Here is a 230401-nt window from a genome sequence, read left to right as displayed (position 1 = left end):
ATCAATAATCACCAGAATCTTTAAGAAAGTTTTTTATCTGCCTCTGACTTGCACCTGGGGTGTCCGTATGTTATATATAGCGATCATATATACACGTATTGTGGCTTGTCATGCCCGTTACAGTCCTGCATACATAACATACGAGCATATAGCCATGTTGCGCGCATGAAATTACCTCTCCCAAACCTCTCCCACTAACTGACAAGCCAAACTGCTAAATGCCTAAACAAACCGCTACGTGACACTCATGCATGTGTCTATACATGATGTACTGTTTGCATTGTCGCTTGTAATACGTACGTCTGCACTAGTAATTTAAACCGGCTTAGGCCTGTATGAAATGAGGATTAATATCGATGTACGTCAACCTGCTCAGCTTGGCACACGCCGCGGGAGTTAGGGCGGTACCAGTGGATTCGTGGGAAGGGTGTACACAACTAAATGCATCTTAATTCGAATACTTATTATGTAATGTGGTGTGGGGCCCATACATGTGTTTGTGAGAGAGAGTGGTGTGAGCATATGGTAAGAGCCAGTTGATTGCCCTCAGGACTCACATCTGCTGGAATATGTCATGCAGACACTCTGGACAGGTGTTCTTTCTGGGCTGTCCATTAGGCCAGTGTACGGCCTGTTCGCTACATGCCGGCTGCGCTAAAGCTTCATGTCTTTACACTATTGCGTGTATACACGAATATACACCTTTAGCTAAACGGAATACACTTTACATAATATGTGAAATATTCTTGAGTACGGCGAAAACCTCCAATCAAATAAACACGTAAATACCATACACATAATATTAACCTAACTCCATCTGCATACCCGCCATCTACATAACAGGCGATATACAAATGTATATGTGATTTTATTTCACATGGTCCATATGTAATATAATACATAATAAATAAAAGTGCAAGAAAGAAAATAAATAAAGAAATTTGGAGGAGCATAACCAAATATTGACAATCCTATGAAAATCTCGGTTGAAAACTGGTGGTGTGTACATTGTAAGGGGTTTATAAACGTTGGTGGTGTGTACAAAATAAGGGGTTTCATAAGCTGTGGTGGTGTGTACATTGTAAGGGGTTTATAAACGTTGGTGGTGTGTACAAAATAAGGGGTTTCATAAGCTTTGGTGGTGTGTACATAGTAAGGGGTTTCATAAGCTGTGGTTGTGTGTACATAGTAAGGGGGTTTCATAAGCTGTGGTGGTGTGTACATAGTAAGCGGGTTTCATAAGCTGTGGTGGTGTGTACATAGTAAGCGGGTTTCATAAGCTGTGGTGGTGTGTACATAGTAAGGGGCTTTCTTAAACTTGAGTGGTCGATGGATGTTTAGCAAAACCATGTGACGGTAGGCCTTTAAATAAATCCGCGGCGATAGAAGTTGTTCTAAATTTAGAACTTTATTAGGCACAATGCAGGCTGTATATGGCCCGATAATCAGTGCTAGACGTGTCATGTTTAGTCTAAATGATTTTGATACTGATGTATCCACTACAAGTCTCCACTACAACAATACAATCTATTTTTTATACGGCCACACATTTGCCAGAGCCTAAACTGTAGTTTACTACAAAAAAAAAAAAAAATTGCACAGCCATGTTCCTTAACTACACGTGTACAATCTATATTACAAAATATATTTTGAGGTGTACAAACGTGTAGGTCTACATATCTGCAGCACTTGTATGGATTATGATGTCCTCAATATAGGGTCTAAACATACATTTCTGTCTGAAATCAATACTGATCATCGCTATTAATTATGTAAATGTCAGTATATATGTATGTATATACATGTGCATAACAAAGTCGATTATAAAATCTTATATAAGCCCACTGACGATAAGGCATGGAATATGATATCAGTCTCTATTCATTTATACATTGAATTGTTAACAATTTTGAATCGAGGGTACGAACAATATTATAGGCCTTCATGTATCCATTAATTATTTTTTACAGTAATGTAGCACACTATTGTATAGTAAAGGTTTTTTTTTTTTCTTACATGTTTACCAAATGCTGATATAACATTCATGGGCTGCACATATACATGTTGTACCTTATTCCTAGTGACGACATATTCCAAAATAGAAACACAGCCCAGGTTCATGGATTTCCGGTTGACTTCCAACCGGTTTGAACAGGTTTGAGCTAGATACGTCAGCATTGTGATGTCAGTGCCTAACTACACAGAAATTCATTCGCGTCTGGAATTTTCCTCTTGTTTACGATTTCTAACTTTTGTACTTCATGTGACATGGTACTCAATAAATGCTTGTTTATTATGAAATATAAACGATTATTAATATAAACTACATAAACTTTATACGCTAAAAAATAATATTTTTTCATATTAAAGGTGAATTCTTGAGGGACTATATGTGAAAGTCCGGCGCGTCGTGATACTGTGCTTCGGTTTTCGCATATCGTATATAAGCCGAGCTTCCATTTTACGACGCAGGACAGGCGTTGATTTTGGGTATTAGGTATGGGTATTGCTGTCCCGTAGGACATCAATGCGTAATTATGGTTGAATTTATTTATATTTACGTGCTCTTATGATTACGGCATGTGTATGTGTTAGGCCGGTGTATTCCTGATCGACCGTTATTCGTAGATAGCCAGGTACGCCTGGTTTTGTTTTTCTGTGAAGGATATATTCAAGATGGCGCCTCACGAGAAGGTTACAGGTAGGCCTACCAAACAGAATGTAAAGGTAATCCGTGGAAATAGTATCAAGTTGATCTTAAAGCTTATTGACCAAGCTAACAGGAAGAAGGAGTTGTTGACTTTAGGAAGTTGTGCTCAGTATCGTATTCAGGCGTTGATGGAATCTACCGCTAGGCGACTAGCATTGGACTTGGAAAAAATTCGCAATGTTGAAGTTTCGAGATGTCTGGATGAAAACGAGCTAAGACGATCCTGTACTAACCAACATGTTAAATTTGTTGCTGACCAGATACAAAGCCAAATTACAGTTGGCCCCAGTAGTCCATCAGAACTTGACGATCCATGTATTGTAGACCTTGATAACTTTTTTAGCAGATTGAAATCAAAAGGATGATCAGCTTATTGGGATCGACTATGCTTTGAATTCCTTGCTTGGAATTTATCTAGGGACTGGACCTGCCTCCATATGATGTGGTTGCTCATCCCTTCCACAGAGATTCCAGATCCTTCTGTTCTCAGGTATATGAATAATTTATGTAAATGTCATTGAAAAAGGAAAGATTACTGTTTTACCTGCGTTGAATTAAATTTGTTGTGGTTTATAAACTTTACAATCAATTTTAAAAGTGTGCTTTTAGTGTTTGTCTTTTTTGCCGAGTTGGCTATATTGGCGTTGCTTATGTACATACTGTACATGTGTTATGCTGGGTGGGGTTTGTTTATATTTGCCAGGATTTCCCATTGCTGAACTCGTATCCCCTGCCTGTTCATGGCCGCTTCTCGATTTAGTTGTGTGAGGAGTTGGAGTTCTTACCTTGCATTCATGAGTATTCACGAAAATAGCACTTGTTTCTTAAACTCAAGTATTTTCGTGTTGACTTGACTAACCCTTTCACATTTTGTTCAAACGTGTGTTATGGTGTATTTATTCGTGTTTACCCATTGAATATAGATGTCACAACGGCTTACCCAGTGGAATACAGTAATTCACAAGGCTGTGTATGGTCAATTTACAAGGTTGTATTATCTTTCTAATTCAGACTAAGATTTACATTAGGAGATAGTCATAATAGATTTGTACCTATCTATGGGTAGGGCAGGGTGGAAACACTTTCTTACTCAGTTGTAGCTTTTCAAGGGTGTTCTTAAAACGTGACGAGACTCTGCAACTTGTGCTGGAAAAGAAGAGCCAGCGACTGGATAGGAGAATGAAGTGTCGCTAAAGGCAAGGTCTATTCATTATAATTTTCCTTATAGTGTATATGGTTCTCAGTGATTTCATTTGTTAACGGCATGATATTGATTTGTGGCCTAACACAAATTAATCCACCATACTAATTAATCCTTTGTTATACTCCAGCATTAGGTAATTTTCGTTCACTTTTTTTTTTTTTTTTTTTTTTTTTCCCTCCATGTTTGGGTGGGTGGGATAGCTAACTTTGCAAGATAAATTTATTTCATCCAGATGTGTATATTTTAGATTTGTGTTAGAAAATCTGTATGTTTACAGTATAAAGGAAAATCTGATGTGACCTGTTTAAATGCACAGCGTGAATTGGTGGCAATTTGGCCAACTGACGGGCACTGCAGACGAGAAGTTTTTATTAAGGGTTGCAATAGAAAAAAATATTAGTTGTACCAATACATTGTCTATCAATGTACTAAATATGCGCTTATTTCGTGTCTGCAGTGCCCATTCAATGGTAACTCGCTTAATGCACAAGCCTATGACAAAGCGATCGGCAATTGGTTCATAAGACTATTTTAACTTTTAGCTGCATATACGTGTGACCAAGAACATTTTGTATTAGATAATGCCGGACCTACAATCATGGTTTCTGTTATGCAAAACTGGGCGACTTGAGGAGTTGGACACATACTTTCCACTGGTGTTTGCTATCGGGTTTGAGCAATAGAAGATACGCCAAGTCAAGAGATAGAAGACTATTGTAAGTTAACATACTTTTATAATCCTGATATGCGTGCTAAGATTATTTCACTATTACACCACAAACAAGATCTTTTTCTGCAGTATAGATTTATTTACCACATCTAGCTAATTATACAATGACCTTAATTCGTTGATGTCTGTCTTAAATGACCTAGACTAGGTTGCAATGGTGTTGCACGCCTACTGCAGTGGTTGGCAGGTAAACCCATATATGCGGAAAAGCACATTCTATTTCTTCAACAGGAACAAACTTCTGACTGAAGTGTTAAATTGCTTTGAACTAGTGAACCCAGGAATCGGTTTAAAAGAACTTGCGATACTTGTTGGAATAAGCCAGAGGACACAAGACGCATACATGTACATGTGAGTACTTCATGGTCTCCAAAAGAGGAGTCTGTAGTGCTAGTGCAATTATTTGCTATCAGAGGCAAATATTGGGCTCGTTAAATGTTGGCAAAAATAATAAATTTACCAGTGTTGTGCACTGCAAATTAAAGCAAGAGTTTCCCCCTGAAAATGCATGCAACATGTCTGGTTAATTGTGTTGCTTGGCTAAGAACTAGCAGAGGAGTTCAGACCATGCACTTAAATGCTGCAATCCAGGTCATTCACGAGTTAAAAGAATGTCATTTGCTGCTGGACAAAAATTGAAATTTTCACCATTTTACACCGCTTGACTTCAATAAACGTTCGATAGACTAGTGTGCTACTCGTTGGCACTGTATGGCATAATGTGTAATGAGATTAATCGAACAGAATGCCAGGTGTACTGTTACCGTGGGCTGATGGTTCTGTCTATTGTGTCGTCCATGATATCTTTGCTGAAGCAGCTGACTGTGTGGGTGTGAACACCAGGCCATGCTGAAATATCAAGAGATAGAAGATTACCGTAAGTTTCAAAACACTCCTTTACTTTTATACAACATCGCATTGATGAGAGGGGCTTTTTATTCTATTAATCTTTCACTTCTGTGAAGAGATAACGGAGGGAAGAGAATGAGCCGTGGTGTAAAAGTGGTACTCGAAATAAATGCGTTAGAAAGATGGAAACAAAAGCATTTCCAAGTTGCTTTCATCTCCTAATCTCATCCCCTCATTGTGGAGCTGAGGTATGGTTCAGAAACTAGCGTTACATGTACATAAATTAACAGTGGTCACTGGTGTGTCTGTCCTGACAACGTGCATAAAATCAACAGGCCCGGGAATGCGAGCATAAAGCTTCTCCAAATATCAGCAATGTCTCCAATACCAGAGATGGTGGTCCTGCAGTGCCAAGTTCGGAACAGCTAAAGTCCAAAGTCAAGAGATAGAAGATTTTCGTAAGTGGAGAAATAAAATGTGTAATGTGTAACATTGCAACTATCTTGTGCTTATTAAACCAAATAAAACTAGAAGGGGCATTTGAACTCGCATTTAAAAGTTGGCCCTGAATATGGTGATAACAAATGTCTTTACACTTGGCTAATCTTGTCTTGGGCTTGAGGGAATATGAACAGTTGTGGAAAGCTTCTTGAATGTCTAGCACCACAATACATGTGTATGCGATAACGTGTATTAAGATTAGCAGACACTGGAATGCAAGCATACGGCATCGGATCTCGACTAGTGGCGTTTACTGCTGTTCTTCCTGGATAGCCGTCCTGCACTGCAAGGTGTGCTACATGAAGTCCAGGTTTCCAGTCAAGAGATAGAAGATTGTCGTAAGTTGTCGTGACCAAAGTTCACATGGCATAGAAAAATTAATGTCTGTTAGGTGCTTTATGATTCGATGGTTTATGCGAGCTAAAGGTTTTATTCTGAAGAAAATCTTGCTAAATCTATATGCAATAAGTAATGTGAATATGTGCTATCAGTGGTATTGACAATTTTCACTAAGCCAGTGTTCATAGTGTGAACTACTAGTCGTGTGTTCAATCATGTGTGTAATCATGTCTGGACTTTCGATTTCGACTTCAATTTGATCCCGGCATCTTTTGTTCAGGAAATTTGTTCTTATGTACTATGTGATTAAGTAAATTGGTGAGTTGTAGGCAAGTTTTCTGATTTAGGACATGAGATGCAAATTTAGGACATGAGATCAGATGCAGAACAAGCTGAAAGAAGCAAGTAGTTAATTTGTCAGTTACAGGTTGTGATTTAGTAAGTTTTCCCAATGTGCATCTTGCCATTGTGTAAATGGGTAAGGTGTTGCGTACGGTTTCCGATGAAATGTAGAAACCTGAATGACAGAATCGGACCTGCGGAACAAGAGCTGGAAGAGAAAGTGAGTAGTATGTCGGTTATAGGTAGCTTTCATGAAAGATGGAATGCAGAATTGAGCATGACTTGCAAAGCTAGCTAGGACTAAAAAATACTGCCTCGTATCCGATTTATTATTGGGATGCTAGATTCAGGGTTCACGTTCCCAGCCTTGCACGTCTGTTTTTACGTTTTTGAAATTTTGCTCTGCACTCTGCATAACCTATATTGTTACAGGTGTTATCCTTAATGTGAAACACTTCGTTATATTATTTTTCTGTGATTTACATATTCGCTTTTTAGTGTTTACATGGTTGTATGTCTATGCAATGTACAATAGCATATAACGGCAATTATGCCAGTGAAAAGAACATAATTAAATTTAGGGTACTGCCAGAATTTTGTCGTTTGTTGAGGTTATTTGCCAAACAGTTCAATGTATGTTGACTGCAGTGGTGCCTAGTTGCTTTTTAGACCACACAAGTGTACGATATCCTAAAACTAGTTGGGACCTAAGTTTAAAAAAAGAAATGCACAACTTAAATTATCCACCAGACCTTAGGGAGTTTTTTGTCTTGCAGCCATATAACTTGTTGGTCTTCTGTGTTTGTGGAAAACCAAGTGTCTTATTGTCACTTTTGTTTTGTTTTTTTATTTCTCCCCTCCATAACTGACAGTATTCATGTATTACATCGTCCATGGCAGTATGATCATTTGGTAGGAGTACCAGGTTTCCAGTGTAACATGGTATGGCATGTTTATATACCTTGTACAACAATTTTTTTTTTTTCTTTTGCTGTTTGTTGGCTTTTTATAAAGGGCTTGAATGTATGTCGGCCTGGGGAGTAATATATATGTACTTGCATATATTAAAGCATGTCCTTCACACCTCTGTATACATACATACATGTACTTCCATAACCATTAATTGTACAACGCTTGTGGTGGAAAATTTAATGTGACCAGTGATGGGTAGGGATTTGTTTCAGTTCTAAAGGGTAAGCACATGTCATGACCAACAGATACGGTCTGCAACTGGTTAACTGTGCATCGGGAATTACTGCTTGATTAAAAATTGTCCACTGTTTATTGTGTGTGTATTACATGTGAAAGTATATTTTTGTTATATATTCATGTTATAATATCGTGGATGGGAGAAGAATGGTTCCTTTCCTTTTTTTTTCTTTTTTTTTCATTATAAAATCTTATGAGGGCCCGCACAATAGCAAAGCAAAGCCTACAATTTGTTTTTGTGGGCTGGGTGGGGATTTAACTTCGTTTTCTTATCCCAGTTCATAGTTGGTTTTTGATATGGCCCTTAAATCCCGCAGTAAGTGGAATTGAGGTTCCAAGAAGCGACATGTTCTGGATCAGATATTGCAGCTTTACACAGATACAAGGTATGATTTGTATGGTTACTATACGCATATTTGTCAAATCCAGACGGATTTTACCTTTTATATTGAAGCTCCCTGCTTGTAAAGTTTGATGCCAAGGCCTAGGTTTCACTCAGTTAAATTGAATACTATTTACTTTATAATTCTAGCACCTGATGTATTGTGTAAGCACAAGTGCTAATTATAGTTAGAGAAAAGAATGTGCTGTAAAGGGATGAAAGGGTGGGGATGATATAAATTTCAGTCTTTCCTAGTGCTATGATGCGGATCTTGAAACGTACATTGTTGACTGGACTACTTACTGGACTGTCAAGAATGACCCCTGCCAGTCCTAAACAGGATGTGTATGGACAGGTCCCCCTTTTAGACATGTAGTGATGTCCTTGTGTATGTGTGGAGCCGCCCGATGCCAAGAGATAGAAGACATTTTTTTCTTTTCACACCTCTTTTCAGGTTAGATGGTATAGTAAAGGCATCTGGTTACCAGCTTACTGTGCTTGGATGGATGCTCGGCATCGAGTTGGTTCCGTAGATGATTGTTTTAGGATATTTATTGATGGTAAAAAATTTTTCCTTTTTTGATTGTATGCCATAAATTAATTACGAAGAAACTCTAAATTATATATTGTCCTTTGTTTTCCACTTAATGGCTAATGAAGTCATAGCTACAATTTTTGATTTTATTGTAAAGGGTTGGGTGGGGATTTAACTTGGTTTTCTTATCCCAGTTTATAGTTGACGTTTGATATGGCCCTTAAATCCCGCAATAAGTGGAATTGAGGTTCCAAGAAGCGACATGTTCTGGATCCGATATTGCACCTTCACACAGATGCAAGGTATGAGTTGTAGGTTACTACTGATTTTTACCCTCTTAATGGAGCTCCCTTCATGTGAAGTGTTTTGGTAGTTTTGTTTGATGCGAAAGCCTAGGTTACTGTGTTTCAGACACATGCCTGTAGTTCATTTGTTTTCATTTAGTTGAATTTAATGCTATTTACTTTATATTTCTAGCACCTGGTGTATTGTTTAAGTACAAATACTAAGAATGGTCTGTGATTTTGAGGGATGAAAGGGTGGGGATGATGTAAATTTGACTTTCTCCTAGTGCAGTGATGCAGATCTTGATATGTACATTTGAGATGATGCTTGCTGGACATGCTATGTGTGGATGTATGGACAAGCCCCCTTAAGGCCATATAGTGATGTCTGTATGTATGTGTATCCCTATCTGGAGCCAGACTTCTTGGTACACTGCTGCTCAAACCATCCATGATTCAGTTGAACAACTGCCCGATACCAAGAGATAAGACCTTTTTCTTTTGTCTGGTTTCACAGCTCTTGCAGGCCAATGTAGATCTGGCATTTGCTTCCCAGCTTACAGTACTTTGATGGGTGCTCGGCATTGAGTCAGTTTCATAGCTGACATCATTTATTGCGTGGGAAAAGTTTTCCTCATTTGAATGTATTCTATTAATTTAATTTAAGAAAATGTCATTGTTTTCCACTTAACAGCTAATGATGTAATAGCTGAAATTTTTGATTTATTGACATGGGCTGGGTGGGGATGTAACTTGGTTTTCTTATCCCAGTTTATAGTTGACTTTTGATATGGCCCTTAAATCCCGCAGTAAGTGGAATTGAGGTTCTAAGAGGCGACTCATGATCTGGATTAGATATTGCATCTTCACACAGATACAAGGTAGGAGTTGAATGGTTACTGTACAGATGTTTAAGCCAGGTACATATTTCACCTTCATATTGGACCACCTGCTTGTGTGGAGATTTTTTTTTTTTTTAGTTTTCATATACATTAATGGAACCATATGCTTCTCTAATGCTACAGTGGTTTTGTATTTTGGTGAATTGAGTGAAGTTAAAGCTGTGAGCTACAGGATTGACATGCGACAAAATTAGTGCGATATTTTTATAAAATTTATACGTATATTTGACTGTAACCTTAGGCTGAAAACTGAAAGCTTTATGGAATAAAGGGTGGGGATAATATGAATTTTAAGTCTCTCGTAGTGAGGTCTGGATCACCAAATGTGGATACTGGTAGGGTCTGCTTTTGACTCTCTCGGTCCCTCCTGATGGCTTTGTGGTAGTGACACTGACCAATTCCAGACAGGATGTACTCATAAAGCCATGCGGCGATGTCTTTGTGTATGTGATCCTGCGCAGAGCTAGTGCTACCCGAACCATTCATGAAACAGCTGTGCAACCACCGGATGCCAAGAGATAGAAGAGCTTTCCTTTTGTCTTTTCACAGCTCTTTTTCAGGTTATTTCAGTTGGTGTAACATGGGTGTCTGGGACCAAATGTCTCGCTGGCTGATTTAGTATTTGGTTATTTGGACTTTCTTGCCAGGAAGCTTTTACTATATCCACCTAATTGTATTACTGGCTTGTATCACTAACTTCCCTTTTAATTTTACTGTGATCTATCAGTAATGTTGTACATGTGTGCCCAAAAAGTTTGTTCTGTTAAATTCGGTTCATGTGGATTTATGGAATTCATTATCTGCTTTATCCCAGGCCATATTTCTGACAGTAGATAAAGCTGGTTGTCCATTTTATGGGTAGTAATGCCGGTTACAAGCTGATTACCACAACCTCAACTTCCATGAAATTTTGGATAATTCAGTCCAGTGTTACTATGACTGCTGCACACATTAAATCTATTCAACATCTTGATCTAACTTTGCCATTTGTATTTGCAATTTGGTGGGTAAGGTGGGGATTTGACTACTTTTACTTGCTAGCATACATGGATTGATGCTTGATGAATCCTGCACTAAGTGGATTTGAGGTTGCCTAGGCTCAGCATTTTGCTCTGGGATTGGCATTGCGTCTTTGCAAATACAAGGTATGACCTTCGATCTTCACAAAATGGAAGATGTTACCAAACATTTTCTGTAAAAGCTACTCAGTAATACCAGGTGATAACAATTTTAATGTGTCTGCTGATAGTTTTATTTTCACCATATTGCAATTTAAAGTTGAGGTGGATGTTTAAAATAAGTTTAAAGCTTTGAGATTAATGTTAAATTTATAAGTGATTTAATAACATTTTTCCTGCTAACCAGCTTCAATTTTCTATGCATTTATCTGGGAATGGGTGGGGCTAACTACAGTATTTGTTTGATCTCGGTATTTGCCACATTGGAGACTGTGCATGGTGTTTGTGACTTTATGACCATTGTGATGTGGGTAATCTGAAGGTCGGTCATGTAGTGAGAGAATAGTTTGTTTAAATCTTTGTGCTGTCATAAATATATTTTTGAGAATGAAATCTACATTGACTAGTGTATCCAGCTATGGGAGAGGAATAATGATCTGCTCGCTTCGCTACGTTTGGTGTGCTAAGACGGGAACTTGTATTATACTATTTTTGCGCACGTAAGTCTGGACAATACACTGCATTACAAAAAGTATTATTTGGTGCTTTTTTTAGGCTTGTTACCTTGCTTAAATACTGGTTTTCTTACTCTTACACTTCATACAATTACTGACATACCTTTGAAGAATTTATGCGCAACAACTTTATGAAGGGGACCGCAGGGTGGGGTTGATAATTATATTTTAAGTCTGTCCTAGTGATGTGGATCATGCTATACATTCCTGAGCTCAGTCTGGACTGGGGGAATGACCTGACCAATTCTAGACAGGATGTATTTGTATGGACAAGTCCCCCTTAAAGCCATGTAGTGATTCCTGTGCGTGACCATGTGTGGAGTTGGCCTCTTGGTACAGTACTGCCCAGACCGTCCATAATACAGTTGAGCAACCCCCCTGATGTCAAGAGACAGAAGAGCTTTTCTTTTATTTCCACATCTCTTTTTCAGGTTACTTTTGATCTCTGCTGATTTTCGGACATAGTTCATTTGTGGGGACAGCTCTTCCCTCGCCCTTGTGTCGTACCTCTTAAGCATGAAGTGTTTTCTTAATTCAAGAAGTCATGTGGTATAGCTAACTAGTATCTTCTCCATAAGTATGTCTGAAACAATGGGTTATTAAAATAAATATCTGCTTAATCTCAAGATTTGAACAAAGTGAGGACAATGTGGGCTTATTTAATTGTGATTAGTAAAGCTTGTGGAAGCTTGTCTTCCATGCAATGGAAATAAAATCTCGTTATATTTTTACTTAGTATGCACATACAATTTTTAGTATGGGTAGGGTGGGGATTTCATGGTACCATTTCTTTCTCCGCTTATAGCTTGGGTTTGATATAGCTGTCCTTGAATCCTGCACTAAAGTGGAATTGCAGTTACAAAAGGCTAAGAATTCTTGTGGATTGGATAAGGTATTAACATCAAAGTATGCAAGATATTGCCATTGGTTTTATGAACAAGTTCTGTACCATGAAAATGATATGGCAGTACTTTAATTAGTACTTCTAATGAGTAAACTGGAATGATTAATTTAAATAATATTGCTTGTTGTCCATATGTCTTCCAAATGTATTAATAGTTGCCATCACTTTTCCCCCTTTGTTGAATCTAGTTTTACATATCGTACTACATGTATGGGTGAATGCTTCATTGGAAGTAATTACCATTTTCATGGTTTTATATTGCTATATTTATACAGCTAAATATTGGTTTCTGTACATGTATCTTCTGTAAAGTTTAAATGTCTTGTGATTTGAATAGTAGTTTTGAAACTGATTGGTTGACCAATACTTACATCACATTCTGCCCTGTCATGAATTACACATTTTAACTGATAGTCCAGGGATAAAAGGGTGGGGATAATATAAATTTCAAGTCTCTCGTAGTCTGGACTTCGGCTTTGGTTTCTGGAGATGACTTCGCGTATGTGCGAGCCCGTGTGGAGTTAGTCCTACCCAAGCTACTCTTGCTACAGCGGGAAACCCCTGATGCCAACAGATGGATCTTTTATCTTCAGGCTGCTTTTAGATGGTGTAGTAAAGGCATCTGGTTACCAGCTAACAGTACTTTGATGGATGCTCAGCAATGAGTTTGTTCCGTAGATGATTGTAGGACATTGTTTATTGGTATGAAAATCAATTCCCCATTTGAGTGTATACCATATCTTAAGAAAATGTGAAGATAAACATTAAACTATCCTGTGCATTCAGTAAATGACTAAAGAAGAAATGGGTACATTTTTTGTTTTTTTATAATGGGCTGGGTGGGGATTTAACGCCTGGTTTATAATTGACTTTTGCTATAGCCCTTGAATCCCGCAGTAAGTGGAATTGAGGCGACGCACGATCTGGATCAGATATTGCATCTTCACACAGATACAAGGTATGATTGTATGGGTTACTATGCGGATATGGCCGGAGGCAGCTTTTTCCTTTATATTAGACCCACCTGCATGCGAGGTATGGATGCTCAAGGTTGGAAGCACATACATTAATTGAAACTTCAATGGTTTTGTATTTCGATTCGTAATTCACCCAAGAAGTAAACCTAATTTCATTATTTAGAAGTCTTGCTAAACTTCTGTTCCAGTTGGGGGTTGGTGGGATTTTTCTTTTTACAATAGGTACAGAGGAACTTGGAACTGTAAGCTACATTACAGGATTGACAACTGATGGGATATATTTCACAGGCCAGTCAAATTGATTCTGATGAGTGTACTTATAATATATGGCTAACTCTATATACATAGTTGTGCATTTAATTTGCATATTTATCAAATTTAAGAATATATTTAACCTTAAGCTTTGGTCGAAAATTTTAGTTGCAACTAAAAGCTTTGGGGAACAAAGGGTGGGGTTAATGGTATAAATTATTCTCTCGTAGTGTTGAGGGCTGGATCTCCTAATATGGATATTAGTGGTGACTGTTTTGCTACTACCCCTGTCTCCAGGCCGCCGTGTGGGAATGACCCTGACTAATTCCAGACAGGATGGATTTGGGTATGGACAGGTCCCCCAAAAGCCATAGTGATGTCTTGTGTATAATCCTGCTGGAGCAAGTGCTGCCCAAACCTTTGGAAACAGTTGAGCAACCGATGTCGAGGGATAGAAGAGCTTCTATTTCGTCTGTTTTCACAGCTTTTTTCAGGCTACCTTATCTGATGTATTGAATGATCATGGCCGCATCGGCAATATTCCAGCCATACCGTGGCAATGGAGTGAGGGCATCTTGCAGCACCTTTTTTGTGATGGCTTTCAAGACTATTCTACTTAGGTATTAACCTGAACGCTTTTTTTTTTGGATCTCGACCAGGAGTACTATTGTTTGCATTAGAAATCTTTTAATGAGTTTGTAATTCTACATGCCTCTTTTGTGCTTAACATTTACTTGTAAGTAAGGCATTTGTGTAATATTCATTTACAGTTCACTCAATTTAACGGTTCCAGCATCTGCACAAGTTCTAATTAGAATAAAATGTGTTCTGGGTAAAAAGGTGGATGATCACTAAATTTGAATCCCTAGCACTACGAAGCAGATCTTGAGAAGTACATTGTTGACCGGACTACTGGACTGTCAAGCCTTCTAAGAATGACACATGCTAGTCCTGAACTGTGTGTGGTGTGCGTGTTAAAGCCATGTAATGTTTTTGTGTATGTGTGACCCTGTGTGGAATTTGCTTCTTGGTACAGTGCTGCCTAAATCCTATACCTGAGCAACCACCTGATGCCAAGAGATCGAAGACCTTTTTTCTGTTTTCGCAGCTCTGTTCAGGCTACTTTTAGATCTGGTTACCAGCTTACAGTACATTGATGGATGCTTAGGATGGAGTATGTTTCCTCATTGATTTTATCCCATATCTTGTTTATGAAGAAAATGTCAAGATAAACTATACCTTGTGCATTGTTTTCCAAATAATGATTTAAGCAATGCGTACATTTTTTTTTGATTACCAGTACTTTAAATGGGCTGGGTGGGGATATAACTGTTTTCTTATCACAGTTTTATAGTTGGCTTCTCCCCCCAGTCGTAAATCAAGCACTGAAATTGGTTCCAAGATGGATACATAATCTGAATAAAATTGTCGTACATACAGAAGGTAGGATTTGTATGATCACTTATACAGCTGGAGACCACCTGCATGCGAGGCATTAATTTAACCATATGCACTTGTAATGCTAAAATGGTTTTGTATTTTGACCAGCAATTTATGATTTTGTCGTCTTGCTAAGCTTCTTTCCACTTCATTTTGTTCCATGGGATGAGCAGGGGTTGGTGTTCTCTCATAATAGGTATAGAGTTACAGTAAAGAATTGAGAAATATTTCACAGGCCAGTTAAGTTGATTGTAATGTGTTTTGCGTTTTGATAAATCACTGGCTTCATGTACATAGTTGATACAGCATGTGCATTCATTTTACTAATTTGTCAAATGAAACGACCTGTAGTTAACTTTTCCAGCTTGTAACTAGAAAAAATTTTGAAAATTTGCTTTGTAACTAAATACTTTAGGGAACAAAGGGAGGGGGATAATAGTTTAAGAAAAGTTTCTTGCAGTGCTGAGGTCTGGTCCTCCAAATATGGATACTGGTGGGGGCTGTTGCTGTTACTTCTCGTCTGCCTTGTGGGAAGAACCCTGACCAATTTGACAGGATGTATGTATATGGACAAGTCCCGTGTAAAGCTATCTAGTTGTATCCCTGTGGAGCTATAGTGCTGCCTATACCTTTCTTGACAGAGCTGAGCAACCCACCTGAAGCCAAGAGATAGAAGACTTCTTTTTGTCTTTTCACAGCTCTGTTTTTTTTCAGGCTACTGTAGATGTGGTAAAGGCATCTGGTTACCAGCTTACAGTACTTAAATGGGCGCTTAGCAGAGTCCTTCATGGTAGTCCTTCATGTTTTGTGTGTGGAGTAATGCTCCCAAGAATACTTTTCGTGCCAGCTTACAGGTTTTGTTGATCCATTTAATACTTCACATATCCAAGTAGTTAACCTTTCTTCAGATGTCTTGACCATGTGTACTGTTCATTGCATCATACACCTTAAGTGTGGAACATTTAATTGTAAGTGTGGCATTTGCTCAACATTCATTTATTGTTAATTTGCCTAGTTTTCTAGGTCCCATTATATGTATGTGTTGTATGCCTGCAAATGGGTGCACATTATTTGTCTGCTTATGTAGGGAGATTATTCTATTTGTGACGGGACCAGTTAGATTTCGTGATACCTCTCAGCCATACATTAAACAGTTAATGAATTTTCGTTGATTTTTATATTCGGGTAATTGTTAGATAATGTTACCCAGTTACTGGGAGGGTAGTGAAGTTGCAATTTAAGATTGGGTTATTATCTTGTTCAATATGGTGTGCTGGGGTTTGTTTACATCCTGTTTTCCATGGAGGTTAGCTTCTACTAGATGGAACCCAAAGAGGTTGACATTAGCAGATCAACATGCAGTCTCACAAGCCAATTCAATTATACAAGTTCAACTTAATACTAGAATCTGATCTATTGCGTAACCAAGAATTCTAATTATAGTTTGTCTAATAATGGAATGTGTTCAGGGGTAAAAGGGTGGGGATGATTGTGATTGAAATTCTCTTCTAGTTCTCTCTTGATATGTACACTGTTGACCACTTACTACTTACTGGACTGTAGAGTGACCCCTGCCAGTCCTGAACAGGATGTGTATGGACAGGTCCCCTTTAAAGCCAGGTAGTGATGTCCTTGCGTACATGTGTGGAGCCCCTGGTTGCCAGGTCATTATTTGTTGTCTTTTTCAAACCTCTTTACAGGTTACTTTTAGATGGTATAGTGAAGGCATCTTTTTACCAGCTTACAGTACTTAGATGGATTCTCAACATTGATTCCGTAGATGATTGTTTTAGGATATTTATTGATGGGAAAGATTGTATCCCATAGACTAATCAGAAGATAAACTCCAGATTATATTGTGTTCTTTGTTTTCCACTTAATGGCTAAAGAAGTAATAGCTACAATGTTTGATTTTATTGTAAATGGTTGGGTGGGGATTTAACTTGGTTTTCTTATCCCAGTTTATAGTTGACGTTTGATGTGGCCCTTAAATCCCGCAATAAGTGGAATTGAGGTTCCAAGAGGCGACTCGTGATCTGGATTAGATATTGCATCTTCATACAGATAAAAAGTATGACTTGCAAGGCTACTATGTTAAAGCCAGACTGACCCCCATATTGGAGCTCCCCTGCATGTAAAGTGTTCGTTGGATGCCAAGATCTGATCTACATGGTTTGGCTTCAAGGAACAGGCCAGTTACATTACTTCTTTTTTTTTTTTTTTTCTTCTTGCTTTCTTTTTTTTAGTTGGTCATCAGTAACTAATTGTTTATCCATTTCAAAATTTTCATTTGATTTTACTTTAGGGTCAAAAGGGTGGGGATAATCCTGATATAAGTCTCGTCGTGCAGAGCTCTTGATCTGCAAATGTGAATACTGGTGGTGACTGCTTTTGCTGCTCCTCCCCGACTGTGCCTTGTGGCCAGATGCCAAGATACAGACTTTTTTTTTTTTTTTTCATTTTCACAGCTTTGGGTTTTCACACAGCTCACGGCTTACTTTGTTACGGCCCTTTTTGAAATTTGCTGAAAGTGGATTTGACTTGACCAAGAGAACCTGAACTGTTTTGATCTGGATAGAAGTGCAATTGACCTCGTCCCTCTGAGCAGATCTTCGAAAAAGTTTGAGAAGGACTTGGACCGTTTTTGTGCCTTCATTAGGTTATGAGGTATATGATGAAATACCATCCAGTGTTGTAATATTTCTTTGTTTCTCGCCATATTTCACCAAATTTATGTAATTTCAATATGAATTTAATGCACATTTAGTTATAGTTTGTCTGGTTAGCTTTATCTTGACAATTGTGAACATAGTGGAAGAATAACACTAGAATAGTATTGTGATGTCCTAACGGCCATAGATTATACAGGATCCAATGAGACGCCAGCTCCTTATCTAGCCATGGAAGTAGAGGTTATAACAAGTGATGGCCAATCAAGGAGTGAGGGCCAACTGGCTGTGTTCTGCAGACGAGTCTCCCACTGGTAGCTTGGCCCATTCTTCCCATGTCCACAACATGATCACCATCTCGCCTGCTTCAACGGGGCCTGGTAGGGAGTCATTGATGCATTTGGATCTGCAGGCACCTTCGTTTATGTGGATGCTCAGTGAGGAATTGTAGTGGTATAGTAAACATTTTTATACCCAAGATGTTGTGTGCCACATTTAAGTTGGGGTTCAACTGTTCTGGCCTCCTTGGAACCGACATCTAAAAATCTGGTATCCTTGCCTACTTCTAGCATTTATATCTAAGCCGCACTAAGATAAAGCAGTATCTTGTAGATATTGAACCAGAAAAGATAGTTCATAGTGTAAATCGTCTTCATATGACTGAAAAATTGTTGAGTACGACGTTAAACCCCAAGCATTCACTCACTCATAGTGTAATTGTACTTGAGCAAACTATTGCAGATGCCTAACCCAATACTTCTTACAGGGGTCAGCATATGATTGCAAATATTTAATGGCCTGCCATCCGTGTAATGTGCCTTGAATATGTGAACTGCAGTGATCCTTCAGCTTATGTCCTGGTGGTGATCCAGCTTGTCTGGATGCGAAATGGCTCTTAAGAGATGAAAAGTTCCTGTGTTCATGGTCATGTTTTAAGGTATATCTGTTGTGGTGATTATCAGTGTTGACACACCCACTCTTTGGCATCAGAACTCCTGTTGCTCTGTCCATAGTGAGAACCATGGTAATTTCTCCTAATATACTTGTTTTTGTGGTGTGAAATGTCCATAAATAATAGCGGTCTAAAAACTAGCAGAAATGCAAATTGTTCATAAGTACTAGAGATAGCAAATGTTTAACCCATAAGATTTATCCAAAGCCGTTGTGCAAGGGTCAACTCACAGGTTGAAGGTTACCAGATGCCTCCCCTTCCAGTTATGTTTTGATCAAGTCTCTAAGAAGCTTGCCGTTCACATACCCCACCACCCCGACCAACTGACAGATGTCGCCCTGGATGGTATTCCTTTTGGGTTGCTCTTGACAGTTACCAGGTTTTCATAGATGTTCTATTGGGATATCCTACATGGCCTACTGAATGTTCATAGACGTCCACCAAGCTGACAGGCTACATGTAAGGCCTCTCTTTGATGCCCTTAAAGGTGGCCTTGGATGGGCTGAAGGATGGTCCAGGCTTGATGTCTTCCCCATTGTCAATCGTCTTGACTCTCCCTTGACTGATGGTTGCAAGATGTCTTTCTTTGGCTTGCCATCTGTTGTCCGACCACATTTCCCTAGATGTTCTTAGTGTCACCAGCCACCATGTGTTGCCAGTCTTGATAATCCACGACTGACTTCAGGAGATTTCCTCCTCAGGGTTGCTGTCAAGCCACTCCATTTCCCTGAAGTTGTCAAGCTTGTTCTCCCAGATGTCCATCAGGTTGATGGCCTTGCCTGTCCCCCTTCTGGATGTTGCTCCCTCTCCAGTTGATGTTGACAAGCCACTACATCCATCCTATTGGTTGCCATTTTTATTTGCAAGCACATTTTGCAGGTATTATGTATCCTAACATTACTATTTGGCCATTCTGTCACATGTGTACCATTCAATTAGTCAGCTGTCATGATTAATATTAAAGTTATTGGTAATCTACTACCTACCCTAGCTATATAAATAGTTAAAAACATCATATTCAAATTTGTTAAATGGTCTGAACATTTGAAATGAACAAAATGTGTCTAACGTAATCTTAAAGCTTTATTTCCTTCCTGTATCATATGCATAACTACTAGAATTTCTCCTAGCTCGAGTGCCATTACCTACTTGACCAGTAGCATCATCCAGTTTCCGGTAGTGGCCATGGATATGTGATCTTACTCTGATGTTCTGTTGCTGCCTCGGTTGACAAGGTCACCAGACGTTTTTTGGAATTAAAACGGGTTTTTGTGCCGTCGGCAAAGTTAATAACCACGAACCAACATCTATAAAGAAATCCCATGTGTAATTGTTGAAAAGTTGCTTATGAATCAGTGTTGCAATTTCTGTACCAAATGTCTATAATAAGCATGTAAACCTGCTATGTCTGTCTAGCATATGTGTAACCCCCCACACTTTTACAGGCCTTCCTGTTCCTGAAATGAGGTGGAAGTTAAGCTTTTGTCAGTTTTCCACCCGTCAGACATGAGTGTTGGGTCACTTGCTATGCCCAGCTTGCCTTCAGAAAGGATATTGTGGCTTCCCTCTGCAGTAGTCTTGTTACCTTTGGTTCTATTTTCAACTGACCACCGTTTTGCTGTTCTGCATTTTCTTGTCGGGATCTTCCATGACCTTCTGGAGTTGTGGATTCCTCAGCAGATGTGGGGGAAATTCACTACCACTGGGCCTATTGGTATTTCCTTCAATTTCATTCGTCTTTGTTGGTTAAAACTAATTGTAAAACAATTTGCACAACAAGCATAATGTAAATGATATATGTAGGTGTTTGCCATAAAGTGTTGGATGTAAATAGTGGTCGTGGCTTACCGGTAATCCTCAAATTGCTTGTAGATATCCATGTTTAATCCCGTCATTTCTTGTAACTGAATACAATATCAATGAATGATGTATTTTGAAAGCTTCGGACATACAATGCCTTGCCAGCTTGCTGCTTAGATAAGTTCATTCTGTGTATGGACAGTGCGATCCTGCAACATGGGTGTTCGAATGATTTTATCGTTTTGTGGAGAACCAGGTAATGTGGCCTCTTCATGCAATACTGCAGTTTTATCAACAGTGAAGCAATAACTTTTAAGTTAGCTTGTTGAAAACCTGTCCCTACAAGTCTGTTCTAGTTCAAAGAGGAAATGTGCATTCCTGTATTCCAGTAGTATTTTGTCCTGTAGATTGTTTAAATTCAATATGGAATTTGACCAGCATTCTGTGAGCTTTACAAAATGCCTAATACACTAGATTTCCACAGCGATGTTTTGAAATGCCATTAATTAGAACAGTTCCTGTGGATGCCTTGGAGATCTCTGGATACTTGGCCATCAGTTGCAGCCGTGAGCCTAATCCTGGGTGTGGTAGATGGCTCTTCCCTTTCCATGCGTTCTACACTTGACAAATCCAATGTGAAGGATATAGCGCCACCTTTTCCTAGAATGCTACTGGTTGTCTAGTGATGTTGGAGTGCCGTAACGGTCCTGTAATTGTGCTGTAGAGAGCATGATCTTTCATGTAACCACACATGTAAGTTTATCTGTATTCAAAACTAAAAATATTTAAAAAGAACATTTAAATTACTTATTGAAACAGGTAACCAGTCTTCATGTCCATGTGTTGTACGTGTATAGATATTTAAACTAATAAAAGTCTTGTGTGTACTAGAAGTAATCTATTAAGTTACTGCCATGAAATGCTCAACTAACCTACATTCCTGCAGAGTCCGTACCTGTGGCTTGTACAGAACCGTATCAACAGATATCCAATTGGTTGTGGTCATTTCCTCGCGAGGCGGCCCTCATAGTAAAGACCAATTAGTTAAATTATATTGGACTGGTTTGTCTTTTTACCATAGCTAAAGAGTTAACAGCTTTTGTGTAGTAGACTGCTACTTGCAGTAAATTGAACAAAGTTTGTAAAGTGTGAACTTTCTATATTGCGTGTAGGAATTCTGAAATTTCTCTTTGCATATTATAATGCTCAGATTTTATTAAATTAAAGTTGGCCTTGGGTAATTGTGACCATTCCATGCTTTGCACATGCATAACCACTTAAGTTTCTACAGGTTTGTGACAAATGTTGGCAATAAGCAGATCATTAGGTTGGACCATGGCTGGTGTTAAGGAGTGTCTGATGCTCATACCCGTCCCGTACCAGTACAGACAAGTGTCACCTGATCGGACTCTTTCCACACAATTATCGTTTAATAACCTGTACACATCAAATAAGTTTTTGTAGATAAAGTAAGAATATGTATTTTATGTGCATGAAGCACATTTTAGGTAACTTCTCTTTACAAAAGTACCCTGTTTACAATCGTATTTTGTGCAAAAAAAAAAGCCCTGTGTAGAAGTAAAACTCAAAATTATGAGTGAGTAAACACTCTTCGCTGGTCAGAGCACTGGGAAATCCTACCTCCCCCTTCAGTTTAGGACAGTTGGAGTGGGGTTGGGTAGCCGGCTCGCAGCATTTGGCCTAAGCTAAAACCGGCTTAAAATTCTGAAATAAAATTCTTAAACTTACTCATCTGTCTTGGTCTTATTTGCTGTTGTCACTGTTTTCTGGATTGTTGTGTGGGTATGTGAAACAAATTCGATACGTTTTTACGCTTGGTGTCTTGCGTTGAGATTACAAAGTAATCCAGAAATCGAATACACCTGCAGGCTTGGTGTGCATTGGAATATACAGCATAAAGCAGTTACTTTCTCACCCACTTCATCTTTTGCAAATAAAATAATGGTATTGTTTAAATAGATCTAGTCGACCAAGGTGTTAAACCTTGTGCAATGGTCCTTATTTTTTTTTTTTTTTTTTTCTTTTTCTTCCTGGTGTTGCCTGATGCACTGATTCTACTGTTCAGATTTTGGTGGTTACTGAGTTTCCTCCGGTGTAGCATGATTAAGTCTAGAAGCTCTCCTAACGTGACCATCTCTGATGGATTATCAAGGTAGGTTTCTCAGCAGCTACAGTTCAGAACAATGCAGTCACTAAACATATGTACCTTTTTTTGCCTGTACGTGTATCTAGGGAGAACGTCAAAATCGGACATTGGTACTGTGCATAGGCGTACAGTTTACCCGATACTGTACATGGACGTGGGGTATCACTAAACAGCTGACGATGGAAAAGAAGTATTTTTCCAAGAATAATGTGAAATTTTTGATCAAAATAGCACCTGAACTTGACCATGAATACATCTGCAAATTGCCGCCCGCGATTTTTATCAGAAAGAAAATGAATTTTAGCTTGACCCTTCCCAAGGTCTAAAACAAGCTGAGTAGTGTTCGAAGTCTGGTTGGCTGTGGTTTCAACTTGAGCTTTTCATCCTGAAGTTCTGTTTTTAAAGCAGATTGGTCGGGCTTGTTTTACTGGTCATTAAACGTCGTGATGAAACCACGATTATGTCGTTAATGATTGGGATGGCAAAGCCTACATTGTTAGACCATACACAACCAACTCCCTAAACCATATATATATAGTTAAGTACCAAGTATGGAAACGAAACCATGAAGAATGCAGTGATCTAGCGATGTGTCGGTGTATTATGTGTAGCTAACTAAAGCTGGTAAAAGGCTCACACAATCCATCTGGCAGTGCAACGAGCTTTTCGCTGTATGCAGTGTACACAAGCTGTCGGAGCATACCAGATCTATACTCTTAGGCTTTAGCATAACTCTGTTCCAGCCTTTTTTCCTTCCTAGCAACCACGTGAATTGATGAATGCCTCTGATGCAAGGTGCACTCTTGCATCAAATCCGTAGGGCGTAAAATGTTCTTTCAGAAGCCTATTGTAGCCGAAAGCCAGCAAGCTATCAATATTGGCATCCATAATGGCTAAAAGGGGCCTCCGTGGATCAGTCGGTTAAAGCGCTAGCGCAGGGTAATGACCCAATAGTCTCTCACCAATGCGGTCGCTGTAAGTTCAAGTCCAGCTCATGCTGGCTTCCTCTCCGGCCGTATGTGAGAAGGTCTGCAGCAACCTGCGGATGGTCGTGGGTTTCCACCCACCATAATGCTGGCTGCCGTCGTATAAGTGGAATATTGAGTACGGCGTAAAACACCAATCAAAAAAAAAAAAACGTAACGACTAAAAACGATTCACTATTCCCTTGGGCTTGCATGATTGCTGTTGAACTCCTTACTGAAGAATTTTTTGCTTTCACAATTGCAACCAAATTCACTTTTACATGAAACATGAGTGCCCGGAGTAAACCACGGATATTTGGGACATTACAGGTGAACTGGAGCATGGCATTAAGTAACAGTCGAATACGGAACTCCAACATTTATACATAGTAGCACTTTTAATATACGCATGATCGTCCAAATCTTCAGCTAAATGCAAATGTTTCCACACATTCAAAATCTGACATTGTCTTGGATCTAATGCCCAGCTACAGCGTGAACTGATTGCAACTGAACTGAAGTTCATTACAAGTCCAGATTTATCCAGACTGTGGTGAGCACCCCAGAGGACTAAGTTACGCACATAAAGCACACACGGCCAGGAAAATCTGCTGGGACTTCATCAAACAAGGAATGGGTACATCATCCCATATATCCTGCAACTGGAAGAGTGGATATGATGCAATGTCGTTTCAGGGCTGTCGTCCTCAGTGAATACTTCACCAGAAACATCAGCACAATTTACAGGAAGGGCATGATGTACCAGCTCTTTCAGGGTCAGCCAGAGCACTGAAGTCCTCTGACCACTGCAAGATGGTCATACAGCAGCCTGCTGGATGATTTTGTTCTGCAAAACAAGGAGAAAAATAAACAGTTACCCCATACCTGATGCTGTGAGCCTAAGGAAGGGTATATAAACTTGATAACTGCTGTCATCATCTTCCATTTTACTTGGACATGTTTATTTCACAGAAATAGCGTAGCAGAAATTAAAACTACAGGACATTATTCATTAACTGAAAAAAAAAAAAGCCCCAAAATTTTTTGGACATGTGGACTAAAGGTCTCATCAGAATTGAAATTTTGCTAAGGGGTAAGATACAATCACAATCTACCTCTGGGCAACAGAGAATTTCCCTTCAGTGTAATGGATTGAAAATCTAGGGATTACTGGTTCCAACCCTGGATGAGCTAACCCCTTCAAACCCGTATTATCACCAAAGCCTCTAGAACAGTGATGGCCCGGGAATCTACAGAAATCAGTCGAGAACCAGGAGTGATTAATCTAAATCTATCAATTTGACTGCGGTGTGAAAAAGTCTTGATTACAGCTTTAAATACAAATCAAATAAAATAGTACTCTAGAAGTATGACAAACTCAGCAGAGCAACACAGGCATTGTACCAACCTTTACAAAATCCAAGGCATTGGTTGCTTGTAATCCTAGACTACGTGCTATCACAAATGGAGAGAACTTAGTACCGTACAACCTCTGCAGGCCATCAATCGTAAGAAGGACTGGCAAGTTGTGCCGCTGTCGCTGTGTCTCGTACTGCAGCAAGTGACTTAAGCCACCTGCAACAGCAAGTGAATACATTGTCAGACCAAACATGCATATGCTTCAGTCATCAGGCCCTTCAACCTTATTTCTGCAGATTTTATCATAACAGATCAGCTTAGCTCCTATGTAACAGTATGATGTAATAATAATAACAATAATACCTTATTTTCTCAATTAGTCGCAAAACCATCCTCCCTACATACACACAATCCCACACACATTCACACATACACGCATTACCACATACACACGTTCCCACATACACACATTCACCCACACATGCGTTCTCACATACAGACATTCCAACATTCACACATATGCACACACACACACGCACATTCAAAACAGACAGTTATTTACATGTACATACAGCATATATAAAATACAGATGAACCTGATATGATAATAAAGTGATTAAATTGACTATATACAATGTAGTGCAAATGTTTCTGTGTTCATGTCATATGACAGCTTTTGTCAAGTTCATTATATGAATTTTCAGCTTATATAAATGATAATGAGTTAATGATGTATAATCAAACAACACTGCCTTGTTGAACCCCACCCATATGCATATACCCACATCACGGTCCTGTTGAACCCCACCCATACAGACTTACCCACATCACTGCCCTTTTGAACCCCACCCATATGCACATACCCACATCAGTGCCCTGTTGAACCCCACTATACAGACTTACCCACATCACTGCCCCGTTGAACTGCATCTACCAGAACCTGTGTCAAGCACACCACATCTCCAAAGCCCAGGTTTACACCCTGGCCAGCCAGTGGATGAAGCCGATGCGCAGCATCTCTTTGAAAAGATAAACAAAAGCATGCAGATGTGTGATACTGTTGTCACACAGATCTTTCCACACTACAGTCTTATAAACATCTAAAAATTCTGTTTTCAGACCTAATGTTTATTATTTTATTACACAGAATTTGCCATTCAAAAATTTCGAGGGTTATCGGTAACTGATTTGTCAGGTTAACGTCATTTGTCCAGTTCATGGATTTCACCATCGCCAAATAATAATGACACAGTTACTTAAACCATGTTCAAAATGAAATCTACCAATCTTATAACCATTGGTGAACAAGAGTTCAGTTGAACACAACATACTCCCCGACAAATGCATTCATCTGAAATGTATAAAAGAATACTAGCAGCATTGTGGTGAGCATAACCCCTCAGGGGAATCTTCATCGCAAAAATGTCCACCTCAAATCTGAACTTTATGCGGGTAACAGTTGGAGGTGTAGACCACACAGGAAAATCAAATCTATTTATATAATATATATATAAGGAAAGTGGCTATCTAGTTATCTAGTGACAACTGTGAAAATGGACCACTGTGAGTCATGACACATCATCATCTGTGTATCTATGTATCCACCAAAAATTAAAACTTTACGTGGAAAACTGTTGGAGTCATAGCCAGGACACGAAATATTATCTATTTATATAGTTTACATAGGGAAATGGCAATCTGGTAACCATGACAACTGCAGAAATGGACAAATGTGAGTCGTGACACATCGTCATCTGTGTATATATGTATCCACCAAAATTAAAACTCTACGCAGAGAAAATGATGCAAAACTTTATGTGATGAATAGTAAACTGCATATAATTCACTTGATTATTCAACACTACTTACCATCCTGGCTTGATTATTCAACACTGCTTACCATCCTGGCTTGATTATTCAAAGCTACTCACCATCCTGGCTTGATTATTCAACACTGCTTACCATCCTGGCTTGATTATTCAAAGCTACTCACCATCCTGGCTTGATTATTCAACACTGCTTACCATCCTGGCTTGATTATTCAAAGCTACTCACCATCCTGGCTTGATTATTCAACACTGCTTACCATCCTGGCTTGATTATTCAAAGCTACTTACCATCCTGGCTTGATTATTCAACACTGCTTACCATCCTGGCTTGATTATTCAAAAACCATCCTGGCTTGATTATTGAAAGCTACTCACCATCCTGGCTTGATTATTCAACACTGCTTACCATCCTGGCTTGATTATTCAAAGCTACTTACCATCCTGGCTTGATTATTCAACACTGCTTACCATCCTGGCTTGATTATTCAAAGCTACTTACCATCCTGGCTTGATTATTCAAAGCTACTTACCATCCTGGCTTGATTATTCAACACTGCTTACCATCCTGGCTTGATTATTCAAAGCTACTTACCACCCTGGCTTGATTATTCAACACTGCTTACCATCCTGGCTTGATTATTCAACACTACTTGCCATCCTGTGGTACAGTTTGTACACCAGGGCAGTTACAGGAGAAGGACTGTATTTAAGCTGTGTGGAGAGTGTCAATCCTTACCCGATCAGAGCTATCCTTGGTTTGACATACTCCGAGGAATGAACCATGCTGAGTGGGAACATGGCACGACTCCCCTCAACCACATCCGTCACCGTCGGGGGAAGCTGCCTGTTTGATGTGCCCCCTAAAAATATCATCATAATCAAGTAAAACATGCTAAAAAGCAGAAGAAAACAACCATGTGCCGGCATTGCCTGGGTAGGAATTCCAGACAGAAGATTATTATGTCTTAATGCCGTTAACCTATTTCTTCTAAATTTTGGGACACCTGATCTGCTCATTTTAGGCAATATATATGTAATCATAGCAGGAATATTGATTTTGTTTTCTCACATGGTTAGACAATCCAATGAAAAACACATTCATATCTTGATAAAATTGTAACAATCTACTTTCAACACTAGTAATATCTGTCCCAAAAACTAGAAGAATTAGGGTACTGGGGCCTTATCATAGTGAGAGGACTTTTCCACAATTACACACCTTAAACAGGAGACAGTTTGAAACATGTGAGAGGGAGGCAGAAGTTCCAGTTCTCACCATTTCTAGGTTCTATTTTGTGTTCTACTTTTCTTGACTAGTTAAATTAGAGGCATTCACTGCATTCCCTAAAAGTAACATGCTGGTATAAATCAGATACGGTCGCTTGAAAACCACTGAAACAGAATTTACAAACTTTTGTAGTTAGAACCTTTCCCTTGGTTTCACAAATCAAGCTCATTTTCAGACAATTTTAGCAACACTGTAAATTTAAACATTCTTCTGCCAAATCAACTTACCAGGAATGGCAGCATTAAGAATTCCCTGAAATGTCTGACCTAGGCTGATAGCGATAGAGTCCTTATCTCTATCATGCCACTGAAAATAAATATCCAAATTGCCAATGAGGATATGGCTTATCAGACAGTTTTCTGATATAGGCTCAGTGAGTGGGACTACCTTATCAGAACACAACCAAGGTAAAAAGTCAGAATAATCTAATAACTAACTTCAATGATAATATCACAATATGCAATGTATGAACAAAATTATCTATTTTGAGTAGGTTGTCATGGAAAGTAGGATTTGCAAGGCTAGAATAGACACCGTCTATTTAGTCACACCTGACGATGTCAACTGGAGACATTAACACTCCCCATAACCCGAGCTTGTACTAAGTACAAGTGGTTCATACTTCAGGGCCAATACCATCCTCCCATGCTACATTCAGTTAGCAAAACACAGAAACCAACAGTCTTACAGTTCACCAATCTATCATCAATCTTGCCACGACTTAAACAGTTTAATTTTCAGTACTAATATATTTTCATATAGTTTTATGGGACTGCCATAGCTTGCACAGTAAAGAGGATAAACCATAAAGCTACAACAAGGGACCTCAAATAATGCTCACATAGGCATCATTGACAGCATCCACAAAACTCTCATCTGGAAGCTGCAGCAAGTTCTTTGCATCTTCAGTTGTTGTGGACCACACAAGGGAACTGAATTCATTGGATAACTAGAATAAAAAGATGTTTAATTTAAAATGCACTTCAATCATAAAAAAAACGCATGGGAACACATGAGGAGCCTTTATATCAGTACCATGTCCCAAGGGAGAATAACTGTGAACAGCCTTTATATTGGTACCATGTTCCAAAAGAGAATAACAGTGAACAGCCTTTATATCGGTACCATGTCCCAAAGGAGAATAACTGTGAACAGCCTTTATATTGGTACCATGTTCCAAAAGAGAATAACAGTGAACAGCCTGTATATCGACACCATGTTCCAAAGGGTCTTTATATTGGTACCATGTCCCAAAGAGCCTTTATACTGGTACCATGTCCCAAAGAGCCTTTATATTGGTACCATGTCCCAAAGCGCCTTTATATTGGTACCATGTCCCAAAGAGCCTTTAAATGGGTACCATGTCCCAAAGGGCCTTTATATTGGTACCATGTTCCAATGAGCATTTATATCGGTACCGTGTCCCAAAGAGCTTTTATATCGGTATCATGTTCCAAAGAGCCTTTATATCGGTATCATGTCCCAAAGGAGAATAACAGTGTCAATTAAAAGCTCTTTATCACCGTATCACATTTCGACAAGGCACTCATACCTTTATCAACGTATCACATTTCGACAAGGCACTCATACCTTTATCAACGTATCACATTTCGACAAGGCACTCATACCTTTATATCGGTACCATGTCCCAAAGACCCTTCATATCAGTACCATGTCACAAAGAGCCTTTATATCGGCATCATGTCCCAAAGGAGAATAACAGTGTCATTTAAAAGCTCTTTATCAACGTATCACGTTTCGACAAGGCACTCCCCTTTATCAACGTATCACGTTTCAACAAGGCACTCATACCTTTATCAACGTATCACGTTTCAACAAGGCACTCATACCTTTATCAATGTATCACGTTTCGACAAGGCACTCATACCTTTATCAATGTATCACATTTCGACAAGGCACTCATACCTTTATCAACATATCACGTTTCGACAAGGCACTCATACCTTTATCAATGTATCATGTTTCGACAAGGCATTCATACCTTTATCAATATATCACGTTTCGACAAAGCACTCATACCTTTATCAACATATCATGTTTCGACAAGGCACTCATACCTTTATCAATATATCACGTTTCGACAAAGCACTCATACCATTATCAACATATCATGTTTCGACAAGGCACTCATACCTTCATCAATTAGTACTTAGATTTCAATCGGGTAAGAGATAACATGAAAACTTTAAAAAAAAGGGTGGACTTCATACGGACATACATTTTCAAGACACAACATCTGGATTAACTGCCAATAACACATACAACAAAAAGATAGACTTTACATGTACAGAATTATTGGGGTAATAGAGAAAGGCACACATCTGGAATATGACACAAGAGCTACAGGATCCATGTGCATCTGTAACTTAAGAATGTAAGATGTAATCGGTTTGTTTGCTGGCATTACAGCAGAACCCCAGCGCTGGACCTTCCAAGCTGCATATAGACGCTTTTATGTTCCCTGAAATGATTCTGATTATTTAAACGTCAAAAACGTACGAAAAAATTTGGTGATGAAACATCCGAAAATCTACTCCACTACGATCAAGCCACTGCTGACCTTGTGAGGTCACGGCCGTACACTCTCTGCAGGCATGCAGGCTTCTCTATGTGTACAACACAGACCGCAGGAGACAATCGCTATACTTTTACAACTAATTTCGAGATTATTCCATGCCCAAGTGTGGATCTGCGACTACAGTACCACAACGCAGGGTGATGTAAAGTTACACATACATGGTCTAAACATGTTACAGATTGAGAAAATATGGACGAGATGTCATCAAAAACACTCTTTGATTATGGAGGTCTCGATCGTAGTCATATGAGACTTGCTAATTCATCCATGCCTATAAAATAAAAGGCCAGTGGACGAGGCTTATATCTCCCCCTACCACCCTCCCAAAAAGCCAAATGAAAAATGAAAGAAGTCCAGATTTTCAGAAGCTGCTTAGCTACTGGCTTGTGTGAAACAGCAGGCTGTGACATGTGACAACTGTAGGGAGCCTCTAGCCTTCCACGGCCACCAGGTTACAGGGCGACCCGCAAGCTCAGTTCACACCTTGCCCACAGGCCCGGCTGTGCGCGTGTGATACCCCACAGCCTGCCGTACCTCGAAGCCTGTCACAGGAACTCAGACAAAATTTTTTCTGGAATTGCTATGGCTTACCAATCACGGTTTCCATTCAATGAAATTCAATCACGGAATTTTTGCGGATGACATATTTTTAAAACATAAAAGATCAGCGCGGTTGTTACTTTCACTGGTGTTGAGCGACAGACTGTTCTTGTCACTGCAACTCATAATTAGCTGGCCCGTGTTGCAGTTGGCAGGCCTTTCGCTCGACTTGGCTATAAAAAATTATCATTAAAAAATTATAATCTGTGGACAGTCAAATTCTCCACAGGTATTACCATAATTCCATGGATGTCAAAGTCGTGACAGTCAAACCAGACGGGAGTACATACGCGTCATCTACGGTGGCTGATATGTGAGCGAAAATCGGTCGCCATGTCGTCCAGTCACATGCTGTACACGCTTTCCAAGGATCTAATTCAACTCCAGTATCTTTCAAAAAATTTGCTGTAAAACTGTTATGGTTATGTAAAACTTATGGTTTTCAGAGTGCTAATTAAGAGGTGTACACGTAGGGGTAATTATAGATTTAGTTCTACGACAGCTTCAGGAAAAGCACACACTGAGTAGACCTAGCACATGGACTTTTCAGTGCTTTGCAGGGCTTTCAATGTGTACTCCCAGCAGATCTTCATGACATGACATCACCCGAGCAGGTCTCTGCGACCACCAACATAGGCAGACAGTCCAACTTTAATGGATTTTTTTAAGAGGAACTAGTTAAAATAAAATTTTTCTAAATGCAGTTTAGATACTAACCTAACAAAAATATTGTGTCTAGGAAACATTCTGTATGAAAATAAAGGCAATGGGTTCTCCTATAAGTATATAAACCTTGACATGATTTTTATAAAACAGGTAATCCTATGTGACAGGTAATCCTATGTGACAGGAAGGTGTTAATATTACCATATACTACAATTACGCACACATACAGCTTAATGCCATTCCACACAAACCAGTGTCACCTAATCAACCAGACCGCGTCTTGTCATCTCAACAGATTAGGTGGTCCCAAATACCCACCACACAAAAAAATTTTCAAATACACTTTTCTTCTGCAAAAGAAAAATCCAAAAAAATATTAAAGGCCATATTTGCAGATAAGTTTTGATGCTCTTTCATCTGATTTTGACATCATTTTTATGTGTTCTTTTCCTTTAAACTCACAGGCAGCAGTGCTATAGGACCAGTGGGCAAAAACCTCTGCCAGGCAACATTGTTCTCCATCTGAAAATAAAAAGAAAAAACAGCAAAGATGTCAAAAGTTACACATATAACCATACAACCTAGGATACTTTCACCATTACACTGTAAGCATGACTTAAAAATATGAAAAATCTCAAGTTGAGAAAACTTGCACATCAAACAATTGTACCCTTATGAACCAAAAGTTATCACACTTATGATCAACCAACCCTGATGATAACTGATTTTTTTAAACACAGCCAGAAATCTGTCTGAAACATTAGGAAATATTTACACAGACAATGTGGTGAAAACAATGATAAAACATAAACTTAACATTTACACACAGAAATAAATGTATATTAGATTTTTTAAATGCAATGCAATGATATATCTACTGTTCATTACAATGCACTTTTCCACTGCCAGTGTCAGGTGCCCATTCAATGATAGAGGTGGAGCTGTTGAGGTGTCACCTACCTGAGAAATGCCCAGTGTAGCCACAACAGCAGACTGGTAATAATCCCAGGATATGGTGTGACAATCTGCACTGCGTCGCACTAATGAGTTTGAGCCATCCGCCCCAATCTACACCAAGGAGAACAGACCTATCAATCACCAGAACTAAACAATGCCAGTACTGGTAAAGTTATTCACAACTATAACTTTTCCGGAATTAAAGGAGAAGAAAACTTAAAATTATCGCGTCCTCCATCTTTAACACCCTGTAATTTATACTGGGGGTGTGTTACCCAATGAGAGTCGTTAAAATTCCCGCTTGTTCGTGTAAACTTGGAACTTACGCCTAACATTCCGGTTTCCCAACTGTCAAGTGAAAAACTTCACAGTAAACGTATTGATGGAGGTGGAATTTCCCTCTACTCATCAGCTTTGAGCTAACAAGATCTAAGTTCAATCCCACTTGAGATTTACAACTAATCTATCAACAATTACAGCGACAAACATACTTTATGCAGCACATTTCTCAAATATTCCCCATCCCTTTTCCTTACACTGACCAGTAATCTTGTCTGCAGTGTCTCTCCATTCTCCAGATGAACTCTGACAAAGGGGCTTTCAGTTGAGGCCACATCCTCAACTGGTGTGGGCAGGCTGACTGCTTTGGCCTGTGTCCTATACCTCACGTCCACTCTGTCACCCAAAGCATTCAGTCTGGCAGTGATGCTGGCTAATATAACATCATTCTCCACGATGTACGCCAAATCCTCAGTCATGTCTGCCTGGCTGAAGGTGATCAGCGAGTCTGAACACGAGTCCCATACCTGACAACAGCAATGACTTACTGTTAAATCACACAATCACACAGTAACTCCACATATACAATTACATTATAAACTGAACAGTCCTCAATCTGTGAATTTCAAGATACCTCAGAATGGAAAGCATTTAAAATGAAAAACATTTATTATGGAAAGCATTTATAAAGGAAAACATTTATGACGTAAAGCATTTACAATAGAAAGTACTTATTGAGTAAAAAATATTTTCACAGAGCTTTTTCCTACGTGTGAGATAAAAGCAGCATAAAAGGTTTTTCAAATCATTCACCAACAATAACTAACTTTTTAAAAAATTTAAATCACCTGCATGCGTTTCACTGGTTGGTACCGCATATTACATATCTCCTGCCAAGAACCAAGATCTGCAGATGAAGAAATGCAGGCACTTTATACCTTAAATCAGTTATTTTATTTATCTGATTGTTGTTTAATACAACACACTCAAGAATTTTTCACTCAAGCAATGGTGGTAATTTCTATGGATGAAGTACACCAGACAGCCTGGGGTAAACCACTGATCTTCAGCAAGTTACAGACAAACTTTCCCACTTGCGACATATATACTTGTATATCAGATGTTTAATGTTGTAATAGCGTCCCAAATTTCCATGGGCACAAAGTCAATTATTAGCAAGGGAAAGCTAATTCTGAGTTTAAATGGATTCTTGACATATGAAGATATTAGATTCCTGTTTGATATTAAATAAGATGAACTCAAAACACTCAAACAGTAATGGTTTTCAACATACATATAATAAAATTCTACTACTGTCTCAGTTTTAACAGAACTACACTATTTTTTGCAGTGTTAAGTATGTAACAGCGTTGTAACTGCAATATTTTGTTCTTGTAATAAACTTCATCCTGCCAGTTATGTGTATTACTATAACATAAGAAGTTATAAGGTACCCACTTTCTAAGCTTACCAAAACACAGTGGTTGTATACTCACCAGTCAACAGGTCTACTGTTGCTGGGCTCAGAGCACATACTCGGTTACTGTATTTTTCTGTGAGGGTAAAACTTTCCTTTTCTGCAGCTCCTTCAAGAAGAACAATCTTTTTTCCTTTCAGAGCAGGTGCATTACCTGATAAGAGCAAAACTCAACATGCTTAAATCTCACAAAAAGGCATCTAACTGTCAGCAATACATCACATATCTAGTTCACTTGATTAACAGACTTTCCATCACACTGTTGGAAGTTCAGTGCAGGAGTGCTTGCCACATGATTATTATGCACATAACATACATGACGACCAGAATGGTAGGCACTGGCTTTCCATGGTAGTCACTAGACAATAATATGGCTGTATGTTCTGACTTGCCTCACAGTCACACAGCCAATGCTCTTCAGACCTGCTGAACAACTGGTGACATAGTGCACATGCCCAGCCCAGATGAACTATCTGGAATAATATGGAGAAATGGAGCGGATGTTTTAATACAGCCTTTCCTCCAGCTGAAAGAAGTGGCGCATTAGATCCATTAGCTGTTCGGTTGAATCTAAATTACTCAGGACAAATTTCTGGTATTCATAGCGATGTCCTGGGCATATGTAGTTGTTATTATTGTTGAGAGGTTGGAGCTTTCTGTGTGGTCACCATAGCCAGCGCAATATGATTGCTGTCTAGATAGATGTTGGCATTTGCCCCAAGAATCAAGGTAAGCCCAACAACCAAGTCTGTCATTTTCCGCTGCTTACTTATGATAAATCTGTTGTGCAGACATTCCGAAACATACCTGTTCGAAAATGTTCTGAAAACCAATTGTCTTGCCAAGTTGCTTAACTGGCCATTATTCTTGCAATTGCTATTTTAAAGTTTTTGTTTATGGTGCTCTGCACACCTATGTTGTACAGTTGTTGTCAGAAGTGTGGGTAGACCTGAAAATGTCCATGGCAGAAATGACAGTCTATTAAGCAACGTGGCTAGACTTTTGGACAACCAAACTATGTAACAGCACTCGCACAGTCATGGATGGGTCCTATAATTACACCTGAAGGGCACATCATAAAACAGCCGAGTATTAACTTCTCCGGTCTGTCCAGTTATTCTGCAATGCTTAAGGTAGGTCTTATCCTACCTAACAGGTAAACTGCTCAGCTGTTGAGCATCCCAAAGGTAAATATCCATCCATATTTCATCAAGCTCAACCTGTCTGCTGATTCCAAGTTCCCAAAATGGCGTTTGTCTTCTATATGTTATATTTAATGAATATTTACCTTTGGGATGATCGACAGCTCAGCAGTCTAGAACCCTAAGCATTGCAAAGGAATGACTGACAGGTCGGGGAGACCATTAATCAACTGTTTTGAGAAATTTTACAATGCATCCTTCACTAGTGAACAGGACCCATTCATGGCTATGTGAGCACCGTCCAAACATAAAAAAAGTAAACTTAGTCATCCATAATTCAGCGAGCTAAATGATCTCAATGCTTACTTAACATTCTGACATTTACCTTGTTGGTCGACCGACCGAATGAATGTCGGAACTATAAAAATGACCATTTAACGTTGCTGAATTAAGTCCTCCAGTGCTATATAGCCTACGGCTCAGATAAATAAAAAAATGGAACAGGCAGATGATTTCTAAATGCATTTTAAACGTCTGTATTGTGCAAGCCTTACAACACAGCAACAGAACTGCAAGTCTGCCGAAAAACCTTTCCCTACCTAACAATGATACAGAAAGCTGAGTGAGTGAAGCAAACGCTGAACTCTGAAGTGAAACACAACTAACCCAGTGAGCAGGCCATAGCTGCCCCCACCATTCCTCCGCCTGAGATGACGAAGTCAACGACATTTTCCGAATTTGTATGCAGGCTTTTAGAAGTGAAATACGAGGCGCCGATACTTCTACTGCATTTGGCTAGCAAAAGTTTCTTCGCAGCTAAGGGAGCACCTGTCATTGAGAACATGCTGCCATCTCAGTAAAAATCGTCTGCTAAAACTTCCGGTTTACATCTCTGCACAAAACGACTGAAAATGTATGTTATAACTTAATTTATCCCATAGGTGTATAATACACAACGAATAAAATCATGTGTAAAAAAAAAAACAATAAAACCTTGAAACAATATTAGCGAATGGGGTTTGACTTCTTTAATTAAGTCCGAAGTCGAGCCACATAGTTTTGTGTTATTTTGATCATGGCAACGGTAGCAGCAGCATCGACTGGCCACGGGTTAGCGGTTTTAACGAATGCGTGTGTTAAACAACCATCGAGATCACGGTCCAAACTGAAAGCAACAAGCTCTACAAAGTCGGCACCAAGCAAGGGAGGTTTTATTGGGACTAGAACGGTAAATTTTGATGATGAACTTCCCTCAGAAATGAGTAAGACAGAGGACGACGTTAGTCGCTGGGCAGACATGACTGACTTTGACACATGGCAACCAGATGACCAAACAGGGGATCTCGGTGCACTGTCCAGTGACGAATTTTACCAGCGTCTGTTACAACTGAAAAATGAACACAAGAAAACATTACAGATGTGTGAAAGATTGTACCGCCAAAAGCTGTCAGAGGAAGTGGATCGGTCTGAAGACCTGGAATGGTGTTTGTCAGAGGATGATGTTGTGAATGGACATGTTTTCAAGGATTTGGCACACGGCCACGACGAAGACACAGGAGCTCAAAATGGCAGTAGAGATCTGTCAACTAAACCACCACTGGTTAGGCAAAATAAATTACGCTCATCACATCATTCCATTAGAACACGTCCTTCCTCAGCACCTATTAGAAGGCAAAGTTTATCACGGAGTTTAGATGCGGATGATTGGAGATTGATGCAACATAATGGCCAATTATTGCAAGAGGAAACGCAGTCTGAAATATATGATCCCAGAGAGTCTGCAGCAGCTATGGAAAGAATTCAAGACATGTGGGAAGAGTTCTCGGTGGATGATTATGCCCCTAGAAAGAGAAAGCCAAGGCGTCCTTCATCTGCTCATAGCAGCACTCCGAGTGAGAAAAAGAGACCCGAAAAAGACTGGCGTCACAGGATAACCATTCCCAAACCATTTCAAATGACACTTCGTGAGGCTAACAAAGAAAAGACCAAAAGTAAGGCACAGATTATTCACGAAGACGAATTGCTTCGAAAGCAGCAAGAAGAAGAAGCAGAGTGTCAAAAGAAATTCAAGGCAGCTCCAGTTCCAGCTCATGTGTACCTACCTCTGTTTGAAGAATACAATGAAAAAAAAGAAGCCCGAAGAAGATATGTGAAAGATTATCGTAAAGAACTACTAAAATCTATTGAGAAGCCTTTTAAGTTTATGTCTAGGGAGCAAGAGAAAAAACAAAGGAACCTAGACAAAGCCTGGCATCAGAGCGATGGATATGAGCATTCAAAAACATTCAAAGCTAAACCAGTGCCAAGTTATGTCTATGAAACTGCACCCAATGAGAAAATACTTGAAAATGAAGAATATCGTCAAATTAGGATTAAAATGAGAGCTGAGGAATTAATGAGATCAGCTGCTCTTCCACCTAACATGGAAGCTAGACAAAAAATTAAGGAGCAAAAACTGAAGGAACAAAAAGGGAGGAAAAAAACTTCCAAGAAACGTTTTGTTCCAAGGATAAATAGTGATGTGCCCGATTATGATGAACTTTATAGACAGTTTCAGAAAGAGCTGCAGAAGCGGAAACTGGAGAGGGAAGCAACTGTAACAGAACCATTCAAATTACGCACTGGAAATATTCCGAGCAAGAAAGATAAAATCATAAATGACATGGAAAAAGATATGGAAACACTTAGGGAAAACAGATGGCCATTTAGAAATCCAAGAATGACACCAAGGAAATCATTTGGTGAGGATATTAATGAATTTTATTGTCTACTTCTGAATTTAAGGAAACATTTTAATAAATATGGATGTGATGTGAATGATGATAGTATTTGAATGGCACAGTATGTATCCACGCGAATGTTGATATATCTGTATGCATGTTCACGAGTAAGGCAGCAGTACTTCCCTGCTTTCACTACCTTTGTGTCAGTCAGCAAATGGGGATCTTGTGGTCTTGCTTGTACATGAAGTTTTCAACTTGAATACAGAGGTTGGGCTGCATTAATTACACGTCATTCATGGTCATGGCTATATCATCCCTGACAAGCAACACTCCCGTGGTCAAAGGAAATTTGAAACTTCCACATTTACGATTAGGACCTATATTTAAAGTGCTCTCTGGATCTTGGTAACAACCTCTAACTGCTTGATTGTGGAGAGCTATCAACAACTATAAAATAAAACCATGGAGACATCAAAAAATCTTTCATACTTTCAAAGGTTTGGAATTAATTTTTCTCTGAAAAGCAAACAAGAAGTGCTCGAAAGCGAGTTAAAAACTGAGGTTTTGATGATGTTCTGTCTGTGTCACATGTGGGAAAGTTTGTCAGTCCCTCACCAAAGATTGGTAGTTAATCAAGGCACTGAAAAAGATAGCAAATCCTCAAAATGAATTCACATATAACATACTGATTTGTTGTGTGTAATATGCTCTTAATGTAGTAAAGCTGCTAATTATGTCCCTTCCATGTTTCTCATGGTTAAAAGGATCATACCAGTGTTCAGCTCTAGGAGATGTTTTACTTTGAAAAATATTTTTGCAAACATAGCTGATAGCAAACATGGCTGAAATTCTGTTATTAGGATTTATTCATTTATTTATTTATTTGCATGGTGGTTTACGCCGTACTAAAGAATATTTTATTTATAGGACGGCGGCCAGCATTATGGTAGGAGGAATCCGGGCAGGGCCCAGGGGAAACACTCTAACATCTGCAGGTTACTGATGAACCTTCCCACGAATGGCGGGAGAGAAAGCCGGCATGAACTGGACTTTTATTAAGAAGGTTTATTATTTTTTTTCTCACGTAATTTCTTTCTTTTAGCAGTTTCCTCGACGAATATGAGTACTTCACTGGATTCCATACCTCACAGAATGACATCATCAGCAGAAATGAGGTTCCACAGAGGAAGGTATGAAAGCATTGGTTATTTGTTTGCATAATATATTACTTATTTATATATTTATCTCAGTTGTTTCACTTCATACTCAAAAATTTTTTACTTGTTTCATGGCTGGTGGAGGAAACTGCTCTGGGGTAAGCATCAGCCTGGTGCAAGTCACGGAATAACTTTACCATGTGTGATGTAATATGTTTTATATCATGGGTTCTGATTTCTTCCCCTGATCTGCACTCAGGATTACTTGTGTAACATTAAATCATTCTATGACAGCCAGAAATAGAAAGGCGTTAAATGCCGATCAGGTAGATAAAGTATTTAGAGACTTAGCTCTTTAGGGCTGTGATTACGTATACTATCACAGCCCTGTTCCATAAGCTTACCTTGAACACCTGTGTACTAAAGCCAGCAAGGGAAGTACAGAGGTGGTCAGGGTAAGGTTATGGAACAAAACAGGGCTGTAGTAGTATACATAATCACAGCCCTACAGAGCTATAAGAAACTTATATATATATTGAAGTAGTATGACTTTGGAGCACTTTATATGATGACATCACAGGCTTGGGAATAAAAAGTCTGAAATCATAGGCACAAAAATAAATTATCGTTTTCATGAGCCAATGACCAGCAGGGAATTGTGAATCAGTTAGTGTTCCATATAACACTACCAGGTTGTGATCTGTTCAGTGTATAGTTCAGTTCTTATTGTGTATGTTTAGGGACAAAGCACGCACCCTGACTCAGAAGGATCTGGAAGAACTGGAATATCGCAGACGACAACGTCAAAAGGAGGCAAAGCTACGACAAGCCATTATAGAAAAAACCCTAGCAAACGAAGAGGACAGACTTTCCAGACCAACGAGAGAGGCAAAATTGAAGGAATACAGGTATGATTAACAGTGTGCAGTTTTGATGATAATGAATTTAGGGGTATTGATATCTGTTTTTCACTACTGAAGTGGCTGTTATTCCACTGACCAAGTTAATTGTGTCCATATGGAAGCAGTAGGCATGCCAAGTGGTGAAGACACCTACCTGTTGCTACATGTGCGTCAAATATGGCATGGGTTTCACCTCATCCCAGGGAATTATGGGATTTCCCTCCCACCATTGTACACGGGATCTTTGTGGAAAGTTACAGATTAAACCCAGTGCAGTCAAAGCATTGGTGTGATTCTAAAGGGACTATCATTATATTGGAAATGAAGGAAGGTCTGAAAGCAGCAATGCCCTCTGTATTTCCCTGTCCAAATAGCACGCTGCATGCTTACTCACAAGAATTGCATGTTAATTTTGGGATTGTATGAGGACATCTTTAGCTTTTGACAGGAAGCAGGATTTGTTTATTTATTTATTTGATTGGTGTTTTACGCCGTACTCAGGAATATTTCACTTATACGACGGCAGCCAGCATTATGGTGGGAGGAAACCCATGACCATGGGAAGCGGGATGTAGTTCAGTGAATAAAGTGTGCACCTCCTAACTATGAAGCAAATGCATTCAGTCCCAGCCTTTGGCAGGGAATTGTAAATTATCCTGCTCTTGCTATTTTGGGGGGGGCCTAAGTGACAGTAAGCAGTTGACCACACTTGCAGGACACACTTGGGGATCTCCTTGGCTCAATTGGTTTGCGCACTAGCACAGCGTAATGACCCAGGAGCCTCTCACCAATGCGGACGCTGTGAGTTCAAGTCCAGCTCATGCTGGCTTCCTCTCCAGCTATACATGGGAAGGTCTGCCAGCAACCTGCAAATGGTCGTGGGTTCCCCTGCGCTCTGCCCTGTTTCCTCCCACCATAATGCTTGCTGCCGTCGTATATAAGTGAAATGTACTTAATATTCTTATTGGCGTAAAATACCAATCAATCAACTCATCCACCAATATGGCACCTAAGTCTGTATGTCACACGTATGGAAAGTGCATCTGTGACTTGGATTGGACTGAGTGTCCTGGTTTCCTACACCCATAAAACTGATGGCCTTTGAATAAGGTAAACATTCTTGAGTGTGACCTTGAACAATCAACCAATCATTTATCTCTGTATAATATGAAAAGTCTTTTATACTGTTAGAGCTTTACTCTCACTTGATTAAAATCAAGGCCCATGTGCATGTAGTTTGATAGATCATAGTGAGGTTTGGCTGGTTACAGCTGACAGTGCTTAGGAGATCTAATCTAATCATCTAATAACCAGAGATGCAAGTGTCACTCTTTTCATACAGGTAACATAGCCCAAAGATTGCTTATGATCATCATGATTTAATTCCTTTGTGTGACATGTTTTTACAGGGAGAGTGACAGAGCAAGAATGGCAGAGTACAAACAAAGTTTGGAAGATATCAAACAGAGAGTTAATGAGAGACCACTTTTGTTTGAGCAAGTAAAGCAGGTGAGGGGATGGATAGGATGGTAGCCATGTGCATTACATAAAGTGATATATCTACAATAAAATTCCTCGATTAAAATTCAGTGTCTGAGGATTTAGGTGTGGATCCATTCCAGTATCCCCTATAGGTGGATTGATTTTAGAAGGTTCAGTCTGAGATTTGAGACATACTGCATTTGATGTCTTATTTGTGGACATATTGCCCCAATATTCTGTTTTCTAGCAGTTCGTTTCCTGTTTTGAGTATTTATCAAAGCATAACAGTTCCTGCCTTTTTGACACAGTGGTTAAGTTGCATACAGTTTTTATTTCCTCATTATCACACTGTTATGTATGAGTGTGCTTCTATTTTCTTCAGGCTAATGCCAAGAAAGCAGCTGAGAAGCGTTATTCTCAAACTCTGAGAGATCATGGCTTAGATGAGACATACGTGCAGCAGAAGAGTTCCCTGTCTACTGGAGTGGACACAGATGCTGACGACCTGGACATGGGGGAGACCAGTTATAAGGGAATGGAGGACAGTGAGAACGAAGATAGGACTTACGCAAACCACAGCAGGGATGAGGAAGCTTCCATGTGAAAACATTCCCAGCAACTGCAGGAAGAAAAGAACGCTTCACCATGATAAAGCTTGGTCCCAAAACCTGTGGGGATGAAGCCACTTTGACCGGAAAAAAGTCTGAACAGCTGCAGGGACAAAGAAGGCTACAGCTTAAGCTTAACATAACAACTACACTCACATGTAGACTTCAGCATAAGCCTTGACCCCAACAGCTGTGGGATTGAAGAGAGCGACAGCTGCAGCCATAGGCAGACTTTATTGTTGTTGTTTATTGGATTTATGGAAGAGGTTACATCAGGATAACAAAGGTCATTAACAGAGGTACATGTAGGGTCTCACGATAACAAAGGTCATTCACAAAGGTGCATGTATGGTCTCACAATAACAAAGGTCGTCACCAGAGGTAAATGTATGGTCTCACGATAACAAAGGTCGTTAAAAGAGGTAAATGTATGGTCTCCGGATAACAAAGGTCATTAACAGAAGTTAATGTATGGTCTCACGATAACAAAGGTTGTTAACAGAGGTACATGTATGGTCTCCGGATAACAAAGGTGATTAACAGAGGTAAATGTATGTTCTCCCGATTACAAAGGTGGTTAACAGAGGTACATGTATGGTCTCTCGATAACGAAGGTCGTCAACGAATTTTGAGTGTTGCGAAGATAGTCTTTGTTTGCAGGTCCTTACCAAGGCCGAAAATGTGACATGAAATTACATGTATATACAATTATGGGAACAAGCCTGATATATTATTTATAAATGGTGAACTGTGAATTTATTGGTACAGGTATCTTATATGTGTAGTATGAAAGAGAATTATAATAAAATATTTGACAAAGACTGTATACCGTCTTGCACTGAAAATAGCTGTGTTATTCCAGAGATCAGTGTTTGTTTCCGTCCAGTCGTTACATTTTAGGTTTTAAAAGTAATTTGTATTTCATTGAGAAAGCTACACATTGTTATTAGTGTTATATAAATTGCCTTCACTGTTAACATATTTTAATTCCAACCCTTTTCTGTATGGTTTTAACCTGAGCTTATTTTTGAAGCCCATTGAATGTATCCACTTAACCATATAGCATGTTGCAAATTATGTTATTAGGGGCTCATTGTACATGTGCCAATTTTATTTTGACTATCACTGACATACACATATGACGGTGTTGTATTGGGCCAACACCCATCAGAACAAGTGGTGCTGCGTTCAGGGAGAATTGTTGGGTGGAAACATTGCACAAATGGATTTTAAAATGCCATTGATCCTTGTTTTTCTTCAGTGACTCTGGGGATTTTAGTGGTAGGATATGAAGTGTTTAACCTACATTTTTCAGGACCTTATTTGCATTTACTGTTCACTTGTGTGTGAGTTTGATGTTTTAAAAGGATAAGGAGGGGACACGTGTAATGGTGAATTTAAACCTGTCGACATAAACATTACTATGTACGAATAATGTTTTATTTGATAGTTTTATGACTGTAAAACAGTGTGCCTTTGTTTTCTGATAACACATAGCATACCATACACAAGTGCACACAGATCCAGTCTAACATGCTGTGTTGAATCTTGGAGAGCACTCTTCATTTGTTCACTGTTAAAATGTGTTTCCTTTTTAGGAATACAGATCATGTAATGTGAAATCTCACTCCTCAACATGAATTTAATTCAAAATGTTAGGACTGACACATCCGAACAAGTCTATCCAATAACGTGTAAATCTTGCGCCAAGGCATGATTTCGCCTTACCTGACTGATATACCCCATTTCGGCAAAAAAAAGATTTTTTTTTATTGGAGAAAATCCAGTTTTCAGAAGAGTAAACTGAACAAAGGTCTCCTTTACTCAGATACATTTTGTGGATGTCAAGCACTTTGTCATGAATTCGTTTATAACATTCCTGGTGTGTGTACTATGTATGTGAAGACAGGGAGGAACACAACAGAAACTGTACAACGTTCACATCACAAATCTCAGTTTTATTTTGCGGGCACATACATATAACTTATGATAATTCATTTTCATGATGCCTTGTTGTGAATTCCAATGTATGTACAGTAGGTGCTTCTCTTACGATATTAATAAAACAATGATTAGTTTTTCCTAAGTTAATATTTCACACATGTAAACAATTCAGGTTTTTCAAAACTTCCCTCTGTCTAGTTCACTATCATAATGAACGGGTTTGTATCATTAGATACAGTTATATGTATATTTTAAAATCATGATGGGAATAAAATTGTTTCTGTATTCAATTTCATGCTTTATGTTACTAGTATTTGATACAACAGTATAGGAAAACCATTTCCAACAATCAGATTGTTTTTTATTATACATATGGTTTGATTTATTGATTTCGCTACTGTAGCCACAATACTCAAACTCGTGACATGCTCACATTTTCAGGCCTCATATATTTGATATTAGGCAATACAAGATAACACTGTTCTTCATTCGTATGTGAATGAAAGTTGGAATTTCAATAGTAAACCAGCTATTGACAAATAGAAAAGTCAGTGCGCTAATCATTTTCCACCCACACTTCTGTTTCACTGTCATCATCATCAGTCTCCATCATTGGGTCCATGCCGACCTCACGGTCTGTTCCCCCAACAGGAGAATGATGAGAGATAGCCTGCTCTTCTGACAAGTCCGGCTCGTTGATATTGCGGGCAATCTCCTCGTGATCCAATTCAGAGTGTAACAAATCTCCATCGTAAACAACCTCTTCTCGAGTTGTGCGGTCTCCAGATGTGAACCTGGAGGACATGGATACAATCTCCTGAGGCTGGGACAACACAACTACATTGGCCCCCATCGTGTTACTGCCACACAGAGCATCCCCCTGTATACACTCTTCACTCGTGAGCACTTCTGCAAACAGAGAACATCAGAGACTCAGCGGCAGTCTGAACTACCTACATATCACCATTCCTGGTGATGTCCCCCTGTGGCTTGACATCGTTTACATCAACGTGGTACAAATCTCTGCATTTTCACATGAGGAGGTGCTCAATAATTGCAAGCCATGGTAAAGTGTACCTTCCACTCCTAGGATTTCTGGGGGCTGCAACCCTAGCTGATCTGGCTCCCCTTCTGCAGGCTGTGTCGTCACGGTTACAACATGGTCACCAACTGCCTGTGAAAATACCACTGACTCAGAACCCTGGAAGTCTGGAGTGGAAAAAATAAAAACATGTAACACAAAAGCATTACAGCACATCCAAGTTCAGAATCATTTGTGATAAAATGCTCTTCTAACAACCCTTTTATAACTGATATGATTTCTCCACAAATTAACAGCATTATTTTATTCATTATCTCAAGAATATGAACAACAAGTGCATGTAAAACATTATCAGTGAAATGTCTTCCGATACAAGTTATTGAGTTCACCAATGTGATCGTTGTCATGGTAATACTGAGTTATATTTTAAAGTCAAAATTTCTATTCCCAGCAGAGGATACATAACTTATTCAATCGATCATCTCTAGTATCACAGATGACTTACTCCATGGATGGTGGCAACACTCATACAGACGACAGATGGGCTGGGGTATGAGCATGATGATAACAACACCCTTCAACTAAAGTTGGTAAAGGCTACCTCCTTTTTAATCAGGTACAAAATAATAATCTTTGATTTCTACAGACCCTGTATCTGTCTGTACCTTAGCTCAGCTAGATGAGGCAGTACCTTGGTATTGTAAAATATCCTCCTGTCGCAGCATGACAACATTTTGTTTGGTCGTTTCGTCAGCCTTCTGCCGCTTGTCTTTCTTGTTTGACCTGATTTTCAAGTGTCCTCTCATGTGGACTTTCTGACTGGCAACCTGAGAGAATGTCCTGCCACAGATGTCACAAGAGTACGGCTTCTCGCCTACAATCAGAATCACAATCTGAAACGGGCCAATCAAATAACCCTCACCAGGTACCTGACAGCTGCATGCTCACGAGGTACCTGACAACTGCACACTCACCAGGTACCTGACAACGGCATACTCACCAGGTACATGACAACTGCATACTCACCAGGTACATGACAACTGCACTCTCACCAGGTACCTAACAACTGCATCTTCAACAGGTACCTGACAACTGCACTCTCACCAGGTACCTGACAACTGCACCCTCACCAGGTACCTGACAACTGCACCCTCACCAGGTACCTGACAACTGCATACTCACCAGGTACCTGACAACTGCATACTCACCAGGTACCTGACAGGTAAGCAACAAACTGCCAGCAATAGCTGAAATGAAACAGGTGATCTGATTGGCCAAGGGATAATCGTCTTCTCAGAGTAACCCATTACAAGGATTGGTCACAGACGGCCCTCACCTATATTACGAAAAAACATAACCATTAGGCAGTCAACAGAAGTCTATTTGTGTGAATGGGAAAAAGGTTACATCTGACATTATGCAACCTTCACCTGAACAGAATCCCTGAAGCTACCATCTATTAATGCAGTGTGTGTTGCATGTATCTGTTGAAGTATAAATAGATCCGCTCAGACTGACCTGTATGAGTGAGTTTGTGCTTTTTCAGACTGGAATACTCCGCAAACTCTCTTCCACAATTCTGATATGTACAGGAATATGGTCGTTCCCCTGAAAACATACAGAACACTTTTTAGCTGTCCCTGTACAACCCTACATAAATACCAACTGAAAGATTTTGAACTATTTGTTAAGATTTCAATAGTTTTAATTGGAGTTAATTACTTGATTAGTCAGTAGATTAATTTTCTTGGAGCATTCAGAATCTCACTTTCATAACTAATGGTTAATTTCAAAGTAACAAAATTGCATTCAAGTTTCTTTCTTTTATATCTTTGATTGACTTAGGGGTAGTCCACTTTCCACAAAAGAGGCAGGCTGCAAGTAGCCAGTAACCCCTTCTATTAAAGCCCCTTACTACCCCCACCCTGTCACAGTGTATGGACTACCCCACCCTCTCACAGTGTATGGACTACCCCACCCTCTCACAGTGTATGGACTACCCCACCCAGTCACTGTGTATAGACTACCCCACCCTGTCACAGTGTATGGACTACCTCACCCAGTCACAGTGTATGGACTACCTCACCCAGTCACAGTGTACAGACTACCCCACCCAGCCACAGTGTATGGACTACCTCACCCAGTCACTGTGTACAGACTACCTCACCCAGTCACAGTGTATGGACTACCTCACCCAGTCACAGTATATGGACTACCTCACCCAGTCACAGTGTACAGACTACCTCACCCAGTCACAGTGTACAGACTACCTCACCCAGTCACAGTGTACAGATCACCCCACCCAGTCACAGTGTACAGACTACCCCACCCAGTCACAGTGTATGGACTACCTCACCCAGTCACAGTGTACAGACTACCCCACCCAGTCACAGTGTATGGACTACCTCACCCAGTCACACTGTATGGACTACCTCACCCAGTCACAGTGTATGGACTACCCCACCCTCTCACAGTGTATGGACTACCTCACCCAATCACAGTTTACAGACTACCCCACCCTGTCACAGTGCATGGACTACCCCACCCAGTCCCTGTGTACAGACTACCCCACCCAGCCACAGTGTACAGACTACCTCACCCAGTCACAGTGTACAGACCACCCCACCCAGTCACAGTGTACAGACCACCCCACCTAGTCACAGTGTATGGACTACCCCACCCAGTCACAGTGTACAGACTACACCACCCAGTCACAGTGTACAGACCACCCCACCCAGTCACAGTGTTTGGACTACCCCACCCAGTCACAGTGTATGGACCACCTCACCCAGTCACAGTGTATGGACTACCCCACCCAGTCACTGTGTAAAGACCACCCCACCCAGTCACAGTGTACAGACCACCCCACCAAGTCACAGTGTATGGACTACCCCACCCAGTCACAGTGTACAGACTACACCACCCAGTCACAGTGTACAGACCACCCCACCCAGTCACAGTGTTTGGACTACCCCACCCAGTCACAGTGTATGGACTATCCTACCCAGTCACTGTGTAAAGACCACCCCACCCAGTCAGAGTGTATGGACCACCCCACCCAGTCACTGTGTACAGACCATCCCACCCTGTCACAGTATACGGACTACCCCACCCAGTCACAGTGTACAGAGCACCCCACCCAGTCACAGTGTACGGACCACCCCACCCAGTCACAGTGTACAGGCCACCCCACCCAGTCACTGTGCACAGACTACCTCACCCAGTCACAGTGTACAGACTACCTCACCCAGTCACTCTGTACATACTACCTCACCCAGTCACAGTGTACAGACTACCTCACCCAGTCACTGTGTACAGACTACCTCACCCAGTCAGTGTACAGATCACCCCACCCAGTCACAGTGTACAGACCACCCCACCCAGTCACAGTGTATGGACTACCCCACCCAGTCACTGTGTACAGACCACCCCACCCAGTCACAGTGTATGGACTACCCCACCCAGTCACAGTGTACAGGCCACCCCACCCTGTCACTGTGCACAGACTACCTCACCCAGTCACAGTGTACAGACTACCTCACCCAGTCACTGTGTACAGACTACCTCACCCAGTCACAGTGTACAGACTACCTCACCCAGTCACTGTGTACAGACTACCTCACCCAGTCAGTGTACAGATCACCCCACCCAGTCACAGTGTACAGACCACCCTACCCAGTCACAGTGTATGGACTACCTCACCCAGTCACTGTGTACAGACCACCCCACCCAGTCACAGTGTATGGACTACCCCACCCAGTCACAGTGTACAGACCACCCCACCCAGTCGCAGTGTACAGACTACCCCACCCAGTCACAGTGTACAGACTACCATACCCAGTCACAGTGTATGGACTACCCCACCCAGTCACTGTGTACAGACTACCTCACCCAGTCACAGTGTACAGACTACCTCACCCAGTCACTGTGTACAGGCTACCTCACCCAGTCACCGTGTACAGACCACCCCATCCAGTCACCGTGTACAGACTACCCCAACCAGTCACAGTGTACAGACTACCTCACCCAGTCACTATGTACAGACTACCTCACCCTCTCACAGTGTACAGACTACCTCACCCAGTCACCGTGTATGGACTACCTCACCCAGTCACAGTGTACAGACCACCCCACCCAGTCACCGTGTACAGACCACCCCACCCAGTCACAGTGTATGGACTACCCAACCCAGTCACAGTGTATGGACTACCCCACCCAGTCACTGTGTACAGACCACCCCACCCAGTCACAGTGTATGGACTACCCCACCCTCTCACAGTGTACAGACTTCCCCACCCAGTCACAGTGTATGGACTACCTCACCCTCTCACAGTGTATGGACTACCTCACCCAGTCACAGTGTACAGACTACCTCACCCAGTCACAGTGTATGGACTACCCCACCCTCTCACAGTGTATGGACTACCTCACCCAGTCACAGTGTACAGACTACCCCACCCTGTCACAGTGTATGGACTACCCACCCAGTCACCGTGTACAGGCCACCCCACCCAGTCACCGTGTACAGACTACCCCACCCAGCCACAGTGTACAGACTACCCCAACCAGTCACAGTGTACAGACTACCTCACCCAGTCACAGTGTACAGACCACCCCACCCAGTCACCGTGTACAGACCACCCCACCTAGTCACAGTGTATGGACTACCCCACCCAGTCACAGTGTATGGACTACCTCACCCAGTCACAGTGTACAGACCACCCCACCCAGTCACAGTGTACAGACTACCCCAACCAGTCACAGTGTCTGGACTACCTCACCCAGTCACAGTGTGCAGACTATCCCACCCAGTCACGGTGTATGGACCACCCCACCCAGTCACAGTATACAGACTACCCCACCCAGTCACAGTGTATGGACTACCCCACCCAGTCACAGTGTACAGACTACCCCACCTAGTCACACTGTACAGACCACCCCACCCAGTCACAATGTACAGACTACCCCACGTACATCAAACAATTTCTGAGAGAGACAATGAGCACACTACATGTACCTGTACATAGATCGGTTTACAGTGACAGTGTTAAGCTGTTACTTTCAAGGCTTTTCACAGCCCAAAAACATTAGTTTCCATTTATACGTTTGACAAGCTTTCATGGCCCTGTACAAACCCCGTGTATAACCCATCTTAAGGGAAGGAGCTCTGAGAAGGTTCTCACCTGTGTGAATCCTCCGGTGGTTTTTCAGGTTCCCGGCTGTGGTGAAGGACTTATCACAGCCAGGCTCTCCACAGACGAATGGCTTCTCCCCAGTGTGAGTCCTCTGATGCACTGCCAACCTTTGCGGGGTGTAGAAGGTTTTCCCACAATCAGCCACAGAACATTTGAACCGGCGATCACCTCTGTTAAGATATTCAGACATGATTGTGGTGAACCAAGAAAATAGCTGAAATTTACTATCATAGTTCAAAAAGGCCGGGGTCCAGGGGCCGCCTAGGCCACTTAAGCTAGAAAAATCTGCGTGGCTGAAAATGGATTCTGGGACGTTTTTGGCTATTAAAATCAAACTAGAATCCTGTAAAATATGAAGAAAACCAACACTGTTTTCTGACTTACAGATTTTCCCATCTGCTTTGTCCCCACAGAATGAATTTTCCCACGTATTCCCCTTCGACCTTCCGTTCAAGCCAATCCCACCTCCAGATGTTTTTCAACCCCTTGTCCACTGTACGCGCATCAAAATCTTTATATGATCGATCCACAATACTCCGAGACGTTGCCGCCATTTTTGACCGGGCTGGCTCTGCTTCTGCCTTCGAATAATGGTATCTTATTCCCGATTGGTTGAAACAGTTCGGCTTAATGAAACACACCATCTGACTGGACAATAGACTCCATTCAGATAACATTATAACCTCCGGCAATGCCAGATTTCGGTAGCCATGCATCGGCAAATTGACAGAATCTTCGACTTTATTTTGAGGAAATAAATCGGAACTTTACAAAATGTTACTACACAGAAAAAAAAAAACGGAAAACAGGTAAATTAATCGAAACTGAACAAAGAAAAAGCGGAATTCCGCTAAAAAGCGGAAAAAAATCATGTCTGGATATTAGGAAAATTGTCAAATTTGATCCTAAATGTCGCAAACTTTGTTTCATTTTTTTATGGATAATGCATGAGTTTTACTGTTTGTGCTTGATTTACACTATCAACAATCTACATCAAAATTCCAGTTGATGACACTCCATCCACTCACAATATGACCATTTCCCTGTACACTGACACCAGATATGACACCTCACCCAGAAAATACATTGACACCTGATCAGACATGATACCCCATCAATATATTCATTATTGACACCATACAGGACACCCCACCCCATGACAAAATACTGAAAGACACCCTATTTTGTCACAGTACACCGACACGAGACATGACACCCCACCCAGTCACAGTACATCGATACCAGACATGACACCTCACAGTGTCACAGTACACCGATACCAGACATGACGCCTCACCATGTCACAGTACACTGATACCAGACACGACACCTCACCATGTCACAGTATACTAACAGCAGAAATCTCATCTACTGTGTACTGATACCAGACATGACACCTCACCATGTCACAGTATACTGATACCAGAAACCTCAGCCACTGTGTACTGATACCAGACATGGCACCTCACCGTGTCAGAGTATACTGATACCAGAAACCTCAGCCACTGTGTACTGACAACAGACATGACACCTCACCGTGTCACAGTACACTGATACCAGAAACCTCAGCTACTGTGTACTGACAACAGATGACCCTCTACATTCAGTCACAATATACTGACACAAGGTCAGCATATCCTCGTGCTATCCTCATTCTTTGAGTACTACCATGGATGGAACTATCCTCATTCTTTGAGTATTACCACGGATGGAACTATCCTCATTCTTTGAGTATTACCATGGATGGAACTATCCTCATTCTTTGAGTATTACCACGGATGGAACTATCCTCATTCTTTGAGTATTACCACGGATGGAACTATCCTCATTCTTTGAGTATTACCACGGATGGAACTATCCTCATTCTTTGAGTATTACCACGGATGGAACTATCCTCATTCTTTGAGTATTACCACGGATGGAACTATCCTCATTCTTTGAGTACTACCACGGATGGAACTATCCTCATTCTTTGAGTACTACCACGGATGGAACTATCCTCATTCTTTGAGTATTACCACGGATGGAACTATCCTCATTCTTTGAGTATTACCACGGATGGAACTATCCTCATTCTTTGAGTATTACCACGGATGGAACTATCCTCATTCTTTGAGTATTACCACGGATGGAACTATCCTCATTCTTTGAGTATTACCACGGATGGAACTATCCTCATTCTTTGAGTACTACCACGGATGGAACTATCCTCATTCTTTGAGTATTACCACGGATGGAACTATCCTCATTCTTTGAGTATTACCATGGATGGAACTATCCTCATTCTTTGAGTATTACTGTTATTATTGTCAAATCGAGATCAAAGTGAAACCTACACACTTATGCCTGCATCGCCGCAGCTAAATGTTTCTTGTTCATTTTCACGTAATCTCTCAACTGTCAACTTCCACGCATAATTCGTAAACATGAATACTTAATTTGCCTAATATTTAATTGAGTCCCTTCAGATGAATATTTAGGTATACAGATTGGTTTTATCTCCATGTGGACACCAGCGACACACAATCACAGGACTCAACATTTCCATGTGTCTGCCCATTCATATCCTAATCTTATCTGTCGCTTGCGACACGTAAATCACAGTCTGGGTAAAACTATATACAGGAAATCATAACACATTTTGTTTATAAAGCCAGTGACAGTGTTGTACGAACTCCTAATGTGAAAACAACCCAACCAAATCCCATCTTCCAATATGCCAGACTTGCACAGTGCTCCTGAAAAGGGGTAAAAGTAAATCGTGGTAGTTTTCGAAAACCTCATGTGGAGTATATTTTCTGTGTTTAATGGAGGTTCCTCTTTTACAGACGCGGGAAAAAGAACTCTTCTGCAATAGGACACTTCCGATGGTAATGAAACAAAATGTAAGTGTAGACTGACATACTAAATTGGAATTACATGGACAATGAGAGCTGATGACACATATTTCTTAGTGAAATTCATTTTTAGTTAAGATACACTTGTACACATATTTGTTGCATAATGAGGGCCCTCAGCAGACAAGCGTTCACCAGACAACAGTGTGAAGTGACTTCCATGTTGGCCTAACCAGAATAATCAGCTCGTCAGCAGTGTACACTGTGCATGTACATTCCTTGTTTGGCGTGATAATGCTTTCAGACACTGTTTGGAATTTAAAGGTTTGTAGTTGAAACTGTCTGTCTTAATACTTTCTTCCATTTCATTCATGTGTATGTTTAGAGATGTACATGTAGGCCTATTCGTCAGGAGACCTGTACACCTCGCTTTCAGTGACTTGGCCCCATGTGGCTAGAATTAGTAACCAGAGATACTAAGTGTCATGCAGGGTAATGAAATGAGCGAAACTTTAGGTCATTTACCACTGAAAAGGTTGAAGATTTACAGTAAAACCCAAAATTGTATTACATGACCACTTGATCACAACTCCTTCACTCTGGCCTCTACCTATAACTCCTAAAACTGCTCTTCAAAGACGTACAAATAGTTGAAATCTTACGTGTGAGTTAGCAAATGATATTTCAAATGTGCTGGCCATGAGAACTTCCTATCACAGCCTTCATACGTGCATTTCAGTGACTTCTTGCCTTCATGGACAGCTTGATGGTACCTCAGGTAACCCATGGAGGAGAAAGACCGTCCACATCCCTCCACTTCACAGATAAACAACTTCTCTAAAAGAAGAAAATACATGAAACATTTACAGAAAACTGATTTATGACGTCATAAAGACATTTTCAAAGTTGTATAATCAAAACACTGCACAACGACCTGTGAGATCTTTTCAATATTCGTATCCTAATATCTGTCCATCAGTATACATTTGGAAGTAACATTTGATAAAGGCCGCAATCCAGGAATCACATGGAGTCACACGCTATACAACGTGCTATCTGAAAAATCTGACGAAGCAAATTTTTTGAGGAGAAAAAATGCTGTTAACCCAGGGGAGGTAACTCCTACAATATAGCTGATATCCCCATGACAAAGCCTAGGGTCAAGAGGTACTTTGTGTTAAGAGGCACTTCAAGAAATTGGTTGCAACTTTTTTTATAGATTTAAAAGGTGATGAAAATACAAAATTTAACAGGCATCTCAAATGTGCATTTATCTAGAAACATAATGTATACCCAAAATGGCTAACAGATAACTTACTCAAAGGAAATTTGATACCTTAAAAGCCAATATAACAGAATGATCAATAAAACAACTGAGCTTATAAGGGAACACACTTTTACCTTAAAAGCCTATTAACGCACCTTTACAAATTCAAATAGTATCAAACCTTTGCTTGTATGTCACATTGCTTAGTACTGGAGGTAAAAGTCCCATGTAAGCCACAACACACTGGCCTATACATGTACCTGTTGGATGCTTTTCCTTAGCACCTCTGGGATATTTTCCTCCATTCTTCACAGTGACCATTTTATTGGCCGACTGACCATCCATCTCAACCTTGTTCCTGTGCTTGCCAGATGACTTAACAAGCCTGGGCTGCTGGGAAGGACATTGCTGCAGGCTAATAAAGCTAGCTGTGCTACTGGTCATCGCATGTCCATCAATCTGTGAACGTGCCCCATTCAGCGTCAGCTGGTCAGTCAGTGCCCCTCTTCCCTCCACACCAGCTTTATCTGAGTCCCCAGCTAACACAAGCAGAGGCACTGACATCTTTGGGTGCATCCAGCGCACAAGAACAAACTCCTGCGCCCCATTATCAGACGGAGAAGCTAACACAACTGTTGGCGCGGTTTGCTGACGCTCTGAGCTTTCATTCAAAGATGTGCTTTCAGTACAAATTGTTCTAGTTTCAGAACAGGTTTTTACTCTTTCAACAACTGTTCTTGAATCTCTACTCTCTCCTTCAATTTTGGACATAGCTGCACTGGCAGAGGAGGCCTGTATTTCTGAGTGAATTTTAGGCAAACATTTGCCTGTCTGTGACAGACTTTGACTAGGGAATGGTGCTTTTGCACGTTTTTTTTTTTTGGACAATCATATCATAACTGCGTAAATTGTAGTGATGCAAAAGTAGATAGCACAAGAATCATACAAGTAAGTCTGACAAGCTGTTAGATCACTTCAGCACTATGATATGCTGACTTTCAACTGCAGTGTTGCCAACTGACATCATTGACCTGTCACCTTTCTCCTTGTAGAAAACTGCTGGATCATCTGCGCAACTTCTTCGTCGTGGTTCAAATTTCATTTTTATCAGCATGATGCTGATGTAGGGAAGCCATGAATAAATTTTCACTTGTCCTAGGATGTCTCAAGAGCTGTAACGGACAAGGCAGATTCTTAACATTAAACACACATAGCTTTGTGAAAGTTCATTTAAAAAACAATTTTGTCCTAAAAAGAATTTTTGTGCTTGCGCTTGCATGCAATGTAAATGTTAGAATGTTTACACAACAAAGAGACCCCCCTAATGTGGAGGATCTATGCTGCCCCAGACAAAGGTTTAACATCCATGCTCCCTCAGCTCCCGGTACATTTATCGCCTCCAGTATTCCCTAAACTACTGAAATACATTTATCACTCTCTCACAAGAATCCTGCACAATAGTCATAAGATGATACCAATGCTAGACAACTTTTGGGTCTAACATTCTAAAATTATTTGCTTTGGTGAGTGACTGAGTGAGTGCTTGTGGTACTTAACAATTTTTCAGTCCTATGACGACGAAGGAATCCTTAGAGTGCATGTAATGTGCCTCCTTATTGCATGGCGGATTTCCACCCCTCTTTTATCTAGTGCTGCTTCACTGAGACGCCTGACCGATGTCAAGTAAGCCGCCTTGCCCGAGCCATTATACTGATACGGGTCAACCAGTCCTTGCACTATCCCCTTCACGCTGAATGCCAAGCGATGCTGTTATAACTTCCTGTTTTATGGACTCGATCCAGGATTGACCCTGGACCTACCGCTCCCGAAGCAGACATATTTGCTTTGGTATTTACTTATTTACTTGATTCTTGTCCAACGTCATATACATGTACTCAACAATTTTTTATTTAAATGACGGCGATAAATTTTATCGGTGCACTAAATCACTGATCTTAGGCAGATTTCTGACAAACGTTCCCATCTGTGAGGTACATATGTTAACAACCTATTGGTGGGAGATAAGTGGTTTTCAAAGAAAGTCAGACTCTGTGAATAGCCACACAAACCCACTGACAGCACATTGTTACAAAGGCCCTATAAGCAGTGAGATCACGGGAATACACAAAATCTGTGTCCAAGGCCAGGAATAAACCTGCACCTCCTGTGTGCCAGCCAATGAAAGACAAGTATCTGAACTACTTCCTCTTGCAGTGGATATAATAGTGCTCAAAAACCTAAAGCACTGTTCAAAGAAAAAAAAATGCCCACAATCTCTGAAAATGGAAAAATTTTGTTTCTTCTGAAAATTTGTCTGCAACCGTATCTTGGTTTATACTGCACTGCTATAATCCCTACCAATATATTGATGAAGTACACAATTTTTATAAAATGATCACCGATTTAGACTGACCTAATTATGTGCTAAGACAATGACTGAAAATCCGATCTAATAATGGCTTATATTTACCACTGCCAACTAGGCTTTACACAATCTTAAATGTCCACAGCTGATTTCTTGGCTACCATGGACTAAGACGTGCTCTTTCTATTTCTCACACAGTACATGTATAAATAAGCCAAATAAGACTTTTAGCCCTTTCTCACAAGTTCATGATGGGTCTCCCAAACTAACAGTACTGGTAGCTGCTAAAGGCAGCACTATTCAAGATGTATATTCCATCTAGCAACTACCGCAAAATCATGCCTTTCACTTGCGTTACATCGCAAGATTTACCACCTTGTTTCATCGAAACCAATGTGAACTTAAAGAGACATTTTGGAAATAGCAATGGCAAAACTGATGAAATTCTTAAGACAGGAACGTGTAACTAAGATAAACAATAAACTTTAAAGGACTGATCTGACACTGTTAGAAATCTTCAAGAATACAGTGCCCTACTGAGAACTACAAAATGCTTGTTTTGTATCTTTGTCTGGCTCATTAAGTGGAAATATTGAAAAGTTCTGCATGTTTCAGTCCATGACACTGTCATTACTCAATTATCAATATCAGATGGCAGAATTGGAAAGGGTTTAGGGTATAGGGCCTATGAGAGGTACGAGTTCTCGAGAGTTTCACATGGGGAGCTTGCACATATCCTGGAAGTATACGGCCTGTGCGCATGAGTGTTGGGTGAATAGAGCATTTTCTAACCTTAACTTCAGGTACATGCGTGAGCACCTCCATGCAGAATTCCTGTGAACTTGTGTCTCTCATAGGCCCTATATGATCAGTTTTTTCCATCACATTCTGCTAGTTATTTTGAGGAGTTGCTTATCGTGCTATGTAAAGTTGTGACAAAAAAAAAAGTCATTACCTTACAAACTTGGACATTTTCAAGCTGCGAAGCAAACGGTCACATGGGAATGCGCAAACCTTAATTGCTTAAGGTAAATTTGGTCAGAAGAAGTGTAGGCAAAATAATCAGTTGTGCTTGTATTATTTCTCTGTTCGTCGTATTTCTGGAGTGAACAGAAATTATACGTTTTAGATTTAAGCTTGCATGATTGATACACAACCAACAACCAACAACCAGCCGACGGATGAATAGAAATGCAGCATTTGTCACTAATTCTTTCCCCTTGCAACTCACCAAGCGTGTCAATTTGTGGATTCCACTGGTTTAACCCGGTTTACATTCATTAGAATTTGGACTAACATGACTGTGAAACCGACACGATTTTCCAAGCTTTAAAAGTATTGTATGATGCTCACTTGACGTCCCTTAATTGTTAAAAAAAACTGAATAAGTTGACAATAATGTCTTGGTACAGTTCTGACACGAACTTGAAACTCCCGGGGAATAAAAATTATGGGTTGTACTTGTACTCGCCATTCCTCCTCCGATTTCAGTGAGAAAACGAAAACGTGCTGACAGGATACGGACTACTTTTTCCCACAATAACATTATAATGTCAACAAAAAATTATGTCCTTCACAGAATTCCACATGCCACTGCAGAAAAACACCCAGACACAAGAGTTAGGTGCAGTATATGACCATGTAGTACTACTTCATCACACACTGTTTTAACTGTGGGTTTATAAGATGCGAAACTATGCGGTCTACTTTACGTGGCGCAAGTTTTACAGTTGTTGCTGAAGCCCTAGAAAATGCCTCTTGGGAATGTACATCTTTTGTAATAGTGGCGTCACGTTATATATGTGTAATTTTTAGTCTACTTAAATCAAGTGCGCCCACTATCATCCGTTTTAGATGGGTTCAACCCACCACAATAGACTAAAAGGTCGAACATGGTTTGTCTCTGTGCTTATCAACCTTGAAAGTCCATTGATGCGACATTTAACCCATTTGTGGTATCATTCCGCAGAACAAGTCATTCCCGACTACTAAGTAGCTATCTAAGTTCATTCTTTTTTCCCCCCTTTGTTGCATAAATAAACGAATTTCTTAAATTTAAAGTTCATCCCAAAAATATCAGTTCATAAGAAAAAATAATTCTCAAATAACAACATTACGGAAAATACCGAAAATAAACGACTATGGCGAACATGTTCCAGTTCCAACCGGTTGGAAAGAACGTTAGTTTTCTTATGGGTTGGGACAGAAAACAGCGAGTTGACTGAACACAAGGTAAAGTATCGTTCTAGTGTATTTTTGATGGTTTAAACTTCACTTTTGGGCTTTTAAGTGTGTTCTAAGCCTTTCTGTAACGCAGTACGTATGTTTTCATGGGGGCCGCCATTTTGAGAATTGTAAACAACGGAAGTGGCTCTGATAGGCTTAGTGGTATCGAAGCAGGCATAGGTGTACGATAACGTTCATACAAGAGAAAGCGCGCGTCAGTCGTCTTGTGTGTGATGGAAATTTCCACTGACCCACCACTATGTTTATGAGTCTTACCCTCATAGTGGTGCTACATAGTAAACAGTGTATTCCACTTAATTTCATGAACGTGCATTTTAAAGACTCAGAAATGTGTGAATATTGTTAATTGAGCAGAAGAGCGATTTTTCTATGTGGAATTTGTTCTGAATGAGAGACAGTGATCATTCGATTAATAAAAAAGAATACTGTTTTGCTTTTGGTCACATGGGTGAATACAATATGCGCATCGATTGGTTTTCATAAACCGGTTTAATACTAGTAAAATCCAACCGTGTTCTGGTTACTCACGGAAATAATTGCAACATTTTCCAACTATACCTGTAGTGAATCTCCGATTGTATTGATTTTAATCTTACTATCGCCAGTTTAACGTGTCCTTCGTACAATGCTACAAGTGATTTGTGTACTTCATGGTAAAAGTGTTGAACAGAGTGAGGTGTTAAGTAGAGTTAGATACTGATGAAACTATCCAAGTCCCAAGTCACATCACCACAGACTTACAGGCGATATCAGGTCAAAACACCCCCTGCCTAACTGCCTGAAACTAGTATATATATATATATATATATATCTTATATGTGAGCACATTATTGGCTGTGTACTTAACCGTTACCTAAATATTAACTTCATGAAAGATTTTGTCATAGAAAATATTTTAAAGAGAGAAACTGAGCATATTTGAAGCCCTTCTATTTGACCATGTGGTGTTTGACATAGCCAGAAATAAATATATGGCTGCAGAGTTGATGACAGCTGATCATCTGAGATACTGGCAAAGTGAAAATATTTAAATACATGCATTTTAATAATTGTTATAATTGCAGACACACATTTATCCCCAGGCTGCTAGAATGCACATTATATACTGTGGGTATTTGGACTGTAAATCATATTGGCCAGTAGCAATTTAAAGGAATCATGAAATATCTGTAGCTAATAATTCTAAATGTTCAGCTTTTAAGGTAACTAAACAGAAATGAATAAAAGTTTAATAAATAATTTTATTTTGGTGATATTATTTTACTATTTAACTGTAGAACCGATGATTCATATCATAATGGCTTTTGCTGATATTCCAGTAGCTCATAACCAATGATTCAAAGTCTATTGGCTTTTACTAATATCCCGCTCTGCTACCGCTTTACACATGGTTCAAATCTTAATGGCTTTTATTGATGTCCCACAAGCCCTTAACGGGTGGTTCAAATCTGATTTACTGATATTCCATTGGCCTTAACAGGTGGATTTGAACCACTGGTAGTGTTGGCAGGTGTGTGAGGTACCCGCTATGCAAACGTTAAATCCCATTTTGTGCGTATATTTATGAAACATAGTGTAGGTGTTATGGGGCGGTAGTGAAATTTGTGGAGATGTCACTCTTTCTAAACATAAGCCAAAGCTTGGACCAGGGTACCTCTTGTGCTGACCCAGTATTTTTGTTTATGCAATTATTTATTTTATGGTGTCAACATAAATATTTGGAAGGTAGACTGTTAGATATGTGATGTATTTAAAAAAAATTCTGGATTGTTTTCAAGAGAAAACCATGGGACTTAAACAGACCCAGCTTGTTAACTAAATTCTAATATAACAGTCAGTATTAGTTTATGCATTCTAGCAGGCAGTGTTAAGACAAAAGGGATATTTTAATGTGGCTCAGTTAATGTTGCTTTTTAATGCGAATATTGGTATGTACAGTAGGAGTTGTTGTAGAAAATCTCTGATTTTGTGATCATTTTTGTTTAAGGCTTTTTCTTCAATGGTTTAAGGGGAAATCGTATAGATGCCGCCTGTGGTAATGAACTCCTCATACCCAGAAGAGGCTGCCAAGCTCCTGGACTTCAACCAGAAGCTCGACATCAACTTACTGGACAACATTGTAACATGCATGTACAATGGAGAAGGGCCACAGGTAAGTATATCAGACAGAAAGTTAATGGAATGATCATTCGTCAGTGGACTGCATGCCGTCATGTCCTTTTGTTTGTTTCATCTTTCCAAATACCTGTCTCATATCACCTGTTTTTCACACATTGTACAAACTGCTTCAGGGATCTGGACATCGGATCAAATAACTATGTATTTTTACTGGTCATATTTGTGTTCCACTGGACCAGTAATATACATGTATATGCCTCATGCCATCACTGATAGAATGACAAATGCCCATTAAATAATTGGAAATTTAGCCAGCACTTTGTGCCTCTTCGTCTTTGTTTAGCAGTGACCAATTTAGCCAGCACTTTGTGCATCTTCGTCTTTGTTTAGCAGTGACCAGTTTGGCCGAGGTTTACGGGTCTCGTCCAGTACGGATTTTCAACACAGTATGTCCTTGTACAATACACCTCTATGAAATACAAAACATTTCACAATAGCCTAGTTATTGTATAACTCAATTTATCCAAGGACTTTCAGGGCCTCATTTTGGTGAATCAACAACAACACACTTGTATGGCGATTACTTGACAGAAATCTACAAAGGGGGCTCAGCATTGTTGCAAGTTGACTTACATTAAATAACGCTTGAAATCATTTTTGTTAAATAACGAATGAGAATCATGGCATTTTTGGGGAATGCCTTACATTGCCAATTGTAAAAAAAAAAAAAAAAAAATTATCAAGGGAAATAAATCAAGGTAGAGTAACACCTGTAAATGAATTCACCTCCCATGAAAAATTTAAAGTTTTTCACTTAATAAACTATTTTTTTGGATACGAAGTAAATTGAATGTTTCAGAATATGTGCTGTTACATAAATGTGTGTGCCTTCTCATTTTCTCCTGTCAGACTGTGCTACACCAATGTACTGATCATAATGTTGCATTTAAATAAACTGAATGTAGGAATCAATTTCGTAACACTTTCTTCTGATAGAGGAAATTACATTTTACTAGGATCCTACAGATAGGTTGAAAGAAGGATTGATTTTTTTTTTTCAAAAAACAAAAACATGCTGCCAAGCATTGGTTCATTATTTTGAGGGCAATTGTTCTAAATGTAACATTTGATAAACTCCTGATATAGCCGGAAGAGACCAATCTGATTCTAGCAGCTACACCAAGGCAGGTAAAAACGAATTACAGAAGGAGACCTAGAAGAGTCATGGCCGCTTAGGAAGTATGGCTAAAGAAAAATAATATTTACTACAAAATCTGATGAGTGGCTAAAGTGACTGGCTAAAAAAAATACTGACCCAGTGGAAGCCGTGCATAATGATATATGGTGTTCATTATTTGACTGAGCCAAGGCCGGGTCAAAGAAAGTGTCACATTACATAGGTGAGGGGCAGATATTTCTTGCAAAAGCAAGCATACATGTAAATTAAAGCCTCTATAATTCAGACTTAAAATATAGTCTGTAATTTGAACCATGGTATGTTTAAACTAGCCTTGAAAATGACAAAAAACTCCTGGAAAACTCCTTGAATTTTATTTTCATATACCTGTATGAACCCTGTAGCAGCATGTGTGTCTTGTACCTTGCCAATTACATTTACAGTCAGTGTAAATTTCAAAGTACTGAAATGTATGAATCTGCCAGAATTGTCTTTTGTGCTGAGAAAACATGCAAGTTTTTCATGTCAACAACATGAAATACTCCTTGAATTTCATTTTCATATATCTGTATGAACCCTGTAGCAATATGTGTCTTGTACCTTGCCAATTACATTTACAGTCAGTGTAAATTTTGAGGTACTGAAATGTATGAGTCTGCCAGAATTGTCTTTTGTGCTGAGAAAACATGCAAGTTTTTCATGTCAGCAACATGAAATACTCCTTGAATTTCATTTTCATATATCTGTATGAATCTGTAGCAATATGTGTCTTGTACCTTGCCAGTTACATTTACAGTCAGTGTAAATTTTGAGGTACTGAAATGTATGAGTCTGCCAGAATTGTCTTTTGTGCTGAGAAAACATGCAAGTTTTTCATGTCAACAACATGAAATACTCCTTGAATTTCATTTTCATATTTTTGTATGAACCCTGTAGCAATGTATGTATTATGTACCTTGCCAATTTCATTTACAGTGTAAATTTTGAGGTACTGAAATGTATGAGTCTGCCAGAATTGTCTTTTGTGCTGAGAAAACATGCAAGTTTTGCATGTCAACAACATGAAATAATTTCTAAATACATAATACCGGATATTGTACATAGACATATATATCAGAAAGTCAGGTTTTTAGAGTGGCAAAAGTGCTGTATTTAGGGAGGACTAACGGCTTACCTTGAAAGCTCCCTAGTGCTTGACTATAAATGACGCACAAGCAGTGCCCCGTTTCCTCCATAAACAGGATCAGTTATAAAACTTTCAGGGCGGCCTTAAACACCAATCATATAAGTAAACAATTGAGCCTCCGCAGCCGAGGGGGTTAGCTCGCCAGCACGGCGCAGTGACCCAGGAGCCTCCCACCAATGCGGTCATTGTGAGCTCGTGTGCAGTTCATGCAAGCTTCCTCTCCGGTCGTACGTGGGAAGGTCTGCCAGCAACCTGCAGATGGTCGTGAGTTTCCACCCACCATAATGCTGGCTGCCGTCATACTGTATAAGTGAAGTATTATCACGAAGGCTAGTGGATCATTTCAGTGATAGATTTTGTGGATGTTGATAGGTTGGCCTCTTGTATGACACAGACCTTTACAGATGCATGTATTCACACTCTCTACTGTATACTTTACAGCAACAGAGGATGGCCCAGGAAGTTCTCACCAACTTGAAGGAACATCCTGATGCCTGGACGCGAGTGGACACTATCTTAGAATATTCAAGTAACCAACAGACAAAGTACTATGCCCTACAGATATTAGAAAATGTCATAAAAACCAGGTGGAAAGTATTACCAAGACCACAGTGTGAAGGTAAAGATTCTTTGCCAGATGAATTGAAGAAACTTTTATCAGCCATTGTATAAAGAAAGTGTCTTTGGATAACAATATGTAGAATCCATTCCCATGCCTTTGTAAATCTTTGTGTTCAGTTTTATTGATTTTGAGACATTCTTGTTTTGTCTTTTTCGGACAGGAATCAAGAAGTATATTGTGGGACTGATAATCAAAACATCTTCAGATCCCAATCTCTTGGAAAGAGAAAAAGTTTACCTTGGTAAACTGAATATGATACTGGTGCAGGTGAGGACTTTCCTATGCATTTCCATGTTCTTGTGGGGATTAAGGGTGAACTGAAAATTTATTTTATGTTCTGTTAATGTTGCCAACACTGTTATGAAAACACTTATATAGAGTTCCAGGAGCCTCTCACAAATGCTGTCTCTGTGACTTTAAGTCCAGCTCATACTGGCTTCCTCCCTGACTGCAAGTGAGAGAATCTGCCAGCAACCTGCGGATGGTTATGGGTTTCCTCTCACCATATTGCTGGCCACCGTTGTATAAGTGAAATATTTTTGAGCACAGCAACACCAGTCAAATAAATAAATATGATGTTCAGCTCCACTCATTCATTCTTTTCATTTTTACAATCACGTTTGCTCTGTTTTAATGTGAATAAGCGTAACTTGTTGACGAATTTGTGTAATTCATTATTGAGTCCTTTTGTCTATTTATCTGAATAGCTTTTATAAGGAATACACGGTGCATTGATTTGGTGTTTATGTTATATTGACAGATCCTAAAGTATGAGTGGCCCAGAAACTGGCCCACATTTATCAGTGACATTGTGGGGGCAAGCAAGACAAATGAGTCTCTGTGCCAGAATAACATGACCATTATGAAACTCCTAAGGTGAGATAACTCTGTTCATGTCCATAGACAGAATGGATGTTTCTCAAGTAATGAGAGTATACACAGAGCTGTCAAGTTAAAAGTACATGGTATGTGTAGGGGAAAAGGAAGAATATCAGAAGTTGAGGATATAGCAATGTAAGTTGAAGTAGAAGTGATTGACTTCAGGCTGGTTTCTAATAACAGGAAAGTTCAAAGAGTGGAAAGGTTTTAAGACTATTTTTGTAGTGGAACATGTTTGAGAATATAGGTTCAGGGCCTGAGAAGTACTGTTTTGTTCACATCAATTGCTGATAGGTTACCACAATGAGAAAGTGGCTAGAAAGAAACCTGTATACATTGTAAATGGTGAACAGTTTTTCGTATGCAATTTGCGCCAGTATGTTAATATTTTTTGGATTCATATTTTCCCTCACAGTGAAGAAGTTTTTGATTTTTCAAGTGGACAAATGACACAGGCAAAGGCCAAACACTTAAAGGACAGCATGTGCAGTGAATTCTCATCAATATTCCAGCTCTGCCAGTTTGTTATGGTGAGTCAAGGGATAAAGTGGAATTAGCAGTTGTGGGTGTGAGGTGGAGCAGGTTGATACGTCCGAACTCAGTATTACTTAAGGCTGATCAAAGTGTTTATCAGTATATCATCAGCGTGCCGTCTTCAAATTTAACTCTTTGCCAGCTGTCCATTGCTTTATGCTTAGTGTACCAAGTGTGGAATTTGATTAAATCTATTGTATTAGTTCTTCAAGTGTTGTTATTTTTAGTTATAAGCATGCTGGAAGGTCAACATGCTTTACCATTTGGGTTGTTTTTGCCTTCTCAGGACAACTCGCAGAATGCACCACTTGTGGGGTCAACGCTAGAGACTTTGCTTCGATTCTTAAATTGGATACCGCTGGGATATATCTTTGAAACCAAGCTCATCACTACATTAATATACAAGGTAGGTTTGAATGTGAATTGTTATTTTTTGTTTCTTGGAATAATTTATAGTCACAACTTCATGTTTGATTTAAGTGCAAGTTCTACAGCCTGTGATACACTTAGTACATGGTTACGTCAGTGTTTCATTTGAGCCTTAGCAGTTTGCTGAAATTGCAGGAGAATTTGACATTTTTTTTTTATTTTTGGACTTGAATGATTAGCATCTGAAAATGTTATATATTGATCATCTGTTTATAAGCTCTGTCCCTGTGGCATGACGTAATAATCCTATCAGTATCATTACAGGAACAGCCAACTAGCGTTTAAATACACTGACTAATAAACATGTATTCAACAGACTAAGCTAACCTCTATAATTATAAAAGCTCACTACTGAAGTGCCTTTGTGTGTCATGGGCTTAAGGTTGTTCCAGACAAAAAAAAATTCTTTGGAGCAACGCTCATATTTTTTGTCATGACGTCATGTCAGGATATATTGAGTTTTGGGGGTGAAAGTCATGTACGGCAAAATCATAGCTTTAGAGTGAGATTTGCATGATACCAAATGAACGTGTTTACATGTATGTGTCATTGCTATGATTTTGAAGCAAAATTTTGCATTACATGAGCTGTATCCAAAATACTGGCTGAAGATTTAACCATCATGATTCCATTTAAACTAAATTAATGTGAACTTCTGTGCAAAGGTAAAGTTTTACTAATTAACATGAGCCCCTCCACCTCTCCCCCCAAAACTGCTGTATTTCCTTTATTTAAAGTAGGCATTCAAAGCACTTAATATTATGTTCAATATTTACATGTGTTGCACAGTTTTGATTGCAGTTAAACTTTCTTCTACTAAAAAACAAGAACAATTAAGTGCCTTGAATGGTACTTATTTTGTCATGCCTTTGACTTGTTAATAAAGATGGTGGTTTTTCTTAACAGATACATTGGCAAATTGAAAACCATCAAGTGCCATTTTTACAGTATGTGAATGAATTACCACATCTTTTCCTCATGTACATATAGATTGATGTTCAGTGTATCTCCAATTTTTTTTTTTAATATATATTTTACAATACAGAAGACATGTTTTCGTTTGTAAAACACATGTAAAACTGACAAATTTGATGTTCTAGCATTCATTTCCTTTGTTAATATCTTTGCCTTTGTGGTATGGTTGTTTCTACTCATGGAATTTTGTTTTGTGATAAAGAATTAACTAGATTTCAACTTGAACTGTTTGTCATGACTAAGTAAGTATGAGGAAGGGATTTTGTGGTAAGGTATTCTACTTGTTGAGACAAGAGACTTGAACTCCAGTATGTTTTGTTTCCTTTTTTCAGTTCTTAAATGTACCCATGTTCAGAAATGTTACTCTCAAGTGTTTGACAGAAATAGGTTGGTATTGCATGGAACTTAGCTGGGATTTGTAGTCTAGCTTTTGTTCTTTTCTGTTTTATGTGGGTTGTTTTACTAACTCTCAGCCTGTTACATTATTAGGTTTTGCTTCTCTGTTTTTTTTTCCTCCATGTTATACATTAGCATGCTGTTCTTTCTGTTGTCAGTTCTGTAATTAAACTGATTGTAACTTCTACATGGATGCGTTCGACTTTCTAAAACTGCATATAAGGGAATTTTGTATGAAAATGTCTGAAGTGTTGAACAAGCGCTGTGTGTGTTGCTAGATGTTTCCATGTGGTTGGGGGAGGTTTTATAGCACTTGTTTTTACATTACATTCCACTGTGATGATACTATCATTAAGAAAGTTCAAATTTACTAAACCGGATGTGAAGCAAAGGGGCATGTAGAAATGCCTAAATGGTAATAGTCAATCCTTTTCTGATTTATACTTGGGGCAAGTGTTCATTGTATTTCACATATATTTTGGGAACATTTGCCACTGACCATTTATCAGATCAGTCAGTCATGAATTCGTCATTTATAGGAACAGACCACTTTCACATAATGTGGGAATTATCTGGAAGGCGGCTTTGTGCAGATTCAGTATTTGTAATACCACATCTAAATGTATATATCTGTATTTAATGTGAAAATATAACAGCTAGAGCGTGTTTAATAAAAAGAATCCTTAATCTGCCACTATTGTTCGTCCTGTACAATGTGGCCTGAAGTCCACTGTAGAGTCCCAATGTTATTTTGCATTTTGTTCACTGTAAGAGAAAAAATCATGAAAACTGTTTGGATTGTGCCTGTGGCTTTTTAGGTGATGCATACTTTATTTTCTAACGTTGGTCTGCTCCTTTAACGCAGTGCTGCTAACAGCTGTTGTTAGTTACTTGTACAAATTTCCTGCAGACCGATACATGTACACAAGTCTGCATCAGTAAACCACCCGGTCCTGGTTTACGCTTATTCCGGGGGATAACTGATGTTGTTGTCACAAGAACAGAGGTTCATATTAAAAGCTTTCTGTTATTACAGTTCCACTGAATGACCTCTCACAATACTGAGTATTTTAATAGAGTCTAATAGAATGAAAAGAAATAGAATGTAGCTTGTAAAAGCAGTAATCGAAAGATATGTGAAGTATGGTACAATATAGATATATTGGAAATGAACGTAGAGCATTCGGTGCCGAGTGTCTTGGTCAAAAGTAATGCAATGTTTCAAGCATGCATACGGGCCTGAGTAATGTTTTCATGAAGTCTTCAGTAGCATGTAGTGTGTTGGATGTGGCTTTATAGTTTACGTTGTAATACATCTGGTCTGTCTGGCCTCTCACTTCGGAAGTAATTGATGTTTGGAATAACAGCTGTTTAGGTTGTTGTTGCATCAAGTTTTCACTTTTGACGTGGGCTATTTAAAGAATGTTTGAAAGAAATGTGTTAATTTGTTTGGTATATTCAGCATTTATAATAGATGCAGCTCTGTATCTGTTTTAGAAACATGTAATTACATGTGTGAATAATTGTGGCTTCTTTTCCACCAGAACTGATCAGTTTGGTGTTTATTTCTTTTTTAGGAAACACTTTACAGATAACCTGACTCTAGAGAATTCTAGAAGTGTATCAATTTTTAGAAATTAATGTTAGCATTTTATTGATATTTCTTCAAAATATTGAAAAAGTAATCGGGGATAATCTTACGATCAATGGACGCCAAATTATAACATTGTAATTTTTAACTAGAATCTACCTAGTACAAGTGGAATTGCTTACAGTAACATGGGCCTATATTAGTTTGCACTTTCTGTTTCGACAGCTGGTGTTCAAGTATTACAGTATGATGAACAGTTTATCCAGCTGTTCACTCTGACAATGACACAGTTGAAACAGGTAAGTCACACAATTTGATAAAAATAAGTCTGCTGCAAATGTTCATTCTCACAGTGACACACCTGAACAAAGTTATAGTCTGTCATGTCATTTGATGAAAGTAAGCCTGGACTGCATGAGATGTCTCTGGCAGCCGTAACTAAAACAGGTAAAGTCTGTCATGTCATTTGATGAAAGTAAGTCTGGACTGCATGAGATGTCCTGGACAGATGTAACTAAAACAGGGAAAGTCTTTCATGTCATTTGATGAAAGTAAGCCTGGACTGCATGAGCTGTCTCAGACAATTGTAACTGAAACAGGTAAAGTCTGTCATGTCATTTGATGAAAGTAAGCCTGGACTGCATGAGCTGTCTCAGACAATTGTAACTGAAACAGGGAAAGTCTGTCATGTCATTTGATGAAAGTAAGCCTGGACTGCACGAGATGTCTCAGACAATTGTAACTAAAACTGGGAAAGTCTGTCATGTCATTTGATGAAAGTAAGTCTGGACTGCATGAGATGTCTCTGACAGTTGCAACTAAAACAGGGAAAGTCTTTCATGTCATTTGATGAAAGTAAGCCTGGACTGCATGAGCTGTCTCAGACAATTGTAACTGAAACAGGGAAAGTCTGTCATGTCATTTGATGAAAGTAAGCCTGGACTGCATCAGCTGTCTCAGACAATTGTAACTGAAACAGGGAAAGTCTATCATGTCATTTGATGAAAGTAAGCCTGGACTGCATGAGCTGTCTCAGACAATTGTAACTGAAACAGGGAAAGTCTGTCATGTCATTTGATGAAAGTAAGCCTGGACTGCATGAGCTGTCTCAGACAATTGTAACTGAAACAGGGAAAGTCTGTCATGTCATTTGATGAAAGTAAGCCTGGACTGCATGAGCTGTCTCAGACAATTGTAACTGAAACAGGGAAAATCTGTCATGTCATTTGATGAAAGTAAGCCTGGACTGCATGAGATGTCAACTGAAACAGGTAAACAGTTCCACCATTGTTGATAATGACTTGGGGATCTGCATCTGTTAACTGTGAGGATGCAACCGATAAGTCTGCATATCATCCTTAAATATAACTAAATTTTTTTTCTTGTTGTTTACGATTTGAATTTGTTGATAGTTCAATATCCTTGGGTCAGCAATTATATAAATAAATTCCAGACGAGGAGTTGACTTTTGTTTCATAAGTTATTATGCCCACATTTGGAAGGTTTCATATCTCTGCATTGGTATTCCAGACGAGGTGTTGACCTCTATTTCATAAGTTCTTTTGCTCACATCTGGAAGGTTTCCTATCTCTGCATTGGTATTCCAGATGAGGTGTTGACTTCTGTTTCACAAGTTGTTTTGTCCACATCTGGAAGGTTTCATATCTCTGCATTGGTATTCCAGAAGAGGTGTTGATTTCTGTTTCACAAGTTGTTTTGTCCACATCTGGAAGGTTTCATATCTCTGCATTGGTATTCCAGACGAGGTGTTGACTTCTGTTTCACAAGTTCTTTTGTCCACATCTAGAAGGTTTCATATCTCTGCATTGGTATTCCAGATGAGGTGTTGACTTCTGTTTCATAAGTTCTTTTGCCCATATCTGGAAGGTTTCATATCTCTGCATTGGTATTCCAGACGAGGTGTTGACTTCTGTTTCATAAGTTCTTTTGCCCACAGCTGGAAGGTTTTTATGTCCGCATTGGTGGAAGGCTCTAATTGGTTCTCCTTTCATTTCAGATGTTGCCATTGGAGACAAATATCCGAGAGGCTTACCAGAGGGGAAGCGATGATGAACAAAACTTTATCCAGAATTTGAGCCTGTTTTTATGCACCTACTTGAAAGAGCATGCTCAGCTGATAGAGAGGAAACAGGACTTACACCCTACGCTGATGGAGGTGAGGACACATGCAGTTATCTCTCCTACAACATTAGTCACTTCCCGACGAAGGAAACAAACTAGAAACAATACTTCAGTCCTCTGGCATAGTTTGGACTGTTGTGAAATCCGAATAGGCGTGATGCAGATTCCCAGTCTGGCTATCCAGTATTTGAGTAAATGTTTATGTTGTGAGGTCACACTTACATGTACATTACAGCCTGTGATATTATAAACAGGACCCCCTCTCGCTTTCAAATCGGTGAAATATTTTCGAGTACAGCGTAAAACAGTAGGATGAATAGAATAACATGGGATATGTCAAGTCAAACTACAGTGAGTTGGAGTCCTAGGATTTGTTTTACAAGGCTTTTGCAAAGTTACACTGAGTACATTTACTATGGTGACATGCATCTTCTGTCTGTGTTTCCTAAATTACCACTGCTTCATGAAGCAAGATTTGAGCAAACCAACCTTGCCACAGGGCTTCTGCCTACAGGAAAGGAAGTTTTATGGCCAGGTGGACACCATATATCACTTGCTTGGACAAGAAAATAAAACTGAAGATGGATCCAAAGGAAATAAATGCACAAGATGATCATGTAATTTGTGCTGCACTGAATATGTTGGCAATGGTCTAAAAGATATTTAGAAAAGTATACCTTAAAATAACATGGTTTTCTTCTCACCAGGCCCTACATTACCTCATCCTCATCTCAGAAGTAGAAGAAGTGGAGATTTTCAAAATTTGTCTGGAGTACTGGAATACGTTGGCAGCTGATTTGTACAGAGAGAGTCCTTTTCCCATGGCCCCTTCACCATTAATACTGGGCAAACAGCATGGAGAGATGCCCATTCGACGCCAGCTTTACAATCCTCAGCTTACCAAGGTAAGTGGATCTACGGTTGAGAAGTGCAAAATACAGAAAATCAGCACAGTTCTTTTCATGTTTTCGCAAAATGTGGTTGATTAGATGGCAAACCAGTACCATTTATAGAGGATTCCTACGGCGTCTTATTAAATGCGAAGTGTAAAGAAAGTATGAAGTACGGTTTAAACTTTTCCCTGGAATACTTTGTGCTAAAGTTGCATCTCTTTCTAACCTGGCAGGTAAGACGAGTAATGATCTCACGGATGGCCAAACCAGAGGAGGTATTGGTTGTGGAAAATGAGCAAGGAGAAGTGGTGCGGGAATTCATGAAGGACACAGACTCCATCAATTTGTATAAGAGTATGAGGGAAACATTGGGTAAGTCGTGTCTGACACATAATGAGAATTTAATTTTATCATCAAATCACGGGATGTGGGAAGGTCAACCAACAACTTATGGGATGGTCAAGGGTTTGCCAAGACTCTTCCTGGTTTCCTTCCACCATAATGGTGGCTGTTGTCATACAAGTGAAATTTTTGTTATGATGGTTAAGCTCATTTGAGTCTATTAACGATGTGGCATGTAGACGTGTGAAGAAGAAACTTTCAAAAAGACAGATAGAGAACATTAAATATATATGGGTTTGCTGATGCAGCTGCATGTTATTTGTTAACAGTGTATTTAACTCATTTGGACTATGCTGACACGGAGGCTATTATGACAGAGAAGTTACACAACCAAGTAAACGGTTCAGAGTGGTCCTGGAAAAATCTCAACACGGTATGTATGACCACAGCCTGCTTGCACAAACATTCACGCAAAATCTCCGTTTCTGGTATTCAGATTTGTGGTATCCCTATTTCTAGACCTATATTGTCTCTTAAGAATGGCGACATTCACGCCAGCTGGTGTGTGGTAAAAGTTGAGTTTACAGATTTCAAGTCGTTTATGTGTTAATTTATTTTTTAGATTGGTGTTTAATGCTTTGCTCAGAAATTTATCACTTCTGCAGTTAAGTTTATGGGTGGAAGAAATCTTGAGCGCCCAAAGTCAGATTTTAGTTGAAGCACAGTTTTATTTGCTCCCCTTAAGATCTATGAAGTTTGTCACTATGTAGTATATGTTGTCTCTCTGACAGTTATGCTGGGCTATAGGGTCAATAAGTGGTGCAATGCATGAGGATGATGAAAAGCGATTTCTGGTGACAGTCATAAAGGTAAGTTTGAAGTTTGTGTTTCTATTATGACTACCATAGTTTTGAAAAGTGATGAAAAACACACTGAAAAAATCTTTTGTGAAAGTGATTCCCACTGAATGAAAAAAAAGTTAAGCAAGCATTAATTTTTTTTTCACACTGCCATATCTTGTTGTAGTAGTTGTTGATGCACTCTGCAAGAACAGAACGTTTGTGCTCTGTCAAGAAACCCAATGAAATTAGTTTTCATTGAGTAATCCTTGGATATTTTGTTGGGTAACAGTTGTGTGTAGATCATCAATCACACCGCTAACCTGTGTCACTGGATGATCTCAATGGGCCTACACCATTGGTTCAGTTTGAATTTTCTGCTGGCAGGACTTGCTTGGCCTGTGTGAACAGAAGAGAGGCAAGGACAACAAGGCTATTATAGCTTCTAACATTATGTATGTTGTGGGACAATATCCCAGGTTTCTGCGGGCTCACTGGAAGTTCCTCAAGACCGTTGTAAACAAACTGTTTGAATTTATGCACGGTAAGTTACTTTTGATCCTTTTGTATGAAAAATATGTTACTTATAGTTTTGTTGGCCATACTGAATATTTTATTAAAACGTGAAGTAATTATATGTATAATTAATTTAAACTGATTTCGTGTATGTGAAAATTGAAAAAAAAAAGACAAATGTAAAGAATACCTTTCAGTACAGTAATCTTAGCTGTATTTACGAAGGTTTGCACTGTGAAGAGCTTGGCGTTTGTCACTCTGTATACACTTGTCTGATTCACAGAAACCCATGATGGTGTTCAGGACATGGCGTGTGACACATTTATTAAAATTGCTCAGAAATGTCGACGTCACTTTGTACAAGTGCAGGTGGGAGAAGTCATGCCGTTCATAGAGGAAATCCTCAATGGCATCAACACAATCATATGTGACCTCCAGCCTCAACAGGTACAAAAAACTAGTCTGCAATAGATACGTTTTACCTCAGTAAAGTTATCATTTATCCTTATCTTGTATCTTCCTTGAAGGTAATATGTATGAAGACAAACAAATTATTTTGTGTACCAGCTGATGATTTATTAATTTGTGTAAGTCTTATTTGAGAGATAAAGGACAATTTAGAACATTTTTTGATGCTTTGGACATCAGTCCTTGACACATTCTTCTGTTATTTGTTTGAAGGTGCACACATTTTATGAGGCGGTGGGCTTTATGATCAGTGCTCAGACAGATTCCATGGCTCAGGAACATTTGGTGGAGAAGTATATGATGTTACCTAACCAAGTCTGGGATGGAATCATTAACCGAGCCACTCACGTAAGCAAAATACTAACATTTGTCCAGATATTTATATGTGGTAAGTTTATTGCTTAAACTTTCAAAGTTACGAAGGAACCTTAGAGAGAAGCACACCATTCAGCAAATTTGGAATGTTTTTAGCTCAACTAGTCTCGAGCCCACTGAAAGATTTATCAGAAACTGTTTTACTTTCACTTAAAATGCCTTTGGAGATATGGGAAATACAGGTTTTGTGTACAATCCTAAACGCGCTTAAGGCAGTACTTGGTAGAGACTTGTGGCGGCTTTATGACTCATTTTTCACTAAGTCCTTCACTAAATGGCCGTGCGCTTGCATGTGTCTTTAACAAAACACCTGTCAAGTGTGAAGTTGGGCAAATGAGTGCTTGTGAAGGAATTTAATAACAAACATTGATGTATCTCATTGTTTGTTGTTGTTTTTTTTGTTCTTTTACAGTGATGATTCACTATTGCACTATAAACCATGGGAAATGAGCTGATACTATTTTCTTGCCATTTTCAGAATTTTGAAGTGCTGAAGGACCCTGATGCTGTAAAGCAGTTGGGCAATATTTTGAAAACAAATGTACGAGCTTGTAAAGCTCTAGGCCATCCCTATGTGGTACAGGTGAGTCAGACATGCCAGCATTGTGCTACAGTCTCTCTCTGCAGACTGTGGAATGATTTATTTTTGTGGTTTTGCCACCCGTTTTCTGTTAATGTCAAGATAATGCAAACTTGAATATACCATAAAATCTTTATTATCAAGTGAGGAAATTCTTGAAGATTTAAAATATAAGGCTATCTGTATAAGATTACTGCATTGTCATACCTGCCGTATAAGTGGCTGCGGTGCTGTGTTGTAGCTTGGTCGTGTGTACCTGGACATGCTGAATGTGTACAAGGTGATGAGTGAAAATATCAGCAGCGCCATCGCTACTAACGGGGAGAGCGTCACCAAACAGCCTCTGATCCGTAGCATGAGGACTGTCAAGAAGGAAACCCTCAAACTCATCTCAACCTGGGTGAGCCGCTCCAATGATATGGTCATGGTAAGTTAACAAGGTCCATCAACTGTAACACCTCGGACTATATACATTAAGAATTGGAATTGTTCAAATTCTTTTTGCTGCAAAATATTGAAATCTGTTTCTAGTACAGCGTAATAAATAGGGATGTCATTCTTCTTGCTGCATGTTAGATGGTGAGACAACAGGTAGAATGGATCATCTCCTCAGCTTTCTGAACAGCACTCCGGACTGATGTGGACTTTTCACTTTCAGGTGGCAGAGAACTTCATCCCACCTTTACTGGATGCAGTGTTGAGAGATTACCAGAGAAATGTGCCAGCAGCAAGAGAACCAGAAGTTCTCAGTACCATGGCTACAATAGTCAACAAGCTGGAGGTAAGCTGAAGCAGGTTTCAGAGATAACCATTCACTTCTAGTTAATTTGCAGTTTGTTTTGTGGCTTAGCCAAAGTATGAAGTTATTGGAACTTCAGATTTGTCACATTCATTTATTGTTGAGGGTCAGATAGTGAAATTCAGGGCAAAATTTCTGGATCTGGTCTTTCCTGGAGAGTATTGTAATTCTCATTTCACATGCTTGTTGTATTCTTGTGTTACTTTTGATTTAATAGCAGTGTTTGATATTTTATTATTTATTCCAGGTCTGCCAGCAACCTGCGAATTGTCGTGGGCTTCCCCTGGGCACTGCCCGGTTTTCTCACACCATAATGCTGGCCACTGACCATAAGTAAAATATTCTTGAATACGGCGTAAAACACCAGTCAAATAAATAAATAAACTATTCATTCCATGGCGGTTTCATTTCGGTTGCCTGCTGCCTAAGCTGTGAATGCGAGTCTAATCTTTACTGACCTGTTTCAGAGCCATGTGTTGAAGGATATCCCACAGATCTTCGATGCAGTGTTTGAATGTACTCTGGACATGATAAATAAAGTAAGTTGTCAACCGGATGTAGCTCCCACAGGTCTTCGATGCAGTGTTTGAATGTACTCTGGACATGATAAATAAAGTAGTTGTCAACCAGATGTAGCTCCCACAGGTCTTCAATGCAGTGTTTGAATGTACTCTGGACATGATAAATAAAGTAAGTTGTCAACCGGATGTAGCTCCCACAGGTCTTCAATGCAGTGTTTGAATGTACTCTGGACATGATAAATAAAGTAAGTTGTCAACCAGATGTAGCTCCCACAGGTCTTCGATGCAGTGTTTGAATGTACTCTGGACATGATAAATAAAGTAAGTTGTCAACCGGATGTAGCTCCCACAGGTCTTCAATGCAGTGTTTGAATGTACTCTGGACATGATAAATAAAGTAGTTGTCAACCAGATGTAGCTCCCACAGGTCTTCAATGCAGTGTTTGAATGTACTCTGGACATGATAAATAAAGTAAGTTGTCAACCGGATGTAGCTCCCACAGGTCTTCGATGCAGTGTTTGAATGTACTCTGGACATGATAAATAAAGTAAGTTGTCAACCGGATGTAGCTCCCACAGGTCTTCAGTGCAGTGTTTGAATGTACTCTGGACATGATAAATAAAGTAAGTTGTCAACCGGATGTAGCTCCCACAGGTCTTCAGTGCAGTGTTTGAATGTACTCTGGACATGATAAATAAAGTAAGTTGTCAACCGGATGTAGCTCCCACAGGTCTTCAATGCAGTGTTTGAATGTACTCTGGACATGATAAATAAAGTAAGTTGTCAACCGGATGTAGCTCCCACAGGTCTTCGATGCAGTGTTTGAATGTACTCTGGACATGATAAATAAAGTAAGTTGTCAACCGGATGTAGCTCCCACAGGTCTTCGATGCAGTGTTTGAATGTACTCTGGACATGATAAATAAAGTAAGTTGTCAACCGGATGTAGCTCCCACAGGTCTTCGATGCAGTGTTTGAATGTACTCTGGACATGATAAATAAAGTAAGTTGTCAACCGGATGTAGCTCCCACAGGTCTTCGATGCAGTGTTTGAATGTACTCTGGACATGATAAATAAAGTAAGTTGTCAACCGGATGTAGCTCCCACAGGTCTTCGATGCAGTGTTTGAATGTACTCTGGACATGATAAATAAAGTAAGTTGTCAACCGGATGTAGCTCCCACAGGTCTTCGATGCAGTGTTTGAATGTACTCTGGACATGATAAATAAAGTAAGTTGTCAACCGGATGTAGCTCCCACAGGTCTTCGATGCAGTGTTTGAATGTACTCTGGACATGATAAATAAAGTAAGTTGTCAACCGGATGTAGCTCCCACAGGTCTTCGATGCAGTGTTTGAATGTACTCTGGACATGATAAATAAAGTAAGTTGTCAACCGGATGTAGCTCCCACAGGTCTTCAATGCAGTGTTTGAATGTACTCTGGACATGATAAATAAAGTAAGTTGTCAACCGGATGTAGCTCCCACAGGTCTTCAATGCAGTGTTTGAATGTACTCTGGACATGATAAATAAAGTAAGTTGTCAACCGGATGTAGCTCCCACAGGTCTTCGATGCAGTGTTTGAATGTACTCTGGACATGATAAATAAAGTAAGTTGTCAACTGGATGTAGCTCCCACAGGTCTTCGATGCAGTGTTTGAGTGTACTCTGGACATGATAAATAAAGTAAGTTGTCAACCGGATGTAGCTCCCACAGGTCTTCGATGCAGTGTTTGAGTGTACTCTGGACATGATAAATAAAGTAAGTTGTCAACCGGATGTAGCTCCCACAGGTCTTCAATGCAGTGTTTGAATGTACTCTGGACATGATAAATAAAGTAGTTGTCAACCAGATGTAGAATGAAACCCCGCAATTTTTTTGGTTCAGGACCAAATTTCCAGATTGTTCAATATTCATTTCCTAGTCTTGTTTGTGGTTCTGCTTATCTGGTTTCTGTTAAAGGTTATTAGTTGCAAATAAGTTAAAACTTAGCACTGTGTGAGAAGAGACTAACCAGGGGCAAACTGCTTTTTCATGAATCCTGTTTTTACATGATATTATGTTTTCATAGGATTTCGAGGAGTTCCCAGAACACAGAACAAACTTCTTTGTGCTACTGCAAGCGGTCAACTCAAACTGTTTTCATGGTAAGATTTCACCCAACATTTACTGTCTTTTCACACTGCCCACAGATGTGTCTGGGAGTATTGTCACTTCCATCTTGTAACTGCAGGGAATATGTATTAAGCGTTTAACATTGAAAAAAAAAAGACAATTTTGTTACAAGGGCCAAAAGAAAACTTTTTTGTCGTCGGTGTTTTTGAAATGTCCGTGTGAAAGTAAAGGTTTTTATTTTCTGCGTATCTGGTTGACCCGTGCGTGATTCTGTTTGCAGCTCTACTCAGTATCTCAGCGCCTAAGTTTAAGCTGGTGTTGGACTCTATTATTTGGGCATTCAAACACACAATGAGGAATGTAGCAGACATTGGTCTGGACATCCTGTACAAGTTACTGCAGAACATTGCCGATGAGGAGACGGCTGCCCAGAGTTTCTACAGCACCTACTTCACGGACATCTTACAGCATATCTTCTCTGTGGTCACGGACAGCTCACACACTGCAGGTTGGACCCTATTCTTTTGTTTAATAAGAAACATGCTGGGAAATTATACATCAAAATGTTTGGAAAAGAACTGTAATTTTGAATTATTAACATGTTATAATTTTCATTACTGTAACTTTGCACAAATAAATCATCGCATACTGTTCTGATGTAAACCATTAATTATTGTGCAGTTATCTCCTACAGGGACAAAAACATGACATTTTATTGTGAGTGTGCCACATCATAGACTCCTGACTAACTTGGTTGTTTGTTTGCTTGTTTAGGTTTGACGATGCATGCCACCATCCTGGCATACATGTTCAGTTTACTAGAGGCTGGGAAGATAACTGTCGCTCTGGGGCAGGACATCGGACCCAACCAGAACATCCCCTACATCCAGCAGTTTCTGTTAAACCTGCTCAAAGCAGCTTTCCCTCACCTCAATGAGTACGTATCACAGCCAGTCAGCCACCTATGTAAACTTGTGCCTTTGTGTGAGACTTACTGCAGGGGTTTCATTCAGGTATGGGACATTCATGAAAGGAAAGGACAGCACCTTGTGAAGGCGTGCCATAAGAATGTTTACACCATTTATCATTTTCAGGGTCTTCAAAATAGGCTGCCATAGTGTACAAAATAGGCTGCCACAGTGTATGCAGCAAACTTGATCTGTTTGAAGCCCGTGCATATTTAGTTGTCGCTGCAATTTTCTGGTGAGCAGTAAACGCCAGAATAGTTTGGCGAAGACGTCATTGCAAACCTAATTTAAACCATATCACATGAACTTTTGACCAACTGCCCGGCCTAGCCTTCATTGTCAGGATTACTCATGTACATCATACAGCTTGGCCCAGCCCTTGTTGCCAGGATTACTTGTGTACTTCATACAGCCTGGCCCAGCCCTCATTGGCAGGATTACTCGTGTACTTCGTACAGCCTGGCCCAGCCCTCGTTGCCAGGATTACTCATTTACCTAGTACAGCCTGGCGTAGCCCTCATTGCCAGGATTACTCATGTACTTCGTACAGCCTGGCCTTGCCCTCGTTGCCAGGATTACTCATGTACTTTGTACAGCCTGGTCCAGCCCTTGTTGCCAGGATTACTCGTGTACTTCATACAGCCTGGCCTAGCCCTCGTTGCCAGGATTACTGATGAACTTCATACAGCCTGGCCCAGCCCTCGTTGCCAGGATTACTGATGAACTTCATACAGCCTGGCCTAGCCCTCGCTGCCAGGATTACTGATGAACTTCATACAGTCTGGCCTAGCCCTCGTTGCCAGGATTACTTGTGTACTTCATACAGCCTGGTCCAGCCTTCGTTGCCAGGATTACTGATGAATACTTCATACAGAGGCTGTTCTGTTTATTTATGTCATCCAGTCATTAACGTTATTTCTATTCTTCCTTTCAGACCCCAAATCAAGGTCTTCATTGAGGGCCTCTTCAGCTTTAATCTAGACATCCCAGCATTCAAGGACCATTTGAGGGACTTCCTGGTTCAAATCAGGGTATGAGTTTTGAGCACGTCCTTGTATATTATTGTTGCGAATCCTACATAAGGAGACACCCTGGCGAGAAATGTCTGATATTAAGCATGATTTCTCCTTCCTGTATAAGAGGTGTCATTCTGCTTGTAAAAACATTTTAAACTTTGCCTGTATTGTATAAGCACTACACTTGATGTAATTTTCGAAATTTAACTGATTTTTGTTGATTGATTTAACTGCCTTGTTGATATTAGCATTTGGCTTGTCCCCACATGAACCTAAACTAGTAATCAGCTCTGTGCGTGATACAGAGCTTTTTTAGCCCACCCATTAAGTCCATTTTCAACCTTATAAAATCATATGTCTTCAGGTAGGTAGATTGAAGACATTCACTTTGTGATAGATAGGTGATTTGAAGTCCAAACTGAGGTGTGGTTATGTTGTGCTGTAGGAGTTTGCGGGCGAGGACAACAGTGACTTGTTCCTGGAGGAGAGAGAGAATGTGATTAAACAGGCCCAGGATGAGAAGAGGAAGATCCAAATGTCTGTTCCTGGTATCCTCGGCCCTCATGAGATACCTGAGGAGATGCAGGACTGAGACTCCAACCAGGGGAGACAACTCAACAGACAGAGAGCTGTAGTGGGAGTTATTTTGTAAAGGTTGACTGGACACAACCTGATATATCACCACCGTATTACATCGAAATCGAACTAAAACATGTGAAAGTGAAGACTTGTAGTCTTTGTATTGTAAATACCTTTTGGAAATAGTTTTGTGTCATTTCTTCATGATGTATATAGACCAGCTATCGGTATTGGGGGAGCATGTGGTGTGTTTGTGGTACTTCATGGTTTTCTATTCTCTTAGATTTTCAGCTGTGTGTTAGGTGTACAATGGGCCCATTTTCAGCTCACAAAGCATTAATATAAGTCAAAACCTTACCCATCATGTCACGATTGAGTCCTCAGTAGCTGAGTGGACTTGTGATGACTTACATGATACCAATCAGGTGGCACATAGAGGCTATGTACAAAATGTTGGCTGCAATACTGTACATACCATATTTTATATAGAGTATATTGGTTACATGAATTTGAACAGGTTTTCTTGGTTAACAGCATGTTGTCTAGGTGTTTAAATGAACCATTCTTTTCATTAGTCCCTTGGCTAGAGCGAGCATCTCAATTCTCATGCCCAGTTTCCCCTCGCTGTAGTATATGGCTAATTCCCTGATCATCACTTGACTTGTTCTATCATTACTTCATGCTGCTCCGGCTGGATTCTATTTATTTTTTTGTCATGGTGAGGAAGGGTGGAGCTGTGTAGAATGTATACTGTTTTTTTTTCCCTACCTGGGTATGTTGTACTGTGGTGAGACCATGACAGTGGAGATGTCATAGCTGTACATACATACATACATATATATATATATATAGATATATATTCTGTGGTCTGTGAGTGACAGGGCTAATGTAAAGCTCTAAAGGTATGCATGTAGGTCTTGTGTCAGGTAACCAGGTTTGGTGCACCACCTGTTGTCCTGAATCATTGTTATTGTGCCAGGTCGATATAGCCTGACTGGAATGTGCTGACAGCCATAACGTTAACTGGAATATGCTGACAGCCATAACGTTAACTGGAATATGCTGACAGCCATAACGTTAACTGGAATGGGCTGACAGCCATAACGTTAAGGTTAACTGGAATATGCTGACAGCCATAACGTTAACTGGAATGGGCTGACAGCCATAACGTTAACTGGAATATGCTGACAGCCATAACGTTAACTGGAATGGGCTGACAGCCATAACGTTAACTGGAATGGGCTGACAGCCATAACGTTAAGGTTAACTGGAATGTGCCGACAGCCATAACGTTGACTGGAATGGGCTGACGGCCATAACGTTAACTGGAATGGGCTGACAGCCATAACGTTAAGGTTAACTGGAATGTGCTGACAGCCATAACGTTAACTGGAATGTGCCGACAGCCATAACGTTGACTGGAATGGGCCGACAGCCATAACGTTGACTGGAATGGGCCGACAGCCATAACATTAACGTTAACTGGAATGTGCCGACAGCCATAACGTTGACTGGAATGTGCCGACAGCCATAACGTTAACTTGATTGTGTTGACAGCCATAATGTTAATTGAGTGCCAGAGCTTGCCTGTTTGATGCGCTCCATTTACAGTAAGAATACTGGAAAATTGTAAGCAGTTAAAGATTAGTAAAGTATGCTACGCAATCAAAAGAGTAAAGTTTAATATTTCAGAGAGGAAAAAAACATCATGGAGTGAATATACCATACTCATTTTCCTAAGAAGTATTATTGTATCAGTCCATGTTTTTTTCTATCATTTTTCAATTTTTCACAAACTGTTCGCTCGAGGCATCGTGTAGATGATTGGGACAGATCTGAACTGTCATGTTTTCTTCCTCCACTCGGCTGTTAATTACATGTTGTAATATCCTATGTGTACCTTCATGTTTGTATGTCCTCTATCATTTATGGCACTAATTCACCAAATTTTCTGGTACAGGAGTTGTTAGGATTTAGTTACTTTGTTTCAGTCTCATGATCTATATCATCTTCGTATTTTTGTAGAGGAATTCCACCCCAGCCCCCCCACCCCCAGTCCAGGTTGTCTTTGAGGACATGATATTTATGGTATGATATATACAGCACAGACTGAAAATACAGAATAAAATGAGAAAAGGCGGAACAGTAATTTGGAAGTCTGTGCTATTCCCAAGTCGTTGACTTCCCAATAATGGGTGCACATGCTGACTGTAGGTGTAGATGGTTGATTGCCTGATGTATAAACAGCTGTATGTGGGATAGACAGAAATGCAACAGTCTTGACTTACCTCTGAAGCCACACCAAAAAACTTCTTTGTGCCCATATGAACAGGCAAGCTGAAACTTGTTTTTAAGGAGCATTTCTGCACCACTGTCTACTTGAAATCATCAAATTGCATTGTGTGTTATAACACGGTACAAACCAGTGGATTGAATAAAGTTTACTGATACTGATGATCACTTTTATTGTGAGGTTGGTTTGTTGTGTAGGACAACAGTACTGCAAGTGAGGGCCAGTCTGAATGAACCCACTTAGTGCAGGCATAGTGTGGGTTGGGATAAGTGTCCCATCTGATGTCTTGACCAGGGTGCTTCTGTGAGGCACAAAACAAATACTGAGATGTGCAAGCAAAGCCAGTCAAAGTGGCATTTGATGTGTCAGGTTTTGTTTAACAGTTTGCAATTCATGCGCAAATCTGAAACTAATGAGGAAAAAAAACCATAAAAAGAAAGGACAAACACAAAACATAGCTGGTGTTATAATTCCTGTATTAACCAGGTGTTTAAAACCTGCAGTAACATGGTGACATACCAACAATACCAAGATGTACATCAGTAACTGCCTTTTTTATTTTTTTAAGGAGTCATAATTTCAACTTTAAGAACATTACAAGACCGTTGTAACATATTCCAGAACACTAGAAATTTTAAATGAAAAACAGGATAATAAAACAGTGTTACTAAATCATGCATGATCGGAAAACAGAACTTATATTGGATGAACTCAATGATGGACACACTGGGGTAACCACTGGAATCTTCAGTCCAAGTTTTCAATCTTCAGCTGAAAGACCAAAATGACAATTACCAGAACTCTGAAACCTGCAGACTCACAAGAGCATAGTGTAAGTCGTGTTAGCCGTTATTTTGTTGTTATTTTAAGTCTGCCAGAAGTCTGGCTCATGGGAATCAGGGTTCTGAATTTTGAATTAAAATGCATACTGTAAATCTTCAACCATTTCAACCATTAATGCAGTTTTTCCAGTAGAATTTATGCTTACAATTATCATGAAACTGATGCTAAAATGATTTATTTGTGTCAAAGATGCAAGCTTCAAAAAATTGCTAATTATTTTTACTACACACCACAGTTCTCTGTGAATGTTTCAAAATATTGATTGTAGAGGCAGTGAGGAAGTTGGAGAATTAGGTTAATTATACATGTAGAACCCTGGCTAAAATAACAACCCAAGCTATTACATGTACAAACGGTATGCTTAGTGAGAATATATCACAGAGGGCCATTCAACATGCCACATTTACCAGCTGTACATGTAGGCTTGGTGAGAATATATCATAGAGGGCCATTCAACATGCCACATTTACCAGCTGTACATGTATGCTTAGTGAGAATATATCATAGAGGGCCATTCAACATGCCACATTTACCAGCTGTACATGTAGGCTTGGTGAGAATATATCACAGAGGGCCACTCCAACAAGCCACATTTACCAGCTGTACATGTATGCTTAGTGAGAATATATCATAGAGGGCCATTCAACATGCCACATTTACCAGCTGTACATGTATGCTTAGTGAGAATATATCATAGAGGGCCATTCAACATGCCACATTTACCAGCTGTACATGTAGGCTTGGTGAGAATATATCACAGAGGGCCACTCCAACAAGCCACATTTACCAGCTGTACATGTATGCTTAGTGAGAATATATCATAGAGGGCCATTCAACATGCCACATTTACCAGCTGCACATGTAGGCTTGGTGAGAATATATCACAGAGGGCCATTCAACATGCCACATTTACCAGCTGTACATGTATGCTTAGTGAGAATATATCACAGAGGGCCATTCAACATGCCACATTTACCAGCTGTACATGTATGCTTGGTGAGAATATATCACAGAGGGCCATTCAACATGCCACATTTACCAGCTGTACATGTATGCTTGGTGAGAATATATCACAGAGGGCCACTCCAACAAGCCACATTTACCAGCTGTACATGTATGCTTGGTGGTAATATATCACAGAGGGCCATTCAACATGCCACATTTACCAGCTGTACCTGTATGCTTGGTGAGAATATATCACAGAGGGCCATTCAACATGCCACATTTACCAGCTGTACATGTATGCCTGGTGGGAACATCACAGAGGGCCATTCAACACACCACATGTATGCTTGGTGGCAATATATCACAGAGGGCCATTCAACACACCACATGTACCAGCTGTACATATCTGATATGAAATGTGAACACACCATATTTCCTGTCAGTATGTTAACTTACTTCAATTCCTTTGTCAGCTGGTTCAAATCCAAAGATTCGAGAGAAAAAGTAGAACTCCCCGTCCAAGGCCTTCTGAATGTTTTCACTTTTACGGAAGCCATGTTGTTCACCTGGAAATTAAAAGCACAAACCAGATTACTGTCTATAGCATGTAGCATAAACCAAATTACTGTCTATAGCACGTAGTACAAACCAGATTACTGTCTATAGCATGTAGTACAAACCAGATTACTGTCAATAGCACGTAGCACAAACCAGATTACTGTCTATAGCATGTAGTACAAACCCAGATTACTGTCAATAACACGTAGCACAAACCAGATTACTGTCAATAGCACATAGCATAAACCAGATTACTGTCTATAGCACGTAGTACAAACCAAATTACTGTCTATAGCATGTAGCACAAACCAGATTACTGTCTATAGCAGATGCATGCAGAATGTAGCACAAACCTGATAACTGTTTATAGCACGTCCATATCTATTGGTCAGATTGGAATTTCTGTACTGACAAATTAGTCTCTGACAGGAAGTCATGATCAGTTTGCCATGTTACAAAGTTATGCTGGACACTCATTAATTAATATTTGGACATCATCCAGTTGAAACAAAAAGAAAAAATAACATTTATTCTTATTCATTTCAGTCAACACTACGAAAATATGAAGTTTTGATTTGTGGAGTCAACCTCAAAGCCCTTTCCTTATTGTAAGTGTTCCTGAGTATCACCCACACCTTCAGAATGACTTTCTGGGTTTGATACTGCTCTACAGATTGTCCACATACTTTGTAAAAATGTGTGTTCCACACTGACTACTAACAGACTTGTGATCTTGCCTTACCTTTAAACAGCACATATACTGTGGGTAGTTTTTTGGCTTTGACAGCATTGTACATCATCTCTGCTTGGTTGGGCGGCACAATCTAAACAGAGCAGTTTACACACTGTTACTACATTTAAATGGATATGCTTGCTTGATGGGCTTAATGTCACTTAACACACTCTTTCAGTCATATCTCAGTCATGTCCCAAGACACCTGAACCAATTTCCCACATTACACACCAGGCCTAATGTCCCACCCAAGACACCAAGCCTAATGTCCCACCCAAGACATCAGACCTGATATCTTACACAAGACACCAGACCTGATGTCCCACCCAAAACACCACTCAATGCCCCACCCAAGACACCACACCTGCTGCCTCACCCAAGACACCAGGCCTGATACCCCACCCAAAACACCAGACCCAATGCCCCATCCATGACACCAAATCTGCTGTCCCACCCAAGACACCAGGCCTATACCCCACCCAAAACACCAGACCCAATGCCCCATCCATGACACCAAATCTGCTGTCCCACCCAATACACCAGGCCTGATGTACCACCCAACACACCAGGCCTGATGTACCACCCAACACACCAGGCCTGATGTCCCAGCCGAGACACCACATGTGATGTCCAACACATGATGCCCCACCCAAAACACCCGACCCCGACACCCCTCCCAGTCACAGACCATGTACACGCCCTCATCTGGTGACCAATTCTGTTCCCCTCTCCTCACAGATGCACAGGACACAATCTCTGCAGTACTGGTTGCTATGGTTGCTAAGTAACAATACTGTTACACAATAACTCCACCCAACAAGAAGTGGAGCCCAGGGTACTCACCTTGTCTTCATCACCCTGGAAAAATGCCATAGGACAGTTCAGGCTGTTGACATGGTTGATCGGCGAGCGGTCCTTGTACAACTGTTTATGCTCCTCATCGTATGGTCCAATCAGTGAGTCCATGTAGCGACTCTCAAACTTGTGGGTGTCCGTTGCTAAGGCTTCAATATCAGCCACACCATAATGACTGGCTCCTGTAGATAACAATGGGATACAGAGGTAGACGGTGTCATACTGAGCCATTTCTTGATATTAGACGAACAAGACTTGTACTGAAACCATCTCACATTTCGAACGTCCCTCCAAAATAAAAAGTTTCTCATTATTTCAAAAATGTGTAGAACCTATACGGGAAAAACTCCGTCAAATTCATCATTTTAACAGTCAAAATGAGCACTGAGAGTAATATTAATGTATTTATTTGAATGTTTACTCAAGAATTTAAAAATGGGTATTATGATTAAAACAATGGGTGTTAGTATTTAAAGAATGGGTGTTAGGTTTGAGGGAGAGGGAACTGCACTGGCCAGGGGAGAACAGCCACCTCTGGTAAGTCACTGATAAACTTCCCACATGTGACATACAAAAATGCCTGCTATATCGGTCAAATGACAAACGTAAGATGTCACCATCCACCACTCTTTTTTATACTACAATATGGCATCTACATTTATCTCTCGATCTGTGGTACATTTAGAAAAAAAGGCAAGTGTAAAATATTGTCCATGGTCTTCAACCTCAAAATGGACATCCCTTGTCTTTCCAACCCGAAAACAAAGCTAACAAACATAAGCTGCATGACTCACCAGCCTTGAAGACATCTTTGAATGCTAAGCTAGCCAGGGTTGTATACCCTCCAGCTGATCCACCATCAATACACAAATGCTTAGCTTCCACTTTCCCCTCCTTGGCCAGAAACTCCGCACCACTGCAGCAGTCTTCCACATCACAGATGCCCCAGCTACAACAGTGTACACAAGCTGTAGAACTTCTCGCACAATGTTGCAACTATTGCAGATTTACATTATTAAAATGAGGGACTGGACTTAAAATCTAGGGCTCTGGGTGTCAATGAGATTCCTCGGGAAATATAACATGCACAAGGTAAATATACAAAAAATGTCAAATGTGTGCAAGCTGAAAGTTTAGAACCTACGTGTTGGTGCTGTGCACATATTTGAAGCATCTACTAGTTTTCTCAGTTTGACAGTTTTCTCAGTTTGACAGTTTTCTGCTTTTGACAGTTTTCTCAGTTTGACAGTTGCCTCAGTTTGACAGTTGCCTCAGTTTGACAGTTGCCTCAGTTGACAGTTGCCTCAGTTTGACAGTTGCCTCAGTTTGACAGTTGCCTCAGTTTGGCAGTTGCCTCAGTTTGACAGCTTTCTACTGGTGACAGTTGGAGGAAAGTAGTACACAGATGTGCACCCATACAAGTAACAGAAAAAAAATAAAAATGGAAAATAGATAACAAAAATTGTCCAAGCCTCAACTGTTGGAAGTGTCTAATTCATATATTGTGGGTTTTACAACTACCTGTTAGGAACTACAGCTGGACAAAAATACACCCAGAGCATGGCAGAGGAAGAGACTAAGTCTATCAAGCATAAAGAGGAAGGGGAAAAGCTGTGCTTGTGCCTTTCCAGAGATCCTTTTACTGAACTGAGGAACCACTATGTTCAGGTTTATGCTAGAGGCATTTATGACTATGCTGAAACAACGGTGTTGCAAACACCGAAAAACTAATAAGTTAACAATTACGGTGAATAATGTCATGTGATTGGCTAGTCAAGGCTGGTGACACCGGTGTTTCCACATAATGGTAATCACCCTAAGTAACGTTATGTGCGTGTACATTCAAGGCTGGTGACACCGGTGTTTCCACATAATGGTAATCACCCTAAGTAACGTTATGTGCGTGTACATTCAAGGCTGGTGACACCGGTGTTTCCACATAATGGTAATCACCCTAAGTAACGTTATGTGCGTGTACATTCAAGGCTGGTGACACCGGTGTTTCCACATAATGGTAATCACCCTAAGTAACGTTATGTGCGTGTACATTCAAGGCTGGTGACACGGGTGTTTCCACATAATGGTAATCACCCTAAGTAACGTTATGTGCGTGTACATTCAAGGCTGGTGACACGGGTGTTTCCACATAATGGTAATCACCCTAAGTAACGTTATGTGCGTGTACATTCAGGAAATTACCATGGCAACTGAATGCCTACCATACCAATAAATAATTATCTTTGCACTCTTTGTAAAGTGGACACAAAGTCACAGTGGCAATCGCATTCTGCTGCTAGATAGAGATCTCAAAAGGTGCAAAATATTTGGCGATATTTTGTATTTACAAATTATCCACAAAGTCGGACTTACTTCCTTCTAAGCGCATGTCTGTATGTCTTCCCATAGCCAGTACTGCCTCTATAGTTGACATCCAGCACTGCAAAGCCTCGACTTGTCCAGTACTGGATTTTTAAGTTGAGCCCATTAAACGTCTTTGCTGTGGGTCCGCCATGAGCTTTCACCAGCAAGGGAGGTAAGGTTCCTTCTGGTGCCTGGAAGTCTTTGTTCTGAGGAAGGTAGAAATAACCGTACGCAATTTTGTTGCCAGCCGTTGTCCAACTAATCTCTGTGGGAATACTGAAGTAACCCTTGTCCAGTGTGCTGGTCTTGGACTCTCGCAGGACCTCCACCTGTCAATGGCAAATCATGATAAAAAATTAACCACGAATCTCTTTGCAATGTTTCTTAACATGATTGCCATCATCATCAGTGAACACACCAATATATTGAATTTCCAAAAAATAGTAACTATGTTGAGACCATGTCCATCAAACTGAAGTCACCAACTAGGGAGATGTTGTTAGTTTTCCCCTTACCTTAGTGTTGCTGAGGTTGATTCTCAGAACAACAGGGAACTGTGTAGGGCTGTCAGCGATACAATATGCATATTGCCCGTCCCCTGAGTAGTTGATGAGGGTGTGGCTGCCAAACCCTGTCTGCATCGCCTTGTACTCTTTTGTCTTCAAGTTTAACAGACCAAGGTCCTGAAAGATGATCAGTCATAACGATTAGTCATCATGATCAGTCATCATGATTAGTCATCATTGGTTAGAATAAAACCCTGACTGGGGTAAAATTATATCATAACAGTTGTCATGTCAGCAGGATCAGTCATAACAGTTGTCATGTCATCAGGATCAGTCATAACAGTCTTCATGTCATCAGGATCAGTCATAACAGTTGTCATGTCAGCAGGATCAGTCATAACAGTTGTCATGTCAGCAGGATCAGTCATCATAACAGTTGTCATGTCATCACTATCTGTCATCATATCACATTTTCACAACATTGTTGCTGTCAGAAGTCACTCAGACCTTGTGTTACCAAACTGATCCGTAACAGACAGAACTATTCTCAAAACTATTCCACTCTTTCATTCCACTTACTCGTCCAAACAAGGTTAGAATATTGCCACTGCCAGTTGGGTCGATGCTGTATTTGTTGAACCCAAAGATCCAATGAGGACAACCGACCTCGGCCTGTTTAGGATGAAGGTTGACGTGGTCACCTGACTTGGTCACATGGTACAGATTCCACCACTCTGTTTGGTCACCGATGTATAACAGTTCATTGTCCATTGTCCAGCCAGGGTATATCACACTGACATCATCACCACCAGACACCTGAACACAGCGTATCAAAATAACAGTAACAAAAACAATAAGAAATTTGGATATAATCTACTGATACTCTTGTGGACAGCACAAAATCCTCCATCATGCTCTGAAACAGACAGCAAAATATTTAAAAAAAATACTAAAAATGACTCAAGACTTCTTCACTTATATATCATTTTTCCCTTATATATCATTTTTCCCTTGTATACCAGACAGTCTGGGGAAACCACAGCAGTTTGGTAATTGAAATATCCCACACATTACAATGCTGAACTCCGATAACACTGCATCATTCATCATGCAATGCTCAACACCGATAACACTGCATCATTCATCACCCAATGATGAACACCGATAACACTGCATCATTCATCACTCAATGATGAACACCGACAGCACTGCAACATTCATCACCCAATTATGAACACCGATAACACTGCATCATTCATCACCCAACAATGAACACCAATAACACTGCATCATTATATGAAGATGGTCTCTTCTTTTAAGGATGAAAAACAGAACAGGAGATACTTGTATATTTTTAAAACTGCTTTACAAATACAATATACTAGGAAGTTTATATGATAGGAATGGAGATTTCTTCCTGGTTACCTTTTGGGCTGACCCTTTCACTACATCGCTACCACCTTCGGTCAAGTCTGCCACCCAGACTTCTGTGGAGTCCCATGGCTACAAGGGGAAAAAGACAGACAAATAAACATACAGACATACAAGTCTGCCACCCACACTTCTAAGGAGTCCCATGGCTACAAGGGGAAAAAGACAGACAAACAAACATACAGACATACAAGTCTGCCACCCACACTTCTGTGGAGTCCCATGGCTGCATGGGGGAAGAGAGACAAATAAACATACAGACAGACAAGTCTTCCAACCAGGCTTCTGTGGAGTCCCATGGCTACAAGAGGAAAAAGACAGACAAATAAACATACAGACATACAAGTCTGCCACCCACACATCTGTGGAATCCCAAGGCTACAAGGGGGTAAAAAAGTCCAGTGAAACTCACATGTGGGTGACAGCTGCATGGTTTACAAGATGATGCAGACAAACAGTAGACAAATAGACAGACAAGTAGACATACAGACAGACAAATAGACAGACAGACAAAAAGACATACAGAGAGACAAGTAGACATACAGACAAGTAGACACAGAGACAGACAAATAGACACACAAACAGACATACAAATGGACAAATAGACACACAGACAAACTGTAGACATATACAGACAGACAAACCGTAGACATAGACAAACAGACAGACTGACAGATAGACTGACAGACAAGTAGACATACAGACAAATAGACACACAAACAGACATACAGATGGACAAATAGACACACAGACAAACTGGAGACATATACTGACAGACAAACAGAAGACATACAGATAGACAAATAGACACAGGGAGACACGCAGACAGACAAGTAGACATACAGAGAGATAAATAGACACAGACAGACACACAAGTAGACCTGCAGACAAACAAGTAGACATTCAGAGAGACAAGTAGACATACCAACAGACAGACAGACAAACAGACAGACAAGTAGACACAGACAGACAAGTAGACATACAGAAAACAAGTAAACAGTCAGAAAAACAAGTAGAAATACAGGCAAACAAGTAGATTTTCAGAAAAACAAGTAGACATACAGAGAGACAAGTAGACATACAAAGGGGGTAACATCAACATACTTTAATCAAACTTTGTCAGAGAGGTAAACTTTAAGTTGGAATTTATTTGATCAGAGTTTTTATGCTAATACTCAAGAATATATAACTTATACTTGATAAACCATTATACTTTTGTTAAATGTATTTATTAGTTAAAATGCAGCATGATTAACTTGGGGGCACAACAGTTTGGAAGCCCACAATATTTCCACAAATAAAATGGCTTTAGATATGGCCCCTTAAGGGTAGACAGATTTCTTCATCTGACTGGGGTTTAATGTAGACTAAATGGACGGCAGGGTGAGAGTATACCATGTTAGGGTGATCCCATTGAACCCAGGCTAACCTCTTGCCATCAGGGGAGACACGCGGGCAGCTGTAGAAGTCGGCACCGCTGACCTGTTGGGGAAAAAGCACATCAGAGGGCTCAATAACTTGCACAAACCAATTACTGAATTTACCTAAAGTTCAAATTTTTCAACAGAAACATTCTGATTGATTCATCCACCTTCTAATACAAGGCTGCCTAAAGCATTTTTGATGAAGTCTAAATTATTTCTTACAAGAAAAACTTAACTACTGGCATCAATTGCATTAATTTAAAGTCTTCAGCATTTGTGAAAGAACATTTTTAAAGGTCAAACTTTGGGTGAAATAGAGTAATAGCCAATGGTCAACTATCACTCCTTACATTCAACACTGAAATACAACAAGTCTTGAATGTCAGTCAGATTTAACATTTAGGATGGCATTTTAATACTCAGTACATATATATCAAGTTTTAACAGACTAATTTTACCACAGAGAGAAGTACACCATAACATGTATCTGTTTTATTATACCAACTCACAAACAACTGACATGTATCTGCATGTAAAATTCCCATTTTCATTAGGATAGTATTAGGGTATCATTAGGATAGTATTAGGGTATCAACATCAATCAATTATGGGCCTTCATAAACAACGGCGGGTGTCAGTTTGTAGAGATTAGGATGAGAGGTCATGTCCCTTACCAGCACGATTTGTTCCTGTGTTTTAGGGTCAATAGTAACCACAGTGTTGACAGCTTCCTTGACGCCATTTTGACCTATCACCTCATGGTCCTCCCTCACGATATAGATGCGGCCATTCTGATAAGAGCAACAAGAGGTCAAGGGTCAGGAACTTACAGGGCTAGGGTATAACAATTGATGAGAGAGTAGTTGGAGGACCATATACTTAACAACAGTTTGTTACATTCTAGAAAAGCCAGAAAACACACGGTATTCTCATCGATTCAATGACACTAGAACAGAAAAGCCAGAAAACACACTGCATTCTCATCGATTCAATGACACTAGAAAAGTCAGAAAACACACTGCATTCTCATCGATTCAATGACACTAGAACAGAAAAGCCAGAAAACACACAGCATTCTCATCGATTCAATGACACTAGAACAGAAAAGCCAGAAAACACACTGCATTCTCATCAACTGATTCAATGACACTAGAACAGAAAAGTCAGAAAACACACGGCATTCTCATCGATTCAATGACACTAGAACAGAAAAGCCAGAAAACACACTGCATTCTCATCGATTCAATGACACTAGAACAGAAAAGCCAGAAAACACACTGCATTCTCATCAACTGATTCAATGACACTAGAACAGAAAAGTCAGAAAACACACGGCATTCTCATCGATTCAATGACACTAGAACAGAAAAGCCAGAAAACACACAGCATTCTCATCGATTCAATGACACTAGAACAGAAAAGCCAGAAAACACACTGCATTCTCATCAACTGATTCAATGACACTAGAACAGAAAAGTCAGAAAACACACGGCATTCTCATCGATTCAATGACACTAGAACAGAAAAGCCAGAAAACACACTGCATTCTCATCGATTCAATGACACTAGAACAGAAAAGCCAGAAAACACACTGCATTCTCATCAACTGATTCAATGACACTAGAACAGAAAAGTCAGAAAACACACGGCATTCTCATCGATTCAATGACACTAGAACAGAAAAGCCAGAAAACACACTGCATTCTCATCAACTGATTCAATAACACTAGAACAACAAACAAGCATTGTTTTAAATAGATTCAATTCCTTAATTGGGCAGTTTATTAAGGTGTAATAAATTCTATAATCTATAATGCAGCAACCATCTTGAATGTTACAAATTGCTATTGTACTAGATACCTCACATGCAAAATAACTTGTAACATACATGTACAGTAATAATTACCTACGTACATGTACAGTAATAATTACATACATACATATACAGTAATAATTACATACGTACATGTACAGTAATAATTACATACATACATGTACATAATAATTACCTATGTACATGTACAGTAATAATTACATACGTACATGTACAGTAATAATTACATACATACATGTACAGTAATAATTACATACATACATGTACAGTAATAATTACATACATACATGTACAGTAATAATTACATATGTACATGTACAGTAATAATTACATACATGTACAGTAATAATTACCTACGTACATGTACAGTAATAATTACATACATGTACAGTAATAATTACCTACGTACATGTACAGTAATAATTACATACATACATATACAATAATAATATGATACATACGGTAGTTATTAGAGCTACATCCAATGAACCCAAATTTTCACCTTAGCACATCATATAAGAATTAAATTGCTCTGTACAACAATGCTCACCACCATAATTTTTTGGTAAAACTAGGTCAACTTTAGAAGACAGAAAATGCATTGTTTGTTTCTTTGATTTACTGACTCCAGGGCCGTATTTTTCCACCCTAATTTACAGTCAGAAGTACCTATAATAATCCACAAATCATGTGATGTTCAAACACTTTCATAAAAACGTATTCAAATGCATGCCTATACATGGGTAGGCATTTGACTCGCCCTAATTTCACCATTCTATGTGTGACAGGACCAGTCATCCACAGCCCTCTTTACTACATGTATCTGGCGTTACTGTACCGATACAGCAATAAACTGTGTCAATATGATAATATCAAAGGGTAGTCAATGCAGTTTTCCCTTCGGAAAAAGGTAGTTTTTATACCTTCATTGACATACATTTCGAAACAAACGCGTAATGCTCTACCAAAGACATTTTTATGCTCTAGCAAGGACGGTATACTCTTGTAAAGATATAATGTTCTACCACTATAGTTAAGACAGTATGCTCTAGCAAAGACATACATTAATGTTCTACCACTATAGCAAAGACAGTATGCTCTGGCAAGGACATACAGTAATGTTCTACCACTATAGCAGAGACAGTACACTCTAGCAAAGACATACAGTAACTTTAAATGACTATAGCAAAGACAGTATGCTCTAGCAAAGACATACATTAATGTTCTACCACTATAGCAAAGACAGTATGCTCTAGCAAAGACATACATTAATGTTCTACCACTATAGCAGAGACAGTATGCTCTAGCAAAGACATACATTAATGTTCTACCCCTATAGCAAAGACCGTATGCTCTAGCAAAGACATACAGTAATGTTCTACCATTATAGCAGAGACAGTATGCTCTATCAAAGACATGCAGTAATGTTCTACCATTATAGCAGAGACAGTATGCTCTAGCAAAGACATACATTAATGTTCTACCCCTATAGCAAAGACCGTATGCTCTAGCAAAGACATACAGTACTGTTCTACCACTATAACAAAGACAGTATGCTCCAGCAGAGACATACAGTAATGTTCTACCCCTATAACAAAGACAGTATGCTCTAGAAATGGTAAACAGTAATGTTCTACTATGGCAAAGACAGTGTGCTCTATAGTTTTACTATAATGCAAAACACATTATGCTTCAGTGAAGACACTATGATCTATCTCTGTAGCAAAGACATCATTAATGCTTTTGTAAAAGTTAACATTAAATATTGACCATTAATAATTTATTTTGTCACATGGTCTGAACATGAATATATGTTTAAGCAGCTCTGATTCCAAGCCTCTATATGCCTGGCCTAAAATTACTGTCCAGTGTGAACGAAAAAGCATTAGAGCAATCATTCACAATGTAATTAGTCACGACATATCCTGCTGAGATGCCAGTATGTTGTATTTGAAATAACATTTCCAGGTGACAGCTGAAATAACAATACATTTAATAAATCATTAAACCAAACACTATATTCATGGTCACTTGTTGAGAAAAGTCTGTTAGAATTTGTTTCTGAATTGTGCTGCCACTTACAGCAAAGAAATCCCACCCATCCACCACAAGCAACTAATGTCTCACCTTGACATGATACTGGCCATCTGCATATCTCCATTGTTTGCTGGGGGTAAGGGCTTCTGGAGCCGATGTGGGGGAGGTCTGTTTGTATAATCTCTGGTCCTCGTAGTTGGAAAAGTAGACGGCTCCATCATAGACAAACACTGCCCCGCCCCCGTACTCATGGACGCGTGTGCGGGCATTGAACCCCTCAGGGGTCCATGAGATGTAGCCCTCATGGCCTACCGTCGCGGAGCAGACTACGTAGCGACCACCCTCTGAGTAACGCAACTCTGACCAGTAAACTGTGTCTGAAAAGTAAACACAACACATCCACTTATTACCATTAACATACAACCGTGCTTACCCAGGTCTGGATTACAAACTTCAATGTCATTTTGGTGAATGACAAGTCATCTTCAGCAACCACAAGCACCATCAGTTTTTCCATGACATTAAGTCAAGACGTCAAGAAATGCCTAGCGTTAAGGTGGTGGTTTACACGGGGCGCTCAGGTGAACCTCCATCAGTACACCTGACCACTGTCCTAAAGGTGAGTCTGCTCTTAAACCCTGAACAAGTACTAGTATAAATCAATCATGATTAATACCCAATAATTACTGAGAGCAATTAAGATCCAAGGTAATTCAGACTCAGAGATGTCCACATAAATAAAGTTACAATTTACATTGCACTGAATTCCTCAAAATGCTTCTCATTTTGCTAAATCCCTTTCTTTAACAAGGGTTATGAGAAACCCCACAACTGGCCAGTAGTGGCTTCAGTTCAAATGGCAGCCAAAATTGACAGGGCATTGAAATTCATACTGAGCAGGTAGTGTCTTCATGGTAGACATGTATAGTGAATAAAATGAAAGTCCCTAAACAAGGCAACCTGGATAAAAAAATATCAAAATTCATATATCTACATCATCAAGGCATGTTTATCAAGCCCATGAAGTTTCATGAAGATTTGATGAAAACTGATAACAGCTGACTCAAACATAAAACCTTACTCAGTTGATCCCAACATAAAACCTTACTCAGCTGACCTCAACATAAAACCTTACTCAACTGGCCCCAACATAAAACCTTACTCAACTGACCCCAACATAAAACCTTACTCAACTGGTTCAAACATAAAACCTTACTCAGTTGATCCCAACATAAAACCTTACTCAGCTGACCTCAACATAAAACCTTACTCAACTGATCCCAACATAAAACCTTACCCAGCTGACCTCAACATAAAACCTTACTCAACTGATCCCAACATAAAACCTTACTCAGCTGATCCCAACATAAAACCTTACTCAACTGACCCCAACACAAAACCTTACTCAACTGATCCAAACATAAAACCTTACTCAACTGATCCCAACATAAAACCTTACTCAACTGATCCCAACATGAAACCTTACTCTGAGGCTACATATACACTACTGAAGTGAATGTGGACACAGAAAGTCCAAAACATGTTAGTTTTTACCAAACCAGAAATATAAAGTAAAACATCAACATCTTCAAAGCATCTTAATCAAGCCCAAGAAGTTTCATGAACATATAGCGAAAACTTTGACAACAGCTGACCCAAACAAAAAAGCTTACTTCATGATGGGGAGCTAAAATGCAAATATCCCTAATTATTCAAGATGAGTAAATCCCCAAATCCTCTTCATCATTCCCATCAAATTCATAAAATGATGTTAAAACTGATGAAATATCTGACCTAAACATAAAACCTTACCCTGGCCAACGAAACTGAACAGTACTTCTGTTGAACAAAAATTCAAACATCCCTAACTTATAATCAAAATGAGTAAATGTCCAAATCTTGTTCATCATTCCCACCAAGTTTCATAGCAGCGATGTGAAAACTGTGAGACTAGCATACCCAAACATAAAACCTTACTCAACTGATCCAAACATAAAACCTTACTCAACTGACCTCAACATAAAACCTTACTCAACTGATCCAAACATAAAACCTTACTTACCTGATTCAAACATAAAACCTTACTCAACTGACCTCAACATAAAACCTTACTCAACTGATCCCAACATAAAACCTTACTCAGCTGATCCCAACATAAAACCTTACTCAACTGACCCAAACATAAAACCTTACTCAACTGATCCAAACATAAAACCTTACCCAACTGACCCCAACATAAAACTTTATTCACCTGACCCAAACATAAAACCTTACTCAACTGACCCCAACATAAAACCTTACCCAACTGACCGAAACATAAAACCTTACTCAACTGACCTCAACATAAAACCTTACTCAACTGACCGAAACATAAAACCTTACTCAACTGATCCCAACATAAAACCTTACTCAACTGATCCAAACATAAAACTTTATTCAACTGACCCAAACATAAAACCTTACTCAACTGATCCAAACATAAAACCTTACTCAACTGACCCAAACATAAAACCTTACTCAACTGATTCAAATATAAAACCTTACCCAGCAGACCCCAACATAAAACTGTACACAACTGACCCCAACATAAAACCTTACCCAGCAGACCCCAACATAAAACCTTACTCAACTGATCCAAACATAAAACCTTACTCAACTGATCCCAACATAAAATTTTACTCAACTGACCCAAACATAAAACTTTATTCAACTGACCCAAACATAAAACCTTACTCACCTGATCCCAACATAAAACCTTACTCAACTGATTCAAATATAAAACCTTACTCAAATGACCCAAACATAAAACCTTACCCAACTGACCTCAACATAAAACCTTACTCAACTGATTCAAACATAAAACCTTACCCAGCAGACCCCAACATAAAACCTTACTCAACTGACCCAAACATAAAACCTTACTCAACTGATCCAAACACAAAACCTTACTCAACTGATTCAAACATAAAATCTTACTCAAATGACCGAAACATAAAACCTTACCAAACTGACCCCAACATAAAACCTTACTCAACTGATTCAAACATAAAACCTTACCCAGCAGACCCCAACATAAAATCTTACTCAACAGACCCCAACATAAAACCTTACTCAACTGATTCAAATATAAAACCTTACTCAAATGACCCAAACATAAAACCTTACCCAACTGATCCAAACATAAAACCTTACTCAACTGACCCAAACTAGAAAACCAAACACCGACACATACACCAACATTACTTCTCTCCCACACTCACAATACCTTGCCATACTTTGTAACAGCAAGTTAAAAATGTATCATTTTGCTGTATTAAGAATACAACTTTATACAACAACATTGCTTTGCCACCACTGCCAGATAGTGAAGGAGTGAAGGAGTCTTAAAGGCTTACTGAAAATGACCTAAAATGTTTTCCCTGGATTCAGGATTGTTTGGAAGGTAGGATGATATCCTAGTTGAACAATATAAAGTTCTGACCCAAAAGTCACCTTTACCTGCCTCTAAAAACACTCCTCTATTTGTCAGCGAATTTTTAGGACAAATGGATCTTGTGAGTGTATCTGGTCTGTTACACTCACGCAAAAATTCCTCTCCTTAGAAAAAGAAACTTCCAACAAATAGCAAAAAACTTAACCTTAAACATTTCAAAATGTCTGCAGCTATCAAGCTCCTTACACCCTTACTAAAAAACTAGCTGTGGTCTGTAAAAGTTACATAATCTAACTCCAATTTTGCCAGTCCTTTGATATACACCCACAAGTTTATTCTTGAGGGAGCTGCCAGTTTTACTCTTGTGGATGAAAATAAAATTAAATTTACAAACACGTTTTGAGTTAGTCGAGGAACTCGCTCTGCCTAAAGCTGTGAGTTTCTAATAAGCAGAAGGCTGTATGTTAGCAGAGTGCAGTGACTTTCTAGATGTCTAATCCTCAATCTTGAGTGGGTTTTCGTTAAACTAAGTATTCTGTAGAATAAGAGACAGCAATAGCTACCCTGTTAACCTGCTCTTCACATATTCACGTCTTGCTCTAATCATTTACACTAAACTCTGAACCCTGTAAATACTGGCCATCTTACTGAATCAGATCCAGAGAGTTCTAGAACCACACGTCAGTGAAAACCTAAGGATCTATAATGAAATTACCTACTTAATATTAGTCGGGGGCCCCACTGACCCAATGACCTAAGAGCCTCTAAACAATGAGGCCACTGTAAGTTCAAGTCTAGTTTATGCTGGCTAGCAACCTGTGGATGTTCGTGTGTTTCTTTTCTCCAACCTTAATGCTGGCCACCATTGTGTAAACCAAATATTTTCGAGTATGACGAAAAACACCAATCACATAAATAAATAAATAAATAAAAAATATTAATGTAACCTATGGGCTTACGATTTATTCTTTATTTTTAAAGCTTCATAAATATTTTCAAATGTTTGAAAGTCATTTCAAGACTTTAGAAATCATTCTTAAAGCCCTACAAATCATTTTCAAAGTTTTGAAATAGTTTTTAGCCTTTCACCATCATCCTTACAGCTTGTAACCTGCAGGATTAGTGATGTGTGTAAAGCAGCATGAACAAGGATTGCAAAAGCCAGAACAGGTGATAGATCAGTGGTGTTGTACTGCCCCTACTCAACCAAAGCCAGAACAGGTGATAGATCAGTGGTGTTGTACTGCCCCTACTCAACCAAAGCCAGAACAGGTGATAGATCAGTGGTGCTGTACTGCCCCTACTCAGCCAGAGCCAGAACAGGTGATAGATCAGTGGTGTTGTACTGCCCCTACTCAGCCAGAGCCAGAACAGGTGATAGATCAGTGGTGTTGTACTGCCCCTACTCAGCCAAAGCCAGAACAGGTGATAGATCAGTGGTGCTGTACTGCCCCTACTCAGCCAAAGCCAGAACAGGTGATAGATCAGTGGTGCTGTACTGCCCCTACTCAGCCAAAGCCAGAACAGGTGATAGATCAGTGGTGTTGTACTGCCCCTACTCAGCCAAAGCCAGAACAGGTGATAGATCAGTGGTGCTGTACTGCCCCTACTCAGCCAAAGCCAGAACAGGTGATAGATCAGTGGTGTTGTACTGCCCCTACTCAGCCAAAGCCAGAACAGGTGATAGATCAGTGGTGCTGTACTGCCCCTACTCAGCCAAAGCCAGAACAGGTGATAGATCAGTGGTGCTGCACTGCCCCTACTCAGCCAAAGCCAGAACAGGTGATATATCAGCGGTGCTGTACTGCCCCTACTCAGCCAAAGCCAGAACAGGTGATAGATCAGTGGTGTTGTACTGCCCCTACTCAGCCATTTGCCAGAACAGGTGATAGATCAGTGGTGCTGTACTGCCCCTACTCAGCCAAAGCCAGAACAAGCGACAGATCAGTGGTACTGTACTGCCCCTACTCAGCCAAAGCCAGAACAGGTGATAGATCAGTGGTGTTGTACTGTGCCTACTCAGCCAAAGCCTGAGCAGGTGATAGATCAGTTGTGATGCACTGCCCCTACTCAGCCAAAGCCAGAACAGGTGATAGATCAGTTGTGCTGTACTGCCCCTACTCAGCCAAAGCCGTAACAAGTGATAGATCAGTTGTGCTGTACTGCCCCTACTCAGCCAAAGCCAGAACAGGTGATAGATCAGTGGTGCTGTACTGCCCCTACTCAGCCAGAGCCAGAACAGGTGATAGATCAGTGGTGTTGTACTGCCCCTACTCAGCCAAGGCCAGAACAGGTGATAGATCAGTTGTGCTGTAAGCCTACTGCCCCTACTCAGCCAAAGCCAGAACATGATGGAACATCCTTAACAATGTCAATAAGCCCTAATGCAAAGAAAGAACGTTGTATAGGTCTATCTAAAGGAGAGAAGAGAAAGCTGACTTTATAAGTATTTTCCTAAAACCCTTGTGCAGTTAAGGCCAATCACACTACATTACTACAAAATTCTTCTGCCACCCGCATCTATTTTCCAAAATATTCTGACAGGAAACAATTAAGGAATTATGTAGGTGTCACTGGCCTATTGCTTTGCGCACACAGTAGGTACTATACAACAGTGTACTATACAACAGTGTGATAATGAGACATTTTTAAAGCAATGAAAGTAATTTTTAAAAGTTTATAAATAGGCACAATTTTAATTTATGAATTCATAAATGACTTTAAGCTTTGAAAATGATTTTAAAAGTTTAAAAATGATTTCCAAATCAGTAAAATGATTTCTAAAACTTTAAATTACTGAACTACACAATGCTTTAAGTTGTCCTGCTGTGAGCACCTGATCGGCACAGATAACTCCAAGTCGCTGTAGGCCTACACAAGCCACTGACCTGCTTTCGCTGTGTTCCAGTCTACGCGCACTTCTTGCAGTGCCACGGCATTTTCAGACACAACTTTGCTGGATATTGGCGACTTCCAGCTGCCGTAGGGTGAGGTGATTTTGCCGGGTTTGTCCATGGTCTGGCTAACTTGTGATGCCATCTCTGGGGAGCCTTGTGGGTGGCGGCGTGAAGCCACGCTACATATACCGGAAGCACGTGAGACGACAAACCTGATAGACACTGGGACGACGTCAAGAAAGTGACAAGTGCTCGCTCGAGCTAGTACTTGCTGAAGGCAACCTAGAAATATGGCCAGGGACATTATTGACATATTGTCGTAGTAATGCTGCAGACGTGTGCAAAACAACAACTGTGCATAGTCATAAATAACTTCAAGGTAAAACCAAAGTTACCCATATGTTACCTTCACACTTATTTCAAAAATCCTACAGATTCAGGGGACATAACTTTACAATTACGAAGCTTCTATTTCGCAATGTTGGAAAAGAAATAATGCAATTACTAAAGGTACCTGTTCTTGCTGGAGGTTGAATGGGTTCAGAATGCTCCTAACTTTATCATTACTCCCTGCTATATTGCCTATTAAGGTTTGGACACGAGCATCAAAGCAGAAACATTTCGTGTTTCAGCCTAAAACCCGGCTGGAACATCCGGCTGACGAGGTACCCGGGTGCATATAAGCGGCGATAACAGGAAAACTACTGCCTCGACCGCGATTCACAAAGATCATATTCTTAGCTCCCTGTACATACTAAATGTGTACCAGTATTACTTGATTTTAATGCTTTTAGCCTGCACGGCTGAGATTCGATCGCTTTAAACAGAGACGGCCTGTCACTGGGCTCTGACGGAAAGGGGAGATCACCATCATATTGCACAATTCAAGTACTCTGCACAAGTGTCATCACAGCTTTGTTTCTCTGCCAGATAGTTTTAAATAGTAAAATCCCGTATTTTCGAGTGATTCGGAGTGACTATGTTCGTAATTTTTTTTTTTTATCAACTAAATTCTTGGGATTTTTTTTATTTTCATTTTTTTTATCGGGAATATTTTTAGTTCCTTTTTAAGGGGAGGGGATGAGGGTTGTATCTTTCACTAATTCACAAACTCTGGGGACAATACGCACAAAATAGAGAACCATTTGTTCAAAAGATGCATAAGACTGAGCAGCAAATTAAATATGCAAAAATAAATAAGAAAAAAAAAATAACAAATAAATAAACCCATCAAGACAACACACAACTGGCAATGAAATATGCATGCTTTGAGAACAAACACATTTAAAGGCATTTTGCTGTCGTGATGATAGGTAAACAAAACAGAGGTATCATCTATTTATTATATGAAATACATACAGACTATTTACATGGGATGAAATGTACCTACAACAACATTTGAACAAGGGGTGCCATTCACTTTCTGACTGAAGGACAGTTTCTGATAAAATTATAAATGTAGCTAAAGTTGATACAGTATATCAACTCAGAAAGTGTCACATGGTACCCCTTATAACAACAAGTGCATGTATATGTGAAGACAGGTTATACAGTAGGCTGATGTCTTCACCAGACTCCTGGTGCGTGGGATGGTGTGGGGTGCGGTGATAGTGCAACGACTGGTTGACCCGTATCAGTATAATGGCTCGGGCAGTGCGGCTTATTTGCCTTTGGTAAGGCTTCTCAGTGAAGCAGCACTAGATAAAAGAGCGGTGGAAATCCGTCCTGCCATAAGGAGGCACATGACATGCACTCTAAGGATTCCTTCGTCGTCATATGACTGAAAAATTGTTAAGTACGACGTTAAACCCCAAGCACTCACTCACTCTTCATCAGACAGAAAAATATGGGCATTGTTTACAATTGTATGCTATTTAATTCACATTTATAAACCTTTTACTTATGTTAATAAAGCTGATGCAAATATATATACATATGACAATTTCTGAGTTGAAATACTGTATCAATTTTTAGCTATATTTATAATTTTATCAGAAATTGTCCTTCAATCAGAAAGTGAATCGTGGCACCCCTTGTTCAAATGTTGTTGCAGGTACATTTCATCCCATGTAAATAGTCTTTATATATTTCATATAATAAACAGATGATACCTCTGTTTTATTTACCAATCATCACGACAGGAAAATGCCTTTACATGTGTCTGTTCTCAGAGCATATTTCTTTGCTAATTATGTGTTCTCGGGGTTTATTTATTTGTTACTTTTTTTTTAAATTTATTTTTGCATATTTAATTTGCTGCTCAGTCTTATGCATCTTTTGAACAAATGGTTCTGTATTTTGTGCGTATTGTCCCCAGAGTTTGTGAATTAGTGAAAGATACAACCCTCATCCCCTCCCCTTAAAAAGAACTAAAAATATTCCCAATAAAAAAATAAATATGATTCCAAGAATTTAGTTGATTAAAAAAAACATTATGACGAACAGTCATTCGGAATTACCAGAAAAGTAAGGGATTTCATAACTTAATTCAACACCATTAGCCAAAGCTAAGAAATTCCATTGATAACACTGGTGCACCAAAGTACTTGAACTGTGCAGTGTGGTGGTGATCTCCCCTTTCCGCCCGAGTACAGTGGTCACGTGACTTCGCCTGGCTTCCGCTACGCCGTCTCCGTATTTAACAATCGAGCCTCAGCCGTGCAGGCTAAAAGCATTAAAATCAAGTAATATTGGTACACATTTAGTATGTACAGGGAGCTAAGAATATTTCGTGCAGCACAGGTCACGTCAAAACATGAATACAAAAGTAGCTTCCCTTGGATTGTGTCATCTATGTGCAGACTGGAGCAAGGTTACGCGTAACGATCTTGGTTTCCTCAGCTGACAACGTCTGTCAAGAGCGTCTCCTTCTCTTACCTCAAGGGAAATGTTGACTCATGTTTGATAGTGCAACGCAAGGATTTTTAATTACTTGGCACTAACGCAGACTGAAGAAATGACAAGGTTTTTAAAGTTTCAAAGCATTACGGAGTGCTCATTTTCCGATATTGACGGCTTACACGGTATCATGAAGTATTGTAAACGTTTGCATTAGCACACTGTAAGACACTATTGCCTGTTGTACCAATTCATTCATGTTTTGCCAATTGTTGGCATGCTGCTGAAATGGTTCATTTTTGTTTTCTTTCAATTCCTTCATTTATTTTTTTCTCATTAACTAATCATTTTTGTTTAAACTACCTGTGTATGCTGGATGGTGATTGGCATTCACAATTCACAGTCCCGTTGAGTTGGGCTTTGCTGCTTTGTGATTTAAGCCATGATTTATAACTTTTCATTTTCAGATGATTACCTAGAATTAGAAAGTGAGAAGTACTCATTGATAACAAATGGAGCGTTTACAGATTTGGTTGGGCCTCAAAGAAAGAGAAAGTGTCCTTCAGATAATGCCATCCGAAACGGGAGATTTGTCAGAGTTGCAGAGGCCAGTGATGCAGAAAGAAGACATTAAACCCCTGAGTAGCTCCCCCGGTAAGACGCTGACATCTCCTGGCTCTGGCGAAGATGACCACATTGCTCAGACCAAGCAACTGTCCCTAACAAGACCTGTGGATAGTGTGTCAGAAACTGTGACCAGCATTGTGAAGAATAAAGCGGACTGTGTTACATGCAGAGTAATTGGTTCTTCAGTGGGTGCGGGAGCTGCAGGCTATGTGTTATACGAGGGTTGGAAGAATAGAAATATGTACACAGGATTCAACAGGTTTTGCTACAGAGGATGTTGTCTGTCTCTATCAACATGTGAGTTATGCACACCTGATTTGATCAGCAGTTTGGCAATGCGTTTAAAGGAGAAGGCAAGAAGCACAGACTAGTGTTGTCTTCCTACATACCTCTGCAGATGATAACTCGTAATACATTTATGTGACCGTTTCTGGGGCCTAATGATTAAAGTGTCTGCCTCAAAGTTGCTAGACCTAGGGTCAAACTAAAGACTTCAAAAATGGTATTTGTTGCTGCCTTTCTTGAAGGTTAGAGCATAAACACAGGACTGGTTGGCCCAGTGCCATTAAAATGTGACTGGGTGGTGTGTCATGTCTGGTGTCTTTGGCCATAAAGCGCAAGCATACATACCTATATACATAACTTTATTTATTTCTAAGTGTCTTAAGGGGGGCTACGAGGCATCTGATGTATTCATTTTTTGCCATTTTCCATTGGATCCACCTGGAATCTTTGACTCAGTTGAATAAGTGAAGTACTTGTATTCTTGCATCACAAAACGGGTAACTTGCTGTAAGCTAATGGTATGGTCATCTCCCGAATGATGGTGGACTACTGTGGCTAATGTGGAGTCATGGAACAGAAATTGTAATCCATAGCAGTCTGTGCTAGCATTTTGTGTGTGTAATGTCTTTTACTACTAGAAATGCCTCAAACACTTTTGCTGGGAAATTTATGATAAATTTTTGAGCCAATAAAGTTCTGCACTTATTGGATTGGTTGATGTCACCTGAGTAAAACATTGCATTCCAAAATAATATCACAAATTGAGTTTGTGGCTATGTAGCTACATGTTATAATCTGTTTTTTCTTTGCACAGCGTTAGTGGTGATGTCTGTGAGCATAGCCTTCAAAATGGGCTTATACCAGGAAGTGGAGGAAGGGGAGAAGAAAGATCTGGCTAGTTTACTGAAGAAGGAGTATCAGACATTGAAGGGCAAACTCAGCAGCTTATATCACTCCAGTAATTCCGTTAAGTGAGCCCCTGAATGAACCCCTGAATAAGCCCCTAAATGATGTGTGCCAAGAGTTGGGCAGTTGTCTTTTGTACAAGAATTGTGCGAGGTTTTGGTCTGTATCAGAATCCTGCCCAGTAACACTAAACAACAGTGACTTTGGACGTTATAGATTTGTGCTCGTGGAGGTGATCATCATAGGCATTGACAACAGGGCTGAAATTATAATCACACAGCATATGCAGTATTTTATTCTAAGGTTTTATGTCATTGAGAAAGTGAATTTTTTTTTATCATTTTTGTCGGTTATGTTTATACACGGATTAAGCGCAATCCCAAATGATGATAATACTATTATATTTATATCCTTACAGCTTGATTTAGCACATGCAGGTATGAAGATAATCTGCCAGTATGGAAGTACCAGTGCGGCATGATCTCGTTCCTGATAACAGGACCCTGAGAATAATGTATTTTCCTGTTACCTGTGATTGTGCATACCCATAATCTGTTTGTGTCGCAATCTTGGAGTGCTGCATTATCAGATATAGTGACGGAGGAATTTTCTGACGGCCACATGTGATATACAGATAACCTGTAAGTTTTTATCAAATCTCTCACCTTTCTGAATTTCTGTAGATTTGTCATCCTCATAATCAATCAGTTCTTAAACTGCTAAGCTTGCAAATGACTGTATTGTTGTGACGTACAGGTACATGGCATGATCACAATTCAGATACAATTCTAGAACCAGTTCTCAGACACTGCTGCAGTTGACCGCTGGATTTAATTGGACTGTCTAGTGCATTGTATGCAGACAAAGTTGTGATTTGCATTTACCAGGTGGTGAACAGCTTACTCAAGGATTAAGAAGCATGTGAATGCCCCAGATCTGGATTTGGACATAGCTTTGTACACTGAATTCTTTGAATTATGTCACAATGAATATAATGTACTTGCTGAATGTTGTAAGTATGTCTTAGAAATACAGATCTTTTCATGAATTTGTGACACATAGGTCTATGTGTATTTGTGTCTGTCACCTTGGGCCATATTAGAGAGTTGGGTTATTTGAAGTGCACATTCAAATATACCTGGTGACACCAGAAAGGTGCTTGGTTCCCAGGTTGTATTTATCCGGAAGTTGTTTGACCACATGCAGGTCAAACTGTGGCTCCACTCATGGAATCAACCACCTGTTGACCATGTTTATTAAGAAAGAAATTACTGAAGCGTTTTATCTGGTGGAGTGAGCCACGAAGTCTCATTTGACCAGTCAGCATTAAATACGGCTCCCAAAAGCAAACATGCAACTAGCTAGTACATGTAGTTACGTGTAGTTCCACCCAACTCCAGAAGTGATGATATACGAATAAGTGTGCGTAGCGCTATAATTTGTGATTGACACAACTCAAAGTGAGGTCCGTTCCAGGAAGTTGAATTTTCATTCCTGTATCAGTTCAATTACTGATACAAGATTAATTCTGATTACACTCACAATCAAGATTTTGTGTGTACCACACAGTGGTGAAGGCAGGAATTTCAATAAAAGATTGAAGATGGAACAGGAAAATGTCTGAAAACTTGGACTGGGACATTGTTACAGAGTCAACATGCGACAGCCACAAGGCTGTAACGTTGTTACAAAGTAAGCATGGGAAAGACACAAGGCTGCAACATTGTTACAGAATAAATATGTGACAGATAAAATGTAGAACAAAACTGAGACATTTTTACAGATTAAATATACGACAGATTAAACGTGGGACAAAGACTAAAACAAAGTTTACCGATTAAATGTGCGACAGTCACAAGACTGGAGCAATGGTACATATTAAAGAAGGAACATATATATATATATGTGTATGTGTGTGTGTGTGTGTGTGTGTGTGTGTGTGTGTGTGTAATATATATATATATATATATATATATATATATAAAGAGAATGACTTGCTAGTGAAGTGTACCATGAACGAAAACTCGGTTGACTAATATAACATAATACCTGTGTTTAAACCATTGACGTATTTCGTCTCTTTTGAGACTTTTAAAATTGGTACAGTTAATAGTCACAAAGACCATATATATGTATATATATAACATGCATACAGTTAGGTAGTTTAGTATATCTGTATACAAATAGAGCTTAATTAAACAAAAGAAACAATGGTAACACCCTCGCAGTGAAACTTAACTGTCAAGTTTGTGCTTGAATTTCCGAATGACGTACTGGTCCATATGAACACGTCTTGTATTATCTTCTGAAAATAATTTTAAAAAGGGTAATATTGAGAATTTAATCAGAATATTCTGGGTACACGCCCAAGTGTGTTCACTGACGTAAAGATGTTGTGAAGAATACATGTGAAAGGGTAGAATAGAAATAATAGCTTCATTTTCTGCGTATCCGATGTGATGACTGCGGTACAAAAGGAAGTGTCTGTTGTTTAAGGACTTGATTGCCGAGTCCTAAAACAGTGTACAAAAGGAAGTGACATTGTTTAAGGACTTGATTGCCGAGTCCTAAAACAGTGGGCACTTCCTTTTCTACTGCAGTTATGACAGTGGATACGCAGTGAATGAAGCCATTATTTCTTAAGTATGATGTTATATTAGTCAACTGGATTTTCGTTCTTCGTACACTTCACTAGTCAGGAGGTCGTTCTCCTGGATATACCACAAGCAAGGACTTCGTTTCTTCTGTTCACCCGCTCACCAATGCGGTCGTTCTGAGTTCAAGTGCAATTCATGCTGGCTGCTTTCCGGCAGTACGTGAGAAGTCTGCGACCACCTGCGGATGTTCGTGGGTTTCCCCCTGTCCGATTTCTTCCCACCATAATGCTGGCCTCCGTCGTATAAGTGAAATATTCTCGTGTACGGCGTAAAACACCAGTCAAATAAACCAATAAATAACCCACTGAACAGGAATGCCACACCCATAAGGGGTCATGTGTCCAAAACGACGATGTGATCTTCTCACTGGCATATATTAAGTGAGCACCCAAGCACAAGAGCATTGTTGCACTGGCGTGAAGTCCTGATGAATATATGAGACTGTATTTCATTGCCTGTTTTTATTTAAGCAAAAATCGTACTTTTGCGATTTCTGGCCGATGTCAGTTATCCCCCTCCCCCTGCAATGCAGGGGATGTGTTTGACCTTGATCTGATTATGAGGTTACCATGTCTATTGTCAGGTGAGGCTAAAATAGAGCAGTGACGAGTCAGTGGTTAGCTTTTATGTCAGAAACCAGCGAGTTGAATGTAGTTCGATAAACCGCATTGTGCTGATTGTTCTTTTCTGCTGGAAGCGTTAAGGTGTACCTTCAAATTAGCACCATGGCAATTGTGGCATATTTATGCGCCATTGGATGCCTAATTAGCAACAGCTGGTGAGTTCGATTCCAGTATTCGGTATTCCCTTCGATGAGTGTGCCCCACAGCTAGGAATCTTGACGATCAATACGGTAAATTCCCACACGTGACTCTGTTGGAAACAAGCCATCGTTGGACAGCTCGTTATAATGTCTCATTGTGAAGTAAATAGTTCATAGTAAAGCCGTTTATTATGAATAAGCTGTATCATCCACCATTATAGACGCCAGCACGTGCATTCATGTACATATCGAACCCACCGCAATAATGCCAGCGACATGTCCCTCGGAACATCAAATGAACGAACGCCACAAGAAAATGAACTGTGACCATTTAAAGTGGGCTTACATAGTTCTAATTATTTGCATATTACATATAGGCCAACCTTTTAAATCCAATGAAATATAAAAGTTACTCAGGAATTTACACAGTTTTTTAATTTACAATTATTTCTGTTACCAAACTATACGACTGAATGGTCTGTAATCTAGAACATAGCTTGCTGTACAGAACAGGCCTGTAAACCGCCAGGCAATAAGCTGTAGTCTAACAATCCATGGTCTTGAACTAGATCAGGTACCACGATATGTACCTCTACTGGAGTGAATGTGAGAATGACATTCTTTTACTTATTATACTTATAATTCAATGCCGTGTTCTGATACGTGGCTTAGCGAAATACCTCGATTATTCACTCTGTGTTCAAATGCCGCGTGGTCAGATGTTGCATGCGAGGAAGGTTTTGGCTCCCTGGATACGCGCATATTAAACCTGAGACAATAGATTAACAATTGCACCTTGGTTTATACGTACTGTCTAAAGCTAGGGTGCTTGTAAGAAGAACACTGATGATTTACATGGAAGTTATACCTGCCGAAATTCCCAGATAACCGATTTAATGTAAATACGTGTGATGAAAATTCGTGCTTATCTTTTTTTGTGTTTTGTTTCTTTTTCTTTTTGGTCGCGTTGTGCTGAAGGATTTGTCCATTCTCAAAAGTCTACATAGTTGGTTTCTTCGTGTTTAAAATCTTTTTCACCATTATTTCGGCTATATCAGAATGGTGTCTCATTGTAACTGGTGGATGACTGTAGTGCCACAATGTTATGCCATGTCACACAGATCAGACATAACACCCTTCCAGTCACGTGCAGTACCGCTGTGGTGATATCGAGGGAGTCAAGGTTTGAATGAATGAATGGCTTAACACCGCATTGGCAAGACTTCGGCCATATCGTGCATGATCTCTTAAGTGTAACTAAACTTACCCGGATTTGAACTAGGAACTTTCGCTTGTCGAAGTGGTGTGTAACCTGAGTTAGCAATTTGTAATGCACTGTCAAGGGTTTACATAGTCACAGGCCGGCAAGCCTCTGTCACCTGTACAATGCTCTTGTCATACATGCCTTATCCGTGCTTAGGAGGATCTATTTCATGACGTGCCAGATACGTACCCAGTCAACTGTAGACAAGACGTATACATATTTATAGCGGTGTTCCTTGTTGGAAAGTTGTCACATATTTGGCGAACATAGGTATGGTATTTGTCAGCCTGTTAGCCTTGACCCTATATGTATCAAATTTGATGGGTGTTTTACGCCGTACTCAAGACGCCGACCCTATAGCGATGATGGTTGTTTGTACACACATGCGTCAACATTGATCTTGTCAGAGGCAAAGACACTACATGTTATAAATATTACAATGTAGCTGTAATGAAATGAATTTAAAATTTTTTATATCTTAAAGACCTGACAAGGAGGTGAACTTACGCGTACACAAAAAGCGCATAAACACGCAGGCGCTTGTTAACCCAGTGGAAGAAATTTGGTAAACTTTCCACGCGTAGACGTTTGTTAAACTATCCACGTGTAGACATTTGTTAAACCATCCACATGCAAACGCTTGTTAAACCATTCAGGTGTAGACGCTTGTTAAACCATCCACGTGTAGACGTTTGTTAAACCAGGCACTTGTAGGGGTTTGTTAAACCATCCACGTGCAAACGCTTATTAAACCATCCATGTGTAGACGTTTGTTAAACCATCCACGTGCAAACGCTTATTCAACCATCCAGGTGCAAACGTTTGTTAAACCATCCAGGTGCAGACGTTTGTTAAACCACGCACTTGTAGACGTTTGTTAAATCATCCACTTGTAGGCGTTTGTTAAACCATCCACGTGCAGACGTTTGTTAAACCGTCCACGTACAGACGCTTGTTTTTCCATCAGTACTTGTAGGCGTTTGTTAAGCCATCCACTTGTAGGCGTTTGTTAAACCATCAACGTGCAGACGTTTGTTAAACCAACCATGTGTAGACGTTTGTTAAACCATCCACGTGCAAACGCTTATTCAACCATCCAGGTGTAGACGCATGTTAAACCATCCAGGTGTAGACGTCTGTTAAACCATTCACGTTCAGACACTTATTAAACCATCCATGTGTAGACGTTTGTTAAACTATCCACATGTAGACGTTTGTTAAACCACCCACGTGCAGACGCTTGTTAAAACACCTGCGTTTGAAGATTTGTTAAACCATGTACGTGTAGACGCTTGTTAAACCAGCTACGTGTAGACGCTTGTTAATCCAACCACGTGTAGACATGTGTTAAACCAACCACATGTTGACGATTAACCCATCCACGTGTAGACGTTTGTTGAATTTTCCACATGTAGGCGTTTGTTAAACCATCCACGTGTAGACGCTTGTTAAACCAACCACGTCAAACGCTTGTTAAACCATCGACGTGTAAACGTTGTTAAACCAACCACGATCAGACGCTTGTTAAACCGCCCGCGTGGAGACGCTTGGTAAACCATCCATGTGGAGGCGTTTGTTAAACCATCCACGTGTAGTCGCTTGATAAACCAACCACATGTTGACGATTGTTAAACCACCTACGTGTAGATGTTTGTTAAGCCAACCACATATATGTTCGTCCAGCTCATGCTGGCTTCCTCTCCGGCCGTAAGTGGGAAGGTCTGTCAGCAACCTGCGGATGGTCGTGGGTTTCCCCCAGGCTCTGCCCGGTTTCCTCCCACCATAATGCTGGCCGCCGTCGTATAAGTGAAATATTCTTGAGTACGGCGTAAAACACCAATCAAATAAATAAATAAATAACATATATGTTCTTATTAAATCCAACCACATGTAGACATGTGTTAAACCAACCACGTGTAGATATTTGCTAATCCAGCTGGTATCTAGTTTTCCTCCTAGGCTTCCCTTGTGGGTTATAAGAAATCATAGCGTTAAAGATGAACATTCAGGTAAGAGGAAAAAGAGTTTTCATGAACAGTCACATGTCGACATGCGCAGTTATGCGGACCAAGGTTTGACACTATCGACAGGTGTAGGCTTCAGTGTAACCATGCAATGTAAACCGTGATGTAAACATCCTGGATTTTGGAAACTCATAAGCACTGATGAAGCTGATTGACAACCGTGTAGTCATTGTTGATTGCATACATGCCTTAGCTCCTTATATCACCTGAGCCAAAGTCAAACGGGCCGCCACGTGGGGTGTACATTTCGGTCGCTGGGAGTATATTTGTTCACACGAAGACATAACCACTGTTGTGTGTTTATGTCAGTATGGTGTGTTTACACAGGGTCTGAAGTGTTTATAGCGCACTTGTGATTAGGATCGGTCGGACTGGGTATAACACACATTGGGACCGTGGAAACCTGGATAGGTTCTGTGGTAATATGATACCCCGTGGGTGATCTCCTGTACAGCCGTGTCTTTGCGACGACGTGGTCGTATCAGGAAATTGTTCTACCGGGTTGGAGAGGAGTGGTTCGAATAGAACGTCGAAATATAGTGTTGTGGACATGTGGATTTCGGCTGTTAGCTGTTGTAATTAACAGTGTTCATCTACTTAATCTTGGGAGTTTGAGCGTCATATGTACACTGGACATACCTTTAACCAGGAGAGAAAATGCCAAGTTCCGACAGCGTGAAGGTAGCTGTCAGGGTGCGACCCTTCAGCCAGGTCAGTTATTATCTTCTTTTTTGACCGCCAGTAAACTTTAACTGTCTTTCTTAACCAGGTCAGTCAAGTTAATCTGTCATATTCAACCGTCAGTCAAGTTTATCAACGTTATTTAAGCAGGTTAGTCAAGTCTATTAGTCATATTCAACCGTCAGTCAAATCTATCAACCTTATTTAAGCAGGTTAGTCAAGTCTATCAGTCATATTCAACCGTCAGTCAAGTTTGTCAGTCATATTAAGCCGTCCGTCAAATCTATCAACCTTTTTAAGCAGGTTAGTCAAGCCTGTCGGTCATATTCAACCGTCAGTCAAGCCTATCAGTCATATTCAACCGTCAGTCAAATCTATCAGCCTTAATTGTTTAACCAGGTTAGGCAAGTCTATCAGTCATACTCAACCTCAATCGTCAGTCAAATTCATCAGTCACATTAACCAGGCCAGTCTATCAGTCATTTCGCATTGCATCTGTACCATAATAATTCAGCGAAATCAACGGACATTTGGACATATGGAAAGATGATTCATTATATTATTTTAATCCAGCACTGCCTTTTGACCAAATATCATTAACAGAACGAACGAAATTTTCGATATAAACAGGTAAATTTATAATGTGTTATGTATTTTCTGCAATTTTAATATTAGACCTTGAGTAGAGGAAAGTTACAATACAAAGTTATTTTTAATTATTTCAGCGCCGGTGGTTTAAGCGTTGAAGCAAGTTATCCATATTTCATGAACTCTAATCGCCATCAGTGAAGCCTCTATAGTGTCTGCATGTTTAATAATTGAAGTGCATATATTTTATTCATAAATATTTGGCATATACTCACGTTGGTGTATGCCTACAGTATGACCAATTCTTTACGGATTGAAGCCTAAGTACTTGAAGGTTTCAAGTTGGATATATCACACTGTCTCAGTTCAAATGATGTTGGAAAATCGTTTAAGAGTGTAGTTAGTTACAGACAAAATCAGATGGAAGAACTTAATCCTATAACAAGTCATTCTTTCAGAGTGGATTCGTCACAAACGAGTGGCCTATAGATTGTCCAAGATCGAAACTGTCCAGGACAAATCGTCCTATAGACATTTGATTATATCGTCCAATACAGATAACAGTTTTAATAATAATAAGTTTATCATATGTATAAGTGTTCGCTGCGCAAAACCAAGTGAAGTCAATGCCTAGTGTTTGCTATTTTCCTACCATCTGCTTTGTTCAGGGCCTGCATGTCATAACACCTGTTGTCATAGTAGACCGAAATACTGTACTGGTAAGCTCCGCCCCTATCCCCTGTTTCTTAGTATCATTATACACAGTTCTAATCAAGGCTATGCTCTCCCCGACCCCAACCCAGCACACTTCCATTAGCGTCACGACTGATTAACTGTGAAGTATGCCACTCTACCTGTACCCCACTAAGCTGGTATTTCCGTGGATTCTAACACCTGGGAAATCGCTGATTACGGGCACGTAACCATTTAGGATTGGGTGCCAGGGGAATGCTGAATAGTTATGGTTTTACGCCACATCTCATTGGACTGGCAGATGAGCAACAGTTTTTTTTTGTTATTTTGGGTGTCTTGATCGAATACATACAGGTTGCTTTTATGTGATTGGTGGTTTTGCATACAAATCATTCGCTTACTGTTTGCATGACTACTTAAACAAAATATTGACAGTCTGTGTCCGTACACCTTGTGATGACTTGTTGAAATATCACATTTGAGAAATGGAAGAGATATTTTCAATGGTGGTTGAATGACTTTGTCCAAATTATAGATTGGCGGTTGTTTTCACTTGTTTTATTTGTTTTTAATTATATCAAATTTAAGACACGGAAGTGGTGAAGTAATGACAACTGTCAACTCAGGGCTGTCAACTGGATTCACCAGTACATGACATATAGGGTCATCCTAGCAGGTACATATAGGATCCTAGCTGGTACATATAAGGTCATCCTAGCAGGTAGATATAGGGTCATCCGAGAAGGCACATATAGGGTCATCCTAGCAGGTACGTATAGGGTCATCCCAGCAGGTACGTATAGGGTCATTCTAGCAGGTAGGTATAGGGTCATCCGAGAAGGCACATATAGGGTCATCCTAGCAGGTTCGTATAGGGTCATCCTAGCAGGCACATGTAGGGTCAAGCACATACAGGCCTTGTTTCACTTTTCAAAAGCTGTCAATATGATGAAGTCAATGAATATCAACTATAGTTTTCGTTCAGGAAGTAGTTTTCTAAGAACCATCGCTTTTATTCTAAGAACCATCGCTTTTATTCTAAGAACTTCAATATTTAATAGCAGTACATTTACTTCCATGTTTATTTATCTGTCTGTCTGACAGCAGCTCTACCGGAAAAGGGACAAAAAGATCCATTTGCATTTTAGTTATCTGTCTGTCTGTCAGCAACTCTACCGGAAAAGGGACAAAAAGATCCATTTGGATCAAATTTGGTGCACTGTTTGGGCTCGGACAAATCACCAATCCATTAAATGTTGGTGGTAACCCGGATGTGCTTGGGCTTTGGCGTTTTGGTTGTGATCGGGATTGGGATCAGATCCTGGATGTTTTGAACGATTCTCTCCCATCGCCCAAAGTCGTAAAGAGGGTATTTACGGTTTTTAGGAAACGTTATTGTACGCCTTAGCACTGGAACAGTTCCATTGGTTTGACTTAATTACCACCCACCGCCAGACCGGTCAATATCTGACTGTCACCACCCACCGCCAGACCGGTCAATATCTGACTGAGTCACCACCCACCGCCAGGCCGGTCAATATCTGACTGAATCACCACCCACCACCAGGCCGGTCAATATCTGACTGTCACCACCCACCGCCAGACCGGTCAATATCTGACTGAGTCACCACCCACCACCAGGCCGGTCAATATCTGACTGTCACCACCCACCGCCAGACCGGTCAATATCTGACTGAGTCACTACCCACCGCCAGACCGGTCAATATCTGACTGTCACCACCCACCGCCAGACCGGTCAATATCTGACTGAGTCACCACCCACTGCCAGACCGGTCAATATCTGACTAAAACCACATTCACCGCCAGACCGGTCAATATCTGACTGAATCACCACCCACCGCCAGACACGTCAATATCTGACTAAATCACCACCCACCGCCAGACACGTCAATATCTTACTAAATCCCCACCCACCGCCAGACACGTCAATATCTTACTAAATCCCCACTTACTGCAAGGTTCCTGACAGGCTGCTTAGTGAATATCTGGCTAAATCCCCACACACCGCAAGGTTCCTGACAGGCTGCTTAGTGAATATCGGACTAAACCCCTACTCACCGCCAGCTACCTGACAAGCTGCATATTGAAATATCTGACTAAATCCACACTCACCTCCAGGTACCTGACAGACTGTTTTAGTGAATATCTGACTAAATTCCTACTCACCGCCAGGTTCCTGACAGACTGTTTTAGTGAATATCTGACTAAATCGACACACACCTCCAGGTACCTGACAGACTCCCCACCCATCGCGGGGTACCTGACAGGCTGTTTAGTGAATATCTGACTAAATCCCTACTCACCGCCAGGTTCTTGACAGAGTGCTTAGTGAATATCTGACTAAATCCCCACTTACCGCAAGGTTTCTGACAGGCTGCTTAGTGAACATCTGGCTGAATCCCCACTCACTGCAAGGCTCCTGACAGGCTGCTTAGTGAATATCTGACTAAATCCCTACTCACCACCGGCTACCTGACCGGCTGCTCAGTGAATATCTGACTAAATCCACACTCACCTCCAGGTACCTGACAGACTGTTTAGTGAATATCTGACTAAATCCCTACTCACCGCCAGGTTCTTGACAGAGTGCTTAGTGAATATCTGACTAAATCCCCACTTACCGCAAGGTTTCTGACGGGCTGCTTAGTGAACATCTGGCTGAATCCCCACTCACTGCAAGGCTCCCTGACAGGCTGCTTAGTGAATATCTGACTAAATCCCTACTCACCACCGGCTACCTGACCGGCTGCTCAGTGAATATCTGACTAAATCCCCACCCATCATGGGGTACCTTCAGACCATCTGAGTTAAAATTGCAGTTTAAATTATAGTACTTTCCAGAGAACACTCTAGCCAATGCATTTTTTTTTTGTTTTAAAGCGAGAGAAGACGGCGGGTTCAAAATGTATCATCTCCATGAACAAAGGAACAACAGTGATCAAAAACCCACAAAATGGCGACACCAAGGTCTTCTCCTTCGACCATTCTTACTGGTCACATGACAGTTACCACGAGAACGAGGCTGGGGTTTTGGTCCCTAGCTCAGCCCAGTCCTCTTACGCTGATCAGGTAAAGTTGAGATCAAAGAGTTTTAGTTATCTGGAAATATCAGATGAATTCAGCTATGTTTGGGATGCAACAAAAACATCACTGTACCATGCAGATTCTTCTGGATCAACATAGTATACATTCAAAACGTTTCTGACCGAACTGTCCTTATTTTAAGTCCTTGGTTGTATTATGTTCAACAAATTACGTTTCCTTTTCTTTCCAGAAAAGAGTATTTAATGACGTTGGTAAAGGCGTGCTGGATAATGCATGGCAGGGCTATAATGCCGCTTTGTTCGCCTATGGACAGACGGGCTCGGGGAAAAGCTACTCTATGATAGGCTATGGTCCCAACAAGGGCATTGTACCAATCACATGCGGGGAATTGTTCAAGGCTATAGAGGACAATAAAGACCAGAAGAAACAACTGCAGGTAAAATATCTCCCACTGTATACCATACTGACTATGGCTTGGTACTACTATCACAGTGTGGGTTACAGTTGTCAAAATGTTTGGTTCGTAAAGCATTATAGATTGTTTCACACACATTATATTTACCTTTTGCAATCAATCACTGTTCCTCAATTTGTTTTTGAAATTTCCTACAGTATTTTAAAAACGTCATCACTGTAATATTGCTGGCTTATCTGTCGTGCAACAGGGCTGCAATTGTGGTCCAAGTCTGTCGTACCCCTGAGTTATCCCGGTGTCCATATCTGTCGTATTACTGAGCTATCCTTGTGTCCATATCTCTGGTACCGCTGGGCTATCCTGGTGTCCATATCTGTCGTATCACTGGGCTGTCCTGGTGTCCATACCTCTCGTATCACTGGGCTAACCTGGTGTCCATATCTGTTCTATCGCTGGGCTATCCTGGTGTCCATATCTCTCGTATCTCTGAGTTATCCAGGTGTCCTTATCTCTCGTACCACTGGGCTATCCTGGTGTCCATATTTCTTGTACCGCTGGGCTATCCAGGTGTTCACATCTTTCGTACTGCTGGGCCATCCTGGTCTCTATATTTTTCATACCGCTTGGCCATCTGGTGTCTATATCTGTCGGACAACTGAGCTATCTGATGCCTATATCTATGGTACCACTGGGCTATCCTGGTGTCCATATTTCTCGTATCACTGTGTTGTCCTGTTGTCCATATCTGTCCTCCCACTGAGCTATCCTGGTGTACATATCTGTCGTGTCACTGGGCTGTCCTGGTGCCCAAATCTGTCGTACCGCTGGGCAATCCTGGTGTCCGTATCTGTCGTACCACTGGGCTATCCCGGTGTTCCATGTGGTACGAAATAAGCACATGTACGTCCTCATTTTACACGATCCAACAGTTCCTTCCTGAAGTTTTGTTATTTTTAGGTTTCCTTCAGTATGCTGGAGATCTACAATGAGCAAATCAAGGATTTACTGAGCACCGACAGATGTCCTCAGGCTGGAGGCTTAAAGATCCGACAAAGCCCCAGTTCGGGATTCTACGTAGAGGGTCTCAAGGTATTCGCATGACTTTATTTTGTGCACCACATAAAGTACAACACATGTGTCATAATGAGAAAAAGTTTATTAGAGTTTAGTTTATGTTAGTTTAGTTTATGTTAGTTTAGTTTATGTTAGTTTATATTAGTTTACTTACTCATCTCATACAGGCAGCAAGGTCCATTTACAGAGATGATAACAAAATGAATGATAACAGATATGTCGGAATAAGGAAAAATTGACAGACTGTACATGCAAAACTTAACAGGTAAAGAATTCATATAGATTATATATTAGATTGTATAAAACCCAGTATGTGAGTGCCAAAAGACACAAAACGCTAAAATCTGCGTTTTAAAATAAAATTTAAAACAAGATCTCCTTAATATTTATATTAATTCTCTACAATGAATTGATGTTACAAAACACATTGTATCGATTTAGACGTCCAAAGTTCCGAAAGATTTATTATTTGATTCACCACGAAGCTGATACTTGATTGCATAGTGTAGAGCGATGAGAATAATATTTCACCGGCAGGCATGGAAATCATGACCATATCATGTTCATTATACTTAAAATAACTACTAACGTTTTTTAAATTTTTTTCTCTAGTAAGAGAATTTTGTAAACAAGTGTTTGAAAGTTGCTTTGTGAATATATATAAAAAGATTATTGTAGACCTTATACACCCATTTATTCAGATTATTTAATAGACGTTTTCTTAGGTATAGAGAACGCTGTTTCAAAAATTTAGTTTGATTTGGACGTCAATGGCATCTTTGGGGAGATAGGATATCTAATGAATCCACACACATTTCTGATAAGTCCATGATATATGTTAGAGCTATACCACTTTGACTTTGTAGCGTCAAACTTGTCTCCGCACTGTAGCACGCACGATCGCCATCGAGTCAGCTGCCACATGTATAACACGGTGTCACTTGATAGTTTCTCGCTAATAAACGGTTAAGGTATCCTGAAAAAGCTCTGTTAGCTGTGATAATCTGATAGGCAGACTAGATTATAATCTGTCTAGCAATAGCCTTGATGATTCAGACACAGATATGTGTATGTTGTAACGGGATATATTCAGTGTTTTCAGTGATTGGATGGGCAACGATTACTTTGCATTCCGCCTGCATGAATATGCAGACGCGGTTAAACTCGCCTTGTGATTTGAAATGGACAGACACATTCACAGTTAACTGAGCCTAGCATATTTTCAAATGAAAAACATTGTGATTGGTCATTCCATATTTGGATTTCTGTCTCCTGGTTCAGACCGCTAGCATTTCCTGACGGTGTGACGGTTAGCGACCGTTAGCGAGTCAGATAATTCATGACACGGTAACTGTGCATGGATCAACGACGGTTTCGTTTGTGGCCCCTCACGTGACCTGGGTGTGAGCGGCCACAAAACGAAGCTACATATAAAATTTCATAATCGGAAAATATTGAAGGGGTTATTATACGCCGCCCAACGACAAACCAGAATTCAGGAAATCGTTAAATGTGCAAATCTTGTTTTCAAACGTAATCTGAGGCTCAACTAAAAAAAAGTCGGATAATATTTGGAGGAGTTACTGTCCGGAAATGAAAGCGTGATAGGCGGACAGATGAAAGACAGACAGATTAACAGAGGTACAAATGAAAAACGGACAGACGGAAAAGGTGGACAGACGGAGAGATGGCCATTGTGTTTGTGTGATTGGCCAATTATCACCAGTTTCAGGCACTTGTCCTTTGTGAGGCATATGTGGGACTGAGATACGACTCACGCAGTGTTTGCCTGCTTAAACGTATGTAGCCCGTAGCATTGACCTTCATAAAAATCACTATAAATACAACCTGTACAGTTTTAGTCTCCATGAAGTTTTATGCAAATAAATGTACGTCACTCGCAGTATGTCTCCGTAAAAGTCAATATGAAACATCCACCTATACAGTATCAGTCTCCATAAAGTTTTGTGCAAATACAGTGTTAGTCTCCATAAAGTTTTGTGCAAATACAGTGTTAGTCTCCATAAAGTTTTGTGCAAATACAGTGTTAGTCTCCATGAAGTTTTGTGCAAACACAGTGTTAGTGTCCATAAAGTTCTCTGCAAACAAAGTGTTAGTGTCCATAAAGTTCTCTGCAAACAAAGTGTTAGTGTCCATAAAGTTCTCTGCAAATACAGTATTAGTCTCCATAAAGTTCCGTGCAAACACAGTATTAGTCTCCATAAAGTTCCGTGCAAATACAGTATTAGTCTCTATAAAGTTCCGTGCAAACACAGTATTAGTCTCCATAAAGATCTGTGCAAACACAGTATTAGTCTCCATAAAGTTCCGTGCAAATACAGTATTAGTGTCCATAAAGTTCCGTGCAAATACAGTATTAGTCTCCATAAAGTTCCATTCAAACACAGTGTGAGTCTCCATAAAGTTCTGTACAACCGCAGTATTAGTCTCCATAAAATTCCGTGCAAATACAGTATTAGTCTCGATAAAGTTATGTACAAAAAACAGTATTAGCCTCCTTAAATTTATGTACAAACGCAGTATTAGTCTTCATAAAGTTATGTACAAACGCAGTATTAAGCTCCATAAAGTTATGTACAAGCGCAGTATTAGCCTCCATAAATTTATGTACAAACACAGTATTAGTCTCCATAAAGGTTTTGTACAAACACAACCTCTAAAATACTGATCTGCATAGAGTTTTTTACATATAGAAACCACACAGATTTGGTCTGCATATAAAGGACTATTGAAATACTACACGACACCCTCTGATTTATCTTTGTTTGAGGTTCATAAGTTTCACACATTTATTTACACTTTCAAGTTCAAGAAGGCTGAAGAGGCTATTAAAACTGTTGGAGTAGCGACCTCTGTGTACCAGGTGAATGACATCATCATTAGTCAATGTCGTTGTTATATGGCCTGCTGTGTACAACCGTGCTAGGGGAGGTAAGCGTGGCCAGCTTGGACTGAAGCTCCATGCGCCATATATTAGGATCATTTGGATAACCTACCCGGGTGGTGTTTGTTGACGGGAAAGTGTTAATTTTTTTAAGCCATCAGACCCCTCAGATGTACAAGACAAGCTTTTCGAACATAACAAAGATTATAAAGTCCCGTTCAATTTAGCACTTTACCATGACCTTAGTAATCATTATAATGACCTTAGTAATCACAATCATATTGTTAGTAACCACACTCAGATTGTTAGTAACCACATTCATATTGTTAGTAATCACCATTTACATAATACAATGATTGCCATAATATTACTGCAATAAACGTAAATCCACCATCATTCTCTCGTAATATAGAATACTCACACAATATGTGTTACGAACAGAATACAGCATACTACACACATATATACCACATCCCCAGAGCTTACACACAATATTCCAGATCCACAGAGCTTACACACAATATACCACATCCCCAGAGCGTATACACAATATACCAGATCCCCAGAGCTTATACACAATATACCAGATCCCCAGAACTTGTACACAATATTCCAGATCCCCAGACCTTACACACGATATACCAGATCCCCAGAACTGATACCCAATAAACCAGATCCCCAGAACTTATACCCAATAAACCAGATCCCCAGAACTTATACACAATATACCAGATCCCCAGAACTTACACACGATATACCAGATCCCCAGAACTTACACACGATATACCAGATCCCCAGAACTGATACCCAATAAACCAGATCCACAGAGCTTACACACAATATACCACATCCCCAGAGCTTACACACAATATTCCAGATCCACAGAGCTTACACACAATATACCACATCCCCAGAGCTTATACACAATATACCAGATCCACAGAACTTGTACACAATATTCCAGATCCCTAGAACTTACACACGATATACCAGATCCCCAGAACTGATACCCAATAAACCAGATCCCCAGAACTTATACCCAATAAACCAGATCCCCAGAACTTATACACAATATACCAGATCCCCAGAACTTACACACGATATACCAGATCCCCAGAACTGATACCCAGTAAACCAGATCCCCAGAACTTATACACAATATACCAGATCCCAGAACACATCCAAATTTTCTTACCTTCACTCTTCACTGTTCTTATTCTAACATTTGCGTTGTTTTGACCTTCCTGCCAGCATGTTCCGGTGAAGAACTACGAGCAGATAGAGAAACTGATGGAACAGGGTACGGTGAAGCGAACGACGGCCTCTACCAACATGAATGCCACGAGTAGTCGCTCTCACATGGTCATCACTGTCAAGTTTAACCAGGTACCCGTCTATATATGTCAGCAGATGTATGTTATAACGGATAAGAGGATAAAAGAGTGACATGAAGTCCATGATATATCAAACATAGTCGTTGCAATTATTGTTAAGCTCATTCTTCAGGACGACTTTATACAGTCACGGAAGTATTCACCCCATTGTTTGGGCCGTCAGATGGTAAAACAGTACCCAATGTCAAATCATGGTTTGGGCCGTCAGATGGTAAAACAGTACCCAATGTCAAATCATGGTTTGGGCCGTCAGATGGTAAAACAGTACCCAATGTCAAATCATGGTTTGGGCCGTCAGATGGTAAAACAGTATCTAGTGTCAAATCATGATTTGGCCCGTCAGATGGTAAAACAGTATCCAGTGTCAAATCATGGTTTGGGCCATCAGATGGTAAAACAATACCCAATGTGAAATCATGATTTGGGCCGTCAGATGGTAAAACAGTATCCAGTGTCAAATCATGGTTTGGGCCGTCAAATGGAAAAAACAGTACCCAATGTCAAATCATGGTTTGGGCCGTCAGATGGTAAAACAGGACCCAATGTCAAATCATGGTTTGGGCCGTCAGATGGTAAAACAGCATCCAATGTCAAATTATGGTTTGGGCCGTCAGATGGTAAAACAGTATCCAATGTCAAATTTCCGTAACCAGTTTTATTAATAAAGCTATATTGTGTCAAGTAACGTTTCACCTGCCTAAATTTATGAAAATAATAATAACACCGTACCGATATGTTACATGGCATACAATAAATATGGCATTTGCATATTGTAATCGGTATAGGTGTTTGAGAACGAGTTTGGCGAGAGTACCACAAAGAGCAGTGAGATAAACCTGGTGGACTTGGCCGGAAGTGAAAGGGCAGACTCCACCGGGGCAACAGGGGACAGGCTTAAGGAAGGCTCGGCCATCAATCAGTCACTGTCCACATTAGGCAACGTCATCAGGTATATATAAAGACACATTGTTTTTCTTACATAAATTATAGTAATCCTGTTTGATTGACAACAGTTAGGATACCCAGGTGCATGGGGTAAAAGAAAACTAAAATATGAAGTAAGGTTCATCATAGATACGACTGAAATCTAGGCGTTCAGATTTTTTTTAAAGAGTGTTGTGAAAGACACGCAAATATTTGAATACTATGGTGGGTGTTATGACCTGTACTGACGGTATCTAGGAACTCTGACGTCACATCAGCATTTTTCCCTTCACCAGAGGGAAGGAAGTTTGGGGAACATTGTTTCAGTAACCGTTTACTCATGGGTAACAAGAGTTATTCCAATATTCAGTGTGTTGTGATTACAGGAAAAACTTCCTGTAACGCCAGAGTTCTTAAACTGTGATAGTATGGTCCAAAAGCCTACCTTAGAATTCAGATGTTTGAACGTCATTAACTCTTTTCACAAAAATCTTTTCACTAAAAAAATAAATTAATAAATAAATAAATGAAAGTATTTTTATTCATAGTTTCAAATGATGTTTTTAGTGATGTTTCCTTTGATTTTTAGAGGTCTTTTCCATTAAGTTGGTTAAAGAAATGTTGAACCGGTGTATAATGCACACAGTGTTTCTTATAGACTAAGAAATTTTGTACAGTAACATGTTGCATGTGCGAATGGCCTACGAAAGGGAACTTAATCTGTAACTACGGTTCTGACATACATTTCCTTGAGTGAACGGGAAGTGCAAATTTAATAAATCACAAAATTAAACAGTTCTTAAGGATAGGTAATACATAAGATAACGGCTACAGTATATATACTATTTTCTTAATTGACTATCAATATAACATTAAGAACAAAATTCACAGTCAGAATTGTGCGCAGCTTGGACCTGAATCAATGTTGGTAGGAAATGTTGTCAAGTAAGCAAGATTAATACAAGAATAATACGTCTGTTGTGTGTTAAGTGCTCTGGCGGATCTTGCAATGGGAAAGAAGAAGGTGTTAGTGCCGTACCGTGATTCTGCCCTGACCAAACTCCTCCAGTCTGCCCTGGGCGGAAACAGTAGGACCATTATGGTGAGGAACTAAGGTGATATTGACGGTAAAACCATCAGAAATTTATTTATTTATTTATTTGATTGGTGTTTTACGCCGTATTCAAGAATATTTCACTTATACGACGGCGGCCAGCATTATGGTGGGTGCAAACCGGGCAGAGCCCTGGGGAAACCCCCGACCATCCGCAGGTTGCTGACAGACCTTCCCACGTACGGCCGGAAAGGAGGCCAGCATGAGCTCGACTTGAACTCACAGCGACCGCATTGGTGAGAGACTCCTGGGTCATTACGCTGTGCTAGCGCGCTAACCAGTCACGGAGGCCCGCCCCATCAGAAATAGTTACATAGATGACGTGATTGATATTATACATTACATAACTGAAAAAACGATCTAAAGACAGTCAGATGTTACATGTAACTCAGACTTCATGCGCGTTATTTATTTGTTATGCTTACAGTTGTGCTTCTGTTGATATCATAAATGTTTCCAAAGTGGTAAGCTTATTATATGCCTTATATATATGCCTTATTGTATGAGAAAAAAGCTTTCCATGGCAAAATACCGATGGACTATATAAGATGTGAACAGTCATATAGTGTTAAGGAAACTTCTAGTCAGCCATCGCCTATCATTTTATGAAAAAAAAGAACAAGTCTTTATTTGCTTTTTTTCACCTATCCTTAATATTTGCCGTTTCAGATTGCAGCTCTGAGTCCAGCGGATATCAACTACGACGAGACGCTGTCAACACTTCGATATGCTGATAGGTAAGCGACAATTTTCCCACCAACATTTTATTTATTTATTTATAACACTGCTGCTTAACGCCATACACATGACCTTTTCACTTATACGATGGTGTGAGGATTTATGGTTAGAGGAAGCCTATGTAAACAGCCGACCTTTGGCAAGTGAATGGCCCACGTGCGGCGTGTAGATATGTAAACAATACTGCGTGGTGGAAGGCGGGTTAGACAAGAAGGGACAGACAGCATAAACAGACGAGTCAGACGAGTCGACCACATGTTGTAATCTAGAAGGGACAGACAGCATAAACAGTCAGACGAGTCGACCGCATGTTGTAATCTAGAAGGGTTAGACAGCATAAACAGTCAGACGAGTCGACCACATGTTGTAATCAAGAAGGGTTAGACAGCATAAACAGTCAGACGAGTCGACTGCATGTTGTAATCTAGAAGGGACAGACAGCATAAACAGTCAGACGAGTCGACCGCATGTTGTAATCTAGAAGGGACAGACAGCATAAACAGTCAGACGAGTCGACCGCATGTTGTAATCAAGAAGGGACAGACAGCATAAACAGTCAGACGAGTCGACCACATGTTGTAATCTAGAAGGGTTAGACAGCATAAACAGTCAGACGAGTCGACCGCATGTTGTAATCTAGAAGGGACAGACAGCATAAACGGTCAGACGAGTCGACCACATGTTGTAATCTAGAAGGGTTAGACAGCATAAACAGTCAGACGAGTTGACCACATGTTGTAATCAAGAAGGGTTAGACAGCATAAACAGTCAGACGAGTCGACCACATGTTGTAATCTAGAAGGGACAGACAGCATAAACAGTCAGACGAGTCGACCACATGTTGTAATCTAGAAGGGACAGACAGCATAAACAGTCAGGCGAGTCGACAACGTGTTGTAGCCTAGAAGAGTCAGACAGCATAAACAGTCAGACGAGTTGACCACATGTTGTAATCTAGAAGGGTTAGACAGCATAAAGTCAGACGAGTTGACCACGTGTTGTAATCTAGAAGGGTTAGACAGCATAAACAGTCAGACGAGTCGACAACGTGTTGTAATCAAGAAGAGTCAGACCACATGTTGTAATCTAGAAGGGTTAGACAGCATAAACACTCGAGTTGACCACATGTTGTAATCTAGAAGGGTTAGACAGCATAAACAGTCAGACGAGTCAACCACATGTTGTAATCTAGAAGGGTTAGACAGCATAAACAGTCAGACGAGTCGACCACATGTCGTAATCTAGAAGAGTCAGACAGCATAAACAGTCAGACGAGTCGACCACATGTCGTAATCAAGAAGGGTTAGACAGCATAAACAGTCAGACGAGTCGGCCACGTGTTGTAATCTAGAAGGGTTAGACAGCATAAACAGTCAGACGAGTCGACCACGTGTTGTAATGTAGAAGGGACAGACAGCATAAATAGTCAGACGAGTCGACAACGTGTTGTAATCTAGAAGAGTCGGGCAGCATAAACACTCAGACGAGTTGACCACATGTTGTAATCTAGAAGGGTTAGACAGCATAAACAGTCAGACGAGTCAACCACATGTTGTAATCTAGAAGGGTTAGACAGCATAAACAGTCAGACGAGTTGACCACATGTTGTAATCAAGAAGGGTTAGACAGCATAAACAGTCAGACGAGTCGACCACGTGTTGTAATGTAGAAGGGACAGACAGCATAAACAGTCAGACGAGTCGACAACGTGTTGTAATCTAGAAGAGTCAGACAGCATAAACAGTGAGACGAGTCGACCACATGTTGTAATCTAGAAGGGTTAGACAGCATAAACAGTCAGACGAGTCGACCACGTGTTGTAATGTAGAAGGGACAGACAGCATAAACAGTCAGACGAGTTGACCACGTGTTGTAATCTAGAAGGGTTAGACAGCATAAACAGTCAGACGAGTCGACAACGTGTTGTAATCAAGAAGAGTCAGACCACATGTTGTAATCTAGAAGGGTTAGACAGCATAAACACTCGAGTTGACCACATGTTGTAATCTAGAAGGGTTAGACAGCATAAACAGTCAGACGAGTCAAGCACATGTTGTAATCTAGAAGGGTTAGACAGCATAAACAGTCAGACGAGTCGACCACATGTCGTAATCTAGAAGAGTCAGACAGCATAAACAGTCAGACGAGTCGACCACATGTCGTAATCAAGAAGGGTTAGACAGCATAAACAGTCAGACGAGTCGGCCACGTGTTGTAATCTAGAAGGGTTAGACAGCATAAACAGTCAGACGAGTCGACCACGTGTTGTAATGTAGAAGGGACAGACAGCATAAATAGTCAGACGAGTCGACAACGTGTTGTAATCTAGAAGAGTCGGGCAGCATAAACACTCAGACGAGTTGACCACATGTTGTAATCTAGAAGGGTTAGACAGCATAAACAGTCAGACGAGTCAACCACATGTTGTAATCTAGAAGGGTTAGACAGCATAAACAGTCAGACGAGTCGACTACATGTTGTAATCTAGAAGAGTCAGACAGCATAAACAGTCAGACGAGTTGACCACATGTTGTAATCAAGAAGGGTTAGACAGCATAAACAGTCAGACGAGTCGACCACGTGTTGTAATGTAGAAGGGTCAGACAGCATAAACAGTCAGACGAGTCGACAACGTGTTGTAATCTAGAAGAGTCAGACAGCATAAACAGTGAGACGAGTCGACCACATGTTGTAATCTAGAAGGGTTAGACAGCATAAACAGTCAGACGAGTCGACCACGTGTTGTAATGTAGAAGGGACAGACAGCATAAACAGTCAGACGAGTCGACAACGTGTTGTAATCTAGAAGAGTCGGGCAGCATAAACAGTCAGACGAGTCGACCACGTATTGTAATCTAGAAGGGTTAGACAGCATAAACAGTCAGACGAGTCGACCGCATGTTGTAATCTTGAAGGGACAGACAGCATAAACGGTCAGACGAGTCGACCGCATGTTGTAATCTAGAAGGTTTAGACAGCGTAAACAGTCAGACGAGTCGACCACATGTTGTAATCTTGGCCAAACCAACACTAAGAGGTTTTTAAGTGCATGAAGATCCCCAGTCCTTTCAGAACGACGTGCTTTGCGTAGTTCGTCAGTTGTATGGTACATGGAAATCGGAAATGGACACACCATAAACATAGGTGGAAATGTGAAATGATTATTTGTTTATTATGTGTTTGTAGAGCTATAATACCATGTAGCTTCCGTTTTATTAATCTTTCTGATACTCTTTTTCGCGTCTGTTTTTGCAAAAACAGGGCAAAGAAGATCCAGAACAAAGCTGTGATCAATGAAAGTCCGACTGATCGACTGATTCGCGAACTGAAGGAAGAGAACGCGCGTCTGATGAAAATGTTAGGCCAGGATCAGCAGGCATCGACAGGGGCAGATAACCATGACGGTTAGTCAGCTCATTGACGTTTTGTCGCTTGTACTGTAATACCTGCAAGTCTCTTTGTCTCTGTTTGCTGGAAGTGTAACCATTGTGTAAAACCTCTCTGTCATAATCGCCCAGACCTAACTCGATTGGCCGTTAGCTTCATTAAGTGCCTATTTTGGCGAGGTTATTTTTTTATTGCGTATCTTATTTCGCACATTATAATCACTAATATTTACACAAACATCAATTTAGCCCGTTTTCATAAAATTTCTGCAGAAGATCGGTTATGGCTCTTGGCGACTTATACGAACGGAATAAGTTTAATCTGGCGTAAAGTCTAATTGGATTTGTTAATTACTGTACTTCAGATGCCACATTACAGGTTGAAGGTGAGGAATGTTCTGACCCAGTGCATCTTGGGAAGGGGTTAACAGCACTTAGGAATTAATGCATGACTTTTGTGCACTTTTGTGTTTTGGAGGAGTAGAGCACAACTACATGCACTAACATATTAAATTATGCGTGACTAGCGTGCCTGTTTACCCTTTTGGTTATTTTTCTAATATCATGCATGAAGTTTTTAAAAAAATATGTTGCTAACAAGCAAAATGATTTGCCACAAGCACTGTATGTTTATTAAGACGAGTTTGTATTTCACTGTATGTATGATATAATATTGGGCATCTGCACTCTGGTTGCAAGGCTGTGATTCAGGAGATGACAAGAACTTTAAATCTTTGACACGCAAATTAGATATGTTACAAATAAATTATCGGATATTTATAGCGTGTCGAGGATATCTTAATCCGTGTGCCCGAAATTCCTGGTCTGCTTGTTCCAGGAATTGTAGACTAATTTTGAAAGCAATATGACAGGTTTATCAGCCCAACAACAAAGTTCTGTTTCTGGTTGTCTATCCATCGTTAACCACTTCCAATAACCTGTTATTACTTGAAATAACCAGACCAAAGTGAACTGGCCATCTGACGATTTAGTCAAGATCTACATAATACATAATACATAATAAATATAATAACAATAATACATAATAAATATAATAACAATCAGGAATCTTCATTCAGTCTGTACACGTGTTTTGTCCTTTTTGTATCTGGTGCTGCCGTAAAGAGAGACCATCTTCAGTATATTGCATTCTGTTCCGCCGTATTTGTGTAGAACTTCAGAGGATGCTAGAGGAGAATGAAAATAAGATGCGAGACATGGAGTTGTCATGGGAACAGCGATTAGAGGCGGCCAGGTGAGTGTTGCATCAATTTGAACTAATCAGCATCTAAATCATAATTGTTAACATTCTCCCGTGTAACGCGAGACAGTGCGAGATTCAAAACAGTCAGATAGCAGTCTTTGAATAACGGCAGCGAAAGGGAATTCCCATTGTGCTATCTCCCTAGTACAAAAAATACACTGAATCAATCTCAGGTTACACTAAATACACAGACGAACGAATGAATGATTGAGGTATAACGCCATATTGGTAGTATTTTAACCATGTCATGGGATACATATATGTAAGCTAAGGATAACATAAATCAGGCAATCATCTGCCTGTTACATTAGTGTATCAATGTGGATATTCTGATACCAGGCGAGACTGGGAGAAGACCGCGGGCAAGGAAGAAGGAAAATCTTGGCAGAAGAGCCCTCATATTACCAACGTCAACGAAGACCCCATGTTATCCAATGTGGTCAAACTCTGCTTCACCACCAGTAAGTCATCACAGATTCATTGCTCCATCACTAGTAAAGTATGCTTCACGGCCATTGAGCCATCATTGTTTCACCACCACTAAATTATCATTGTTTCACCACTAGTAAATTACCATTGTTTCACCACAAGTAAATTACGATTGCTTCACTACAAGTAAATCACCATTGCTTCACCACTCGTAAATTACCATTGCTTCACCACCAGAAAATCATCACTGCAAAATCATCACCAGTAAGCTATAATTACTTCACCACCAGTAAGTTAGCATTGCTTCACGGCCACTAAGTTATCCATACCTCGCTTCACCACCAGTATGTTATCATTGTTTCACGGCGAGTAAGTTCTTGTCATTGTTACTGAGCAACTTTTTCATATAGGCCTGTGTTTGACTTGGACTGATCGATGCGCATCTCACCTTGTTGGAGGGTTTAAGCAGTCCTCGACGTAGACTCTCCAAATTAGTGCATTTCACCTCATGCTATATTTAATTTTTGAATCGAAATACTCAGAAACGGAAATTAATTGGAGTTATCCAGAATCTCCGTCAGACAACCTACACTCTTCGAACCAAATAGGTGTATTCTGTCCAAATCTGCACCACTATCCAACCCAGCTGTAAAGTGTTAGATTAAAGTATTTTGATCTTGTTGCAATAAAACGTTTTCCCGTATTTTCCCCATTTCAGAAACGTGCACAATCGGTCGAATCGGCTCCCCTGGTTTAGATATAGAACTCCGAGGGTTTGGGTAAGATTTGCAACATCTGTTATCACAAATAATTCTTAAAAAAAAAACGAAAAATGTATATTTTATATCATATAATTGCAATCTATATTACCTATCTGAAATATAAATAAAATAATTGGGAAAGTTTTGTTTTCAGGATTCAGCCGAAGCACACAGTCGTAACCATGGAGAAGTCGGCCATGTTTATACAGCCTTGTGGACCGGATTGTCTGGTGGTTGTTAATGGCGTCACTGTGAAGAAGAGAACAAAACTGAACCATTTGGTAAACATGGCAGCTTTAAATTACTGTCTCTCTCTGTGATTTATTTCACACATTTGTGAAAAGAAAACTAAATACGGGGTGTATCTCGCATCGATATTTTTGGGGGTCAGAATAAAATGAACACGGTTAGATTCGCTTGAATGGTCGAAATTAGCGAAATATAGTTGAAAAGGAGCAAGCCGCTTTACCGTTGATTTATAGTGTGTCCGATTCCGATGTAATTAATTAGTTGTCGGATAACAATATAGTTTGTCGGATAGTTATGTACCTACATATTTTGCCGTTGCCGATACAGTTATATAATTTGTCGGACAGCTATATAGTTAGTTCGTCGGATTTCGATATAGTTAAATTGTTTGCCAGACTTTGATATATTTAAATAGTTTGTCGGATATCGATATATTTAAATAGTTTGTTGGAGAGAGATATATTTAAATAGTTTGTCGGATAGCGATATATTTAAATAGTTTGTCGGAGAGAGATATATTTAAATAGTTTGTCGGAGAGAGATATATTTAAATAGTTTGTCGGAGAGAGATATAGTGAAATACTTTGTCGGATTTGCGTATAGTTAAACCTTAGCGGTGAAAATGAACGAAATATGGTTGAAAAGAAGCAAGCCGCTTTACCGTTGGTTTATAGTGTGTCCAGTTCCGATTAATTAGTTTGTCGGATAACAGTATAGTTAAACAGTTTGTTGGATAGCAGTATAGTTAAATAGTTTTATTCCGATATAGTTAAATAGTTTGTCGGATAGCAGTGTAGTTAAATAGTTTTGTCGGACAGCGACGTAGTTAGTTTGCTTGATAGCGATGTAGTTAAATAGTTTGTCGGACAGCGACATAGTTAGTTTGCTTGATAGCGATGTAGTTAAAATGTTTGCCACACAGCGATATAGTTAAATAGTTTGTTGGATTCGGATATAGTGAAACAGTTTGTCAGATTCCGATATAGTAAAGTCTAGGTGCTGGACTTCTGGCCATTGAAAAAAAACACTGTATATTTACATCATGAATTCCTTAGAAAAGCGAATTCTACTGGACGGTTTTTAATGGTGATCAAAGTTAGCCTTTGGAAATTGATCTGTTTCTTTTCTCCTTTTTTCCAGGATCGACTAAAGTTGGGATCGAACAACCTGTTTCTGTTCGTGGGGTTTCCGTCAGAGCGTCGACGTAACGATCCTCAGTATGACTACACGTTCATGCAGACCGAGTTAGCTGAGTCCGAGGGGGTCAGGCCAAATCTGGACCCCGAGCTGAGAAATGATACCCGCGGAGATGCCCAGATGTCACTGGTGTTCCAGGATTACGTCAGCTTGTTGCCGCAGATAGCTGAAGCGAACGGTATCAGCGAGGAACTGAACAAGGTAATTGTGGATATTCACTTGAAAGGTGACACTCTTACGCTTTACTACCCAGAGACCACAAAATGGCGTTCCGAGTGGAGTATCGCCAGACCCATGCCAGAAGCAACCACCAAACACTAGTCCCCAAAAGAACGTGTAATAAATAATTATATAAATAGTAAATAAAGCTGGTGGCGTACGAGACAAGCAGCCATCAGTCTTTCACGACGAAGGGAAGACAAAGGATATTGTAGATATGATTTCCAAATCAAGTCTCCTCACGTTTTCATAGTCCGTGGATAAAGCCCAGGTTGAGGCTAATGTAAACATCTGGTACATTCCAGTTTGTTCCTGGTATCTGATATGATCTTGATTCTTACGGATGAAGTCCTGACACACAGCCCTTTGGCTGAGGACATCTGACCCCGGGGTCACGAAGCAATCTTAGACGAAGTCCAAATTTCAAATAACTTTAAATTTGTTGTTTCTTAGATTAGAAGGTCAAAATTTTGCTTTAAAACGTAAATTCTGGATAAGTCATTGTACAACAAATTTCAGCTAAAATAACGGAAAGGAACATACCACATTTAATGGCTGAAATTTTGACTTAACTCTAAGATCGTTTCGGTTTCTCGAGGCTTGGTCTTGTTTAGTGCGAAACTCCAAATCTTCATTTAACAGCCTTAATTATATACAAGATTAATAAGAAAGTATTTATTAAGTGATTAATTGATTGATATGTATTTAAAGCAGCACTCAAACAGGAATAAATATTGCTACCTTGACTGTCTTCATAAATGTATAAATACACATGGAAACTGTTTCCGTTTCCGGTTTGACTAGAAAATTTCTTGAAATTAGACCTTTATCATAGCGTAAATCTGTCCAAACTTGATAACATCTAGACGTCTGGTCAATTCTATTTGCGCATGATTTGATACCAAGTCACTGTGAAACAATATCACAGTTCAGCAAAGTATTTTAATGAGAACTGTGTCGGGTAGATGAGCTTGATTCCTAAGGATATCAAAGTTCAGGAAAATGAACCTATTGTTCCTGGCAGAGGCGCCCCCAATCGATGTATGAACCTCCAATCACCCATCTAGACTGCCACTTTCTGGCATCTGCTTAGAAAGTGTTTTACTTTTACTTTGGACGTATTTCCATTGTAACAAATTATTGATGTTTCAGAAACTGCATTTTTCTCTGGAAATTAAAAGCTTCACAAGTCATGACCCTAAAGGCCGAGACAAAAGGAAAGATGTGATTGTACGAGTGATGAATACAAAGACCAAACTGGTATGTGAGCGGAAGCAATCCACATACACTTTAAATTTCATCACAAAATGCAGTAATAGTTATTAGGTGGCCTTGTTCGCCTTGTGTCATGAAAATGATTTGACCATTAATAACAGATAACTAACATATTAGTTATCTGCTAGTTACCCATTGTTAAATTAAGAATGTAAAACCAGTAGGGTATCAGCACAATGAGGTTTACATTTGATAAAGAGAAAAGGCCATTAACAGCTTCCCATTTTAATCATTTTGTATCTGTGGCTGGGAGCTAGAGTAGTTTGTTAAATATAAGAGCCAGAATTTTGTGGTTTGAATCGGGTTTGGATTTGATTCAGAGAGAAGTTTGTTAAATTTAAGAGCCAGAATTTTGTGGTTTAAATCGGGCTTGGATTTGATTCAGAGAGAAGTTTGTTAAATTTAAGAGCTAGAATTTTGTGGTTTAAATCGGGCTTGGATTTGATTCAGAGAGAAGTTTGTTAAATTTAAGAGCCAGAATTTTGTGGTTTAAATCGGGTTTGGATTTGATTCAGAGAGAAGTTTGTTAAATTTAAGAGCTAGAATTTTGTGGTTTAAATCGGGCTTGGATTTGATTCAGAGAGAAGTTTGTTAAATTTAAGAGCCAGAATTTTGTGGTTTAAATCAGGTTTGGATTTGGCCCAGAGAGAAGTTTGTTAAATTTAAGAGCCAGAATTTTGTGGTTTAAATCGGGCTTGGATTTGATTCAGAGAGAAGTTTGTTAAATTTAAGAGCCAGAATTTTGTGGTTTAAATCAGGTTTGGATTTGGTCCAGAGAGAAGTTTGTTAAATTTAAGAGCTAGAATTTTGTGGTTTAAATCAGGTTTGGATTTGGTCCAGAGAGAAGTTTGTTAAATTTAAGAGCCAGAATTTTGTGGTTTAAATCAGGTTTGGATTTGGTCCAGAGAGAAGTTTGTTAAATTTAAGAGCCAGAATTTTGTGGTTTAAATCAGGTTTGGATTTGGTCCAGAGAGAAGTTTGTTAAATTTAAGAGCCAGAATTTTGTGGTTTAAATCGGGCTTGGATTTGATTCAGAGAGAAGTTTGTTAAATTTAAGAGCCAGAATTTTGTGGTTTAAATCAGGTTTGGATTTGGTCCAGAGAGAAGTTTGTTAAATTTAAGAGCTAGAATTTTGTGGTTTAAATCGGGCTTGGATTTGATTCAGAGAGAAGTTTGTTAAATTTAAGAGCCAGAATTTTGTGGTTTAAATCGGGTTTGGATTTGATTCAGAGAGAAGTTTGTTAAATTTAAGAGCCAGAATTTTGTGGTTTAAATCAGGTTTGGATTTGGTCCAGAGAGAAGTTTGTTAAATTTAAGAGCCAGAATTTTGTGGTTTAAATCGGGCTTGGATTTGATTCAGAGAGAAGTTTGTTAAATTTAAGAGCCAGAATTTTGTGGTTTAAATCAGGTTTGGATTTGGTCCAGAGAGAAGTTTGTTAAATTTAAGAGCTAGAATTTTGTGGTTTAAATCAGGTTTGGATTTGGTCCAGAGAGAAGTTTGTTAAATTTAAGAGCCAGAATTTTGTGGTTTAAATCAGGTTTGGATTTGGTCCAGAGAGAAGTTTGTTAAATTTAAGAGCCAGAATTTTGTGGTTTAAATCAGGTTTGGATTTGGTCCAGAGAGAAGTTTGTTAAATTTAAGAGCCAGAATTTTGTGGTTTAAATCGGGCTTGGATTTGATTCAGAGAGAAGTTTGTTAAATTTAAGAGCCAGAATTTTGTGGTTTAAATCAGGTTTGGATTTGGTCCAGAGAGAAGTTTGTTAAATTTAAGAGCTAGAATTTTGTGGTTTAAATCAGGTTTGGATTTGGTCCAGAGAGAAGTTTGTTAAATTTAAGAGCCAGAATTTTGTGGTTTAAATCAGGTTTGGATTTGGTCCAGAGAGAAGTTTGTTAACCGCAAAAACCTGATTGATGAGATGTATCTTAATTATCTGGATGGAGAAAACATAAGTCTGGACAAGCTGAAGGACCCCTTCTGGGACCCCATTGACGACATATTCCTAGGCAGGTTAGTTACGCTTAAGTATTGTACCATGTTTGTACCATCAAGTACACCATTATTTATTTATTTATTTGTTGAATTGTGGTTTGATACAGTAATCAAGTGTTTTACTTATACGAAGACGGTGAGGTTTAATACCAGAAATAAACCGTCAAGTAACCGTCTCTCTCCTGACTGAACCAAACCAGTTGGAGCTGGGTCCGAGCCGGCTACCTGATTTGCTGAAAGGCATATTAGCTGTAGTGAAACCATGCGATTTAGCTACTACTTATAACCTGAATGACCAGCTGGTAATGTATGTTACATTTTTCATACATTTCAACCATGAAACTCGATATAACTGCTGAGGCTGTAGGGTATGAAATCACGCACAGTGAATGTATGCCGATAACAAATGGAATAGATTTGTCAGCCATTGAAGAGAGAACGCTGTTGTTCTTGTTGTCAGTTGCCACATTTGGCTGCAGAGCCTAAGCTACCACCTGGACACGGATGAACACCTTAGTCTTCACAACTATCGAGGGAAGGAAGAAGCTGTGGTTCATGTGAAGATCATGCCGTGTACACAGGACGGGAAGTGAGTTTCAGTGGTTCTATCGTATTCATCAGCTGTCTTTCATATCTGCCTGATATCGTAACTGAATATCGCTGCTAATGATTTCTTTCTTGGATTCCAGCCCAAATGGACAATTCATTTTGTTACCGGTAATTAATTCATAAGGAATCTAAGATGAGGATTGATTTCATTGGTTAACGGTTATGTTCCTCTAGCGGTGGCGGCCTATTGAGTGCCGGTCTTTTTCTCTTTTCCATGCAGCCTTAAAATCGATATGTTTAGAGCATATATTATAACAAAAACAATTGCAGCTTACGGATTGTACCCGATAAAGTGAAATTTGTTTGCTTAATTTTACAGGAACAATGTCGATGAGAACGCCGTTTTGGAACCCCATGATCTGCTGGAGAAGCCCCTACATTTCAAGGTGACCTTGAGCCGTGTAATGGGGGTGAGGTGGGTGGAACAGGTCAATTCCAGGGGCGTCTACCTCAGGTAATAGTCGCGTTAGGGTGACAGGTGTATTTTGTTATACGTTCCCATAAACACCAGGCATCACTCTCCTCAAATTTTTGCATAACTTACAAATCAAAGTTACTGGAGTAAAGGGTAGAGTTAAGTTCCTTGCTGTGTTATATGACAATGACCTTTAACACCGGATGAATATTTTCGGGAATGTTCACTCATTCTTCTCCACTGAACAAAACGTAGTGAAATTACAAAGAGAGAAAAATGACTGAGGAATGTTAGGTCTTGGAAGTTTTCATTCACGGTATACACACATTGATTATACATGTATAAATTTGTCAGGGCGAACATACCTGGATCAGACGAGCATCTTAAAACCACTACTATTTGGGGCAATCACATGGCCGAGCTGGGCTATAACAAACGCTTCACCATAAAGAAGGTAACAGAGGAGTTCCTGAACGTGCTGAAAACAGACGCCCTGGTACTGGAACTCTGGGGAACGCAGTGTACGTACTACACCATCCCAAACGGATCTGAAACGACTGCAATCCGTTGAATGAGTTTTACTGAGACTTTTTTCTCTAAAACCAAACAGCTGTTGAATGTACGCAATAAACTGTAGGCTTTGTAAAAGGTTGAAGACCATTCACAGAAATCTAGCAATTTATTTAAATACCAATTTAAATGTAAATAGGACGTTAACGACGCATTTTGTCCAACTTATTACGACAGCATGATGTGTCTGCGTAGTGATCATTTCCAGTAAATGGAACATCGGACAAAAGTGACTGATACAGAATGACAAACACACGAAACAAAAAAAGTGTTTGACTTCTTCAGTTTTTCCTTTGTAGTTGAGACCAGTGACCAGAAGTCAACGGCACCTTGTTCGGCCAACATGAATGGTTACGTTAATGGTTACCATGGCAGAAGCAGTGGCAAGGTAGGTGTTTTATCCTACATTATAAGTACACCCGATTAGAGCCTCATGTTTATTGTTAATGTTATTCCTTATTAAGTGTCATGATATTACGCAATTTTTTGAGATTTTCAATGTAGCCATATAGAAAGGAAATTAAAAACTGTATAGTTATGTTAAGCACTTTGCTACTGGCTTGACAGGAAAAGGGACTGGAAGAAGTGCTGGAGGAAAATCGCATTTTACGTGGAGAAAATTTCAAACTAAAGCAAAGTTTGGAGCACATGAGACAAGCAGCACAGTTCCAGAGACGTAGGCAGTCCACGTCATCGATCGGAGAAGGTACACCTGTTACATTACCTGTTTCGTATTCTTACCTGTTGGCCTATAGGTATGTATTTTTAACCAGTTCGTCAGATTTGCCAAAGTATGCATAACGTTTTTCGTGTGATGAACGAAATTATTTTAATTTCTGGTTGGTGCAGTGTGGCTCAATCACCAGAGGTCTATCGTTTCTCCCCTTATTACGCGCCTTTCGCATTAAGTGGGCCTGTATTCTCAACCAGTTCCATCGCCAGTCTCACCGCATTGTTATCACTCACTGTAGGCTTCCACTGATGTCATAGCTTCACCAGGTCTCTTATCCTTTCAGATGACGACGATTCACGACCTATGCCCCCGCGAGCTCCGCGACGTATGACGTCAGGATCCAATTCCAGGAGCAGTAGCTCGCCAGTATCTAATCACCATCACTCTTCACAACAACCCAGCTCTACATTCGATGTGGAATTGGCCAAAGGCTTGAGAGATTTCTTCAGAGAAATCAAGGATGTACAGGAAAGGTTGATTAACCTCCGTGAAGGCAATAGTAAGTTGTCTTACGTTCTGAACTAAAGACGGTAGTGTAGCATGATTTAGAAGACTGGCGGATTGCGAGACAATCGTTTGCCGTGTACGTTCAAGGTCTAAAAGCAAAAATATAAGTAGAGAAAATTCTTTACATAAACCTTGAATCGTATTTGCAAACTTCAGCATGATTCATGACAAAAATCGCTATGTTTGCCTTCTGCTTGGGTGTTGCCCGCCTAAATCTGCGATGTAGATGTATGTTAAGCCTACACACAGGGCATTAATTTCACATGATGTATTTTACAAAAATTTTGAATCTGTTCAAGGTTTTAATATCGTCTTTTGTGACTTACAGATATTGGTGTGAAAAAAAGTACAGACAAGAATGCCCTGAGAGCTGAGGTCTCTCGTTACCATGACAACATCAAAGCCACGGAAGAACACTTGGCTGTGACAGTGCTAAGTCTGAAGGAAGTTGTCACGAACACGATCAGGAAATCACAACTTCAAAAACACTGATAAGATATCATTCCATCAGTCTAAACCCTGACATAGCTGGAATCTTTTTGTTTCCTGACCTGCACTCGACTGTCTTACCTAGATGAGCTGAGTTGGGTACCCTCTCTGGGATGACAAGGGGTCACCTTTAGCCAAGGGACACAACTATGAATGTGCGAAAACCTGGCTGGACAGGGTTATCAGACTTGGGTCTGATGGTGGAAATGGTTTCTGTTTACTCCAGGGTCAGTTTTGAGCTATAGCATTACGTCCGAAGCGTCACTGTATCCTAACTGAGATGTTAGTAATGGCTCAAGGGTATGTCATGGTCATTTTGTATATTCATTCATCATCCCATGATTGCCATCACCAACACTTCTCTTGCCTGTTAACATCACCGTTAGAGCAGCTATGATGGTAAAATACACTGTGATGGACTTCTCTAGTCAACAGGAGCTTTTACCGGTCTGTGTACTCGTACCGATTTACATCCAGATTTTAGGGAAGAGCTTGTGGGCTCACGATTGGTAACATTTTAATGCAAAACCGCATATTTGGGGATTTTTAACTATGTGTATAGAGTCAACTGTTACTTAATCTAGACCACATTCCTTGAACAAAACTCGCCAATGCATATTTAAGTTAACCCAATTCACACGCACAAACCGTAACTGCTCATATTATGTCTTACCCTCCCTGTTCAGTAGAAAAGCAGTGTGTATATCTGAAAAGCGTGTATTTTGGGAAATCAGTCGGCAATTGGAACAGTTGTGGCTGGAAATGGGAAAACAGGCCATTGGGAATGGGGCCAAATATCATCCTCTGCCCTGTAATATAGCGTAAATTCCTGTATATATACTTTTACTCTTATGATTTCATTGATATAATGTCCCGTCCTGCGATATAGGCAAATCCTTGGTTTCTATGAAGATATGTTATATACATCTACACAAACAAAAAAGCGTGCCTGCTGTGCTTCGAAATCCAATACCTAGTCGTCTCTCCAAATGATCTCATCACCGCACATCGTCTGAGTGCGTTAAATGTGCTAATATTGTGACTAAGCCATAACTTAGGTCACGGTCATTTGTTAGATAATCGTATATGATATACTTTCATATCGCGTTCATTCAAATAAACATTGTTATACATTGTCTTCATGAATTGCTACGCGAGCTGTAAAACGAAACACTTTGCTCTGAATTGTTTTGAATACTCAGGGCTTACATACTGAACTCGTCATGCCCGTCCTGTCTCACTTGCTGAGGGTAAATCTGACGAAACTCAACAGCAAACGTTCATTGATGATCATTGAATAAACTATACCATTTATCAGTAAAGTTCTGGTGTTTTAGTTTACATTTTGTTTGCCATTCCGTTCGTTTATGGAGTTGACAGAATTCATACGAAGTTTTACGAACCTCGCTTCAGACCTGGCTTCGTGTCAGCCACGAACGGGTCGGCTTCATGCCAGCATCGAACAGGTCGACTTAGTGCCAGCCAGGAACAGGCCGGCTTAATGCCAGCCACGAACAGGCTGACTTGGTGCCAGCGACGAACACGTCGGCTGAGTGCCGGCCAAGAACAGGCCGCCATAGTGCCATATACAAACAGGCCGGCTTAGCGCCAGCGATAAACAGGCCGGCTTAGTGCCAACCATGAACAGGTAGGCTTAGTGCCAGCCACGAACACACAGGCTTAGTGCCAGCCACGAACAGGCCGATCTAAATAGGTCGACAGTTTGAGCCTAGCTTAGTATGGGTGACCAGCTACAAAAGCGATGTTACCGCCACTGTGACACAGAACCGATGTTACCGCCACTGTGACACAGAACCGATGTTACCGCCACTGTGACACAGAACCGATGTTACCGCCACTGTGACACAGAACCGATGTTACTGCAACTGTGACGCAGAACCGATGATACCGCCACTGTGACACAGAACCGATGTTACCGCCACTGTGGTACAGAACCGATGTTACTGCCACTGTGTTACAGAACCAATGTTACGGTCACAGTTACACAGAACCGATGTTACTGGCAATGTGATACAGATCCGATGTTACCGTCACTGTGATACAAAGCCGATGTTCCGACCACTGTGATACAGAACGTATGTTATCTCCACTGTGACACAGAACCGATGTTACCGCCACTGTGACACAGAACCGATGTTACTGCCACTGTGGCACAGAATCCATGTTACCGCCACTGTGGCACAGAACCGATGTTACTGCCAACGTGATACAGAACTGATGTTGCCGCCACAGTGATACAGAACCGATGTTACCGCCACTGTAGTACAGAACCGATGTTACCGTCACTGTAGTACAGAACCGATGTTACTGCCACTGTGGTACAGAACCGATGTTACTGCCAATGTGGTACAGAAATCATGTACACTGTGACACAGAACCAATGTTACTGCCAATGTGGTACAGAAACGATGTTACTGCCACTGTGATACAGAACCGATTTTACTGCTACTATGGTACAGAATCGGTGTTACTGCCACTGTGGTACAGAACCAATGTTACCGCCATTGTGGTACAGAACCGATGTTAGTGCCACTGTGACACGGAACCGATTTTACCGCCAATGTGGTACAGAAACCATGTTACTGCCACTGTGACACAGAACCGATGTTACTACCAATGTTGTACAGAACCGATATTACTGCCACTGTGGTACAGAAACGATGTTACCGTCACTGTGACACAGAAACTATGTTACTGCCAGTGTGATACAGAAACCATGTTACTGCCACGGTGACACATAACCGATGTTACTGCCACTGTGGTACAGAAACGATGTTACTGCCACTGTGGTACAGAACCGATGTTACTGTCACTGTGATACAGAACCGATGTTGTTGTCACTGTGATACAGAACCTATGTTACCGCCAATGTGACACGGAACCGATGTTACTGCCACTGTGACACAGAACCGATGTTACCGCCAATGTGATACAGAACTGATGTTACCATAACTGTGACACAGAACCGATGTTACTGCCAATGTGGTACAGAACCGATGTTACTGCCATTGTGGTACAGAAACCGATGTTACTACCACAGTGACACAGAACCAGTGTTACTGCCACTGTTGTACAGAACCGATGTTACTGCCACTGTGGTACAGAAACAATGTTACTGCCAATGTGGTACAGAACCGATGTTACTGCCACTGTGACATACAACTGATGTTACTCCCAGTGTGGTACAGAAATCATGTTACTGCCACTGTGTTACAGAACCAATATTACTGCCACTGTGGTACAGAATCGATGTTAATGCCACTGTGTTACAGAACCTATGCTGTCATCACTGTGATACAGAATCGATGTTACCGCCACTGTGACACGGAACCGATGTTACCGCCAATGTGACACAGAACCGATGTTACCGCCAATTTGATACAGAACCGATGTAACTGCCACTGTGATACAGAACCGATGTTGTCGTCACTGTGACACAGAACCGATGTTACTGTTAATGTGGTACAGAACTGATGTTATTGCCACTGTGATACAGAACTGATGTTACCGTCACTTTGATACAGAACCCATGTTTAATTACTGTCACTTTGATTTCTTGTTTAACGCTATACTCAAGAATTATTGAGTGATAATACGGCAGGCAGTTTATTATGGGTGGATGAAACCGATTTGCGAGTAAACCACCGATCTGTGGATAGGTGTAAGATTACGAGTGATAACAGCCAACATGCTTTGAGTCAGGATACTACACATATCGATATAGACTGATAGTCCGTCATGCAGTTCTAGAAATGCGACTTGTCTACGTACTTTATTTATATTGATTAAGATATACATATTTTATTGTCTAAAATATATTCTCCTATATTAGAAAAATGTAACAGCAATAGCATAAGTTCACATGACCATACAAGCACTACTGGCGTTTGGTTTCACTTCTTTCGTCGGAGTTACCTCCCCATTGCCAATGACATGGTTGTGTTGACGAATGATAGCTTTGGTGAATTTTGTGCTGGCTGTTGTTCCGTTCATCTTAGTATCCGGTTTTGTACAAGAACCTTTGCTTACTGCGACTGTGTTCGTTTTCAGTGAATTTTGCTGACGTTTCAGCCGTTGTGAGGCTGATCTGAGACTGAACCTGACAGGAGAGTTATTGGCACTCTCATCCGTACTGGTTATGGTCGGTGACTCCCCGTGGATGGAATCTGCCCGCCCCACCTCACGATTCCTCCGCCACTGGTGGAAGTCGCCACGTTCCGCCTTCAGACATTCCGCCAAGGCCAGGGCTAACCGTGATTCCAGCTGTCGAATTTTTTGATCCTTACTCTCTATCACCTGCTGTAGCTCGGCCATCTAGTCAAAAACATAAAGCATACATGAATACGTGCAGAAATAACCCCGGCGTGTTGGACGTTTCAGGTCAATAATCAGTGTTCAATACAAACCAATGAAGATTTAACAGAAATCATATACTGACGCGAAGAATTGGGACAGAGTAGGCCATGTAAAGAGGAATGTTCAACAGTTTCTACTTTTGTATGGATTTGTTTTGGATTATGTGCGCCTATTTGGTATGATCGTTGCATCAGTTTAGGTAGATGTTTTTAATGTTTTAATAGGAGAGTTTCGAAATTAAACTCTTTTTATCGCTATAGGTAAACAAATCCTACTGTATCAAGTGACCTTTGAAATATATAGGCAACTATTGCGGGATCACATTTACCGTAACATAGGCCTCTAAAAAAAGTTTCGACAAAAGTTATTTAGAGTGAAAATTAAGGAGCTGAAGGTTTGTGAACTTGAGAAGTTTCTAAAGAGAAAAAATGATGTCATTTGTGCCTCTGGAATAGGGTGAGACAACTGATCAGTAAATTAATGTCTACAAAGGTTGCCTAACATTTTTCTCATGTCACATAACACAGGAGGACTGTTTTTCCCTTCAACGACTTCAAACTCGACAAGGGTTCGAACTAGAAACTCCCCTACTTGAACGATGACATTTAAATGTTGAGATCTTGTGGATGATTGGTGACATTAAGCTGAACAGCAATGTCATCTTCACTCAGAGGAAAAACAAGTCAGAATTTAACACAAATGACAACAGCCTGTAACATAGGACGCAAAACGTAACAGTATGAAAACTGTTTCAAAAAGATACACTAGACACCAAAATGTTGACCCAGGCATGTTGTCTACCACAGTTAAATGCGAGAAATGGGCATTGGAGAGGGCCAAATTAGCCAACCGCAGAACACATAATTTCTGTAGGCTATACGACAAGTTATATGAATACTAATCTTTCTAAATACGTCGGGTAATTCCAATATCTGTCTCTCCAGTCATCATGCAGGTACTCCTGACACGTCTCTCCAGCCATCATGCAGGTAGTTCTGAAACGTCTCTCCAGTCAACATGCAGGTACTTTTGATACGTCTCCCCAGTCATCATGCAGGTACTTCTGACACGTCTCTCCAGTCATCATGCACGTACTTCTGACACGTCCCTCCAGTCATCATGCACGTACTTCTGACACGTCTCTCCAGTCAACATGCAGGTACTTCTGACATGTCTCTCCAGTCATCGTGCAGGTACTTCTGACACGTCTCTCCAAATGTCGCATATATATGTAAGTTCTGACATGTCTCTCCAAATATCGTATATATGTTAAAGCTCTAAACTTACCTTTTTTGTATGCACTGCCTGGACGAGTGAAAAACTAGTTTAAAATTTCATTTGATTTTGCTATCTATCTTAAAAGTAGAGTTAGATCGAATTCCTATACCTAAACCTACATGTGTCTCAGTGCTGCTGGGAAGATACAAGCGTATTTCTTTTATGCAGGCCTACGCCAGGTACACGTAATTTCAACATGCATATGTATCGCACGAATTCAATTTTTGTATGTATTAGTTTCTGGAAGGTGAGAAAGGTTTATCGTCCAACCTGTTCTTGCATCCGTTTGATATGTATGTCCTTGCCTGTGAGTGTGGCCGAAGCACTAGCCAATTCTGTCCGGTACTTCTGCACATTAGATTCCAACAGTTTCTGTCGGTCTTGTAAGTTTCTACGCAAGATCTCCCTGTAAAAATAGTATAAAACAGTTAGTATTTTACAACAGGAGTAATTTAGTGTATAAACCATAATATTTTTGTCAGAGAGAAAAGTCTAAATAACTATGGGGATAAGGCAACAGTTTTTATTTTGTCACACTGAAGAAAAGACTGAAGAAAAATCCACACTGATGTCACAAGAAATTATATCCTCATCGGGCTGAATGATGGCATATAGCTCCCTTTCGGAAGCACCATGATACTAGACATGGCAGTTTAGGTTTAACCTTTCCTTGCCAAGTGAGGATTCCGCAAGTATGCCATTATATAAAGTCACTGAATAGTGTTTCCAAAAGCTGGTTTAACAGGGTGTCATGTCACAAGTGATTTGTCACATCTCAGTACGCACCAGTTTTTATGAGCGCGTTCTGATGATTCACTTTGGCTCATGTCCAATTCACTGCGTAATTCCTTGAGCTCCTAAAAGTAGCAAAGTACCGTACATTAAAAAAACGTAATCTGTTAATTTTAACAGAAAGTCTGATGTCTGAGTCATGCTAGAATGCATTATGTTACTAAAACGTAACACTGTCATGTTCAACACAAGGCCCTGTTAGTATAATACAATCTGCATGCTGAAATAATAGAACATGTGCTATATTTAACAAAATAATCTGCTCCAAAAACAGAATACATTCTAGCATCACTCGGATAACAGACTTTCTGTTAAATTAAACGGATTATTTTTTTGAGCGTATCAAATCAAAATTTTGATCGTACTATAATACTGCTAATTTAAACGTTTCTTTCTTTCCTGGAGTAAAGCATGTATAAGATTAATTATTGAGTGTGTAAAACTTAAACTTGTACGTATCACTCTCATATTTATAGTTTTCTCTTTCTTTTATAATAACTGGAAAGATGAACTAATCGAAACGTGAACTAGACAGTTTCTCCCACACCCACCTCGTGCAATGTTATTAGATCCTCGTGTTTTCTGTCACACATACTTTGTCGCCGGTTCAGCAATGCTTCAATATCATCGATCTGATAATGGCAGTAAATATACATGTACAGATCAAATTATTATGTCAGCTAGGGACAAAGTGAGGGTATACGCTTGTATACTTAAAGCCAGGGTAACTCTGTGAGACTATAGATTCGGGATAGCGTTGTGGCACATTACTGTTGTTTAAACAATTCTGTGACATTAAAAATACATTCTTGTCAAAATTGTGCACAGAAATTTAGAACTTATGTATAAAACCAGATATATGTACACAGTAAGGAGGGCTAGGATTACTTATTCATAGAACAACGATATCTAAACTCTAATATAATACTCTCATGTAGCTAACCAATATTTAACACAAACATGTGAAAACATGGGATCGTGTATAGAGGATTTCTCTTAGAGATGGTATGATCACTGAAGGGAATTTTTCTCCTAGCTCATTAGTTGAAATCAAATGAGACAGCGTCAATGAACTTTAAAAGCAAACTGGACATTGTAGCAATATATTACCTCTTTCTCAAACTCCTCCATTTGTTTCCGCCTGAGGACCAGAGCATCCTCCCTTTCTAACAGTTCCTCTTCCCGATTTAACAGACGTTGCTTTCTCTCTAAATACGATTTTTCACATTCCAATTCTTCATCCGAAATCTTCTTACTTAAAAGTGACTTTCTAAAACAACAAGTTGAATTACTTAAAATAATTCTTCGCCGACCTATCTGCATGTTGACGTGTAAAATGGAAGTATGACTCATCAAGTGCTATTACAAATCCTTAATTAATGTCACCCAGAGCTACACGCCAGCCTAGAGTGATGTGGCCTGAGTTATGGTGGCATTCCCCACACTGAAGGGACCAGGTAACCATCTGTCCTCGCCATGACATTTACCTGTGACTATGAGTAGCCACCAAACTGTTAGTCCACACAGATTCATGTGGATTACCCTCCATGACTTTTAAAGAGGCCATATCGGAGATCAACTTGAGGAAGAAAAGAATAGCTAAGTTCAAATCCAATCAAATATTTGCTATTATTTTAGAGCGACCTAAACAATTACAAAATATCAGCCTCGTATGTTCACGTGTTACCGTTCAATTTCATAATGAAGTTCCTAGAATTTATAGTGGGTCACATTATAACTTTTTTAAACTTTAGAATCATTTTAACACTATAAATAATACAGGTATGGATATAATAATTACTGAAAGAAAATAAAATGAGCTATTCTTGATAAATAAGGAAAATTTGATTTGATTAGCAAATATGGATATGGAATCTCCGGTAGAGCCTCTTTCACGTAATACAAAAGGTGTCCAAGTATATTTGCTTAGCCTCCGTCCCTATCTGTTACAATACTGGGCCATATATATACAGATTTTGGAGAAATCTGTGTTAGAACTTACTTCTTTTCCTTCATTTCTGCTTTCACCTTTACAACAGTTCTTTTGCACTTCCTCTTATTCCGAACAACTTCATTCTGATCGACGGCCATCTGCAAATATAAGTTTAACGGAAAGTACTGTCTCGAATTTTCTATTACTCAACTCTTTGAAGGCGTTTTTTCATCTAAAATATTGAAATAACTGATTACCGTTCTGTTGGAAAATCGGTTAGCACGAAGAAACAATCTGGCCAGAGCTGGGTTTTCCAGAGCATTCATCCTTGTATAATATACATGTATGTGGTGGTATGTGGCAAGGCATACTCTTCTGTTCAAGTTTACTTCACATAATCCCTTAATCCAATCTAGTTTTAACCTGAATACGAATATGGAAATCCCCAAAGTTATCATAGCGTTATAAAGTGATTTGAGTAGGAGTATGATCGTTTTTAAAACGTGGGCTCCATGTGTCCCGGGCACTGGTCTGGTCTTGTCTAGATCATAGTAAGTAAGCTTACGAATTATCCTTATCCGCATGGGCAAAAAAAAGTCTTTTGTTCCGCGAAGCTTTAATCTGAAGGGTGTGTATGTTTTATGTATCATAGGAAGGCAGGATTATGCTGAAGGTTTTATTTGTTGTGAGAATATTCATGGTGCCAAACAGTCACATTCTTGACATTGGTTCTGTCACCCGAAGATAGAACGCTGTGGTGTCATTACTACCATGGTGGACAAGGTCAGTGTGACCTTTTAGTGGTTCTGCCTGGGTGACCGTTTGTCTGAAGCTGACCGCCGCTTGGTTGTTGAAGTGTGACGTCTGTGGATATTGTGGAAGACATTGTAATAATGCAATTATATCATGCGTGTCCAGGTATGGACAACTGGTATAGGATAAGCATCAAAACTGAAACATACCCAAAAGTATTCCTGCATGTGGAGATACATGTAGAGATGTGGAGATTTTTTTTATCTTTTTTTTATATATACCTGATCTTCACAACTATTGTGAAAGGAATCCACTTCGTCTTTGAGAAGCATGACCTCGTCTCGAAAAACTTGTCTGCATTCTCTTAGGGCTAGAGTTTCGTCTTCAAATCCCTGCTCAGTGGAAATTAAAACAAATACTTTACATTAACGAAGATTTATAAATATATACACGTGTCTCATTGAAAAGCAAATCGCTCCTTCGGGGGGGGGGGGGGAAGTGACTTACTCCTCACGCGCGTAAGGATGTACACGGTACTTGGTAGGGAGAGGCCTAGCAGTTATTTCAGTCGTAAGGATGTACAAGGTATTTGGTACGGAGAGGCCTGGCAGTTATTTCAGTCGTAAGGATGTACACGGTACTTGGTACGGAGGAGCCCGACTGTTATTTCAGTCGTAAGGATGTACACGGTACTTGCTACGGAGAGGCGTAGCAGTTATTTCGGTGGTAAGGACGTACACGGTATTTGGTACGAAGAGGCCTGGCAGTTATTTCAGTCGTAAGGACGCACGTGGCATTTGGTTTAGGCGCCATGATTTACTTCGCAGATCAACGTGCTTTTAATACAGATGTGTCAGGAGTGTTTCCCAGTGTTCAACACAACATGACAGAAATTCAAGAACAAATATAGCCAATTCGTACCGTTTTTTAATTAAAAAATGGAGCCTATGTTAATTATTTCAAATTACCCTAAGCCTTTACGAGTGATTAGGGTGCCGAATCTAGCAACGGACAGTAGTATTACCTTACAAAAACAGGTGCTACTTTTGGCCTGGCGTAAATGTCGAAGAATCCACGTGAGACAGGAATCACTGGTCTTCAGATCACAGATCTTTGCTTCCAGTTTGCCTATCAGTATGGCGTACTCTTCTTTGGCAACTTTCCGTGTAGAAAGATGCCGTTCCTTTGGCTTCATCTGAAAATATGTTTATTAATTAGGTAAAAACAACGTAAACCGAAGATACTAAAACCATCTTCTTGAGCACCAGCCAGAAAGCCATTAAAGGTGTCGACAAAGTAAAGTATGGTTTCGTGGAGAATGGTTCTTCTGTCCACAACGTGGAGATTCTAAACCTTTGACATTTTGAAAAATCCTCCACAAAAAACAAAACTGTCCTGTATAAGACTCCCGATCTTTCTGCTATTCCTCTTGATATCTATGTGTCGAAACAGACATTCGTATAGGGTCGTGTTACACAGGTGTGCATGCTATCCTCTGCTATGTATTATCTGAACCAGTGCCTAGGTGTGGTGTACAAATATCAACAAGCAATCCATTACTCTCAACTGAATAATGATCTCAACCTGACTGCTTTCAGTAGAAACACTTAGCTCATAACTGTCTATTATATATTCAGAAACAACATCGTTCATGATAAGATGGTACGTAAATTCACGCGACAACATGTTGAGTTGTTTTCCAGTGGACACGTCAATAAAGCAACTACACCAGCCTCCGAGACAATTAACTGATGTATAATTATTTATTTACCATATGCGCTTTCTAGTTTCAAATTTCATCAATAATACGAATTGCTCTATCTTTTGATTTGGTAAAAAGAGACTGCTAATCAAAGCGTGAATGGTCCGTTAACTTTGTATGGCCGCTCTTTTTTCTGCCAGATGTCGACAGGAATCTGTCGACGACATTGAAGCTAATGACGGGCTTTTGCAGATCTGTAAGTGGTCGGGTAAACAGTCCTCGGATAACATTCCATGCATTGTTCCCCCAACAAACAGCAAAAAGCAAGGTAATTCCAGCTGAATTTAGATGGAGTGAAAGGAAAGTGGTTGATCACGCACTGCACAAGGACATGGTTGTCAGGCTTACTGGTTCTACAGTGGGCAGTAATTGTAAACATCAGCAGGCTTCATGTACGTTACCATATCTGCTGTATACTCTGTAAGTTCTGGTTGATCATGGTCAGGAATAGCCTAGAACTCCAAGAAACACTAACAATAGCTGGAGCATGGCAGGTCAAGCACAGTTCAGTGCTTATCTATAGATAAATGACAACAAACAACTACGTCTATAATACCTAGCATTTGAACAAAACCATTAGCTGAAACAGATCGAATAAATGTGAGAGCAATTTGGATTTACGATGTTTACATATCAATAAAATAGGGAGATGTCAGCATCCGCAGAGATAAACACTTCAAGTCATATTAATTAGACGTGTTTATTTGAATGTGTTCCAGCCAAACCTCGTCCCACAATCATTTTGCGACTTGTTTGAATGTGTTCCAGTCAAACCCCGTCCAATAATCATTTTGCGACTTGTTTGAATGTGTTCCAGTCAAACCCCGTCCAATAATCATTTAGCGGCTTGTTTGAATGTGTTCCAACCAAACTCCGTCCCATAATCATTTAGCGGCTTGTTTGAATGTGTTCCAACCAAACTCCGTCCCATAATCCTATAGTGATAATCGATTGGGCTTCGCATAGCCATAGCCTAAAGTGAACTATTTGTTGTCCAAAAACAAACGAACAGAAAGTAACAGGCCACTTGGGCAGGAGTCATGCACGAGATTCGTTTTAACTAAAGTATAATTAATCCTGTTTACAAATAATAAATACTGTATGTCGTCGTTTTTCGTAACAGACACGCAGCAGCATTGCCTGACAGATGACTAGTTGGGAGTCCTTAGACAGAATGGGTCATTACACCTACTCTTTAATTGCCTCATTGTTACTGCAGAACTGAATCGGAGTGTGACAACGAGTACAGTTGTAATTACAAGGACATCAGGTTAGGCAGTAATGGTGTGTAACTATGTAATTAGAAAACCTCATTTTTACCTTTTTAGTTAGTTGCACAAGTTTTGTTCATTAATAAATCGTGTGGAGATAAATATGAACATAGTTCTGGTCCCGAAGACTCGTGCGCAGCGAGACATTATAATTGGACCGAAAACAATTCAATGATCATCCAAACGATGACACGAGAAAGAAGATAACCACATTACATATGTTGCTTTACTTAGTTCAAGAAAGGTAGGAGTCATTGCGAAAATAACCACAGCATACCTTACCTCATCATATCTTACCTTTCCTACAATACCTTATCATACTAGTACCTTAGCTTATCTTGTCTTACCTTACCTACCTTATCATATCATACCTTACCTTACCTTACCTACCTTACTTTATCATTCCTTATCTATCATGCTTGACCTTACCTTACCTTATCTTATCACACCTTACCTCATCATACCGTGCCTTACCTTATCTTGTCTTATCTTACCTACCTTACCTTATCATACCTTACCTTATGTTACCTTACCTTACCTTATCTTACCTTACCTACCTTACCTTATCATATCACATCTTACCTTACCTTATCATACCTTACCTATCTTACCTTATCATACCTTACCCTATCATACCTTACCTATCTTACCTTATCATACCTTACCATATCACACCTTTTCTCATCTTACCTTACCTTACCTTACCTATACCAGAATAATACTCATAATATGAGTAAAGATGGTGCTCATTTCACCGGCAACAGAAATAAAAAAAAAAGCATCTACAGGAGAATATCGTCTTTCCCTTTCTACCATGTTACGTTACCTGAACGATCACTGTGTGCACTTTTTGTCTTACTTAAATTTTCACTGTGAATTAAAGCATACCTGTGACTTAGCAGGTAGCGTAACCTCTAGTTCTAATGATCTCTGTAAGGTAACCAATGGTAAAGGAAATTAATTACATACCTTTGAGTTTGGTCTGCGACTTGCATCCATACCTTTTGGTTCTTTTGGTTCTTTTGGTTCCAGCATAGCTCAATTGATACAGCAATGTTCAAAATAAGTAATAGAAATATGCTGAGTTTTATCACTGTATCATGCAGGTAATATCAAATGTATCAAGTCAGCAGAAACCCACTCATGTCACCTGCATGGCTGGCTGCACACTGATAATTCCCATTAAGCATTAACTCCTGGAGAGCTATAGCGAACTGCACGATTGGAATCCAATCAGCAGGACACACAGGTGACAACCATATACGCTCTAAAGGTGAACCGAGTCGCCAAATTCCTTTCCGTTCTCCTGTATAAATGCTTCTTAGATCAAACTGCTGCTTATATGTGAGTTTGTGCTTGAGAGTTCGTTTCGTCTGTCCTTTTTCGTGTCGGGCCTGTGGACCTTGTCACTTCGACGTGTCACTTTAGATCTCCAACTTCTGCTCATGTCGATGCTGTCCACAGTGATATACTGACAATGTGTAGGTTTGTATCTAACTAGTAGGCTAATTGGCTAGTTCTGACACTGGTACATGGAACGGACCTTGATACTTTGGGGCGTTGCAGCGCGTTTCACGTTTGTATATGGTTTGAAAGGCGCCCGAAACTCCCTGGCAGACTGGTTCAGCTGAGCAGACGATTGTACTCAGACATCACATCGATATATTGATCAACAACCGACCCACAAACGCAGAAAAAGCTGTTGACCGAAAATGGTCAAACAAAGGTCCAAAGCTTTAAACTGATTCGCGAGATTTTGGTCATTCATGCGAGGCAGCTCCACGATGGAAATAACCAGGTAACTGTGCCTAGACTTGGGGACGGTGGGGATTGTGTGCAGGCGATGGAAATAGCCAGGTAACTGTGCCTAGACTTGGGGACGGTGGGGATTGTGTGCAGGCGATGGAAATAGCCAGGTAACTGTGCCTAGACTTGGGGACGGTGGGGATTGTGCGCAGGCGATGTAACTATAATCCTTGGATTAAATAATGGGGTCAGCCTTATTAACAACAAAATGGAATGGTCAGTTTACGGTCTTCCAAAGTGTTGTGCATGGACGGTTACCGGGAGGTTATGAACTCGTGTACACTGTAATGGTCTGTGGTGTAATGTACTTGTAGCGTGTAATTCAGTTATTCCGAACAACCTCACCTTTCGGACAGTGTTATTATTAAAGGTGACACTTACTCATATGACCGTAAATATCGATCTTCTCACTAATTACATTTGGCTTCGCTCATTAACCAATCTGACAAGGCAAACACCTGGTAGCGTATTCTTTCAGGAATAATGAGTTAACTTCAGGCTCTACCCAAGCATCTCGTCTTCTGTTGCCACAAGGGCTTTTTAACAAACAAAATAAACAACTGTTAAGTCTGCCCCATACCAATTAAACCATACCATTATGATATACCCTAGAAAACGGTTACCACGGACCCTCCACTGCTTACGGTAGAGGGCCAAAGAACTTACTGTACATAAATGGGGCGCATATATATAGAATTCAAGAAACCCTTGTTTTCAAATAAAACAGACCTTTGCGCATAACGTAGGGCCTTTACACTAACACCCCTTTACATAATGAGTTGGAGAAAAACACTTCATTCAAAGGAAAAGAATGTAATAGATAACTTAGTGAAACCTATATCACAATAGAAAAACTTTAAAGCCCAACCGCATCTCCAAAAAGACAATGGTGGACAAAACTGACAATGGTGAACAAAACTGACAATGGTGGACAAAACTGACAATGATGGACAAAACTGACAATGGTGAACAAAACTGACAATGGTGAACAAAACTGGCAATGATGGACAAAACTGACAATGGTGAACAAAACTGACAATGGTGGACAAAAGTGACAATGGTGAACAAAACTAACAATGGTGAACAAAACTGTCAAAGTCAATATGCACCCTACTGTGTTAACTGCACCCCAAACAGAGCTCTCCTGAACATCGCTAGCTTCTTTATTTGTTCACTTTTCTGGGTCAACACGATAAAAGATTACTGAAATGATAAAGGTCCATATATAAGTGTATACCACCTACTCAAAGAGAGTTTACCTGGTCGTGGACTATAGGAGTAAATTAGGAGATGATAAATGGCAGTTCGGTGTGAGATCACACTATCCTGGCACAGGTAACAAGTTTTCTGGTTACTCAAAAAAACTAAAACTAAACAGACAATTCCCTTTTAATCTTTCATCTTTTAATCTTTAATTTTTGTTAACCATGTAATAAGCCCAAACCAAAATTCACGGGCTTATGACCCGTGTTTTCTTTCCAAAGAAACGGCGTGTACAGCATGAACTCTACAGAATGAAGGCCTTTAACGGAGAAATGATGGGCTCTTCTCAACAAGGAACGGGCACACACGTCGCGCACTGCAAGGTTTTTAACACAACTCGTCTCTTCCGCCACGCCCCCCACCCCACCCCCCCAGTTTCAGCTCTTTTGGTACATACATGTATTTCCTATTTGTATAAAGCGATTTTCAGTCCTGTCTTGTAAATATGCACGAATGCTTTAACACTGGTGGGCATGGATTCTAATACATAGCTAATTAGACTGAGATTATCTTCCACCAAACACCCTTCATCTTCCAGTAACATTATGTATGCATGCATGCAAGTATGTATTGTATGTCTGTATCCTTGGGTTTTACGTCTTACTTTGCAATTATTCGGTCAGGTTTATACACTATGTATTTCTTGTGGCAGGGCGATTCCATATCGCACCAAAGTGCTGATGTCACTGAAGTATTATGCCCGGAAGACAGACATGACACCCCACCCAGTCACTTTATACTGACACTGGGCTGACCAGTCCGGTTTGATTGACGTGTACAACACGGATTGGTGTTGGTGTACACGTCACGTCTGAGCCCCAAGCACAGTTAGTGGTATCGACGGAATCGGGTGCGATCTCAGACTTCGAGGCGGGCGCTAATTACTACGCCATCGAAACGGTGTCCTTGAAATTATGAAAGTTGCACATGTGTACACAAACATTCATGGTCCCAATGTTGCCGAAGTAGCCTTAATAAATCCACAATTACTCATTCTAAGTTGAATGGTTGTTTCTCCCATTTTACGCAATGTATATATGGAGTAACTGGCAGAAGCATGGTCTCCAGTCGCTGTACCGAACTGACCATCTGTGGGAGAGTGAAGTCGGCGTGGAAGGTCGCCATTTTAGCACTTGTATCAGCTAATAAGTGTAATAAGTGGATGAACGCAGTCAGTTATGCATATGTTTTGGGAAGAGTTTCACAGACTTTGGATTAAGCGACGAACATGTTATGGTTACGAGTGGGATGGATGTCAGAAGTGCGGTTTACTCCGATACAAGTTACACCAAAACATTTTGGAATTCGTTCGTCCTCCCTCAGGGTGAACAGTTTGTGACTAGGACAAAAATTCACCAGCAGGTAATGAGAACCAGTTGTGCCCTAAAACGATGAAAGTGCAGAACGGTAGACAATCAGCTCAATGAAATGTAGAGAGATTCACAACTACATTGGGGAATATTTGCTGACGTCGATATATCTGTAATTTAAAATAAACTTGAGAAATCGGGTATTAAATGGATTGGCCATTAAAATGTTGTACACTGAATGTTGTGTTGTTCTTCAATTTTCCATGCATGTTTCGCCAACTTCTATTTTCTGTTACAAATGACTGTGTGTTTCCTCAGCTAATGCCCCAAGCTTGGCTAAATCTGTTCGTTTTTGCCTGGTAGAGGCCTACTGCTCATAGCCATGAGAGTTATCATATATAGCCTATTATAATTATATATCAGAGACTTTTAGGAAATCCTTCTTATCAACTCCGTCTTGTACAGTAACCATACCAAGTTGTCCTTATAAGGACATACTATCTTTAGTATTTAGTAATTATTTAATGGACTGGTGTAGTACACGCCTGAACATAGATTGGTGTTGTATATACCTGAACATGGATTGGTGTTGTACACGCCTGAACATCGATTGGTGTTGTACACGCCAAACACGGATTGGTGTTGTACACGTCAAACATGGACTGGTGTAGTACACGCCTGAACATAGATTGGTGTTGTACACGCCAAATATGGATTGGTGTTGTACACGTCAAACATGGACTGGTGTTGTACACGCCAAACATGGATTGGTGTTGTACACGTCAAACATGGACTGGTCTAGTACACGCCAAACATGGATTGGTGTTGTATATGCCTAAACATGGATTGGTGCTGTAGATGCCAAACATGGACTGGTGTTGTACACGCCTGAACATAGACTGGTGCTGTACACGCCTGAACATGGATTGGTGTTGTACTCGCCTAAACATGGATTGGTGTTGTACAAACCAAACATGGATTGGTGTTGTAAACGCCTAACGTGGATTGGTGTTGTACACGCCTAAACATGGATTTGTGCTGTATACGCCAAACATGGATTGGTGTTGTACACGCCTAAGCATAAGTTGTTGTATACGCCTAAACATAGATTGGTGTTGTATATGCCTAAACATAGATTGGTGTTGTACACGCCAAACATGGATTGGTGTTGTATATGCCTAAACATGGATTGGTGTTGTAGATGCCAAACATGGATTGGTGTTGTAGATGCCAAACATGGATTGGTGTTGTACACGCCAAACATGGATTGGTGTTGTATATGTCTAACCATATATTGGTGTTGTACATGCCTGAACATAGATTGGTGTTGTACACGCCTGAACATAGATTGGTGTTGTATACGCCTAAACACAGAATGGTGTTGTACACGCGAAACATAGATTGGTGTTGTACATGCCTAACATGGACTGGTGTTGTACACGCCCAAACATGGATTAGTGTTGTATACACCTAAACATGGATTGGTGTTGTACACACCTGAACATGGACCTGTGTTGTACATGCCTGAACATGGACTGGTGTTGTACACACCTAAACATGGATTGGTGTTGTACACGCCTGAACATAGATTGGTGTTGTATACACCTGAACATTGATTGGTGTTGTACACGCCTGAACATGGACCTGTGTTGTACACGCCTGAACATGGACTGGTGTTGTATACACCTAAACATGGATTGGTGTTGTACACGCCTGAACATGGACCTGTGTTGTACACACCTGAACATGGACTGGTGTTGTATACACCTAAACATGGATTGGTGTTGTACACGCCTGAACATGGACTGGTGTTGTACAAGCCTGAATATGGACTGGTGTTGTACACGCCTAAACATGGTTTGTATACGATATTAATTTACCGATCACCTATCGCACCAAGTTCCGGAGGCACAAATGACATTCCTTTTCTTCAGGAACTTCTTATGTGATCAACGTTCAACTTTCTTTACCATTTGTTTTTTCTAAATAGCTTTTTGTAAACCTTTCTTCAGATGCCCATGTTAAAATGTAATAAAAAATTGTTGTTTAACATTTCTGACAGGTCGCACCATAGAGTACCACTTTCTCTTGGGCTGTAACACCGATGGTGTCTCCTGTATTATGATGCAGCCTCACTGGAATGTCATTTAGAAAACAATGTCATTAAACAAGACACCCCACCCAATAACAGTATCTAGAGACCAGGCTCCAGGCAGATTAAGGTTTGGCCTCACACAAAGTTTGTCACATACCTGTCTGTCTTCACTGTGTTAGAGGTAACCATGCTTTTCACCTATATCATCAATTTCGTTATAAATACAGTACTTCAATCCCTGAATGTGAACATTTATTACCTACATGTATCTACACATTGCTACAGCAAGTGTAAAATGTGTCTGACCAAGTTAGTTACAAATCTCCACTTTGTTACACATAGTGTGATCCTAGAAGTGTGCCAGGCCAAACTAGTTACATTTCTTCATTCTATTACATATAATGTGATCCTAGATGTGTGCCATAACATGTTAGTTACATGTCCTCAATCTCTTACAGATAGTGTGATCTTAGAAACGTGACTGGTCAAATTAGTTACATGTCCTCAATGTGTTACTGATAGCGCAAGCCCTACAAGTGGGGAAGACCAAGATAGTTACATGTCCTCACTCTCTTACAGATAGTGTGCTCCTAGAAATGTGACTGGTCATATTAGTTACATGTCCTCACTGTGTTACTGATAGCGTGAACCCTAAAAGTGGGGCAAACCAAGATAGTTACATATCCTCACTCTCTTACGGATAGTGTGATCTTAGAAACGTGACTGGTCAAATTAGTTATATGTCCTCACTGTGTTACTGATAGCCCGAGCCCTAAAAGTGGGGAAGACCAAGATAGTTACATGTCCTCACTCTCTTACAGATAGTGTGATCCTAGAAATGTGACTGGTCAAATTAGTTACATGTCCTCACTGTGTTACTGATAGCGTGAACCCTAAAAGTGGGGCAAACCAAGATAGTTACATGTCCTCACTCTCTTACAGATAGTGTGATCCTAGAAATGTGACTGGTCATATTAGTTACATGTCCTCACTGTGTTACTGATAGCGTGAACCCTAAAAGTGGGGCAAACCAAGATAGTTACATGTCCTCACTCTCTTACAGATAGTGTGATCCTAGAAATGTGACTGGTCAAATTAGTTACATGTCCTCACTGTGTTACTGATAGCGCGAGCCCTAAAAGTGGGGCAGGCCAAGATAGTTACATGTCCTCACTCTCTTACAGATAGCGTGCTCCTAGAAGAGTGACTGATCAATTTAATTACATGTCCTCAATATGTTGCAGATAGTGTGATCCAAAAAGTGTGCCGAATCAAGTTAGTTACATGTCCTCACTCTGTTACAGACAGTGTGATCCCTAGCAGTGGGGAAGACAAACTTTGTCACATATTTTCACTTTGTTACAGCTAGTTTCATCACCCACTGTTCAACCTCCTCTTGGAGGAATAAAATCCACTGCTTGTATTAAGTTACAAAGCAAGATTTAAAACAGAATCATTGGTACAGTATTTGTTTACATGTATCTGATTTTTTCACCGTACCCTCATAATCTAGCTTACTTATGCAGTGGTTGTGACATTTCTGACAGGCCATCAAACCAATGTATATTCAAACCACTCTCATATGAGTCATCAGGAAGTGGACCTGACCATGTCACTTCTCTGTGGTGAGAGCCCTTAAAGAACCTTTAGATTTATGCTTAACCTACTCAAAAATAATTTTCTTTCACAATGACACTGTGGTTTGTGGTTCGAGGAAACATGGCAGAGAATGAAGCAAACCACACAAATTCATCATGCACCCAACAACTTCCTTGAGACAACCAAGGCCACACATCCATGTTCTACCAAACAACTGCCAGGTATCACTAGTGTTCAGGCCACACATCCACGTTCTACCACACAACTGCCAGGTATCAGTGGTGTTCCGGCCACACATCCGCGTTCTACCACACAACTGCCAGGTATCAGTGGTGTTCAGCACTATATGATGTTATCACTGACTTCATGCCACAATCTTGCAGCTCATGAACTTGAACTCATGCCAAATTCTATCATGATAAATCTGATTTATATTTGTTTCTACTACAAAGAAAAAAAAAACAAAACAAATGGATGTCAGCTCAACATGATTTACGTGGATGCCAGCTCCCTGCATGGAGCCCTGATTGCTGATGTTATATGTACACACATTGGTCAGTGTATAAATACTGTGGCGAGCATCAGCTGTAGTTTGGACTCCTCTGAGAAGCCGACGCACCTTTTGGTTTAGATTTTGCCAATTTTATAGTTAATTTTTCTCCCGGACAGTGCATATGGTCACCGTCCACCAGTTCATAATTGTCAGGCTCTTCAGCCCCTCTCTGAGACAGCCTTTTTGCGACAGTACTTTTTGGTTTGCCAACATGGTCCCCTACGTCAAACTGATAAATTAAATCTGCTTTCCTTTTCACCTCACCGCCATCATTGCGGTCGGGATCCCAGGGACTGCGAGAGCTTTCTCTCGGGCTACGCTGACTTTGCTTCCTTTTCTTGCTTTGCCTATATTCTTTATCTTTGTGTTTGTCTGAGCGATCCAGTCTCTCTGCCCGCTCCTCCCGAACGTGTGTGGCCATCTTGGGCCTTTTGGATATAGTCAACTTTATGCCCTTGGTGGGGTCACTAACTGTACTTTTCACCGTCAAGTTCATATGACTAGGGTCACTGGGGAAGTAAGGTTGTTCTTCCTCTGATTTATCCTCCGACTTCTCTGACTCTGGAGACCTTGACGACGTTTCCTCCACGTCCACATCTTGCTCCTCCTCTGCATCACTGGGGCCATCATACTCAAAGCTGGGATAATGTGCTGCCTGCCTCATCAGTGTGGGCTGCTGGCCATACTGCCGAGTTATCTCCTCTTGATGCTGCAATTCATTTCTCCTCAGTTCCTCCAGATGGCGCTTCCTCTCAGCTTCTTTGATGCGCCGAAGCTTTTCATCTTTGCGTCGCCTCTCTTCTTCCATGGCCCGGATCAGCTGTTTATGCCGTTCTATGGCAAGGAGCCTCTCTCGTTCCTCACGCTTCTTGCGTTCCTCTGCTTCCTTTATTTGTTGTATTCTCACTTGCTGCATGAAATTCTCTAGCAGATCCTCGCCAGTCTTACCGTCAATTTCTTTGTCTCGCAAACTGACCAAAGCCTCTTTCTTTGTGGGTTTGAAAACATGCTGTAAATTGAGCTTGGGCAGTCTCATGGCCAAACTGTCCCCAAAATACCCATACATGTCCTTGTAGAAATCGCACATCTTCTGCCCACGGCACGGCATCTGCTTCGCTTGTGGCAAACGCGTTTCTTCTTTGACTGAGACTTTGTCTTTCTCCTCTGCCACATCTATCACTGCATTAGGGCATGAAGATATTTTTGAACATTCACATTGAAAGTCCTTCAGCTTTTGCTTGATTAAAAACTCCACAGCCAACTGTAAATCAGATGTGTTAAACAATACAAATTAACATGGGTGTAATGAACTTAATATCCAATGTCTTGATTCTTTCTTAAAAGAAAAGAACACATTTATACAAACTATACTTTAAATAAAAGAGCTACACAAATTACATGGAATTCTATTTTAAAAGTTTTCAAAGGAGAGAAGAACGGTTTTAAACATCGCCATTTTCTACAAAATCCACAAATTCGACTGAAACTGACACTGAACTTCCCGCCATGTTTTAGGCTTATCCAGTGAAAAGCCTCCTTTCTTCCCCTTGAATATTCATTGTGATGTCAAGGTACTAAAGGTTTTACTCTTACCATATGATTAACGTGCATTTCCAGTCTCAGTTATATATGTACGCATATCGTGATTTTAATGTCTGTGAAAACAAACTCTAAAAATAGAGGGCCACATCATACCTACATTCGTGGCTGTTGATGTAAGCACAATGATGTATGAGTTCGTTTCCAAAATCTAATGTGCATTAATTTCTGTGCTCTTTCATGTGGGATACGAGTGGTTGGTGTGAATGAGATGCAGTGTCTTCAATCTGTATATTTGTCTATTTACTGTAATAGAGTATACCCCCTGTTTATGTTACAACAAGCTTACCAGTATTGCTCCGTACACTTTATGAGCATCTGCTTTGGCCAGAGCATTAGCCACTGAGCTATCTTCCATAATAGTCTCCAGATGAGGCCAGTAATTGGGTAGATGAGGTATGATAGTGTCCTCCACAACCTGAGGCAAATAATAGCACAATAACATACTGATGTGTTTTCCAGAGCTGTCACCAGATGAGGCCAGTGTTAAAATGGGTAGGTGTCCAGGTGAGGCCAGTAATTAAGTAGAGGAGGTATTTTACATGTAGTGTTCTCCGGACTCACAGACAGATGGTCATGTAAGGAGTTCTACACATCTATGCTTATTTGATCAGCATTTACCTGATTAGCATTTATCTAATCAGCATTTAAATGACTAGCATTTATCTGACCAGCATTTACCTGAGCAGCATTTACCTGAGCAGCATTTACCTGAGCAGCATTTACCTGAGCAGCATTTACCTGAGCAGTATTTACCTGAGCAGCATTTACCTGAGCAGCATTTACCTGACCAGCATTTACCTGACCAGCATTTACCTGATCAGCATTTACCTGACCAGCATTCACCTGAGCAGCATTCACCTGAGCAGCATTTACCTGAGCAGCATTTACCTGACCTGACCTGAGCAGCATTTACCTGAGCAGCATTTACCTGAGCAGCATTTACCTGACCTGACCTGAGCAGCATTTACCTGAGCAGCATTTACCTGAGCAGCATTTACCCGAGCAGCATTTACCTGACCAGCATTTACCTGACCAGCATTTACCTGATCAGCATTTACCTGACCAGCATTCACCTGACCAGCATTTACCTGAGCAGCATTTACCTGAGCAGCATTTACCTGAGCAGCATTTACCTGACCTGACCTGAGCAGCATTTACCTGAGCAGCATTTACCTGAGCAGCATTTACCTGACCTGACCTGACCAGCATTCACCTGACCAGCATTTAAATGAGCAGCATTTACCTGAGCAGCATTTACCTGACCTGACCTGAGCAGCATTTACCTGAGCAGCATTTACCTGAGCAGCATTTACCCGAGCAGCATTTACCTGACCTGACCTGAGCAGCATTTACCTGAGCAGCATTTACCTGAGCAGCATTTACGTGAAAACCCGATTTGCTGGTAAGTTTTCTCTGAAAATTACAGGCTTTAATAACGAGGTTATAGAGAAAAGCCAGCAGTGGACAAGACATACCTGAGGTCCCAGAGAGAGAAGCCCCATGACAGCCCCATAATGAGAACACGATGGTTTGGCCAGGTCATGGAGAGCATCCTTCAGCGCCTGTAGGGAGCTCTGAAATAACTGGTTAACAGGAGTCTTCCAGCGCCTTGAGAAGAGACAAATAGAGAGAAGAGAGGGCTTAGCCGGATTACAGCTAACAAATTTCAATCAATTCTGGAGGGATTTGGGTCATTTTTTAAAGCTGTCAAGAATTATTATTAATGTCTGAATCAAAATACATATGTATTATGAGATATCTTTTGAATATGAGAAATGAGCAATCTGAAGGCGTTTTTTTCAACTGCCCAATGAAGTACCTTAAAAGACCTTAAATTTGGACAAAGTTGCCCTTTTTGCCTAATTCTGAGAGTCCTGTTAATCCTGGATCGGTGTTTTCAGGTTTCTTATGATGGTCAGCTCCAAAAGTAGTATTTTAAGACACTTATTTCCCTCTAAAAAGGCACTTTCTTGGGCAAAATTTTAGGTCATTCAATGTAAATCTTGAATTTTCAAGACTGATTATCTCCCCTGAATACAACCTTCCAAGGATATGAAAGGTCAGAAAATCACATGGTAATGAGATCTTTCCTCTGTGACTGTCTGCTACAGTCTGTTAGTTGGTATACTTACTGGATGATTTGAGCGAGGAGGCGGGCGGCGTAGTCACGGATAAACCAGTGGTCATTGAGGGGGTTGATTGAGGCAGCCAGAGGTTCCAGCATACAGTATAACACAGCCTGTACTAGTAGGGTTAGCTGAAACAAAGCAGACATGTGGCCGTGCGTTCCATCAAGTTATACACTTTAGACCTATTGTGTCCAGTAAAATATCTGTAAAAGTTCAATGAATAAATACATGAAATCTCTACTTCTAAGAAAACATTAACGATTGTTAATGTTAATTCTGGTTTTGGGACAGATTAGTAGTTTCATCCATTTGTTGTGACAAACACAATTACCACACACAGGCCTCATAAACAACACTTTTGAAAAAACCTTAATGAAATCATATCATTCTGGTTTTGGGATAGATTAGCAGTTTCATCCATTAGCAGCTAAGCTGTGAACTACGCAATCAGCAAACAGTGGTCGCTGTGAGTTCAAGACCAGCTCCTGCTGCCTTCCTCTCCGGCCGTACGTGGGAAGGTCTGCCAGCAACCTGCGGATGGTTGTGGGTTTCCCCCGGCTCTGCCCGGTTTCCTCCCACCATAATGCTGGCCGCCATCGTATAAGTGAGATATTCTTGAGTACGGCGTAAAACACCAATCAAAAAAAAAAAAAAAAAATCAGAAATATCAAGCTGAACTCAGCTGGTTTCAGGGGCACACAGGCCAATAAAACAAATATTAACACTGGTCTCAGTCTCCAACTTGTGAGTGGAGGGAGAACCTCTAAGGATGTCCAATCAACACGTGAATTTCATTTACTTATATCTTTGATCGTTACTCAGTGACATTAGTCCAAACTCAAGATGAACAGGTGTAATACACTTACATAGGGTTGGGGTTCTAAATACAGGTGGGGGTTTCTGATCAGGGCCTTCACCGTATGTAAGAGTTTTGTCAGCTGTGTTATATCATAACTTATTGTCTTCACCTGGGAAAAGACAAAATATATACATATCATATAAGGTCATATCACCAAATCTAGTACTTTACTGAACAACAAATAATTTACTACAAGTACTAGATAGGAAACAGCTGAATTCAAATCTGAAATGAAGAAGACTATTTGTGGTTGTGCCTGTGGAGGTGGGGCCCTCAATCCTGGCTGGCACAGACATCTGCTGAGCATATGTTCAGAAATTATTAACCATCAGTTTTTCCTTTGGAATGAAAAATTTGAAAAAACTGAACAAATATCTACATTTAAGGGAATCCAAAAGAGGTGAAAAAAAGGTCCAGCCTGGGACAATATTTCAACAATACTTCAGGATTATTAGTAATGTATTCCAGACATCTAGCGTCTATATGATGGCACTCAGGCTAATCAGTACTGTGTACTTATCACTGGTAGGTCATGCTTTGCCAAGTCACGCTTTGGTCACAACTTTTCCCACATGTGACATACAGAAATGTGCACACCATACTGGTGGACACATATGATCTACATTAAACGTCAGACTGCATGACATGACCGTCACATGTCACCCAGGCCCAACAAACCATGAGAGTGGGTTAATCCACACATGGCCTGTCTGAGCTGGGTTTGAACTCCCACCTCTTGTCACAGCAACTGCAAGATAGGCAATTTTAATGACTCGACCGTGATCCGTTCCTAACGTCTCTCTAACAAATGAATGAGCTGGTGGGGGCTGCATGTACAATGTTACACACTATTTAAAACATGAGGCTAGAGAACAAGTCGTTTTTACTTACCCCATTAGACACAAAATTAACAAAGTAAGGCAACAAAGGTACAAGCTTGTTATTTGTTCGTAAGTCATCCAGTGCAACCTGGAAAAGAAAACTCCAACAATCATTTTCACAGTTAACTATGTGATGCAATTTAAATAGATTTACTGGTTACGTTATAAATGAATCCATGTATAATGTATGTCCATCTACTTTTAAAAGGTAGGGATATCTGTTTTTACTAATTCAATTTGCTCTTTCATATATTCAAATGGAATTTCACACCATAATCAAATAGTCATTTAACAGATTTTGTTGAACTTGTATTCACTATGGATTTTTTGCATGGTGTATTATGGTGTTCCACTGACCTTTGTATGTTCTTCATCACAACCTAGAATAGCTTTGGTAATGTTATCATAATACAGCAGCAGTTCTGGGGAGACAGCTTTGGGGCCAGGCTTGACATTTGGCTTTCCTGCAATGAATACTTTCATACTTATTTCATGTATTTCATTGGTGTGATATGTTGCATTCACAATATTTAACTTTATATTACACAGAACAGATTTTTATACTTGGAGAAAGGGGAGATAAGCTAGTTAGGTTTTTAGCAAACCTCCGCCACAAGGCCCCATGAACAACAGCAGGGTGGGCATTTACAAATTTACTGTTAAAGGCCAGGACTGAACCTACTGTAAATGCCTTTTAATTGCGGGGAATTGGTAAGAAGTCATATTCACGGGCATCAACTTTCACAGATCTTAACAGAATTTTTGGACAACTGATAAACGAAAATCAAACTTCAATACAGAAACATCAAGTAATAAAACAATTCAAGCATTCAAGTAACAATGTTATCATTTAAACTTGTTTGAACCTGTAAGATGTGACAAAAATTCTATACAATACAGTAACTTGATCAGACAAAGGAAGTCAATCCTCCTAACTGCTTACCTGCTGTGTGAGCAAATATTCACGTCACTCACTCAGGGAGAAGACGAAGGATTAAATGTGATATAAATAAATCCCACTGTTTAATTCTCATGCATCAGCAGTGTGAGTGAAACTTTGAGTGAACTGTTACAGGTTTAAGTAAATTTCTCAGAAATCATCATTATGAAAAGGAAGTTTGAAGTGCGGAAACCCCTGAGTGATGTATCGGGCCTGTCGGAAAGGTGATCTGACTGGAAGGCAAGTACAGTCAATAAAAAAACAGCCTCTCTCATTGTATGTATATGGTATAACATACACACGCCCAGTACAAATTATCAATTTGTATGTCCCTAACCACGACAATAAATCAACAACAATGTTGCAATGTGGCGATAGACGGAGCTAAGCTCCTTAAAAGAAAGCAAGATTAACTGATGATCAATTAAGCTGGATTTGTGAAAGCCTGAATACATTCTTCTTAGGTATTTCTAATTAACGTCTTTAAAAAAGTATTAGAACTGTAGTGCTTGTTAACGAATTTATGACTGTAATGCATGTGCATTAATAAATTACTTACATGATTTTTATATTCGATGGCACTTATTTTTGCATAAATGTGTTTGCCGCGAAATCCGCAAATGTTAGTACCATGCGAATAAAAAGGCATTTACAGTATGTCTTGTGTAACTTCTGGCTGGAAGTTCATTAATTTTTTTTTTCACCCAAAGCAACAAAAGAATGCATAGTAAGATAATTACATCATTAACAATAACATACACATGACCAGTATTAAACTGGAGTCTAAGGGATGTGCAATGGGTCTGCTGCTCGTCTTCTATTTTTATTTTTGTTGTAACTTCTAATGACCAAGTGACTTTTAGTACAATTCATTGGTCTTCTCCACCCAGAAAGGGCCTATCAGTTATTCTCTCTGTCATGGAGGACCTGGCCCCACCTCATGACATGACTTTAAAGAGAATGCAATGCACCAGAACGTCATATTATGATATACTGTCAGATTGTAGATATTTTCCCAAAATTTTGTGCAACTAAGTCATTACCAGGTCTATTTGTTCAGTTAGTGAGAGAAAATCTTCATTATTTGTACCACTGCCGTAGGTGGCAACAGATCAAGGCAACATATCGTAATACAATGCATTTTTTATACATGTACCTTATAATGTAAAGTAGTATCTCAACAGTACAAATATGGCAAGGACACATAAAATACACGTACAATCTGGCCACCTTTGTTTTGATCTCTTCAGGATTATATCCAAATGTTCATCACATGTAGTAAACGTAATTAACAGCTCATTCCACAATTTAACAGATAACTTCTTTAACGGACCAGGACAAACTTCGTATAATAAGGTTTTTGGCGTTCACACAATTAGGAAGATCAACTATTCGGCAGTAACCTGAGGGGTTAAGATCATTTTTTGAAAATACTCAACACTTCACTATTTTGGGTACCCAGCAATACATCCAGAAAGAGTGAAGTTGACTGAGTAAAGGGGGATGAGAAAATCGAAAGACATACATATGCCTACATGTATAGGTCTACATAAACCTACTGCTACAGAGATTCTTGTAGTTACATAAAGGACTACAAGTATATGTCACGTCGTACTTGGGTGAAACTACTTCCGGCAATTTCACCATATTTTTTTCATGCCTCTATAATTGGCCTCTGGCAATTGGTGCCAACAGACCCATAAAAACAAAAATAAAGCAAAGTCAAAAATACTCTGGGAACAGAAACCTTCAAGGGTATATATTATATCGTATTTGAAGAAATTTACTGATGTTACTATAAAGTGGACAGAGAAAAAGGTACATACATGTGTATGATATTGCCTGATTGAAATATAATGCCACAAATGTAATGTTTCTTGTACAAAAATTATTCTAACAATGTGTTTAATTGCAGGGATATCTCTCTTTAATGGCACTTGCTCACACAGGTATGCTTTAGATAAGGATTTGAAAAGTGAGATAGAGGTGTGTTCTTTAGATAAGGATTTGAAAAGTGAGATAGAGGTGTGTTCTTTTTTCAGATCAGAGGGCAACTTATTCCACTGTCTACGTTTCACCGTTGATGTGGCAAGTGTACAATCACAATTCTGATCCCTGGACTGGGCAGTACAGATGATGACACACTGCTCTAGTTACCTGTTAATCACTGTCTTACCTGGCTGGGAAGGATTCTGAGTTTGTTGAACCTGCTGTTGAGAGGCTGATGGCTTCTGCACACCTTCAACTGCCAGCCAATGAGCTGATAACATCAAAACACATACTTCAATTGCCAGAAAAGAATCTCGGGATCACAATATAAATACGGACTGGTGAGGGGTTTCAGCATTGTAATCATTTGTGTACTAGCTAGCATTTTGGTTTGTTTCCTTATCTGTTTATTATTCTACACACACTTGAGAAGTGAATAATTAATGAATACCATCTCTCCCACATATGCACATACATTAAAACTCTTATTCAATCACATAAACAGTACTTCTATCTTATATTTATTACAGAGTTAGAACATACAAATTCTGCACATGGGGCCATGGAAAACTGCTTGACTCAAAGAAAAAAAAACCCCAAAAAACTCACACTTAATAGAGGTGTTTCCCATATTTTTTGGCACATAACTATTTGTGGCCATGTTGGAGAAGTTCACCTCCAGATCTTCCACAAAATGGATTTCTCCTTCACGGGTCTGCTGAAATGACTGGGGATCCAGCGAACCATGTCCAAACACAGGCTGAAATGCGAACCAGTTTAGCAATACATTAGTCTAAGGGCAACAGAGAAAACCTGACATTTTGATCCACCTATCTCGCTCAAATGATGCTTCTAAATAAGGACATTTACAGAATATAAACCTGTCAAATGATAATCAGATTGTCTTAGTCTGCCTAACTGGTGTATTTAATCTTTAAACAGTTTTCAACATGTCAAACTTTAGCTAACCTAAGTAACTGTGAATAGCTATTGCTAATGACACGTGCACTTGCACATCAAGTGCAAGTGTCATTAGCATTAACTACCACTAATATCTGTCCCAAATTTTAGAAAAAATATTGTACATACATATTCCTGAACCAGGGTTTATGAAGTGATAATATTCAACCCAGATCTACCGGTGAGGTCCAATCTATCCCACACTCCCTGGACCAATGCCGTAATCTTGTCCATTTCCTTCAAACAAAACTTTCCTTAACTCATACAATTTTACCCAATGGTGAAGACAATGAAGAAACCTAAGTCCTGTGATTTCACTAAGAAATAAACAGGCTAGTGACCAATAAAGTCCTAAAGACAAATCGTCAGAACCTGGAGGCTAAAACAAAGCCTTGCTGACAAGGAGTTACTCAACAATATCTTATGTCCATACTGTACCCAGCCAAAGTGTATGGTGGAAAGTTACCTGGACATCCATGTTTCTGAGTGCTTTATTTATATCTTCTGTGGTCATTCGTCGGCGTCTGGAGTGACGCATGAACTGAGCACCAACCTATTATAATACATAGTAAAGAAACAACTAATATAAATGTTCATTTTTGCATAACCAGTCAGCATGAACAATTTATCACTCCATTCCAAAACCATACATTACTGAACTTCTGATTTCCTTTAAATTTGTGTCTGTTTACTTTCTTCACTTTAATATGGCTTTATGGATGACTTTGATCGACATGCAATCTGGACAGCCAAACGTTCATCATATTTTTATTTCCGGATGCACCAATGGCAAGAGGGTACCTCACGCATGACAGCCCAATCCAATAAAAGAATATGAACACAAGGTTGACCAGTCCTGGGCTTGCCCCTTTTAATGCTGAGCACATAGCGAGAAACATTTAAAAAGTCTTTGGCATGAGCCAAGTCAGGATGGATCCAGGCCATGTTAGGCATCTCTAGTTTGTGCAGAAAGCATGGTGTTATAAATTTAATTTCTTACAGTTGTTGCTCTGACTTACCTGAGCAATTGCTCGTAGCCTATAGCTGACATCCTGCCCCAGCATCCCAGCCACATCATCTGGGATCTCCGCATGTCCTGCACACTCACCATATACTCTAATACTCTCCCTTGTCAGGATGGCATAATGCTTCTCATCGCTAAATTTTTTCTCATCAGCCATTTTGAATATGGCTTTCTGCTAGTTTCAGTCACATCTACTAAGTGTAGAGCTGCCTCATATCCTGAAAGTCATCAGACAAAATCTAGTTACCTCCAGGTAAGAGAATCTTTTCCACCAAAGTCAGCTCTGTAAAAAGCTATTCTATTCATTCTAAATTTGGGACACCTGGTCTGCTCATTTTAGCCAATATATGCATAATTCTAGCAGGAATATTGAGTTTCTTTTTTACTCACATGGTTATACCATCTAATTAACAACATACTCATATCTTTACTTTTCCAAAATGCTGGTAACACTACTAATATCTGTCCCAATTTTAGAAAAAAATATTGTACATACACATTCCTAAACCAGGGTTTGCAGCAGAGACTTGTGACATCGAAATCATGATATTACAACACAAGACATTCTATCCTATTCCACACTATACATGTACTTAACCTGTAATCTTCTTGATAGTATTAACACTTTCCACTGTGATAAATGTTTAACATCACATTTAATATTATTTAACTAACTTAGAGCATTAGTCCTGATTGCCTCTCTCTCAATATTTGGTAGTTGCCAATAGTTGGAGTAATATGTTTTTGCATTTACAGCAAAGGTCCTAAAATTTCACTCACATAAATGTACTTTACAGGCAAATAAATGTCACAAAATATTACTTTTTGTGCTGAAACTTACATTTTCATCATTCCTTCCTTAGAAACAAACCTTAGACTCTTTTTAAAATCACTTTAACTCTAAGAGTCAGAAAAACCGCAAAACTCAGGCATTTGTCACGGTTCTCCTTAGAAAGTACGCAAAAATGCATGTCATAATTTCCTCATCTTCATACTTTACCAGCCCACCAGCCTTGAAAATCATTATTCCATGTTAAACAAAAACTATCAGTAATCGTGGCTGCAGCGAGAGTAAACAATGTCACCTTCGGTGCTGTTTGTGGAGAATTTCCAGCAAAACCTCTTATCTACCACCCCAACATTTATATCATACATGGCATTTTGAGGTCTAGCAGTCCTTCAATATTTCACAGAAACAGACATGACATACTTGGCGAAGAATAAACTTCAGGTGTGGATTAATGTCATAAATGCAATCAAAGCAAGGGCGTCACATGGAATTGTTTACAATAGGGTGGTTGAGATGTGAGCTCTGGCACCACAGCAAGAAAAAAGCTAAATACAAGAACGTATGATCCATTAGTAACTACTAAATATCAGAGCCGTGTGGGAGGCATGTAGGGCTATCAAGATATCTAGGTTTAAAGAGCTAACTAACTGGTTAAGAACTGGTTCATTTATGGATTGTTACTGTTCTAAGTATTATTGTTAGTTCCTGCAAGATTGGAAAGATCATGCAGAAAAGAATTATTTTTCCTCGGTCACTTTACCAGAGCCCATAAGAATTACAAAGTCAAAAATATGTTTCACCAACGCTTGCTTGCCAGGAAACAGTCATTTTGTTGTTTTGAACGACTAAAACCTGCACATAAAACATAAGCAGGGACAAGTGTAAGGGTAGAATAAACAACAAATCCCTGGACGATAAATAATAAGGTTTTGAATGTGAACGAAAGAGAACAGTTGACATATCACGCTTTCTGTGATCGTTGTTGTTGTTGTCAGTGTTGTTCTACCATGCCTGTCAACTTCGTTTTACTGCTGTGTATCACCATCTGTAAGCACACATACTCACCAGGTACGTCTTTGGGCGGTTCTTAAGAGTCAAGAAATCATCTCTGATTACCCAGAAGATTCCAGCACTGTTTGGAATCATTAAAAACAGCCATTTTGACACCAAAACAATTTTAACCGGGACGATGGAGGCTGACTGAGAGCACTTCCTGTTGCCAGAACGAGGCTGAGAATGGGGAGGGGGATTTCGTCTGCACGCCGAGAAGTAGGACAAAAACTGTTTATAGATATACCCGTCAGTCACTAGCTAACTTACACACGTGGAAAAATAACCACACGCGTGCAGGGACTAGGCCATATGCAGTGAAAGGTTTTTGACCAAGCGTCTGATAATGTTGTGACGGAATAATTTGAGTGTGAAGGGTGAAATCTCAGCTGAAGCCGTCTCGTCAGTCTAAGGTACGTTGTAAACAATCTCATGCGGAGTGAAGGTTAAAATGTGTGCCTTTGGCAATACTTAAAGTAGTTACGGAGAAGACAGTCCACTGGATTTTCAGAGATATCTTGTACTGTTTATGTGAATTAACAAATATATTATGACAAAATAAGTTACACATGGAATATGTTCATGTGAAAACCTGCATGTGCTTTTAGTTATAATTGCAATGAACATAATAGCACGTGACTCAAACACATGTAGATGTTATGCGGATTTTGATGAGTTAAGAGAGGTGCTGATGTGGTTGGTAAACATGATGTCCTTTTACATCAAATAGCATGGTTCAGTGACCTTGACACACTTTGCTGCCTGCATCGTCAGGCTCAGATCGGGCACACACACTGTCAGATACAGCTGATTTTGTAGGCCCATTTATGCAGCTGAAGATATTGCATGGTAGATCAGGATGAATGCCTGTCTCAAACACAAAGTTTTATCATGACATGCAGTAGGGCCTACTCAAAGTTATGAATGAATTTAAAATAGACTTGTTAAACTTTTAAAAATGAATATCTTAATGTTAGTTGCACTGTAGTAGATATGATACGGCTCATACTGCCTCTGCCCAGTATGAACCCACCCATGAAGTCATTGTGCAAGAGTGAAATGTAATGTACATTTTCTCATTTTTTCCTGGTGAATGAGTAGTACTAGAATAATGGCATTTAAGTTAAAGTCTTACAAGTTGTGTGCATGCATGACTGATGATGTTACTGTATTTTACTCAAGGTTTAGCATTTTGTAAGTCACACCTTTTGCTAGATACTGATGGATTCATGGGAGGTTTTTGTATTGTTTGATTAATTTCTTATCGGAAAAACTAGTGTTGGCATCGAAAGTTTCATTTAAAGGCTATACTGTATTTCTTTTCCTTGCTGTCTGAACACAGCTATAGGGCCATTGACACTGTCGACCCTTTTCTAACACAGCAGCCTTGCTTATGTTTATCCAGCTATGCATACAAAGCAATGGCTTGGATTTTTAGGCCTGTAATAATTTAGTCAAGACCTGAAGTTCTATTTGTACTTGAGGTGTCAAATGTTACCTGCATGTGGTTAAAATTAGATTTCTTTCTTCTTCTTTTTTTTTCGCAATATTAACAGGTGTACACACAGGTAAATGTATGTATTACTTAAATTTGAGAGAATTGCAAACATGTACATGTACATTGTGACGGTTTTACTGAAACTGGTTTATAGGTCATCTTGTTCCAGCATGCCTATCTTTCATATGTGTGTGGAAGTTTCTTTGAAATACATGTGAAGTGTGTGACAAGAGCAGAGTTTAGGAGAGGTCAGGGAGAGGTCATTGGGACAGCTGTGTGTTGGTAAACATGTACAGGCTGTGATAATAATTAAAGTACATAGTATGCAGGGTTTACCAGAGGTATTCCCTCTTGAGGTGTTGTGGTTCTGATGTGGCTGAAATACTGCCTTCATTCTTTCTGAAGTGCTGTTAATTCATGGTAGCCGTGTGTCCGAAATATAGCGAACTTGGGGATGACAATAGGATCCTCACCCTTAGGTGTGAGCAGTAGCTTGAATAGGACCATTTCAGTACAAGGTTCCAGTCGAGTTAATGTGAACACTGGGTCTACTGGTCATAGCAGGGTTCTGTGCTATGTGACAGTTGTTATTTGTACATATAGGTGTTAACATCAGTTGAAATATGGAAACAGTTTTCTTCAGGCGTACTCGCATCTATTTTGTAAAAGACTAATATGAAAAGCCTTTAAAATTAAAAAAACATGTGCATGTAATTATGTTCATGTCCATTTTATGTTAACTTTGTAACATTACATGTATTTACTGACAATGTAAAAGTTTTGACCCACAGAAACGTGAAACAGCCAACATGTTGTGGGATTTTTAGTGGCAACAAGGCGCTCAATAAATCGCTGTCTGTTTCTTGTTTGGCCAGATGATGTCAACTTTTTGTGATGACTGCTTGCACTGGTTGAATCAAAACTTACAAAAAATACATGTACATATACAGCTAAAATACCATAGCTGATTATTGTTTTTCCCTCTCGCCCACTATATTGCAAACCTGTATTGTAGTATTATCTGTCAACAATGGCCATGCCCACCCTGTGACTATCTCTGTTATTGAAGAGCTGATTGAACTATCCCAGCAGTAGCTATTAGGGAAGCACCTGGCTCAGGCTGACCTCCCAGCTGTTACAGACTGACCTCTCACCCCTGACCCCCGGCTGTAACTCTCAGCACATGTGGACTGTAATGAGTTAACTACATAGATATATGTACAGTACCAGTCTACAATTGACTTACTTTGTTGGACATCTCACAGCCTTAACTTGTGAGTACCAATTTGGTTATGTTTTAGTCTGAACTGCCACATGTAGTTGTGTGCACTCTCAGTACAGCCATAGTTATACATGAAGGCCTCTTACTCTACCATTTGTCTCTTGGTGAACATGGGATAAGGTTCAGGTTATTTCAGGGATATTGAAATGACATTATGTATGTAAGCTGTGTGTACTGGCCTCAGTAATAATCTCACAATAAATGTGCACATGCTGTACAGGTTTAGTGAACTAAAGGGAACTTACCCATGGAAAGGGTTTCAGGTATGTGATCATAACGATTTACAGTGCAATATTTATTTTATTTATTTAACCAGAATACAGGATAAATTGTGGGGGAGTATTATAGTGGTAAATGTGTTTTATGAAAACAGCAGTAGTGACCTAGGTTTATTATTGGTCTGACCAGTCCATCTTTTTGTATGGGGATACACCTAATTTACATAAGAAATAGTTTGTATCAATGTACACATAGTCTCACAGAAAAATACCTTTGGAGAAATACTGTAAATAATATGAAATGTTACCCACAAAGGAGCATTTTTAATCGCAAATATGTGAATGTCAGAAAATATTACTTCTTGTGCTGAAACTTACATTTTTCCAGTACTTTGGAAGTTGCCCTACACGTACCTTCCCAGCAAACCTCAAAACACTTTACCATGATTACACAATGCAACTGATGTGATCAAGCAAAATAAGGAGTTTTCAGGACATGGTCAAAATTTTATATCATTGACCGTGTTTCTTTTTTGTTAATACTGGTCCCAAAAACATACCTGTGGATGTTGAAGTTGAGTTATCATTTTGTACCTAAAAGGGACTTCATTTGCTCTTATAATGGCCAAGTTTCCCCAAGAGACATAAGGTGTACACCTCAGAGTGAGGTATGGAGGAGTTGTACACCCTGTTTGTAGTATCTGAGGTATACTGTATCTCAAGTACACCCCAGGCATATTCCTCAGCCACACCTCAGGAACTTTGAGTTGTTTATGAATGTGAGATAGTGTACCTCAATGAAATTACAGATGTTCTTGTGCAAAAAAAAAATGTTTACTATATACATGTAAGTTACAATCAGGTACATCTACCTTGCCTAGAAACATTCCCTCAGGCGCCATATTTTTTGACCTAATCTTTCCAGGATACACCTCGGTAATAGATGTACTTGAGATCTTAATTTGCATAATTGTCAGTACCGCAGATACACATTCAATTCAGTACACCTCAAGTATACCTCCAGTACACCTTATAACGGTAAGGGTTAGCTTAATTAGACTTTAAACACACTGCTAGCTGTAAAGTGGTAGTATCGGTAGAATGGAGACTACATTACATATAGGTCTAGGGGCCTGTGGCTTGCTGCTACTGTACATGGATAAGCGAGTTTGCTTACTGTAAATGGTCATTAAATAAGCAATATACTAGAATATACAATATACAAGTTTCTCTTCAAGTATAAACATTTTAGTGATACTATTCAGAGTAGGCATGGATTGAGTAACACAGAATCTGGAGATGACTGTTTTTTTATACATTGTGCTTGTGTAATACAAAGAAGTGTGCCTGTATAGAGACTGCTTGTTGTATAATGATGATGGGAAACTTGAGGAGCTGCACACCCAAATGTCAAAACTCTCCCGTTAGGGGGCTGTCTCTTCCCCTCAGCAACATACAGAGGTCATGTGATACCAGACTTGTTTGTTTCAGAATGACTTGCTCTAATTGTTAATTGTGCCATTTCATTTGACAAAGAAGAGTGTTATTTATACATGTTTAGATCTTATAGACTGTTATAACACTCATTTCCCTCACCATGCAAACCTGTTTTTATTTTGGCTGTGTACCAAAATGGGTACGTACCCCATCAGACATAGAACAGATGGGATGACGCCATTGAACTGGGTGCTTTACTGAAGACTACATCTTCAGATTTAATCTCCCAGCATGACAAGTATCTGTGAAGTTATCATAATATTTCAGAAATGTGCGCAAATAACTGTAACAGTATGCAGAAAATGCACCTGTAGTATGTGACTTCTGACAGTTTATTTATTTGTTGATTGTTGTTTTATGCCCCAAGTTAAGTTTTCACACTTTAATGGCAAGCACCAAACCACGCTAGATTGAAAGTTGTTGCTATGGTTACTAGTTTTCTATAGTTGTGTACAAACAGAACAGATGTTGCATTATAGTCTTCCAGTAGTAAGATTCTGATATCAAAACATGATGGTCCTTCACATTTCCTCCGGTTAGAGATTAGAAAAACCTATTTACTACCCTAAATAGTTTAGGATTCCATGATTATATTGCAGTGATCAGAAAGATAGCCTGTGGAGTCATCAAGGCTTGTTGAAAATGCATGTACTCCACATTTGATATATTTGATCTATTGATACAGTGTATAATCGGTTATATTCCTGCTATGTGTAGATTGTGCTCTATGTTTTCCATGTGAGATGTGTGGCTTAGTGGTTAAGGTGCTTGGCTTTCAACTGCTAGAACACTCAAGGCACAGATTCAAGCTCAATCTTGGATAAGGACTTAGAACTTTTCCCCACTCTCATGGTTTGTGGGCTTCAGTGATGCTAATACATCCACCATTTGCTTGTCAAAAATCATTTGTTTCCACTATTATGGTGTGCACATCTGGTTGTCAGTAATTTGGCAGAGGTCAGTGGTTTGCTCCGGGCACTTTGGTTTCCTACACTCATAAAACTGACACATCATGTACATGTAAGTAAAAAATTCTCTGGTGTTGAGCAACAATCAGACAATCAGCCCAATGTGTAATGGTTTCTTTTTTTCTTTCCTAAAATCCTTTTTTCAGACCTGACTTTGGCAGGTGCTATTTTAGGCACCGTTGTAAATGGTTGATGCATGTGTTCAGTGCAACAGTTGTATGATCAAGTTTGATTAATGGCTATGTGAAGCAGTTAAAACAATCCAACTGGAGCTACTCATGTGGAATCACCCTCATTTGGTGACGGCACTTATTGCCTGAGATAATATCCAAACAGTTTGAAGTTCAAAGTTAATAACAGCAGTGCCTATCTGTATACTCTGATTAGATGTAGTTGTCAAAGTTTGTATATACATGTATATATGTCATTTGAAGATTTTCATTGTCACTTGTGCCGGAGGTTGCAGAAGGTTAAATGCCTGTTTCATGCTCTGTTCATGCAGATGTGTGTTGTTTTGCCATGAAGTCATTGCCTGTAAATAGATTAACCTATGGGCTAGCTAATTGGGAAATGAAATGTATTTCAGGTACATCTGCCATATTTTTTCAGATTCTGCTACACGTTAGCACTGCAAAGGGTAGTGGACCTCACTTACCAACATGTTACGGCTGCAAAACCGCATGTCGCAGCTGTGTACCACAGCAAGGTCACAGCTGCCGAGTGGTCCACAGGTCCCCAAAAACCATGGCTATAGGTTACCTAGCAACTTGCAGAGTTATTCCACGACTGCAAAGGATGTCCCGTCCACAAAGCAAGAACCGATCAAAAAACTCCTCGTTGCCAATAGAGGTTTGTGGTGTAGTTTTCAATATTCAGCATGATAACAAAACACTGTAATTTTCTTGATTTATCAGAGGTTTTAAGGGCTTAGTGTCAATTGGCAGGTGTTACTGGTAATTTAATTATCTAGAACACAGAAAAAAGTGGACGGTTCAAGTTATTATTAAGATACTGTACATGTAGGTCTACGGTGAATTTTGTGAAATGTTTATTTTTGCCAAAACCAGTAATATTCAGCTGCACACCTGACTATTTTTGTTTATTCAGGTGAAATTGCAATCCGAGTGTTCCGAGCATGTACAGAGATGAACATTCGAACGGTTGCCATCTACTCTGAACAGGACACAATGCACATGCACCGACAGAAGGCAGACGAGTCCTACTTGATAGGGAAAGGTTTAGCTCCAGTACAGGCATACCTCAATATACCTGAAATTATACAAATAGCACAGGTAAGCCTCAGCACTTTGGATGCAATACCAATGATGTCAGTTTGTGTTTTCACAAGTAGATCAACCCGCTTCGGTGGGCTAATGGTTACAGAGATCACCTTGAATTTGGGAGACCTGGGATCTAAGCCAGGTCAGGTGATACCAGATACTTTAAAAATGGTATTTATTGTTGCCTGGCTTGAGAGGAAAGAACAAGGAAACAGGACTGATTTGCCCACTGTCAGTATAATGTGACTGAGTGGGGTGTCATGTCTGGTTTCTGGCATGTTACATGTACTTCAGTGACTGCAGCCCTTTGTGGCATGGACTGAAGACAAGAAGACATGGCATATGTACACACACCGAATGACTCCTCATATCAGTGAAAAATTGTTAGGTATGACATAAAAACCAGTAGATGAATACATACTTACTTCAAGTGAACTAATTAATAAAGTAGTATTACAGAAATGTTCCAAAAATATTTTTAAAATTTTGCTCCTCTTATCAACAAAATAAATAGCAAAAAATCATCAGTACCTAGGTTCTTATTTTGTGATGCCATTTTGCCATGTTATAGCATCACCATCTAGAGTGACGTCACAAAACCTAGGAGCTCTCCCGTACCATTGATCTTAAACAATGAGAAAATACAAAGTGAAACGCCTGATACCCAGCCAGAGAGTATCAATTCTGTTTGGCGTTCAAAGGGCTGATGTTTCTTTCAGTCTGTCGCTCAGTGAGGGTGATGTTTGTGGACACAGGCATCGTGTTTTAGCGGCCCTGCTTGTCCTCGCCATTTGTGGGTGTGAGCATTAGACCTAGCTGGCTATATAGACTTTGGGAATTTACTGAACATAGCAGGGCCTTCTGACTAATAACAGACTCTTTCTCATTCAGATTTTGGGAAGATATTTTTGTAATAAATTTTACTTTGCCAAGGAAAAATAATGCAAAATCTCAGTATTTTTTTCAAGCAATTACTCTTACGAGGCGGTTTTCTTGCCAGCTCACCCTGACAAGTTACTGCAGTATCCTGCCCAACATGTACGCATTGTGACACAAGCAGTCTTTATCAGTTCCCTACTAAATGTGTGGTTCAAAATGCGTCAGTTTAACACTTGAACTAACTGGAAAATCCAATTTATTGCATTAATATCTGTTTATCCACTGTAAGAAACCACTCTGACAATCAAGTGCTAATCAGGAAAGAGCAAGTAGCAAGGTTTTTTGATAACATGACACTTTCAGCACTAGTGATTGGCCAAGTTCATATCTGTGATGAGTGAATTGTAAGTTTTAACAGCTACTTTCTCTGCCATTCTAGTCTTATCTGTGATGAGTGAATTGTAAGTTTTAACAGCTACTTTCTCTGCCATTCTAGTCCTATCTATGATGAGTGGATAGTAAGTTTTAACAGCTACATGTACTTTCTCTGCCATTCTAGTCCTATGTGTGATGAGTGGATTGTAAGTTTTAACAGCTACTTTCTCTGCCATTCTAGTCCTATGTGTGATGAGTTGATTGTAAGTGTTAACAGCTACTTTCTCTGCCATTCTAGTCCTATCTGTGATGAGTTGATTGTAAGTTTTAACAGCTACTTTCTCTGCCATTCTAGTCCTATGTGTGATGAGTGGATTGTAAGTGTTAACAGCTACTTTCTCTGCCATTCTAGTCTTGTCTGTGATGAGTGGATTGTAAGTTTTAACAGCTACTTTCTCTGCCATTGTAGTCGTATCTGTGATGAGTGGATTGTAAGTTTTAACAGCTACTTTCTCTGCCATTCTAGTCCTATCTGTGATGAGTGGATTGTAAGTTTTAACAGCTACTTTCTCTGCCATTCTAGTCCTATCTGTGATGAGTGGATTGTAAGTTTCAACAGCTACTTTCTCTGCCATTCTAGTCCTATCTGTGATGAGTTGATTGTAAGTTTCAACAGCTACTTTCTCTGCCATTCTAGTCCTATCTGTGGTGAGTGGATTGTAAGTTTTAACAACTACTTTCTCTGCCATGCTAGTCCTATCTGTGATGAGTGGATTGTAAGTTTTGACAGCTACTTTCTCTGCCATTCTAGTCCTGTGTGTGATGAGTGGATTGTAAGTTTTAACAGCTACTTTCTCTGCCATTCTAGTCCTATGTGTGATATGTGGATTGTAAGTTTTGACAGCTACTTTCTCTGCCATTCTAGTCCTATCTGTGATGAGTGGATAGCAAGTTTTAACAGCTACTTTCTCTGCCATTCTAGTCCTATCTGTGATGAGTGGATTGTAAGTTTATAGCATGATGTCTGATAACGACAGATGCAAAAAGCCAAATATAACCACCAGCATGTGAAAATACCTGTATTTATATTCTGTTGACCAGATAACTCCTACTGATCTTTTTTAGCCAGTTTTCTGTGAGATGAGACATATAATTCTTCCAGCATATGCTGAGTTGGACTGAAACACTTATTGGCTGATTGATATGTGTATCACAGACTTTACCCACCTGTAAAATTGGAGTGGAAATTTAATGTGAATTTCAGGCACTGTCATATTCCTGACTGATGATATACTCAGATTTAATTGACAGTGTTTAGCCAAGGCTTTGAACTCTTAAACCTTCTGTTTATATCAGGACATGATAAAGTAAAAGGTAGCGATATGGTAATAAGGGGAAAACTGCTATTTCTTACCAAAATTGGAAATAATGGCAGTCCCATGTTATTAAATTACTCCAGCCCCTGAGTTTTTTTCAGTAATTGGCCATTCAAACAATTCATATGTGTGGATTTCGTACTGAAGCCTTGTTATTGAATGCGGAATTTTGTGGCTGACAATCTCCATGTACCCATGTACCTTAAATTCACCGAAGATCTCTGACTGAAACGACGTCTTACTTTGAGGAAACTAAGTCTGATTTCCACACAGGCAGTGAGTTGAGCACATGCACCGTATTTACAGATGGCCACTGCTGTGAAGGTCGAATGTTGTAAGCCTGTGACATGTCCCTGAAAACCAATTCTTGGATTTCACAAGTGCCATGAAGAGACTATTCTGCCTCCCATAGTTGCCATAATTATTTAATTCTAGGATATCGCCGTGGTCAAAGATGGTTAAGCTCAGTGGTGTTAAATAAATAAATGCGTGGTCGATAACTGTGGGGAGTGCATTAATTAAATTATCTGTTAGTGTCTATCATGTCCTGGCTTGATGATTAAAGCCTCTGGACACATTGCAGGGGGGGGGGGGGGGGGTGGTGCTATGATAGACAGTTCTCCAGAAAATCAATACTCTCCTCTCTGCTCTACAGGGTGGCTTAAGCCATGTGCTGAGCTAATATACCTTGGCCTTAGATATGGGGTAGCAAACACTTAATAAAGAGAGGGCCTGAATGCCTGTTTTATACTTCTCTATTTTGTACCCTTTACTCCTCCTTACAACTTTACTTACCTCCTTACTGTGTCACTAGATTTACTGGTGTCGACAGTGTCCTTGTGCTATTGTGACACATGGACATTAACTGTCTGGCTAGATTTACTGGTGTCAACAGTGTCCTTGTGCTATTGTGACCCATGGAGAGTAGCTGTAGGGCTAAATTTACTGGTGTTGACAGTGTCCTTATGCTATTGTGACACATGGACATTAACTGTCTGGCTAGATTTACTTGTGCGACAGTGTCCTTGTGCTATTGTGACACATGGACATTAACTGTCTGGCTAGATTTACTGGTGTTGACAGTGTCCTTGTGCTATTGTGACACATGGACATTAACTGTCTGGCTAGATTTACTGGTGTTGACAGTGTCCTTGTGCTATTGTGACACATGGACATTAACTGTCTGGCTAGATTTACTGGTGTTGACAGTATCCTTGTGCTATTGTGACACATGGACATTAACTGTCTGGCTAGATTTACTGGTGTTGACAGTGTCCTTGTGCTATTGTGACACATGGACATTAACTGTCTGGCTAGATTTACTGGTGTCGACAGTGTCCTTGTGCTATTGTGATCCATGGGGAGTAGCTGTAGGGCTAGATTTACTGGTGTCGACAGTGTCCTTGTGCTATTGTGACACATGGACATTAACTGTCTGGCTAGATTTACTGGTGTCGACAGTGTCCTTGTGCTATTGTGACACATGGACATTAACTGTCTGGCTAGATTTACTGGTGTTGACAGTGTCCTTGTGCTATTGTGACCCATGGAGAGTAGCTGTAGGGCTAGATTTACTGGTGTCGACAGTGTCCTTGTGCTATTGTGACACATGGACAGATCTGAATTACAATGTACATGATGTTTGTTCAGACGCATCAGTACTCTCAGGGTCATTAAACAATCAGAAAGTATTTGGTTCAAGTTTAATTCTCATGAGATATTATACTGCTAAAACATCCCAACTTGACTTGAGATATGTTTGTTGGTTGTCAATGGTGTGTTGAGTGGATAAGACTGTAACTGAAGCCACATTACTCTGGGTAACTAATGGTGACAATCTTGGCTGTACTTCTATGAAGGGTCATATTTCCTCTCTCAGATTTTTGATTTAAAAAAGCTCTTCCAGTATACATGTACACACTTTGATATAAGCTTGTATGTGAAAGAGAACTAGAGAAAATAGCCTAAATTTTCAGTTGTTCCTATTCACTGGCCATAATTCATGCAGAGGCCTCTGTGGCTCAGCTGGTTAGCATGTTATTGGAGCACAGTGACCCAGGAGCCTCTCACCAATGCGGTCGCTGTGAGTTCAAGTCCAGCTCATGCTGGGTTCCTCTCCGGCTGTAAGTGGGAATGTCTGCCAGCAACCTGCAGATGGTTGTGGGTTTCCCCCGGCTCTGCCCGGTTTCCTCCCACCATTATTCAGGCTGCTATCATATAAGTGAAATATTCTTGAGTATGGCATAAAACACCAATCAAATAAATAAATAAATAAATACTTCATGCATTACTTTTAGTATCTGAAGACCTATTTTAGCTTTCAATGTAAAAACAATCAGACATAGTGTGTGTTTAAAAAGAAATAAGGAGCACATGTTATTTTAAAGGGTCTTTGACTTCGTATCAGGGAGGTAACGAACAGGGTAATATGGTGATACAAATAATGGAATAGATACTATTGGTATTTGTAAGAATATGTATGTAATATGTAAAAAATATGTAAAAAGAAGAGAAACGTTCATGACTTTTCCTGTACACTGGTTACTGTTGACACGTGTATGGTTAGACATCTACAGACTGCTCACAGATCTATGTTGTGTTGTCTACAGGAGAACTCAGTGGATGCTGTTCACCCTGGCTATGGGTTTCTCTCTGAGAGGTCTGACTTTGCCCAGGCATGTACAGACGCTGGCATCCGGTTTGTTGGCCCCTCCCCAGAGGTTGTTAGGAAGATGGGAGACAAAGTGGAGGCTAGGCAGGCTGCTATAGATGCAGGTATGTATATGGTAGCTTGCAATTCAAAACCTAGGACAGAATGTTTATAATGTTGTGGCTGTGAAGCATGGACCTTATGTCAGTGGGTGAGCGCAGATTTTTAACAGCCTGAAGAGAAAATTTAGTTTATTCTAAAATGAACAGATGTGTCTCAGGTAAAAGTCTAAAAGGTCAAAGTGGTGAAACATAGGGAAGGCATTCATTCTGTAAGTTCCCATTTTGATGGTATCTTACAACTTTCACAAAATTCAGCTGAAGTTTTTGTTAATATCCACTGATTAAAAATTGTTATGTCTTGGCATTGAAACCTGCTCATTGGATGAAATTGGCTTCATATGCTGGCATCCAGTGTTACAGTAGTTCTTAAATTGGCTTCATATGCTGGCATCTGGTGTTACAGTAGTTCTTGTGATTTACGTTACAAGTTTACGGTGTGTCGCATCGATCTCGCTGTCCCAGACGGATAACTTTTGTTCAGGCCTGATTCACCCTGGCTTTGTCAACTTTGTGTACCTGCTGGGCACTGATGTATTACCATCGTCTAAACTTGTAAGGTATAACTAGATTCTGGATTGAACCACACTAGCGGAGTACTCTTGAAACGACTGGGATCAGTCTCAGTGTCGAAGTACTCTTAAAACAACTGGCATCAGTCTCAGTGTCGAAGTACTCTTGAAACGACTGGCATCAGTCTCAGTATCGAAGTACTCTTTAAACGACTGGCATCAGTCTCAGTGTCGAAGTACTCTTAAAATGACTGACATCAGTCTCAGCATCGAAGTACTCTTAAAATGACTGACATCAGTCTCAGTATCGAAATAGTCTTAAAACCACTGGCATCAGTCTCAGCATCGAAGTACTCTTGAAATGACTGGCATGAGTCTGAGTATCGAAGTACTCTTGAAATGACTGACATCAGTCTCAGTATCGAAGTACTCTTAAAACGACTAGCATCAGTCTCAGCATCGAAGTACTCTTAAAACGACTAGCATCAGTCTCAGTATTGAAATAGTCTTAAAACGACTGGCATCAGTCTCAGCATTGAAGTACTCTTGAAATGACTGGCATCAGTCTCAGTATCGAAGTACTCTTGAAATGACTGGCATCAGTCTCAGTATCGAAGTACTCTTTAAACGACTGGCATCAGTCTCAGCATCGAAGTACTCTTAAAACGACTAGCATCAGTCTCAGTATCGAAATAGTCTTAAAACGACTGGCATCAGTCTCAGCATTGAAGTACTCTTAAAACGACTAGCATCAGTCTCAGTATTGAAATAGTCTTAAAACGACTGGGATCAGTCTCAGTATTGAAGTACTCTTAAAACGACTGGCATCAGTCTCAGCATCGAAGTACCCTTGAAACGACTGGCATCAGTCTCAGTATCGAAGTACTCTTGAAACGACTGGCATCAGTCTCAGTATCAAAGTACTCTTAAACGACTGGCATCAGTCTCAGCATTGAAATACTCTTAAAACGACTGGCATCAGTCTCAGCATCGAAGTACTCTTAAAACGACTAGCATCAGTCTCAGCATCAAAGTACTCTGGAAACGACTGGCATCAATCTCAGCATCGAAGTGCTCTTAAAACGACTGGCATCAGTCTCAGCATCGAAATAGTCTTAAAACGACTGGCATCAGCCTCAGCATCAGAGTACTCTTGAAACGCCTGTCATCAGTCTCAGCATCGAAATACTCTTAAAACGCCTGTCATCAGTCTCAGTATCGGAAATAATTCTATGACTTAACTGGAACACAGACAACACCCCTTACACACAACCTTATAGGCTGACTGACAATGCGACGAAAAGAGGTTGGGAAGATCCCATTCTAATAAGCTCCAGACTGAGGGATTGATTGGTCAATCGATCTGTGTTAATGGCTTATTCAAAAATCCTTTTGCTTCATCTACAGTTTGCAATGTTAAAATGCACTTTCAGATGCACATAAAGGCTTTAAAATGATACTTCTGATGCCAATATCTGATAAGAAATTAATTACAAAAACCCTCTTACAAAGTGGCCCTATAAATCAAGCAATATGTGTCACTCCAAAAAAGCAAAACTTTTAGCATTAGGCTTTCTCTGGGGTGTACCTGGCTTTCTCTTGAATGTACCAGGCTTTCTCTGGGGTGTACCAGGCTTTCTCTGGGGTGTGCCTGGCTTTCTCTGGGGTTCACATCGCTGTCCCTGGGATGTGCCTGGTTTTCTCTTGGGTGTACCTGACTTGCTCTAGGGGTGTACCAGGCTTTCTGTGGGGTGTACCTGGCTTTCTCTGGGGTGTACCGTTCTTTCTCTGGGGTGTACCAGGCTTTCTCTGGGGTATGCCAGACTTTCTCTGGGGATATACCTGGCCTTCTCTGGGCTGTACCTGGCTCTCTCTAGGGTGTACCTGGCTTTCTCTTGGGCGGGGTGGGGGGGGGGGTATCAGTCTTTCTGTGGATGTATTTGACTCTCTCTGGGTTGTACCAGGTTTTTTGTGGGGTGAATCTGACTTTCTTTGGGGTGTACATGGCTTTCTCTGGGGGTGTATCTGTCTTTCTGTGGATGTATCTGACTCTCTCTGGGGTGTACCAGGTTTTGTGTGGGGTGAATCTGACTTTCTCTGAGGGTGTATCAGTCTTTCTGTGGATGTATTTGACTCTCTCTGGGGTGTACCAGGTTTTGTGTGGGGTGAATCTGACTTTCTCTGAGGGTGTATCAGTCTTTCTGTGGATGTATTTGACTCTCTCTGGGGTGTACCAGGTTTTGTGTGGGGTGAATCTGACTTTCTTTGGGGTGTACATGGCTTTCTGTGGGGATGTATCTGTCTTTCTCCTGAGTGTATACCTGTCTTTCTCTGGGGTGTACCTGACTTTCTCTGGGGTGTGCTTGTCTTTCTCTGGGGTGTGCCTGGCTTTCTCTGGGATGCACATGGCTGTCCCTGGGTGTACCTGGCTTTCTCTGAGCATATACCTGGCTTTCTCTGGGGTGCACATGGCTGTCCCTGGGGTGTACCTGGTTTTCTCTGGGATATACCTGGCTTTGTCTGGAGTGTACTTGACTTTCTCTCGGGTGTTCTGTTCTTTCTCTGGTTTGTATCTGACTCTCTCTGGGGGTGTACATGGCTTTCTCTGGGGTGTGCCTACTTTGTCTGGGGTGTACCTACTTTCTCTGGGGGTGTACCTGGCTGTGTCTTAGTGTACCTGGCTTTCTCCTGGGTGTACCTGGCTCCTCTGGAGTATACCATACTTTCTCTTGGATGTACCTTTCTTTTTCCGGGGTGTACCTGGTTTTCTCACAGGTGTACCTGGCTTTCTCTGGAGTGTACCTGACTTTCTCTCGGGTGTATCGTTCTTGCTCTGGGGTATATCTGGCTTTCTCTGAATTGAAACAGTGTTACATATGAAGTAAAACATATATACCATTGTGTTATCAGGTGTGCAGGTAGTACCGGGTACTCCTGGGCCAGTGGCTTCTGCTGAGGATGCTAAGGCCTTCTGTCAGGAGCATGGACTACCAGTCATCTTTAAAGCTGCTTATGGTGGTGGAGGCAGAGGGATGAGGGTTGTGAAGGATATGAAGGTAAGCTGCATATGGTGGAGGAGGCAGAGGGGTGAGGGTTGTGAGGGATGTGAAGGTAAGCTGCATATGGTGGAGGAGGCAGAGGGGTGAGGGTTGTGAGGGATGTGAAGGTAAGCTGCATATGGTGGAGGAGGCAGAGGGGTGAGGGTTGTGAGGGATATGAAGGTAAGCTGCATATGGTGGAGGAGGCAGAGGGGTGAGGGTTGTGAGGAATGTGCTGGTAAGCTATATATGGTGGAGGACGCAGAGGGGTGAGGGTTGTGAGGGATGTGAAGGTTAGCGGCATATGGTGGAGGAGGCAGAGGGGTGAGGGTTGTGAGGGATGTGAAGGTAAGCTATATATGGTGGAGGACGCAGAGGGGTGAGGGTTGTGAGGGATGTGAAGGTTAGCGGCATATGGTGGAGGAGGCAGAGGGGTGAGGGTTGTGAGGGATGTGAAGGTAAGCTGCATATGGTGGAGGAGGCAGAGGGGTGAGGGTTGTGAGGGATGTGAAGGTTAGCGGCATATGGTGGAGGAGGCAGAGGGGTGAGGGTTGTGAGGGATGTGAAGGTTAGCGGCATATGGTGGAGGAGGCAGAGGGGTGAGGGTTGTGAGGAATGTGCAGGTAAGCTGCATATGGTGGAGGACGCAGAGGGGTGAGGGTTGTGAGGGATGTGAAGGTTAGCGGCATATGGTGGAGGAGGCAGAGGGGTGAGGGTTGTGAGGGATGTGAAGGTAAGCTGCATATGGTGGAGGAGGCAGAGGGGTGAGGGTTGTGAGGGATGTGAAGGTTAGCTGCATATGGTGGAGGAGGCAGAGGGGTGAGGGTTGTGAGGGATGTGCTGGTAAACTGCATATGGTGGAGGACGCAGAGGGGTGAGGGTTGTGAGGGATGTGAAGGTTAGCGGCATATGGTGGAGGAGGCAGAGGGGTGAGGGTTGTGAGGGATGTGAAGGTAAGCTGCTTATGGTGGAGGAGGCAGAGGGGTGAGGGTTGTGGGGGATGTGAAGGTAAGCTGCATATGGTGGAGGAGGCAGAGGGGTGAGGGATGTGAAGGTAAGAACAATAGGTTGCTTAGTATGCATGCTTGCACTTTGATTCTCATAACATGGGCTTTCATATGTTTATTTGTTGTTACATACATGTATATACTTGCGGTTTTGAAAACGTAAATTATATAGTGAATGTTAAGCTGGTTTGAGATGGTAAAAAATGGTTTTCAAATGTCACTGTAGTACGCTACTTGTTTTACCTCCAGAAAGACAAATTACTTCAGCTTTCATTGATTTTGTAGGTCAGTGTTTTTTGCACCGTGTATATTATTTAAGCTGACGTTTAAATTTTCAGGATGTGAAGGAAAACTTTCAGCGAGCAACCTCAGAGGCTCTTTCTGCTTTCGGTAATGGTGCTCTCTTCCTGGAGAAATTTATAGAAAGACCAAGGCATATTGAGGTCCAAATTCTGGGTAAGGAGTTAGGACTTAGGAGTTAGGACTTAGGAGTTGTCATCTGGTGCAGACGTTAATCAAATGTTCAGTAGTTTAAAATTCAGGAATTAAATCAGCCCCTATATAGCTCTGTCTATATGGGCTGGAGCTGTACAGATATTAGAATTGTCTTTGTGGTAATCAATTTTCTCCACTGTTTATCAGTCCTGGATGTAATTAATAGAAATATAGAGCATCAAAAGCTTAGAAATTGTAGGTTTTATTTAAGTGAAACATTGAAGTGTTGAAGCCACTGAAATACTTCCAGATGACTATGTCAGTCACGTATTTCCCTGAATTCTTGTCCAAATGATATTCACAACATCATTCATTTTTGTTTACAGGTGATAAGATGGGTAACATTGTGCACCTGTATGAGAGAGACTGCTCTGTTCAGAGACGTCATCAGAAGGTGGTAGAGATTGCACCTGCCCCTCACCTGGCCTCTGAGATCCGCCATGCCATGGCAGAAGATGCTGTGCGACTGGCCCAACATGTTGGCTATGAGAACGCTGGCACTGTGGAGTTTCTCCTGGATAATACGGGGAAGTATTACTTCATTGAGGTGAATGCTAGGCTACAGGTGGAACACACTGTCACGGAGCAGGTCACTGGGTATGTGGTTATAAATGTTTGATCAAGGTATTCACAAGTAAGCTTTTGATTTGAGTTTATGTGGAAGATTGGATAAAGATTTGCATATATATCTTAAACAGATGTGCCATATAAAGCTATCAAGTCCGTCATACTTTGGTGGTATAATTTCATTTGAAACCTGTCTGGCTATGTTTTCTTTATACTTATTGTTTTGGACTAACTTTTCATGTATCCTTGAAGGATGGCATTGTTCACGGTGGATTTCAAACAAAACAGAAATGAGCACAATGTGCCACTTAATAATGTACAAAACACTTCACAATGACCATTTTAGGACATAGGTTATTTGTTCCAAGGACTTTCACTTCTCATCCCAATAACAATAGACGTTACACACACCGAGTCAGATGGCCTCAAGGAAGTATTTTGATCTCCCTTTTCTCATCGAGCAATGCATTGTGTTCAGTGACTGAATATTCCCGAGTCACTTTTGATCTTGTCTTTAGTATTTTGTGGAATTTGCAAATCAACACGTGATTGGAATTTTTTCCCTTGTCAACATTTCTTCATCAACATTTGCAGAAATTCTCAGAGCAAACAATTACCCACGCCGCAGTGGCCCCAAATGCATTTAGACTGTAGAATTACCTCCCTTTGCTACCATACAATAGACAAGAAAGGATCATCATGGTGTGATTTCATTGGTGCACATTTATAGCTGTATAACAGTAGTGTGTGTTGTGTGGTTTCAGTGTGGACTTGGTCCAGTCTCAGATCAAGATAGCAGAAGGGAAATCTCTACAAGACCTGAACCTTGTCCAGGATAGCATTCTTCTCAACGGCTGTGCCATACAGTGTAGAATGACCACTGAGGACCCCGCCCGCAGTTTCCAGCCAGACACGGGCAGAATTGAGGTACAACTACATCTTCATACTGGATAGTTGTTCCCAATGTGTTACAAATACAACAGATTGCCTTTGATATTGGGCCCAAGAGGCGTTCTGGTTGAATTCAAATTTAAATCTTACAGCAAACAAAGATTGCAACAACGAATGTTTGGTCATCGTTTTTATTCCTTTTCAGCTAATGAAACATGATTCAGTGGTCATTTTAAAGAATGTAATATATGAAATCCACCTACAGATACGTACAGTATTTTTATTGCGTTGCTGTGTTGTATGTTGTGAAGAGACAGATCCGGCACTTGTTAATCCAGTGGTACACCTTGTTATATATTGCCTGTATCATAACCTTCCCAGGTGTTTCGTAGTGGAGAAGGTATGGGCATCCGGCTGGACAGCGCTCTGGCCTACGCTGGAGCTATTATCTCCCCTTATTACGACTCTCTGCTGGTGAAAGTCATCGCTCATGCCAGAGACCATCCGTCTGCCTGTGCTAAAATGCTGCGCGCTCTGAGGGAATTCAGAATCAGGGGTGTGAAGGTCAGTTGTGAAGAAAAGGTTAAGGGTCAAAATGCTAAAACAAGTGAGGCAGATATTATCACTCTAACATGGCAAAATAGGAGACAATTTCTGCTTCTTTGCCTATTCAGACTTTATAATTAAATTACTTATCTAGAAATGAGTGTGGTGTTAAAAAAATTCAGAAATGATGTATAACAAAAAACAGCAAAAATAAATATTTGGATAAAGTTTTGTATCTGGCTCAGCAGCCATTTTTAAGCTATTCTGCTTGCAGTTTGTATAATCAAGAAAAGTTTGTGCTATTGGCTGAGAGACTTTTAGTCAGCATTAACCTTTTACACTCCTGTTGTTTCAGACGAACACACCCTTCCTGCTAAATGTACTTCAGCATGAGCAGTTCCTGTCTGGCTGGGTGGACACCTACTTCATCGATGAACACCCACAGCTCTTCCGTCTAGAACCGTCTCAGAACCGCGCCCAGAAACTTCTTCATTACCTGGGTCAGCTGATGGTGAACGGACCCATGACTCCACTAGCCACGGGACTCAAACCTGCACAGGTCACGCCTCTCATCCCTAGTACACCTGTAGGTAAGGGCAGATAACTGAGACAGGAAGCCGCAGATGTTGATTGTCCAGAGTATTTAGTCATGAAGAAATCATTCCATGATGTGATGTTTCACTCTATGTAGCTGTTTTTGTTTCACTGTAAGTAGCTGTTTTTGTTTCACTGTATATAGCTGTTACTAAAACTGGACTGTTTTGTGTTATGGAAGTGAGGTCATCAAAATATGTCATTTCATGCCAAAATCATTCATCACGCAAACAGAAGAAGGTTATTGTTACCGACAAAGAAAAGAATCAGATGTTACCAGATGTGTAAAGAATCATTTAAATGCCGACAAATTACTTAACAGCTCTATTTCTTACATTGTACAGCTGCACCATATGGAAAGGGTAAGATGCCTGTTACATTGTATTTTGTTTACACTCATGCACATCCGTCGATTATCAACATACTATCTGTGCTATAATTTATTCTACACGAATCTTTCATGTAACACATTGTGCTAGATGCTAACATGGCTAAGAGCACAGTGTGTCCCCTGACATTGTGCTAGATGCTAACATGGCTAGGAGCACAATGTGTCCCCTAACATTGTGCTAGATGCTAACATGGCTAAACCAGATACAGTCATTGTTATTTACATTATGACTGACACATACGTCAGCCAGTAGAGAATGCCACTTTTGCCTTGTCCATTTGCTAAGTTTTAACAGGTGACCTCATCACCTCTGTTTCTGTCAGCTATTAGTATCTTTTGTTAAGAGTTTTAAAGGTTTTCCATGACATGAGCATTTCAGAGCCCGTGTAGCAATAACCATTGAAGCATTTCGTGCTTTATACTAGTAATTTATGGGAATCCTTCCTGAAAATCAGGGACTGGCTCAGTTTAAACCTGGGATGCGTCAGATTCAGATAAATATGGTAGTACCTGTATTAACTCCATTGGCCCACAGCTATACTAATGTAATACTAAGTAATGGTTAGGTAAGGTCCTGTAGTGGACGTGGCACATTAGGCGTACTTGCACAGTTAAATGTCCCCCAGGTGTGTGCAGGAGGTGGTGGATTAGACGGTATACATGGGTCAAGGTCATTCTGTTAATAAATCACATCCCTTCATATGAAACATCAACATCACCGACCTACAAACTATTACAAATCCAGGATCTCTACACTTATGGCCCCCACAGACCTACAGACTGTTACAAATCCAGGATCTCTACACTTATGGCACCCACAGACCTACAAACTGTCGCCAGTCCAAGATCTCTACACCTATGGCACCCACAGACCTACAGACTGTCACGAGTCCAAGATCTCTACACCTATGGCCCCCACAGACCTACAGACTCTTACAAATCCAGGATCTCTACACCTACGACACCCACAGACCTACAAACTGTTACCAGTCCAAGATCTCTACACTTATGGCACCCACAGACCTACAAACTGTCGCCAGTCCAAGATCTCTACACCTATGGCACCCACAGACCTACAGACTGTCACCAGTCCAAGATCTCTACACCTATGGCACCCACAGACCTTCAAACTGTTACCAGTCCAGGATCTGTACACTTATAGCACTCATTTAATGAATGGAATGCTCCTCTGCAGGACACAAAACTGCCCCCAGTATCTAATGAAAGTGCATGTTACATAATGGTTGTAGGGGGTGGTTATACAAGCATTGTTATCAGGGACACGGGCATGTATTATGTATATATGTATGGCATGATTTTCACTGCATACACATTTTATCTCATTTTCCATCCACTGTACTGTTCCATTGTATTATGTGTTTGTATGTGCACGTGTCCTTCGTTTGTGTCCTGCATTTGTGTGCTGTAGAATGTGTGGTTAAGATGAGAAGATGAAAAAAAAAGAACAATGGTCTAACACCCTTTAGCAGGATCTTGATCTCATTTTTTGCCGTCAAATTTTCCTTTCCAAGCTCATCAAGATGACGTCACATTAAAGACAGTAGGACCATTACAATAGAAACTGATACATTGCAATGGTGTAGACTTTACGCCACAATCCATTCTTGACATAACAATAGCTCATAGTCCTGCTTCACACTAGTGCCACCTCTCCTTTAGCTGAAGCTCTGATTTGAGGAGAGCTGTGTTATGTCTGGACCAAGCCTATTGAATCTATTCAGCTCTGGTTTGGGGAGGGCTGTGTTATGTCTGGACCATGCGTATTGAATCTACTCATCTCTGATTTGAGGGGAACTGTGTTATGTCTGGACCAAACCTATCAAATCTACTCAGCTCTGGTTTGAGGAGAGCTGTGTTGTGTCTCAACCAAGCCTATTGAATCTACTCAGGTCTGATTTGAGGAAAGCTGTGTTATGTCTGGACCAAGCCTATTGAATCTACCCTACCTGCACTTTTCCCTCATTGTTGTCACATCTTTTTTGCGATCATTTTTATTGTCTTTTTACTCTACAGGTTTCAACTCTCATGAATATTTCTCTAAATGTAATAGTGCAGGGTTTTGTTAGTGCTCAGTCTGTAGAACTTGTCCCTTTTGTCACGCACATGCTGAGCTGCCTGTCATTTCTACTTCTTAGGATTGATAAATGTATTTATTTATTTATTTGTCTATTAATGTATGCATTGTTGTTTGATGCCATACACAACGATATTTCACTTCTGCAATGGAGACTAGCATTATGGTGGTACACGGAGGACACCAGACAGAGATTGGGGGAAACCCACAACCATCAACAGGACAGGCTGATGCATTACAAACAGTTAGACCAAAGTGTTATTCTGTGGAAGATTTGAATCTCAAAGTTCACATAGGAAATAAAAAGTAATATATAGGTGTTAGCTGAAGTAATTGTCAATACAAGTAAAATTATTTCAAAGTGAGTATACAGTTTGAGATCCGTGTAACATGAGTAAACAGCTTGAGATCCATGTAACATGAGTAAACAGCTTGAGATTTGTGTAACATGAGTATACAGCTTGAGATCTGTGTGACATGATTATACAGCTTGAGATCTGTGTGACATGATTATACAGCTTGAGATTCGTGTAACATGAGTAAACAACTTGGGATCCCTGTAACATGGGTATACAGCTTGAGATCCATGTAACATGAGTGAACAGCTTGAGATTCGTATAACATGAGTATACAGCTTGAGATCCATGTAACATGAGAATACAGGTTGAGATCCATTTAACATGAGTAAACAACTTGAGATTCATGTAACATGAGTACACAGCTTGAGATCTGTATGACATGAGAATACAGCTTGGGATCCGTGTAACATGAGTATACAGCTTGAGATCCGAGTAACATGAATATATAGCTTGAGATCCGTGTAACATGAGTATACAGCTTGAGATCCGTGTAACATGAGTATACAGCTTGAGATCCGTGTAACATGAGTGTGCAGCTTGAGATCCGTATAACATGAGAATACAGCTTGAGATCCATGTAACATGAGAATACAGGTTGGGATCTGTGTAACATGAGTAAATAGCTTGAGATCCATGTGACAGGAGTATATAGCTTGAGATCCGTGTAAACATGAGTAAACAGCTTGAGATCGGTGTAACATGAGTAAATAGCTTGAGATTCGTGTAATATGAGTATACAGGTTAGGATCCATGTAACATGAGAATACAGCTTGAGATCCGTTTAACATGAGTAACAGCTTGAGATCTGTGTAACATGAGAATACAGCTTGGGTATCATGTAACAAGAATATACAGCTTGAGATCTGTGTAACATGATTATACGGCGTGAGATCCGTGTAACATGAGAATACAGCCTGGGTATCATCCAGCAAGAATATACAGCGATGTAAGATGAGTATACGCTTGATACGAGTACCGGTGTACATGAATATCCTTACTTTATGTTGTTGTTCCCAGCGGTACCTCAGCCATCAGGCTGGAGAGATGTACTTGTAAAAGAGGGTCCAGAGGGGTTTGCTAAGAAAGTACGCGAGCACAAGGGTCTGTTGCTAATGGATACAACGTTCAGAGATGCCCACCAGTCCCTGCTGGCCACTCGGGTTCGCACCTACGACCTGAAAAAAGTCTCACCATATGTCTCTCATAACTTCAGTAACCTGTTCAGTTTGGAGAATTGGGGAGGTAAGAGATGTAGACTATATGACCTAAAATCTCTACCAAAATTTTCATTTTTACAGGCAAATAATTGCCATAAAATACTACTTTTGGTGCTGAAAGTTTTCCAGTAGGTTGTGAGCCTACCACCCAAACTAACCTCAAAACATTGTTCTTTAATAAAAAAAGCTCGGGCCCTGAAATCACCAAGTCATGTGCGTAACTTCTTTTGCAACAAACTTTGGCTAAAATAACGGAGAGGAACATACCAAATTTAATGATTGAAATTTTAACGCAAGTGTAAGATTGCCTCGTGATCCCAGAGCCAGATTCAGACAAACTGTGCAATAATCATGGATGACATTTAGGTCATCTGCCATAATAACCCAGTGTAGAGCTGGCTGGGCCTTTTGGTCTTTTCTAGTGGCCATTTATTTGAACCATATCACATTGAATTCATTTTATGATCAGATATAAATACTATGTCTTTGATATTCTTTTGAGGTCAGATATGCTAACATTTCAGAGCAGGATTCTGTTTGAAGAGTAAAGTTGATATAAAATATTTTCATTACAGTTCATTTTTAAACTTGTCATTACAGCATTGATCTGTGTTTTTGATAGCATTGAATTGCTTTGAACAATTGCAAGAACTGATCATGTGTGTGTATTTGGTTCACCATTTTGTTTTTTGTCTCCAGGTGCCACTTACGACGTAGCCTTAAGGTTTCTGCATGAGTGTCCATGGGAAAGATTGAGTGAACTCCGCAAACTTGTGCCCAACATTCCATTCCAGATGTTGCTACGAGGCGCGAATGCTGTTGGTTACACAAATTACCCTGATAATGTAGTGTCCAAGTTAGTGGATGAACTTTTGATTTTCTGTGCACTGAACAGATTTTGGTTATATTTAAATCAGCATAACATTGATATGAAATTGTGGATCTTATAGAACTGTGAAGATCTCCTGCAAAAATAGGCCATTTGGCAAGTCCCAGAAAATATCAGAATGAAATAATTTTCCGTACAAATTTCTGTCCAATTAATGAATAGCTTATATCCATTGTTTTCTTTTCTTAAACAATCCGTGGTGCGCATTTCAATGAGCTAATGGCTACTTCCTGTGCGCAGATTCTGTGACCTGGCAGTGAAGAATGGCATGGACATATTCCGTGTGTTTGATTCCCTCAATTACGTGCCGAACATCGTCGTGGGCATGGATGCTGTCGGCAATGCTGGTATGTCACGATAGCCATGGGATGGCCTCAGTGTTCACTTGTCCTCATTATACGCATTGTTCTTACTATTATTTCTGACTGTTTGTTAACATTTATTTATTTATTTATTTGATTGGTGTTTTACGCTACACTCAAGAATATTTCACTCATACAACGGTGGCCAGAATTATGGTGGGAGGAAACCAGGCAGCCTGTGGGAAACCCTCAACCATCCGCATGAGCTGGACTTGAACTCACAGCGACTGCATTGGTGAGAGGCTCCTTGGTCATTGCGCTGGTGTACCCCGCTGGCCACGGAGGCGCCCGTGTGTTAACATGTTGAACACTTAGTGACCATATCCAAATTCATCAGAGTTTGGAGCAGTAAATTTTGATTTTGTGAAAACACCACCAGTGTGATGCTCTTAGCAATCTGTAAGCTTCAGACAAGCAAATAAACGGTCAGTACATGTGCCTTTGTGTTGTGTTCTCTCGCTTGAAGGTGGAGTCATAGAGGCGTGTATTTCCTACACGGGCGATGTGTCGGATCCGAGCAGAAAGAAGTACAACATGGAGTATTATGTGAACCTGGCCGATGAACTGGTCAAGGCTGGTACACACATCCTGGGTATCAAGGTAATTGCAGCTAGGATTTCAGAAACATGACAGCAAAGGATTTTTACCCAGAATGGTTTATATCAACTCTTTCCTTAGTGCAGAGAGCATTTCAGGAGGAGTTAAGGAATACAGCCTTATGCGCCCAGTCAGTGAAATTGAATGACCTTGTTAATACAGTGTAGTTCAAAGTTGCAGCTGTGTGTGTGTGTGTGTGTGGGTGGGGTATGAGAATAATGGTCAGTGTGGCTGGGTTCCTGATTAGGCAAATATGATAATGTAAATATCAAAAACTGAGTGAAAAGTTGTGGTTTTTGGGAATAGTTTGCTGCCCAGGTGAGTGGAGGGGTTACAGACATAAACCGTCCCCCTCCCCCCAGACATTTCCCACTCTGGAAATATTCCCTCCCTGTATGTGAATATATCTGATAAAATCTGCTGTGGTCCATCCTCCATTATCCATGGTCAAAGTGGATCTCAATCATTAAAACATTTAAAACATTTACAAACTGGAGAGCTTTGGCAAAAACTTGCGGCAGTTTTTTCCATGTGTGGCGTTCAATTCGATTAAATCAACACTTTGTAAGACAATCATTCGGTACAACATAGGCCTTATATGGGGAAAAAGACAGTAGACAAAATAAACGGAAAGCTTATTCATGATAAATAGATGTTTTATTATTTGCAACAACATGCTGAGAACAAGTAGTGTTTCTCAGTTTCTCAGTGAAATACATTATAGTACATAGTTCATGTGTTACAGTCTGATGCAATGGCCCACTGTTTCCTTAGTGTTTCCTCCACTGTCCGTCTACCATCCCTGTGGTCAGAACAGGTCACCAACAACCTGTCTTGTAGCTGTCTTGTGGCCTGTTTAACACACTATCTCTGAACCTGGTTTTATATGCCAATACACAGGCTTGTCTTCCCTTCATATGATGACACCCAGCATTATTATGGGAAGTTCCACTTTGATTATCAACATAATATCTTCACCATATGAAAACAACTGCCTGAATTTGGTGAATATATAAAAATAAAAATCTGATTGTTTTCACCCAGAGGCTTTAAAATCTTCACCAAATGAAGGCAAAGAAAAGAATTTTGAGATTGTGTAAAAAAAAATTGCTTATTTTGACCCCTTCAGCTGTTCATTCCAAGACACCTCATTTAGAAGATCATATTTATATTTTCCACTGATCATATATACATGTAGATATATCGGGAGGGGAAAATGTCCGGAAGTGGGAAGGGGGGGGGGTGATGAAGAGGGACCATCATTCAAAGCCTTTCATATGTGGTCTTACTAACCATCATTTATTACATTTTATGAGACCAGCAAGCCTTCGTGGGAAAAAAGTCTGTGTTACTTCCCCGTAATATTTCCATAACCTATTCCGGGATATCTGTTTTGCTTATTAACCTTTCTTCATGTAGTAAATTTTGAGTCCTGGGCCCAGACTGGGCTGGTTTAAGATTTAATACCAGATTTAACGTTTGCCATTTCTTCACTTTTGTACTTGTGGCTTAAAAAAAAAAATTGTGTGACATTATAGTGAATATGAACCAAAACTTCTGCTGTTAAAGTTTAACTTTGGAGAAGTGCATTTCCTGCTCAGTTTGGCTAAAGCCTTAAATATAAAATGTGACTTAGTACCAGTATTAGCTGATACACTTTGGAACAACTAGGCCCTGTACTCTTAATCTGAAGTTTCCCCCATTATATCATGAGCTGTATATGCCTGTTTTACTGTATTCTTCAACATGCTGCCCATATCCACAGGACATGGCTGGGCTGCTGAAGCCACGTGCTGCTGATCAACTGGTGCGCACGCTGCGTGACCGCCACCCTGATATCCCCATCCACGTGCACACACACGACACAGCAGGGGCAGGCGTAGCCTCCATGTTGGCAGCTGCGGAGGCTGGTGCAGATGCTGTGGATGTGGCAGTGGACTCTATGTCCGGAATGACATCTCAGCCCAGCATGGGGGCTGTAGTGGCTGCTCTGGCTAACACAGAGCATGATACAGGTATTTAAAACTTCATTATGTTATAACAAATCTAATGATGCTGTGGATGTGACAGTGGACTCTATGTCCGGAATGACATCTCAGCCCAGCATGGGGGCTGTAGTGGCTGCTCTGGCTAACACAGAGCATGATACAGGTATTTAAAACTTCATTATGTTATAACAAATCTAATGATGCTGTGGATGTGACAGTGGACTCTATGTCCGGAATGACATCTCAGCCCAGCATGGGGGCTGTAGTGGCTGCTCTGGCTAACACAGAGCATGATACAGGTATTTAAAACTTCATTATGTTATAACAAATCTAATGATGCTGTGGATGTGACAGTGGACTCTATGTCCGGAATGACATCTCAGCCCAGCATGGGGGCTGTAGTGGCTGCTCTGGCTAACACAGAGCATGATACAGGTATTTAAAACTTCATTATGTTATAACAAATCTAATGATGCTGTGGATGTGACAGTGGACTCTATGTCCGGAATGACATCTCAGCCCAGCATGGGGGCTGTAGTGGCTGCTCTGGCTAACACAGAGCATGATACAGGTATTTAAAACTTCATTATGTTATAACAAATCTAATGATGCTGTGGATGTGACAGTGGACTCTATGTCCGGAATGACATCTCAGCCCAGCATGGGGGCTGTAGTGGCTGCTCTGGCTAACACAGAGCATGATACAGGTATTTAAAACTTCATTATGTTATAACAAATCTAATGATGCTGTGGATGTGACAGTGGACTCTATGTCCGGAATGACATCTCAGCCCAGCATGGGGGCTGTAGTGGCTGCTCTGGCTAACACAGAGCATGATACAGGTATTTAAAACTTCATTATGTTATAACAAATCTAATGATGCTGTGGATGTGACAGTGGACTCTATGTCCGGAATGACATCTCAGCCCAGCATGGGGGCTGTAGTGGCTGCTCTGGCTAACACAGAGCATGATACAGGTATTTAAAACTTCATTATGTTATAACAAATCTAATGATGCTGTGGATGTGACAGTGGACTCTATGTCTGGAATGACATCTCAGCCCAGCATGGGGGCTGTAGTGGCTGCTCTGGCTAACACGGAGCATGATACAGTCACGTAACACGTCCTCAGGCTATAACAAAACTAATATGCTTGTTTTAACTTTCTTCCATGGCTCTATTACCCATTTTGCCTGATTCTAAGGGGTCTTTTGATCTGACAGTGGTGTTTTGTGTGAAAGTTATGATGACATCTTGTTGTTCAACATCTAAAGCAATATGTTATGTCCTTCACTTGCCTGTAAAAGTGTAATTTCAGGCAGATTTGTAGGGCAAATGCAGTCGCTGTGAATTATCTAGGAAAATTAAGGTTTATTTTGAGATATTTCCAATATATTACATGAAATATAGTTGGTCCAGTGATTTGATTACAAAACATGCTCTATTTACATGCATGCAAAAACTAAAATGTTAACTTGGTGTACTGGTATAGTACACACTGCAGTGGTTTGATATGTGAAGATTATGACCTGAGCGTATTTTGAACTGCTGTAGGTATAAAACTGGAGGATGTCTCTCGCTACTCGTCATACTGGGAGCAGGCACGTCAGCTGTATGCCCCCTTTGAATGCTGTGTGACAATGAAGAGCGGAAACGCTGATGTCTACCTGCATGAAATTCCAGGTAAGTACTTTTGTTCGTTAAAGTAACTGTCTCCCTGCAGTGATGACATCAAGATAATATAGCTGCAGGTGATGTAATCTGTCTTACTGTGTAGGTCATTCAGACACAGGTATTTTGGTTGATGTCTTGTTTTTGTAGGTGTTTGATCTACAGGTAGTTGCTTTCCCCACAGGTAGTTGCTTTCCCCACAGGTAGTTGCTTTTCCCACCTGGGAAACTTAACATCTTCATATAACTGAAATATTCTTGAGGATAATGTTAAGTCACAACCAGATCAGTAAATAAATAAAAATAGACACAGACAAATGTACATGTTCTGTAAACTTTTGGCAATCACTGGAATAAAATGCTTGTGTGGTTATCTGTTGTTAGCTCTAGGTAGTGTTTTAAAAGTTGTTCCCCTAATACAACTCCTGGTCCCTCTTACGCCTGATTCTATGTATTTACGTGCAGGTGGACAGTACACAAACCTCCAGTTCCAAGCCTTTAGCCTGGGCCTGGCTGAGCAGTTTGAGGAAGTGAAGAAGATGTACGCAGAGGCTAATCAGCTGCTGGGAGATCTTGTCAAGGTGCGTCGTATGATCCAGTCAGGTTTCCAGAGTTTAGGTTTAGTTTATTAGCCGAGTCTAACCAGCTGGTGTGAAATCGGATCAAGGTACATTGGGCGGGGCCTCTGTGGCTCAGTTGGTTAGCGCACTAGCGCAGCGTAAAGACCCAGGAGTCTCTCATCAATGCGGTCGCTGTGAGTTCAAGTCCAGCTTATGCTGGCTTCCTGTCCGGCCATATGTGGGAAGGTCTGTCAGCAACCTGCAGATGGTCGTGGGTTTTCCCTGGGCTCTGCCCGGTTTCCTCCCACCATAATGCTGGCCGCTGGCGTATAAGTGAAATATTTTTGAGTACAGCGTAAAACACCAATCAAATAAATAAATAAATAATCAAAGTACATTGTGTGCGTTTATACATGTAGTTTTATTTATGTTGTTTTGGTCAGTCGATTAAATTTTTGAGATCCTACATTTGAAAATGTGAATGTTATGTGTTAACTCACTTACAGAGGGCCTGAGTGCATGGTGACACGAAACTCTGGGGAGGGGCATGATCCGGCTATTTTGAGAGGGAATATCAAAAATGTGTGAAAAGTTGTGGTGTGTTTTGGGAGAGATGATCCAGCTTTTGTGATTTTGCTAATGTGAATTTACTTCAAATATTTCCTTACGTCTTGATTCTTTTGTCAGCATGCATATATTTATCCAAATTTCTGTAAGGATGAAAAAAAATTTTTTTTTAGTGACTTAATCCTTATATTTTGACATTGAATTGCTTATTCAGTACATATTTATGGAGGATAAGAAAAAACACTATTAAGCAGACTTGGATGTTTATTTGACCTTCTGGTGAACATCTGATATTGGCTTTTTGACAGGTCACTCCCTCATCAAAGGTTGTGGGCGACCTGGCACAGTTCATGGTCCAGAATAAGCTGAATGCCAAAACCCTCGAGCAGAAAGCAGAAGAGTTATCTTTCCCTTCATCTGTCATTGAATTCTTCCAAGGTTATTTGGGACAACCACCTGGTGGATTCCCAGAACCTCTACGCACAAAGGTGGGTAACTCTGAGGGACATGTATGTTGTACACAGCCCGGTCACATGTGAAAAATGCATGAGGTATGGCATGGAGGTAACAGCGATGGACATTACAGTGCCCTGGCAGTTCTGTGTGGGTAATGTCAAGCATGTTTAGCAGGCTTTGTACAACAGTTTTGGTTTCTCTTCATTCAAGTTCTTTCAAGGTACATCGGTAAATAAAGAGTCAAATAGAAATGGTACAGATTTTATCCATTTACTGTTGTGATCTGTTGTTCTTGTGTCATTCTGTGTGTGCATCCCGTTAGTTCACCTTGGCTTTCCCAGTTCACAGGGTAACCATATCATTTACTCTAGTTACTTTCGTTGGAGTGGCAGGTGGGTTAACAACACATTTGCCAAGGTTTAAACTGATCTCTGACTACTGTTCACATGTTGCAGATTCTCAAGGGAGCTCAGAGGGTGGAAGGACGGCCTGGTGCCTCCATGGAGCCATTTGACTTTGACAAGTTGCAATCTGAGATGGTGGAGAGACACGGCCAGAGTGTGATCCGCGAGGAGGATGTGATGAGTGCTGCCCTCTACCCCAAGGTCACTGAGGACTACATCAATTTCCGGGACGCCTATGGGCCCGTGAACACCCTCAACACCCGCCTCTTCCTGGTGGGGCCCAGCATGGCAGAGGAGTTTGATGTGAGTGTAGAATGATGTGGTGTTACAGACTTTTGTATCTTTTTCCACATGAAAAGACATAGGTTGGATGAAGTGTGTATCTGTTGCAAATGATTTTTAAGGAAAAAAATGTCACATGTATTTATGAAGTTGTCATCTTCATGGCTGTCTTCTGCAGATTTTATACATTATATATACAGCATTTCTCTTAAGATCATGAGCCAAGATTATACTATAGAATCCCACGCAGGGTGTGTACAATAAATGCAGTCAATGGAATTGTGTGGGATGTTTTTGTTGCATGTGACGTTAATGATCTAAAGGAGGTGTGTGTTCATAAATGAGGCAGGATATCTAATACTCTGCCTTGATCTGTGGTCTGGCAGGTTGAAATTGAGAAGGGAAAGACCCTGCATATTAAAACACTGGCTGTGGGAGACCTGAATAAGAATGGCCAACGGGAGGTATTTTTTGAGTTGAATGGACAGCTCAGATCTGTGTTCATCCTGGACAAAGAGGCAACAAAGGTAAGTTGGTAAACAGCTGAAACAGAACTATGGTTCCACTCAAGAAGCCCATTTGATCAAAAGTAAAGTAAACAACTTTTCTGTATGCCCTCACCTGCAATAAACTTTACATGTGGTTTAACCACAGGTGAGGTCACATGGTTCTGACCCGGTGTTGTTTATGTTCAAGCTGTGATCCTTACATCAGTGGTTAATGAAGCATTTTGTGCAGGGGAATTTGACGTATTTATAGTGTGGCACATGTTTAAAGTGGTGATGAGATCCTTACACCTGAATGCGTGTTTCTGTTCTCAGGAGATGCATTTCCACCCGAAGGCAGCAAAGGGCGTGAAAGGATCCCTTGGGGCCCCTATGCCCGGTACAGTGGTGGACGTCAGGGTGAAGGTCGGTGACACAGTGGAGAAGGGCGCACCCATCATTGTGCTTAGTGCTATGAAGATGGAGATGGTTGTTAACGCACCCATTTCTGGGAAGATAAAAAATGTGGCAGTGTCAGATGGGCTGAAGGTGGATGGAGATGACCTCCTAGTGGAGATTGAGTGAACAGCACACCCTGTGATTGGATAAATATTATGTAGCATCAGGTAGCTGACAGTGTCTGTGTGTTCATGCAGCTGGTTAATTACTGGGTCATGTGTAAAGAAGCCACCGATGATTCAGACAAGTTAGTGATTATGAGAACTGTAATAATTACATGAATCACCTTTGTCCTGTTTTCACCTGTACAAATAATCCTGACTGTTAAGCTTCATGCTGTATAGTCATCATCTGTGTACTGTATCCATCTATCTGGAATATACTTGAAGGTACATGTATATATACCTGAAGGCAATCTGTCAGCCTTTGTTAGGTCAGTCATGTCAGTATTCTAAATATGAACGTGGGATTGCTCTTGATTGGTCAGTTTGTATTATGTTCAGGCAATCTCACAAACCACACATTATGTTGTTGTTCATGTTCTTCACACGATGTTTAGAGCTTTTAGCTAAATCTGGCCCAATTCTTCCACCCTTGTTGTGTATGGTTTGTACTGAGTCATGTAGAGTTTGTAGTGAGTCGTGTAGGGTTTGTAGTGAGTCGTGTAGGGTATGTAGTGAGTCATCTGTTGAAATTCCTGTCTGGAAAGGTGCATATAACTCAATCAAAATATTGACTGGCATTGATTTTTTTGTAAAGATAATTCATGGTGTACATTTATTGAAGAAAAATAATCTGCCTTGATCATGAAATGTGACACATGGTTTTTTTGACATATCGCAATGTGAATTGAAGTGTCTGAACCAACAGTCATATCTACACATATTTTATGGGTTTCTCTGAAGAACTATATGTTGTATTGTATATATTTATGGATTAGGATGATTCTAGAAAAACGAAGGTCAGTATAAATGTATATGTTATGTTGATATGAGTTTGAACTGTTGAACAAGCATGCAAGTATATTGTCTCTACATTATAACCATTAATGTGTTTTCAACAATAACTATCATAATATTGTCTGTGTTATGGTTTTTTCTGTTGACAATGCCTAAACAGGTGCTGCTGGAGTGCTGGTGTATTGGTATTGGGCAGTGATGTTTTCATAGTAATGGGTTACTGTTTCTCGCACAGCCGAGACACTGGTCCAGATCAAATTTACCAATATTCTCTCGTTAAACATATAGTTTTTGCAGTACATGAGTAGGAAGTTCTGTTACCAGCTTGCCAACAAATCATCACAGAGGCAAAAGTGAAGAGTAGGTCTCACAGCGTGGGCCTGAATTACATTACTTGTAATCATACTGCAGAATTTGTCAAAATTTGTCTTCTCTCTCAGATAAGTGTCAGAGGTTTTATTAAGACATAAATCTGTACAAGCAAATTTTGCACCTCATGTTATTACTGACAAACATTTTTTATTGGTATTGGAATTCTGGTATAACAGAGGGTTGTATACATGTATGTATATTTTTAAAAATGGTGAACTGGAACATGATCATTGTTTGAAAGACGCTGGTTGTTTTCTGGAATTTCATTCTGCATGTTCATTTCCTAAAGCGTTCTGCCATTGTGGTAGGTAAATAATCTGAGTACAATGTAAACATCCATCAAGGAAATAAAAAATTGAATTCTATATTGCATTTGTTATATCAAGAATGTTGCGTTAATCTTTTGTAATGCATGAACTATAGAAATGGTTGCCACAGACTAGAAATAAATCATTCAAACAACCTGCCAAAAGAAGTCTTATTTGTTTTTTCTTCTCTAAATATTTCTTCCGTGCACATCGAATTAATACACCGGGAAATATGTATCGTCAACACACTACTGGCTGGCTTTGTTAACAGCTTCTGCCATTCTTACTCGTTCTAACTCAGGGATGTTGGAATTACAAAACGAGCATTATTGACATTAAAACACAAGACTATTGGTATTCATATTCTACACAACTGAAGAATGGTGAAATTCTCAAGCAAAGATTATCAGCATTGTAGCACATGGGTTATAGGCATTACAACAGAAGATCTTCTGACATAAGGATGTCGACACTACAACCCAAGGATGTCGACTTTCCAGCATGAGGATTGTCAGAATTGTAACACAAGGAAGTCAATATTTTAAGGAGGCTAGACGAGGCTGATATTTCGTGAAAGGTAATTAGTTGGGCTATATCTGTTTGACCACCCTGTTGGGCCACACTGTTTGAGCAACCTGTTTGGACACCCTGTTTGGACACAGTGTTTGACCACCCTGTTGGGCCACCCTGTTTGGACACCATGTTGGACCACCTTGTTGGGCCACCCTGTTTGGACTAAATTTGACTGTTTAATATATGCAGCACCTTTTCAAAAGTACATAGAATTTCCACAATCTGTTGTTATTCCCAATTCCGGAGCATTTTCTCTGCATCCATGCCCGAGCCGTTTCGTATACTCCCATAGTATTGTGCCAGTTTAGGATTTTGTGAGCGATTTATAATTTAAGTTGCGTATTGTTCAAGTTTTTTTTATTACATATTTACAAATCTTTTCTGAAGGATTGAATCTAGATATTACTGAACGAGTTGTCTGATGATTTATTTATTCGATTGGTGTTTTGCACAGCCAGCATTATGGTGGGAGGAAACTGGGCAGAGCCCGGGAGAAACGCACGACCATCCGAAGGTGACTGCCAGACCTTCCCACGTACAGCCTGAGAGGAAGCTAGCATGACCTCCTTGGTTAATACACCATGCTGGCACGCCAACCACGGGAGGCCACGGAGGCCTCCCGATTGTGTGATGAAGTTTCATCCCAGGATGGCAAAATAGCAAATTGATAGAAATGCTGCTTTTCAACAACTGAAGCTATCTACAATTTCAGTCATTCTCATTTGACTAATTTCTGAATAAAATGTGAAAGAAAAAAATAAATGCATGATGGAAAGCTCTGAAAAGCTATATTTTGTTCCAGTATGTATATGCCTATACAGTCGGTGACTTGAGGCCTGCGTGGACGTTTATATACTAGCTAATAAACAAGACTTAAACTAATCCGGTTCCATTTGGATTGTTTTCCGATCCCAAATTTTGGTGCACACAAAATACACCTGTATTGACATCTAACACAACAACTTGTGTTGTTTTCATTAAACAAAATGTGCTGCCCCAACACACACACGTGTCACCCCAGCACACACGTGTTACCCCCAACACACACGTGTTATCGCAACACACACGTGTTACCCCAACATACACACACGTGTTATCCAACACACACACGTGTTACCCCAACACACACGAGTTACCCCAACTCGTATGTGTTACCCTAACACATGTGTTACCCCAACACACACACGTGTCACCCCAGCACAAACATGTGTTACCCCAATACACACGTGTTACTCCAACACACGTGTTATCCCAACACAAACATGTGTTAGTGGCCCCAGGGCCCAGTTTCACGAAGCTCTCTTAACGTTACGAGCTCGCAACTATCATGACGACGTAATGCCTACAGTACTGGTTGCCGTGGTAGTTAAGTGAACGTAATGTTAAGATTGCTTGGTGAAACCGGGCCTTGAAGTCGAAGATGTGGCGAGTTCAGCGTCTATGTATCCGAGCAATCGGGCGCAAATCGCAATCGGCTCATAATGCTGTTTGGTATATAGGGGAGAGTGGGGCATAAAGGACCCACGGGGCACTTTTTTCTTGTGAGCCGATATGGCAGTTGCTGCCCTCTATCTTGCAACATCCATTCACATCTTGTGAGAGAGTCAGCCAAAGCTGCGACATCAGCGTAATAACTTATAGCAGATGTGCCGTAGCAGTTGTCTGGGTGGGCGAAGAAAATTTATACCCCTCCTGATCCAAGGTAAGCCCATTGTGAAGCCCTGTACCAACAGAATTAGCAGCCGTCCATTGTCTTCGAACTTAACTATTTCATACAATCACATTTTCGACTTGTAAATATTAACAAGGGATGAGCTCCTAGGCTGCTGCTTTCTGTCTCGTAGGCCAAAGAACAAAGTATAGCTGTTGGCGCGCAGTGGACTAAAACTGTGTGGGGTAAATCGGCACCCTAGTCCATTTTGCCCTGCGTTTTAGTTCATTTTGATTTTTGCTAAGAAATCACCATGTTTATCCATAAAACGGCAAAATAAATTCATAAAGAGGAAATAAGACAATAAAATTACAAGAGTAATAAAATGTTTTAAACATGTTACATAGTGTATACAAAAAGCAAACATGAACAACAAATTGTAAAAAAATGTTCCTTCACACGGATATAATAGAACTGTAATAGAAAAACAATGGGGAAAGCCACGATGCCAGTCAGGAACACGGGGTGCCGAAAACAAATCTTATACGGAGAGTGAAAGATACAAACAAACACGTAAAGGGATCTGCCAAACGGCTTGGCAGTTTTCAGGTCAGACTAGAAATGGCTGTTGCACTATTCAGTGCGATCAACCCTGATTTATTTATTTATTTTATTTGTTTGCAAAATGATGTCTAACTAAAAATAAGATGTATTACCCCTAAGTCTAGTTTAAACAGCCATACTTATCCATTTATAATGCGTGTGCTTAGGCAGGACTGATTGTGTCAGCAGGTTACCATTCCAACAAATATGGAAGCTGATTTGGAGAATTACATCCTCACAACGGAGGCCATGATGTTTGGTTTGACAACCGCCGATGTGAGAAGCATCGCCTTTCAACTCCCAGAGAAAAAACGGTATTGAAAAACCCGTTCAACGTGTATCACTTTGTGCTGTGAGTTCGAGAGTTGTCGCCCCGCAAACTAGAGGCTATTTCCGCAGTATGTGCAAGGGCTTTTAACCGGCCCAATGTAAAGATGTTCTTCGACCCTCTAACAGATAGAGTTTGACTAACACTGGTTTCGCCCAAACTACATCTATAGCGTGGATGAAACTGGGGTAACAACAGTTAAAGGCAAAGCATCAAAGACTTGCTCTAAGCGGTAGGCGTCAACTTGGTAGTCCCGTTTCTGCAGAGCGTGGGCAGGTAGCGAAGGCTGTAGTGTGCATGAATGTCATAGGACCTGTGATTCGACCTCTGTTTATCTTCACACAGAACCTGTGATTCGACCTCCGTTTATCTTCACACAGGACCTGTGATTCGACCTCTGTTTACCTTCACACAGGACCTGTGATTCGACCTCTGTTTATCTTCACACAGGACCTGTCATTCGACCTCTGTTTATCTTCACACAGGACCTGTGATTCGACCTCTGTTTATCTTCACACAGAGCCTGTGATTCGACCTCCGTTTATCTTCACACAGGACCTGTGATTCGACCTGTGTTTATCTTCACACAGAACCTGTGATTCGACCTCCGTTTATCTTCACACAGGACCTGTGATTCGACCTCTGTTTATCTTCACTCAGAACCTGTGATTCGACCTCCGTTTATCTTCACACAGGACCTGTGATTCGACCTCTGTTTATCTTCACACAGGACCTGTCATTCCACCTCTGTTTACCTTCACACAGGACCTGTGATTCGACCTCTGTTTATCTTCACACAGGACCTGTGATTCGACCTCCGTTTATCTTCACACAGGACCTGTCATTCCACCTCTGTTTATCTTCACACAGGACCTGTCATTCCACCTCTGTTTACCTTCACACGGGACCTGTGATTCCACCTCTGTTTATATTCACACAGGACCTGTGATTCGACCTCTGTTTACCTTCACACAGGACTTGTGATTCGACCTCTGTTTATCTTCACACAGGACCTGTCATTCCACCTCTGTTTACCTTCACACAGGACCTGTGATTCGACCTCTGTTTATCTTCACACAGGACCTGTCATTCCACCTCTGTTTATCTTCACGCAGGACCTGTGATTCGACCTGTGTTTATCTTCACACAGAACCTGTGATTCGACCTCCGTTTATCTTCACACAGGACCTGTGATTCGACCTCTGTTTACCTTCACACAGGACCTGTCATTCGACCTCTGTTTATCTTCACGCAGGACCGGTCATTCCAAATCTGTTTATCTTCACACAGGACCTGTCATTCCACCTCTGTTTATCTCCACACATGACCTGTGATTCGACCTCTGTTTATCTTCACACAGAACCCGTCATTCGACCTCCGTTTATCTTCACGCAGGACCGGTCATTCCAAATCTGTTTATCTTTACACAGGACCTGTCATTCCACCTCTGTTTATCTTCACACAGGACCGGTCATTCTACCTCTGTTAATCTTCACACAGGACCTGTGATTCGACCTCTGTTTATCTTCACACAGGACCTGTGATTCGACCTCTGTTTATCTTCACACAGGACCTGTGATTCGACCTCTATCCTCACACAGGACCTGTGATTCGACCTCTGTTTATCTTCATACAGGACCTGATTCGACCTCTGCTTATCTTCACACAAGACCTGTGATTCGACCTTTGTTTATCTTCACACAGGACCTGTGATTCGACCTTTGTTTATCTTCACACAGGACCTGTGATTCGACCTCTGTTTATCTTCACAGAGGACCTGTAATTCGACCTCTGTCTGCCTATCTACCTGTCTCGGCATTGTTCCCACAAAAACCAGCCATTGGATGTGAACTTTATGAAGTTAATTTCCACCTGTTATGATAATAAAGAAGGAAATAGAGAAGTGGTTGCACTTTTCAGGTGGTAGAGCTATTTGGGGCAGCATACATGGAGGCAACAACAGCACTGACTGCCGCCCATGGATTCAAAAAGACTGGAATCTTTTGGGGCAGCATACATGGAGGCAACAACAGCTCTGACTGCCGCCCATGGATTCAAAAAGACTGGAATCTTTTGGGGCAGCATACATGGAGGCAACAACAGCTCTGACTGCCGCCCATGGATTCAAAAAGACTGGAATCTTTTGGGGCAGCATACATGGAGGCAACAACAGCTCTGACTGCCGCCCATGGATTCAAAAAGACTGGAATCTTTTGGGGCAGCATACATGGAGGCAACAACAGCTCTGACTGCCGCCCATGGATTCAAAAAGACTGGAATCTTTTGGGGCAGCATACATGGAGGCAACAACAGCTCTGACTGCCGCCCATGGATTCAAAAAGACTGGAATCTTTTGGGGCAGCATACATGGAGGCAACAACAGCTCTGACTGCCGCCCATGGATTCAAAAAGACTGGAATCTTTTGGGGCAGCATACATGGAGGCAACAACAGCTCTGACTGCCGCCCATGGATTCAAAAAGACTGGAATCTTTTGGGGCAGCATACATGGAGGCAACAACAGCTCTGACTGCCGCCCATGGATTCAAAAAGACTGGAATCTTTTGGGGCAGCATACATGGAGGCAACAACAGCTCTGACTGCCGCCCATGGATTCAAAAAGACTGGAATCTTTTGGGGCAGCATACATGGAGGCAACAACAGCTCTGACTGCCGCCCATGGATTCAAAAAGACTGGAATCTTTTGGGGCAGCATACATGGAGGCAACAACAGCTCTGACTGCCGCCCATGGATTCAAAAAGACTGGAATCTTTTGGGGCAGCATACATGGAGGCAACAACAGCTCTGACTGCCGCCCATGGATTCAAAAAGACTGGAATCTTTTGGGGCAGCATACATGGAGGCAACAACAGCTCTGACTGCCGCCCATAGATTCAAAAAGACTGGAATCTTTTGGGGCAGCATACATGGAGGCAACAACAGCTCTGACTGCCGCCCATGGATTCAAAAAGACTGGAATCTTTTGGGGCAGCATACATGGAGGCAACAACAGCTCTGACTGCCGCCCATGGATTCAAAAAGACTGGAATCTTTCACATCAGCTGGCTCGTTTTCGAGCCACATGAGTTCGCGACTGCACAATCTACTGATATCCAACCGCTTCCACTGAACCTGCAGCCTCCGATCAGTCTGCCTCCTTCTGTAAGTCTCCCTCCTCCTGTCGGTTCATCACTTCTGACCAGCCCGCTGTCACCAACCAGCCTGCCACCTCTAACCAATTCGACGCCTCCAACCAGTTCGCTACCTTCAACCAGTCTGATGCTTCCAACCATTCCGCTATCTCCAACCAGGCCTCTGCCTACAACCAGCCAGCCGCCTCGCGACAGCCTGACGCCTATATTCAACCAGTCCGCAGTCTCCAGTCAGGCCCGCCGCTGACGGTCAAACAATTCCTCTAGCAATTTCCGGTCCATCGCATGTAGATTTTGACATCGCTTATGAAAGACCACAACAAGGCAAGTCTCTGCCACCGGGGACATTTATATATCTCCATTTGTCATATCGCCTTCCCCAAAAGTAACAGTTAAACCGTCGCTTAAAAAGAATGTCCGTCGCGGAAAGGCTGCTTTCCTGACCAGCAGTCCGTACAAAGATTTACTTCAGAAAAATGGTAATAATAACCACCAAAAGGCCAACTCTCAAGCAAAGGAAGGTAAAGGCAAGAGGTGTCGTAACTTAAACGACCCATTAAAATCGATGGAACGACCATCGTATAAAATTAATAAAACTCGTTGAACTGAAGTCCAAATCTCGTTGCAGAGTCAGCCTGGCCAGATGCACTATTTTAATATCTCACGAGGCATAATGGACCTCAGGGTCCGTTTTGCCCCAACCCATGGGGCAAAGCGATCTTTTCACTGGTAATCAAACTTTCATGAAATGTCTAAAGGCAATTAGCCAGAGTGGTATAACTGCATGGATTTGTGATCTTTATGCAGCCCTCTTGGCTATATATTTTAAAATTAGCTACAAGGGTTCACGGTTGTTCATATATAAGCGGTCAAAGTTAACTGGTCCTTTATGCCCCACTCTCCCCTGGCTTCAACAAACTTTTAGTTTCACATGTTCAAACTAAATTCATGTTTCTCGCATGAAAAAGGTTTGACACTTGCCAGATAATTTTTAGTCTAAAGCATCATTCTTTTTGTTTTGTTGTGGTAAAAACAGCACGCGCCATAAATAGGCCGCGTTCATTTAATCGACCGTAGCCATACATATATAATACTAGTGGCCTATAGGCTAAACCCATAACAGCGATGGTATGGGCTAGAAAAAGGTACTAAATGTCAAACACCATGGTTTCTTTTTCACTTTTACTACGAAGTGCTTTAATAACCCTTTTTATGTAACTTAGGTGAAATGTCGGGATTTATTATTTATACGTCAGTGATATCCCAGTATTTCCTTCACTGATAAAAATGATATCTTCACCAGTTAGACATCACTTTTGTTATTACATTTGGCTATTGTTACGGCTGGAGTAACAAATTGACGACCTTGACCAAAAGGAGAGAATGAAACAGACAACTGGTAGCAGTTTCCAACGTTTATTTCACCAAGGAACAGGATAGTTGGGGTGCGCCGATAGATGACTAGTTGACCTGATGCACCATCTAAAGGCACACACATACATACATAGGTCAAAGGTTACAACATTGCCTACGCCTTCGAGATTACAAGCCCTCGAGTAAATTTTACAGAAAAGGCGTACACCAAGATAACATTTATTAATGAATGACAGAATGATTAAGAAAAGAAATATTGCTGAAATGATTGTAAATAGTAGAGGAACAAAGAACAGTTTTTAAACCCTTTACACTAGTTTATTCATAATCCTGCCACTCAGTCACTCCCGTCAGGGTTTTCTTTGGGAGAACGAAACTATGATTTGATGTCTGACGTGTCAACCTTTGTCATCGATCCACTTTCGACACAGCAGCCCGTTTACAACATGTGATTGTCCCCACTGACCCCAGAACGCTTTCGCTTCAAAGTTCTGTAGCGACATTTCGTCCCAGTTTGGTCGGATTTCTGACTCATTCGCGAAATCGAAGGGTTCGTGTCTTTAGCTTAGTTTAGTTGGGTTTCTGAATGGCACAGTGAAACGGCTGTTGTTGGCATTTGGTCAGGGCAAGTAGGCCCGTGATGGATTCCATCCGAACGGGAAAGACCATCGGCATTACCATGGCTCTTACCGGGCCTGTGTTGTACCTTGAAGTCATACGTGGATAACACATTAAGCCATCTCGCCAGTTCACCTTCCTGGTTCTTAAAGTCCATCATCCACCTCAAAGCGCTATGGTCGGTTCGTAGTAGGAAATGGTGTCCGTAAAGGTAGGGTCGAAAGAACTTAACAAAGTGAACTATGGCCCAAAGCTCTTTCCGTGTAACACAGTAACGTTTTTCGCTTTTATTCAGAGCCCTACTGCCATATGCAATTACTCTCTCTACGCCATCCTGGGTTTGGGAGAGAACACTACCTATACCATTTTCACAGGCATCTGTGTCCAAAATGAAGGATGTGTGGAATATCGGGTGTGCCATTATTGGTGCTCTGGTTAACTCGTTCTTTAACCTGTTGAATGCTGCTTCACATTCTGCAGTCCATCTAAACGGCCGACCTTTCTCGATGAGTTTATGTAAAGGGGCTGCCAACTGAGCAAAACACTTGACAAACTTCCGGTAATATGAGATAAGCCCAATGAAGCCTCGAACGTCTGTTGTACTCGTTGGACGGGGCCAATTCTCGACAGCTGCCATCATGTCCGGATCCGGTCCAATAGCATCTCCAATCACCACATAGCCCAGAAATGGGACTCTTCTTGAGAACAGGTGGCACGAGTCCGTCCTTAGCCGTAGACCCGCATCTCGTAATCTCTGCAAGACTTTCTCCAGTGGGTCGAGATGTTCGTCAAATGTTCTGCTGAAGATAATTATATCATCCAGATAAATCAAACAAATGTCCCCGCGTAACCCAGCACACAGCTGGGCGCGTTGTAGAGATCGAACGGCATAACCTCGAATTGAAAGAGACCTCTGTGTAAGGTAAAGACAGGTAAGGTAAAGGTAAGGTAAAGTTTTCATCTTGTCTCCTCCATTTCTAGTTGCCAGTAGCCACTCATTACACCGATGGAACCATGAGCACCCAGCAAGCGCATCCAAGGAATCATCTACTCTAGGGAGTGAATAAGCGTCCTTGATAGTTACGTTATTCAGGAACCGAGAATCGATGCAAAACTTTTGGCTGCCATCCTTTTTACGCACCAAGACTACAGGTGACGCCCAGGGACTATTCGATGGCTCGATAACCCCTTTACTCAACATGTTTGTGACCTGTTTATCAATTTCGGTTTGCACCTGAGGAGACACACGCCGTGGTTGTTGTCTTATAGGTCTCGACCTCCCAGTGTCAATAGAGTGTTGTACTACCTTCGCTCGCCCAAGCTGTTCATTTTTACCGGCAAAAAGGTGGGCATACCTGTCCAGCAGGCTTCTGACCTTTCTCGTTTGTTCCTCTCCCAAATCAAGTGTCGCTTCTAATTCATCAAGATGGTTGTTTGATGTTACCTCACTTTGCGTCGGCTGGGCCTGAAGGACTGTCCTGATGGGATGCAAATAACCCAACGTGGTACAATTTCTACGACTCTTCTGTTAGGTTCATCAGCCTGGTAGCGACGCCTCCCTCTCTAGAGATCAAACTCCTGGCCGCCAATACGCCCTTCCCTGAGGCTAAGCAAGGGTTTACCATCTGCCAAAGTCAACGCTTATCCCTTCTCCAACAGTGCAGGTCGTCTTGATCCCTGAATTTTCTCGAACGTCTGGTAAGAGATTATCGTCACGGTTGCGCCCGTGTCTATGACAAGGTCAACTGACTACCTTGCAAGGAATACACAGCCCACGCCCAAGATTACGAAGGGTTGTCCCTAAGGTTTTCACCTCTTGAAGGCTCGCCCACGTGTTATGTGTCTTCTGTTGATTGTTGATGGCTCCTCTCTTTGGATTTGGGCAGTCACGCCTATAGTGACCTGTCGCTGCACAGCTGAAGCAACTGTCTGGCGTTTCTTTGTTGCGTCGTCTTTGAATCTGTCGTGGCCGCTTTCCCGGTGAGTGTTTCGCAATAAGTTCCTGGATGAGCCCCACTATTTCCTGGCGGAAACGGACACTTTCGTCTGGACTTTCATCCCTGGCTATTTCGTCTGCCACTCCCCTGACCTTTGATTTCCTGCCGGACCGCACCTCTTCGGGTCTCTGGTAAGCGTCCAATTCTACTGCCAATTGTAGCGTCTCGTCGAATGTGCTCGGACGAGTACTCTGAATTCGAAGTCGCATCTCCGAATCCGGCAGGGCTTCAACAAACTGGTCCAGCACCTATGTCGGCGCATTAGTGTAGCTTAAGGCTACCAGTATTCTGATCGCTTGAACGAGTTCCAAGAATGACTCACCAGCTTTCAGTCGTCTTCCGAGTAGTCCTTTATCATGGCTCTGTAGCTTGCACCTGACCCACCGTCAACATGACTTAGTACTTGCTGCGCTGCTCCTCAAAAACTAACAAAAAGGTATAAGCCCTCTCGTGCTCATTCTATTGGTTGAGTTTGGAACAAGCTTCAAAATGAGTCTCGTAGTCAATCCACGGTGTACACCCATCAAACAAGCGGGATGCACCAATGGATTTCGGCCCTTAGTCGTGGCGACCATAGGAGAATCCTCGCCGTCTGGGTGACGCAAATGTTCGTCATTCTCCGAAGCAGCTCTTTCTGCCACATGACTCGTAACAGGTAGTGGAAGCTTCTTTAGATTCAATTCAGCCAACTTCCTCCTCTCCAGTTTCGCTATATTTCTGGAGGTTGTCAGTATCTCTGCCTCCATTTCTTCTACACTGTCGGGTAGGTTGTTCCCGCTATGTCTAACGTTTCCGTGGCTCACAGAAGCAATCCCTTGCGTTGCTGAGTTCCTAGGGGTACTAAAACCAACCTTAGGAGTATTACCCATTTTGCTCGGCGTCTGCTCATCAATGTCCGCAAAGAGCCCTGTATCACGGCCAATGCCCGAATCCGCCCTTCTGCGTCCGGTCCGCTGGTTTACGTCTGCCCGACATCGTTGAAAACTGATGACCGCTTCTCTTTTGTGTCTTACCGGCTTTATTTCCGATTTGTATAATTTCTTACATTCCTTTGTTTTTGGGAGCTAGTGTTAAACGTTGTTTTGGAAATGACGCTTATACGTAATCCGTGCGTTCCCATGTATCATCCGGAAAACCATCGTCTCGGCGCGATCTTCCCGTGAGAAAGGCGTTTGAGCCCGGCTCACGCCTGGCGTCAGCCAGGAAATCCATTACTCCATTAGTCGTCAGTCCAGCGTATCCCACCGCTGTCACCAGATTTGCTACGGCCGGAGTAACATATCGACGACCTTATCCAAAAGTAGAGAATGGAACAGACAAGCGGTAGCAGTTTCCAACTTTTATTTAATCAAGCAATAGGACAGTTTCGACACATATGTCGTGTGAACGCACGGTAGCAGTTTCCAACTTTTATTTAACCAAGCAATAGGATAGTTGGCGTGCGCCGATAGATGGCACCCATTGACACCCTGAGGCTGATGCCTGCCAACCTTATCCAGGTAGCTACCTTGTCACCCTATCGCCGCTTCAAGGAGGCCCGGGAGCTTATATATATATATATATATATATATATATATATATATATATATATATATATATATATATATATATATATATATATATATATATAATATATGCTGGAGACCTTTACCAAGGGCCATGAAATCTTTGTGGACCGCATCACAAGGCCGTGCACTTCCGCGCAATATATAGTTCGCCAAAAAAGAGGTAGAAATTCTTGATGTGCTTAATTTACGTAAATACCTATATTGCATTAGCATTAAGCACCTTAGTAGAATGTATAATTACTTACAGACAGCGTTTAAAACTGTAAAAAGGTTTGGTGAGTGCGGACGTGAACGAAATTTCAGCGCGTATGAATAGAATCAGAAATACGACGAAGTTATGGCTCAATAGTTATGTTTTTTGCAACAGATAAACTGATACGCATTTATATACATGCAGAGAAAATGCCAGGATCTAAATAATAAATAGAATATTGCAGAGTGATGGTGAACCGTAACTGGATTAAATGCGCTGGGTACGTGGAGAGGAGGATGACGTCGTAATTACTCAACCGGCTTAAATGTGACCGCCTCAAGGGGCAAATCCCTGAACTCGCTTAAATTTGGCTTGGCCATATGTCGTGTAAACGCACGCATTTTTACAACTGGCTTCGAGTTAAACCAGTTCAGATTTGATCCGGTTTAAATTTTGGCCGTATGAACGGGGTATTAGATATCACTTTTTGTCAGTGCATTTTTGTACACCAAAACGCCATGACGCAAAAAAAAAAACATTTTGTTTTATGACGTTTTAAACGGAGCTCATTGGGATGACGTCATGATACAAATTTAGTCATCTTGAACATACCTGCATCACGCAAGAATATGTGACGTCATAAAAGACGTCACGCTATATGAACAAGTCTGTTAATGTTTACAACTTCAAACATTGCTTAAACCTGTTTAAAGACACAATATCGCAATCCTGTCATAATATAAATAATAAATACAACGTTGCACAGTGAAGGCTGACTGAATGTTAAATATTTTTGGAGTGAAAGGTCCTTCACCTCTCACTCGAAAAATACTTATGATATTCAACCTTCTCCTGCATATCCTCTATATATATTGTTGCAAGTTTTGACTACATCACACTTGATTTTTTAAAAAAGTAAGAAAACAGTTATTGGAAAGAATTAGAAAGTCGTTCTACATGTAGGTCTACAAGGAATATAAATGCAAACATAGGTACACGGAGTCAAGAGTAAATGACATCTGAAAACACATATGTGGTTCACGGGAGAAATTTTATTATCTGCATTTCTACATATTTAGGCTAAAATCAATGGCTCCTAAACCTATGTCTTGTTTTACTTTCTATCTTGAATATGTACATTAGGCGGGTTGAAAATAAACACATTTTTCAAATCTATATACCGCACATTATAGATTATGAAATAACATATAATTATATAGTACTTAAATAATATGTTTTTTTATGTATACATGTATATATCTGATGTATACCACTTAGTCAGCATGGTCAGAGGTGGCAGGTGGCAGTTTTCTCACTATTTTTTTCACATTTTTCTTGTAGTTACAAATGCCTGATGACACAACCTCCAATAATCTTTTGAACAGCGTTCCCTTTCTCTGTGACTCCTAAACATAAGGGTCCGAACTCAAAGAGTTCGGCGTAGTTATATCCAAGCGATCAAGCGCAAATCTCCGATCAGCTACTAATTTTAATGAATGGAATGAATGAATGATTATGGCATAATGTTACATTGGCAATTTCCCAGCCATATCGTGGCGAGAACAAGTTCATAACAGGAGCCAGTAAATAGTTTTAGATAGGATGAGAAAACCAAAAATGAAACAAAAATATACAAACATAAAACAGACGAGCATAAAAATTTAAAAAAATGTATGTATGTATATGTATATGTGTGTGTGTGTGTGTGTGTGTGTGTGTGTGTGTGTGTGTGTGTGTGTGTGTGTGTATATATAAGAACTATATTTTATGATATAGAGCAATGACCTTTAAATACCTGACAGCATCGCCAGCAATGGTTTCAAACAAATCATATATCGTGCTGACTGTGTAGAATCTTGGCCGAACATGGACAAAGTCCATGCACACAGCCAACAAGGATATGTTTGATGCCGTATTGAGCATCACATCCAACATACTTGGGAGGATAAAATTGTGTTAGACGAGAACGCCCAACGACAAACCATGAGTATGAGAATTATAGCCAGTGACAGGGTGAATAGCATGCAGTGTATTATAGACGTGGAAATCCCATTCACCCTGCCAAAGGCGACTATTGTATTTAAGAATGTTAGACCTAAAATCCATGTACGGTATTTTTATTTTGGATATAGCTATATTTGGGGAAACCTTTGCCTCCCTGTCTGCGACTGTGTTTCCATGGATACCAATATGACTTGGTATCCAACAGAATATAATATGTAAGACTAAAATTTGAAGTATTAACAGATTTTTAAAGTTATCATTCCTTGTTCTTGAGACCCGCTGTTCCAAGACAGCCGCTGATGCAACCCTGTCTCTGTCGTTTGACCCATCAGTATATTTAAATTTATAATCCTGATAATTAGCCTTGATTTCAGCATAATGTTGCTGAATTATACATGTAAAAAGGATTTGTGTTGGATTCCTTATGCTTACTCAAATCAAACATTAAATTGGGTTGTGAAAGAAGCCAGGGAGGAGACTCCGGAAAAGACACATATACACATACGTATACAAAGGCCAAACAAAGGGATTTTATTAGGATAATATACTGGCCTGCTCATAGGAGTCAGAAAGAGTGGACCCTTCTGGTACTTTAGACTGACGATCAGATAAAATTTCTGTATATAAAATTACCGATATAAATATCGGTAATCGACCTTTAAGGCCCATATCAGAAAGATCCTTTACCGGCGTCGATAGCATGCACATATGGTAGAGCGTCCTCTCCGGGAGCGGTAGATCCACGGTGAATCATGGGTCGAGTCACACCTAAGACCTTAAAAGAGGAAGTTGTAACTTGGCGTTCAGCACGAAGAGGGGAAAGTGCAACGACTGGTTGAGCCACAAATATATATATTTCACAAATGATTTGTTTGCTATGTTTCAGCTATTGTAGACCTACATGAGGCCTAAATGTTGAATAAATCACTGAAATTAATTTGTACTAGCCTTATAGGTATATGTAATTCGGTTTTAGTTCTTAGTTCGGTCTTAGGCTTTGCTTATTTCCTATTACGATAGACAAATGGGGTACCGGCAGATTTTCCTCTCATGAAAGGTGTCGCTAGTGTCAATTAGGACGTGTACGTCACAAGCCTTTTGTTGTGAGACGCGAAACATTTTGCGTGCTGCAGTTTCATCTGTGACGTATTTGGTGTACCTACTGTGACGTCGCCTTGTGATGCTGCAGTGGAATATCTAGCGTCATTGAAATGACGTAATACGTCCCACTTCGGACTTCTGGCGGTATCCCACTGATATGCAAATTCGCGACATGGCCTTTTTTTGGCGGTTCGGAAGACAGACTTAATGATCTGTGTTCACTCTGAAACCTTAAAGACCCGGTAATTAAGAAAGACATGGTCCATATTTTGCGATTAATAAAATCGACAACTACGCCCGGCCCATTGTAATGTACGCACAATACTCCTCATTCCAAACAGCCATTTGCCCTTGGTTACCGCTCACTTTACTAGTCGCAGCGAAACAGCCAAGAATTCAGTTATTTGTGGTTGCGTGGAACCAATGTGAGTCTCTGAAAAGCCATCATCAACTGTTGATCTACTTTTAGCGCTTTCATCGTGGAACAAGGTAGGGGAAACTCGCGTAAACCTGTCATGTTTAAACGATTATTGCCAAAATATGGTAACATTACCATGTCCTCCATCCATAAAGCGGACTGCTGTCAGGAGGGTGAAAATGACTCAGGATCGAAATAATCTTAATAAAAGCGGGACAAGGAAGCTCAAATGGTCCTCGGCCTTGTGACAATAGTCTACTGAAAGCTATAAAGGCCTGTTTGACTAGCTCACTGGGCTGTAATTAGTGGGAATTACTGTCTGTGTTGGGATATCACTACTCATATTGTACTCCAGGTTTATGGGTAACGGCTAATATAACCATGGAGGTAGAACATTCTATCGCCATGGTTATAACTAATATATCCGTTATAGGCCTGTTAGTCCCAGGTATGATGTCGTTGTAAAATACATTCACAGAAATTACAGACACTGTGTTTTCTTTGGTAGCTATGGTTGTTAATTCAAGAGGCCATAAAAGCCATGTTTATAAAGTTAACAGAACACACGTTACCTTGATTATTTTGGGGCAAGCAGCAACCTGCGGATGGTCGTGGGTTTCCGTCGGGCTCTGCCCGGTTTCCTCCCACCACAATGCTGGTCCCCGTCGCATAAGTGAAATATCCTTGAGCACAGCGTAAAACACCCGTCAAATAAATAAGTAAATATTTTGGGGTCATTGCGGTATAAACACGCGTAGATGGGGCGGTATGGTTAATATAATCAAAGAGTTGTTCCCCTTGACTACTCTTTTGTTATTAAGAGAAAAATGACTGCAGCTTGTCACCGTGACGAGCACTCGTGAAATCTTGGAACATGGAAAGTGAAAGCAAACAGGTACGTGGGGAGTGGTGAAACGTCCATGACGCCATTTTGTTCGCCCATGAAAGTCACCGCTTGTGATAGTGGCGAAACTCTCAGCAGGTCATCTGTTCAGGCGTTCTGAAAGAAAGTCCTGGTCAGTCATTAGTGTCAGCTGGTTGTACCACAACGGTTACTGTATGGGATGCTGGTGAATTGAGAAGTAATAGAGATAAGTTTAACAGTTTGTGCTGTGACAATTTCACATTTGCAACGTGGCGTATTTTAAGCATTACTGTAGTGCAAAACTTTACATGGGCTTTAAGCTACTGTGCTAGAATTGCGTCGGTATTCTTTGTGGAGTCTTTTTTTTATGCAGTCGATCGCCTGCATTGTTGGAAGTGTTTCTGTGAGAGGCGCACCGCTGGAATTGTCAAGATTTTTTTCTGGGAACTTTGCAGGCTGGCATTCATTCTGGACATTTTCTGATAAAGGAAGAAGTTTGAGACTTAAAATGGCTGACAGTTCAAGTAGTGGATCAGCGAAGACTGTGTCAGTCCAGGGAGATAGGAGACAAGAAGACAGGCATGTCACTCATCATAACACATCTTCACAGGGACATCAACAAATGCCAGAATGTAAGCCCCAACAAGCTCACGATAATTCACGTGGCAGAGGCAACCATGATAATTCACGAGACAGAGGCTACCATGATAATTCAGGTGGCAAAGGCTATCGTTATAATTCAGGTGGCAGAGGCTACCAGGATAATTCAGGTGGCAGAGGCTATCGTGATAATTCAGGTGGCAGAGGCTATCGTGATAATTCACGAGACAGAGGCTACCAGGATAATTCACGAGACAGAGGCTACCATGATAATTCAGGTGGCAAAGGCTATCGTTATAATTCAGGTGGCAGAGGCTACCGTGATAATTCTGGTGGCAGAGGGTACCAGGATAATTCAGGTGGCAGAGGCTATCGTGATAATTCAGGTGGCAGAGGCTATCGTGATAATTCACGAGACAGAGGCTACCAGGATAATTCACGTGGCAGAGGTTACCATGATAACTCTGGTGGCAGAGGCTACCATGATAATTCAGGTGGCAGAAGTAGAGGGTCTCGGAGCTATGACTCACAAAGAGGAGATGGTAACTACGACAGAGGTGGAAACTGGCATGGAGATGGCAGTGGTCCACAAAGAGCTGGTCCCTACCCATCACATTCCAGGGGATCAGACGTAAGCCAGTCATCATTTTCAGTTTCTTTTTATTTTATATATTATATATATATATATATTCTGTATACTAATGTCATCAGAAAAGCTGATTGGAAATATTTAGCCAACTGGAAGAAGCATAGTTTTACAGCCAACATTAGGTATTATCTTTGCCTGTTATCTTTTTATATACAAATGTATTCTTTGACAAGATAAATGTCTCTTTCTACACATATTATGTACAGATTAACGATACCTAGCCTAGATCAGATTTCAAGGAAAACTGAAAACACAGGCACTCGAAGTTATTACCCTTTATAAGTTAGTCACACACTAATAAATATATATATATATATATATATATATATATATATATATATAGATATATAGACAGGCGCGGAACACGGTTGGCAAGAAATCACAAAACAGCAACAAAAAACGTTTGTTTCTCGATTGTTATCACACCTGCTTGCACTAGACACATATTTGTCCTAATCTCCATGTATTAAAGGGCTTGAATTCTGTACGAATACCACCTTTGGTGGAAATGTTCAAAAACTATCAACTCCATCGTTTACCCCAGTGCTCCACCATTTATAGCCTCTTCGGCAAACCTTCAGGAGCTGACGGAGATTCAAGAACTGGCGTGTATGTGCATCATACTTGACACCATTTCCAAACTACCATGTTTTCCAACGCATATCTAATGTAACATATTGTGTCTGAGGGCCTCAGGCTAGATCAACCCAGTGTTGACTGAGCATACGCATTGTATTTTATCTCTTGAAATAAAGACGTTATTATTATTATTATATACAAACCAGCTGTTTACTAGCGTATTACAAATTCAAAGCAGAAGACACCATGGCAAATATTTATTTATTTATCAGCTGAAAAGTATGGAGGTATAATGTTTTAAACTCCATGCACAGGTACTATTTAAAAGTTAGAATTTACATATACATATCTTATTTTGACTGTCTTTTTTATGTCTGCTTCCATCAATTGATGTGCATATAAATTGTTGAAAAAAAGTCTGAAGTCAGTAGAAAAAAAGAAGAAATAATGGACTGATTTATTATTCCACAGTAGCCCTTACTTTGTGACCAGATGTATGTAGTCATACTAACTACATCCATAGTTCAATTAATTATCAGCTATACCTATGGAACTATTTTTATAGTGCCCTTTTTTCTACAAAGAGAAAACTAAACATAAAAAATATGTCTGTGACAAATGTATAAATATTCAACAGTGGCCAAATCCATTGCTCAGATAAAGGTAGTCTTTAATCCTCTCAGTAATTTGTTATTTATTATTAATTCTTTTCTCTTCATTTTTTTTTTTCAAAAATGTTAGCAAGACTAGCTTTAAAAAGTACCGTACCAAGGTCAATTCCTGACTGAAGTCAAAAGCTGAAATACAATCATAAAGCTTGTTTTTTCCGCTTCAGAAATTAAGATTTTGTCACCCTCATTTGTATTAGCTGAAGACAAATCCGTCCAAAATTCTACTTCAAGAACCAAAAACTAAGTATTGTAGAGCCAAAAAAATTGCTTTGTGGAATCGACCCCACAAAAGCAATTGTCTTACCTGTTTCGCATGTTATTGCAACTGACTTTCCAATGTTTTTGATAGATTCTTGAATTTGGTTTACTGTTTATGTCCTCCCTGTAACTGCTTGTCCAGTGAGGCAAATATTATATTATTATATAACAGTATAATAAGTTTAGCCTTTCTTATGTTAAAATGATAAAAACAAAATGAGCTGACATTTTATATCTTTCAGTTTCTTGTCATTATTGGGACATACGGATGCTGATATTGCTGTTTACTGAGTATGTTGTATTTGCAGAATAATGACCTGATTTATCTGTCAAAATCACTGGCATGGATCCTGAGGCATGCTGCAGGAAACCAGGGCTTTAAATTTTTACCAGGTAATGTCATGTCATACAGTGATGCCCATAGGGTGCATGCTTCTTACAGTTACACAAGGGTGAGTTGGCCAAGTGGTACAGTGGTGACCATAATGTACCTATTTCATACGGTCACAGAAGGGTGAGTTGGCCAAGTGGTACAGTGGTGACCATAGTGTTCCCATTTCTTACAGTTACATAAGGGTCAGTTGAGCAAGTGGTACTGTGGTGCCCACAGTGTGGCCATTTCTTACAGTTACAGAAGGGTCAGTTGACCAAGTGGTACTGTGGTGCCCACAGTGTACCCATTTCTTACAGTTACAGAAGGTTCAGTTGGCCAAGTGGTACTGTGGTGCGCACAGCTTGGCAATTTCTTACAGTTACATAAGGGTCAGTTGACCAAATGGTACAGTCGTGCCCAGTAGTGTGCCCATTTCATACGGTCACAGAAGGGTCAATTGGCCACGTGGTACAGTTGTACCCATTATATGGCAATTTCTTCCAGTTACAGAAGGGTCAACTGGCCAAGTGGTACAGTTATACCCATAGTTTGCCCATTTCTT

General features: G+C 40.4%; 10 protein-coding genes across 20 annotated transcripts in view; 6 read left to right on the top strand and 4 right to left on the bottom strand.

The window, feature by feature from the left end:
- Positions 1-17400: 17400 nt before the first annotated feature.
- LOC135468315 (ubiquinone biosynthesis monooxygenase COQ6, mitochondrial-like) lies at positions 17401-36893 on the bottom strand. Its single transcript, XM_064746498.1, has 12 exons — positions 36669-36893; positions 34880-35014; positions 34232-34290; positions 33647-33910; positions 33108-33215; positions 32610-32669; positions 29124-29231; positions 28510-28588; positions 27731-27854; positions 26069-26184; positions 25215-25381; positions 17401-24653 (listed from the first exon to the last, which is right to left on the bottom strand). Exons 1-12 carry the CDS (start codon positions 36844-36846, stop codon positions 24624-24626), a joined length of 1428 nt encoding a protein of 475 aa, XP_064602568.1. The 5' UTR covers positions 36847-36893; the 3' UTR covers positions 17401-24623.
- Positions 36894-36919: 26 nt separating this feature from the next.
- Positions 36920-42881, top strand: LOC135468312 (protein FAM161A-like). 2 transcript variants are annotated; one of them, XM_064746495.1, is made up of 5 exons: positions 36920-38743; positions 39831-39915; positions 40623-40790; positions 42194-42293; positions 42649-42881. In XM_064746495.1, exons 1-5 carry the CDS (start codon positions 37078-37080, stop codon positions 42868-42870), a joined length of 2241 nt encoding a protein of 746 aa, XP_064602565.1. In that variant the 5' UTR covers positions 36920-37077; the 3' UTR covers positions 42871-42881. The 2 variants fall into 2 exon arrangements, with proteins under 2 accessions (XP_064602565.1, XP_064602564.1); XM_064746494.1 differs by having other exon boundaries at positions 36921-38743; positions 39828-39915.
- A 2493-nt stretch (positions 42882-45374) lies between these two features.
- LOC135468314 (zinc finger protein 76-like) lies at positions 45375-59018 on the bottom strand. Of its 2 annotated transcripts, XM_064746497.1 has the most exons (9): positions 58756-59018; positions 58480-58624; positions 55420-56331; positions 54555-54729; positions 51044-51225; positions 47379-47468; positions 46552-46734; positions 45896-46027; positions 45375-45727 (listed from the first exon to the last, which is right to left on the bottom strand). In XM_064746497.1, exons 3-9 carry the CDS (start codon positions 55928-55930, stop codon positions 45375-45377), a joined length of 1626 nt encoding a protein of 541 aa, XP_064602567.1. In that variant the 5' UTR covers positions 55931-56331; positions 58480-58624; positions 58756-59018. The 2 variants fall into 2 exon arrangements, with proteins under 2 accessions (XP_064602567.1, XP_064602566.1); XM_064746496.1 differs by lacking the exon at positions 58480-58624.
- A 649-nt stretch (positions 59019-59667) lies between these two features.
- Positions 59668-82650, top strand: LOC135468311 (exportin-1-like). Its single transcript, XM_064746493.1, has 26 exons — positions 59668-59756; positions 61759-61923; positions 64694-64871; positions 65035-65141; positions 65635-65750; positions 66169-66283; positions 66574-66693; positions 68024-68078; positions 69904-69977; positions 71696-71854; positions 72528-72725; positions 72947-73085; positions 73385-73488; positions 73847-73924; positions 74282-74438; positions 74694-74857; positions 75092-75226; positions 75732-75836; positions 76075-76260; positions 76492-76614; positions 77100-77171; positions 79228-79303; positions 79552-79779; positions 80046-80208; positions 81174-81270; positions 81701-82650. The coding sequence occupies exons 2-26, from the start codon at positions 61795-61797 to the stop codon at positions 81845-81847; spliced, it is 3225 nt and encodes a 1074-aa protein (XP_064602563.1). The 5' UTR covers positions 59668-59756; positions 61759-61794; the 3' UTR covers positions 81848-82650.
- Positions 82651-84589: 1939 nt separating this feature from the next.
- On the bottom strand, positions 84590-104126 carry LOC135466778 (uncharacterized). The gene is made up of 13 exons (XM_064744453.1): positions 103976-104126; positions 97745-98031; positions 94458-94574; positions 93755-93841; positions 92354-92431; positions 91508-91744; positions 90938-91105; positions 90432-90751; positions 88856-89010; positions 88050-88243; positions 87216-87297; positions 86372-86481; positions 84590-84898 (listed from the first exon to the last, which is right to left on the bottom strand). The coding sequence occupies exons 1-13, from the start codon at positions 104124-104126 to the stop codon at positions 84875-84877; spliced, it is 2010 nt and encodes a 669-aa protein (XP_064600523.1). The 3' UTR covers positions 84590-84874.
- A 101-nt stretch (positions 104127-104227) lies between these two features.
- LOC135466779 (uncharacterized) lies at positions 104228-109690 on the top strand. Of its 7 annotated transcripts, none has more exons than XM_064744455.1 (3): positions 104228-104363; positions 107290-107746; positions 108549-109690. In XM_064744455.1, the coding sequence occupies exons 2-3, from the start codon at positions 107335-107337 to the stop codon at positions 108707-108709; spliced, it is 573 nt and encodes a 190-aa protein (XP_064600525.1). In that variant the 5' UTR covers positions 104228-104363; positions 107290-107334; the 3' UTR covers positions 108710-109690. The 7 variants fall into 7 exon arrangements, with proteins under 7 accessions (XP_064600525.1, XP_064600527.1, XP_064600530.1 ...); XM_064744457.1 differs by lacking the exon at positions 104228-104363 and adding an exon at positions 106615-106668; XM_064744460.1 differs by lacking the exon at positions 104228-104363 and adding an exon at positions 106634-106677.
- A 6033-nt stretch (positions 109691-115723) lies between these two features.
- Positions 115724-144346, top strand: LOC135469350 (kinesin-like protein KIF28). Its single transcript, XM_064747978.1, has 23 exons — positions 115724-116059; positions 120212-120400; positions 120606-120812; positions 121749-121880; positions 126022-126156; positions 126950-127113; positions 128079-128190; positions 128872-128939; positions 132202-132344; positions 133500-133581; positions 133930-134051; positions 134738-134798; positions 134935-135061; positions 136170-136427; positions 137598-137705; positions 139584-139729; positions 140172-140300; positions 140640-140774; positions 141090-141256; positions 141605-141693; positions 141873-142011; positions 142322-142537; positions 142874-144346. The coding sequence occupies exons 1-23, from the start codon at positions 116006-116008 to the stop codon at positions 143035-143037; spliced, it is 3147 nt and encodes a 1048-aa protein (XP_064604048.1). The 5' UTR covers positions 115724-116005; the 3' UTR covers positions 143038-144346.
- A 19335-nt stretch (positions 144347-163681) lies between these two features.
- Positions 163682-176195, bottom strand: LOC135466708 (TAF6-like RNA polymerase II p300/CBP-associated factor-associated factor 65 kDa subunit 6L). The gene is made up of 12 exons (XM_064744358.1): positions 176066-176195; positions 174206-174428; positions 173653-173739; positions 172836-172986; positions 172414-172497; positions 169655-169761; positions 169308-169385; positions 168424-168525; positions 167561-167685; positions 166904-167036; positions 165715-165843; positions 163682-165087 (listed from the first exon to the last, which is right to left on the bottom strand). The coding sequence occupies exons 2-12, from the start codon at positions 174365-174367 to the stop codon at positions 163855-163857; spliced, it is 2391 nt and encodes a 796-aa protein (XP_064600428.1). The 5' UTR covers positions 174368-174428; positions 176066-176195; the 3' UTR covers positions 163682-163854.
- An 80-nt stretch (positions 176196-176275) lies between these two features.
- LOC135469360 (pyruvate carboxylase, mitochondrial-like) lies at positions 176276-210419 on the top strand. The gene is made up of 22 exons (XM_064747991.1): positions 176276-176463; positions 182123-182362; positions 182621-182805; positions 188033-188198; positions 191615-191760; positions 193088-193205; positions 193571-193841; positions 194576-194738; positions 195084-195266; positions 195604-195838; positions 196187-196204; positions 199705-199929; positions 200604-200760; positions 201034-201140; positions 201622-201755; positions 203518-203767; positions 205297-205425; positions 205878-205993; positions 206848-207027; positions 207451-207702; positions 208068-208208; positions 208503-210419. The coding sequence occupies exons 2-22, from the start codon at positions 182173-182175 to the stop codon at positions 208749-208751; spliced, it is 3615 nt and encodes a 1204-aa protein (XP_064604061.1). The 5' UTR covers positions 176276-176463; positions 182123-182172; the 3' UTR covers positions 208752-210419.
- A 16366-nt stretch (positions 210420-226785) lies between these two features.
- Positions 226786-230401, top strand: part of LOC135468616 (uncharacterized) — a 33363-nt gene continuing 29747 nt past the window's right edge. For all 3 annotated transcript variants that reach the window (XM_064746964.1, XM_064746963.1, XM_064746962.1), the window contains exons 1-2: positions 226786-227940; positions 229775-229859. In XM_064746964.1, coding sequence (XP_064603034.1) covers positions 227077-227940; positions 229775-229859 — 949 coding nt within the window. In that variant the 5' untranslated portion in view covers positions 226786-227076. The remainder of the gene's footprint in view (positions 227941-229774; positions 229860-230401) is intronic.

This window comes from Liolophura sinensis, chromosome 6 (assembly GCF_032854445.1).
Source record: "Liolophura sinensis isolate JHLJ2023 chromosome 6, CUHK_Ljap_v2, whole genome shotgun sequence".
NCBI lineage: Eukaryota > Metazoa > Mollusca > Polyplacophora > Chitonida > Chitonidae > Liolophura > Liolophura sinensis.
Note: the sequence above shows the minus strand (reverse complement) of the source record. Positions and strands in the feature narration are given on the sequence as shown.

Coding starts and splice junctions, on each gene's coding strand:
- LOC135466778 (XM_064744453.1), bottom strand. CDS start 104,126: ATGGCATCACAAGTTAGCCAGACCATGGACAAACCCGGCAAAATCACC. Junction 93,842..94,457: donor CACAGGAACAAATCGTGCTG/GTAAGGGACATG, acceptor TTTCCCCAACAG/GTCAGCGGTGCCGACTTCTA. Junction 86,482..87,215: donor AGTATATGTGCTGTTTAAAG/GTAAGGCAAGAT, acceptor TTTAATTTCCAG/GTGAACAACATGGCTTCCGT.
- LOC135468312 (XM_064746494.1), top strand. CDS start 37,078: ATGGCAACGGTAGCAGCAGCATCGACTGGCCACGGGTTAGCGGTTTTA. Junction 38,744..39,827: donor GACACCAAGGAAATCATTTG/GTGAGGATATTA, acceptor TCTTTCTTTTAG/CAGTTTCCTCGACGAATATG. Junction 40,791..42,193: donor GCAAAATTGAAGGAATACAG/GTATGATTAACA, acceptor ATGTTTTTACAG/GGAGAGTGACAGAGCAAGAA.
- LOC135469350 (XM_064747978.1), top strand. CDS start 116,006: ATGCCAAGTTCCGACAGCGTGAAGGTAGCTGTCAGGGTGCGACCCTTC. Junction 120,401..120,605: donor AGTCCTCTTACGCTGATCAG/GTAAAGTTGAGA, acceptor TTTTCTTTCCAG/AAAAGAGTATTTAATGACGT. Junction 126,157..126,949: donor TCACTGTCAAGTTTAACCAG/GTACCCGTCTAT, acceptor TAATCGGTATAG/GTGTTTGAGAACGAGTTTGG.
- LOC135466779 (XM_064744455.1), top strand. CDS start 107,335: ATGGAGCGTTTACAGATTTGGTTGGGCCTCAAAGAAAGAGAAAGTGTC. Junction 107,747..108,548: donor TTGTCTGTCTCTATCAACAT/GTGAGTTATGCA, acceptor TTCTTTGCACAG/CGTTAGTGGTGATGTCTGTG.
- LOC135468315 (XM_064746498.1), bottom strand. CDS start 36,846: ATGTTCTCAATGACAGGTGCTCCCTTAGCTGCGAAGAAACTTTTGCTA. Junction 29,232..32,609: donor GTCCTATAGCACTGCTGCCT/GTGAGTTTAAAG, acceptor TTTTTATTCTAG/TTATCCAATGAATTCAGTTC. Junction 28,589..29,123: donor ATGCTGTCAATGATGCCTAT/GTGAGCATTATT, acceptor ATTTATTTTCAG/TGGCATGATAGAGATAAGGA.
- LOC135468314 (XM_064746497.1), bottom strand. CDS start 55,930: ATGTCCAAAATTGAAGGAGAGAGTAGAGATTCAAGAACAGTTGTTGAA. Junction 46,735..47,378: donor GCACAAACTCACTCATACAG/GTCAGTCTGAGC, acceptor TTCTGATTGTAG/GCGAGAAGCCGTACTCTTGT. Junction 45,728..45,895: donor AGAAATCCTAGGAGTGGAAG/GTACACTTTACC, acceptor CTCTGTTTGCAG/AAGTGCTCACGAGTGAAGAG.
- LOC135468311 (XM_064746493.1), top strand. CDS start 61,795: ATGCCGCCTGTGGTAATGAACTCCTCATACCCAGAAGAGGCTGCCAAG. Junction 65,142..65,634: donor TGAATATGATACTGGTGCAG/GTGAGGACTTTC, acceptor TTATATTGACAG/ATCCTAAAGTATGAGTGGCC. Junction 65,751..66,168: donor ACCATTATGAAACTCCTAAG/GTGAGATAACTC, acceptor TTTCCCTCACAG/TGAAGAAGTTTTTGATTTTT.
- LOC135466708 (XM_064744358.1), bottom strand. CDS start 174,367: ATGGCTGATGAGAAAAAATTTAGCGATGAGAAGCATTATGCCATCCTG. Junction 167,686..168,423: donor ATTTAGAACCCCAACCCTAT/GTAAGTGTATTA, acceptor GCTTTGTTTCAG/CTAACCCTACTAGTACAGGC. Junction 165,088..165,714: donor AAGTGTACGGAGCAATACTG/GTAAGCTTGTTG, acceptor TCTGATTTACAG/TTGGCTGTGGAGTTTTTAAT.
- LOC135469360 (XM_064747991.1), top strand. CDS start 182,173: ATGTTACGGCTGCAAAACCGCATGTCGCAGCTGTGTACCACAGCAAGG. Junction 191,761..193,087: donor GGGTTGTGAAGGATATGAAG/GTAAGCTGCATA, acceptor TTAAATTTTCAG/GATGTGAAGGAAAACTTTCA. Junction 200,761..201,033: donor CCTGATAATGTAGTGTCCAA/GTTAGTGGATGA, acceptor TCCTGTGCGCAG/ATTCTGTGACCTGGCAGTGA.